Below are 288,358 nucleotides of genomic sequence, written 5' to 3'. Positions count from 1 at the left end.
AGCACTAAGACTGAAATTGTTTTGTGAGACTTTGATCAAACCTTAATAACCTCACATATAAATTCTCTTGCATGTGAGGTTATTTACAAAGAAACACTTAAGTCTAATTGGATGTCCTTTCACGAGAACTAGATCTGAAGTGCTTTAACTGTTCTTGCATTTATACCTGCGTTAGTTTGAACTTTTTTTGTAGCTTGTGGGAACATGAAATGCTAGTTTAGCTACTAAGAAAATGAAACCTGTTTAAGAGCCTCTTAGAGTCATCTTGTATTTTTGAGGAGATATGAGTGAATATTTGCACTTTGTTTTGTATTATGGGTGAAATCTTACTTTATTCTGCCCTTTAGAGAGCAGACTACAACAGTACTAGATCAGGTTGAACTCATGTAAACATGTTTGCTGTGATGTGATTGTAGGTATTTATTTTGTCTTTCGGGACAGCTTGGAGCTAAAGGTGCTTTCCATGTGTTTGTTTTGTTAAAGTTCCTAACTGTCACTCTGACATACTGATTGTTTTTATCAAGCTCAACTTTCTGCTTCCTTCTTACAGAAGGAATATCTAATATATAGTTCTGTTGTTTTAGGCCTTATTCTATTTAAAAATGTCTCTTAAAGAAAAGCAGGTCTTCTCTTTGAAACACTGATTTTTATATTTTGAACCTTTTGTTATTTTGGACTTTCCAACTAATTAAACTTAAATTTGAGGCAAAATGTTTCCAGACAATTGCTTCTCAGATAAAGTTCATTTGCAAATGATTTCAGTGTGTTTGCATCATTTATTCAGTGACTAACATCTGTGCTGGAGTTCAGCCTTGTGTTGTTGTGTTATCATCACAGGTCAGCAATGTTGTTCAATTCACAGAGGTCATCCACATGAAAACATGCCGACCTGAGCTGTTTGTTAGATTAGCTCAGCATGACAACAGTGCTTCATCCAACAGCAGTACAGCAGGGGCTGATTTACACATTCATTTATGTCTGTACTGAAGTAAAAAACGTATTACAGATTTGTTTCACTAAAAGTGAAATCTCAGCTGTTATTGGAGGATGCTTTTACTGAAGGACAAGATTTACCTCCCAATGCTCTGTCACCTCACCTTATTATTATTATTATTTTTTTATTATTTATATATATTTTTTTTACTTAAAACAGTTTTCTAATTTTGCCCCCCCCCCCCAAAAAAAATAAAAAAATAAAAAATTACAATCAAAATAACGAGACACGTGAGCAGCCCACAGTCTGCCCCAAATTTTTTTTAAACAAAAGTTTCTAACACAACCCGCTGGAAAAACAAAATGCCTGTGGGCGCGTTGACGAGACTATATAGTCAGAGATGTAACACAGGTTTCACACAGGGTCACACACATTCACTCACACAGTCTCAAACAATACCAGAATACTTTGCCTTACATGTGTGACGTATTGATCCTCCTTCAGATTCCTCTCATTGATCTGACGTGCCTCACAAACACATTGTTCAAACCTGCTCTTACATTGTATGCTCTAACGTTATATGGTTGGCAAAATGTCCACTGCCACAAGCGAATTTTTCCAGCTTGGGAAACCTGTCCCTACATGTGCCGATATTGACTCCCGCAGTGACTGCTGTGCGCTGGAACAAAGGAGTGATTTTAAATATGAGTTTATTCATGAGTAGTTTGGTCTTGTCAGAGATCATGTACAAAAACAGTCATCTCAGAGAGATCTGAACAGGGACTCTAACCAGCAACGTGGAGATTACAAGTGAGCTGCATTAATCTCAAATCTTTGTCTCAACCAAGCTGTGAACTCTAAACTTTTAGCTGCCCACAAAGAAACGAGGCAGGCTGCATCGCCATGTGTGAAGCACATCAATCTTTCATCTGGTCTCACAGTAAAAAAGGGAAAATCCTGTCAACAACTTAGCAACACTAATTACTGCACCCTTACTGTAAATCATGTTACAGTAAAGTTACTTAAATACTGTGAGCAACGACTTTCATTCAAACAGTTGTAAACTTTTCTTTTTGTTAATGATGCCCATGACTGAATTCAATCCACTACTGAAAGCCGATGAGATCTTTGAAAATCTTTACTCCACCTCTCTTTGATGAGGCTAATTATGACACACAGAAACAGATGGCATTCACTCCATCGGACCAGTGTCACTGAGTTTCAGTGCAGTTCTTGTGTAATTTAGCAAACCTAAACCTTTTGTTCCTGTCTCCCTTCCTTAAGAATGGCTTCTTGACAGCCACCCTTCCACTGAGACCATGTCTGATGAGGCTTCGGTGAACAGCAGCTGGATGAGCTGAAGGGGCAGATGCATCTCTCAGGTTTGTCAGCTCTTTCAAAGAACTGTAAAAGACTTCAGAAAACTCTTGCTCAACACCATACAAAATGTGAAGAAATGGGTTTTGATGACCCTGTATTTTATGTAGTACTGTACATATAGATACAGCTGGCTAACTAAGAACAAGTAATGGTGGTTGAGTGCATTACTTGTTTTCTTTGAAACAACTGTACCTGCTGAGTCCAGGTCTGTCTGTAGCTCTCCACAAGTGGTCTTTGGCTCTTGGACAACTCCTCTGATCATTTTCACTCCACTGTCTGAAATCTTGTGGGGAGCACCCGGTATGGTAAAATGATGTTCTTTCCACTTCTAGATTATGGGCCCGACAGTGCTCACTGGAACCTTCAGTAGTTTAGAAATTCTTCAATAACTAATGCCATCAGTAAGTTTCGCATGTTTTGCAATAAGGCTGTAAAGCTTTTCATTGGTTTTACCCATCATGTGATGTTTATTGTGTGGCACCTTGCTAATGATACATTTTATAGGGATGAAAGCAGCTGATATTAATGTCATGGTCCTGGGCCATGTGGGCCCAGTATTCTTAGTTCCTTGTATTTTTGTATTTCGTTCCTTATTTAGGCCATGTTTTCTGAGTTGCCCTGTTGTGTTGTTCCCTAAGTGTTTTCCCTTCATGGCTTTTACCCCCTGTGTGCCCCTCTGTGTATCTGTGAGCCCTCGTCTCTCCTTATGTTTTATTCCATGTGTCCCCTGCCCATTATGTCTAAGTTCTCCCCGTGCTCTCTCTCCCCCCTGTGTGCCCTCTATGTATTTATGAGCCCTCGTCTCCCTTTGTGGTTGTTTCATGTTTCCCCAGCCCGTTATGTCTGTGTTTTCCCCGTGCTCTCTCTCCTCCTGTCTGAACCTCTGTGCCTGTACATGTCATGTTCAGTTCACCCCGCCCTGTCTCGTTATGATTATCAGTATCACCTGTGTTCCCCGTGTGTGCCCACTTTCCTCGTTTACCCTCTGTGTATTTCTGTCTGAGTCTCCCTCTGTTCGGCGTCGCGTTCTCCCTCATGTTGTGTGGATCTCCCTGTGTCTACCTTCGAGTATTAGTTTACGTTTTTCCGGTTTAGTTTTGCATGTCCTGTATTCTGTCCTGCCAGCATTAAAGCTGTGTTTCTTAAGTTCATCCCCGTGTTTGTGAATATTGCTATTGGGTCCTTCTCCTGCCTGCCACACAACGTATCATGACAATTAATTTATATTAAGTGACAGGATTACTTTTTAATTAGTGATACATTTCAGCTGGTGTCATGACTTTCCATGCCCTTTTAGATGCCTCTGTCTTCATGTGTTCAATACTTCTTCCCTGTGTCATTTCTCATTATTACACATAATAAAATCAGTATTTACATTAAATATGTTAAATATTTCATTAAAGAATACAGTAATGTGACATCATAAGAAATTTCCATGATGCACTCATTGACAGGAGTGTGGTTCTTTGGACCATGGTGGTGAATGGGTTATAGTAAGGGTTTGAGGTTAGGCGAGTCATCCTCAATCAGGATGAGTGAGTGGGTGGATAAATGTAATCTGTTTTTCATATGTTTTAATTCAGGTCCCACTTTCTTCCCCACCCCCACTCCCTGTCACCAAACACTATATGTCATTCCTGCATCTAGTCACTTCACTTTTGTCTTCTCCAGTCCCTTCGACACAATCCAACAGGCTCTGCTGAGGGAGAAGCTGTAAGGAACATGACTGGACATCACCTCAACAACCTTGCCAACAGACCACAGTCCGCGAGTAGTTCTCAGATGATAAAGCCATTATTGAATGTGTATCTGAGGGGAACAATCTGGAGGAACTGTCAGAGTTTGGACATTGAGGCGGTCGACACATACATATTCCTGGGTGTTCGCCTTAACAATAAACTGGACTGGTCGCACAACACTCATGCTCTCTACAAGTAGGTCCAAAATCAGCTCCATCTGCTGGGCAGGCTGAGGTCTTTTTGGGTGAGCAGAACACTGAAGTACTTTCTATTTTATGCAGCCCTCGTGCTCTTGGGAATCAACTTGTTGGAGTAAAAATGTTATTTAATCTCTATCAAACTGTTGTCTGTGGCATTTTTTAGATCTACGTAAAGAAACTGGGACTAATGATGTGTTTTGGTGACAGAGTGCTGGTAGCAAAGACACACTTTAAATGGGTTCCTTACCAAGTTGTCTGTTATTGGTGTTACAACACCAATTCGTGTCTCTTTTATGCTTGAATAATTCACGGGTTAAAGTGGCTTGAAAAAAAGCAATCCTCTGAAAATGGTATAAGGACTGGACGGAAAATAAGTGAAAAAACGCCGAATGTCCAAATAAACACTCTGAAGGATCCTCAGAAGTCCTGGAGAACTCAGGATCACTCTAAAGAAATGTGAAGAAATGTTTGATGACCAAATGCTTTTACCGTCTACATAATACATGTCTGAAGAAATGTCAGGTTTTCTAAATCATTTCTAGATCACATCCATCAGTATAAAAAGACGGGCACCTCAGTGTAGCCTATATATATTTAATTTTGTCTGACACACTGAGATATTTGTAATTAGAGCTATCTGTATTTTTGAGGGGTTTATTTATTATATTTTGTAGATATGTTTTTATTATATTTCTGTAACTTTGTAAAATATTGTATTAATAATTTCATTTTGTTTACTTAGTTACAGTTCAGTCTTGGAGCAACTGTGACCACCTTATTTTCTGGGGGATTAATAAAGTATTCGGGCTAATATTGGCTAATTAGCAATTTGACTCTGTGTATTGGGATGTCACACGGTGTTTTACAACATTACTTTAATCTTTACTTCTCGCTTATGTTGGAAAGGAGCCTCACATCCAGGCAGCAGTTGACCATGCACTTCTGGTAATTAACCTAAAAATATAATGACATTTAAATGTGCAGAAATATGACATCATGCAAAATCGCCCATGATGCAGTCATTGACAGGAATTAGGTTCTTTTAAATGTGGTCATTAAGAGTGTTGCATCGCACCAAAAAAGGTTGTTGGTTGGAATCGTTTAGGCTGAATTGTGTCTTTGACTTTGGCTGTGAGTATCTACACCTACCCACTACAGTGTGGGTGTAGATGTGTAGACCTTTCACCTTTCACATCTTGTGTCATAAATTCCCCTGAACCAGGTCCCTGAACTGGATAAGATGTAAAGAGAATTAATATGTGTGTGGATTAAGATTATTACGCTGGAAACACAGTTAGAATAACTAAAACTTAAAAACGTGTTTAAAAGCGGGAGTAGACAAAATGGAAACTAATCGCACGTCAGCAGGAAGCCACTGCTCCTTCTTCTTATTTTACTTTCAGACTCAGACTGACATGAAGCGCTTCCTTCCTTCATATTACTGAAGAAAACAGCCTGTTTTATCATTTTTTCTCGTCTCCATGAAGAGAATGGTGGTGACGATCAGCTAATTAAGCTCCTGTCTGAACAGGTGAGCTGCTTCTTCTCTGTCATTCAGCTTTTGTGCAACTCTTGCTGGGATTTGTAAATATTTGTCATTTTCTTTGCCCGCGCTCTTGAACTACAGGTTAATTAAAAATCGAAATAAAGAGGAACTAACTGCTGCTTTTGATTTTTGTGGGCTGTTAACTTTTTACTGTTTACTGTAATTAATAGGAATTTCCCGTCACTTGATTTGGAGTTTTTCAGGCTTCCTTTACTGTTGCAGAAAACTTCCTGTTTTTCTGGCACTAAAATTCCCTGCTAACATTTATGTAAGCTTGTGTTATTATTATTATTGTTATTATTATTATTATTATTATTATTACTATTATTATTATTATTATTATTATTACTACTATTATTATTATTATTAATGGCACCTGGAAACAGGTAAATACAGGGGGCAGGGGGGGGCCTGGGACAAAAAAATAAGCGCTTTAAATGTGTGCGAAGTGGGCGGAGGGAGAGAGACAGACTTGTATTTATCAGCTGCTGTCAGTCAGCGTCTGTCTCACACTCACTGTAGATGGATGTAGCAGAGTTTAGGTGCAGTGTGTCTCTCTCAGCTTTAAAGCTCACCTTTATGCTGCTTTTCGCTCTCTCACCTGTTGAAGGTAAGATTTCTCTGCCATATGAGTCCAGTTTTGTTTAAGCTTTAATTCATGTTAGTCGTATTTTTGTTTCCGATGCACCTTGAACGTCTGTCAATGATGCAAATTATTAAACTTGCTTTAGTTACAAATATAATTTAATGGGAGTATTTAAAAACAGTGGCAAACTCAGTGATGATGTAGCAGCAGTCTGTTATACTGGCTGATGTTGCAGATGTTTCACACTGTAAATAAAAGCAGACGCTGTATTCAAGTGTAAATTAGTCTAAAAATACTGCACCAAAAATTGTGCCTTACTCTTCTGTGTAAAGTTATGTTGGGGGTTTAGAAAGGGAGCTCATTTTTTAATTATTATGCTGTCAGAGTTTAGCTATTTCTTTTAGTTTATAGGTCTATATATATTGTGTTCGGAAATAAAACAGATGTTTAAATCATAAATAACTGAGCTGAATCTATTAGTCAGGTTTGAGCCTTTCACTATAGAAATTTCTAGTTTCTGTGTCAGTTTAAAGATTTTTACTAACTTAATTTATTTATTTTTAAACCTGTAGCTAAACAGCCAAATAGAAACTTTCTGAAATGATCAGTTACTCTGGGATTCTGGTGATAATTAGCTGTGAAAATGATTCATTTTATTAATGCTTGCTTGTACAGAGACACGTGTAGCATTAACCAAAGCTACATTTCCACAGTGTTTACAGCCTGAGCCAAGCTAGCTTTCAGTGCATGTTGTAAATGAGCCACTAAGCTATAATACATGAACTGGAACATGTAAATAAAGAAGGAAGAGCACAAAACATTCAGGTTATAAACAAGGATAAAGTGCATGCAACTGATTCCTTTTTGTTAGCTGACGTGTAAACGGTGACAGTCAGGATCCACTTTGCTCTCCACATGCTTTGCAAACAGAGGAATCTTTCTGTCAGTGATTTGATTTTGCTCGTCTTAATCTTCTTAATCACTGTTTTTGAAGTTACAGGTGCTCTTTTGTGTTATTTACCATTATTATTTTACTTTTAGAATAATGTAACTTACATTCAATGCAAGAATACGATGTAAAGACCTGAAGCCTGCCCCACAGCTGTGTGGAGCTATGGGTCTATTTTAAAAACAGGCTTTGGTTCTAAAATTAAAGCTGTGCTGATTTCAGAGACCCAAACCTGTCCATGTTGCACTTTTTACTGAGATGCATGTTTAACACTGTTAGAGCTGCACTTTTTCAGCATTTATCAGCTGCCATGAGACAGTTTCTGCCTCCCTCTCACTGTAGATGGATGTAGCAGAGTTTAGGTTCAGTGTGTCTCTCTCAGCTTTATGCTGCGTTTTGCTCTCAAGTCTATTGAAGGTAAGATTTCACTGCAATTAAAAAAGTAATAATTGTGAAATACTAGTTACTTCATATCTTTAGATTTGTTTAAGCTTTAATTCACGTTAATCATCTTTTTTTTGGCCGTGCTTCTGATGCGCTGTCACCGTGTTTACACTTGAGAGTAACAATTGACGGAAAAAGTGTGGACGTTATACCAGTTTTTAAATTGTGTTGATAGACCACATAAAACCAGAGTTATGATAAAAATATCTGCAATGTTTGGTTTTCTTCCTGAATACTATCGTTGTTTATGTTTACTGTGGGAAGAAACTGTAAAAACGACGTTTTATAAGGAATAAGGTTTATAAGGTTTTATAAGAAAAACGCTCGAAAGCACTCTCCGCCTGTGAGCAAAAAAAATACCAAAAAAACCCCAGCTTTTCCTATTTGTCAAAAACTGTACCATGTCGACCAATCAAAAAATGAATGATATGGCAACATGGCATTTAGATGTTTAGGAAAGAGGGAAGTTTTAGGAGTGATGGCGGTGTTTTGAGATGTGAGAGATTTGCGACGTTTAGTGCAAATCTTGTGTAGTTAGTGTGTAGTGTAGTCAGTAGTTTTGTTGTGTGTGTCAGAACAATGAGGCGACTGCTGAATGTTACAGGTGTTACAGGAGTGATACATCTCCTGTTGTCAGGCCTGCAGGTATCAGGCTGTTGTTCTCCTTTATCTCATAGTGGACAGAAATTATTTTTTGGAGTGGCACAAATAATTTGTGTGGCATCAGATTTGATGCAGAACAGCTGATTGTTCTGTAAATAGTTTGAAATGTTTATTTAAAAAACGCCTTGGCTGCATTTTTTGGAGAGAGTTACAGGACTCTCTCCCAGACCACAGACTCATAATACAAGTCAGAGCTTTATATATAAAAAAAAAAGTTGTGTTTTCAAAATTGGAGTTCAAGTTATTTTTACTTCCAATAGTGTTAACATACTACACAGGTCATGAACAATTTCAATGATTTTTTTTAAATTTTCATTGTAAGTGGGCTAAAGCAGTTAATTAAAAGTAGTCTAACATAAATGTAAACGCTGTAATTTGATTATTTTTAATAAACCATGTAACTTGGATGGATTCAATGCTGGCGTGACCACAGTGCACATGTCTGCTGTTGCTCACAGTGGTCCACGAGATCGCTCAGGGAGTTTGTGTGTTCGCTCAGACACATGAAAAATTAGAGGGAACATTGGACACAGGTGTAGAGTTGCTAAAAAGTTAACATTAACATTTTTTATTGCACTTGGAAGTGTTTGATGAGAAAGGAAGACATTTTTGAAAACGTCAGACTTGGTTTTCAGCAGGATGTGTGTATTTATTTCTCCTCAGGTCACTATCATGTGGTCGGATCACTTCAGCCTATCCTGGCCGCTCCAGGTGATGATGTCATCCTGCCGTGTCGCGTGGAGCCAAAGTTTAATGTGGCGAGGTTGACGGTGGAGTGGTCGAGGCCCGATCGTCGTCCTGACCCCAACGACCGTCTGAGTCGAGTGGAATATGTTCATCTTTACAGAGACGCCCGAGAGGTCCCCGACATGAAGATCCCATCGTACGTCAGGAGGACGGCGTTGTTCACAGACGGCCTGAGAGAAGGAAACATCTCACTAAGAATCACTAATGTGACACAAGAAGATGAAGGAAGATACAAATGTTTCATCCCAAAGTTAAAGAGTCAAACACAGTCTTCAATTGTTCATCTGATTGTTGGTGAGTCAGACTGAAAAGATTTTTGTTGTTTTGTTTCAAACTTGCCTTAAAGACTGGTGTGCTTGGGTTATTTTACCAACAACTTATTTTGGTGTTGCTCCTTAAAGACTTCTGGATATTATTTTATTGTAAATAATTAAATGTTCTTACAATCTTATATTCAGCTGAAACTATGACAACAGAGACGCCACTGCATCCTGAAACTCTCCAAACTCCTGAGGACGAGTTTCACAGTAAAGGTGAGAACATGAGGAACAAATCAAGACAATTAAAAAGTCTTGAAATGGATCTAAATCACCTTTATGATGCAGTTTTCTCTCACTGATGGCAGCCTCTCTGTGTAGTCCTCAAAATGTTTAACGTGCGCTGCTTTACTTTGAAGTAGATGCAGGAAGTGTAGTGTAATATCCTGGGAGCAGCTCTGCAGATCTCTTTATTTATTTCTGTGAAGCAGTAAATGTATCAGTTATTCTCCTGTGGTTTTTGACAAAGTCATGTTTGCTGCCCTGAGAATTCTGGGACTCAGTAATTCTAACTTCATTTCACTGTTATGTAACTTCAGGTAACGTCTGTGCTTGATAGTTTAATAAATGCGACATGTCATGTTGTGTCCTACAGTAGATCTCATCTCTGTTTGGTTTTTCCTGGCAGGTGGTATGACCCGTCGGAGCCGACTGATCCCACTTGTGGTTTTCTGTGTTTTTATGCTGCTCTGTGTCGCAGTCGCAGGAGGCTGGTTCATGGAGTCAAAGTGTAAAAAAACAGAAGTATGTTGATCTTATGCATTTATCTCATGATTGAAGGATGGAAATGAAAGGACATTGTTGTTAAAAAAAATGTTTTTTTCATTCTTTACTCCAGGTCGAGAAAGGACCTCCTAACTAGGTGCCTTGCTCATGGACGTGCCTTGCTCCCAAACTCCCAGTTGGGATTCAGGAGACGGATACCCTCTCTATTTTTAAGATTAGGTGTAAAACTTTCCCTTTTAATAGCTAGGGATTGAGACCTAGCTTTATGACCTAGCTGTCAGCAAAGCTCTGCTGAGGGTGGCGAGATCAGCACAGCGCATCACCAGGACTGAACTACCAGCCGTTGCATGAGGAAGACGCAGCGGATCCTCTCTTATCCCAGCCACAGACTTTTCACACTCCTGCCATCCAGCAGGTGGTTCAGGACCATCCAGACCCGCACTACCAGATACAGAGACAATTTTTACACGCAAGCCATCAGACTTTTGAACTGCTGACATTCTATACACACCATTACACACTCATTACAATTACAGGACTCTACACACTGCCACTTCAAAAATGCCACTTAAATGCTCATTGCACAAGTTTTGCACAACCTGTAAATAACAACTTGTCTTAAATTCACTAAATATTTAATACTTTTTATTCTTAATTTAACTGCACACATGGGGGTTAGTACTGTTTCCTCACAGCAGGAAACTCCTGGTTTTGAATTCCTCATCTGGCCTGGGTCTTTGTGAGGTTTGCATGTTCTTCCCATGTCTATGCGGATTCTCTCTGGGTACTCCAGCTTCCTCCCACAGTCCAAAGACATGAAGTCAGTGGGTTTAGGTTAAATGGTGATTTTAAGCTGCCCATAGGCAAGAATGGTTGTCTTTCTCTGTTTTAACCCATACATATTCAGACTAAAACCTGAGGACCAAACTGGTTTAGATAATAAGAAGTCAGCCTGTTTAAGAACTGTACCACATCTAGCAGTCTGCATGTATTCTAAAGAGAGCTAAGATTTCCAACACCTTTTGCCTTGAAGTGACTACAGCAGCTAGGATGTAAACATGTTTGGACACTAGGTATTTTTTCTAACCACAGCCTGGAGCTGCAGGTGTTTTTCCAAATGTTTGTTTTGTAATTATGAAAGTTCATAATTGCCACACACAGACACACTGATTATTGTCTGAAGTACATCATTTTGGTTTCAGTTTTAAGGATTTGGATGTCATCAAAGTTAAATTTTCTTTATAAGGAAGAACTTGTTCATTGTGTGAACTTTAAAGTCCTCTTCTCATCCTTAGCAGCGATGATCTGTGGAGGAGTTCAGCTGTGTTGTTATTAACGTCAGAGACGTCACTGAGCACAGTGGCAAACACATCAGTCATGGTGCTTTTTGTTTTGAGGTCAGGATTATTTTACAGTGGGGGTTTTTAGAATATTTTGTTTAAGGACAGTACAGCAGAGGCTGCTTTTTGCTATAATATATGTCTGTACCAAAGTATAAAGATATTACAAAAACACATTTATCAGGATTTATATTAGACTTGATTTGGCATGAAAGCTCACAAACAGCTGAGTTCTCACTTTTCATGAAATTTAAATCTACAGCTCGACTGTTACTGATATTTTGTTTAAAGATGAGATTTGATTTCCATTGTTCTTTATTGTCTATTGTCTGGCATTTACGTCAGCAGGTGCAGGAGCAGTCCAACCTGTATCACGATTAACCCCACACACCCAACCCAGAAACTCTTCGACCTCCCCCCTGAGGCAGGACTATGCACAGCTTCTTCTCAAAGGCTGTAAGAGTGGTCACCTCCAAACCTCACTGGCCTCATTCTAGCTTGCTGTGCTGCTGCGCTGGTTTTTAAAATGCCACACCTGGGTCTTTTGTCTATTTATTATAAAATATGTAGTCATAAATTATATATCTTATTATTATTTTTATTTTTAATCTCATAAAAGCTGCTTTCTCCTGCACACGGTGGTTGCTCACATGCAAGTCCCTTTGCAACCCACCTCTGCCCTTACTCCTCCATACATGCAGTAGCTGACTTAACCCTCTGGGGTCAATGGATGCGCTGGCGCGTCCAAATCACTTGACCAATTTGAGACGACACAGCAACAAGATGTAGCCAACCAGAGCCTCCATTTCAACTTGTGTTGAAAGTGCAGACTTCAAGCTATATTGCAGTTTTTAAAAGTTTTAAAATCTTTTTTGCAAAACTTGTGCATAGGTTTTTTTAATTTCAAGTTGTGAAAATTATTTGTTAAATTTGTGATTGTTACAGTAAAAAATAAAGTACTTTTTTTGTACTTGGATTTAGATTTAGTCTCAGATCAATCCCGTTATTGCAGTATGTCAAAATGAAAAAATAACAGTAAATCCAGATATTAGATTGTGCTGAAAAGAATAGTACAAAACAAGGCAAGGTAAATAATTTTTAAAGGTGAGGTAAAGTAGGAAAAAATGGCCAGTTATAGTGTGGAAGAAAGAGGGAAAGTCAATATATCAGTCATCACAGGCTTCTGACTATAGAGGCTCTAGACTTGTGTTTTGAGACCTAGTTCCAGCTTAGCCATCAGAAAGGGATCCGTCTAACTCTACATCATCTCTTTACAAAAACAATAACAACTGAAATCACCAGTAATGAAACATGAAAGTCGGGACTTTTTAGATCGTTCAGGATTTTTCACCTTAAAGCTGTCTTTCTGGGTGTTCATGTTTGTCAGTGTTGAAAACACTTTTATTAAAAAAAGAAAAGTACCAAGTATGTGTGGAAAATAAGACTAGGCTTATCTTTGAGAGTTGCTTCTTAGTCTTCAGTGTCAGTTTCGGGGAAGAAAGAAATTATGTAAGAAAAAAAAAACATGAGTGTTTTTAGTTTCCCTGAAATTACTTCAGCTTCTGTAATTTAAACTTTTCCATCAAGTTTCATGAACATGGCACTTTTCTTTCTTTCTTTTTTAACTTGCTGTAGGGACAATGAGATAAAAGAGCAAACAGCACTGTAAACCTGATTCACAATGTGAAAATACTTTTGCATGTTAAAAATATATTAAAACTCTTAAAGTCTTTGTTGTGACGCTCCAAAGTGAAGGCAGCAGAAACTAGTTTGCCTTTGAGATGTGATAGAACTTGTTCCACTAATGGCAAACTAAATGGACTGCACATAGTTTAGAAATATACTTACTCGTGTAATTAAGATCAAACTAACTAAAGACCAAAACACCGCAGAACCATATGTGACCAAGTGGACTTCAGGGACTAGTAGCCACAACTCATCATCACTCAGGAAGCTCCACTCTGAATTAGCAGACAAAGGTAGGGGTGGACTCCTTGGGCAAAGTGTAGGGGGCCCCGGGCAAACCTGTGCCTTTCAACATGTCACAATGGAGATGTCGAACTGATGATAAATGATAAATGATGCTATATTTTGTAAAACAACATTTTATCACCTATTTTTAACAACTTTCTCAGGGGCAGACCTAAAGAAATGTTCTTAGGGTGGCATGAGGGCAGCAGGGAAGCTACTTTTTTCACACAAAAAAGTCAGAAATCTGTAGTGTTACGAAAAAAATTATATATTATCACCAAAAATGTAAAACAAATTTTTGATGTTTCACTGGGTTAATGCACTTATCTTCATGCTTTTTCCAGAGTGTACTAATCAAACATCTGCACTCAAAAAAAAATGAAATTGGGTGGTTGTTAGATTTACAAGATTGAAACTTCTAATTTGAACAAAATAATTTAACATTTCTATGGTGAACATAATTAAATCAAATAGACAATTTGATGTAAGCTACCAATCAGTGTAAAATTAAAACAAAAAACCAAAAAATATCTTTCACATCTCGTAAGTCTTACACGAAATAAAAAAATACATTTTTTTTATTGCGCCATGTGTGCAGAGTGTTAGATTTTTTTTAGTGCTGGCTTGATATTACTAACAAATTGGGTGCATCAACACCTGATATATGGATAACATCTATAGAGGTGCATATAGCCAAACCTTTACAGGCTTGCTGTCGGATACTTGTGCACCCCTGCCTCCTCAGTGCCATGTGAAAGTGTTTTTTTCTGAAGCTGGAGGGGTTATTACGAAAAAAAAAAGAAAAAAAAAAAGGGGAAACTCACTGAGTCCAAGCACAGTGGAAAAAAATATATTATTTCTTAATAAGACTGACTAAAGTTTTCAGGAGCACAATCACTGTGTCATCATTTGAAAACACTGCAAAAGTTTTACATAAACGTCTCCTGTCTGATTGGATTTATTTAAAGAAGAGGGCGTCACTAAGTGACAAGATTTGTGACCAGCAGGGAGGGGCTGTGTGCACACGAAGCCTCAAGAAACTTAGATGAAAAAAAAACTTACATAAAAACAAATACCGGAAATCACTTTAGCAGAGACCTTGAATAATAATACAATTAGTAATAGTATAAAGAGCAGTAATGCTATTACTAGTTTAGTCTCTGTAGTTTTTCCTCCAGGTCATTAGGTGGCGATGATCCGGCCGATAAAATTAAATCACATGATTTCCGGCGGAACGTTAAGAAAAAATAACAAAACAGGGTGGTATGGCAAAGAGGTTGTGATGAAGCCAAGGCATAAAGCTCAGTTACCGTTGATATTACTATGTGTAGCGTTCGGATTAGGAGGTGAAGGAGCGGACACCGAGGGGAAGCCAATGTTAGCCAGTATCGCATTGTTTTGTGCACCATGAATTTACGAGGGCTCTTTCAGGACTTCAACCCCAGGTAACGTAGCTGCGTCTCAGCTAGCACCGTAGCTAGTTAGCATGGATTAAGTGTTCGGTGAGATCGTCTCTCTGCTGTTTGGAAAAGAAAAAGTAAAAAGCAGACTCATTATGCGTGTGGAAATCACGTTCTCTGGTTTCTGGTTAACCTACAGGGATACCTCTCAATAAAGTAACTAATGCTAACTAAAACCTAACCAAGGCCCGGCTAGCAGGCTAGCTGTTACCACCGATGATTTGCTAGTTAAAGACAATTTAGTGTTGTCTACAGTGGATTGTGGCTCTAGTTATGTCATGTTTCCTTTTGTTTCAATTGCCACTTTTCGGTAAAAACAAACAAAATAAAAAATGATTAAAATAAAGTTATTTGGCATTTGTGCACATATAGTAGGTAGGTATGGGTACACAAGAAATACTGTTCTAAAATGTAACCAAAATTGTATTTGTTAAAGTTCTTATGTTGGCCTGCTTTTCTTAAATTGGAGCAAGTTTGTCCACATGATTGCTGACAGCTAAGACTCAATACCCTACATGCTGCACTCAACATATCTATCAAACTACCTGTCAGAAAACAAAGTTTTAGAAATCTGTCAAAAACTATTCTAAGCTCTAAGGCAGGGGTGTCTGACTCCAGGCCGCTAGGGCCAGAGTCTGCAGGCTCTAGACACACCTGAATCAAATGATTAGTTCATTACCAGGCCTCTGGAGAACTTCAGGACATGTTGAGGTAATTTAGCCATTTAAATCAGCTGTGTTGGATCAAGGACACATCTGAAACCTGCAGGACCCTCGAGGCCTGGAGTTCGACACCTCTGCTCTAAGCATTAACCATTACACAAAGTTTTAAAAGGGATTTTTGTAATTACCATTGGGTTATGGCAGTTGTGGTATAAACCTGTCTAATACAGTTGTTAAGCATCTTATAATAAATTTTCAAGTGGGGAAAATGAGGCAAATATGGAAAATATTTGCCTTTAACTATAAAAACTGCAAAGCTGCATCTTTTTTCATCATCATGTCTTTCATTTTTCCTCTCTTCTGTTGCAGCAAGTTCCTAATCTATTCTTGCCTGCTGCTCTTCTCCGTGTTGCTGTCCTTGAGGCTGGATGGAGTTATCCAGTGGAGCTACTGGGCTGTGTTTACGCCAATATGGCTGTGGAAGCTGTTGGTCATCATCGGGGCGTCCGTGGGCACCGGAGTCTGGGCCCACAACCCTCAGTACAGGTTAGACTCTCTCACTTGTATGTGAATTGGTAGTTAGAGTGTAGACTGTCTGTAAAAAGATAGACGTTCACTATTGCTTAGTGAAGTCCCCTTGTGAAGCTTTTCCTCAGGCTCTGTTTTATTTTCGTAGTCATTTTTACAATTCATTTTTTATTCAGTCTGACCTGAGTGTAGTGATTGAATCTGTAAAGTAAATAATGGAAGTGTTTACTGGGGTAACAGAGCGAGGCAAGCGGGGCAGTTTTCCCAAAGTCTCCTGTAGCATCAGAAATGTTTTTTTGCAAGCAGAGGAGTTGTTGCCTGCTGGACAGTGAAAAGAATGCAGGGTCGGCTTCACTTTCTCAGAGAGAAGCTCTGTCCATCTATTCTTGCTGTCTGTGGTTTAAAGTAACTAGCAGACCCTGAACTGTGCACAGCTCTTTGCATTGGTGTTAGGTAAACAACTGTATACTGTTACATTTACCAGAGCAGTACTGATTTTTAGAGTGATGAATTTGTTAGACAAAATAAATATGTAAATATGATGATGCTCACCCAGACTTCATCTTCTTATTGTTGTCGTCTCGTTTTAGACTTAAATCAGTGGCTTACTTTGATCATTTGACAGATATAATCAGCGGTCGCTGGTCTGTACTACAAATATTAAAATTTGGGCTGACAGTTAAAATTCATAACGAACGTGGCATGTGAACACAGTCATAAGTTTGTCACATGGTGCTCAATGTAACTGCCAATATTAATGATTTGTATACCGTATTTTCACGACCATAAGACGCACTGTGCTAAAAGGCGCAGTCTCAGTTATGTGTGCCATTACTGTATTTAACACACACATAAGGCGCACTGGATCATAGGGCGCATACAAGTACCGTATGCGTATTTAAAAATAAAGCGGGAGCAAACCTGAGTTCGGTACCTTACTCACATTTTTATTACCAGTAATCGTCATCATCAACAACACACAAGCATACAAGTGTGCGTATTTAAAAATAAAGCAGGAGCAAAACAAAGTTTGGTACTCACATTTTTATCATCAATCAAACCCATCGAAGTCCTCATCCTCTGTGTCTGAATTGAACAGCTGCGCTAAATCTTCATCAAACATGCCAGGTTCACTTTCTTCACTGTCAGAGTCACTTTCCGTGCCGTGCGGCTCCTCGGAAATGATGCCGGCTTTTGCGAAAGCTCGAACAACAGTGCCAGCAGACATGTTAGCCCAAGCATCTACAATCCATTGGCAAATTGTGGCGTGACTCGCCCGGCGCTGGTTTCCACTCTTGGTTAAACTGTGGTCTCCATCGGTCATCCATCGCTGGATGTGTTTGTCGCCGATGTGTTTGCTGCAGTAGGAGCGGAAGATGGCCAGCTTTTCCTTATAATCCGCTGGAAGTTGCTGCGCTACCGTAGTCCTGGTCCGGAGGGAAAAATGGCACCGTTTCATAAAAAGTGAAAGTGAAACTGCTTTTAGCCGAATGGTGACCGTCGAAACGCTTCTCCCGCTCGTTCTTTGCTCGATGATCGCCTTATGTCCGCGGAAACTCAGCTGCGTTTTCTTGACCTGCCGGAGCTTGTTTTCCAGCTTCCTCCACTTGCGAACCATCGATTCGTTAATCTTAAATTCTCTCGCCGCTGCTCGATTTCCATGTTCCTCCGCGTAGCTGATGGCCTTCAGTTTAAACTGTGCTTCGTAAGCGTGTCTCTTTGCCATTTTCAGGGTTGTTAAAACAACGATGTCCTGCATAACGCACATACCTGTTCTTTTATACAGGTATGTGCAATAAAGTCAACGCACACACTTCACCCTTTAGCGTTCTCATGGTGTTCTCTACTACGTCCTCCTTACAACACACAGGGCGCACTGCGCTATAGGGCGCGCCGCACTTTTTGAAGAAAATCTAAGACTTTTAAGTGCGCCTTATGGTTGTGAAAATACGGTACCCTATAAGGATGTTGACATTTCCATTACCCTGGGGAATGTTAATGAATTCATCTAGGAGAAGATTGGGAACATACGTTTAAGTATGGTGATAGCAGCAGCCCAGGTTCAGCTTGAATGCTGAGATCAGGGCACCTGAAGTGTTTTAACCTTTATGATGACCTCTGTCAGGGCTGAGGGGGAGACGTGTGTGGAGTTCAAGGCCATGCTGATAGCGGTGGGGCTCCACGTCCTGCTGTTGATGTTCGAGGTGCTGGTGTGCGATCGGGTAGCGAGAGGAAACTACTTCTGGCTTCTCGTCTTCATGCCACTCTTCTTTGTGTCACCCGTTTCCGTAGCAGCGTGCGTCTGGGGGTTTAGACACGACCGTTCTCTTGAGGTAAGGCGTCTGATTTTTTTATGAGGAAATTCAGAAACTATGATCGTAAAATATCACAAAACTACACTTTTCCAGCTGTTTGTCAAGATTCAGTGTCAAAAGATACAACAGTGAGGGGTTTGTATTTTTGTTATCCTCAAATGTTTTATTCATCAATCTTTAGTCAGAGTCGTTTGAATTAAAGCCTGATCCGTGTCTGAAGTCTTCTGCATACTGTTCTTGCATTATCAGACTCAACTCAGGCAAAGTTGCACTTTTTTAAACATCGTGTATGAAAAAGCAAGAAATGGTCTTAAGGGTAGTGCTTTCTGTGAGTTGAAGGTGTTCGTGACGTGTGAAGGTCTTGGCCAGCTGTGAAGCGTTTGTATGTTCTCCCAATGCCGGCGTAACTCTTGGTCTCCAACAACACTGGTTGTTTTTGTTGCATCTTCTGCATGGCTTTAAATCCCACTGAGAGTGTTCATATGTAGGATGCGTGTAACAGAATAGGCAGTTTAATCAAAGTACAGTCCTGAACTTCTGTCCTGATTGTTTCTCCCTGTCTTCCTCTCCTCAGCTGGAGGTGTTGTGTTCAGTAAATATTCTGCAGTTCATCTTCATCGCTCTGAAGCTGGACAAGATCATCAACTGGCCTTGGCTGGTGAGGCACACAAAACATGCCACTTATTGTGCTTCCATTGTGACCACAATCTGTGCTGGTCCTGAAGCCCTCTTTGAACTTGCTTTAATGACACCCTGCCTGTGTTTGTGTGCTGCAGGTGGTGTGTGTCCCACTGTGGATCCTCATGTCCTTCCTGTGCCTTGTTGTCCTTTACTACATCATCTGGTCAGTCCTCTTTCTCCGCTCCATCGACATCATCGCCGAGCAGCGGCGAACTCACATCACCATGGCGATCAGCTGGATGACTATCGTCGTACCGCTTCTCACATTTGAGGTGAGGCGTGAAGTCTGCATCATCTCGTGTTGTTTAAAATGGCTAGCTGTTTGGTCTCCAATGTAAAGGCCAAGACTCAGCAGTCCATCTGTATCTTAAGGATAAAGGACACTCTTTCGAGGATGCCAACGTTCACATTTTGGACAGAGAGGACAGATGGTTTGAAAGAGGAGTGAAAGAAGCCATCTATGTCCACTGTGAGCGACCATCTTTGAACAGAGGCGGTGGTTTACGACACCAACTCTCTGCCATCTATAATCCAGTTTTGAGTTCCCTTCCCAGACGCCTTAACGCCCACTCACATCCTGGGCCATCTGACCTCAGGAAGGTGGGGCCAGGTTTCACAATGAGCTCACCCGAAACCCTGGCTGATTGTGACCCACACCCGTTTTCACATCTAGGCTTATGTGATTAGGTAGAGGATCATTAGGGGGTCCTTTTGTCCCTCTCGGGGGGGAAACTTCCACAGGGCTTAAATCTGGGACTCTCCATCATTTGATCCCAGAACTGAAAAAGCTTCTCTGATGAGAGGTGAAACGTCTTCAAGCAACTTAAAGAAGTCCAGACGCTTTTCTTTGTAAGCTCCTTAGACTGTTACAGTCTTTGGCTCATGCTCGTCTTCTTTCTTTTCTTCTTTCTTGTTTTTAATAAACTAAAATAAAAACTAAACTAAAATATATTGTAAAGCGAGCTGGAGAGAATGGCGGATAAAAAGCCTTGCGAACTAAGGCACAGTTGAACAGTCTAAAGTGGGCTGTGAACCATGCTCAGCGCAGGCACTTAGACCATAAAGACAGACGCTCCTGTGGTGTCTGGTTGGTAGAGTCAAAAATCGCTGCACACATGCATGTTTTTTCCTCCCAGCAGCAGGATGTCTGATAACATTCACATGTTTTTACAGATCCTTCTGGTGCACAAGCTAGACGGTCACAACAGCCTGAGCTACGTGTGCGTGTTCGTCCCTCTGTGGCTCTCCCTGCTCACACTCATGGCCACCACCTTCGGCCAAAAGGGAGGAAACCACTGTGAGTATCTGCAGCTGGACTTGTGGTCCCTGCTGCTGCTGTTGTTTCAGAAATCCCACAACTTTCCCTTAATATAGCTTCATTAAAACTTTTATCTTTCGATGTTTGTCATTTCTCGGACTCCAGCAAATAATGTTCTATGAAGCTGCTGGTTCTGTAAATCATTTGGTCTGTAAAATGTGAGGAAAAATAAATGAAAAGATTATATTTTGACTTTTTGATTGACCTGAGAGTAAATGAGAGGAGGGTAAATTTCCTTTTAATTATTTATGTGGTCATATTTTAATAATATTAAACTTTGTCTGCAAATCAAAAGCTTTTCATTGTTTCTCTCTTCTGCTCCGTCCTTATTTCCGATCAGGGTGGTTCGGCATCCGGAAGGACTTCTGCCACTTTCTGCTGGAGCTCCTTCCCTTCCTGCGAGAGTACGGCAACGTGTCCTATGACCTTCAACGTAGTGAGGACCCCGAGGCGGCCGAGGATCTGCCCGTCCCTGAACCGCCGCCAAAGATTGCCCCCATGTTCCACAAGAAGACCGGCGTGGTGATCACGCAGAGCCCTGGGAAATACTTCGTCCCGCCACCCAAACTCTGCATCGACATGCCGGACTAATGGCGGGTCAAAGCATGAGCAGTCGTGGGTGCCGAACTAAAAAAGCCAAAACCGCTTCAGAGACTGTTTCTTTTGTTTTGTTTTAAATCCACTCTCCACTGAAGGATTTTGGTCCCCCCCACCCTGAACTGTGCATCAGCATGCCCAGCACGGGCAATCCACCTGAACTAAAACGGCGATGGATCCAAGATCCCCGCTGTCCTCCTGACTTGCTGCCTTTAAAGGGTGAAATCATGGAACCCACGAAGGGACAGCTTTGTTTTTCACCTCTCGCTGGAGCCACAGTGTTGTTGCTGACTCCCAGTTGTATCTGTGGTGAGGAAACATCCAAGACTCTATTGGATCTAAACTTCAGGGTGACATGATGCTGACATCAGTGAGAACTGGATGCGTGTAGACTTTAAATGTTCGCTCTGAACTGCTGTAGATCTTTGCTTTATGTTCAGAGGATGTTAAAAACAAAATCAACACTTTTTGGGTTTGTGACGGGGACCATTGGAGAGGCTCCATACAGGGATCAATGTAACCCTGTCCTTTCAATTCTCTCTTCATCATTTAGGTGTTTAAAAAAAAAAAAAAAAAAAAGGGTGTGGGGCTCAGAGGAAAAGTTTCTATCTTTTTTGTTCAGGGCTGCCTTGGAGCAATACTTGTGTGTCAGTGCATTGAAGCAGCTGTTGGGCTGCTTTCTGATTGCACATTTGGAGAAAAGATTCACAGGGCTTATATGTAGGGCTGTGCAAAACTACACGATCCCCAATACTCTGCCCCAAACATGCAAGTTGTTTAAACGAATTAGTTTGGCTAAGAGGGAACTTCTTCTCAGCCACCGCAAACGGGAGGAAAGAGTAAAGTTTTGTTTTCCAAAGCGTTCGTGCACTCTGCAAGCATTGCTTTAAGACTACCCTTGAAGAAAAAAAGCATCTTTTCTTTAAAAAGAAAAGGAAATAGCACTTTGTTACTATGTTCCAGGAGGAACCCAGTTTGACTCGTTGGATTTTTCTATTCCTGTTTAGTTTTTGTTTTTGTAAATAACACAACTTGTCAAGTTAGGGACCATAGCGCTGACGAGAGTGGGTGGGGGTAAAAAAGTAAACGTCAATCATGCACTCCTGATTTTTGATTGAGGATGGTAGAAAAGATTGCACAGCCAATCTTATGAATGTAATCTGTGTGACTGCAATTTTAAGGTGATGTAGCATCCTTAACATTAAACTGACGGCTTGGGTTTTTGATTGAAGAAGTAAGGAGTTGAGCAGAGTTTAGAAGCTAACACATATCTGCATTAAGTCTAACCGTGAAAATAAAAATCTTGACCTGTTCAGGAGATAAAGACAGCGAGCCCTCCCCTCTTCTTTTTTTTTTTTTTTTAAACTCTCCCTTCTATGCTGCCATTAGTTTCTTCTCGTCATTGCTGGGGGATTGTCAGGTGTCACTAAACATACCGGGTTTTTGTTGTCTGTATATTTATTTCAGAATTAAACTGAGAAAGTAATCCAGCCCTGAATTATTCTTCACTGTGATCGTGCCACAAACAGTTCCCGTGCTGCGCTCTGGTCTAACAGTGCTTCAGTCGGCATGCAGCAGTCTGTCTCTGCCTCTTGGATCACTGATTGACTTCTTTCTGTAAAGTGGGTGAAGGTCAGAGATCGATTCTATGGGTCTGACACTGAAATATGATATTCAATGTTTTCTGGGATTAAACTCCATTGTCACGAGACAGAGCGATGTCACATCATGTTTTGTTTTTGGGCCGGAGGTCCATGGAAAAAAAAAAAAAAAAAAAAAGAGTAGTATCTTTAGGATCTTCACCAGCAGCCCATCACAAAATACATTTGTCCTTATTTCTTTAGTCGACTCTATTAAAAATGGTAAAGAGGACACAGTTTACCAGGAATAAAAGTATTCTTGCACCAACATGTTGACTCCCAAGCTGATTCCCTTAGTTGACATAGCATGTGTCAGCATTGGTGTGTCCTTAAAAAAATTTGAGAAAACTTGGTAAGTGAAGGACCAAAGAAGCAACAGGCCTAAAAAAACTATAGAGTTGATGAGCGGTATCCGTAGTTACGTCCTTAAGAAATTCAATCATTTAATTTCATTTAAATAGCGCGAATTCAAAGCAACAAGGTAAAGACGATAAGGAAAAAAAGACCTCATCGCCCATATTAGACAGCTGTAGAAAAATTTGAGTTTTAATAGTTTAATTTCACCAGCAGCGAGTAAACTCATCGATAAAACCTGTGGCCGTGTAGCAATCTAATACTTACCATGCTCAGAAATGCAGTTTTCAAATCAAGGTTAAACTTTGGCTCTTCATGTTTGATGTGTTAAAAGGTCTTATCAGGTAATAGCAGCTCCTGAAGACCTCCTGGGTACAAGGCTCCACTCCCATAAGTGTGCACGAATGAGCAGTAACGCTGGACAAGCTGGAAAGGTGCAAGCTGGCTTACAGCTTTAAGACTTCAGCGTCTGGGCACTGGATTTGGATTCTGACTAGAAAAAGTTATTTAAAATAAACTTTATTTGTGCACTAATGGGCCGTGTGAACTTCTTCAAACAGGAATCTTTTATTAATATCAAAATATAGCAGTGTCTTGACTTTTATATACACTTTTACATAATCATACTCAAAATGATGCTGTTCAAGTAAAGGAGGACCTAAAAGTTAATGACTGTATAATTCACATTGTTGAGTATACTTTGGGACCACCTCCAGGGCCGCCTTCATGTCAGAGCTCCTTGTGTACAGTAGAGGTGATAAACTGTTCTGCTCAAAGCTGGACCCAGGTTCCTGAAAAACAAGCCAACAGGAGAAAGCATGAAGCATACACACACACACACACACACACACACACACACACGGTACTGTAGTGGTTTGTGGTGGTCAAAGTATCAACACTGGAAGTTCATGACATTGATTAAACCTCTCTTGTAATTCTTCCATCGCTACCTTTCTCTCCACAGCCATGCTAATCCAGTTGCGTATTAATATTCTCTCCAGTGTGTCCACCATGAACAAGTCCAACTTATTGCCGGCAATCTGAACAAAGCTCTTATCACACTTGTACAAGGATCAGAAAGTCAGATATTCTATACTTGTACCGTGAGAGGTCAAATGTCTTCTCCACGTCTGCAAACCAGATGCAGACTGGCTCTGAATTTAAGCCACATTATTTTTCTTGAAGCTGAGGTTGAACTAGTCGATCCAGCACCCTGCCACAGACCTTCCATCAAAGCTGATCTTCCTCAACACACCCTCCGGTCCCCTTTCTTCAAAAAGGGGGAACGCCACTCCAGTCAAAGGGCACTTTGTATCACATCCACTATACCACAGCATGGGCAGGAAGCTTCTTTCCCTTCCTGACGTGTCTGTCAGAATCACTTCAAGACTGACAAAAAGTTTTATTCCATTGCCTTTCCAAACTCCTTCCACAGCCATATTTCTGCCTACGAGCCCCTTCCTCAGACCTGGCATCTCTGGTCACACTCAAATACTACAAACACCACTGGAAGAAGCCAGGAAAAAATGTGAAACTGTATTTACAAACCTTTTGAGCTTCCCGTATCGGATCGAGGAGAGGAGTTTCTCTTTCTCTGCTTCACTTGTGCACTGTTCATATGCTGTCAGAAGACTGAAAATGACAGAAAAGACAAAGATTTAATAAATAATCCTTCATATCTTACATTAGTATGGAGACACAGCGTGACTGCTCTGACATATTTAGTTATTTTGTTCTGGGGCCATGCTATTCAGTCAGCATCTAATGACCTACTGCCATACTGATTTTTTTTAAACATCAGGTGCAGATCTTTTAAATATTCCTGCAATCAGATCCACATATCCTGAGGGTGCCTTCAGTTAGTGTGTTTTTTTGGAACAAGCTGCCTGCTGATCAGAGAGCAATTAAATCTGTGCCGATTACAGATGTGCACAATACACTCCAGACAAAGAAGAAGAAAAACAAGCCACACACTAAACGATATGATATGAAAATGCATTAATGCAAAAGACGTATTATTAAAATGTGGCAACTACCTCAACAAAAATTTAAACTTGAAATGATAACAAAACAATAGATCATCCATCCGTCCACCCGTTCTGAGCCCTTCCCAAATGACTGAACTCCTCACCCCATCTCTAAGAGAAAGCCCAGCCACCCTTTGGAGAAAGCTCATTTCTGCCGCTTGTATCCATGATTTCGTTCTTTTACGTTCAAAATAACTAATAACAAACAAATTAACAGAATTCTCCACAACAGCTCCACCTGGTGGCAGACGACCACACTGGCCATCATTTAAAATGTTAACGGATTAAAGCTGCTTGTTGATTTGATTGTACACTTCTTTATGACGCACAGGAGGAAATAGCCCTAATCTAACAGGCAGCAACAATAGATAAGGAACTGTAACTATTGGAGATCATAATCCCTCCTTGTCTTTATTTTCGTCTCTCTCTTGGCTGTTAACTTAAGATAAGCAAATCAGGAACCCCGGTGAGCTGTGGAGTATGCAGTATGCTGTACTACCAGCTACCTGTGTGGCGTGCTGTAGTGTTCCAGTATAGCAGCTGCTTTGTCTCCAGACAATCCGCTGATCTGCATCAGCTGTCTGGCAAACACTTCTCTCACCGTCTGACACTACAGGGGAAGAAAGAGTGAAGCCAGGATTAGAGACGATCACCAAGACAACCAGTTTAATTCAGGCTTTTGAAGCAGATTCACACCTTGTTTTTGACTGCACCGTGGTTGAACTCTGCAAAAGACATAAGGGAGCAGGAGGGGAGCCCTCTCTCCTCTTCGTCACTGCCTCCATCGCCCTCCAGCTCTCTGGAGCGACAGATCAGCGTTCGGTTCTGAAAAAGGTTTAAACAGGAAAAAAGCAAAAGTTACAGTTAAGAAAGATTTAAGGCTGATTTTATGTTATGTTAACAGTAAAATGATCCTTATGGCTCAATTAACAAGTGTTGTCATGCAGTAGAGACGTGTGCACAGGTGGAAACTGGTGCTGCCTAATCTCAATGTGACAGCATATATTCAGATGCAAATCTTACCAACATCGACACAGTGGGAAACGAGGATGAAACAGTTGCAAGGTTTCATGCACCTTTTGACTGTGGTTGACTGCACCACCCAGTGGCCAGAGGTGGTCCCCTTGCCATCCACAACTGCGGCGGTGGTGTCCAGGCCATTTTTGACAAATTGGGTTTCGCGTTTCAGTTCATTACAGAGCTTTAGTCTGCCATGACTGACGGGGGGGTCAGGATCCACCGCACCACTGCAGATGACCCACAAGCTAACAGGATGTGCGAGCAGTTTCACAGGTCGCTTAAGGCTGTGCTCCATGCTTCTCTAACAGATGGCAACTGGGTTGGACCACCTCCAGTGGGCTTTTGCTGGGGCTGCGCTCTGCAGTTAAGGAGGATCTTGGTGCCCCCACCCCAGTGCTTTGATTCAAGTGGACTTGCTTCGTGCTCCTGGTCTGGTGCACCTTTGCCCAAAAGACTTCAGAAACTTTAGAAAGTTTGTTTTCGTCAGGCATGATGCCCACAGGACACCATGCGTCTGAGACTCGACATAGGGAGACTATATGTGTTGATACACTTAAACCCGCACACATTATTGCGGACAATCAAGTAGTGACAGCCCAGGTCCCCCGCCGCAGCCGCCCACCTTCCACAGGGTTAAGGGTTTTCCCCCTAAGAGCGCCGCTCAACCGACAGAGCTCGAGTTTTCTTCAGCCTTTCCTGACCGCCCACACCAGCCTCATTCTCAGGACAGAGCTTCCTCTACCAGTTCTCTGCCTCCCAGGTTCAGCCGTTTGCTTAAGCCCAGGGTCCTGGACTAATAGGAGACCCCACTGGGTGTTGGGAGGGGGAAGCACCACTAGGTGGCTCCACTCACACCCAGTGTGTTAGAGTTTTCACGCCTTGAGTGTTCAGCTGTGTGAAGCCCAGATTAAAATATTGGGCTCTCTCATGTCGCCCTTACATAACTCCACAATGTAAAATTGGAACATGTATCTTTTTGTGTTTACCTGGTACAGTTTAGTCAGGAATCGTGTCATGATGGTGAGGTACGCCGCCGACTCCCTCACATCCTGCACTCTCTTCACAAAGAAACCGTCAACCACCTAACACACACACACACACACACACACACACACACACACACACACACACACACACACACACACACACACACACACACACACACACACACACACACACACACACACACACTATGTAAATACCATACACATTAAACATGGTTAATTTTTAGTTAAAAGTCGAGGTTAGAAAATAACTATGTTGTGTGTTTTATGTGTTTATTTGTTATGGCGCTGGTCATTAATGTAGCTCAGAGCCAGACGAGCAATGCTGTGATTACATCTAATCATGATACGAATGGTAAAAGAAAATTAATGAAACTCAAATATCGGCAAGGAAACAAAAATTAGACAAAATATAAATCTACTGTCACTGGTCGCCTCACTAGCTACACCTGCTCGACTGGTCTGACGCGTCTCAATTTCTGCTGCAACTTTCTGATGGAAAGATAAAAATTTAAAGTAAACAACAGGAAAGCATGGATCTTTCTCGCCAAAGTTTCGGGCTGATGATGTAAGGGTGTGGGGATATTTTCTTGGCACAATTTCGGCTCCTTAGTATGGTAGAGATGCTACACAGGTGCCACAGCGTACCATCTTCTGATGGCTGCGTCCAGCAGGACACCACAACATTTGTTTCAGTTTGAGAGTGGCCCATGTGGCCCCACGTGTGCACTCTACCTGTGTGTTGACTATGGCCTGCTGCAGTGTAGTTTCAGGCAAGCTCAGGTGAGAAGCAGCTGATCCACACTCCTCCACTAAATAGATGGGCTTATGAAGACCGCACCTCTTCAGTCGGAACTGACGGAGGGAAGAAAACAGACGAATGAACAAAAGCAGGAGGTGCTGCAGGCCGACGCGAGACGAGGAACAAGCACCGGGTTCTGATGATGTCACTACTTTATGTTTTCCAGTTCATACTCATATAAATTGAACTCAGTTTGGGTTCATCTTGCTTGTAAAAAGCACAAATCATCACCTGTAATTTTGAAGGCGGCGTGCCACCTCACCGATTAATAACTGTATTGGATAAAACCGGGCTGCACACCGACCTTCTGTTCCCTGAAGCGTCCGTCGATGATGCTGCCGCACAGGTCGTCCATCCTCTTCCTCTCCACTATGTAGTCAAGGACCAGCTCCCTGCCTACAGGCGCTCGCAACTGACCTGAGACAGAACAATCCTCCCTGTAAGTTAAACAGGCGTGGCGCGGGATCCCTCCCATCAAACATCAACACTCCCACTCTCTCCTCCTGTATGTGTTACCTGCAACAGGTGCCACCTTTTCCCGAGCCACCCACAGGAAGTCCCCGACGTTTAGTTTCCTGATGTCAAAGTTGACTCCATTTCTCTGAAGCTCTTTCACCAGCTCCTGCTTACGATGGTGACTCCCACTACATAACAAATAAATACATACACAATTCAATTTTATTTATTGAGGTGCTTCACATGGTAAGATAAAGATCCTACAATAATACGGTGAAAACCCAACAATCAGACGATCCCCTATGAGAAACCACATGGCGACAGTGGGAAGAAGAACTCCCTTTTAACAGGAAGAAACCTCGAGGACTGAATGGAGCACAACATGGTTGTAAGAGCAGTTATCGCATGAGAACACAGTAACAACAGTTAGGTCAGTAAATGTGAATGACTGTGATAAATACTGCTGATATTAATACACATTTTTATACGTACACGGCTTTTAATATATTTAAATTCATCAGTAACATCAGTAGCGTGTTTCTTACATGTTAGAAGGCAGATCTCTTACCCAGTGGTCTCGATGAAGTCAACACAGAGCATAATTTCATACGTTCCGGGTAGGAGACATTCTGCGTTCGGCTTTCTGCTTGTCGTCATCGTCGTCTGTGAATCCTGTGGTTTCCCCGATGAACGCACGTCGTCCACGTCGCAGCTAACCTCAGTGACGGTGGGTTGTCTCTCTGCAGGGCTGTGAAAAGAAGAGGAATGCTTTATTCAAAGAGGGAAATAAAACAGGAAAAAAATAAGGAGATGAGGATTCAATCTTTTAGTTTCCACTCACTGTATTCTGTTCTCCTCCTTCTCTTCTTCATCTTCATCACTACCAGTGAGGTCTACGACGGGATCATCTTCCTCAGTCGCCTCTAACTCACTCCTAACCGCCTCTCTGTCCCCGTCTGTGTTCGTCTGCTCTGCGGATGCCAGTCGCTCGGCCAAAGTCAGACCTCCTTCTGTCAGAGAATACCTGAAAGAAGCACAAAGGCAAAGAAAAAATACTGCATGGTGGATTACATCTTTGTGGTCGTTGGCAGAGTTTAAATAAAGTAGAGCTGAAACAGCAACAACTGTTAAGTTTTAGCAGCAAGTGCGACAACAAAAACCAGCCAGGAAGCATCTTTGTCAAATACAGCAGAAGAGAGAGACTAGAAATTATTTGATTTGTTAACAGTCTGATTACTAAGTTGATCCTAATTTCAGTCAAAATTACACCGATTCTTTTTCTTCTTACCAAAGCAGATCATCTGCTTCCACCTCACCCTATCATCCTCCTCCAAAACCCTCTGCAGGTCCTCCTACACTACATCCATGAAGCACCTCTGTGGCCACCTTTCCTCCTGCCTGCCAGCTCCACATTCAGCATCTACTATCCATCTCAGCCCCACCTCTTTGTCTTCAAGCCTGAGACTTCAGCCTGTCCCTCTGATGCATTCATTCTAATCCTGTCCAAATAAGTCAAAAGCTTAATTTCTAAAAAACACATTTTACTACCTAAATTAGCTGCACTTAAAACACTCAATACGAAAATAAGCCGACTTCTACAAGACTAAAAGAAAAGACGTGAGGTTACAGTAAAAGCACTGACACGCTTCAAGCAGCCGTACCTTGCAGGATTGTGAGTCTTTATCACCAGGTTCTTCTGGATCAGAGTGCTGACTGAGCTCCAGGCGGTGTACTTACTGCCTAAATCAGGCTGCAGACAGAGAAAATGAAGGATGGACACTTCACAAGAAGACGGCGTGCATGCAGACGGATGAAGAACACATGAGATCGAAGTGAAAGCACTCACCACAGTGAACGATTTGTCACAGAGATGCTGAGCTTCTGCCTGCAGCTCCATCTTAAACATGTAACCTTTACTACCAGGGACCTAGACAGAAAGCACACGGCGGTAATGAAACACCGGTTTAACACTGACTGATGCTGCAGTAGTTGGAAGAAAGACGAAAAATCTACCTGAGTTTCTTTGTAAAGAGTCAGCAGCACAGCATAGCCCCCGGATCTCTTCTGGGGGACATACTCCCTCTTCTTCTTCCTCCCTCCATCTCCTCCTCCATCCTTTCCTTGATCACCTGCAGCATTTTTCTATGAGGAAAAAATAGTTACACACTGTAATGACAATGGAAACATCCCCTCATACTGCAAATATCTGGCTGAGGTTTTTTTGTTGTCGTTTCTGATGCTTCTACTTTTACTGTAATCACAAAACGCATTTATTGGTGTGAAGGAAAATATTTATTTCCATGAATCTCCTCTTTGTTTCCAACTTTACCTTTTTGGATGGAGCCAGGATGATGTTATTGTCTGATCGGCCAGGAGGGGGCGCTCCTTTGGGGAGAGCGTGTATAGAAGCGTCAGCACCTGGAGCAGAGGAACAGGTGAAGACACGGGAGCTGGGTAAACTGGTTGGTTTGTGATACGTGATTTTCACAGAGTAAATATCATTTAGAGGTCACTCGACAAGGCTCACACGTCTCTGCAATGGTCTGACCAAAGAACACGTTACCAGTTCCACTGATTATTTTTTTATTTATCTTTTTTGTTAACAACTCCCTAGTTTTACTAATCTCAGAATCTCTTTACAGAGTCCCACCATGATACCTTCTTTGTTTAGTGAGATGCTGTATAGTGAGAAATAAAAGAGGATTACTTCAGTTTGCCATGTATTCTTTCAGCTCAATATATGTTGATGTTTGTTTGTTTTACAGGGTAAAACATACCTGACATTAATGATAATGTTACAAAACTGCTTTCAGTGATCTGGGGTTAAGCGTCCATTAAAAGCTCACTTCCTCTACTTTAAACAGACTAAATATTTGTTCCTTTAATGTTTTATGATTTGATGCAAAACTACAGACATTGAACACAACATAAGTTTATTGAGAGGTCAACAATTACATGAATACAAACTTCCAGATTTGCAAAGCAAACTTTGCAATGATGCATTTTTTGTATGATTTTCTACAGTTTTGCTCTTAATTCTACTTTTTAATCACAAGCTCATTTTGTTTGATTGCCTGATCATTGAGGACATACAAAAGCCAGAATGATCAGGCTCCATTATATCTGAAAAGAGCACTTCTCTCTCAGACTGCCGGCTTACTTGTGGTTCCTAGGATAGGATTTAAAAGTAGAATGGGAGGCAGAGCCTTCAGCTTTCAGACCCCTCTTCTAATTAGACAGACACCCTATCTAATTATTAGTTTAGGTTTAAAACCTTCCTGTTTGATAAAGCAAATAGTTAGGGCTCGATCAGGTGACCCTGAATCGTCCTTTAATAGTGCTTCTAAAAACTTCTAAAGAAAGGCTACTCTGGGACTTCCCATGATGCACTGAGCCTTTTTTCTCCACTCCTCTCTTTTCACTTCTGATGTTTTTAAATGCCACAACTGCATTTCTGAAACTTTTGTCTCGTCTCCCTCATAGTTAGTCCTTGGTCTCTTTGTGTTGCTAATGTCAGATGGCTGCCCTTTCCTGACCCTGGTTCTGTCGGAGGTTTCTTCCTGTTAAAAGGGAGCTCTTCTTGACCACAGCTGCCAAGTGCTTGCTCATAGGGTATTGCCTGATTGTTCCTCCCTATCACTTTTAAGGTGCATTGAAGCGGCGGCTGTTGTTAATTGATGCTGTATAAAGAACTGAATTGAAACAGTGAAGAAAAGTAACACACAAGTACACATACAGTGAAATCTAGTCTAGTTCTGTGTTGTAAACATATTAGCGTGTGTTTTGGATCATCTTATCCACCCATGCGTTTGCTTCTTACCGTTCTCTCTATAATACCGTTGCAGCTTTTCATCCAGTATCTTACAGATGCCGTCTCCGAAGTTTTGGAGGATCTTTGCCTCTTTGGCGTTCTTGAGCGGCAGTGGATATTTATTCAGTGAGTTGATGGCCTTAAAAAAGACAGCAGCACACAAAAATAAATAGAAATTAGCCATTTCTGCTTCCCTGGTGATTTATATCCCTTTTAATTCCACATTGTCCATCAAAAACGGAAAGCTTGTAGACACATGGAAGGATTTTATTTGTTATATTTGTCCACAGTGGTGGTTTGTGCACCTCACAGCAAGAAGGTTTATGGTTTGAACTTGCCAGCCAGTTAGAGCCTCTTTATATGTCGTCTGTGCCTGCATGCTTCTCTCTGGGTACTCCAGCATCCTCCCACAGTCCATGCATGCATTTCAGATTAACTGGTGTTTCTAAATTGATCTTGGGTGTGCCTGTGTCTGTGTGTTAGCCCTGTGGTGGATTGTCGGCCCAGGATGTACCCAGTGATAGCTGGGGTAGGCTTCCACCCAGAAGCCAACTAGGATCCCTCTTGCTTTAAGGCGAGAGTGCTAACCCCTGCTAACCGCTACATCCTCTGTACCTTGTGGTAGGTGTATTGGATCTTTAGTCCTTTCTCCTTCGCCTCGTCCCGGAGCTCGGTGAGCCACTTGAGGAACAGCGGGTTCGGGCACGAGGGCAGGGCGCGTTTCCGACCCAACCGGACCGGCTCGGTGGCGGGCATCCCTCGGGATCTGTCGGGAAAAGCAGGAATCGATTTAGCCTGTGTAAGATAAAGTCAACCCCAAATAAAGTTTTTCAAACAAGCTACGGGAGCTCTGCGGGTTCAAAGACGTGTGTACAGACAGTTAGATCAGACAGAAATGTAAAGAGAAGTTGTGTGGATGTCCTATAATGCTGATTACCTTTCACTTGTTGACTAGGAACGGCTACTGGCGCCTTGTATTCAAAGACACAGCCCACTTCCTTGTTGACATATGTCACGTGACACAAAAGGGACGGAAGCCCCAAAGGTTCCTAATGTGACGAGTGGCCTCTAGCGGCAAAGGAGGCAATAATAGTATAATAGTGATATAATAAACCTGTAATCTGAAAAAACTTATTTTAAAATCCAACCTTATATTTAATAACTAAAGGCAACACAGAGACATTTTTTACCTTTATAAAAATATGATACTAATTTAAAAAGAAAAAGAAAAAAGAATTGCTGGTCTCCAGCTGTCTGAAATGGTTTGTGGACTCCTTTGTTTCAGAATTATCCAGATGTATTCAGTGGATGCATGTTTCCACAGAGCCTTCCAGCATACATCACACGCCAAATAATTTGATGTTGTCTTACTGAAATATGTAAAGCTCTCCTTTGAAAAAGATGTGTAGACGTTAGCACATATACTCAAAAATGTGCAGCACTTCAGACGGGTGCACTTATGTACTGTCGTACCATCAGAGATGCTTTTGAATTGTTCACTGATAACAGGTCACATGATCTGTCTCTTCTTTAGCTGGGATGATGTCATGATTCCCAGAAAAGATTTTCAGATTTTGATTAATTAGACCACAGCAGTTTTCAGAGAATGCTGCAGTGTTTCAGCATCTTGGTTTTTGTTGTCCTTTGAAGAGGTAGATGTATGAAGATGTCTATGAGACTTTTCAACCAGAGTGTTCAACAATTCTGGAGAATGAGAGAATACCTACAGAGTGCATGAGAAGTGTAATGGTACCTATTTTTATAGCACAGGGTGATGTGCCGAGCTGTATTAACTACAGAAGGATAAAGTTGATGAGTCATACCATGAAACTGGGGGAAAGAGTTGTTAAGCAAGGCTAAGAAGCGAGTGACGATCAGTGAGCAACAGTATGGCTTCATGCTGAGAAAGAGCACCACCGATGTGATACCTGCTTTGAAAGTATTGATGGATACGTATAGAAAAGGTTGGAAGGAGCTTCACTGTGTCTTTGTGGATTTACAGAAAACATATGATGGGGTATCAAGAGACGAACTGTGGCACTGCATGAGGAAATCAGGAGTGGCAGAGAAGTATGTGAGGGTGGTGCAGGACATGCATGAGGACAGCAAGACAGATGGGTTCAAGGTGGGGGTGGGATTACTACTTTCTTGCAGTGGGGATGGAGTGGCTGACAGGTGAGGTAGGAGTGTCATCTGATGATGTTTGCAGAGTACATTGTGACATGCAGTGAGAGTCGGGAGCAGGTGGAAGAGAGGCTGGAGAGGTGGAGGTATAAACTGGATAGAAGGGGAGTGAAAGTCAGTAGAAGCAAGACTTAATACATTTGTTTGAATGAGAGGGAGACAGGTGTAACAGTGAAGCTGGTGGAAAGGTTAAGACGCAAGCAGCAGGTTAAAGTTTGGTGTTACAGAGGAGGATGTTATGGATTGGGCGAAATGGAGGCAGATCATCGACTGTAGTGGCCTTTAAAGCCAAAAGAATACTTAAAAGGGACATTTAACTTAGATCAATGGATTCAGCACTGAACTGTTTTCACTGACAATAGTTTTTAGAAGTCTTTCTGAGGCTTTGTAGTGATTTCCGCTGCTGAATAATATCTGTTTGTAATTGTTTTTAATGTAGTTCCACCTGTTGGCTCAAAGGACATAACCATTTATGACTGGTTTTCAGCCTCGCACAGATTTCAACTTTGCTAAACTAAACTAACCTCTAAGCTCACACTCATGTTTGAAGACTGCCTGGCGAACATTGAGAGGCTCTTTTTACATCCCAAATAACTTCTGACACCAATACAAACAGAAGTGGTAGAAACAAATTTCCTAAAACCACAATGTCAACCATGTGGAGTTACTACAAGTCAGTAGCATTAATCTTCAGGTCAACACAAATATCTTTACACTTTAATGTACCTAAACAATTCAACAGTCTTAGAAAGCACATAAAAAGATAGATACAGGAAAATGTCAATAGTGCTGCTATGTGGAACATTATTCATTAACAATGTGTGAAAAGGGAAGGTGTGAACAACTGTATGACTCTCAAACTTCTGTTTCAGTTAACTTTCAAGACCGTTATCTTGTCGTCACCTGAGTCTTTTTACACATATCCTGAGGCTGAAAGCAGTCTCCTGGAATCCTCCAACAAGACCGGACAGAGATCAGGAATCCGACCTCACCCTCCCAACCACAGCCTCTACCTCTCTCTAGCACACACACAGCCAAACACTTGGGAAAGGTAGCATAATTAGCGACTAGCAGCAACAAAACAAGGCGGTGGTGTGAAATGAAATGCTGTTGCTGAAGCATTTGCGGTGTATTGGAACAGGTTGGTCTGGGTGGACTGAAAGGCAGAATAATAAAGCTATTTGAGGATTTATACAGGAAGCTCAAGAAAATCCACCAATGAGACTTAATATTGGCTTTACTGCTTCATATTTGAGCGGATATAATGATACTGAACACACAGCCCTATGTAGAAATATGGACTTAAAGATTTAACAGTCAATTGTACCAAGAACTCAGCAGCAGTAATAGCAACTAAAGCTGTGGTCAGAAATGTACATCCAATCATCATGGGCCCAAACTTTGTGGTGATTTTGGGCTTTTAATGATTTCTTTGAACTGTTCTTTTTCCAGGGTGGAATGATTTTACAGCATAAAGCATATTAAATGACTTTGAAAAACAAGAACTGGGTGCACAAGTTGCAATCTGCTTTGAATTTTCTCTAATCGACACAGATCAAAACACCCCCACTTATATCTGGTTAAATGTCCCTTAGCAAGTTATGCGTCAACCAGAAGCTTTTGATAGCCATCATCAACCCACATAGCAAAATTGGTATGGTCCGGATCTGGTTTGCCAGATTTGGCCCACACATGGGCCAGCACAAGGCCAGTTGCAGACACACTGGTAGTCCTGTGCTGGCCCGTGTGTGGATTACCTCTGGCAAACCTGATCTGGGCCACCAAAGGGCCGTCATTCTTTGCAGTATGTGTGTCAGCCTAATGTGTACCTTAATCAAGCCATGTAATAACAACATGTGCCAGAACATAATAGTGCAAAAGCAACATAACAAAACTCTGTTCAGACAGTGAATGGACTGAATCTTACACAGCGCTTTTCTACTCTCCCAGATTACTCAAAGTGCTCTATACAACATGCCACCTTCACCCAATCACACCACGCTTTCTCTAAGCTGAGTGCTTCCTAACTATATTCACACTCTTGATATGCAGACTGGAAGAGCCAGGAATCGAACCACTAACCTTCCGATCAGTAGGTGACCTGTTCTACCTCCTGAGCTACAGCCACCCACTGGTAAACCTGAGCAAACTCTCACTAGGTTTTGGATTAAGTGTACACTCACAAACCTGTCAAACCTGCATTTGAAACGTTGGCTACCATAGCAGTATAGTATTGCAACATGGCATTTGGGTCTTCTAACTAAAATAGGAAAATAGGAACATAAATAGTGCCATCATTGCCAGACCTGGCCCACATCTGGCTGACATACACCCTGCCATGACACCAGTCAGTCAGAAGTGCTAGCTTGATGCCAGATCTGGGCAAGACCTGTTTTCTATGAGCCTGGGCCACATACACCAAACCACAATTGGGCTAGGTGTGGCTGCCATCACATAGACAGTGCCATCTATGCCAGGCCTGACCCTTATCTGGATGACATACGTCTTATCATGCCAGAAGTCAGTCAGCAGTGCCGGCTTGATACCAGATCCGGGCCAGACCTGCTTGCTATGTGGGAAGCTTCTGTCATAATACTAACTTGATATTTGATCACTTTTCTTGGCAGAATTGATAAGTTTCCTGGGACAGACCCAGCTTTTGAAGTGAAGTCCACATATTTTCAGTAGGGTTGAGGTCGGGCTTAATATTAGCTTAAATTTATCCATTCCAAAACCAGTTTTAATCTGTGTTTGGGATCATTGTCCTGTTGGAATACCCAACTGTGTCCACGGTTCACCCATGTATGTACCAGTACAACTAGCAGCAAAACAGCCCCAGATCATGATGCTACCACCATGCTTCACAGCTGGTACAGTGTTCTTAGGTTTACAGCCTCACCTTTATACCTATAAACATACCTGTTATTCAGCGAGGGCAAAGAGCTCCATATTTGTCTCGTCTGAACATAAAACTTTGTTCTTCTTCCAGATCTCGGAAAAATGAACTGATGATTTCTAAATCTGCATTTGTTCAGAAACGACTACAAGAGATTTTCCCAATGTGTGTAAATCTACAATTCTTCTTCTTAGATCCTCATTTGGTTCTTTAGACGTTCCCATTGTTATGAGCATTGGTCAGTCAGCTGACAAAGCTGACAAAGAGAAACTACCAGTAGTAGTCAAACATGATTATTGGAGAGGAGTTAACACACCTTGGCCTTGTCAAACTTAAAGACAATGTAGAACATTCGGCACTATATCTATTAAATATTTAAATGATTGTATTTATACTCTGGACCTTGTGTGGATTGGAGAAAATCCAAAATGCGTTCAAGCTTCTCCCCACGATTCATGTTCCTTTAGAGTAATTAGATTACATGTACAATCCTTCCACCCTGGAAAAAGAGCAGTTCAAAGGAATCATTAAAACTGCTAAATTACCATGATGTTCAATCCTGACGGATGTAAACCATGAAGAACAGTTTTATTTTATTTAGACCGAGCAGGATTTTTTTTTTTTTTTTTTTTAGACCGAGCAGGATTTTTAAATGGGCACTAATGTGCTCATTTCCAGCTTCATATTTTCATTTGAGAAAAGTAGCTATGACTGATTTAGTGTCCCCTCATGTCTTCATACAGTTTTGCATATGCTGATAAGGATTTATGTAGGCTATAGTGGTAACATATTTTTGTGAGGTATGCTCCTGTTTTTAACAACGTGATTTAATTTCTTATTTTGTCCTCGTGTTCTGTATGTAAAGCAACATACCTTTTGCCCCTGGCAGGTTTCCCCTCAGGGCCAATAAAGATGCTTTACTTTCTTACTTTATTTACTTTTACTTCATCACGGCTGCTTTTCAATATATTTTACATATATTTCCTGTACTAAACATTTCCAAGGGCACTGCTTTCAAACTCACAGACACCTCAAGGACCTCATTACTATGTAACTGTACTTTTGTCTCAGGAGTCCCTTCCTTTGGCAGTACCAGCAGGCAGCTACTTATAAGTCACTTAGTTAACCTCAAATCCTCGTTTAGCTTGCATCTGCAGTGTGGCTTACTGTAAAGGACAAACTGTGACCAAACAAATCCTCGTAATATATTAGTCCCTTTAATGGATAAATGTTTGTTTGTTTGTTTTTTTTAAAAGCACATTTTCATAGTTTCTTGCTGTACATATAAACCCACTGGTAATATTCACATGAAAACAAATATGTAAAAATATTCTATCTATGATAGCGATTCTCATGCAGATCAAAATGCCACATGTAAATGCACAGATGAGCCAAAACATTAGGACCGGTCTTCTCGTAAATCAGGTTGCTGGAATTTGGTGAAACCCCTGACACCTGCAGTCTTTGAAACGACCGGCAGGTTGCAAAACAAGCCTGAATGCACGGAAGTCTATGAAAACACAAAAAAACATTTCTCATTTTTCTGAGATCTTAGTAAACACTTTCAATTATTCTTCAACATAGCATTTTATGAACACAGTAAAAAAAAAAAAAAAAAAAAGGGGGCCATGTCCATCTTTGCTATACAGTCTATGGGAAAGGCCTGATACACGACCACCTAAACGGCACCGTGTTTTTGTGAGTACTCCTGATCAGCAGAGGAGAGTACCAGCGGTGTGTGTTGCAACAAGTTTGATCTGCAGCAACTCCAAAACACGGTTTCCTATATTTAAAAGTTCTGATGTTGCGCTACTCGAGCACTTTACTCAAGACAAAGTAGAGTACCCCAACAGCTTTTTGTAAAAGTCAAACTTAATCTTCTTTAATGCATTATTCCACTGAGTTATTTACAGTAGATGCCCAAATCCAAACACACACACACACACACACACACACACACACACACACACACACACACACACACACACACACACACACACACACACACACAAACAAACGTAGATATGCACACCTATACAGTGCAATCAGTAGCTTTCTTTCTCCCATGGCTATGCATCTTGGCTCAAACAGTCACCTCTGCACTCAACACAGTCCTTCATCGATGCCCCCTGAGTTAATTTCTGAGTATCTTCTGTATCTTCTCCCTTTACTGCTCGGCCGATCCAGTGGTATCATCGCTTTCAGCTCCCTGCGGAGAACCGGGAATGGATCCTCCGACCGACCCGCCGTCTCTTTCTCCCACTCTTCTCGCGGCCTTGCTCTTCAGCAGGGCGCTGTCAGGGTGAAGTGAGTGGAGATGGATGAGCAGCGCATCCTGAGTTGCCGCCGTGTGGCCGCACTCCTCGCACACGTACAGCTTGTTGCGTCGCTCCTTGTAGGCGTACTTCAGGGTGACGCTGTGGATCTTCTTCATGTGGGACTCCAGAGAGCAGCGCTGGGTGAAGGCCTTGTCGCAGAAGTTGCACTTGTATGGACGGACGCCTGTGTGGAAAATGAAAGGAACATCATCCGTTACCTCTGTGTACGTGTGGAGGTCTGAATATGCCAAAAATAATATAATATATACTTGCACTTTTAAAAATTATTCACTTATTAGGTCATTTTAAAAATTTTAATTGTGTACGTTTTGTACACTTGTTTTATGGTCTAAACACACAAAGTGAGTGGCTACCTGTATGTGTGCGCACATGTCTTTTGAGGTCGAAGGTGTCGTTGAAGCCTTTGCCGCAGAAGCTACACAGGTGTCTCTTTGTCTCGTTGTGACACTTGATGTGTCTGTTCAACATCCGCTGGTACTGGAAAGTCTTCTGGCAAACCTGTAAATGAAGCAACAACACGACAATCAGGTCAGGGCACTTCCACACTTCGCCGACCTTCAGCCACCTTTCGTTTTTCTTGTGGACAAACATTAGCCAAGTTTACAGTCAGTGTTTATCTTTGTGTGAGGCATTCTGTGCAAACTGCACCTATGTAACACGTCTCTAACCACGTCTTATCTTATATATGTAATTAATATATAATAACACAATTTATAGGGTTTTTTAATGCAGTGGGTGTTTGAGATAAAATTAGGTTGCATTTGGCAGCTATGATGGCAGTGTTTCTACACATCATTTAGTTTTACAAAAGTAATAAAGCTGAAATGTGTATTTCAGGTTCTACGATCATAACGCACAAAAAAAAAAAAAAAAAAAAGGGAAACGAACCTGGCACACGAACGCTCCCATCGACCCACTTTCACTTTGACCCGTGGATCTGGTCACCATTGGGACCGGCTCTGGGGGGGGTGGGGTCGGTGCAGGAGGAAGTGCAGCTAATGGTTGCGGAGTGGGAATGAGAGGAAGAGCCAGAGCAAGGGGAGCTGGATCTGGGGGTAACTCGCCTGTAGTTACCTGAGATGGGAAAGAAAGACATGATTCACAATGCCATCCATAAATAATAATAAATCAGTCTAAGACCTTGTACAGTAACACAAAATTCTACCTTGTAAACTCAATCAAAAATATTTTGACACGTTGTGCTGTGTTCTGTCCCTCTCAGTTCTTACCTTTATTTTGGCTCGGAAGTACGTGGAGCTGGCCTGCGGCCTCCTCTTGATCTCTGATCTCCCCTCTGGTAAACCCGCCGGGCTCTGGGGTCTGCCGAGCACCGTGCTGGAGGGCAGTTCTGGGTGAGTTTGTGTGTCAATGGTAGAGTGTTTGGTGAGGCAGAGGGGCGTGGTCATCTGAGTTGTCTCAGCGGGGCTGGCCTCCACCTCCATCGTCAGGATGGACAGAGGAAAGACGGAGACTGCAGAGAGGAGAGAAAGAGAAAGAGGAAGTGTCATGTGTCATGTCTGAATTTCCTTCTTTGACACCTCCAAAATTTCCTGAGGGAAAAATCCGGTGATTCAGCTTCCAAATGATCCCCTGTGTATGGATGTTACATTACTACAGGGGCCTTTTAGCAGCACTGACCTGAAATTAGCAATAAAGCCGAGGAGAAACTTCAGATTCTTCTTGGCTTCATAATTCTCCTCAGATTATCTTTTGTCTCTTTTATTGTGTCATTTCATTATTGATATGTTACTTACATTAACATTAATTGTAGCCTATTAAAGACATACAGACAGCAGTTAAATTTAATTCCACTTGCCTTTGATTGTATATTTTATTCTTTTATACAGAAAGTCTCTTAAATGTTAATAATTCGAAATAAAACCTCACATAGAAGCTCACATTGTGTGCTTCTACTAAACTTTTACTAAGTTACAAAGAAAAACAGGCAAATGCATTTTTGCATGGACAATAACCCAAAAAGTCTTAATCTGAAATTTTTATTTTTTTCTACCACTGTTGCAAAACACAACTTATAAGCTTAACTAAAGGTTAAAAAAGACAAGAAATGTCTTTAAAAGGGGTCAGAGGGTGAGAGAGTCACGTATGAGGACAAATTCAATCCAATGTACAGAATTTCACAACAAGCGGTCGGCTTGCACTGCTTTATATTTGCACAATTAGCAAAGAACCACAGCTAAATAGGAGTGTGTACTTGTGTTTGTGTGTGCACAGGTTTTTTTCCTATTGTTTAGTACGACTTCTGCACCCTCACCACACACACACACACACACACACACATTACCATTACTTGTTTGACCAGACAGTCTTGCAGCACCAGCTTTTTACCTTCCTCAAACAATCCACCTCCGCAGGGGTGTGTGTGAGTGTGTGTGTGCATACACTGAACCAACTGCATGTATGATTTGTGCAAAACACAACAAAACGTCACTGAAAGAACCAGAGACAAGCCATTCAACTGACAGTAAAACACAGAGAGGCGTGCAGGTGTGCAGGGGTGTGTGTTACTCAAAGGCAGGCGTGGCTGAGCTCAGCCGAGACAACGAATCAGTTGAATGTGCCGTCGGGCCTCAATCAGATAAAACCCAAATGTAAATGCAAATGAAGTGAGCTATATGAAGAGAAGACATAAAGCCAGTCTGTGAAGCAGCCGGATTAACGGAACGCTGAGAGAAACAGTGACAGCTCTATGCAACATCAACGCCACAACTGGTGAAGACATATCACTCTTTGAGCCTCTCTGGGTCTCCGGGTTGGGTTTACAGTGACGGCTCAAACAGGCCAACGGCTCAAAATAAACCCGGTGAAAGACTTGAGCATTATTTGGTTAAACAAACGCATTCAGTGCTGTAGTACTAACCTCCCTGCTCTCCCTACGATTCTGATTAAAATAGATCAAGCTAAGGCACACACTGAGATCATTCCACACAAGAAGAGACTCCTCCAATCATGTATTCAAAACCAGCTCTGCAGGTTATTTGTACAAACAGCTGAATTTCAGTATGTGCATTGAAAGGTGACAGTTAGATGAGAGGGCAACTTGGTGAAACTCATAGTTGAAAGTCGGATTTATTTATAGAAGAAACATTTGTGAAACACATTGGACATCAGACCATCAGTAAGATGCCTCACTGAGCATTTTCTAGTGTTTTAAACCCTCAGTCACAAATGTCTAGAGCAGGAGTGGGGAACTCCAGACCTCGAGGGCTGGTGTCCTGCAGGTTTTAGATATCACCCCGGGTCAACACACCTGAATCAAACGATTAGTTCATTACCAGGCCTCAAGGAGAACTTCAAGACATGTTGAGGAGGTAATTTAGCCATTTAAATCAGCTGAGTTGGATCAAGGATACAGCGAAAACCTGCAGGACACCGGCTTTTGAGGCCTGGAATTCCCCACCCCTGGCCTAGAGACAGGTGGCGTGTGATCCCCAGCAACCACAGGTCGCTGTGGCAATCCCCCGACTGGTAGGAGACTGGTTACTGGAGGTAACTGGCTCTTGCCAGATAAAAATCAGTCGTAAAGACGTTGCTGCACCAACAACCTCTTTGATTGCTTTGGTGACCAACAAGTCTCTACTAGTCTGGAAACACTTGTCAACTAACGCCGAGAAACCTGTAAAACTTGAAAAAGTGCAGCGCAAGCTAGAAACGAAGAGTGGTCACCTTCAGAGTAAATGCTGCGGCCTCTGTTTGCTACCAACATGTGTCAAAGGCAGAACTTTTTTACTTGAAGAGAATTTTCTTCATTTCCAGTTTGTTACAGTCTTCATAGTTTCACTACTACTCTGTGAGCAGTTGGCAAGTGTTTGCAGACAAGTTGGCATCTTACATGCAAACTACAGGCATGCTGCTAGAGACCTTTGGGAATACAAATTTTTCCTTGGTGAACTCTAGTTGCCAGGTTGTGGCCAACTGGTGACCAGGATGTTGATAACAAGTTATTTCCCAGCAACCACTTGCAACCAGTGTGGGAATACTAATTATTCAGTAGTTCCAAAGGGCTGTCAGGCTGATCTGCCAGCCTGTGTGACTGAGGGCTTAGAGGAATTTAAGAAAAAAATGAAATGTCGCTGGACATAATCACTGTCTATAGCAAGTGATCAATCCAGCTGTGGAATATTCACGACTTTGTCAGTGAATGAAATGGTTAATGGACTTATTTTGATGTTTTTGGTGTATAAACAGCATTTTGAAAAATGCTCTTGTTGAAAAAAATTGAACAATAAACTCTTAAAAGTTTAAAGAGTTTATATTTACAATCATTTACAAAGGTAGTGAAGCCTCACATTTCAAAGAAAGAAGTGGCAATGATCTGAGTTTATTGCTTATAGATCCTTATAAAGTCAGTAATGATTAACAAACTTATTGGCCAATCATTTTCCTATAAATGAGGTTTAATGATAAAAGTTCTTAGAGAGACTTTATGACTTTTAAAATGAGAGATCTTTTGTTTTTAAGTCACTACATGTCTGTACCATGACTGTATCCTCGCTTCAGTGCCTGAAAGACTCGCATCTTCAACATTAGCATTTCACATTTCATGAACAAATCTGTTAATCAAATTATCTCCATGAGGAACTTGATCTCCACATTTAGTTTCATCTGCAGTTTAAAACTTTTTGAACCTGTTTCTGGTGTGTGACACAAAACGTGTGCTATCTGCCACCGAGAGCCTAATCCTATGATTAAAAGCCCCCGAGATGATCAGAAATTTTCACTGTACTTCTTTACCACGTTTTCAAATCCTTCTTAATTACTCCTGAGTGCTGATAGTTTCTGTGGTGATTGCTGCTGGCTGGACATTTAATCTCATCTTGTATTGTTTGTTCACCTCTCCTGCCCCCCTGACCAATGAATGAGGTGTGTGTGTGTGTGTGTGTGTGTGTGTGTGTGTGTGTGTGTGTGTGTGTGTGTGTGTGTGTGTGTGTGTGTGTGTGTGTGGTAGTTAAAGGGCAACGTGGAGGGTTAAAACAACTCAAGGCTTCTACTCCATGAGCAAGTAAAGGAGGAGGAGTGGTGCTGCTTTAAATGCTCTGTAATATTTTTCTTTTATTCATTTAACATCACTCAGCTGGTAGAAAGAGTCAACAATCAGTAGATAACTTGATCAAACAGAGGGTGTGTGTGTGTGTGTGTGTGTGTGTGTGTGTGTGTGTGTGTGTGTGTGTGTGTGTTTGCTTAAGGCGTATTGCCTGCAGCAGCAGGCTGTCCATAGGGTCCGTTACATTTCCTTCCATCCAATAAACATTAACCTTGACATTGAGCAGATAGTGGAAACTATTGGTGCAATGCAACAAACCCCCCAAACAAAACAAGACATCAGCTCCTCCTGGACTGCTCTGAGATTCTGGGGAACACGTTTAGTCGTTTTTCGCAACATCTTTCTTGTGTGTGCATACATGAGCCCGTCTGTGTAAAGGTGAAACTAACGTCTGCTAAAACTACAGAATGAAGTCAACACGACAACAACAAAACTTTTGTGTTATAATATAACCTCAAAAAGAAGAATATTATTTAGCTTTATAGATAAAAGCTAAGTTATATACATTTGGAAAGTAATAATTAGATTATATGTGACCTCTGAGTGTAACAGAAAAATAAGGCATAATGATACATAGACTTATTCAAAAACTAAGTATGCTATAAGCTAATTTTTACGGTTTATTATAATTAATAATTAATAATTAATAATATTATTATTAGAGAAAAGCGGCGTGTAGGAGAAGATTTTTTCATTTCCATTTTTCATTCTTTTCCCCTCTTTTTCAGTTTTACTTCAGTTTTCTTACTTTTTAAATTTCTTTCAAAATGTAAAACACTTAAATGACCTTTCGATATATTTTCAATTACAACTTTTATTTAATTAAAAAGGGATGTTTCGTCTACTGCGCTTGAAATCAACGCTGTATGGGTTTGATGAGTTTCATGGCGGATACTGATGAGATGCAAGTTGATTTTCTCCAGTGAACCATCTGGTCCTTACATCTGGGCCCAAACACTTTTAAGCATCTATTTATGTATATTGAAGATTTGTTTCTTTTCTCTGCCACCAGTATAAGGAGGGAATAAACTTTTATTTCAAACACTGGTACCGACCGGCGCACAAGTTCAGAATCAGCGCATAGGCAGCAAATACCTGCGCATGTTAACAGCGGTACTCAGTAGTATTTTAATTTATGTAAAAGTTAAGAAGAAAGTATACCTACTTGGCAGTGATGCTGAAACACCAGCAGTCTTTGCAAGGGCAGTTATTATGACGTACTGTCTAAATTAGCTTTCGTTTCAATAGCCACTGGGAGATTAAAATTGCGAAATATCTTTAATTTCTATTTAGGAATATGTTTTTTTCTCTGTTGCCTTTTTCACACGCAGCGGTTCAATGTGTGTCTGGAAGATGGAGGAGGGATGATACAGACTCGAAACAAAGGTTGATTTCAGACTGATGAAAACACACACACACACACACACACACACACACACACACACACACACACACACACACACACACACACACACACACACACACACACACAAAAGTGTCCAAAGCCATGGCATGTGGCGTGTCACAGAATTATTCAACACGCAGATTACTGAAGACAATTATCACATCTGAGTGTGTCAGCTTGTTATTAGGTTTTTGTGCGTGCGTCTCTCATACACGCCGGGCAGGTACATCAAGTAACGGCACATACCAGAAGATTTAGCTGAGACCGTTGCTGGGCTTGGCAAAGCGTTAACAGTACGCGGCACAATTACGCACTGACGTTCAGGTTTCATCTTAAGGTTTTTCCTGGAAAACTAGTTGCTGAAACTTTCTGCGACGTTTCTTTGGCTCGTGGATGTTGAGAAATAACCTGAATAAAGACATTACACGGCAGATTCCTTTTGTGTGTGAGTGGGGAAGGGGAAGGTGGAAATAACTGCAGAGAGAAATCATGTTTGCTCTTCTCACGAAAGCTTCACATAAGGCCTGAATCAAACCCAAAATGCCCGCGCGCTTTTATTTAGGTGGTTACATCCTATGTGAGTGTGAGTTTTTCCTCTTTTCCTCTTTTTCTTTTTATCGATCTTGTTTGGGTAAAAACCGTTTGAAGCGTATCCTGGTTCAGTTCATCCAAGTGTTCCGGTTGCAAACACCCCAAGAGGATGTAAAAGTCAATGATTAAAAGTTAACGGTGATGGGATGAGGACAGAAAAAGGACACACACACACACACACACACACACACACGGGGAGAGAGAGACAGAGAGAGAGAGAGGGAACGAAAGAGGGGGGAGGGAAAAGAGAGAAAGGAGAGCGAGAGAGACGTTTAGGGTGTAGTCCGTTACTTGTTATCTGATACCGGCGGGGTCTTACAATAAAAACTCCGCCGATGGCAACAATGGGGATTGTTTTCACGAAAACTGGGGGGATGCGGAGGGGGCAGAAGGAGTCATTTGGGACCTCAACGTGTCATTTAAATGTAAAGTGACGCATTCAAAGAATCAAACTTGGACACCCAGCTCAGTGAAAAAGTATGAAAATCATTGTGCAGGTCAGGAAAGCTGATGTGTTTAGTTTCTTTAAAAAAAAAAAAAAAAAAAAGTAAGACCAACACGTGTAGATACAATAAAAACAAAAAACAAACAAACGAAAAATTAAAGGTGTAAAACATCATCTCATCGTTTAAAACTAAGAAAATGAAGAGATTTGAATTCAAGTGTTTATTAATTGGACTGTGCTGAATGACTAATCAGAAGCCGATTAATAGGTCGTTATTTGTGCTTCATAAGTCAGGCCGGTGCTATGCTGTACAAGGAAGAACAATCAGGGGTTGAAGGTCGATATGAAAAAACAAAAAACAAACACCGGGCCTTTGCGATCGCTTATAGGCCACAACACTGGAGTTGGTGTAAGAACACATTAGTCCTGTCACTGTTTGCTTTTGTGACACTGTGCTCAAATTGTTTATATGTGAATCATCAAAAACACGAAAAACGAGGAATGGTTTTTAACATTTTCATTAAAATGAAATAAGTTTAACATAAAAGGTTATCTAAAGTAAGAAGAGCACAGCTCTGACACCCCACAAAACAGGAACTACTTTCTCCGAGCACGGCGGGCCGCTGCTGTTTCCCGTTATTCCGTGGCCCCGTTACAATCACCGCCGGACACCCCTTCCCCCGCCACCTGTCACATCGGTATACCCGCTGGATTGCAAACCGCGCAAACCGCGCAAACAAACAAATAACAAAAATCCACAAATCCGTGCGTAAAGGCGCCCGAAAACGAGCCCGTACACGCTATCGCCAACATTTCTTTTGCTTTTTAAACAACAACAAAAATGGCTCATCACGGCAGTGGACTCACCTGGGATGTAGACGTCCCCTCGTTCATGATCGGGGAGTTCACTCCAGTTCCGCTTTCCCGGCGAAACGTTCGCCTTTTTAACCAGAAAGGCCCTCGGCATGCTCAGTCAACACAAAGTCCCTTTGAGAGAAAGCGATGTGCAGGGAAAGCCGCTGTGGCGACGTAAAGTCACGTTAAAAGTGACCAAAAAAAAAAGCAGGAAACCGAGAGGAAAAACTGGAAGGTCGGTCCCCTCTTCTCCTTCTTCCTCCTCTTCGCACCTTTCTTCTCGTTTCGCAAGCCTCGTCCCGCTTTTTCACCTCCTTCCAGCACACCTTTCCTCTCTACCAGATTTGTTTTCGAGCTCTAAACAAAAGTCTTTTCGGCGTCGGGACAGGTGAGTCCGCTCAGGTGAGCTACCAGGTCAGGTACAGACAGATATCGCCCACAGCGCCCTGAAATAACGGGAGTGTGGCGTCACTAGGTGAGGGAGCGGGGCTGGGAGGGAGAAAAAAACGCAGATATTCCTGGTCGCACGCACACACACATACACAAGTGTCGATAGAGGTGGGTCAGAGAGCTGCACAGGTACTCATTTAAAAGCAGGAAACAGGCAGCAGCGCGCATGCGCGGGAGAAATAACGGTGACAACAAGCCGGAGAGAGCCTAGGTTAGGCCTCTACCTGCTGAACCGGTTTACCCCTCCTTTTATTCTCTGTCTCGGCCTTTCCTATCCTCTCTTTCTCCACCTCTTCTCCATTCCGCTTTAAGGTGTGGGAACGGTGAAAATGACGAGAAGAAAGAGTGAAAGATTGAGAGTGTGTGTGGAAGTGTGTGTGTGAAGGAGTGAAGGGCAGTTATACAAGAAACTGTAGACACAAAGAGACAGAGGCACAGTTTAACTGTGCAGATGCACAAACACAGCAGTCAGAATAAAGAGACTAATGGAGGAGTTCGTTATTTCTTTATCACTGTCACAGTCACACTTATTTAGCAGATATTTGTAGAACATATAGACAAATATCTGCTAAATATGAGAGTCTAATGCTCATCTTACTATCTTTTTTTGTCGGAGTACTTAAAAGATGAAAAATCTTCACAGTCAGGAACATTTTAATGTTTCGAGACGTGACAAAAAACCAGTTTATCATGAATCACTGAAACAGAAACGAACATTCGTCTGAATCTCAGGCGAAACGAAGTGAACCTATGAGAGGTATAACCATGGATCTGCTGTAACAAGTGAAAACAACAGTCAAGTTTGAGTGTGCATGTTGCAGATTGTTCTCTGAGGATGCTCAGCTGTGTGTGAAGTTTTCAGTTTATTTTAAATGTGTCCTGAGTGATTAGATCAGAGTCAGGGAGCTGAAATAGACCCCTCCCACACCCCCCAATTCACCATTGTGTCTATCAAGTGTCTCCGAGATGTCTAAACTGGCTACACAATTCATTACTGTTTAAGTTGATTACTCTAGAAGGTCATAGGTCTCCATGTGCATTGATCTGCTGCCAGGAAGGTGCCGACTTCATTCAGATAGGCCCAGCAAAGGAAAACAAACTGCAATTGAGATTTTGCAGGACAAAGTTATTTGTGAATTTGAATAAAAGCCACCATGCTTTGCTTTGTTCACATGCAATATTTTCCTGTTTATTCCTTGTTGTAGACGTATCATCAGACCAGGTGTAGATTACACACTCACACAAACAGGACCGTGTAGGTCAGTCCTTTTATGTCATCTAGTGTGTCATAATAAAGGAAAACCTACACTGCAGCTGGGAAGACTCGGTACTGTTGCATCAGAAAGACTCGTGTGTTGTGATGTTTGTTTTAGTCTTCCTCTGTGGTTTCCTCACTGCTGTACGGTTGATCAGTATGAACAGAGAGCTCTCTACCAGCTGTTGAGTGTTTTCCTTCAATTAACTGTGTACATATTGTGTAAATGATGCTATCGCCGTAGCTAGGTGTAACTGGGAAATGGAGTCAACAGCCTGTACCAAGCGGACAGCACAGCAATTTATTGTTGACACTAGGACACAGAAAACATATCAAATGTTTAGACTGAGAAAATATTACCTTGTTTAGAATTTCATGACAGGTAAAAGTCTCAAAAAACCTGGGACAGGGTTTTGTTTACCGCTGTGTAGCATCCCCTCTTTTTTTATAACAGCCTGTGATGGTCTGAGAACTGAGGAGAGCAGCTGCCGGGGGAGGAATTTTGCCTCAGTCTTGTCTGATAGATGAGTTTAACAGTCTTTGTTGTCATATTTTTCATTTCATGATACTCTAAATGGTGAAAGGTCTGGACACCAGGCAGGTCAGTTCACCACCTGGACTCTTCTACTATGAAGCCATGCTGCTGTAATAGATGCAGTATGTGGTTTAGTACCGTCTTGTTGAAGTATTCAAGGCCTTCCTTAAAAAAGATGTAATCTGGATGAGGACATGTAAAACCTATAGATACCTTTCAGCATTAACAGCGCCTTTCCAGATGTGAAAGTTACTGATTCAGTGGGCACTGACATGCCTACGTACCAGCAGAGATAGGCCTGTTGAAAACGTTGCTGAAAGCATCTTGATGCATACTCAATCATCCAGCTGAGACTGAAGCAGTCACTTGGATGAGTGACGAAACGTTTCTTCCATTGAAAACGCTACGTCCAGATGACCAGAATTAACCTGTTGGGACGTGCTGAAAACAAGCCCAGCAGCCAGTCTCCTCTTTAATCTGGTCTTCCAAAAAGAATTTCAGACTTTGACCCATCTGACCACAGAACAGTTGCTTCAATCTTTTCTTTTCTTTTTTACTAAGCTTTGTTTCAGAGATGATGGCAGCATTTTTGGATCATGCTCACATATGGCTTCTTCTTTGGATGATGGAGCTTTTACTTGTGTTAAAGTGTCCATGTAGTCATTTCCAGGCAGTGCTGTGAAAACCGGAATATCCCTCCAGTGTGAACATCTAGTGTTGATTTGTAGCCAGAGTCTTGGAAACTTTTGATGATATTAAACATGATTGGCATTGTACACTGAGTAACTCATTCCTGACATCACGCACACTGAGAAAAACAAAGACACGATGACTGATGGAGGGAGCAGCATGTAGTCCGTCCTGTCTGACAATCATAAAAATGATGCCCAGACAGTTATTATTATTAAAACACGCAAAAACATTTTGCAGTCCGAGCAGATAAACAGTAAATTCTACTGTGAACAGTCTTGATATTCAAACCTTAAAAAATGCTCTGGAATATGTAGTGTGTGGTCCTATATTTCTGTTATTTTGTCCTCTCCATTTACTGTTAATCAGCTGATGCAGGCTTGCAGCTCCCTTTTAAACAACACTTCTCTTTGGTTGCACAGGTGTGCTGGCTGGTTGTGACATTATAAAAGGCTTCCTGTGCAGGCCTGATCAGATCACTCACATGTATTTGCATAATATATTGAACACCAGGACCTCATGTAATGATGTTATAATTTGTGTTTCTGTGTAATGAAAGAGACGTGACAGCAAACTTGCCACAGCCAGTTTTTGATGTGTGTCAGAACTTTGTTTTGTGCCCCGATTGCCAAAATTTTGCAACAACTTTGGCAAAACAATTAAAAAAGAATCAAAATGACACATCACGAAGGTGCTGGGTGAAGGTTAGGGACATCAGCGGTGACCTCTCGGGGTGTAAAGAGTCTCTTCTCTCCACGCTGCCTTTAAATACAACAGGAAACTCCAGTACAGCGAGATTCACGTCTTACCTGTCTGTTCTTCTCATGACTAATAGCAAAAGAAATGCTTCTCAAGACAACTAGTACGCAAAGTATTTATTTGGCTGTAACAGGAGACACGCTATAATGCCATGTAACTGCATTGTCTGTGTGGGTGTGTGGGCGGCACGTTGTCATTTGAGATCATGGGCGTTTAAATTGTTATGATCTGAGGATAATTTTAATGGATAACAAATATTTACTACGTTTAATGCCAAATAGATTTTCACAACCAATGGACAAAACAATTAACCTGTGAAAACACTTTAAAGTGGCTCAACGCAGTGGAAAACCACTGACCTGGCAACCCTGTTTATGTTTTGTGTTTTTTCCCAGTTTAATAATCATGCAGACATCAACATATCCACAGCAGCAGTGTGACAGTGACGTCATGGCCGCTGATCTAGTGCAGTACATCTCACATACGGCCCACTTTGATCTTAAGTGGGCCGAAACTACAAAATTGCCCTTTCTGTCAGTGTAAAGATGTGTAACTACACGTTTAACCCCCTTCAATATAAAGAGCAGTGCAATATCAACAGTATTCCTCAGTTTTTCTACTCAATAAAGAAATGCTGCCATACTAAATGAAAGAAATCTGTCAGCACAAATAAATAAATCCGTAAAATTACAGACCAAAGCTCCCGTAGCTCACTGAACAGAAAATGCCCTGTCCCCCTGTGGACCCACTGTAAAATAGAATATAGTGAACGAAACAGGAACCTTTCTGTGATTTGATTGTTTTTGTTTATCTGTTACTTAATTAATTTGTTGTAGTATGAATGGTAGTGGGGGAGTTTTTTAGAAAGTAGGAAATGCTGTAAAACCTTTAAAGTACAGTTAAAAGTCCAAAATCTGTGCCCTCGTTTCAAAGCTGTTCAGTTGGCCAGATTGGGGTCTTTGTCAGGCTAATTCTGGCCCCCGGGCCTTGTGTTTGACACCACTGATCTAGTACATTATCACTAATAAAGGGACAAACCTCAGCCTTTAGGTATGCAAATTTGCAAGTGTGCCCCCCACCTTTCCATCCCTGCTGTGTGTTTACAGCCCCCTCTTGGTTTCTCACTGTTCCCTCATCTTTGGAGTTTAAGTAGTCTAACACACCCACTCAGACCCACCCTAGTCTCTTAATGGCTGCTTGAAAAAACTGAAACCTAAAGGCAATACACAGAAACACAGAAACTGCTGATCTGGACCCTCCATCCATCTCAGATTTAACCATTTATCCAAAGCCATTGAGTAACCGCGGTTCAGTTAAATGCATGCATGTCTTTAGACTGTGGGAGGAAGTTGGAGCACTCACAGAGAAATGGCAGGAGGAAAAGATGTAGACCTTGGAGGACATTCATGGATGTTACAGAGAACGTTAAACTTTTATGCAGTGTTTTAAACTTTAATGGATTACTAAGTATTTCTAATCCGAATGACAGTGACTGTTATCAAGGGCACGCTCCGTTTTGCATAACTATTTTCAAATCCCTGTAGAACTGCAGCCACATAAGCTAGTGCAATAAATTTTTTTGCATATGAAACTGGAGGAGTTGCACTTACATCTTATGCCATCAGTTTGTCACAGTTTCCTTTCACATATAGCTTTGCAAAAATTGCATAAAAAGCACTTATAGCAATAACAACATAATATTCCAGAAACAGGCTTTGCCGATCTGATCAGCTCTTCATAAAACGTCCTATGCTGGAATAGATGTCAGTGCTTACTATCGCATGTCCGCCATTACTTGCCAGAAACCGGAAATGATGTCATTTTTCTTTTTAAACCTTCAGGACCTTGTAAGCCTACACTCGTGTTTTTAGAAGTCATGTTCGACTTTATGCTTTTTTGTATCATTTCTGGGATGCTTAGAACTTAAATTGCACTGCTGGAAATAGTTTTATTTTGATGCATATGATGTTTTTCTTGCATTTTGCAGTATAATATTTATTTTTGTTTTTCCTGCAGTGTATAAAAATTGGTGTATCTCAAAAATAAAACTACGAAGACACCCAAAATAATATTCCTGTGGTTGGAAACTATTTTGTGCACCTTTTTTGTATTGACAGTTTTGAGAGATAAACCTCTTACATTTCTCTAACTAGAAATATATGTATACAAACAAAACAAAAACGATTTTCATTTTTTTTGTAGTTTATAGCACTTTTTTGCAATTTATGTAGTTCCTATGGACTTAATGCATACATCTTATTAAAATCTGGGCTATAACGGTTGTATTGATGTATAACAACTTGAAATGCTCCCAAAAATGGCTCTACAGCATGTAAAAATATAAAGATAACCTTGGCAGACTCTAATCTGACCTGTTCTTGAGTGTAACCAGTGGTTTGCACCTTGTTGTAAAGCCTCTGTATTTACATTCATGAATGTGTCTCTTGATTGTAGACGTTGACAGTGATAATCCTACCTCAGCAGTCCCCAACCCCCGGGCCATGGAGCGGTCGGTGAGGCCTCATGGTACCGGGCTGCGCGAGTTGAGGCAAAATTGCCAAAAATATAGGTCACTTGCCAAAAACCAATGGACTATAAAATATGCTGGAAAATCATACAGCTTCAGTATAAATTAGTTGAAGGCTCAGTGATCGATTTAGTTCATTAAAAGCCTTTGAAAACCACATAAAGAATGTTGTTGCAATACCTGTCATAAATAAAAGGCTGCTGAACAATAAACATTACGGGAAGTGTTTGTACTGAACTGAAAGTAACAGTAACATACTGGCACTCGACATACTGAGCTGTGAATGAGCACCGAATGCTGCTTGACTGCATCTGGGCACAGATGCAGTTAAAAAGCAAATCACATTATCAGCACCTCTGAATCGCACAGATTTAAAAGCAACATTATACTTAAGTAGTCTTTAAACCTGTGATGTCACTAAAGGTTTGGTCATTGGATGTAGAATAGGTCGCGATATGACTGACATGTAAAATCAGCTCATGAATTCCATGTCAAAGGACACAAACTGTGTTCCAAGAAGAGTCGCCTTTGATAGATGCAACCCTGGTTGTGTTTGTTTTGGATCATTTCCAACTATGCATCAGAGGAACTACCTGAGAAACCCTTTTTTGTCACATGTCACAAGCAGAAGTCATTTTCATTTCCTGGTAGCTTACGTGTCTTTAAATGTAAGAATTTATTCAAAGCAAATATTTTAAGGCTTGTACGCACACATTGTGTTGTCATGTACAGCTCAGTTACCCTCTTTGTTTACTACCAAGTGCCATTTTCACTCTTTTTTTTCCTTCCGCTGTCCACCTCTGCTGGGATGTCTTCCTCTCCTTTACCTTGCACGCCCTCACTCTGACACGCAGTAAACAAAACCTTTCCCATCCAAAAATAAACCCATGCAAAACTTACGCAGTGTCTGAACAGAGGAGGAGAAATCAGACCCAGGTATGAAGAAGAAGAAGAAAAGGAGTGGTGCAGGATAAATGAATGAGCGGTATGTCGCCCGTGCTGTTGGAGGAGTTTTAGAAGATGGGTTGGGGTGGCTTCCCCTCTCTTCCTTTACTTTCATTCTTCATAACTGCCATCTACACTTGTGTAGACTACACTACACTTTGGTGCAACTTATCCCAATTTATCACCTGAAATCCCAGCGTTACTTTTCCTGGTTGCCCATTAACCTCAAACCAGCAAGACCAGAGGGATCAAAGCCAACTTTTACACCAGTTGGACCTGATCAACGGCCTTGTAATTTCTCGGTCCGCCTCCGCGTGAACATTAATTTGTTGAGTTTCCCCCTCACTGTGTGTTACCACACAACAGGCAGAGATTCCCATAAGTTTTGTTCTTCTGTGTAAACTATGAGTAAAAATATTAGATTGTTCGATTTGCTATCATTTGTGTCAGGACACCTCACAGTGTGCTTTTCCATACACGACTGACCTGATCTGGTAAGTTTAAAGGCCTCATGTGTTAAAACTGGTTAATGTGTAAGTTCAGCAGCTCTGAGTGGCAAAAATCGGAGAGCATGGAAATAAGATACAAATCAAAGTGTTAGTATGCTGATTTTCTTGCAGAAAATAGCCCGATCCCTCCCCTTTGCTTAGGTGCACCAAGCCCACATACCTGGCATCCATCTTTATGTGAGACTGCACAGCATTTTTATTATTTATGCCTCTTACTGAGAATGTATGTCACATTTTGGCTAACTTTACGTTTTACTATTGAACTCACATGCGTCTCAAAAGAGATGATTCACAAAAATACAGATGTGCATGCTCATAGAAACCCAAAGATGATGACCGGACAACAGCAGCTGAAGTAACAGTCAACAGTTGTAATACATGAATGTCAGAGGCTATTGAGGCTGTGGAGAAGTTTCAGCTAAGATGACCTGGGGAGCGTAATTCTTCATACAACTGATGCCAAACTTATAACCTGCACAGGGTCTTGTCTGACTTTTTTGGGATGTGCTGTGGAGTTTTCCCCCGTGGCCTCCATGGATCGGGGGGACCCTTTGACACTTTGGGATCTTTGTGATGTCCTTTGCCATACTGCCACACTGGGGTTTGTGCTTTGCCTATAACAAATTGTCTCTGTTTACGTGGGTGGTACTTTTCAAAGTGACATCCACATTATTGGCAGGAACAAAGTTTCCCAGCAGAGCTTTGTATTCTAACAAGATTTTAATCAATATATTTTTTTTTATTGTTGTGGCTGAGTAGGTGTCACAGAGTGAAAGTTAATCAGAGTGGACATATGAATTATGGAGGGACAACACTGGTTGTGTAATCCTAGATGTGTTACTGTGAAGGAGCGTTTCTGTGGGTTGAATGTTGAACTGCCACCTGTTTGGAATGCATCAATATGTCTTGCTGAGGGAATCTGTTATTCCTGTGGGTGTTTGAAGCCAGTTCGGCATCAGCTAATGCAGAAGTCATCCAAACGTCAGTGGCTGTGGATAATTAATGAGTCCCAACCGCTTAATGGACACACAGCTGAACGTGTTGTCTAACCCACGTTTTAGCTGAAAACCTGCGTTCTTTTAGGACCCAAGCTTCACATTGTGTCATATTTAGAATTTGATTTGTAGAGATTTTCTCCTTTCTATATTTTCTTTTTACCCGATCTCTCTTTTTTTTTTACTATAGTTTTGAACTTTTTTTTTGTGATAAGTGATGAGTTTTTTACAGCTCTGTGGAGGAATAATGGTCCACTCATATTTGCAGAATTGTTACAAATGTGGAGAAGTGTAAAAACACATATTGGGTGAAGAAAAGTGAATGTATAAGAAACATGGGAATCCCCAGCAGCCTAGACCTATGGCAGCATAACTAAGGGAGGATTCAGGGTCACCTGATCCAGTCCTAACTATATGCTGTCGCATAAACGAAAGTTTAAAGCCTAATATTAAAAGTAGAGATAGTGTCTGTCTCCCATTCTACTTTTTAATACTGTAGGAACCACAAGGTAGCAGTCTGAGTGCCAAGTGCTCTAAAGGGGTGATATGGTTTTGAGAGGTCTTTAAGATAAGATGGGGCCTCATTATTCAAGTAAGTATGTATGTATGTAAAGATGTAAGATGTATGTAAGAGAACATTGATCCATCTTTTATTGTTGATTGGATTTGAAATGTATGACATGAACACCTTCAAGCTTGTGTATCCCACCAGAAAGCATCTGAACAATGTTGGTTTAGCGTGTTAACATATCAGAGGATGATGGGAGTTAGTGTCCTTGGTTTTTCCTGTGTTTGCTCCCAAAAGGTGAGATGCTAAACTAAGACTTAAGATATCTGAACACGCCATTTGTAAGTTATCCCACTTATCTTCAGTCAGCTACAGCAAAAATATAAAATAATTATTAATATTTAAAAATACTCCCTCTGGTGTTTTATAGGTGGTGAATCCAATTTCAGGCTCATCACGGCCACTATTTTTACTGACCTACTTATTTTAATTTCTTTCTTTACTTTTAATCCTCTTTAATCGTCTTTGCCCGTCATATATTATTGCAGTAGGTCAGTTTGGGTACTTCATATTTATAGCCTTTGCTTTTTTTTTTTTATATATAACCATAGGTAGGAGCACTGGTCAGGTAGCATACCTGTGTGTGTGTGTGTGTGTGCAGTTGTTGACAAGAAAAGCCTGCCGTGGCACAGCATATTTTTCCAAGTGTTGGGTGTAGCACCGGTGAAGTATATTTTGGTTTTTGACTGACAGATGCACAATGTTTCTCTTTAATCCTGAGAAGAAATGTAACAAAGGGCCTGCAGGAGAGATGAAACGAAATGAAAAGAAAAAAACAACGAGTTCGACAGCTACAAGGAAGAGGCACCGGCTACTGTCAGCACTTCTTAGATACGTCATTTTTCATGTGGGATTTATGAACGTCTGTGTGGTGCTCTACAAAAACAAACTAAAACCGACTAATGGCTAAACTTAAACTGTAAGGGAGAGGAATTTACTTTAATCCTCATATTTTTGCAGTCTCCGTGACTCAGTAAAAGAAATCTTGTGTTGTGATATTTCTATTGGGAAGTAAAAGGTCAACAAGGTTGTCAGGCCATAAATCTTTAGATTATTAACTGATTATTAATTCATTTACTATATATCCATCAGTAAAGACTTGTAGTTCTTTGTATATCTGTAGTGTTTGTGTCATTTGTGTCTTTTAAATGCTTTCAAATTCCCTTTTTGTTCATTTCCTTTCTGCAGTGTGATGCATTGAATCAGAATCACTATGGCGTATTTATTCAAACCTTTGCATTGATAAGCTTTTCCTCTGTTGTTCTTCTTTTTATTTCTGCCTCATAGAAAGAAAAAAACAAACTGCTTCAGCAATAAATTGTTCATTTTGAATATAATATAAATGTGCATGAAGGATTACTGAAGTCAGTCCAATTCAAACACTTCACACTGTTGAGGAAATTTTGACAAAAGAGACCAAAGACCAAAATACGGACTAAAGTGTACACTAGTGGTTACTCTATTAGACTCTCTGTCAACAAAGTCAACCAATCACATGAGCATCAGAACCGGGAAGAAAACAGGCTGGGATTTTCTTACATAACTATCTCTAGGGTTTACAGCAAAAGTATCTGAATCTGAAAAAGAAAACGTGAGCATGCAGTATGCAGTGAGCATCTCTGAATGCTCTTCTGCACGGATTAGGAGGCAATAAATCAGCAGCAACTGTGACGCTGTTGTGTTAATATGGACCAAAATCTCTGAGAAGATTTTCCTCTGAGATGTTGTTAAAGCAATGCCATGAAAAAATTAGGTCAGTTCTGAAAGCCAAAATGGTCCAACCAAGTACTAGCAAGGTGTACCTAATGAAGTGGCCAGGAAGTGTATACTACAGTGTCCCAGTCTAAATCTTTAGGACTGCTCCAATAATAATCACAGTATTTCACTGGTACGCTGATAGACTCTGATAAACTAGAACATAACCAATTTCCTTCTTCTTCTCCTGTTGGAGCTGTTAGAGTAGATTTCACTGTTACATCACTGTTATATTAAAAACAACATTTCTCTGCATAATTAGCAACTACTGTCCTACATAATATAGGATCAAGTAGTTTTCTGCTAATAACACAAGACAGTCTGAAAATCTCAACAGTCATCACAACACTGTTTATTTTAATTACAAAAGGAAGGCTGTATAAACAATAACCTGGAAGAAACTATATTATTTGTGGACAGGTTGTTTCTAGATTATATGACTAACCACATACAAAAGGATAGTAGCCTTTATTACTGCAGCAGCACATGACTAAACATAATGACTTATATGTGCAAGGAAAAAGGGAAGGTCCAGAAATTCAGTCATTATCCAGGAAAACAGCAGATTTGCTCGTCGGTCCAAAAGCAAAAGGTGGCGCTGTTGAGCAAAAAAAAGTGAATGCAGAGAAAAGTTGCTCAGTTGTGAATCACCAGAACTCATCAACATGACTTTCTTATTTCTGTGAATTTGTTGTGGGTGTTACTCCACAGCTAACCCAGATCAACAGATCCTCCGTCCACACAGTGTTTTCACTTCCTGCCTGAGCTAAAGTCTACACTATTTTATCCTTTGACTGTTTCTAATTAATCTACATAACTACACTGTGACAGGTCAGATGACGATGTACGAAAATTAACATTTGTGATAATTCAACATTTTAGAGACTGTTCAGGAGTCAACATTACAGAATGGTTTTGTTTGTGAGTCTTTCACACCAGACCATTTATTTATATTAATTATATTACAAAAGTTGATTTTATAATTAATAATCAGCATTTACATCAACTTGTATGCTTTTCCACATGAAAGACTAAGTTCAGCGCGGTTTCCCTGAAATTACAGCAGGCCGTTCTCACTCCCGAGACTTAACATCCCGACGATTTGGAGAACGATTCGCTGTGTTTACAGAAAGTCAGTAAAGGTCAACACTGCCACCTGCTGGCTAACCTGCAAATTATCGCATACATCTGTACATAAAATGTAAAAGCACAGCTTTAAAGTCCATCACTGGTCATTTTGGAAATTGAATCAACAAACTTCTTTATTTTTTTGACTGCACTTTCAACTGGTGTCAATATCCTACCATATCTATCTATCTATCTATCTATCTATCTATCTATCTATCGATCGATCGATCGATCGATCGATCGATAGATCGATCGATAGATAGATCGATCGATAGATAGATAGATTATATACACACACACTTATAATTCAAATTAGTTTTTACTGTGCTGTTTAAAACCTAAATCTAATGATGGAACTATGTCAACTATATCCCCGTCAACATCAGCAAGTTTATTTATTTGATGATTTAAAAAGAATCACAAAATGATCAGTTCAATAAAATTAAAATCAGAAATGATTCATGAGATTTTCCAACAAAGCAGACGCCTCCGAGAAATGAAACTGCAAACAGAAAAAATACATTTTTAACAAAATCATGAGCAGTTTAGCCAAGCATAAAGCCTCAATGTGGGTGGAAGCGGCAAAATCCCGCATGAAGTCTAAACTTTACCAAGTAAAAACAAAAATATAAAAAACAACAAAAAAACCTTTGGTTATATATGAAGGTCTTTCCAGCACACACCATGTCATTTCTGGTCTTTGGGTTAGGCTAAAGTGTAACGGGCTAGTAGATGTAGCTAGCAGCAATCTTCTCAGCAGGAAAAGCAGCATATTAAAGAACTTTGAGAACTCCAGCCTTACTTTATCAAATTCAATCTTAAACACAGAAATGTTCTAGAGGAACTCAGGTCTGCAACAAAAGCTGCCTGAGCCTGTCCTGCCAATCATGGAGATGCACAGGGTCTACAATTGATTGCAAAGGGGACCACAGCAGTTAGCACTACAGCCTCACAACCAAAAGATCCAGTGTTCAAATTCACTCTAGGATCTTTCCTTGGGGAGTCTGCATGTTCACATATCTGTGTTCTCTCTCTGGGTACTCCTGAATACATGCATGGCTTTATGAAAGCTGGTGATTCTAAACTGACTGTTGGTATGAACGTCTGTCTCTCTGATGACTTGGATAATTAGGAGAAAATGGACTGAATAACTCTGAGCCCTGCAAACCCCATTTGAGAACCAGTGCTATAAGGGGATATGAGCAGCATGATAACTGTGAAATGTTTTTCTCTTCCCACACTGACCTTTTTATTGTTTGCTTCTTGCATGTCTTCTGTCAAGGATTCAGAGGACCTATCTGTCAGTTCAATGCTTCGCTACAGCTCCTTATTGTTGCAAGTGCGTGGACAATAAGATTATGCGCACACAGCGACAGTCACCTTAAAAGTGCATGAAACAAGGTGCTGCAGTAATAAGGAGAGGTAGTAAGACACTGTAGTTAATGCTGGATGGACCTGGCCCATCCAGGTCATCATAGTTCTTCAGAACTCTAGAAAGCTCTCAGATGAGAGGTGAAACGTCTTCAACAAACTTAAGTACAGAAACTTTTCTTTCCAAGCTCCTTAGATTTAATTATGTTTGATAGAAAATGTTGTCCAGCATAATATAGTGTAGCTTACATAGCTCCTGAGGTTATTGAGGGACTACAGATATGTTCTTGTCCGTCTTGGAACTAGACGTCAGCACACAGTCAAAGAAACCTTTCAAGACTGAGTGTTGAATACCTTACTATGTGACATTTGACTAATTTTACTTCCAGAAACTCATACATCATCATACATCAGTTTCTGTGAAGACGTGTGCGTGCCAACAAAGACCTTTTGCACATACAACAACAATAAACCATGGTTCACTCCTAAACTCCAACATCTTTGTAAGGCCAAGGAGGACGCCTACAGAAGTGGTGACAGGGCCCTGTACAAGCAAGCCAGGAACACACTGACCAAGGAGATCAAAGCAGCTAAAAGCATCTACTCCCAGAAGCTGGAAGAACGGCTCTCAGCCAACGACCCAGTGTCAGTGTGGAGGGGCCTGCAGGAAATCACCAGCTACAGACGCCCCCCACCCACTATTGAAGCAAACAAAGACCTGGCCAACGAGTTAAACACTTTCTACTGCAGGTTTGAGACGGACAGACTCCCACGCCCCACCCTCCCCTCCTCAGGGACATTGCTTCAGACATTGACCCCCAACACACCTTCCACCTCTCCCCCCTTCACCCTTCCCCTCCCCAATCCAGTCTCAACGACCACCCCCACCCTCCCCAATCCAGACCAAACGATCACCCCCACCCTCCCCAATCCAGACTCAACGACCACCACCACCCTCTCCAATCCAGACTCAACGACCTCCACCACACCTCTCACCCCCCTTTCCTCCTCCCTGAAACTCAGAATACACACCGAGGATGTGAGCCGACTATTCCAGAAACAGAAGCCCAGGAAAGCCCCCGGACCAGACGGCATCTCACCCTCCTGCCTAACCTGTGCTGAACAGCTGGCTCCCATCTTTACCCGCATCTTCAACAGATCCCTGGAGCTGTGTGAAGTTCCCTCCTGCTTCAAACGCTCCACCATCATCCCTGTTCCCAAAAAAACCCACCATCACAGGACTGAATGACTACAGACCTGTTGCCTTGACGTCTGTGGTCATGAAATCCTTCGAACGACTGGTGTTAGCCCATCTGAAAGACATTACAGGCCACCAGCTGGACCCTCTGCAGTTTGCCTACCGGGCAAACAGGTCAGTGGATGATGCAGTGAACATGGGGCTGCATTACATCCTGCAACACCTTGACCGCCCGGGAACGTATGCCAGGGTCCTGTTTGTGGACTTTAGTTCGACTTTTAACACCACTGTGCCTGAACTTCTCTCCTCCAAACTCTCCCAGCTCAGCGTGTCACCAGCTACCTGTCAGTGGATCACCAGCTTCCTGACAGACAGGAAGCAGCAAGTGAGGCTGGGGGAGATCACCTCTGAAACTCGGTCCCTCAGTATTGGTGCCCCTCAAGGATGTGTCCTCTCACCACTGTTCTCCCTCTACACTAACGACTGCACCTCCAAGAACTTGGCTGTTAAACTCCTAAAGTTTGCAGATGACACCACTGTCATTGGCCTCATTCAAGATGGTGATGAGTCTGCATACCGGCAGGAAGTTGAGCGGCTGGTACTCTGGTGCAGTCAGCACAATCTGGAGCTGAACACTCTTAAGACTGTAGAGATGACAGTGGACTTCAGGAGACATCCCTCAACTCTGCTCCCCCTCACCATATCAGACAGCCCTGTGTCGACTGTGAAGATCTTCAAGTTCCTGGGTACAACCATCTCCCAGGACCTGAAGTGGGAGACCAACATCAACTCCATCCTCAAAAAGACCCAGCAGAGGATGTACTTCCTGAGACAACTGGGGAAGTACAGTCTTCCACAGGAGCTGCTGATCCAGTTCTATACTGCGGTCATTGAGTCTGTCCTGTGCTCCTCCATCACAGTCTGGTATGGTGCAGCCACTAAACAGGACAGGAGCAGACTGCAGTGGACTGTACGGGCAGCAGAAAGGATCATCGGCGCCCCCCTGCCCTCCATCCAGGATCTGTACCTCTCAAGAACCAGGAAACGGGCAGGGAAAATCATCACAGACCCCTCACACCCTGCACACAGACTTTTTGATCTGCTGCCCTCTGGCAGACGGTACAGAAGCCTGCAGACCAGGACCACCCGACACAGGAACAGTTTCTTTCCCCTCGCCATCTCCCTTCTTAACAGTTGACCTGTCACACTGCTCCCACTGCCAGACTGCAGCTGCACCTTATGTACATTTTGTAGTATTCATTCCACTTCTGTATTTTATGTATATAAGTTTAGATTTGTTATTTATAGTTGGTTTACACAGCTTTGTGTATGTATGTGTAATGTGTGTATATAGACACGTGTGTGTGTGTGTGTGAGATTTATATTGCTGTGCTTGAGAGCCACCATCTACCGGAACCAAATTCCCTGTATGTGTCTGCACATATACTTGGCCAATAAACACGATTCTGATTTTAGCACCTCACCTTCTTTTCTACATCATGTGGTACCATGGTGATGTTCTCTGATAAGATGTGAATGTGTTTCGTAGTACAGAAACTCAGAATAAAACCCAGATTCAGCTCCATAGTCTAGGCCTCTGGTGTCCTTGCAGTAAAATGAGTGATCCTTCCTGTTTATACTTCACTTTATGTGATCATATGCAAACACAGCCTTTCTTAACATTTGATTTAATTTTTAAAATTCAAAACACTGCTGACATTCCTCTTGCTCGACACAGGTAAAGTTTCTTGCTTAGAGATGGTAATAAAAAATTACATATCAGGATGTAATAAACTTTTCTGGCCCTTACCAGATCTTAAAATTAGGTAAATGCAACATCAGATGAACAAAAACACGACATATTACAACATGACATTGTTTGTTTAATAAAACTAAACCAAAATGCAAAAACAATGTGTAAAAAAAACCCCAAATGTTCTACAAGCTATGAATCAGTAGCTTGTAGAACCACCTTCAGCAGGAATGACTACGTATGCACTTTAGCAGCCTCAGATCACTGTAGAGGAATTTTAGCTCACTGTTCTTTACACAGTTAAAGGGTTCAGAGCTGGACTTTAACTCTCTGCAACACAAGACCCAGTTTCAGTAAAGACAGACAGATGGCCTCACATTTGAATAGTTTGGTACACAGAGGTGGTCATGGTCGACTCAGTGACCACACCACCGTGTCTGACAGCTGATTCGTGTTTCTGCTGATGCTGTGCTCGTTTTCTCCAAACATGGTGCTGTGCATTATAGCTAAACATCTCCACCTTGGCCGGGTCAGAAGTCTTGTTCAGATACACTTTAATCAACCTAAGCCATGCTGTCACATTGTTTTTAGAAGCAGAAGAGACTTTCTGCTAGCAACCCTTCCAAACAAGCCATACTCGTCAAGTCTTTTTCTGTTTTTGTTTGTTTGTTTTTTTGCACTCTTTGAACATCGCACAGTCCGACCTTGGGATCATGAGACGTCAACTTCTGGGAAGCGTGTGGCATTGTGTTAACTCACAGGTGAGAGCTCTGGACCTTAAAAATGGTCAAACCTCTGCTTTTATAGAGGTCCACACACATGCTGATGATAAATTAATCAAATGAATTTGACTAGCAGGTGCTGCTAACCTCCTGCATTTTGGCTTAGCTTCTGTTAAATTGGGACAAAGTGTAGTAGGCCGTGTGTTTTTACACATCCAAAGTTGCCTTTCCCCATTTTTAACAACTGGTGAGGACCAGATGATTATTTTATTATGTCCTGATATAAAAAAAAAAAAAAAAAAACCCTTAGAATTGAATGAGGATCTGCTTTTTTACCATTACTACAAACCCGTCTCTTGACATTTCTAACATATACATGACTAATTTTAATTATTTTGATTTCTTCCATTTATCAAAATTAATCTGCCATTAGAAGTTCTTACAAATGCTGTGGTCCTACTGAGGTTTTGCCATTGGTTTCTGCAGGAGAATGTACTCAGCAAAATCCCACACAGCTCCCGATCCCCTAGAAAGGGGGCAGATGTACTTTGCAGCCTTTGAGGCCAACTCTGGAGCATCCCCGGGTACTGCACTCAAACCTGCCAGCTTCAGCAATTTCTCATCTGCTTGATCAAAACCTGATGGGGGAAACAGAAAAACATAGTGAGACTAAACTGAAATGATAACTCTCAAGAAATAAGAGTGCAGTTGTTTTACCCATGAATGCCACATGTTTCCAGTCCAGACTCTTGTTCTTCATGACCTCTTGCAAATCGTTCAGCGGCTTCTTTCCCACCTCCATGACCTGGCACCCTGTCCTTTTTTGAAGTTTGGCAGCCAAAGACTGGGCCACAGCATCATCACTGGAGGTCAACAGAATGACCTTGTGAAACAAGACAGAGGGCAGTTTGTGGGCAATGTTATACATAATTGGTCAGTTTACTCAATTCTGTTCAGACAGCTGATGAAAAAAAAAGCCAACCTCCACTTGTTTTTCCTGCAGCATGTGAATAGCAGATGTGTTTCTGGTATTACTAGACAGAGCGTTGATTCCTTCTGCTAAACATGCAGAAACATTGCAGAACAGCAGGCGGACTACCTTACCGGGGTACCCGTACCTGATTGAGGAAGCACAGATTAAATGAGAAAAAGGAGTCGATAGTTGATTAAAAGCAGACTGAGAGGCGCTTCTCACCTGAGAACCCTCTGTTCTGCAACAGGCCAGTCGATGTCTCCATCTATGTCCACACTGAACTCCGGCAGCATCTCATAGTAGATCGACTTACCGCCCTAGAGAGGTGAAAATGCAAGGGTGACAAAAATATGCAGTTACCTGAATGAAAGATGGTGTAGTTTCATGCACTGGTACTTGAGGCACAGTTTTGCCCCATTACCTGCAGCTGTCCCGTCTTAATGAGATCTTTTGTGGTGAAGTAAAACGAGCCATTCTCACACAGCTCTCCGGGCCAGTCCTGACGCCGCGGCCGGTTGGCTGGGTCCAGATTTATAGCCTCAGTTTTTTCATCAGCTAGGAGGAAAGACGCTCAATTACATAAATTGAAGGATTAAAAGCATATGACTGAATAGAGTTTCAAAAATCAAACATAGTGGAAACTCAGGCTATCATTGCAGCAGCCATGTAACTAAATTTGGAAAGAGGAAAAACATAAAATGAACCTAATAACAGAGTTATCGGTTGTTATCAATTTGATAGTGAGTGCTCATTTTCTGTATTTCATGTATCCAGAATTTTAAAAGCCAAGGCAAAACCTTCATCACTCAGGACTAGGATCTTCATCTCGCCGATCTTTCCATTTTTAGTTTCACCTTCAGGTAATCAATTCTTTCCTCTATTGGTGAAGTGGTACTAGCTACAACATGAGCCCAAAGCATTCCCGATCCGTACTTGTGTACATAAGTTTTCCATGAAAATGAGAACAGCACGTTGCCGCTCCTCAGTCCTCCAGTCTTCCTGAAAGCCTTTTGCAGTTACACCAGGAGTTCAGATTTCTAGTGAAGAACAACAAGCAACTCTAAAAAGATTTCTTGATCTTCCAGACATCAACTAATGCAACATTTATAGTCCTGCATTGCTATAAGTCTTTGACTAGACAGTGAGGATGACTGTGGGAATTTAGGGAGCAAAATTCTTTGTTTAATGCAAAGAGCTTTAACTAGAGGAACAGAACAAAAACAGCCAGATGGTTGTTCCTCATATTTGAGGCCAAGCCCCTCTAAGACAGTAAACCACTTTAACATGTAAAGTTGGGCCTGCTGTGACAGACAACCTACACACAATACCACCATACCAACTGATATCTAATTAATTAATTGATGTCACTCTAACATCTAAAATTCAAAGGATGTGAGTGATCAGTTTGTTCAGACAGGAGAATATTCGAGTTGCATTGGTAGGATTTGTTTCATCCCAGTTAATAAGTTACTAAGGTGGAGGTCCACTGGCACATTCAAAGTAGGTCCACACTGACAAAAAAAAGAAAAAAGATTTTGCAGAACTGACAGACTGCAACTTGTAAAGATATGCACATAGATCTATTTAGCAAAACAACAAATAAAACATCAACGAACCAAGACTGTCTAAAATTACTTCAAATAGGCTGTTGTAATGTCATTTACAGATACAATATAATGTCAATATTATTCACTCACTTATCCAAAAAATTGAATTCAGGTGTATAAAATCAAACACCTACTATTACACCTACAGGATGCTACCTGTGCAGCAAGTCCAGTTGTGAAATTTCCTTGCTATTAAATATTTCACAGTCAGCTGTTTGTGGTTTTATATCCAAGTGGAAGCAACTGAAAGACAGCAACTCGCCTACAAAGTGGTAGGCCACATAAAATCACAGAGCAGGCTCAGCTAATGGTGAGGCACACAGTGTGCAGAGGTTGCCAATCACTTCAGACCTCCAAACCTAACATGGCCTGTAGACTAGCTCAAGAACAATGCATGCTATGAACAACTGTCTGTGAACTCAGCATGCACATAACAGTCAAACATGTGTTAACTTACATAATTCATCTACCTCCTTCCACCGAAACTGGTGTCTCCTGACCACTGAAAAGACGGAGTCATAGCCGTCCTCTGTGATCTTTTTTAAGGCCTCCTTCACATCAAACGGGTGGAGGCACGGGGATGTAGCCTGGATGTTGCAAACTATATCCACCTCTGTGAAAACAAAAGCCAAAGAATTTTCAACTGTGTGGCAGAAGAATGATGCTCGTGAAACAACAGCGTAAAAACTGATTCTTTGACACTTCAGCAGTTTTGCGTGATGGGAGGGGCAGCTGTGGGTTGCAGGTGTACCTACCATTATGGTATTCGAGGAACTCTTGGATAGTTTCTAATGATGAAGTAGAGTCTCTGGAGACTTCAGGACTCCTCTGGTGCACCTGAGCACCCCATGCCTCAGCAACTTTCTTAATCTCGGCATGGTCCGTTGATACCCACACACTGTGAAAGAAAAGACGCATTGTTGTTGTTTTTATTGCATTTCAAATAGGCATGTTGCAACAACAAGAAAGTTGTAGAGAGCCCTCTGGTGAAAAAACTACACAATATAAACACTCATAGCATGGTTGAAGGGTGCTTCTCTTCTTCACGTTTCATTTTTATTTATCGGACACTATAAAGGCCCATACTGACAGATGGACAAATTGATAACAGTGGGCAAACATATCCACCAACAAATAAGTCGGCTGAGTAACCCCATCACTCAGACCGCTCACACATGGACTCTATACACACACATAGTCCTTTGCGCTACTTCTAAGCACTTTGTTCTCCAATTTCTCCCTTTCTCTTCTTTTATATATCCCTCTTGATTGTGTATATGACGAATCTGTGGATGCAACACGGAGAGTGGAATATGTAAACAAATCTAACCAGTAATAATAACCCGTAAAAAACAGTTAGCCTGGAACACCGACTCAGAGTAGATTGATGAGCCATTCGTTAATACTTAAAGAGCCACCTATAAGAAACAGGGAAATGCGCAGTAGGGTACAATGATCATCCCATGTGGATCTAATTTGAACTGGTGGTTCCACAGGGACATGGAGGAGTCTCGAGTCCAGCGGACACAGAGATATGAGCTCCTTGCAGCTCTAATTTAGTTTGAAATCACCGTCACACATTTGCAACGTACCTATCAAACACTTCGGAGTCCACAGCAGCCCTCAGCACCCATCCCATGAGGGGGACACCGGCTAAGGGCTTGATGTTTTTAAGCGGAATGCCTTTGCTTCCCCCCCGTGCCAAAATGAGAGCAGCTACATGTCTCTTCTGGTTCTTGTTGGAAGAAGCAGCTACTTGTCTCTTCTTCTGTTTCATGTCGGAAGAAGCAGCTCCGTCCGCATCGTTGTCATCGTGTCTTCGCTTAGCGGACATTAAAGCGGTTCTTGTGGTTAAAAACAGACTTTTGGGGGAAAAGGGAGGAAATGAAGCTGCTGGAAACAAATTCTTCTTCTTCTTCTTCTTTATAGGGTTTACAAACAGCAAAATGGTGCATTACCGCCACCAACTGGCGTGGAGTGTGGACCGAAATGACAGAGAAATAAATAAAAAAAATCCTCCCAAACAAACGAGTCTGCCTTAAAAACGAAAATATGGCCTGCTAGCTTTCACTCACTGAGTTCTTGCGAAATAAATCAACCAAGTCCAGTTTTACTTTAATATCGTCAAGCTTTTTGATCAGTTGTCTTCTTTCATCATCATGCTTCTGACACTGCAATAAAACATGCAGTCACGCTTCGCTGTAAAGGTCTCGGTCGTTGTGTCTTTGGGCGAGACACTTCACCCGTTGCCTACTGGTGGTGGTCAGAGGGCCCGGCAGCCTCGCCTCTGTCAGTGCAGCTGTGGCTACAATGTAACTTTCCATCACCAGTGTGTGAATGGGTGGATGACTGGATGTGTAAAGCGCTTTGGGGTCCTTAGGGACTAGTAAAGCGCTATATAAATACAGGCCATTTACCATTTACCATATTACAGTCCCATTTTCCTGTATGGCTCTTTCCTCTTAAAAATAACCTGCTGCCCAAATCTAAGTTGTGATTTAACTGTCTCATCTCTGCTGTTTTCCTTTGGATTTTGTAAAACCATCTTCCTTTTCTCTCTTCGCATCATTGCTTTTGCCACCTTTTCTTCATTTTCTGCTTTATTATGCCCTTTTTCATTGTCCCGCTGACACCAATAACCACATCCTCTGAAAGACTTTTTGTGGCTTTCATACGCTTTAACTCCACAGTGTGCTGGTACCCAAAAAAGGTCTCCTTAAGCCAAATCAAGTGTTTTGTGAATTTCTATTAGGATGTCTGCTCTGCTGTCTGAATTACAGCACTGTAAACCAGTTAATGATGAACTTGACTCTAGGCACATCACTGCTCTTTATGGCCTTGTGTCTTCTCTATTGAGTAGGTAAAAGGTATTGAAAGCATTTCACCTGTGTATACTGATGCCCCAACCAGAGGCCGATATACTGGGGTGGTGTGTGGCACCCAGGTTTTGCATATGACAATATTGCTTATTAATATAAGCTAGCACTAAGACTTTGAGCTTAGCTACAATTAATGCAGAATATGAATTCAAAAACTGCATATATTGCATTATGTTACTGTCTCCCACTTAAAAAAAAATGGTTCAGCGCATAGTCTGAAACTGCATTATTTCTATATTTATATAAATATAGAAACATTTTTATTTCTATATTTATTTATTAATCAACATCATTGGCAATTTAGATTACAGAGGTGCTTGATTGCTAAACTCTGGAAAAGCCATGAAGGTGTGAGTTATTAACCTAATAAATCATGAAAAAATGAGGTTTGTTCATGACAGTGCAGATTTTTGACATTTTTTTTTGTAAATTTAAGCATGAAAAAAAAAAGATTATTTCTGTGTATGTGTATACTTGCTGTACTTGATGTATTTTAACCAATGATATAGTACACAAAGAATATAACACCTGCATATGTGTAAAGAAATGGCTTTGATTTTGTCACCCTAAGAAACTTTCTCTAGATCCGCCACTGACCCCAACACTGATCCTTTTCCTGCTTTGGCATGAAAACCATGCGCAACAAATGCCATTCCAGCTGGGTTTGTTGGCTTTGGTGCATCTGTATATATTTGGACATAACTGTAAAACTGACCCATGCATGCAAGTTTAAAATGATACTCACTGTCTACACAGAGCTCTTTATCCCTCCTTCCTCTTCCCAGCAGGGTTTAAGCACATCTTGTGTTGGATGATCTTGTCCGTGTCTCCTGGCATTTCTCCGTCTACCTGTAACCCTACTGCTGGGTTGTTTTAAAATCCAGGAAGCATGTAAAAGCAGTCATCCCCAGTGTGCACGCGCCTTCTAGTGGTCCGCGAAGGTATTGCAGGTGACCCGCAGTAAAGACAGAAACGATTGCATATTTATATACATGTATTCATTTCTATAAAAATCGACTTAAAGCTGCTTTCTGATGTTACATTCCTCTCACCTGAATTTCCCTTACACGGTAGTTTGTTTGGGGTTGACACACTGGCCTTATTAAATCCCCTCAGTCAGTTTGCAGATAGGAGCTTTAGTTTGTATCAATTTTGCTACATCTGGCATTTTTGGTGCAATTTATTGCTTCAAAATTGAATATGGAATTAATCCAGGTTTTTGAAGAAAAAAAATCCATATAAAAATCATGCCAATTGCAAAAGTCGCCATCAAGTGTGGGATTTACTGAGGAAATGCTCGGCCCCCACTGCTGTGCTACATAGGTCTGAACACCCTCAGCGAGATAACTGAAAAGAGTGGCTACACATACCGATTATGGAATGGAGCAGTCTTGAGCCACATCCTCTCTGACATCAAGATGTATGCCAGGAGGGAATGAGTTACTGATTGACTGATCCACACCACTAGTATGGATGCCTACCCTTACATGTGAGAAATGTGTTCACCTGAAGCATGATTGCATGCTCCCTCCCTTCAGTGTTGGTGGGGATGAATAGAATAAAATCATTCTATTTTATACTATTTTCATATTCATCTTTGGAGGACACAAGGCCCTGCGTTGGCTAAGCATTTGATCTTGTTAGTGCCCAAGTTCAAAGCTAACCTTGAAAAAATTTTCAAGAAATTGTAAAGAGTAATACAACATCAAGGTGATGCCATAACTACCTGAAATTATCATATTTTAATTGAAACAGGCGGATGTCAACATGTTGTAATGAAAACATCCCAAAACATCCAAGTATTAGTTTAGCTCTTGCCCTTCAAGGGCAGTTGTGCTCTCTGGGTGCTCTTGTTGTTATAGTCATTATGTAATATTTCCTCATACCTCTCCTTTAGGCTACATGCATTTCTCTGTAGTAGATCATTAATTTATCCCTTTTATCACAAAGCCATCGGACACTTGCTGAATAGGACTTGCAGACAACACCATTCATCCATGCCAAAAATTAAATATTGACTCAAACATCCTAGTCAAAGGCACACACCTGCAGTGCAAACAGAATTTAGAAAGGCACCACTGCTGCTCTGTGTGGTTTTCCTCTCATAGCAGCTGGACAGAGGGAAATAAAGCGAAAAGCCTCTGTTTGAATCCAGAGTATACAGAAATATGAATCTATTTAGATTTTTAAAAGAGACAACCCCATTTCCTTTCATTGATCAGGATATTACATCTGATTTTTTAAAAAAACGTGTACTTCATTGTCTCATGGAGTGTTTTTACTAATCTTTCTGGAAGCAGCCCTGTAGAGACTCCAGCAGGTTTGATTTTCAACCATATCTCCAAACACACACAATCTCAGAGAGACTTTCTTATAGATTAGTAATTTACACCTCACACCTCACATTGTTAGGTGCATCTTTTCATTTACTCGTTAACCCAAATATCTAATGAGCTAGTCACATGGCATAAGTGGTCAACAGAGCCTGTTTAGATTCAAACCCAGCATCAAAATGAGGAAGAAAGGGGACTTTGAACTTGACATAGTTAGTGGTGTGAGTATGTCAAAAGATTACAGAGGATGGTCTGAAAAGAGAAAATTTCCAAAATTGAGGAATTGTTGATGCCAGAGGTCAGAGGAGAGGGGCCTGATTGCTTTGAGCTGACAGGAAAGCAGCAGTAACTCGAATAACCACTCATTTGGTGCAGAAGAGCATCTCTGGTCTGGTCAACAGCAGCAGAAGACCACACCAAGTGCCACTCCTGTCAGTTAAAAACAGGAAACTCGGGCTACAATTGATACAACCTCACCAAAGCTGGACAATAGAAGACTGGAAAAACTTTGCCTGGTCTGGTGAGTCTCAATTTCTGCTGATACATTTGAATGGTAGGGACAGAATTTGGCATAAACAAAATCAAAGTATGGATCCATCCTAGCTTTTATCGATAGCTCAGGCTGGTAATGATGGTGTAATGATGTTGATAGATATTTCATGGCACCCTTCAGGTCTCTTAGTACCAATTGAGCATCATTTAAACGCCACAGCCTACATGAGAATTGGTTGCTGACCATGTCCATCACATTTGTTCCACAGTCACCAGATCTCAGTCCACTAGAGCACCTTCGGATGTGATGGATCAAGAGAGTCTCATTGTGGATGTGCAGCCGATAAATCTGCAATAACTGTCAGCTGCTGTCATGTCAAGTGCCACAAAGAAGCTCCAACCTGGCAAGGGTGTGCCTAATAAAGTGGCTGGTAAATGACATTTGCGGATGCACCTGCAGTCGTCAGGCAACTTGCACAAAAAATGAACGATAAACAGCACAATTGTCACTTTTGCTGTTTCAGTATTGGTTCTTCATGCAGAAACAACCGAATGTTGATGATCTGTCATATTGAAAAATCACATCAGGGAAGCTGGATAGAAAGACAAATAGCTCTCTTTCCCAAAATAACTGGGAACTGTAGTTTTTACCAAAAAGGACTCCAAGTGCCTTTTACTTAATGAGTGCTTTAAAGAATATTTGCCACTATAAGGCTTTGGATAGCCGACAATAGGCTAAGTGTTTTCAATTTCTGTGCATTTTGGGATTAAAATTAAATTAGAGCTAAAAAAAAAAACAAAGGATTTGCCATTACGTCAGCATTTGTTAAGAATTTAGTTTCTGTATTCAATCATCGTTTCTGGTGTCTCTGGTGTCTCCGGTGTCTCCAGTTTATTTTTAAAAATGTTTGCTGGTAACTTGCTTTGTTTTTCTTCCTCACCTTTGTTCTCCTTCCTTCATCATTATCGTTTTCACCCAGCCAGAGTAGTTTCACTTACACTTCTTTGCACTTTCCAGTCAGTCCTGTGTGTGTGCAATTTTGTTCCTCCGGCTCCTCCCTGTGAGTTTATCCTGTGCTCAGTTGTCTGCATGCCACAGGGATGAGTTTGTCCATTTAAAGCTCTCAATGAATTGATGATGGTTTAACTTATGAGGAGATGAGAAGGAATTATTGGTTAGATCAAAAGGTTAAATCCTTGCCAGATGGCTCCAAGTTTAATGCCATTTACGCACATCCTTAAAGGAAAGTAGTAAAGCCTTTTAAGGGAACTGAAGACTTCTTTATAGGATTATGACACCTCTTGTAAAAATAAACGCAGTAAGAATCATTAAAATAAAATTTAGACATTTAGGGTTTTTAAAAAAATATGATTAAATAAAGTATTGGACCTCCTTACAACTGTATAGTCTACAAGGTTAGGTGTCTGTGAAACAGGAATCTGGGTATCCAAAAGAAAATCAGTGAGCCTGACGGTTTTTAACTCCCTGCATAACTCTGGAGAGTAAACTCTGTGAGTTTGATGTTTGCTGAAGGGGAAAACACTCTTCATAGTAAAGAAACATCTCAGTAGAGGTGGGCCCAGAGATGTACTGATAAAGCAGGCTGATCTAGTTAAGCACAAAGATTAAAAATGTGCTGGAGGGGGTTTGGCAAGCAGACAAAAACTTACAATGACAGCTTTTATTTTCTTAGCAAAAGGCAAAGAAAACAAAAGCAAACACAATAACAGAGCAGACCAGACCAACAGACAATGAGGGTGGACATGACAAAGAGATATAAACACAGTAGGAGAGTAGGGCAGAATGGACACACCTTGGAGCACAGCTGAACAGATGCTAACTGACAAGACAGGGATAGTAAAAAGGAACATCAACACCAGACAGGCACGGGACCTGACTGGGGAGACAGACGTCGAATCACAAAAAGAGATTAGACTAGAGAGTAAACAGACCGCAAAAAGTTTATATAATTCATGATCAGGGAAAATAACAACATACTAATATTACCAAGACTTAACATAAGATACTAACTCTAAATTACTGGACCCAGGACCATGAAAGAAAACAATAAGCTGCTACACAATAACAATGGACACAATCATTGTACATTTGCTAAAATACCCACCCATTGATTTCAGATAATACACAAACGTATTGCATTCGTACATTCACAACTAATATCATCGGTGTGTCTCAGTTTGCATAGTTCTGTTAGTTCACTTTGACTTGTGTGTGACAGAAAGATGATCTTTGGCCCAGTGTTACTAGAGACAGGTCACTATATCCAACATCATATTCCTGCATTGGGAGCCTCATTGTCAGCATGCTGGACGGGCACAGAGGCCTCCTCATTACCAGTGTCAGTTAGAATGTGTCTTTATTTTCACTGTAATGTTTAACGTGTGCAACTTAATATAGTGCAAAGATCTCAACAGTGCAAAGATCACTCACAGCGGTCATAAAAAACCCCCAAAGAAACTATAAGCTACATAATATATAAAAACAGAAAAAAATTACAACAGCTATTCCCAACCCATTTGTGCACAGAGCAGATTCAAATAGATGCTGCTGTGTTTAATGCTCGTACATTGATGCCCCATTAAAGAAGATTCAAGTCATGTAAATAATAAGCTCTTTATGGAGGACAAAACAATCTCAGAGAGACTTGTTCTTCCTGAGGACCCCCAGGAAGTATAGTTTCTGCTATGTCTGCTGTGATGTTTACACTCCAGGTTAGATCCTCTTTGATGTAAAGTCCCTGAAACCAGAGGTCTGTGACCCTCTCCACAGTCCCCCGGTGATATTTAAAGGCTTATTGTCTTGTTTTTTTCTTCCTGAAGTCAGTGATCAGTTCTTTTTTCTTGGATGTATTCAGGAGCAGGTTGTTATCTCTGCATTGCTGACACATTTAAAGCCGTTTAAACATTTTGTAGCCTTCATTTTTTCATTCATCCATTCATTTTAAGAGATTTACTAACAGACAATAACAAATAAATGTCATTGACCTGACTTAGGAGGTGTGGAAATCCTGATTATCTGGTTGCACAGGTGGAATTGGTGACATTTTTCAGTCAGGTGTGTTTGTGACAAGTAGATGAATACTTTAGAGATGAGTCGGCGCAGGCAAGTGGAGACACAAAAAAAGCAGGATTTATTCCTGTCAGTTAATTATTTGTGCATCCTTATCTTCTTTGGGACTAAGACGTAAAGAGGGGAATCAAGGATATGCAGTCTATGAAATGAGAGAGGGCATGGAAATGACACACGGCAAAAAGGGCAAAGCAGTGGCAAGGCAACACTCAAGGCACAGGGACGGTTTGACAGTTAGTTCTGTCTTTAAAGGCATGACCTTTGATGCAAATGAACAAACCTGATTTGCAACTTTTATATGCAAAGATTTTCATTGTATAAACTTCTAATAAAACAAGACAAAAGCATCTGCACTAAGAAATTCTAGCAATGACAGTTTGGCACTTACAATATCTTGAAATAAACTCCATGCACATTTAAGCCTGTTTGTTTTTCAGTGGGCATTTTAGATGCAGGTGATTCGGTCCCAGGCTGCTCCAGTCTGCATGCCAAATGTTCTTGGGCAGGATACTAACCCCATGTTTCCCATGTTCTAGACCTGAAAACTTTGATCTTTGGTTTCATTCTATAATACTGACCTTATTTTTCTATGAAGGTTTGAACTTTGAGAGTTTTTAAAGAAGAAAGAAAAGTGTGAAAATGTTCACCTGTCTGAGAAAAGTGTATAAAGTGTGTACTGTGGGGTTTTTCAGACTTACAACATCTATAATAATTGTAAAAAATAAAGCTGGCTACTTCGCGGATTTCACCTATCATGGGTTATTCGTGGGCCGGCAATAAGTCTGACTCAACCAGAAACGAGATCATGTCTGTCACCGATTCTGTTTGTAATTTTTGAGGACAGAATTTCAAGGCATAGCCAAGTGCTGGAAGGCTTTCACCACTTTCAGATTTGACAGTGGAAGGCACTGCCAAATCTGAGGCCATGGTCCTCAGCTGGAAAAGGGTGGAGACCAAAATTGACCCGTGCCAGAATTTCTTTTGGCAGAGAAATTGTCCGATGTTCAAAATAACATTAGCAAATGCCATGAAGTGTTGAGTTTTTGTGATGACCTAAATTGTCTTTGTCCAACTACATTCCTGTTAAGAAAATGGATAATGATGACAGTACCCAAACTTGTTTTGTTAACTTGAAATATTTTATTAATTTAAAAATAATTATAAAATAATCATAATCCAGTCAAATTAAAACCAGAGAATGATTTAAAAGACATTTAACCAAAACAAGCACAAGCAAGCAAAATCTTTGAATAACAGAATTAAAAATGGAAAGAATACACCTTTACACATACACCTTACCCCACCTTACCCCCCCCCCCCCTCACAAACACTGTTAAATTCTTATTTTTAAAGAATACGTTTGCTTTCTTACCCTATTCTAGAATAATCTAGAGTATACTACAGTGAGGAGAAACCTAGCTAAGCATATAGCCTGCAAAAAGAGGAAAGTGACAGAATCCAGCTAGCTTCACCTCCAAACCTTACCAAGAAACCATCAAACTTCAGTTTTATTTAAGGCATTGTCCTTATGTTTGAAGCAGGGCAGCAGGGGATATCAGCGGCATAAACAACAGATGCATGATAACTGTGACATGTTTTTGAGTGGAGAGGTGATAGAGGACTTCATTTCTTTTTCACATCGACCTTGTAATTATTTGGATTTTTGCATGACTTCTTCCCAGGACTTGGAGGCACTATCTGCCAGTTTCGAAAAAGAAAAACATAACAGTGACGCCATCTGTAGATTTGTGATTACAGAGAGAGCTTAGACAGTAGCTTCAGAGTTGACCCCAAACATTGCTTTCTAGTACAGTCCTCCAGTGTCCTTGTAGTAAATGTGACAGTTCAGTGCAGCCTTGCTAGTGCTAGCTTAACGCGTTATGTTTACATTTGGTGCTTTACTTTGTGTGATGGAATTCAACCCTAACCTAAATTAACATCTGATTTAACGTATGAAATTCAAAGCGTTGTCAAAATTTCTTCTTTTATTCCATGTGCAAGAATCCTATTCATAGTGTGTGTGTGCGTGTGTGTGGGGGGACAAAAACCTTCACTGCATGAGGTCCGGGTGCAAGTTTCTTTGCTTTAACCCAGCTACTGCCAAGTTGGATTTGAATGCCAGGGAATATTTTTGACCAGGTTTATTAAATCAACCGAAAAAAAACTTCTATTAGTGTTAAAAATGAAGACAATTTTGAGAACCTAAGAGGTCAAGTACATTGCTTAGCCATAGTGAAAAAAAAAGACATTTTTGGTGCAACAAGTTTGTTGTTTGGACCTTTAGTGGGAACAGTTCCCTTGTAGTTTATTTTTTAAAACAAAAGTGTTTTATAATGTGTTAATGTGTTTTGTGTTTATGTACAGACCACATGACTTTTTTGATGTCCTGATATATAAAACCTTAGATTGAAAGAGGGTGGGCTACTGTAAATCTGGCCTCAATATTTCTAACATGCATGTGCATCGTTTTGTTTTAGTACTCTCAACCTTTTCCATGTAGACTTCTTTTAAGATTAGAAGTTGTGGCGGTCGATGCGGTCGTGCTCCCTCTGAGATTTTGCCATTTGCTTCTGCAGCAGAATGTGCTCGGTGAAATCCCTCACAGCTCCCGATCCCCCAGCACAATGGCAGATGTACTTTGCAGCCTTTTTAGCCACAGCTGGAGCATCGCCGGGTACTGCACTCAGCCCTGCCAGGTTCAGGCATTTCACATCTGCTTGATCAAAACCTGAGAGGGGAACAGAAGATCATTAGTCCCTATAATAATTTACTTAAACAAGCTGCAGAGATTGGCTGCACAAACACAAACAGTCAGACATCTTTAATTGTTAATTTGTTGCCAGACACTATTCAGATTTGATTAAAACAGCACTTTAACATAAATGTTAAATACACCACCTTTTAAAGCAGTAGCCTCAACATGTTTCCAATTCCTGCCAATTAAACTGTTAACAAATAAAAATACAGTTTTACCCATGAACGCCACATCCTTCCATTCCAGCTTCTTCTTCTCAACGATTGATTGCAAATCATTCAGCGGCTCCTGTCCCACCTTCTCAACCTTGCACATTATCCTATCTTCAAGTTTTTGAAGCAAAGCTGGGTCAATGGGGTCTTTCTCTGTGGTCAACAGTATGACCTGGTGAAGCGAGACAGAGTGCAGTTTTGTGAGCGACGTTCCACAAGATGGGCCAGTTTACGTAATTCTGTTCAGACAGCTGAAAAAAAAATCCAACCTCAACTTGTTCTTCCTGTAGCATCCGAAGCCCAGTTGTGTCTCTGGTGTTGACAGACACCATTGCCTCTCCCGACACAGACATAAAGATCTTTCCATCAGTTAAACAGCCGGAAATGTTGCAGAACATTAGGCGGACCACCTCTGGTGTGTCCTTACCGAAGTAACCGTACCTGATTGGAGAAACATAGGCTGGATCAGGAAAGGGAATGGATAGTTGATTAAAAGCTGACTGGTAGACATTATTTTCAGCGCTTCTCACCTGAGAACCCTCTGTTCTGCCACAGGCCAGTCGATGTCCACGTCTATATCTACGCTATACTCCGGCAGCATCTCATAGTAGGTTAACTTACCGCCCTACAGAGGTGAAAACACAAGCATGACTTAGATGTATTGTTACACAAAGGGTTTGGAAAAGCTGTGGAGCTGTCACAGTCCAATTTGGTCCTTTGGTTTATTACAGATTTTTTTTCCCTTGTTGGGTACCAGCCAGATCTCTGTCCTTATGTTTTGGGTTTTGTTTTGTTATTTGCCAGATTCTTCTCCTAAATACATCAAACTACACAACAATTAAAAAGAGAAATACGCAAGACTGAGTATCAAATGAAATCGAACCCAATATCAGTTTCAGTAAGAATCCCACAAAAATAGAGCACAACTAACTAAACTTTCAACACAGGAAATCCAGCTCAGAAAGTCTGTTTTTTCTTTACTTCCTCCCACAGTTAAGTTCAGCTTCTTATTCAATGAAACTTTTTTCTATAAAAATAACATTGTTCCTGTTTTAAGCAGACTTTTCCTGCAGTCCAAGGACTCCTTTTCATAATAAAGAGTTTGGAGATTTCAAAAGGTTGCAGACAGCATGCCCAGATATTTTTACAGCAATAGGGATTGAACAATCTCTTTGACAACGTAGCTGATGAAATCTGATCCATTTGTCATCAATCTCATCTGCTGCTGTCTTATAGGTGTGTGTTTAATGTTGGTGCCAACCAGGAATAAAAAAGGCACGGTTTAACTGTTGGGTATTGGGGCTGTTTTTTCAGTCATTATAAAGTCATTATAGTAATTTTAAACCATATATGCACCACCACCATCATCACCACCACCTTTACCTGCAAGTGTCCTTCCTTTTCAATGATCTCTTTTTTGGCGAAGTAAAATGAGCCATTCTCACACAGCTCCCCTGGCCAGTCCTGACGCCGCGGCCGTTTGGCTGGCTCCAGATTGAATGGCACTGTTTTCTCACCAGCTAGAAGGAAACAGGATCCATTAATAACAATGCAAACTCCTCTTTCCATCAAGTAGTTATTTACACAGAGAAGCTGTCTAATTCTTGGTGTAGTAACCAGTGTGTGAGTGAACTGAGTTTTTAAAAAGACATTTAAGGGAAATTCATGCCATCATAGTAGGTGGGTGACCAAATCTGTGAGAAATGTGTTAAATTCTGTAGCTTTGTTTGTTTGTATGTCTTTTATCATATACATGTTAAGAGTTGTATTGATCTGTTCATAAAACTAATGAAAAAAGGAAACACGAGTGTGCACGATGAAGAAGGATGAAAAGGAAATTCCAGTAAAAGGAACAACAGTCACGATCTATACCTCCAACAACCAGTTTATGAGTTAACCTTTAAACTGGTTGTAAACCTGGAGGTAGGTGTGTAATCAAGTGCACTGACAGGTTGTGTGCGTGTGGGTAATTACAAACACAACTTAGAAATACATGCATGTGCCAAAGTGAAATGACTTTATGCCAAGTAAAACAGGATGCATGGTTCAAAATGTCTTATTGGTGACAAGTAAGCAAGTGAAAAGGAACTAACAACTTAGGACTTAAAGTTTGATTTTATGATTCACCGCATCAGGATATATTAGCACTCCGTATGGTGACAGTAGGAACTTAAGAGTCTTTTAGTTCTTGTCTGAGGAGATTCACTGTTGCTGCAAAAAACCCTTCACTTCTGTGAGATTCTGGGTCTTTCATGCCTCTTTTAAAATACAAAAGTGTGGGACTAGTCAGCTAGATTTTTAAATGTTAGCTGTTATTAGTTTTGTTTTATTAATGCACAGCAGCAGTTTAATGTTCAAAGTTACAATGCCACCAGCCACTACCTGGAGCTGCGCACCTGACAGATGGCTGCACTCCTCTTTGGCAATGAATGCAAGATATAAATGAAGAAAAGTGGAAAATGAACTAGTGACAGCCGTGATAACCGGTGATGTTTTGGATTATTATTAGTATAACTATGGAGAGTGAACAAGATTGAAAAGATCAGTGTCTTGTTATTTGTTTAAGCTATCAACATACTGGGAAATGATGCAAGTACCTGACTTTTGTTTTGTTACATGAATCTGCTGCATCTGATTTAGGTTGGTAAGAAATGTCAGGCACAGTGTGCAGTGACTTAATTATTGGTACCTCTTTTAACTCAGCCAAAAAGTTGTAGGGCACATAATCACAGAGCAGGGTCAGCAGATACTGAGGCACTATGTGAGGAGTGAATTAGAGAGAAGATTGTGAGGCAGGTCTTCTCATCATACATCACTGTCTGACCTTGCAAATGTGCCCCAGGAAGAGTTGAAGCCATTATAGTTGCAAAATGTCAGCAGAGATCATATTAAACCCTATGGATTAAGAATGGGACGTTCATATGCATGTAAGGTTAGACAAGCAAATGCTTTTGGCAGTATATTGTATTTTGTAAACTGCCTGAAAAACAAACACTCTCTGCAGGGAGACGAGTAATCCATGAATGCCTAACAACTGCCTCTGTGCTTCCCCCGGGTGGAAAACAAGCACAAGTGTGAGTAAGTATCAAAACTGAAAGCTGCTTGCATGCAGATCAAAAATTATCAGATGAAGGGAGCTAATAAGCTTGGAAATTTAGTACTGTAATAGCTCAAATAACCAGTTCTCAACTTGGGACCAGTTCTCCAATCCCATTTTTAGAAACACCAAGCAGTTAAAAAACAAGTATAAAAAAGAAAGACTGTCACTGTAAGGATTCATTGTTTGTCCAGTGAAGCATCTGTTGGATTTTGTTTATCGCAGTTAATAATTACTAAGGTGCAGGTGCAAAGATCGTCTATTTAATGGCTGCTCCTCCCTGTCATTTGAATCCTTTAACATACCAGCAAGAAATCTGACCTTTTTGTGAAAATTGAGAAAGGGAGTGTAAAAAAAACAACACACAGGTCTATTTGGAAGAGAAGACAAACAAGATGAAAAGGATAACCACACCCTCTAAAAATAGTTTAAATACTTTCCTTTAGGCAGCTGAAATATAAGAAGCACTCCAAGAGCACAAACCTCATTCATTACATTAATTTTATGTTCTTTGTTGTTTTTAAATGCATTTTAAGAGGTTTGTAGTGCAATAAGAATCAGATAAAGGAGGCATTGATATGTTATACAAACATGTAGGAGCACGTAATGGATAATAGATGAATAACTTGAGCTTATTATATAAAAATATACTACAGTATATTTCTAACTAACTAGGCAGCTCATTCTCTTTCTCTTCATAATACTTTCTGTAAGACAGTAACACATTTTGTAAAAGGTAAACGTGAGATCAGAGGTCAAATGTGCAGACTTGCTCACTTACATCCTTTTTTAACCTCCTTCCAGCGAAACTGGTGTCTCCTGACCACTGCGAAGACTGAATCATAACCGTGCACCGTGATCTTCTCCAAGGCCTCCTTCACATGGAACGGGTGGAGACACGGTGATGTAGCCTGGAAGTGGCAAACTATATCCACCTCTGTGAAAACAAAAGCAGAGTAATCTGCACTGTGTGGCAGCAGGGCAATGCTTTGAGACCATCTTAGAAACACGTTCCTACCTTTATGGTGCTCAAGAAACTCTTGGATGGTTTCTACTGATGAGGAAAAGTCTCTGGAGACTTTAGGACTCCTCCGGTGCACCTGAGCACCCCATGCCTTTGCAACTTCCTCAATTTTATCATGGTCCGTTGATACCCACACACTGTGAAAGTGAAGGTGCATAATCATTATTATTAATTGTAACCGTCTCTTTTCATAACACTACTAGACATTCTGTATTTTGTCCTCATAGCCAAAGCTATAGTGATTAGAGATCGTCCAATGTAAGCGATTGAGAAAAACAATACTCTGATATATCGCCCGATATTTTTGTTTTTGGATATACAAAACAGTTAATTTCTCTACCAATTGTCATGTGTTATTTATTTTTTTTAATTGTTTGTTTACTCCCGTTTTTGTTCGGCTCAGTGTGTTTAAGTTGTGGTGTTGCAAGAGGGAAGTTGGAACTTTGAACAGTCAACACTCGTAATATAGTTGAAGGGTGTTTCTTCCGTCTCTTTTTTGCTTATTTAATTTTTATGTCGACATTTTTATATCGATATCGACTTTTGGTCTATGGATGTGATCCATTATAATTAAGGAGATTAGACAGACTCAGTCTCTTCACATTTTTTTTTTTTACTTAACACATGAAAGCTCACTGAAAAAAATTGGGGGAGGATCAGGAAAATTGCAAAATCAAATCTGTGTATCCACCTGTTGGGGCGACTTAATCAGAATCAGAATCAGAATCAGAATGGGTTTATTGCCAGATGTTGAGGTTTACAACATTAGGAAATTGCTGTGGATTAAGAGGGATTCTGGGCTTAATATTAATAAATGTGTCCAGTATAATTGTCGACAATGACACAGCCAGCTGTGATAATGATGGCAGAGAACTCTCACCTTATCAGAAAACAAGACATGACCCGCAAAAAGCTAACAAAACAAAATGAGAATTTGTGTCTGTAATTAACCACACGCACACAACCTGCCAGCCTCTTGGTGACACACGTACCTCCAAGCTTATCGGTAAACGAACAAACCAGTTGTAGGAAGACTAAATAACTGGTAATTGCTGTTCTTTTTGCTGGAATATAAATTATGCCCTAGCTCAGTGCGCATGCTCCATTTTTTTTATGAACGGATCTGATGTACGATAAAAACAAACAAACAAACAAACAAACCTGCACTTATAGTAAGCAGATTTTTTGATGAATGATCTCATGTTGGTTAAACGATGGCTGCAGCGGCACTAAACTGTTAACGGATAATTAAACTGAGCTCACAGTGCAATAACTCATTGGCAGTTTGGACGTTTTAGGGTTTTGTTGCATAATTGTATGAATTACTGTAACTCACAGTTTAAGTGTATGAGTAGTTATGTTTCAGCTGAGGGTGACTTTAATAGGAAGAGACAAATTCCAGATCGTAATAGTGTTTGTAAAGTCAAAATAAGTTTGACAAAAATGTTAGAAAATGTTTCTCATAACGTGCAGGTTATGTCTGCGGAGTCACGCCGATGAAAAAAAAGAAGTGGAATATAGTAGATAAATGCGAGCAGTTTTCTTCATTTGTGACTTTGTTTAAGTAAACATCCTAAAAGGACGCGTGGGACTCCTCCACGTCACACTTAAAGCTGAGCACAGAGCTGCTCAGCAGCTGCTTAGCGATCAGGGAGCAAACTGATGCATTTTATATTCCCTGACTTTACTGATGTGCAGAATACTTTAAGGAGGCCGTTATGACATGTGGACAGAAGTAGGTTAATATAATATAATCAACTCTGATTTGATGTTTTCATAACGAAAAGACATTAAAGTTGGCTGCTGGTGCTCGTTCATCTGACCCTACAATAAAAGCTCTTGTCCTTCCTCACCTGTCAAACATTCCCGAGTCCACGGCGGCCCTCAGCACCCACCCGATGAGCGGGACCCCGGCCAGCATCTTGATGTTTTTCAGCGGGATCCCTTTGCTCCCCCCTCGAGCTAAAATTAAAGCTGCTATGTGACTCTTGGCATTTCGCGGCATCTTGCTCGATGACTGACATTCGTCTAACGAGGTCTCATTGTTTCTCCGTGTAGCGGATGCCATAACGACGTCAAAGATCTACTCCTACTACGAAGCAAGGTCTGGGTTTATCCGGGTGACTTCCGTGGCCTACTATGAAGGTGGCTCACTTATCACCGACATAAATCGCTATGATAACCTGTGCAGTAGATCTACCTGCTCCGGAGCAGGTTAAGTAAAATATCAGAGAGCAACAGGTGTGAAAGCACCGCCCACCGACCAATCAGGTCTCCGGAACACAGCGTCATCATTAATGAAAGATTCCTCAGCCCTCTGCAGGGAGAGGAGGCGGGATTATAGTTTGTTCTATGCGCCTTATTACATGAGCTGAACCAGGACATACGCACTGTACCGACCTGTGTGTGTATTAATGTGGTGATTTGGAAAATGTATTAAATGTTATTCTCCTCGCTTACATTTTGCTGTACCTGCAGCTGTTTGAACAGCGAACACACACCAGGAACACCTGTTCAATCAGTAACATTAACTGTGATCTGCAGACAGACTGAAGCGATACCTCTTTTTCCTAACCGGAATAAGAGGTTAAAAGAAGGGTAGGGGAACTGCAGTCAGGAAATGAAAAGAGCTGTCCGCTGTGTTGAAACTACAATTTGAATTTGGACAACACTCCTAATTCAACAGGCAAAGGATAAAGCCTGTAAACTCCCCCCCTTTGAGTAAAGCAACTGTAAGTTTAATTTAGAGTCAAATTAATGTATAAAACTATTATAGTGTCTTACCATTACTGCAATGTCTTAAGTTTTTTGCAGTGTTTGCATCAGTCTTGTTTTATTATTATTTAAACATTGTTGTAGTTGTGTTTAATAAATGTGCGTTTTCAGTTCCAGCCTTAACTTCAGGTGTTTTTGTACATTATTCTCATATTAACAAGTTTCTCTGATCTTTTTTGACACAATTCACACACATTATTTCTGATTAATTATTACTTTGAGCTGATTTTAATAGCAGTTGATTTAAAAAATCCATCCACATTCATTCTCGTTGATTTCCCATCTCTCAGCACAGATGATCACACACTTAAAGTTCAGAGGCGAAAGAAATATTTCTGCTTCGTTTGAAGTTTGACTGCAGGTTAGAGTTAGTCCAGCAGGTGGTGCTGCTGGATGAAACCAAACAAACTGATTCACAATGATGGCTGATGCATTTTTTCCACCCCTCCGTGTGCAGATTATTTTCACTTGACTGTTGACTTCTTAATTTGTTCCATCTAATCACTGAATAAAAACGTATTTAACCCAGTGGAGAAAACATGAAATAAATGTCATTTGATCAGCTCAAACACTTCAGTGAAACTTCTTCATGGGAAACTGGTTCATTCCAGGTTTTTTTTATTAGAAAAGACAAGAAACCCCCCCCCCCCCCCCCATCAATACATTTAATCTGTTTTATTAATGATACATTATTCAGGAGATCAAACTAAATGTGAGACCACAGCTTCAAGACACATTAAACCAATAAGTCTGTCAGATTATGTACAAAGTAGAATTCAAAATTCAAATTCCCCCAATCATTACAAGTAGGCTAATAATCAGTGATGATTAACATGTTTCTATTCAGCAAACGAACAAAAACGATGTTATTGAAGATTATATTTCACATAAAAAAATTAAAAAAGAGACTTATAAAGACAGTTATGCTATGCTGTGGTTATGTTCTTCTGTCTTTATGATAATTTGTCCTTAATAAGTTACTGCTAAATGATCACAAAAACTCAGCTGTCCCAAAGAAACTGATTGTTTCTTTCAGCTTCATGTCCTTCTTCTTTGGGTAACATATTGTAGCAGGTCAGGGCTGTTTGGGGTCATGACAGCTATGTTCTGTTGTTCCAGGCGGCAGCGTTATGTTGCCATGGTTACAGGTAGCGCGCTCTCTCTCTCTGCGACTGTGTGTTTCTGGGTGGAGAGAACGCCTTTTTGATGTTGTGTTTTCTGTTGAATGGCTCTGCTCCCTGGCTAACTCGCGGGAAGCAAGACCAAAGGACACCTCTGTCTCCTCCTTGTATAAGCGCGCCACAATATATTCTGTTTCTCTTTCTAACACATACTGAAAAAAGGTTCACACTATTACTGTTATTATTTTTCATTTAATTCCTTGTTTACCAGCTGATGATACATTGGGGCAAAAAAGTATTTGGGAGACACAGATTGCTGTCCCACTTAAAAAGATGAGAGAGGCCTGTAATTTTCTGCATAGGTTCACTTCAACTGTGAGAGACAGAATGTAAAAAAGAAACCCAGGATATCACATTTTATGATTTTTAAATAATTTATTTGTATAATGGTGCAGAAAATAAGTATTTAGCACCCACAAACAAGCGAGAATTCTCTCCCTCACAGACCTGTTACTTCTTCTTTAAGAAGCTCTTCTATCCTCCACTCGTTATCAGTAAGACACATCTCCACACCTTCAAACAGTCAGACTCCAACATCCACTATTGCCAAGACCAGAGAGCTGTCTAAGGCCACAGGGACAAAACCCGCGAGAATGTTATGTGGTATAAACGCCACTTGCCATGTTTGGAGTGGGAAGAATGCTGAGTTGCATCCCAAGAACACCATACCCACTGTGAAGCATGGGGGTGGAAAAATCATGCTTTGGGGCTGTTTTTCTGCAAAGGGGACAGGCCAATGAAGGAGTGGCTTTTAAAAAGCATTTCAAGGTTCTGGAGTAGCCTAGCCAGTCTCCAGACTTCAATCCAATAGAGAATCTGTGGAGGTATGCACACATGGGTATTCACAGACGCGGACTAAAGCTTTCTTGGCTGCTGCCTCAAAGCACACTGTGCGCTGTCTATCTTGCGTGCTGCACAATATCGTTTATTATTTAGTAAATATTGATATCTATGACTAGCTAGTTTATTGTGATGGTGCTTTGTTTTCTCTATTATTATGTTACTCTTTGTTGTTTGCTGTCTCCTCTGTTTGTTTTTTTTGTTTGTTTGTTTTTTTTCTCCATACAGGTGACCCAGGAGTTCTTTTTTTTTTTTCTCTCTCTTCCCCCCCCTTCTCACCGTCTCTTCTCCCCTTTGGTTTTCTTTCTTTCTCTCCCCCTCTTTCTCTCATTCATTCCCCCTGTCCTATTTATTAAAAAAAAAAAAAAAAAAAAAAAAGAGAATCTGTGGAGGGAGTTGAAAGTCTGTGTTGCCCAGCGACAGTCCCAAAACATCACTGCTCTAGAGGAGATCTGCATGGAGGAATGGTCCAAAATACCAGCAACAGTGTGTGAAAACCTTGTGAAGACTACAGAAAACGCTTGAACGCTGTCATTGCCAACAAAGGGCATATAACAAAGTATTCAGATCAACTTTTGTTATTGACCAAATACTTATTTTCCAAATAAATTCTTTAAAAAGACAATGTGATTTTTTGGGGGGGTTTTTTCTCATTTTGTTCTTTACAGTTGAGGTATACTTATGATGAAAATTACAGGCCTCTCTCATCTTTTTAAGTTTGAGAACTTGCACAATCGGTGGCTGCCAAATACTTTTTTGCCCCACTCTAAATGTTGACTTCCACTGAGTATTACTGTGTAACACAATCCCCCAATTTCAATTTAAAAATTGTTTTTAATGCAAAATCCACTACAGCTCCTGATGCAAATCCAGCCGACCCTGCAGCTCCTATACCTTTCACTCCTTGAGCAAAATATCCAACACCAACTCCAACACTAACTGCAGCACCAACAGCAGTAGCAACTCCAGCACTAACTTTTGCAGCAGTTCCACCAATAATGGCATCCCATTTCCCCCGAGTAACCTCGTTCCTTCTTTCTGCTTTGTATCTTGCTTCTTTGGCCGTCATCTCTGGATTTTCTTTCCGAAGTCGTTCCATCTCTGTTTTTATGGCTTTCTCTGCCTCTTCAAACATATTGGTGGTGTAGCATCCTCCTTTTCTTTCAGTCAGATTGTTGATTTCCTTCAGCACCTCAGAGGGATTCTTGTTTCTGCTGTTAAAAACATGATATCCTCCACGGCACTGACTGATAAAGTCTTTGAGATCTGGATGTTTGATTGCTTCTTCTATGGTGTCTTTATTCTCATCATCTTCATGGATTACCAAGGCCATTGTGTAATCAGCTGCTTGTTCACCAAATATCTTCTGAATGAATCAAATCAACACGTTTCCTTCTTACACTCTGATGTTACAGAGGAAGAGAAGTCTGTTGATCTAAATACTTTTCCCTTTAAGATGATGTTTCCTGCTGCACTCTTCCCAACTCTGGTTTTCCCAACAAGAACAATCCTGAGGTCGGCTTCTGGTTTTTTCATGGCTCTCTGAGCTTTTCTGAACATTTCATTAGTGTAGCATCCTCCTCCATTTCTCGCAATCATTGTGTTGATCTTCTCCAGCAGCTCTCTGACCTGAAAGGGATTCTTGTTTCTGTTGTTAAAGACATGATATCCTCCACCGCACTGACTGATGAAGTCAGTGATATTTGGATTATCATTGATCATTTTTTCTATGGTCACCCCATCTGCCTCAAGATTGTCTCCACAGGTGAACAAGACCATAGTGTAACATGCTGACTGTTCTCCAAACATGTTCTGGATGATTTTGACAGTTTTTTGTTCTTCTTCTGTGAATCTGTTGGCCTGAATCACAACCAGGAACACATGAGGACCAGGAGCAGCAAGGCAGATGCAGCTACTGATCTCTTTCTTCACATTGTCTTCAGTTTTTTTGGTGTCAAATAAACCTGGAGTATCAATTACATCCAGTGTTTGACCTTCAAACAGACCTATTTCCTTCTGACACTCTGATGTCACTGTGGAAAAACATGCTAAACTTTTAAAAGCTTTTTCTCCTAAGATGGTGCTTCCTGATGCACTCTTACCAACTCCAGTTTTCCCAACAAGAACAATCCTAAGGTAAGCATCTCTGAACATTTCAACTGTGTAGAATCTTCCTGCATTTCTCTGAACCATGATGTTGATCTTCTCCAGCAGCTCTCTGACCTGAGAGGGATCCTTGTCTTTGTTGTTAAAAATATGATATCCTCCACCACACTGACTGATGAAGCCACTGAGAGCTGGATTATCACTGATTAATTTTTTTATGGTGTCTCCATCTGACTTCAGCTCATCTCCATGGGTGAACAAAACTAATGTGGAACAAGCTGACTTTTTCCAAACATGTTCTGAACAATTTTCACTGTTTCTTGATCTTCTTTTGTGAATCTGTTGGCCTGAATCACAACCAGGAACACATTAGGACCAGGAGCAGCAAAGCAGATGGCTCTCTCCATCTCTGCTGTCAACTCATCTTCAGGCTTACGGGTGTCAAACAGACCTGGAGTATCAACTACAGCCAGCTTTTGACCTTCAAACTTTCCTCTTTCCTTCTGACACTCTAATGATATCACTTCGAAAGCATTCTCCTTTCCTAGGATGGTGTTTCCTGATGCACTCTTTCCAACTCCAGTTTTTCCAAGAAGCAAAATCCTGAGTTCTGGCTTCTCTGGTTCTTCTTGTTTTGCTGAAGAGTAATAAACATTTTAAAGGTAAAATTTAAAGTTAATATATTCACAATTCAAACTCTGAAGACAAACAATGTGTATTTTCTATTATGTCAAGTGTGTCTCTGGACTGTTGGAGGAAGAAAACGCATGCGAACTCCAGGAAAAAAGATAAAAAGATCACAGAAGGATTTGAACCAGTAACCTTCTTACTGTGTCAATTATTATAGATCATGATGTCAAGACACCATCTCTCCCTCACCCTTCAACCTCTATATGACTTCCTCTTCATGTGCGCCATATATGATGATACCTACAGTATAGTAATATTTAACTGTTTAGAGACTCCAAACCAGTAGGTGCCTGACTTCTGTCACCCCTGTTACATCAAATTAAATAAAGAAAAGGCACACAGATACTGTAATTTTCTCAGTTTAAATAGTTGATGTGTTTTCTATGTTCTATTGTAAATAAAATCTGGGTGTTAGATTTTCTAATCATTGCAATCTGGCTTTATTTAGATTTTACAAATATTTTGGAATTGGATCAAACAAGGAAATAAAGTCTTGGTAGATTTGGTGAGTGGACCATTAATCTGAAGCGGGGTAAAGAATCATGTTTATTAGTGAACAGAACAAATGTTGAAGGAGACGAACAAGAAAACACCTTCCTTCTTTTGTTCCTCTGTAGTTTTGTAGGAAAACTGTTCAAATCTTTTTTTTCCCACTTCTCGTGTCATCAAGAAACTCCAGATGACATTAATTGAAAACAATTCTGTTCCTACGTTCTTTCTGACTCTAAGCTTTAATAAAAGAAAATAACTTTTCAGTCAAACTTTTCTTTTAACTTTTGAGAGTTGATGTTCATGTTGGGCATTTCATGAACCAGCTTTTGGATTTGTAGACTAAAATTCTGATTTGAATCACAGTGTACAAAGTACCATTAAAAGTAGTAATAACAAAGGGAAATTGTTAAAGGGATAGATCAAACAAGGACATAAATTAAAATAATGTCTAGGATCTGATACATGTTTGGTTTAATAAGTGGCTGTTGACTTTTATTTGCCTTTATATAAAATTAATGTTATAGATTAGTATTTTTAAATGTACTCACCAGGACTAGTGTGTTTGCTGGCCATGTCTGTCTTTTATTGGCAATTGATGTGTGATTTTCTGGCTCTGCTGATGTTCTGCTGCTCAGCAGTTTCCTCTTTATCGCTCTGCGGTGTTGGAACGTGTGGAAACGTGTCTGAGAAGTGGGGCAGAAAGGTGAGAAGGACACAGGAACAGCTAGTTGTTAGTTACATGTGATTCAAGTTGAGTTACTTTTGTATGAGAGAAGAGTTCATATTTTGTGTTTGGTGTATTGAAGAAAAAAGGAGAGCTAATCTCAAATCCTAGTTTTTGGCCTTCGTAATTGTGGAGATCTGAGTATTGACAGTTAATCACAGACTCCGTATTTAATATTGATGTTTCTATTGCTTTCACAAACCTGCATGAAGACCCTGTCTGGGACATTAACTTTGTGACTCAAACTAGGAGTACAGTGGCTTGTGCCACCCTGAATGGAAATCAGCATTATATATGCCAGCTGAGGGTTTAAATTCTTATTTTCCATGTCATCATATTTCTGTTTGGCTTTTGAATATCCATCCATCCATTTGCTACTGCTTATCCTTTTCAGGATCACTGGAGCCTATCCCAGGTGTTTTAGGGCGAGAGGTAGGAGAGGTCGCCAGTCTGTTGCAGGGCTGACACATAGACGGAGACAACCAAGCGCACTCACATTCACAACTATGGGCAATTTAGTGTTTCCAATTAACCTAACCCCTCTAACTGCATGGAGAACCCACACAAACACGGGGAGAACATGCAAACTCAGGACCTTCTTGCTGTGAGGCAACAGTGCTAACCACCATGCTGCCCACGGTGGCTTTTTAATAAATCAAAGAAAGAGCATATGAAGGGTATGATATCTGACCAGGCATCCAGGGCAACGCCCAGAAGCTAGGCAAATACTTTCTCTGTAACATATCACACAGCCAAATCTAGCCTCCACTCTGTACAACTGAAGAGCATAGCATGTTACATAATGTTACGTTACATATGGCCCAAAAATCTCGATATTATTTAGCTGGATGGTGATACACGATATATATCTCAAGCTTTTTTTAAAGCCATAAAGTAAGAACAAAAAGAGAGTCCTTAGTCAAAGCTGTGTCCCAGATCTCACACAGGCACTTTTATTAACATCCAGCGTAGATGTACATGAAAAAAACAACTCAGAAATAAATTATCAGCATTTATTAAATAGTAATGCTCCATAAATAAAATAAAACAATGTTGTTTTTGTGCATAAAAAAAGCTCACAATTGTGCAGTCAAAATGTAGCGTTAACGTCATTTTAACGAGCTTAACGCTACCAGCACTAAAATAGTCATTTCCAGATGTTTTCTTTTAACCGACCAGCTCCTCTTTGATAGCTGCCGTGTCCATCTTGTTGTTGCCTGCAGGTGAAGCGATGGGGGAGGGGGAGTTGTGTTCAGTGAAGGAGAGAGGCAAGGCAGAGTAACATTGCGTAGAGACAAAAGTGGACGAAAGAGAGGAAAACTTTCAGCTCCACGAATATAATTATAACGTGACAGAACAGAGGGCGACACAAACAGCACACAGGAGGAGATCAGGTCAGAGTGGACACACATGGGGAACACAGAACCTGGAGGAATCAGGGTGAAGCAAAACTGAATATAAAACACACAAGATGGGAGACTATCAAAATAAAAAAGGAAGTACACACACAGACACATACAAACTAAGACACGTGAACCTGACATTGGGACAGAGGAGAGACATGGAGACATGATGAACTAGGTGAGACCAAGGAGTAAAACGCACAGGCACAGGCACAAAACACTGAGATGAAACTAGGACGGACTAACAGAATGAAATTAGATGCAGAAAATACAAAAGTAAAGACCAACTAATACAGAACTAGAATATGAAAATCTCTTGAATCCAAAAGAATGAGTCACAACACAAACTCATAATCTGGCTCAAAGACCCAGGACCATGACAGTGATATAAAGACTTGCACAGACATTCATACATGTACAGTGGGGCAAAAAAGTACTTAGTCAGCCACCGATTGTGCAAGTTCCCCCACTTAAAATGATGACAGAGGTCAGTAATTTGCACCAGAGGTACACTTCAACTGTGAGAGACAGAATGTGAAAAAAAATATCCATGAATTCACATGGTAGGATTTGTAAAGAATTTATTCGTAAATTAGGGTGGAAAATTTGGTCTCAGCAGTTTTTTCACAACTGAAGTCAAGTCAAGTCAAGTCAAGTCAACTTTATTTGTCAATTCTGCCACATGTACAGGACATACACAGAATAGAAATTGCGTTACTCTCAAACCCTAGTGATTAGAAAAATGCAAATAAAATAATTAAAAAGTAAAAATTTAAATAAATACAATACAATTTTACGTATAACAAAAAAAAGCTATGCAATATACAATATACAATATTCAAGTAAGAAGGCATAGTGGTGCAAAATAGGCAAATAGTGCAAATGGAGATTTAGTAGTGTACGGTAAGAGATAGTGTAACAGCAAAGTCTTATGAGGTAATGGCAGTCCAATGCTCCACAAAGTGACTGGAGCAGGCCAGTGAGTGCGTCAGAGAGTGAGTGTGTGTGTGTGTGTGACAGAGTTCAGTGAGACCGTGGTGGAGAAGAGGGGAGAGGGGGGCAGAATCGGGAGGGAGTTTAGCTTCCTGACAGCCTGATGGATGAAGCTGTCCTTCAGTCTGCTGGTCCTGGCCTGGAGACTCCGCAGTCTCCTCCCTGACGGCAGCAGCTTGAAGAAGCTTTGCATTGGGTGCATCAAAACACACAGTTGGGGGAGATTTTTTTGACAATGTCTTATAAACATGCATCTGTGTTTGACTCCAGTAGTGACAGAAAAACTTGTCAAGTCCAATATCTCGGATGCTACCACTGTGAGGAACACTATATTTTAACAATTGCAGAGATGCAATGGGGTCCTTATCTCCTAATTCCAAGTCTTTTCTCTCTTGTTTGGCTTTTCGCAGAGTGGCCAAATTTGGAAGGTGGCTTGGCTCAGGATCTCCAACATCCATCAGATCTGCTGCCCTCACTGACCTCCATACAGCTGGTTCCATTCTGCCCTCACACAGCTCTTTAGCGATCTGTTCACGCAGGTTTCCAGACATGAACCGCTTGGAGTGGCCAGTGTGCAGGGAGAAATCTGTATTTCTCATGAAACACTGGAGCACCATTGGACTATTAATTGCTGGCTGTCTGTCACATGACATTTCTAACTGGCCATGACACTCCTTACAGTCGCCTCTGATGTCCAGATAATTATTGTTGACAGTTGGATGGACCTTTGCTCTACGGAACACAAGTGTACATGTATTTTTGATCTTCTTCCATATAAGATCATTGATGATATGAGTCCAAGTGCCAGGTTTCAAAATTGTGTATTCCCTTTTTTGGGTAGGAGAAAACTTGTCATTGTATTCAACCTTTTCAGGAATAAATTTAACCCAGTCCTCAAAAGGGACTTCTAGTTCAAAAGCTTGACAGTTTTCTTGTCCAGGAGAAATGCAATGTGAATCTAACTCTCCTTCACTATTACTTTCCTGATCACTGATTTCCAAAGCTGACCAGATGTTGTGTCTATTTAGCTTCACAAAAGTGTACAGGGCCTTTGCTGACATCTTGTCTTCTAGCTGCTGACTCAGCTCTTTCCAGAATGATGCAGCTGGAGTGGCTATTTTGCCATTTTGGACTATGGCCTCTTTTGAATTGCAAAGAACTGCAAAAATGGAAACCTTGTCTACAGATGGCTTTTGAGGCATCTAAAAAGAAAAATACACTATGATTATGATGGAGCAAAACGTGATTTCTGAACTATATATACAGCCAGGAGCAACCCCTCCCCCAAGTTCTCCACTAATCTACACTTTCATATTTTGTGGAATTATTGTTTTTAAGATGGAGCTATTGAATTTGTGAGTTTATTAAATTGAGTCTGAGTATTTAACCCATGTACTGTACAGCACTTTAGTCCAGTGTGCTACATGTTTTAAAGTGCTTTAGAAACATTTTTCTTGGACATTTTTGAAAATGTTTAACATTGAAAAAAATCCTTTTGATCCAGACAGTTAGCTATATCATGTATTAACTCAGTAACTAAAACCTCAGTATTTTAAAGGTAAGCTTACCTTGTTCAGAAATCAGATGAACGCTGTTCTAAGAATCCTTCAGACACAGTAATGCCAAATAATAGTTTTTTCTGCCAGAAAATGTGTATTTGATGCAAAAGACTGCTAGCTTGTTCGTTTCTCAAAGTGTTCATGGGAGTGTAAAATGTTCAAATGTAGTTTTCAATAAAGTTTTTGCATCGTGGTTTTATGAACAAAAAGTGATTGAAGTAAAGAAATTGAAGTAAAAAAAAATACACTCATTACAAATTTAGCTGAGAGGGGTTTTTTTAACAGAACTTTATTGAACAAGTGAACACACAAAGTGAAAGGTCATTTGAAAAAGACATTTTTCAGCAGTAAACCATAACAGAATATCTCAAATCATAGCAGCACAAACGTTAATTTTACCTGCACAAATCAGCACAAACGTAGCACTAAAAAAGTAGACCATTTTGGCCCGTTTTGGAGCAGTCTGGGGGGATGGTGACCTTTTAATGACCTATAAAATAAAGTTTAATATCTCGGAAACCGTAGCAGCACAAACGCTAATTTTACCTCCACAAATCTGCACAAACGTAGCACTAACCGCTCCGCCTATTTGCCTTTACGTTTCAAGTGGGTGGGGGGTCAGCTTCACTCTGCTATGTTTCATCTGCCCTGAGTGATTCAGGGGTCTACATTTAAAAATGCGCATGAAAAACTAATAGCAAGGTTTTACAATCATATAGTCTACATAACTAAGTAGTGCTAAGTAGTGTTGAAATGTTAACTCTTGTGACTAGAACTTTCAATGGTAAAACACTAAATATAGTTTAATGCATAAGGGTGTTGCAGGACCTTAACTTTAAATGTGTCCTACCTGAGCTGGTTGAATTTAATCAGTTTCATGACATAATTCCTCTTTCATCTTGGAACAGAATCTAAAGACAAGAAGTACCGTATTTTTGGGACCATAAGGCGGTGTAAAGCCAATGCTTTAATAGAGTACAAGCTTCGGGTTCACACAACAAAGCAACTCTACAATTGCATAGCTGACCTAAAAAAGGGGGAAGATAAGAAGTCATTCAACATTTGTTTTTATTAACCTCCTAAGACCCACTGCCCACATATGGAGACATGGTGGTGATGGTAACTCCATCTTCATCATCCGCTTTCCAATATATCCACGAACCCTCTGTGCACATGTACAAACTGTCTCAGCCTCACCTCTGAAACTTTCAAACCTGAGCTGTGCCTGTAATGTACTAATTTCTAATCTTTTCCATCGTTGCCAGTCCAAACATATATAAATAAATAAATGCAAAAAACACTATTCAATGATAATTCTTACGTTTTCTACTTATTAAATACTACCAATCTGAAATATCTTGGAGAAATAAAAAATACATCCTAAACTTGACCTCAGGCCCCATGAGCTTAATGCATTCATTACATTGGCATCTAAATGACAAATATTTCATTTTAAAATTATACCAAAATAGTAAGGCATTAAGTAATAAATCTCTAAGAACAAATCTGTGTTCACAAATTTTTTTATCTCTCTTGTGTATACTGCATGGGTACTGTGATCCTCTGGTAAATGTAGCTCTAACTCAAGCCAAGCCTTCTCATAGTAGGTTTCCTGTTGAGAGACAAGTAATATGGGAACACACACACAAAAACCTCCAGCAAAGATAATATCTATTTTGAGTAATTATGAACTATTTTAAAAGAAAAAAACATTTATGAATATAAGTAGTAATTAGCTACTTACATTCCACTTCTCTGGGAGGTGGAATTTTTGTGTGTTTTCCTAATACAGGTTTTGCAATATACACATTTATTTCTCCATGTTCTTTGCAAATAGTGCAAATGTTTTTGGATAGTGCTGAGAATTTATGTGACACTTGCAAAATTTGATGTTTCAGTGAATCCCACAGGCTGAGTTCTTTTGTCTTTGCATGCTGTCTCTTCACCAAATGTGTTGCAAGTCACATTATCCATATTCTCAGCCAGTGGTGTGACTGGTGTGGGGACAGGTGAATCTGTCTGACTTAAGTTGGGAGGCGAGGATTTGTAGATATAAAAATTTTACACCATTGACTGTTTTCCGTGTTACTTTTATCTTGTTTGTCCTGAAGCAGACACCGTTCTTCAGTTTGGGCATGATACTAAGTAGGAGGGAGAAAAAAAAGAAAAGAAAAACAACTTAAAATACAGTCATAATAAAAAGCAGTTGAACAGATTAGCAGAATGTTTAGGTACTAGTTTAAAACAGTACCTACATTACTAACTACAACCAACTGTACACCTGACATTTTAACATGAAATCGTGGATAAATACAGAAATGACTTAAGTAATGTCACTGGCAAAATCTTTAGTCAATTACAATGTCATGTCAAAATGGCTAACGTTTAATTTTTAGCAGTTGCACCCACCAATTCACAAATGTTAAAGCAATATGAGTAATAAATGAATGTTAAATTTATCCAGCTAACTTCAGTATTAACTATATGACCAAAAACCACAAAGTGGAATGAATTGGTTGGACTATATGAATAATAGCAAATTAAGCTATTAAAAGGCCAAAAAAATGCTTTAAAAAGGCACATTGGAACATAGCTACTTTAAAGGAAACATTAAGTCATAATATAAATACCATAATAATTTTCCACACACTTAAGATGTTTAATGTTTAGACACACCCGTAATGCAGTCCTCTAGCTGGATAGCGTTAAGGAGCAGCCACGTGTAGAAAGAAAAGAAAAAAAAGCTTCCGGTTTTGTGGCATCTTTCAATCAACAGTCTATTTATTTGGTCCTTGACAAAAACAAACATAATCTGAAACCTGGGCAAGTTGATGAATTAACCTAACCAAGGAAGAAAAAATGGCAGATTAGCTTGGGTAAAAGACCAAACGATGTGAGCTGCTGGTAAAGTTTCTGGGCTGCCATCTCTCAAGATTCTCTCCATTTAAAGCAATGCATTATCAGGGACTGTAAGATCTAGTTACAACACCATACAACACCATAGTTTTCCAGTCTTGGATGGGGAGTACTGCAGTCCAGAGTTAAATCCAGTGTGCCTAAAGAAGACGTAAAGGACTTTATTTTCTGTGTGTAGGTCTGCTTTCATTGAAATTACTTTGGATGAATGTGACTTACATGCATATTCTTGCACCCTCTTTATCCTTGCAGACAAACAAAATCTTTACAGTACTGCTGTTAAAACTCAGAATTATTTTGATCTCAGTTGGTAGCAAGTTATTAAAGGTGGATGGAGTTTATGTACACTATAAACAAAATAAAGGGTTTGTTAAGGTGTAGAGGAAGTACACATTTCCTGCTTTGGCAGGAAAATGTGAACATAAACAAAACAACAGGTGTTTGTAGCCAACATGAGTTCAATTTAGGTAAAACTCAGAAAATACTGAAATGTCACGGAGAATGTTTGGTCTGGTAATCCTTCAGTAATGAAAGTAATAGCTCATACAAGGGAAGCAGACAACTCCACAGGAAGAATCTTTTGTCTCTTTGATGACTTTGGGAGGTAGCAAGGGAGTGTGAACCTTAAGGTGTGAAACGGCTGTGTACTGCCTTTCGTTCCTAAAGAAGGTATTTAACTGAGAGCCATGCTAGGCTCAGGTGAGACTAGCATGGTCATGTAGGTCATGTAGGCTCTCCACCAACTTGGTTGTCTGTTCTTTGTGTTTTGATTAAAGAATGTTAGCTACCGCTCACCGCTTGTCTGCAGGCTTTAATTAATGGAAAACTTCCACAACATGAAGTTAACAAACAAAACCACTGCTATTGGTCTGACACTAACCCACGTTGGATGGATCCCTCCAAGACTGTTGGAACAACAAAAGTGATGGTTTGGTGTGGTATATGGGGTACAATGATAGTGGGTCCATTCTTCATCAATGGAAACATCAAGGCCACTGGATATTTGAAATTGCTACATGATGATTTGTTTCCCTCTTTATGCACTGAAGCTGGCACGTTCCCTGAGTTTTTCCAGCAAGGCCAGTTGAATGGCCCCCAAGATCTCCCGATCTGACCCCCTTAGACTTTTATCTTTGGGGTCATCTGAAGGCAATTGTCTATGGTGTGAAGATGTGCAGATACGAGATGTGCAGCACCTGAAACCACGGATACTGGATGCCTGTGCTGGCATTTCACCTGCGGTGTTGCTATCAGTGTGTGAAGAGTGGGAGAAGAGGGTTGCATTGACAATCCAACACAATGGGCAGCACATTGAACACATTTTATAAGTGGTCAGAAACTTGTAAATAACTCATGAAAGAATAAAGTTACGTTGAAACCAAGAACATCATTGTTTTTCTTGTGACATTACCAATAAGTTTGATGTGTCACAGCTCAGTATGGGGCAGGGATAGCTCAGTATGGGGCAGGGATAGCTCAGTATGGGGCAGGGATAGCTCAGTAGGTAGAGTGGTGGCCCCATGATCGGAAGGTCGGGGGTTCAACTCCACTGAATGGCTACCCCGAGGTACTCCTGAGCAAGGTACCGTCCCTACACACTGCTCCCCGGGCGCTGCATTGGTGGCTTCCCACTGCTTCACTGGGTGAATGGGTTAAATGCAGAAGAACTATTTCCCTATGGGGACTAACGCATACACATTATTATTATTATACATGGCCCTCTTCCTATTGAAAAAGCAAACGTTTGCCCCCTCACATATACTAATGTACCACAAACAGGACTTTAATATCACCAACCATTCCCATTTTCTTATGGTATATCCATATAAATGGCCCACCCTGTATATGTTACACCCTCTGAGTTGGATACTTGGATATGTCCACATATGTTAGCTGTCCTGGGTTCAAATGACTTTGGACACAGACAAGCCAAGGTGGCATTTATGCCAGTTACTAGTTCTTACTTATTTCACACGAAAAAAGAGTGGTCACATATGTATTAAGCTGCTTTCACATAGAAAGCCTGATGTTCTGAAACCCACTCCTTTCTCTGGTTTGTGCTGTGGAATAACGATGTCCTTTTGGCATTGAGCAAAATGCAGCCTTTCTGCTGCTTTTAGGGGTCATCACAGCAGTTCATCTGCCTCCTAGCATCCCTAGCATCCTCCTCTGTCACACCAACCCTCTGCATGTCCTCTATTTTAGAACATCCATTAACCTCCAATAAAAGTATTTGAAACTAATTAAATATTTATTATTGTTCATAACTATTTTGAACAATTCAAAAAAGTTGTTTCTGCACATCTGGATGTGTTTTTTTAATTGTCTCGTGGATGAAGCACATGTATGAAGTTTTTGCCACTGCCAAAAGTTTTGATCACAACACTGTTGCCTCACAGATACAACGTTCTGCCATCATACATAACTGATATGCCTATTATGAATGTTTATAATAAGTCATGCCTAATGTATTAATGTACTAATTAATGTATCAGTGACAAGGACAGAATTATTAAACAGAAAGCAAAACTTCATTTAGTCAGCAACAGAAAACAAAGTCCATCAATATAAACAGAAGTCACACTGAGGATATAAATAGCTACAGTGGAAGACTCAATGGACAAGGGGCTATATTGTACACACACACAAGTTACAAACCAACCTGGAAATATCTTCTGAAAGTACGACACTCAAAATTTATTGTATACAGACACTGAAGAATGAAACCAATTTAAACCGCACCCAGCAAATGTATTACAAATGTATTACTAAGGATTATCACAGCAAATCTGCCACAAAATAACAGATAAAATTCACAAGCAATCATTTTTGATTGGCTAAAAAGAATTGTATGACTAAAAATACCATGACCGAAATATAAATAAAATATTAAAACAACTCAGAAAATCTTAAACCTATTTAATCAAGCAGTAGAACAGATATATGAGATAAGAGATAAGATAAGATAGAACTTTATTAATCCCTCGGGTGGGTTCCTCTGGGAAATTCGACTTCCAAAAAAAAAGCACAGCAACGACCGAAGTTACAGTTACAGAATTGTTATATATATATATATATATATATATATATATATATATATATGTGACGCTATAAAATGATGATAATGAGTTTAGAGTATTACATGTTTCTTAGAAACATGTTAATCTCTTTTAATCAGGTGTGTGCTTCGTTTTGTTTTAGTGTTTGTGAGAGTACTTACTGCTTCCACAGCTAGTTCACCAAGAGCCTCAGCTGTGTTCATAACTGCCTCCTTTATTGAATCTGCTTTATCAGCTTCACGATATCCTACACAACCCCCACCTATTGCTCCTGCAAGGCCTGCAACCACACCCAATCCAACACCAGTTATTGGACATTTTTCTTGTACCACTCCTGCCACTACAGGGCTTAATGCTGTTTTCAGTATTGTAAGAACTTTTGCAATCATTATTGGCACACCAAGCAGTGCTCCCAACAGCATCCCTGTGGTAACACCAGCAGCCATCTTGAGAATATTGTAGACTCTGTTCTTTGCCTCCTCTCTGATTTCTTCCTGTGACATGTCTCCTGATGATGATCTAATGCTCTCTTGCTGTTGTTGTTTTAGCCTCTCCACTTCTTGTAGCATCTCATTTGTGTAACAGCCTCTGCCATTGTTCCTCACCATCTCTTGTATTGTGTCGAGCAGCTTTTCCCTCTGCAGCTTGTTGCTTCTGTATTCATGCTGTGAGTTGATGTTCCAGTATTTGTTATCAAAGACATGGCAGCGCCCACCACATCTCTCTAACAACTCACGTAGACGGTTGTTGCCCCTGCAAAACTCTTCAATCTGCATTCCTTCAGGAAGATCGTCACCACGAGTGAAGACAAGAACAGCATATCTGAAAGCTTCTTCAGAAAAAGACTCTATGATTTTGGTAATAACCTCGTACTCATGATCTGTGAATCTCTCCACTTTCAGTAAAATAAGAAAAGCGTGAGGTCCAGGAGAACACTCTACGACACACCTTGCAATCTTATTTCTCAAACCCTCTTCAGACCTGCGATTGTCAAAGAAACCAGGAGTGTCAATTATAGTAACAGATGTTCTATTCACCACTCTGGTAGCTTTCGTACACTGACTTGTTCCAGAGGTTGCAGTATGATCTACCTCAAACAAATATGGTGTCTCTCCAAATATGGTGTTGGCCAAGCTGCTTTTCCCACTTCCAGTTTTTCCCAGCAGGACAATCCTCAGGGGATCTACAAATAAGAGAAAAATTACTTCCTGAATTTTTTTTTCCATATTTGGCATCCTCATCAACCACCTACAACTGTAACGTGTTAAAGATAAAATAAAGGAGGATACGTTTATGCATGTTTCTACTTTCTACAATGAAAGTTTAGCAAAGACTTCCTTAAAAAATAAAATAAGAAAATATAATTCACCGTCCAAAATCAAATCAAAATCAAAAAGGAAGTTAATGTAGTGTCACAAGAATTTAGGTTGACATCAGAATGTCAGATTCCTTTGCTAGCTGACTTGACTTTAGTATGACAGTATTTTTTTTCTCTTCTTATTTGGCTGCATTCCCAGGATTTTTGTTTTTCAAAATTTTAGTTTGTATAGAGGAAATGTTTCTCTTTATGTTTCTCTTTTCACTGCAAGGCAGCATGAAAACACTAGACACTTAGACACTTCCCAAACAAATCCCTGTTCATCAGAAAGCAGACATGTCTGTAGACACCTTTCATCTTGGAATACTTTGCTGGATAAATTGCGAACAGACCATATAACGTGTGTGAGTGTGTCTTAATAAATGTCTCAGAGAGCAGATAGAATGAATTTTTTAGGATTTAAGACTTGTTTTGGGTGAAAAGAAATCTCTTTTTATGCAGTGTTATACACTGACCCCAGGTGCAGGCTGTGTAAAGATGCCCCAGAGACAATCCAGCACATAACAGCAGGGTGCAAGATGCTAGCAGGCAAGGCATACATGGAACGCCATAACCAAGTGGCCGGCATAGTGTACAGAAACATCTGTGCCGAGTATAACCTGGAAGTCCCGAGGTCAAAATGGGAGATGCCCCCAAGGGTGGTGGAGAATGACCGAGCTAAGATCCTGTGGGACTTCCAGATACAGACGGACAAAATGGTGGTGGCTAACCAACCGGACATAGTGGTGGTAGACAAACAGAAGAAGACGGCCGTAGTGATCGATGTAGCGGTTCCGAATGACAGTAATATCAGGAAGAAGGAACACGAGAAGCTGGAGAAATACCAAGGGCTCAGAGAAGAGCTCGAGAGGATGTGGAGGGTGAAGGTAACGGTGGTCCCCGTGGTAATCGGAGCACTAGGTGCGGTGACTCCCAAGCTAGGCGAGTGGCTCCAGCAGATCCCGGGAACAACATCGGAGATCTCTGTCCAGAAGAGCGCAGTCCTGGGAACAGCTAAGATACTGCGCAGGACCCTCAAGCTCCCAGGCCTCTGGTAGAGGACCCGAGCTTGAAGGATAAACCGCCCGCAGGGGCATGCTGGGTGTTTTTTTTTAATATAAGTTTGTAATATATATAATTATTTAATTTAGTTCAGTCTGTTACTGTCATTTTCTTGGACCAACTGTAATTTCCTTAGTTACCTTCACCCTCCACATCCTCTCGAGCTCTTCTCTGAGCCCTTGGTATTTCTCCAGCTTCTTGTGTTCTTTCTGATGTTGCTGTCCTAAAGTGTATATTTATTTTCTTACTCTTCTTATATTTATTGTTTGTTTACTTAACTGGAGCCTCGTCGTCTCGTCTCTCTGTATACTGGACTGTATGTAGCGGAGATGACAATAAAGTTTACTTTGACTTCAGCAGCGAGCAGGCGCACCGAGGGCTCTCACGCTCACTTTATAGAATTTCGAAAACAACATTGGTGCAAATTATAAGTCTGTATTATAATGTCTGCTGTTTTCATGTTTGTTGTTTTGTTTTTATTTTGTTTTATTTTGTGAGTTGGTCATTAGATGCTGCTCCAGCCAGCCAGAGAATCCCCCGCCGCCCCGCCCTCTCCTCCCTGTGCTGCAGGCGCACCACGCAAACGGAGGGCGCCCTTACTCCCAGCAAATGGGCGATAGAAAACCGATCGGTGCCTATGCCATTCCCAATATGCGCTGGCTGATGTCGGGGCAGCATGAGTACGAGCAATTTTTTTTTCTTTTTTTTTTGCCGATGCCCGTGATGCCGCCCCCCACCACGATGCCGCCCCGGGCAACCGCCCGTATCAAAAACCGCTACTGGTCTGGAATGTGTGAGGAAGCTGCTGTAACTGGGGGGAAACCCATTCAGGATCAAGGAGAACATGTAAAAGCCATAAAAAAGATCACTGCCGGAATTTAAACCAGAAACCTTCTCGCTGTGTCAACTATTAAAGATCCAGGCACCGTCTCCAACCAAGTATTGTAGATTTGGTGGGTGGAAATTAAACTGCTGGTGATTAGAGAAGCGAAAGTAGACATGTACAAGCTGCAAAAACCACAAGGAGGACATATACATGCTTTATTGCAGCAATGAAACGACACAGAACTGTTTCACAGGAGTTTGCTGCCCTAAACTTCCTGGTTCAGAGTGCTAAATGTCTGTTAGTGAAGAAAACAAGTGCTGAGAAAACACCTTCATCACTTCATTCCTTTCAGCAGGTTTAACTGTAAAAAGTGTTCAAATCGTATTTTACTCCTTCTTGTGTCATCAAGAAGCTGTTGATGATATTGATTTAAAAGAAATTCTTTTACTGAAAAAAACATTTTAATTTTCTTTTCCTAGATTCTGACTCTGGGTTTTAATTTAAGAAACAAGAAATTAAAAGTCTGCGTTAGTTTTCTTTTACACAGCGTTTAAAAGCTGATGTTCATGTTGGGCATCAAATTGTACAAAGTGCTTAGAAAACCATCGAAAGAGAATTGTTAGTTGAAGAGAGGAAATTATTATTATTATTATTATTATTATTACCCTTTATATAAAATGGATGTTATAGATTAGTCTTTTAAATGTACTGACCTTGACGAGTGGCCATTTCTCTCTTTTACAGGCAGTTGATGTGTGATTTTCTGTCTCTGCTGATGTTCTGCTGTTCAGCACTTTCCTGTTTATTGCTCTGTGGTGTTTGAACATGTGGGGACGTGGCTGAGAGGTGAGGCAGAAAGCGAAACCGAAACAGTTAGTTGTTGGTTGCATATCATTTAAGTTGGGTTACTTTTCTATGAGAGAGGAGTTCATACTTTGTGTGTGTTTTGTTTTGGTGAAAAAAAAGGAGAGTTAATCTCTAATCTGGTTGTTTAACCTGTGTAAGTGTGGAGCTCTGAGCACTGACAGTATATCACAAACCCTGTTCTTAATATAGACCTTGCTGCTGCTTTCACACACCTGCATGCACACTCTGTCCCCTCAGAGGAACCAGCTCCTTGTAAAGTCTATAAAAACCGCACACACAAGCTCCTCTCTATATATCCCTGACAGCAGAGCTGCCTCTTAGTTACATGTTGTAGGATTAAAGAAATTATTTTACTGCTACTGTTCATAACCATCATCTTTATCATTGCATCAATCATCATTTCATCAAAGTATTTATTGAAGCTGTTGGCATTATGTTATAATTTGTATTACAGGTTTTATCATAATCACATTAACCTTTATTACAGGTGCAGTTATAACCACTTTAAACTGTTGAGTTTAAATTTATAATCTTAAATGCTTATATGCTGATTATATTGGGTTATTTAAGAAAAGCCCAACTTTGGAGAAGCGAGAGCGAGATGAGCTACCGGAAGCACCTGGCTTGGAGGCAAAGAAGATGTTCTTTCAAACTGTGTCAAAGTCGTTAACGGAACGTTTGTGGTTTTGACTTCTGCATGTATTGTATTTGCTTAACGCAAGAGGGGGCGTAATAATACCCTGATGATATAAAACAACTGCTTGTGTATTGTTAGGGAGAGATCAACGCTGAGTGTGTGACGGTGTTCAGCTCTCCACGCGTGTGTTCATTAAAATCATTGTCTGACCTAACCCTTCTGGACCAGTGTTGTGATTTGAATTCCTCCTGTATCCCTCCTCAATATTTGAACCCGTAACAATATTTTCACTAGAGGGACATGTTTTAGTGAACCAGCTGCTGCCAATTTCTACACCTCACCACAAAAATACTGTGAAGAAGAAATCTTCCCTATATTCATCCACTCAGATGAGGACTGAAAAGTTGACCATATTTCGTCTTGTCATCATGTAAAATCTCAGGGGCTTCAAATTGGTTTGTTCACAAAGTTTGCCAACAGTGTCAATTTTTCTGCAGATATTCTCTCCTGCAGTATTTCACTGTCTCGCCATCCCTTCACATTGCTTGTGGAACACACCTGATGGACCACAGAGCGGTCCTTTGGTTTTTGATCTTACTTTCCATACTGCAATTTTATATCTTAGGTTCTGCAGAAGAGTCTCTTCATCCGTGCTGTACTTAGTTTGTTGACAGAAGGACTTCGTCCACGTTAGAATAGTAACAATACAGACAGATTACAATATGACATTTCAAAACATATGTGCACTTAACAAGTTATGTTTAATGAACCTGAACATAATTACAAGAGTTAACATTAAAGGCTTGCATATACGACTTCTGCTATTCTACAAGTCAATTGCCTTCTCAACCCCAGTGTTTTATGCTATCTTGTTCTTTCACTTACTGAATTTTACACATACTTTGTCTTGTTGCGTGTGCGTGATGTCCTCTTGTGAGACCTCTCGTGACCACAGGAAACATTCTAAATCCTCCTCCATGTCTGCTCTGTGGACACTTCTCATTCCTAATGGACAGAAACAGACCCGTTTTTAAAAAGTAGCAGGATCTCTAACTCAGGATCTTGCAAAACTTTTGTGAGATCTCGCAAGAGTTCATCTTAATTTTTTTCCCTCAAATATCCCTTTCGGGGCTCTGTATTATGTAATAAATGCAGCTGTAATATTTCCTCTGAGACATTAAAATATTAATTGTTATAAAAGAACTCATTAGTAAAGTACAAGTACCTGTACCATTGTTTTGAGTATTTCTGAATATTGCTCTCACATTCATATACATCGAATGATTGTGGACAGTTATTTTTCTATTTCAAATCATTTTTATTTTTTTAATTGTGAGGAAAGTTCCACTGTTCTAAAAATTAACCAACATTATTTTAAGATTTTTGAATTAATTACTTATTAATTACAAATAACTGAGCATCACTAAAACATTTATTATCATTATCATTATTATCATTTAGGAAGACAGTTTAGTCTTTGCTAACTTCCAGTGGAGAGATATGCATGACAAAAAATAATTCTGCTTTAATAAAATTGTAATTTAAAATTTGTAGCCTAATCATAATTTAAGTTTCCATACAGCTACAGATTTTAAACACAGCCCGTCAACTGCTTGTTGTTTTGGTGTATTGCAGCTTAAGACAGAAACAGAAAGTGAAACAGAACTACAGAGTCCAACAGCAGAGAGGAAACACCGACATCACAGTTTACCATTAATTATAAGCTTCAGGCACAACTACCGCTGATTACCTTCATCATGGATGGTAAGTTGGTTAACTTCTTTTTTATGCACTGAGCAATGAATTTAGACGTACACAGACATGCATACAAGTGCCTGTAGTATCATTCAGCACCAGTGTAAACAGTCTGATTATTTTCAAGTCTTTCTTAAAGCAGTGCAAACGTGTTCATACCTCAAAGGATGATTAACATTAAATTATTCCTCCATATCTAATCTTATTTATACTGTTATACTGTAGCTAACAGGCTACACAGTGGGCTGTGTTTTGACATCCTAGCTAAAACATGTTCCTCGCTTTGTTTATGCTCATTTCTCCTCAGTGTGCTATGGCAGCCATCTTAGATAAACAGTAAGTGTTTCATTTAGGAGCACTACTGAAGATAAATTTTTTTTTTTTTGGAGGGGGGGGGGGGGGGGGGGGGGGTATTAATCCACTTTTTTACCATTTCACTAAAATATGAACCTTTATGTTGCATCTTCAAAAAATAAAAATACAATAATTGAGCCTTACACCGGAGTATCGTTGCACTGGTTTACTGAACCTTCTTTTCAGGGCATGTACAGAACATGAGCATCCATTTTCTACTGCCTCCTACAGGACACACACTTCTTCCACTTCCTTACACATTAATGTAACACAGAACTAATACTGCCTCTCCTGGCATTACCATTGTAACAACACACTCATTCTGTTTCTTTCAGAAGATTAACAGGAACTTAGGATGTAGGTAGCCTATCTATGAATAATAACTGTTATGTATACTCATATATTTATATAACCACTTATTTCTTGCGATACCACATCTCCTCCCCCCTTAAGTCAACAACTCCCTTGACTTACAAAATAACTGTTTATCTAAAGAATGCTTAACAAGCAATCAACATGTAATTAAGGTAACCATACAACCATACAACTGTACATAGGTTTCCATGTTTCTCTTCTTTTTTTTTTTCTAACTAGGAAGGTACGTCCTTCCTGTGAGATCAGAGCGCATTGTTGCTCTATTTCTGGAAGATCTCACACTACCTAACAAAGTCCTTTAAAGTCTCTGGTGGACGTCTCTCTCTCTGGGAACGTCGCAACACGGGTGTCACTGAGGAGTCTCCGGGAGCTGGAGTCTCCGGAGCATAAGGCAACTCCATTGCCGGAGGTTGTGGCGATGTGTCCAACTCCAATGGCAAGCAGCACTCAGGCACTGATTCTTTGTCAAGCAATGGCTCCACTTCCCTGTCTGGTGTACTGGGAACAGTGTCAGCCACTCTTGCTCTCACCTGATCCACGTGCCGCTTCACAGTTTGACCTGATCCAATGGTAACAATGTAAGACACTGGACCCGATGCTCTCACAATGACTGCGGGAATCCACTTCGGGCCATAGGAGTAGTTTCTGATGAAGACCTTGTCTCCTGGTGTGAAACTTCTCAGTCTTTTCTTGGTGTCATGATTTTCTTTCTGTTTCAATTGTTTGTGCTGCACTTTTGTTTTCACATCAGGCATGAGCAAGTCCAAAACTGATCTGAGTCTCCGTGACATCATCAACTCTGCAGGTGATAAACCAGTAGTGGCATGCGGTGTGATGCGATAACTGAACAGAAATCGGGACAGTCTGGTTTGCAAGGTATCACCTTTGACTTTCTTCATCCCCTCCTTAAAGGTCTGGACCGCCCTCTCAGCCAGCCCATTTGAAGAAGGGTGGAAAGGTGCTGATCTTACATGGTCAATTCCATTCTGCTTCATGAATGACTCAAATTCAGCACTTGTGAAACATGTTCCGTTGTCTGAAACTAACATTTTAGGTAGTCCAAACACACTGAAACTCTGGCGCAGTTTCTCTATAGTTACCTGTGATGTAGAGGATTTCACAGGGTAAATGTCCATCCACTTGGAATGAGCATCCACAATGATTAGAAACATCTCCCCGAGGAAAGGCCCTGCATAGTCCACATGGATTCTGGACCATGGTGACTCCGGCCACTCCCAAGGGTGTAATGGTGCAGTAGGTGGTGACTTGGAGTGTTTCTGACACTCCTCACATGCCTGCACTTCTCTTTCAATGTTCTCATCCATCCCTGGCCACCATACATACGACCTTGCCAAGCCTTTCATCTTCGACATGCCTGTATGAGTCTGGTGCAGGAGTTTCAATATTTTGTCTCGGCCTTTGGTGGGAATAATTACTCGGGCTCCCCAGAGCACGCAACCATCCCTCACACTCAGTTCCAGCTTTCTCTGTCGATACGGCTTTAAACAGGCATCGGTCTCAGTTGGCCAGCCTTTTAAGGTGCACTCGTGGACTTGCGACAACAAGACATCCTTAGCTGTCCATCGTTTGATCTGTGCAGTGTCCACTAATGTGTCATCCAGTACATCCATCATCAAAACCTGCTCAGCCATCTCTTGCTCAGGTGCTGAGTCTGGGACCGGCAACCGGCTGAGCGCATCCGCGTTTTCATGATGTTTTCCTGGCTTGTACCTGATGTTGTACTCGTAAGCACTCAATGTCACGGCCCATCTTTGTACTCTTTGTGAGCCCATCTGAGGTATAGGCTTCTTTTCATTGAACAGTGAGATTAGGGGTTTATGATCTGTGTAAATCGTGAAAACTCGGCCATACAAGTATTTGTGAAATTTCTTGATGCCAAATATCACAGCTAGACCTTCTTTGTCAAGCTGAGAATACTTTTTCTCAGCAGGAGAGAGTGTGCGTGACATGAACCCCAAAGGTCTCTCGCTACCATCCTCCATCTTATGTGACAATACGGCGCCTACGCCGTATGGGGATGCATCACATGAGAGAACCAACTCACGGTCAGCAGAATAATGAACTAACACCTCTGCTGAGTTCCACAGGTTCTTAGATTTCTGGAATGCTTCCTCTTGTCTCTTTTGCCATGTCCACCGTACCTCGTGTCTCAAAAGTTCATGTAAGGGTGCCAACAGGGTTGCCAGGTTTGGAAGGAATTTGTTGTAGTAATTTAGCAAACCTAAGTATGCTTTCAGTTCAGTGACATTTGTGGGGGTAGGTGCGTCCATGATTGCTTTAACTTTCTTTTCCACTGGGTGGAGCCCCTGGGCGTCCACTATGTGCCCCAAGTACTCCACTTTCTCTTGCATGAAGGCACACTTGCACCTCTTTAACCTCAACCCAGCTTCCTCCAACCGGGTCAACACCTCATCCAGGTTCTGTAGATGGCTTACTTCATCCACTCCAGTCACTAAGATGTCATCTAAATACACCGCTACCTGAGGTATCCCCTTCAAAAGACTTTCCATGGTCCTCTGGAATATTGCTGGAGCAGAGGCCACTCCAAAAGGCAATCTGTTATACGTGAACAGCCCCCGAGATGTGTTTACTGTCACGTACTTTTTCGATTCGTCATCCAAGAGGATTTGCTGGTAAGCGTGGCTCATGTCTAATTTTGAGAACTGCTTACCCCCGGACAGTGTGGCAAACAAGTCCTCCATTCTGGGTATGGGGTACTGCTCCAGTGAAGCCACGGTATTTACAGTAAGCTTGTAATCCCCACACAGTCTTATTGTCCCTGTGGGCTTCAGGAGTGGCACTACTGGTGCCGCCCATTCAGCATATTTCACTGGCGAGATGATGCCTTCTTTCAACAGTCGGTCTATTTCCTCGTCGACTTTTGCTCGCATAGCAAAGGGGACAGAACGCGGACGGAAGAAGCGTGAGGTGGCATCACTTTTCACATGAATAGCAGCTTTCATTCCTTTCAGGGTGCCCAACTCCTCTTTGAACACATTCTCATGTTTACTTAACACTTGCTGAAGTGTTTTTTCTGTTGTTTTGACTTGGTGCAGCTTTCTGTTGTTAGGACTGTTTTTCACTTCACCCCAGTCCAATTTAATTTCCTCGAGCCAAGCTCGACCTAGCAAGCTGGGGCCGTCGCCTTTGACCACCACCAGGGGCAGATGTTTTTTCTGCTGCTTGTATTTGACGCTGACTCGTGTTGCACCAATCACCTTAACAGGATCCCCTGTATAAGTTTCGAGCTTGATTTTGATGGGCTGCAGGCTGGGGGGCTTGCTGTCTTTCCCTGTTTCTCTGAATGTTGCTTCATTCATGACTGTTAGGCAACATCCAGTGTCTATTTCAAAGTTCACCTTTTTCCCATCAATTTGCATATCCACAGTGTAGGGGTCTACTCTTCTTAAGTGTACCACACTGCCACGCCCTAACTTGAACAGTTTTCTGTTGTGCCCTTGACTGCACTTGACACAGTTCAACATGAAAGAGTCATCTTCAGAGCTATCAGTTTTGTTGTTATCTGCTTTCTCGCCCACATTGTGAGTACTGTAGTGTGAACTCTGCTTTTTTTCTTTCTTTACATATGTCGATCCATACTTTTTCTGGTTCAGTTTAGTCTTGCTTCTACAAGCTCTAGCTATGTGTCCCACTTTACCACAAGCATGACATTTTTCTTGTTTGTACTTACAGTCTGCTGCTGTGTGCTTGGTTCCTTTGCAACGATAACACTCTTTATTTTCTGCTTTAAAGGTACGACTCTCCTGTTGTCCTCTAGTGAGACTGAAACATTTTGCTGACGCCCCTGAGGTCTGCAGGTCCTGTGCATTTTTATTTGCAGTCTCCATGGCTACTGCAATTGACAGAGCCTTGTCAAAAGTGAGATCTATTTCTGACAAGAGACGTCTCTGAATTCGGTCATCCTTAATTCCGCAGACGATCCTATCTCTCAACATCTGTTGTAACGTGTTGCCATAGTTACAATCCTGTGCCAGGCGACGCAGCTCCGCTACATATTCCATGACAGTTTCATTCGGCTTGCGGGAGCGAGAGTCGAACTTATACCTTTGCACAATTTCACTGGGCTTCGGATCGAAGTGATTTTTCATCAGAAGCACCAGCTCTTGGAAGGTTTTGTCTTTGGGCTTGGCCGGGCTGAGAAGGTTTCGCATCAAGCTGTACGTCGCTGCTCCGACGACACTTATTAATATCGCTCTTTGTTTCTCTGCATCGTCGATCCCGTTAGCTGCGAAAAACTGCTCGAGTATTTCCGTATACTCGTCCCAAGTCTGATTCTTTGGATCGAACGCTACTAGCGTGCCAATTGTAGCCATTTCCGCTTCGAGGTCACTGCCTTCTATTTCCAGCCGAAAACTTTTGCATTCGTCGAAAAGCTAGCCAAACCTGTAGCCGACTCCATCACTTTATTTTCTTCTCTTTTCTTTCAGTCCGATCGCCCAAACTCCTTCCCCCTAAACGTCCTCATCGCCAAAAAGATGTTGCATCTTCAAAAAATAAAAATACAATAATTGAGCCTTACACCGGAGTATCGTTGCACTGGTTTACTGAACCTTCTTTTCAGGGCATGTACAGAACATGAGCATCCATTTTCTACTGCCTCCTACAGGACACACACTTCTTCCACTTCCTTACACATTAAGATAAGATAAGATAGAACTTTATTAATCCCTCGGGTGGGTTCCTCTGGGAAATTCGATTTCCAAAAAAGCACAGCACCGACAGAAGTTACAGAGTTATACACACACACATATATATAAATACAGAGACAATATAAATAAAATATACGAAGGGGATAAATAGAATAAATAGGAATAAAATAAAAATACAAGTGAATTGCACATTTCAAGTATTGAGTCTATTGCACCGTTGACTATTTACAAAAGTATTGCACAAAAGGTATTGCACAGTGAGGTGAAGAGGCACTACAGCTTAGTTGTTCCCTCCTTTGTCCTCCTGTTTCCCCTCCCTCTCCCCTCCAGAGAGGAGTTAAACAGTCTGATGGCGTGTGGGACAAAGGAGTTTTTAAGTCTGTTAGTTCTTGTCTTTGGGAGAAGCAACCTGTCACTGAACAGACTCTTCTGGTTGTTAATGGCCGTGTGCAGAGGATGCCTGGCATTGTCCATAATGTCCATCAGTTTCTTTAATGTCCTTTTCTCTGCCACTGTCACCAGAGTGTCCAGCTTCATGCCGACCACAGAGCTAGCCCTCCTGATCAGTTTCTCCAGCCTGGATGAGTCCTTCTTTGCTGTGCTGCTCCCCCAGCACACCACAGCATAGAAAAGTACTCCAGCAACCACCGACTGGTAAAACATCCTCAGGAGCTTCCTGCAGATGTTAAAAGACCTCAGCCTCCTGAGGAAGTACAGTCGGCTTTGGGCTTTTTTATACAGGTACTCTGTGTTGCATGACCAGTCCAGTTTATTGTCCACCCACAGCCCGAGGTACTTGTACTTGTTGACCACCTCCACCTCCTCCCCCTCTATCTGAACCGGCAGTGGACCTGCTCTAGACCTCCCGAAGTCCACAACCAGTTCCTTAGTCTTTGAGGTGTTGAGTTGCAGGTGGTTTGTGTGACTCCATGCGACAAAGTTCCTCACCAGACTTCTGTACTCCTCTTCCTGATCATCCCAGATACACCCCATGATGGCTGTGTCGTCTGCAAACTTCTGAATGTGGCATAATTCAGAGTTGTAGCAGAAGTCAGAGGTGTACAGGGTGAAGAGAAGAGGGGACAGCACAGTTCCCTGTGGTGCTCCTGTGCTGCTGACCACTGTGTCAGACGTGATGTCCTTCAGCCTGACGTACTGTGGTCTGTCGGTGAGGTAGTCGGAGATCCAAGCCACCAGGCAGGGGTCCACCTCCATCCTGTTCAGTTTTTCTTGAAGCATACAGGGCCGGATGGTATTAAAGGCACTGGAAAAGTCAAGAAACAGGATCCTGACCGTGCCTTTTCCCCCATCCAGGTGTGAGTGGGCTCTGTGTAGGAGGTACAGGATGGCATCCTCCACTCCGACACCCGCCTTGTATGCAAACTGTAGTGGGTCCTGGGCATGTTGTACCTGTGGTCGGAGGAGGTTGAGGAAGAGCCGCTCTAGAGTCTTCATAAGATGTGACGTCAGTGCCACCGGTCGGAAGTCATTCAGCTCATTGGGCCGGTTCTTTTTGGGGACCGAGACGATGCAGGATGTCTTCCATAGGGCGGGCACTCTCCCCAGTCGCAGACTGAGGTTGAAGACTCGTTGTAGCGGCTCCCCAAGTTCAGCAGCACACGCCTTTAGCATCCTAGGACACACCTTGTCTGGGCCTGCTGCCTTTCTGGGGCGAAGCTTCCTCAGTTGTCTCCTGACCTGATCCACTGTGACACTGGGAGATGTTTGGGAAGAGGGGAGGGGGGCAGATGTCTTGCTGCTGAGAGAGGGATTGGAGGAGGGGGGTGTCATGGTGTCAGGAAGGGGGGGAAGCGAGGGAGGTAGGAGAGTGGGGATTGGACTCTGTAGTGAAGGTGAGGGTGGGGGGGTTGTGGGCTGGTCAAACCTGTTGAAGAAGTTGTTGAGTTCGTTTGCCTTCTCCACAGTCCCCCCCACTGTGCTTTTCTTGGTGTTGTGGCCTGTGATGGTTTTCACACCATTCCAGACCTCCCTCATATTGTTCCTCTCCAACTTCTGCTCCACCTTCCTCCTGTAGGTGTCCTTTGCTTCCCTCAGGCAGCATTTCACCTCCCGCTGTGCTGCCTTCATCTCCTCCTTCACTTTGCTCCTGAAAGCCTTCTTCTTCATGTTGAGGACAGCTTTGACTTCCTGTGTTACCCACGGTTTGTTATTAGGATAACACCGTACCGTCTTAGCAGGGGCGACCGTGTCCACACAAAAGTTGAGGTAGTCTGTAAGACAGTGTGTCGCCCCCTCTATGTCCTCACCATGTGGGCTCAGGAGCACATCCCAGTCTGTGGTGTCATAACAGTCCCTCAGAGCATCCTCCTTTTCTGGGGTCCATCTCCGGATGGAGCGCGTTGTGACCGGCTGCCTTTGGACGAGGGGTGTGTATTGTGGCTGTTGGTAAACCAGGTTGTGGTCTGACTTCCCTAGTGGGGGGAGGGGGGTGGCTCTGTATGCATCTCTCACATTAGCATACAGTAGGTCAATTGTCCTGTTGCTTCTTGTGGGACAATTCACAAACTGGTGAAAAGCAGCCAGAGTAGAGTCCAGTGTGGCATGGTTAAAGTCTCCAGATATAATAATGAAAGCCTCGGGGTTTTGTGTCTGAAGTCTTGCTGTGACTGTGTGTATTTTCTCACAGGCAGCTGTTGCGTCGGCCCTCGGAGGGATGTAAACACACACACAGATCACATGACTGAACTCCCGAGGTAGATAATATGGCCGCAAGCTAACAGCTAGCAGCTCCAGGTCCGGACGGCATACCGAAACTTTAACGGAGACGTGTCCAGGGTTACAGTATCTGTTGTTAACGTAGACAATGAGTCCCCCACCTCTGCTTTTTCCGCTGGCCTGCGTGTCCCTATCGGCTCTCACGGGTGTGAAACCGCATAGGTCTACGTTAGCCTGCGGCGTTAGCTCGGTTAGCCACGTCTCCGTGAAGATAAACAAGCTGCACTCACGGTATAGTCTGTGGTTGTTCAGAGCGCACAGTTCGTCAATCTTATTCTGTAACGAGTTCACGTTGCCCATGATCACTGTCGGGATTGATGGTTTGAATCGCCTCCGGTGATCCGCTCTCCTCGCTCCAGCTTTGCAGCCTCTGTAGCTCCTCTTTAGCTCGGCCGGGATGTTGTGTCGCATGCCGGTCTGTCCCTTTGTTTTTAGTGTCAGCAGCTCCGCTCTCGAATAGATGAAGGAACTGGTTCCAGAAGTTTTAAAAAGTGCATTATCCATCTTGTATCGCTATATCTAAGAGGTATAAGTAGAAGAAGGTGAAAAAAAGTTTGAAAAGCCTAGTCTAAAAAGTTAAAGTTAACAAAAAGGTGCGGTGTTGCAGAGCTACTTGGAAAGGCTGCCGTCACTCCAGCGCCATCTTGAACATTAATGTAACACAGAACTAATACTGCCTCTCCTGGCATTACCATTGTAACAACACACTCATTCTGTTTCTTTCAGAAGAATAACAGGAACTTAGGATGTAGGTATCTATGAATAATAACTGTTATGTATACTCATATATTTATATAACCACTTATTTCTTGCGATACCACACTTTATATTTTGTAAGTTAAGATTTTAAGTAAAAGAAATTGTAGAAAATTATTGTAAACACATTTTAACATAAAGTTAAACATGAGCTTTATTTGGACAAAAAAAGCACATAGAAAAACAGAAGAAACAAGTAAGAGTGTGTTTTATGTATACCCTAAAGTATAGTAAGTAAATATAATCTAAATATGAATAATATAAGTAGATGGTTGAATAGATAAACAGATAGTGGAGGGGGGGTTATTATGCCCACTGATATTAACCTGTTGCTGCAGGAATAATAATGCTGGTGGAGCTTTGCCTTATGTTTCCTCTTCCTGATTAGCCTTTACTAATGTCCCTTTTTTTAATGTAACTTTATATATTTTTAGTTAAAGTGGCAATCTTTACACATAATAATAAAAGCAATTATTATTGAGATTAAAACTTAATGTAAAGAGAGTCAGTCTCCAGCATGTCTGTATCTAAACAAAAAGTAGTTAACTAAATCAAAGAACAATTGACATTGAATAGTTTATAAAATAAAGAATATATCTGTATAAAACAATTGAATGTCAAATACAATCCATTGTCATTCTGTACCCACACGTAAATTCTTTTAAATGTATAATAATAATAATAGATTGGATTTATATAGCGCTTTTCAAGGCACCCAAAGCACTTTACAATGCCACTATTCATTCACTCTCACATTCACACACTGGTGGAGGCAGCTACAGTTGTAGCCACAGCTGCCCTGGGGCAGACTGACAGAAGCGAGGCTGCCATATCACGCCATCGGCCCCTCTGGCCAACACCAGTAGGCAAGTAGGGTAAAGTGTCTTGCCCAAGGACACAACGACCAGGACAGAGAGCCCGGGGATCGAACCGGCGACCTTCCGGTTACAGATGCAATTCCCAACCCCCTGAGCCACGGTCGCCCCAATGACCTTCACTTTGAAGCGTTGTTGAATTCATCCATGTTGTTAAAAGAATTTCAATCATTCCTAGAAGCTTGGCAAAATAAAGCAACTGGACTTCTGTAAGTTTAGTAAAAAAAAAAATAAATAAATAATCCAGGAGACTTCTTTAGCTCCAATAATTAAATAACAACTCCAGCTGCTTGCTGTCCAAGTTTCTTAGTCTACCATGAGCTGGACGACTGAGGACGTACACAGACTTGTCCGATTATTATTGCCATTACTACCCAAACCTTCAGTGCTTTAAACACTTTGGCTAAAGACCATCCCAGAGAAACATCAAGTGTAATCTCAGTTACATGATGAATATAGTTATGAATTTCTGTCCAATATACTTGCATTTCCAGGCATGTCCACAATGAGTGTAACATTGTGGACATGCCTTTCGCAACGCGAATATAGTTTTTGTGTGTGTCACACCTTACATGTAAGTATGGTTTTGATTTCTTCTGGTTGTGTGGTAGGATGTTATCATTAATCCGCTGAGTGTAAAGAACTTTAGTAGGTGGTAAAACACACTGGGACAGTAAGACTAGTGAATTATTTGAGTGAAAGGTGGTGTTAAATGAAAATATATCTATCAAAACAGCTCAGTGGGAAGAAAAAATAAAACAAAACAACCAAAAACTGAAAGTTGCCGTGTGGACAGGAATAAGAATAATTGAATAGAATAATTCTTTAATTGTCCCACAAGGGGAAATTTGGGTGTAACAGCCGCAAGAAAGACACAAACAAACAGTACACAAGACACAGAACAGAAACATACACAATTTTTACATATTTAATAAAGTTAAACAGGAACCAAAACACAGAGCTGCAAAACTGGAACTCACTTTAAGTGACACCATCTGCTAAAAACAGGAATCAAAAACCAATAAAGGAGACAATTTACAAACAGCACAATTAGGCCTACAGTCAGACAAGTGTTAAAAGTGTAACTAATCTTTTTTTCTTCTAGTTCCAAACACAACGAGGATCGTCCTGCTGGGGAAAACTGGAGCTGGGAAGAGCAGCCTGGCTAACACTATATTAGGAAGGAATGAGTTCAAAGTCCTAAATTTTTCAGACTCACAAGCAAATGTTTGTGAAGCAAAGTCTGGATCTGTCGTTGGAAGAAATCTCACTTTGATTGACACTCCTGGTTTTTTTAGCCCAGGATTTTCAGAGCAGGAGCTGAAGCATGAGATACAAAGCTGTGTCACAAAGTGTCCTCCTGGTCCTCACGCTTTCATTATTGTGCTCAGAGTGGAGAAATTCACAGAGCAGGAGACGGCTGTCATCAGGAAACTGCAGGAGTGTTTTTCTGCAGATGTATTTAAATATTCTACAGTTGTCTTCACGGATGGTGACCAGTTACCTGACAGAATGAGCATCAAGGAGTTCATCACAAATAATAAGCCTCTGAAAGATCTGGTAGACAAGTGTGGTGGTCGGTGCCACGTTGTAGATAATAAGTACTGGAAAAACCAGCAGGACGATTACAGGAACAACCAGTTCCAGGTGACACAGCTGGTCAACACAATAGAGAACATGCTGATGGAAAATGAAGGAGGCAGCTACACCACTGAGATGCTGAAAGACTGGCAGAGACAACAAGAAGAGCGCAGTAAACCATCATCATTATCAGCCTCTCTCCACAGAGTCTACAGGCTTTTGACCAAATACACAACCAAAAAATCTGTCAAAGTCCTGGTAGGTGTAGCTGTGATCGTTGGTGCACTGCTTTTTTTAAAAAGTGTGACCACATCGCAGAGCACTGCAGCAACTGCAACGTAAAACACACACACTGATGTCACAGAGAGAGAAAAAGAAAGAACAAAGATTTTTACATGAACTTTGTTCTGTGTGTTTATTTTATTTTATACGATTGTAGATTTGTGTCACGCAAGTGATTTGAATTGTCATGAACAGGTCGACTAAATAACATAGTATTGTTTGAACTATGCAGTGTTTCCAAATATTTTCTGTATCTTTGTTTATCACATTTGAACATTTTACTTAATGTGGTGTATACACATGTACCTGTTTATTTATTCATTATTAAGAAAATGAACCTTTAAACAAACTGTTTTTGTTGATCACATAAACCAAGAAAGGAACAAAAATGGAAATAATCTTTTGACCTTTTAAAGGAGGTCAAAAGAGTCTAACTAGTATATCTAGTTATACTTATTTTAAACAGTTTAAACAACAGTCTTACATTATTATTTAAAGACTACATAAATCTTCATCTTTAAAAAGCGTGTTAGTAAAAAAATCAGCTCTTCTAATAAAGCACAGTGTATCATTAGCATTTATCAAAAGAAGCCTTTTACCTCTGACGTCAACAAGACTTTAGCGTCCTCCAGTCTTGGTCCAGCTGAAGTCTTCAGTGTATGCTATCTGCAGTTTAAAGTAAGACTTGTAGATGCATGTTGGACTAGTTGGTTTGCTCGTTCTTTAGGGTGCAAGAGGTCCTCAAATTTTGGATGAAGTGTAATTAGAATATTGCCCAGGTTACATACAGATAATTAGTATCTCTTCTGTGGGTCACTAATAGTTATTTCGGATGGATGGATGGATAGATAGATAGATAGATAGATATTTTTGCTGTATTGCAAAAGCCTGTCTTATCTCCACACATGACATTTTCATCGAGGTGAAGGAACAAGTTTAGCAAAACAATAAACGTTGAGAGGAAGACAAACAAGATAACAAGATTAAAGATTTCATTGCCCTCACTTCAGATTTACTGTAAAAGTGTTAAGGTCTCAGTTTACTTTCCTTTTTTTGTCACAAATAAAGAGCTGATAATATCGATTTTCTTTTCCTATGATTGTGTTTCCTCCTGCACTCGTTCCAACTCCACTTTTTTTCCAGCAACAAAAATAATTTTTTAGTCTGTGTTTTTTTTTTAATGTTAATGTTGGCCATTAACATAGCATTGTCCTTTTTTTTTTTTTTTTTTTTTTACTGTTGATGAAGTCGACAGCAAAAAAGTAAAGAAAATTACTCCAATATTAAATCTGGATCTTTATATTCTTTTACTGACAGATAAAAACCCGACTCAGTTGTCAATTTAAAATTATTCATTTATTCATCTTCCGGAAGAGAGAGCCGTGCACAGCCCAAAGCCAGTTGCAGATTTCTAGCATTAGAAGCCAAAAATGTGTATCATATAGGTGTTATTTTGGTCATTAGCACGTCACACATAGTTTAGATCAAAACAACTCTTTCTGGCCTGACTTGATGTGTGTGTGTGTGTTACTTAGTTAGGCTTTTTCTGTCTGGTTTCCTGTTCTTAATATATTGCCTCTGCAGCTCTGCACTTCCTGTATTTCTAGTCTGGCTGAGAACTTGGTTTGTGAGTAAAAGCTGGCCTTCTTTTATACAGGCCTTTATTATTAAAATGGATAAAACAATATAATCAGAAAATAAGCACTAAGAATATATATTTATTCTTTAACACCAGTTACTGAAATGGGCAGAAGGAAACCCGAACGAAAGAAGGGAAAGTCAAAGTAGCGCTTCTGTAATGTAGCCCTGGGAAAAAAATAATAACAATCTTGACAAATCAAAGTTACATACTGATCAAAAAGTGCTGCCCGATTTTCAAACAAAGTGGCCAATAGGAGGCTTCTGTAGCTCCAACCTATGAATACTGTTTACTACCAGGTAAAATAATTAAACATACGTCACACAAACACATACCAGCAATCGATGGAGAGAAGGCTTCAGACGAAACGATCCGCAGGTGATCTATACAAAGACATGAGGAGCATCAGTCAACAAGAATATGGCCAATTAGGACAACAGGGACACGTGACTCCTACCTGTGACAGCTGGGAAGGTCAGGTGATCAGAAACCCGAGTTTGATCTGGATGTGCACAGAAACAGGTGATCGATGGAGGGATGCTCAGATGACAGCTAATATTTATACTAGCAATGTAACTGGCCACTAACCAGTGATTGAAAATGCAATGTTAATGTCTCCCCAGGTTCTCTCCAGGTACTCCAGTATCTGAGAGCTACTGTATTAATGTACTGATGACTCCAGGGACAGAATTAAACCAAAGGCAAAACTTTGTTTTCTGTTGCTGACAAAATAAAATCCATGGATACAAACTGAAGTCACACTGGGGGAGAAAACAGGAATAATGGAAGACAAAAGGATGTCAGGATGAAGGGCTCTATATACACAGACGTTGATTAGAGGACTGGGGAAATTTATTGTACACATGTACTGAAAAATGAAACCAATTTAAACCCACACCCAGCAGCATGAATTATTACAAATGTATTATTAAGGATTATCACAGAACATTTACCACAAAACAACAAGTGAAATTCACAAGCAACCAAGCAAGACTTGCCTTAGCCAAACAAAGTAATCAAGAATTAATACAGATATGTGCTGTTCAAATGTGACACTTTAAAATGGTAATAAAATGATGATAAGGAGTTTAGAGCATTGCACGTGTCTTGAAATGTGTTCATCTTTTTCTAAATGATTAACACATTCTGTTTTAGGGTTTGTGAGAGTTCTTCCTGCTTCTACAGCTAGTACACCAAGAGCCTCAGCTGTGTTCATAACTGCCTCTATTATTGAATCTGCTTTATCAGCTTCACGATATCCTATGGAACCTCCACCTATTGCTCCTGCAGTAGCAGCAAGCTGTGCAACTGTATCCAATTTAACACCAGTCGTTGGAAGTTCTCCCTGTGTTGCCACTCCTGTCACTACGGCACTTGCTGGTATTTTTACTGGTATTTTCAAAGTCCTCGGCATTTTAACAACGTTTGCAATCATTCCCGGCACACCAAGCAGTGCTCCCAACAACAGCCCTGTGGTAACACCAGCAGCCATCTTGAGAATATTGTAGACTCTGTTCTCTGCCTCCTCTCTGATTTCTTCCTGTGACATGTTTGTTGATGACGATCTAATGCTCAATTCAATTCAATTTTATTTATATAGCGCCAAATCACAACAAAAGTCGCCTCAAGGCGCTTCATAGATAATGCTCTTGCTGTTGTTGTATTGCCTTCTCCACTTCTTGCAGCATCTCATTTGTGTAACAGCCTCTGCCATTGTTCCTCACCATCTCTTATTGTGTTGAGCAGGTTTTCCCTCTGTAGCTGGTTGTTTCTGTATTCATGCTGTGGGTTGTTCCAGTATTTGTTATCAAAGACGTGGCAGCGCCCACCGCATCTCTCTAACAACTCACGTAGACGGTTGTTGCCCCTGCAAAACTTTTCAATCTGCATTCTTTCAGGAAGATCGTCACAGGCAAGCACAGCATACCTGAAAGTTTCTTCAGAAAAAGACTATGATAGAAGACTATGAAGACTATGATATTGGTAATAACCTCATTCTCCTCATTCTCAGGATCTGTGAATCTCTCCAGTTTCAGTAAAATAAGAAAAGCGTGAGGTCCAGGAGAACACTCTACGACACTCCTTGTAATCTCATTCCTCAGATCCTCTTCAGACGTGCGATCGTCAATTATAGAGACAGATGTTCCATTCACCAATCTGGTAGCTTCTCTACACTGACTTGTTCCAGGGTTTTCAGCATGACCCATCTCAAACACCATCTCTCCAAATATGGTGTTGGCCAAGCTGCTTTTCCCCATTTCCAGATTTTCCCAGCAAGATAATCTTCAAGTGTTCTGCAAATAAGAGAATATTTCTTTTTAAAAAGTAGCCTATTTTAGTCCCAGTCAAAGTTAATCTGACTAAATACAAATTTCACTTATTAAATCATGATTTCATATATAAGGGGAGAAACCAAACATGCAAACATACTTAGTTTTCTTTATTTACAGCTCTTTTTACATAGAAATGTTTTGAGCTGATAAAATGAGGCATTCTTCTACGTTACAGTACTCGAGTGATCACAACATTTTGAAAACTGTTTTTGTCCTCACCAATTATAACTTTAAGATCTTATGCTGGGCTTACACTGTGCGATTTTTTCAGTCGCGCGATTCAGCTCCTGCTCAAACTGTACGATTGACTCGCAGGGGTTAGAAGTTCATAGGTCACGATGCAGGGTCTCACACTATACGACCCGATGCTCTGATGTGACCCGAGTGCTCACACTGTGCGTCCATAAAATGAAGGTTATAACAGAAATTCTGTCGCTCGCTCTCTCTGTCTTTCACTCACACAGACACGCCACCACCATCAACTTTGCTAAATTGCTAATGAAAAACATTGATCAGGCAGCTGTGATTGAGCAGCGATGTAGATCCAGCTATTTTCACGGTTGTTGTGTCGTGATAATTTTGTGAGGCCACATCGAAAAGGCTCGGATGAGCTTTCCAAAGTTCTACAAGTTGTGCCTCCATCGCTTGTGTCCAGATCACACGCTGCACTGCCGTGCTGCGCCGTCTTTTTCGCTGACATTTGTGTTTGCGCGTGCGCAGTGTGACAAACTGCGGTGACACCCTCACGACGGTGAGGTGCACCCTATCTATAAAATATGAACATGTTACTAAAGGCCGCTGAAGTTGAGCATAGAGGATCCCTTACTTAGTGTGGCATTAGACTGCCACCTATTATGGCCTTCATGGATAACCAGTAGGATGACAGAGTACCAAGGTGGAGCATGCTCCAGCACCCCACAAAGGGACTCCAAGAAGACTGGGTACTCTGAGCTGTCTTCCGATGAAACTACAGACTGTCACGACCGGGTGGCCAGACACAGGTAAGTGGACTCAAATGCAGACACCACACGGCGGCTCGGAGGTATAGTGCAAACGAACAATTTATTTGGCACTCAAAAATGGCACACATGGTAACATGGTAGACTAATGTGCCTGTGTTAATTCAGCTCCATATTATTGTGTGAAGTTGCACTGGGTTGGGAGTGGTTTTGTGTGTGTGTGTGTGTGTGTGTGTCACATTTTTGGTGAGCCAATGGCTGGAATGGGGTTGGACTAATTAGAGGCAGGTGTACTTGATTGCACTGATACACTGGTCTACTTATAGCCCACACTACAAACACTGCTGTGTCGTTTTGTCTCTCTGTGCAGGTATGTAATGTGATGAAATCAGATATGTTTGGGATGGATGGATTTTGTGCTATGAATTCTATAGTGAAAGTGTCGTTTTGTCTCTCTGTGCAGGCCAGGGCCTATTATATGCCACAGCCTAAAGGTAGCAGAGTTGCAGAGGCTGGAGTGACCACTGGCTATATGCTTGCAGGGTGGTGGGTCTCCAAGGACAACTTCTAACCCTGTTACAGGCAACACGTGGAGTGCAACTGGCCGTGTGGCATAGCTGGCTCTGGCCTTGGGACTGTGTGTTTTTTATATAATTCATAAATGGGACACTGGACTGTTTTATCTTTTATCTCTTGATATTTTTTTTTGTCAATAAATTATCTTTTAGAATTTTATTGACTCATCTTTTTGCCCACGACCGAGACGGTTGGTCAGACCTAGAATCTTTCTTTGGGTGTGTTACACCATGGACGAGGTATAAGAAACAAAAACGCTAATCGTGAACTAAGGGCGAGAGGGAAAACAGACCTCTGAACATTGGCTACCTACTATCAAAGTTTCTGATTATGGTACTTAGAATCTGTAGCTACAAACCCACTGTGATTAGCAAGGGCTAGCAGATAAGCTGTCACCAGGAATGCAGAGAAAGTAAACAAGTCTTGGCTAGACCAAAATAATTGTTAAACCAATAAACAAGAATCACACTGCATGTGCAGCAGCAAAGCCAAAAGGAAATAGTCTCTTTATCGGGCTGGGCACGTTATTTGGGATTTTCCGGAGCAGGCATACAAGGTACAGGGTCACAGGGTTTCTCTGAGTCACTGTAGGCCTAATGAAAGGAGTGTAGAGTCAATGCGTGCCCCACGCAGCAGTCCAAGAAGTGGTGGCAACAAAATTCAGACTTACTTGTCTGGGTTGACGGCGAGGCTAGGAGGGGATTAGTGGTCCGAGTGAGGCTAAACAGGTTCGTGTACACTCACTGTGAAGTGTAGGGCAGGGAGGCAGGCGAATAGCGCCGAGAATAGTAGCAGGCCAGCGACGGGGAGTGAGTGGTTACAGGCAGCAAGATCCAATCCACTGTGAAGCTGCAGAGGCAAGTAGACAGGGTTAGCGTGACAAAAACAGGGTTTACCGAGCTAACGTGGGTTAGCTGACGTTCCAACAAGGAATGTTTCAGAACGCTGGTCTTAAGAGCCTCCCAACAAATTACACACAGGTGCCACAAACGAGGGGTGTGGTGACTCTGCCCAGTGATGGATTTACTGACACGCAAGAAAACACAGCACTCACCCGGACCATGACACAGACGACAATCAGGATCTGTTTCCCAACCCAAAGGCGCAGGGAACAAACCCTCTCGTCCACCGGGAGAAACCCCAACGTACAGGCAGTAAGCCGAGGGGATACTAGGATACCCACCCCAGCCCGCCGCTTCTCACCAAGGGCAACTCCAGACTGAGACAGAGTCCAGCCCCTCTCCAGGAGACTGGTGCTAGAGCCCAAGGCCGTGTGTTGAGGTCAGCCTGACTAGCCAGTACCTCTCAACCTCACGCACTAATCCAAGCTCCTTCCCACCAGAGAAGTCACTTCCACTTTCCAGTCACTAAATGTGTGCAAGCTGTACAAACCACAGGGGGAAGTTTTTGCATAGATACATTTTACATATTGCAGCAATGAAGCAACTCAAAATTGTTTGACAGGAATTTTTGATGCCTATATTTCCTCTTTGTTCAGATTGTACCAAATGCTGAGAAAAACATTGTTATGTTAATAATGAAGAGAATTTGTTAGAGGAAGAGATCCAACAAGGACATAAACAAAAATAATAGCTAAACTGAGTTTTTGCATTTTTTTTTTATTCTTACATAAAATTAATGTTATAGATTAGTCTTTTTAAATGTACTTACCAAGGTGTTTGTATATCCTGGCCATGCCTGTCTTTTACGGGCAGTTGATGTGTGATTTTCTGTCTCTGCTGATGTTCTGCTTTTCAATAGTATAGTTTCATCTTTATCCTTCTGAACTGTTTGTATCTGTGGAAACGTGGCAGAAATGTGAGGCAAACAGGTCAGAAGGAAACAGAAAAAGTTAAAAAGACAGGTTGAACAAACACTGAAACATTTTTTCTTCTTTGCCTCGTCCGTCCCCCTTTGTCCTTTGATAGTGTTGTCTTGTCATTTGTGTCACACAGAGCATCAGTGGTGCCTTTAGAAATCTGTTCTTTCTGCACTCGAAGTCTTGACACAATCCATAATTGGTTGGTTTAAACTCAATTCAATTCAAATTTATATAGCGCAGAATCACAACCTTACGATTACTAGGTGAGCCTAGATGTTGTAACAAATTCTATGAATCTGATTTCAAACTGACTCAATACCAAACACACGTTCTTCCAGCTCCATCACTTGTATGTAATGCTGCACATTACATTTTAAGAAGTGCGCCCCTGTGTGAAGAAACACTGAGCTGATTTGCACCATAAAAAAGACGAGAACCTACAAAATCAAATTGACGTGGTTAATGAACGGCTCCAGATCTATCAAACTTTCAAGGAAAGATGCCTGAAACTGGAGTCTGAGGGAAAAGGCCAAGCAGGTAGATCACTGTTTATAGTCATACTAAGGCCGTGAATAATCATCACAAGGAAGCAAACTGGAGATAGAAGTGACATTAAAAAAAAAGTGGTTAATGTCTTAATGAAAAAACATATGGGATGACTCAAGAAACTCAGTTTAACACAGGAGTACACATATTTGAAAGGTTTTATGGAAAATTATAATTCACTGAAGGCAGAGAAAGAGACTAAACAACCAAAACAAACCTCTGGAGAGAAGTGTGAGAAGCTGACATCAAGGTTTCTAAGAAAGAAGCTTTACAGGAAAACATGATAAACTAGAATTTGAGACTAAACAACCAGACAATCTAATCAGGTCAGAAAAACGCTGTGCTTTTAATGAGCAGCTTTGACAGCGACCAATCAAACACCAGCAGCTTCATGCTGACAAACTCATTCTTCAATCAACCGCGTTTCAGTCACCTTTTGTGAGAATTCAGACTTTAACATGTTGTGTTTAAAGCTGCTCCCTTTGATTAAATATCAAAGAGAGCAGCCTCTGTCAGTGCGCTCCCAGGGTGGCTGTGGCTACAATGTAGCTTGCCATCATCAGTGTGTGAATGTGTGTGTGAATGGGTGGGTGACTGAATGTAGTGTAAAGCGCTTTGGGGTCCTTAGGGACTAGTAAAGCGCTATATAAATACAGGCCATTTACCATTTAAATAGACACAAGTAATCAGATCAACAAATATTAATTAAACTAACTGGCATCAGTCAATAGTTAGGCAAGCAAGCAAAATAATTTGGCAAGTTGGCAAAACAATCAATCCATCAGTGGAAAAAAAATATTAACTTGTTAAATTATTAAAACATCAAATATGTATCATTTGTGTAAATGTGAAGGAGTGTCTTCCTCCCCTCATCCCCAACCAGCAGATGACTGCACCTCACTGCACATGGTTCTGCTGGAGGTCTTGTCCTTTTAAAATGGAGTTTTTCCTTCCCACTGTCACCAAGTGCTTACTCACAGGAGGTTCTTTAAATGTTAGGGTTTTCTCTGTACTATTGTAGGCTCGGGATTGTGAAACATATGAAATAAATGCATACAATTTGATCTTGTAATAAAAAATAAACAAATCAGAAAACAACCAGAAAAACATGCTCAAAGTGCTGAGCTTCTTTATTTGAACTATACCAGACTGAGCAACTCATCAGAATCGGAGTTTCTGCAGCAGAAACCTTAAAATGTTACATCTACAACACACCTGATACTTTCTGATATTGAAGCAGGATTTTATCAAATAATTCATCTGTCTGTTTGAGCAGATATAATGTGAGAAAACTGCCTTCATTATTTCCATAAAATTACCATATCTTTAATATTACTTCACTCAGCTTTCTAAAAGTTTCACAAATTAAAACTAGAACGCAGTATGGTTATGAGCAGTTAGAAGCTCAATACGTTTGAATCGGTGATCATTTCAAAGAATTTAAAGGATGAGCTCAATAATAATCCCTAAGAATCTTCTAATCAAAGCTCAAACGAAAAACGTCAACGATTTTGAGCCTGTGAGGGGTTTTTAGACTCAGAACTGCATCCTCTGGTGGCTGTGGGAGGAACTGCAGCTGAGTTTAGTAGAGCTTCATGGAGGCCTCAAAGAGCCGACTCAGATCCTCCACCGTGTGCGCTCTGGGAGACAGCTTAGTCACTCGCTCCTGGAAACAAACCAGAAGAAATAAAACATAAATCAACACATGTATCCAAACAAATATCTCCTTAAAGCCATGTTACAAATAGCACCTCCTTGTGAAGGACACAGGGCCAGGGTGGACCAGGTTTAGGCCTGGTCCACCCTGGCCCTGTGTCCTTCACTATCTCACATTACATCACATTTGCAGATATGAAATCAGCTAATTCAAAGAATCAAAGAAGTCTATGAATAACAAGGTCGCATTAAAAGATTACATGGGGAGAAAACACAATACTACGGGGCCTTCCACTCTGTCTGGACAGTTTAATACCCTTCTAACATTCAAACCAGAAAACAAATTGCACATGTTTTTGAGGAAAAGCATACAAAGCAAGTAGCCTCTGAGTTCGAACAGGATGTGAACCCAGGACCTCTCACACCCTAATCACTAAGGTCTTGAATAATCGTCACAAGGAAGCAAACTGGGGATAGAAGTGACATCAAAAGAGAGAGGTTGATGTCTTAATGTAAAAATATGGGATGACTCAAGAAATTCACAGTTTAACCCAGGAGTACACATATGAAGGTGAACTCTGACCCACCTGAGGGATAGTTCCTTTTACTAGTGCCGGGATGTCGTCTTTGGTGTATCCCACAGCTCCCAGTCCATCTTCCACGTGCAGGTCAAACAGAATCTGACGCAGCGTGTCGGCCAGAACGGCACCCGCATCCTCCCTCTTCACCTGCCGGATATCTGCACCTGAACATAGCGCAGAGAAAGTCTGTTACTGCACAATTTTTAAAGAGTGATGGCAGTTTTGGTGAATTTGGATATTTTCTATTGATAGCTGAAGAAATAAAGTGCTACTACTGCAAAAAAATAAAGAAAGAAAATTACTTTTTTTCTATTTTAGACTTCTTTAAAAAGGTACAAAGAGCCCTTAAAAACCTTATTTTTGAATACCTTCAATATTCTTAAATAACTGAAAAGTCTCTCAATGGAGGCATTTAAGGTCCCGCTGACTGTCTTGGATGTTTGATGTTTCACTGTTTGTGTGCCCTGTTGTTGTTGGAGGTTCCTCTCCAGTGTATTTCTGTCTTTTTTTCTAACTGAGTAATTTTATTTGGCTCATTGAAGTCTGGAAACCTTTTGGTTTGGCTGGATAAATAAAGTAGACATTCCACACAGTCTCTATTATACTAAATCTAATATGGCCTAGTGTGAGGCGTCCAGGTACCGAGGATCTCTGCGGCCTCAAGGTGGCGCTCCGGACACATCGGGGCTGTGAAGTTGAAGACGGCCGGAGATGTAAGGACAACGGAGAGCCCGTGAGGCTGAAAACAAAGTTTAACAGAACATTTTATTTAAAAGCTGCACAGGTCGAGTATGAAACAAAGTAAAGTTCTGTGTGGAGTTCCTCAGGGAACCTGCACAGGTCCATCTCAGTCAGAGGTGTAGTGTTTTGTTTAAGCACCAGAGCATTGGCCACGCTTGAGTCATCCTTTGTTTCTAATCTTGTTTGACCATCATTCAGCTCTAATTAAGCAAAGTGATCAAATGTCAGAATGAATTTAAGAATATGAAGTCATCTGTCTGACCATCCTCATCAGTTCTTCCATGCTGCTCACAGCTCTCTCCCTCCCTGGTGTCTTTTCTCTCAGTCTTTCCAACGTTGCAATCTCTCTACTTCACTTATTTCTGCTCAATTTTTAATTCTGCATTATTCTCATCACAACATGTGAGTAATTAATAAAATATCACTAAAACCTTTATAATAATGCCAGAGTACCTCAAGTTTTTTGTTGGTGAGTTTGTACATAAATGATTTACCTGAAATTTGTACCTGTAGTGTAACTTACAAATGTTTGCTAATGATATACTTTTATATCTATATGTTAAAAACCAAGAAGCAACAGTCCCTTTAAAATAAACAAACCCATAGCTCTTCACTCACTCCTGACCCTGCGTGTTTATAGCTGAGCCCTCTTCTGCTGAAACCAGCAGAACTGAAGTTAACTAAGTTTCAGGGTTTTAGTCTCATTTCTGCACAGAAATCGGGTCACAATTTAAATATTTTTGTGGGACTTTGCTCAAAACACCATTCTCCTACAGTGTCTTCTTTCTATTAGACTCATACACTTCAGATAGAAATGTGTATGAACCTCATCTGTTAATGTGACTGTGTTAAGATAAGAAGGAACTTTATTGTCCCACGTGGCCAAACAGTACTACACTCTCAGAAATAGGGGTACCAAAGTGTACCAAAAAGGGTACAAATGCTTGTCGCTGGGGGTGTTCCTTTTTGAAGGACATTTCTGTACCCTTTAGGCTTGGTACATTTTTGTACCTTATGAAGTTGTACCATCTGAGGTACAGTGGGGCAAAAAAGTATTTAGTCAGCCACCGATTGTGCAAGTTCCCCCACCTAAAATGATGACAGAGGTCAGTAATTTGCACCAGAGGTACACTTCAACTGTGAGAGACAGAATGTGAAAAAAAAAAATCCATGAATCCACATGGTAGGATTTGTAAAGAATTTATTCGTAAATCAGGGTGGAAAATAAGTATTTGGTCAATAACAAAAATACAACTCAATACTTTGTAACATAACCTTTGTTGGCAATAACAGAGGTCAAACGTTTACTATAGGTCTTTACCAGGTTTGCACACACAGTAGCTGGTATTTTGGCCCATTCCTCCATGCAGATCTTCTCGAGAGCAGTGATGTTTTGGGGCTGTCGCCGAGCAACACGGACTTTCAACTCCCGCCACAGATTTTCTATGGGGTTGAGGTCTGGAGACTGGCTAGGCCACTCCAGGACTTTCAAATGCTTCTTACGGAGCCACTCCTTTGTTGCCCGGGCGGTGTGTTTTGGATCATTGTCATGTTGGAAGACCCAGCCTCGTTTCATCTTCAAAGTTCTCACTGATGGAAGGAGGTTTTGGCTCAAAATCTCACGATACATGGCCCCATTCATTCTGTCCTTAACACGGATCAGTCGTCCTGTCCCCTTGGCAGAAAAACAGCCCCATAGCATGATGTTTCCACCCCCATGCTTCACAGTAGGTATGGTGTTCTTGGGATGCAACTCAGTATTCTCCTTCCTCCAAACACGACGAGTTGAGTTTATACCAAAAAGTTCTACTTTGGTTTCATCTGACCACATGACATTCTCCCAATCCTCTGCTGTATCATCCATGTGCTCTCTGGCAAACTTCAGACGGGCCTGGACATGCACTGGCTTCAGCAGCGGAACACGTCTGGCACTGCGGGATTTGATTCCCTGCCGTTGTAGTGTGTTACTGATGGTGACCTTTGTTACTTTGGTCCCAGCTCTCTGCAGGTCATTCACCAGGTCCCCCCGTGTGGTTCTGGGATCTTTGCTCACCGTTCTCATGATCATTTTGACCCCACGGGATGAGATCTTGCGTGGAGCCCCAGATCGAGGGAGATTATCAGTTGTCTTGTATGTCTTCCATTTTCTGATTGCTCGCTCCCACAGTTGATGTTTTCACACCAAGCTGCTTGCCTATTGTAGATTCACTCTTCCCAGTCTGGTGCAGGTCTACAATACTTTTCCTGGTGTCCTTCGACAGCTCTTTGGTCTTGGCCATGGCAGAGTTTGGAGTCTGACTGTTTGAGGCTGTGGACAGGTGTCTTTTATACAGATGATGAGTTCAAACAGGTGCCATTCATACAGGTAACGAGTGGGGGACAGAAAAGCTTCTTACAGAAGACGTTACAGGTCTGTGAGAGCCAGAGATTTTCCTTGTTTGAGGTGACCAAATACTTATTTTCCACCCTAATTTACGAATAAATTCTTTACAAATCCTACCATGTGAATTCATGGATTTTTTTTTCACATTCTGTCTCTCACAGTTGAAGTGTACCTCTGGTGCAAATTACTGACCTCTGTCATCATTTTAGGTGGGGGAACTTGCACAATCGGTGGCTGACTAAATACTTTTTTGCCCCACTGTACAATCATGTACTTTCCTAAGACATAAATGTACCTTGAAACTATAGTACAGAAATGTTCTCTTGAAAAGGGTACAATAGGGTACCTATGAGGGTACCCCCCCAGCGACAACCTATTTCGTACCTAAAGAGACAAAAATGTACCCCCAATAGTCCAAAATATTTGGTTATTTAACCATTTATTTTCGATAATAGAATCACATCAAAGCACTTAAACAACCACAGGAATACATCCTTGATTACATTCGTATATTGCTATAGGACATGTCAAGAAAAATACATTCATTTAAAAAAAAAAAAAAAAAAAAGTAAACAATCACATAAAGACATTAAACACCTGAACACAATGTTTTGACGGATCACAGAGATGGCATGTATTTAAAAAACTGTCCACACAAATGTTTTGCTCTACTTCAACAAGCATGCACATACATACGCACGCACGCGCACACACACACGCACACAAAAATGTTCTTGCAATCACGTCACACAGAATACCTCAAGGACACAAACAGCCTATCATCAACTAAATAGGTGTCTAGAGCTTGAAAGTCTAATTCATTTCCTGGAATGAACAGGATCCAGTCATTGTCAACTGCCACTTGGTAAGCATGGAAATGACATTCATAAGTGCAAGGAAGTAACAGTTTCCCACACAATACCCAACAAGTATCAACATTCAAAATATACTTGATTTTAAAGAATTGAGGTATGGCTTCAGTGTGTACATGGCCAACTACAAAAACATCCTCAAGTTCATATTTGACACTGCTGACAGATATAGCAGACACACGCTGAAGCACTTTATCCTGAAAATGCACATCTGTAAAACTTTTGTTCATTTCCAGAGCATTCTGTAAGTCACCTGGCAGAGATGAAAATGGCACACTGACACTTGTGCTGAGTGAATGTTCAAAGTCAACAAGCAACTTGTCTGAAGAAAACTCCCAGCACTGTTTCATTTGATGACGATTGCTAAGAGTTGCAGTGATGTTTACAAAGTTTTTGCATTTACTCGCTAGATTTTTGAAATATTGATGCTTGCTTTCATATCTCATACACCACAAAGGGCGAAGAGGACCATACATCAAAATCAGCCTTGGGTAGTCAATAAGGTAGTGACACTTGGGTGGGGGCGTATTTAATAGAGTTGGTTAAGTACCTTGGTGACACTTACTGGCAGGGGTTTGTCTCCCTGGTCTCCTATGTTGACAATGCAGTTCTGAAGAAAGTTCTTGTTATATGTAAAATTGTATTGTATTTATTTATTTAAATTTTTACTTTTTAATTATTTTACCTGCATTTTTTAATCACTCTTATATTTAAATGTTCATTTGCTATTTTATCTAGGGATTGAGAGTAACGTAGTTTCTATTCTCTGTATGTCCTGTACATGTGGCAGAATTGACAATAAAGTTGACTTTGACTTTGACTTGACTTTGAAAGACAAGTGTTTTCTTGAAGTATGCAGGGTAGGTCATGTTGAACACGAAGAAGGTGGAGAATGCTGAGATGTAGGCCTCATCCAGCGAGCGGCACGAGCAAACATCCACTCCTTCAAACTGTCACAACATGGCGACACTGTCTTAAGAGGGCAGTTGTCCAACTCTTATCCTTCATTCGAATGGTTGGGTATGGACTCGTGGGAGTATTCTGCAGAAGAGGAAGAAAAACATTAGTATACAGTATGTTTAAGCAATGTGCGAGTGAATGTGAGTGCGAATGGTTGTCTGTCTCTGTGTGTTGGCCCTGAGACAGACTGGCGACCTGTCCAGGGTGTACCCCGCCTCTCGCCCTATGACAGCTGGGATAGGCTCCAGCGCCCCCCGCGACCCTGAACAGGATAAGCGGACGCGAATGGATGGATGGATGGATGGATGTTTAAGCAATATGTGCCAAGTGGATTTTCAACAGATTCCTCAAATTACCTTCTTTATTTGCTGCAAAACAAAACTGTCTATTCTGATAACCTGTAAACATGGCCCCTACTCCAAACAAAAAGCTTCTTGACCAATGACTGTTGTGGTAGTGTTTGATAAGCTGCTAAAGTTTGACATAATATTCAAGGGCAAAAGCAATCACCCCTGACAGTGACAGTACCTGTGAAGAATTTCCCTAAGGGGACAATAAAGGTCTATCTATCTATATAAACACCAGACAAAACCCAAGAGCACAGCAGCACTGTGGATTAACAGCAGTGTTTCCCCTACATTAGCTTAGCTGTGATGCTGAACCGCAGCTGAATTCAGCTCCATGCCAACAAAACACCGAGAATGAAACTTGTGGCCAAAGGCTATGCATTGCATCATGCATTTACCTCTCCAAGGATGATGAAATCTTCTATCTTCTCCTTGAAGATGGATGGCAAGAGAAGTGCCCCCTTGAAGTCAATTCCTAGGTCATACAGATGCAAATGCACTTCATTAGATTTTGATAGCATGCAAATTCCCATTAACATGCTCTTCACATGACACTATGGTACATCAATTATCTTTGGAAGAGAGAGCAAATGAATTGTCACAAAATTTACTATTTGTATGAGGTCAAATTAGCACCTGTAATGTCTTCAGCCAGTGCATTCTCTCTTGCCTCCATGTAGACCTTCTTCAGTGGCAAATCCTTGGTCATTTGAAGAACAGCAGTGAAGTTTTCGCTAAAGCGGCGACAGATGTTGTCTTGGCAGGGATGCATTAAATCAACCTCATCACACAACTGGAAATGAAAAGAGCAGAATAGACAAAAGAATGACATTTTACATTGAGGATTTAAACTTTTGACATGTTTAAAGACACAGACTGGAGATAAATGTAAAGTGCTTTAACCCTTGAACAAAAATTCTAAAGCTAATAAACAGATTGATTAATCAGTTAGTACAGAAAATAATAATAATCAGATTTAGAGACAAAAAAAATCATTAGCTGTTTCCCCAATCATCTTAACAATTCTTGGGTTTGCGACAGTGTCCCTGCGTAGAGCTTACAGCTCTCATATTCGAAAATCCCAAATCCCACTAAGTAGGTGGAATGGTACAAATGTGTACCTTCCATTGTTTAAAATCCCTTTGAGCGGGAAACAAGTTAGATGCGATAAATTTTGCTTAGAAAATGATTTTGTTAATAGCTATATTTACATACTAGCATGTTTTGAGAAATTATTGATTTTTTTACATTGTTGTACACGGTTAGTGACTATTTATCGATAAAACACTGGAATACGGCGGGCAGACAGACGTTGAATATTCCACCAACAGTCTAAATAGTCCACATTTGTACCTTTCTTTGTTTAAAACTTAGCTAACTGCTAGCATTCACCCATGTTAAAGCTAGCTCTTCGGACTTTTGCTAACTCTACTGTAAAATTACACGTTGTAATTTTTATAAAAACACAAAATCACACCCGACTTACCTCTAAACCTTTGCGCCTCGTCGTCTGACACATCAATGCCTTCTTCCATCAACTTTTTAAGGCGCTCCTCCATTGATAACCCCCTGAGAGTCATTTTCTGTGTCAACGCTAGTCAGCGCGGAGGCGGAGCACTCATCGCTGCTGCCTTTTCAGCCTTTGGGATTAATGCGCGTTGCGAACTTGATACATGGAAATACAACATTGTGGTATTAATGCGCAGTTGTTTAGAAACAGTTATGCTGTCTTGGCGAACTATATTTGTAACTTACAAAATGTAGTCACCGTAACATAAAAATCTGCTTGACATTTTAACTTCCAAAGAACCTCGGTTTAACTTGATGTTGCAAATTCCATAAAAACCTCCCAATTAATGAACAATTCTAGGATGTAGTAAAAGCGAAAAAGTAAATGGCCAAACATAACAGTAATATGATTTCACGTTTTTGAAAGATTTAAAACATTAAAAAATTATAACTGGAACTTAATAAAATGGAAATGGACCAGTTTTTTTAACATCATTTGGTTGTGCCTGCATGTCATTGTGTGTTTTTTTTTTAAATATAATTTAACATACTTACACAAAGGTAGGTTACAGATATTCTTTGCATCATAGGATAATTTACGTACAGAGGAGAGGACCGACAGATTTGATTATAACATGCAGCTTTTATGAGCACACTCACATCTCATATGAATTTTACAATTAACCAGGCCCATCCAGATTTTCCCATGCTGACCCATTACCACATTCTGCCACTGTCACTGCAGTACAGGTCAAAATGGTACAGATTTGTACTTATTTCAAATTGTACCTTTAAAGGGGCATTTCTGGACTTTTAAAGACCAGTATTGTACTTTTAAGGGAACATTTTTAAAAAAATGTACCTATAGGTACAAAAATGTTCTTCTCTCGTACCTCTATTTCTGAGAGTGTATAGCAGCACTTGCATGTGAAAACCAGCTCCAAACCTCGAGAAGTAAATTACTTATCTAATTAGTAAAAATTTGTTTCCCTTAATACAGCTCCAGCAAACATTCAAGTACATGATGATGTGACTCCAAAGTACAATAGATGTTGGGACAAAGGAGAGCTTATAGCGATTTGTTTTACAAGTACTTGCTGTTTACTGGGGCCGAGGGTAATAAGTCATACTCTGAAAAATGGATCATTAACAATTTTATGAGCCTGAGGAAAAAACTGATTTCTTGTATCTTGATTGGAGAGATTGGTGCTCTTTCATTTCTATGTTTGCATATTTTCATTGCCGTTTTTACCAGTTTAATCTTCAGTCTTGACTTTACTGTAAGTAAACCAAATCAAGCTTCTGCACCATATCTAATCAAACTTTAAAGCACTGCATTATAAAAAAAAAAATACCCATAACCTTATCGCTACGAACGATGTGTGTTAGACTTTAAAAAGTACCTGCAGAAAAATAAAGGCACGCAACTGTCCACATGTCACAGTAACAGCACCTTCATGTACTCAGGCCTAGAATGAGCGATAAATTGTGTTCATGGTACAGGCCAGCTGCCTCACACAGAGTTCTGTTTGTAATAATGCAGCTCTCTTTTGGATAAATCCTAAATAAATAACCGTGGAAATGTTGTTTTCCCTCTTGGAAAATGAAAATCATCACTCCAGCTGCACTACACCAGTGATCTCAGCCAAGAACATCTGTTTGCAATGCCAGCTGTCAGTAGCGGTTTTTGATACGGGCGACACGGGCGGTTGCCCGCGGCGGCATCGTGGTGGGGTGCGGTATCACGGGCATCGGCAAAATAAAAAATTGTTCGTACTCATGCTGCCCTGACATCAGCCAGCGCATATTGGGAATGGCATGGGCACCGATCGGCTTTCTATTGTGGCTAGCTTGACTGTGACTTCGTAAGTGACGGCTCACTTGACCGCGGTCCCATTAGCTGAGAGTTTGGGCGCCCTCCGTTTGCAAGGTGCGACTGCTGCTTGAGGGGGCGGGGCAGCGGGACAGACACCAGAAATTATGATACAGACTTGTAATTTGCACCGATGCTTTTTCGAAATTCTGTACGCGAAAGGTGGGTGCACCTGCTCTGCTGCTGAAGTCAAAGTAAACTTTATTGTCATCAGTATATAGAGAGACAAGACGACGAGGCTCCAGTTACAGCAGTGGAAGAAAACAAACAATAAATATAAGAAGAGTAAGAAAAATAAATATAACTTCAGGACTCAGGTTAAAGTGATCAATAACAATTTAAAATTTATAATTTACAGTTTGATGATTTAAAGTCTCACACACAACCTGTCGAAAGGGGAGGGGGGCCAGCTGCTTCCACATAGAGCACATTTCATTCATAATGTTGTAAATCCAAGCCCATTATGTATTCATGATTTGAATCCTGGGTTGTGCAAAATCGCAGAAACACACCTTAGACAAAGCAAATCTGTGAACTAAGGTGTAGGTCTGTTAGGTTATGTTGTGGTGATCATCGAGTTGGGGGACTTATGTTCATACTGAAGTGCAAAATTAAAACCAATGGAAGATGGACAAGAAAAGTTCAAAGTCATCAGGTGCTCAGTTTAGAAAAAATAGAAAAGAAGAGGAGGAGAAACGAGCAAAAGATAGAGGCAAGCAGATGTGTGATTGGATAAAGGCGGGTCATCCTGAAACAATCAGAATCAGAATACTTTATTAATCCCTAAGGAAATAATGTGGGTTACAGTTGCTCCAAAAAGAAATGGTAAAAATAGTAACAGTAACAGACTAAACTCCAAACAATACATTATGTTACAGATTTTAATATTAATTAGTCATTGTCAATTGTTGATTTGTCCTGTTCTCATTGTATGACGAATTATGATGGCTGTTTGGTAGCCGTTTGCATACTATGCATACTCTCTCTAACTTCATATGTGTGTGTGTGTGTGTGTTTCTCTGGTGAAATTCAGTATGGTTCCGACAACAGTTTTATGTTAATGTATAATCCTTAATATGTTTTATGTGTGTGTGTGTGGCGCCCAGGGCGCCAAACAGGCTAGGACCGTCACTGCCAGCTGTGATGTCCAGTAATGATCACTCACCACTAGGGGGTGCTCCACGTTGTAACCCTTGGCTGAGTGAGTCTTGACGTTTCCTGCGATGGGATAGGACATCCCGTGACTGAAAGGAGGGAACCACAAACAGGTTGAAACGCTCACGCAAAGGTCTGGATCAGTTTAGCTCAAATAGGAAAATATGCACGTTGGCTATGAGAGCTCAAATAAACTGCAACATAAGACCAGTCCTACAAATAGAAAAACACTACAAAAGCACACAAAACACATTGCAGGAGGGGGCAGTAAAGTTGTATGTCTCAATCACATGAATCATACAATACTGCAGATACATGTTTGCTATTAGCTGTATACCATTAGCTTGTTACTTTCATCACATGATTGACTCCACAAAAACACTTCTGGTTTGTTATCTGTTTTTTTTTTTTTTTGTTCTTCTGCATCGTCTGCTGGTGTTTCTACATTTTCAGTGCATTTCATCCACTCATCACTGTAAATAAGGCCTTAAACTGTCCCTAAAGTTTCAATGTGATGTCACCAAAGTGTTAAAGAACACCTACAATCACAGGTGACATTTTAAAACCACGATCAGCTGTCTGTACTGCAACACTGCAGAAACAGATCCATGAACTAATGAGCTTAAAAACCCTCTTCAAAGCCTGATTTCCTTTCTCACTGATGAAGTTCAAGGAAACGTTTGCAGTTTAATAGAAACAAATTAAATAATTAAACAGATTTCAAAAGAAGATCAGCTAATGAGCACAAACAGCCTGCATGCAGGATTACAGGAAATCTCAGTCTTAGTCTTACCACAGATGAACCCCGGCATTCCCAAAGCCAATCCCGGCAAACACGCTGGCCAGGTGCATGCTGGAACGAGCCTCCAGGTCCTCAGGGTCTCGCACAGATCTGTAATCAATCAATCACGACTTATTTCAATTACAAATGAATCCAGTTGAATGAAATGCATATCATGGATATACTTTAGTTGTAGTTGGGGCCGTACCGTTTCATGTACTTGGCAACCACGTGGAGAGCATGGCGGGACCAGACATCGCTGATGGGGTTGCTGCCCTGGTAGGCTGGGCGGTTGATGGGGTTTGTAGGGCAGGGGCTCCTCTGGTCGTAGGGAAGGGCGGTGTATGACTCCAGGGCATGACTGAAAGGCAGAGATCAATCAGTGTGATGGAAGTGTCTCACATCAGGTTGGCAGTATCTCTACCTCTATGAAAAACATGAAGGGAACACGCCACCATCACAGCAAATAATAATTATATTAATACTAATAATATAATGATAACAAAAATAATAATGATGAATCAAAAAATGCAGAAAATGAATAAATGTCCTTCATAAGTACAGACAGACCAGAGGACGTCGAAGCCACTGTTGGCGGCGACTCTCTCAGGCATGCTCAGTGTGTGCGTCGGGTCCACGATGCCCAGTGTGGGTCTGATGGCTCTGCTGGCAATTCCTGAGCATAAACAGCCAATCACAGCTCAGGGTCCATCATAAGAACTTGGATAATGAATAACAGCTCCCGCAGCTTGGTTTCTATTGGCTGATTTATGATTTCTATTAAATCTTCACTGACTGTCTTTCTAAAACATCTCAAAGGGGAAAATCAACTTCTAATATGCTTTTATATCCCTATTTTTATACCTGTTTTGGCTTTTAAGGGCTCGTAGTCGAAAATGGCGACACCTGTGGTCTCACTGCCGGTGCCTGCAGTTGTGGGAACTGGACACAAAAACCCAAAGTTAGCCACAAAGATGGAGGAAGAAGGAAAAAAAGTGGGACGCGTCATACCTGCAATCAGCGGTTTCACAGCTCCAATCACTGGCTTCCCTTTGCCAATCGGAGCATTGACAAAGTCCAGGAAGTCGGCATCGGGGTGACACGCGTACAGATTGGCCGCTTTACATGTGTCGATCACTGAGCCACCGCCCACCGCCACAAACGCATCAAAGGCGTGGTTTTTAGCAAAGGAGATGGCATCTTTAAAGCTGAAATTCAGCAGAGATCGAGCTGAGGTCATTTCATCTGATAAATTAACTTATTCATTTACTTACTGATTGTCTGCCATTAACACTGCTTAAGTATTTCAGCACTCTGATGTGCACACGGTTCATTCTGTGAGGAGGAAGAGTCATGTGACCCTGTGAAACGCCCCTATGTAGGTATGTGAGCCGACTCAGAGCCAGGAAAAAGCCTGGCTCTGATGAACTTTCTTCTCTCCTCTCTGATGAGACATTTTGGACACAAAGACATGTTTTTTTCTCTTCATCTGACAGGCAATCATTAATCAGATCGTCACTTGTGACAGCGACCTCATTGAGCGCACCTGGAGTCCGTTGGCTCGACGCGGACATTGTCATAGACTTTGTACTTGACTCCGTTTTTCACTAGAGACTCCACAACAGCCTTCATTGGAGGAAGTTGGGACAAGTTCCTGTCTGTCATCACGCAGACGTTTTTTGCACCGAGGTTCTGCAGGTCCTGCACGCAGAGAACAGCGAACAGCCACAATGATAGGAAGGACAACACAGAGAGCCACATTGGTCACTCCTTCTCAATGCATCACATTAAAAGAAGAAAGAAAAATTCGTATCTGACCATCACATGACAGCAATGAGGAGGATGAAGATGGTTACCATGCCGATCTCTTTGCTGACTCCTTCTCCATAGCGGATGTTGGAACTCGCCATCTGAAGGAAATAAAAAGAGAAGTGAGTGCAGTACCTACCTGAGTAGGTGCTAATGGAAAAGGCATATAAGTGTGTAGTTTATCAGTCTGTTTATCATTGGGATAAAGACTGTCCACACAAAGACGAGCAAGTCAAGACTGATGGTAGTACACATAAAGTTGAGGATTGTTACCTCACCCACAGAAATCCTTATGACCCAGTGACCTTATGCATTTATCCAAGATAGATACACCTCTAGTATCAATCTGAAAATCCTATATCGCCTCATGCTTGAGTTACTGTGTTCACAAACTTGTGGGTCTATGCCATGGCCTGTCCAACAGGGTGCCAATAATACCCCATCAGCCTTTTACGGCTAAGGAGTGAAAATGCCACTGTGCAGACTTTGCATGAAACAAAGATGAGATGAGCAGCATCAAAGAACTTATACAAACTCAAAACTTGGAATTTTTGACAACCTCAACAGTCTGTAGGTGGAGGTCACAGGTGTCAGTTCCCGTTAATGCACCACAGGAAATACAGATATGGTGGTTTGGGAGTTAGTTCTAGATCAACAGATCCATGTGTAACATGCGAGCCGCAAAGTTTGTACTAAAATAAGCTGTGTAAACATGTTGGGACTATTTCTGCTGGAAAGTTGGACATGTCAACATTGAAGTCTATGGGGACTAAGTTACTCCTTGGACCCTCTGCTGGATGTTAGAAGAACTGCAGCTTTCATGCTGCTTTGATTTTTAGTCTCTCCTGTATTTGTACAGGTCAAAGCTTCAAATGAAATTCAGTGCATTTTCAGAGCAATCCCACAGACTAAAGGAACTACTTTGTGGGTCTTAGAAAAGTGAGGAGCTCAGTTTGGAGAGCTGACAGTTTTAGCTACTTCTGCAGATGAATCCAGGAAAACATTCAAAACTTTAAGTTCTCATTCTGTGGTTGGTTGAATCCATCAGTTGATTAAAAAAATGAAAGAAGCTTCATTTGAATGTGTGAATGTGAGCTGAACTCTGAGCTGACACACATTAATGATTTACATCTCCTAACAGCCTTCAAGCTGAACTTCTTAGACACTTATTAAAAAGAGTCTGGTGTGACATTACCTCAAAGGCATAGTCAGTTTTCCGGACGGTGCAGGGTGCCGCTCTGACACCTGCAGAGATAGAAATCAAGCCATCAGTTACGGATCCACATTGATCAGGATGCACTTGTCTGCCTTTTCAGAGACTCTGATGAATACATGAATGATTTGTATGAGTGCAGGTTACCCTGGTGGAAGGTGTTGGAGTGAGCAGGACATCTGCACCTGTTCACACAGAGCAGAAGTCATGTCACCAATCTGCACATTTAATAATAATAATGGATTGGATTTATATAGCGCTTTTCAAGGCACCCAAAGCACTTTACAATGCCACTATTCATTCATTCTTGCATTCACACACTGGTGGAGGCAAGCTATGGTTGTAGCCACAGCTGCCCTGGGGCAGATTGACAGAAGCGAGGCTGCCATATCGCGCCATCGGCCCCTCTGGCCAACACCAGTAGGCGGTAGGGTAAAGTGTCTTGCCCAAGGACACAACGACCAGGACAGAGAGCCCAGGGATCGAACCGGTGACCTTCCGGTTACAGATGCGCTTCCCAATCCCCTGAACCACGGTCGCCCCGTGAATTTAGAGAAGGTCTCTAAATTCACGACCAAATTTAGAGAAGGTTCAGCAGTTGAGTTGTTGCAGTAGCTCCTGAACATCTCATGCACAGGAAGCATTTCCTTGTCATTCTTCCTCCAACCTGACAAAGATGGGTTCAGTATTTGAACCCAAACTGCCGATGTCCACTCATGAAAACATCCAAAAAGGAGACCATTAGGTTTTTATGTTAGTGTCACGATGTTTCCACGTCCTATGACTCCACTACAATGTGATTGGTCATTTGCAATGTTGAACCTGGAAAAAGATTAGTTTTGTTGATTCAGGAACAACACCAACACAACGATATCAGAGCGAGCATTAGATGTCAAACTGTTAGAAACTGTGCAAAATGTGAGGATGCACTGACAATTTACATGAGAGAATGTGAAAGGGGCTCTAAAAGCATTAGATATTCCAGGTGCAACTTTACACCTGTACCTGGTCACATGTGCTCCCAGAAATCACTCAAATTTCACTTTTTTTTATCGGAAATGTATGCAGTCACATTTGACCACACGTCAAATGTGACTGCAAAACTAGGACTTTTAATTTAAAAAATCTTTCAGTGAAACATGTTTTTCACAGGTGAGCCGGATTTTAAAGAACTCTCCTCTGATCCAAAACTTGTGGCCTCCTGAGCTCTTCCCTCAATAAAACTGAACTTTAACCGGAAAATTCAAAAACGCTGTTATCTTTGAGCGGACTCTGGCACACTCAGTCTCCGCCCCTCGAAGGAAACCAGTAACAGTTCTTTTCAGTCTGGATGAATCTATTTCCGGTTCGAATTTAACTTACGCCGCGCGCTCGAGTTGCCTAAGCAGGTGAACGACCCGGTCCCGACCCGCCATGTCCAAGATGTGAATGACCCTCTGCAACGAGCAGCCGACCCCGGTCAACAGGTTGCTTCCGCCTCTGATTTTCACAATAAAGGCCGCTCAGACACATTAGAAGCACGAGGGTAGAAAACACCCGTTGGGCTGTCATTATTATTATTATTATTATTATTATTATTATTATTATTATTATTATTATTATTATGACAAAATAACGAAATCAAGGCAATAATTCCTCACATGGTACAAAAAACTTTAACACAAAAATACTGATATGAATATAAATATAAATTACAATATTTAGATATAATTTACTGTGTATGAGAAAGTAAAATGTTTAATACGTGTATATGCTTCACACATTACATTACATTCACAAATTTACAAATACCCAGTAAGAAATAGATATAAGAAAAAAAATCATGTGCATGGACTGAACATGAGGTATTTGCAGGCCATGTGTATACATATTTTATGTATATCCTGAGGCTTTTAGTTGTTTGGAGTTGAGGAGTACAAAGTGAACTTTATTTACATATTATAAACTGTAGTAGTTACGTGGGCAAGGGATAGGATGTGGGATTGGGCAGAAGACTGTTGCACATGAGGGTGGTACATAGGTGCTGCGGTGTCAGGTTCAGGGGTGCTACAGTCCTAGGGAACAAGTTGTGTTTCAGTCCGTTTGTGTGTGTTTGGCTAGTTTTTAAAAATGGAAGCAGCGTGAACAAATGGTGTCCTGGGTGTGTACCATCTTCATGGATTCGCCCAGCCCTCTTCACACAAGTGGTGTAAAGATGACCCAGAGATGCCAGCTGTTAGCTGACTATGTTTTGTCCTGTTTCCACAACACGCTGGGGGGCCTTTTTGTCACTTTTGGTGCGACTACCATACCGGACAGTCATGGAGGTTGTTAGGATGCTCTGGAAAGTTGACCTCCAGGAACCTGAAGCTGAAGTGAATGTACGAATATTGGTTTTAATTCTCATCAGCATGCAGCAGCACAGAGGACTTATTTTTAGATACATGTATTAAATCACATTCAGGATATTTCCCCTTTTCCCTTTTTTAACAATAAAACAATAAATCAAAGAAACACAAAGAGTGATGCATTGTAGTGATGATGTGTCAGAACAGGGACTCAAACTAGCAGCCTTCAGCCTCTTGTGTATCTAGGCTTGCTCATTCACACCTATTCACACCTAGCTGCCCACCATAACATCCCTGTTTACAGTCAGTCCTGCATTTTACTCCATTACCTGCAAATGAGTTGAAGTAACACTTAAACAAGTTTCTCTTCTGATGGACTTTGCTTTGTATCACAAAGTGGCTTGTTATAGTGTCACTACTAGTGAAGTTTTCTACTCAGCTTCACTTCTAAAAGGTAGAAATTTGTTGTGTGGATCAAGTGCTGTTCATCTTCTTTCGCTGTAGGGGTCGCCACAGCTCATCATATGCTTCCTTTCACGCTATCATTGGCATCACACCTCTGCGTTGGGGTATGAGTCTCGCTATGGCTGGGTCTCAGGTTCAAATCCCGTACGAGCCCTGGCAATCTTGCGTCAGGGTTTCTTCATGTAGTCTGTTCATGTTATCATGTTGTGTTTAACACAAATGTGCATGTCCCGTATGTGCACGTCTGTGTGCCCCCAGTACAGGTGCAAATGTGCGGGCGAAATTCCAGTTTTATTTTGCATAAATGAAATGTGCAAAACACAATTTTAAAAATCTGAGCAAACAGAGGTCTCCTGTTTTCCAACGTTTTCCTGGAGAACAGGCAATGTGAGGTTCACACACAAGGGTACAGATGAAATTATGTCGCTGCTAATTAATTAAAAAATATTGAGGCCAGACAGAGTTCGTCATGCGGAATATTTGTGACACTTTTATTGGATTTGTTACATTTGGTACGGGCTGGCAGCATGGTCTCTGTGGCGCAATCGGTTAGCGCGTTCGGCTGTTAACCGAAAGGTTGGTGGTTCGAGCCCACCCAGGGACGGCAGTTTTTGCTATAAATGTTAGATAGGCATTAAAAGCAAGCCTAACAGCTTTACGATAACACAGATACGTCCTGTTTGGTTGGGAATTAATTTCTGGCACAAAGGTTGTCTAATGGTGTGTTTTCTCTGAGTTCATCTGATTAACTAAGTAAAACTCTTAGATCATCTAATTTAGCTTTCTGTGAGAATACCATGAGTAAGTAACAGATCACTACTAATCACTAATTCAAAGCCACTTCTTGACATAACAGGTTTATCCAGGATTTGATTCTTACAAAGTGAGAATGATACCCCTATAGTCACAAAGGCCTACCGTAACTTTCAGCTGTCTAAAGAAACGTTCTTAAACAGAAGGAAAGTCAAGCATACACAGCGGCTCAGCTGCTCCATTTTCCAATCAAAATGTAAATACATCTTTTTATGTTATACATGATTCATTATGTAAACAAATAACAATGTGGGAGAAACTCTAATTATGTCAGCCTCTCTGGAGAGAGGAGCATTTATAGGACCAATATCTTCTAATTAAAGTGATTGAAGATGTTGGGTGATGCACACAGTGTCGTTAACAGATTAGAAACATTCACAGCAGTACACACACGCATACACACACAAATTATTTTTGTCCCTGCTCCCTCAAGTCAGCATGTTTCCCGTAAGCTCTCTACATGCTTGCCCTAAATGTGCAGCGCAGTGGGTAAAACTATAAATAGAAGATAAACAAAATCTCCCCATGTCTGTTTGCAGCTTGACCCCATTACTGAACATTAGCAGGATTTTTTCATATAGTTGTATTATTTACTGCATTATATATAAGCTTCTGCTGAAGGTTTAGTTAGTAGAAGAGAAGCAAATTCCAATAAGTCACGAGTTCAAATTCCTTTGCTGCCTTCTCTCATTTGTGAGTTTAGTCATGCGAGGCAGAGACTGGAATGAAGCCAGTCACATGAAGAGTCTTAATGTCTAGATTGCATTGTGATTCTGTTCACTGAGTCGAATAATATTTAGTGTTTGACTCAATGATAATTTATGCATGGTGTAAAGTATCACACTCATTCTTAGTCTGACTTTATTTGGAATTTAAAAGTGTATTTATCTAATCCCAATATCTTCATCACTCATTCCGAACACCTTGGTCTCCCCTTAGAAGAAGGTCTGGTCATGTTTTCTTACACTGCTACCCCCAAGACCCAGACAAGCAGAAACTAGGAAATTGATTGACTGATTTTTCTTAATTGCATTTCTGCATTAAAACGTAAGTGGAAACATAATTTTGCATGGTTATTTTCTGAAATATTCAGAAAACTTCTCTCTCTCTCTCTCTCTCTCTCTCTCTCTCTCTCTCTCTCTCTCTCTCTCTATATATATATATATATATATATATATATATATATATATATATATATATATATACACACACATATATACATATACACACACACATTTGAAATTCCTGATGATATGAACCAAAGCGTTCTAATTTGGACTTATTACTCAATAAGGTCAGATGGTTTTTCGAGTTGGTTTTGAAGTTGGTTCAATTGAGTAATTTGGCACACCTCAGCCTTATTCTCAGTTTCTCTTCCTTAAAAATGACATGCCAATCTTTGGCTAACTGCATTTTAGGAATCACCTTGTTGGCACAGTGCTGTTGTTTTATGCTTGTCAAACTGTGCTATTTTTGACATTTACCTTAGATTCAACTAAAGAAACAAAATTTTTTGTTTGTTTTGTTTTTTGTAATTTATTTTGCAACACTTTGTGTTGACTCAACACTGGCTCATTCACTTTCTCTGAAAATTGTCAGGAACAAGGAATGGGCTTAAAATGAGTGAAACAGCAGTTAATCTTCTGTCCCTTGAAGTGGACAGAAGGTCTAGTTTGATCGCAGTTATAGGATGGTTGAGTGAGACAGAAAGGATTTTCCTCAGAACTGTGGAGGTGGAGCCATGCTTAGAGCTGTTAGGAGATGAGGTGGAGGTGGAGGAAGGTCAGACACAGGACATTCCAGGTTTTGAGGAGCCGGGGAAGAAGCAAATTAATGACCCTCAAACTTCATTACGGATAAGAAGTATTGTGTGAGCCAGGACTCTGAAGTTGTGGGATTTGGTTTCTCAGCTGCCATATAGAAAGGGAGCCATCGTTCCATGACAGCCTTGTTGCACTCTGTTTAAGACAGTTCTCTCTTTCCATTAGCCTTTATTAAAGTCTATTCAATTCAACTCCTTATTTATATAGGGACAAATCTACACACACACAGTCTCTTCAAGGCACTTTATATAAAACCAGAGCAATCAGACCATCCCCAAGAATAAGCACTTGACGACAGTGGGAAGGAAAAACTTCCTGGGCCTTAGGACATAAATAGAAACAGTTTACTTCAAAACTACAAGTGCATATTAATTTCTTTTAGGGGTGGGTTTGGAAGAGGTTAAGCCAAGTTGTATTTAGCATTGTCCTTGTTATTCAAGGCTTTTTTGTGATATTGCTGCCTTCTGCTGGACAGTTGGGTGTCCCAATAACTTTCATTCTCAATTAACTTGACAACACAGAAGGTCTCTTTAGTGTACTTCAACTCCTGGAGCGATTGGTGGGGGGAGGGGGGGATAATTCATGAGAAATCCACAGATTGTGACAGTGAACCCAGCAACTATAGTTGCTCTACACCACCTTTAAAGATCATCTTTGATTGTACTACACCTTGCTTTGTTGCATCTGCATCGACTGGCACATTTTCTAGCCGCCCATGTGTTGGTTTAAGTTGGCAGTGTTTGAATGCTGATTCTGTTGAGGTAAAAAAAAAACTAAAGGCCATTGTGTTTGTGTGTGTGTGTGTGCATGAGTATGTGTGTTTGTGTGCCTTACTGGCCCTTTAAGCCAGCTGTGATTGAAAGGACAGTGTGTGTGTGTTCCTGTCTAGCTATCTTTGTGAAGATCGAAATCTTCATCCTACTATACTTGTGAGAACCAACAGTCACTTGTGAGGACACACTCACCGGTCCTCACAAATTTGAAGGCATTTTTGAGGCTCAAAATGTGGTTTTAGTGTCAGGGTTACAATTAGGTTATGGTTAGGTTTAGGGTAAGGGTTAGGGGTAGGGGTAGGCATTCATTTTTAATGGTTAGGGTTAGGGTAAGGGGCTAGGGAAAGCATTATGTCAATGAAGGTCCTCACTAAGATAGCTGAACAGGCTTGTGTGTGTGTGTGTGTGTGTGTGTGTGTGTGTGTGTGTGTGTGTGTGTGTGTGTGTGTGTGTGTGTGTGTGTGTATGAGTCAGCTATAGTGCACTATGGTCTGTGCTACGTTTGTCTCGCGTCTGTGGGGAGTGAGGGAGACAGCTGAGAGCTGCAGATAGACCACTCGCTCTCTCAGTTCTGACTCGTGTCTCTTATTCTCATTTCTCTTTCACTGCCATGGATCTCTTTTTATTTTAAGGATACGTTTTCTATATTGTCACCCTCATATGGATCACAGTGTGCTTCTTGCTCGGATTTGACAGCTGTGTGTGTGTGAGCCATGCTACGCGTGTTCATTCTGTGTGCAGAGCGGTTGCAAACGCCGGACGATGACATCAGTGATGCCTACTGCAGCGTCACCTATGAAGGTACGGACGGCTTGTTCATGGGGCCTGAAGGGAAAAAAAACAGCTGAGAAGTTGTTATTTGAAAGTGACCTCTGATTATCTTTCATGGGGTGGGGCAGAGAAAGAAGAGCTTACAGGAAAAAGAGACAGACCTAGAGGAAGAGGGAGAGAGAGGAGATGAGGATGTGAGCAACATGAAGAGTTAAAGCAGTCCAGAAAGTATGCCGACTGTGTTTCCAGTAAAGCACTTCTGTGTTTATAGATACCTGCAGTCTTTCAGCAGAGTTTATCTTATGAGGCACTTCCTCGCTCGGCTTCAATTGCAGCTTCAGTTTACACTTCAATTTAAAGTAACATCCAGGTTCTTATATTTAGGTGACCTGATAAAAAAAAGAAATCTTGTTAAATGAACTGAGATTTCACACAGTCATGGTCTACATAAAACAAAGAAGTTATTCTTGTACATGACAAATGTCTGACTGTCTCTTTTGTGCTCCCATGAAATTGCCATTTGTGGTTATGAGTGATCTGTCGTGATAGCCGTTGGCCTGATAGTCTTGAAATTTAATCCACTCATTCACTTCCCCCCTTAGAATGAATTATAATAGATCACTGCAACATTTCAACTGTCCAATAAATTGGTTTAATTTATTGAGCAAATTCTAGCTTACCTTCTAACAAGTTTAAAAACTTTGGTAAACATTATACCTACTAAAGGCTTGTATGCTAATGTTGTTACTGTTAGCTGTTATCTTTAAGTAGAGGAACTGAACCCTGAGCCTGAAACCTGAACAGAAATCTGAAACTTCAATTTTAAGTTAAAGTAGAGTGCATTTAATTCCACAGGCCTCAGGTTTATAACCAAATACCAGCAACATTTCGTCCAAAACTAAACGTTGTTTAGTTGTGATTAGCAGATGCTAAGTAGCATGCTAAGGTTTGGAATTGGTAACCATTGCCATAATTATTATTCTGTCCTATTATTCTGAAACATTTGTATTATTTGAAAATTAATTAATGTAGATTCAAGATGTGTAGAGTTTTCCATGGATCTCTTTTGGATCACACTTTTCTATGTGCCTACAGGTCATTTCAAAGAGCTTGATGTTTAGCTGCAGAGCATTCAGATGTAACCTGACTTCAAATCTGTTAGTGCATTTCTGTACTTTGTGCCAAAATGGTGTGGAGTACAGAAGTTTCGATCTAATTTCAGGACACTGGAGGCACACTTAAAAATAATAAAACCAGTTCATGAAGGATTCATTTAAAGCCCCAAAAAGCAAATACAAAACTCAAATCCAGAAATAACCAAGGCACAACACACACTTTGCCCAAGACTGAAGGGACAGCAGGGCTATTTATACACCGAGGGCTGTTAGGCACTAAAACGATTGTAATGACTGAAGTCCGTATTCACTCCTGTTAACAGGACTGCAACACATAAAACATAGAAATACCAAGGACCACAGCATTTTGTCATTCTGCTCGAGTGTTCAGCAAAAAAAGACTTTTGGACTTTTATGGACAAAAATATTTTATGTCTCAGCCGATGTAAAGCTTGGATAACTTGTTACTCTGAGCAAATTTTAAGTATCTGGAACGTTTGTCTATGTTCAAATTAACAGTAAACACACTGGTACTAATCTTGTATCCCAGCTGAGGGAAGTATTTTATTCATTTATTTATTCATCATTTGTTTGCTTTTAACATTTGGTTTGTTTTTTGAAAAGACTGTTTTGTCTTAAATGTGTCATGAACTCTTGACACTATGACTATGCACAAATGTTTCCCTGTGTGATATAGGCCACACACACACACACACACACACACACACACACACACACACACACACACACACACACACACACACACACACACACACACACACACACACACACACACAACTTCTGCAAGTCCTCTTTGCAATCTGTTTCAGGACAAACAAGTGTATTAGACTCGAAGTGTGTTATTGTGCATTCTTTTGTTTTAATCATTTCTGCTTGGTTTTTCTAAGCAAAGTAAACTTTTTCACTGGAAGCACAAAGATTAATAGGGACTGTTAACGTTTAACAAAAATTCTTAATATAGTAGTGCTGGTATAATTATTTCTGTTAGGGTTTGGCTAGCAACAGACCACTTTGATACAGTGAGTTATTTTTTCTTTTGAAGCAGTGAGTTTCCAGTCATCCATCCATCATCTTCCAGTTATCCATAGAGGATCCCAAGGCATTCCTAGGCTTGTGGGTTCTTTATTTACAATGGGATATTCCAGCTGAATGTCTGGAAATCACCCTGAACAGATGGATGAGGAACCTCAACAGTCTCCTTTTAACATGGAGGAGCACTGGTTTCATCATACAAAACTGCAGGCTTCTATGCACACTTAAAAATGGCATGATGACTTCCTGAAAGCAAAAAGATGAAATGCTTGGTTCTATGTCTTTGGCTTGAACAAATGAAAATATTCTAATATTCTAATATGGATCACAAAAAAGAGTTAAATTTTCCAGCATGCAGATAGTTTATCCTGTCTTGAGGTCGGCAACATTTGCAGGTGAAATTCATGTCTAGTTAACCCTTGGAGACGAGAGATTTTGCAGTAAGTGGTCAATCAGAAATTCATATTTTCTATAGATGTGGATCTGATGTTGTGCTGTATAAAATGTTGCCTTACATAAAAGCTGCAATATAGTTTTATTGGAGAAAAACAAGTGATGCTCTTAGGATCAAGCAGTTCTTGCACAATCTTTAATGCATCACTGAAATCACTGTCTTTAAAATGTGACCATTTGGCAGATTTAAATGCCTGAATCATAGTAATGGTGAAACAACATAATCAGACTTTGTGTAATTATCAAAATTTGCAATACGATATAGTCTCCTGCATGCAAATGAAAAAGTGGTCATTACTGTGGTGGGTTAGGACAAAAACTCTGTGGCTGCTCAGTGAAAACATTGACGAACAGCTGAACACTCAGGTTGTTGTTGAGCTTCTCCTCCTCACTGATACAGTGGAACCCCGACTTACGAAATTAATTCATTCCCGAGGCTCTTTCGTAAGTTGAAAATTTTCGTAAGTCGAAGCACCCATCGCGTCTTTTGAGTGAACGATAGGCTATAGGCTAATTGCTAACTGCAACAACAATACGTCGTTCAAGTGTAACAGCAAAGCGCAAGTATGAAAGCCAAGGGGGTTGTCACATGATTCGGAAGGCATTGTGAGCATTGTAGGCATTCTGGGCTCAGCCAATCAGAGCCAGCAGATTTTCGTTAGGTGGGCATTTTGCCGTAACACGGGAAGAAATATTGCCGTTAAGTGCCTTTGTAACTTGAATTTTCCGTTAAATGGGGTATTCGTAAGTCGGGGTTCCACTGTATCTGACACTTGTCCTGCTTTAACTCATCTGCTCCCCCTGATAGCTGAATGCTGTCTCTGCTGCGTCTGCTCCTAAAAACTGCTGCATCATTTCTTTGAATCAGTAAGGCCTCAAATGCTACTGAAGAAGAAAGGATAGTAACAGATACCCTGGTTTGGAAAGTGTAAGCTCATTAGATTATTTCGATCGTTTCTGTCCTAGCATCATCTGGTTTCTCTGCAGTGAGTCTAGGATTGTGTAAAGGCAGGAGACTGGACCTCAGAAATAAAAAAAATGCAGAGACTTTCATCTGGGAATGAATAAGGGGAATTTTATTGCACTAAATCAGATCCTACGTTAACACAAAAATCAACTGACAAGCATACCACATTCACTGTGTTGTAAAGTCAGGATGGCTAACATGGTACGAGAGCTAATCGCACATCAGGCTGATAAAGAGCATTGTAGTTTAATGGCTCTATAGTGTAGCTGGTTTAGTTCAGCACTTAAACGTGAAACCACAACCTTTGAACCTAATGCAGCAGTGCGGGTTTGATTCCATCATGAGGTCCTTTGTCTTTGTTTTCAGCCAGTTACTTCCAGTTTTAGTTTGATTCTTTGTTGTCTCGTGTGCCTTTAGTTTCACTTCCCCTTGTCATCTTGAATAGTTTCAGCTGTCTCATAGTGGAAATGCATGAACGTGCCTGCATTCCTTTGTTGTGTCATACTGTGTTCCTCCCATGTTAGTTCAGTTAGTATTTTTTCCCTGCTGGTGTCGGCTGTATTTTTGATCTTCATTATGTTGTATTCTAGGTTATCATCTCCCTTTTCGTTCTCTTTAAGTAGTGATGCAAAAGGCAGGTCTGAAGCTATTTTGCTGGAATTTTACAAGGTTAATTTTATATACGCATAAAATAAACTGAAACTGTGTTTGAGTTAATCATATAATCAAGTGTAATTAGATCTGCTGACTGCCTCAGAAGAACAAGATGTGTGAGCACAGGGCAGATGAGAGGATGCTGCAGGAAAAGAGAGGAACAAACAGACAAGACACAGACTGACATGGCTTAGTTCATCAACACGGTTTACCTACATATGTGAACTTCCTTTAAATTTTATTTAAGATCAGAAAGTTTTCAATTACATTATACTTACGTGTTCAGCTTCCTTACAGTTTGATAATGGTAACAAAGCAGAGTTCAGACAGTTTAATCTATTACTAAATTTACTTTAGATAGTGAGATAGAGTGCATACAATTTAAAAAAGCAGACACCAAGTATGAGAATTTGATGTTACTATAGAGAACTATGAGAGGACTATTTTGAGAATATGGGTTCAGATGACTGAAAAGCTGTTTAATGTAGATGTTTAAAGGTGATAATTAGTTACACACACACAAAAAAGTTTTGGGTCTGTTTTCTTTGAACAGCTGGGTACATTTGTAGGTACCAAAGTTCATATTTACTCAAGTGCTGGTCTCAAAACTCTCAGTAACATTTTATCTTTGCAGGTTGTTGCAGTTTATTTTCTGGCATGGTTCTGGGTCGCAGTGTTTATGAATCTTTTTTGGTTATTGTTGTTGATCTCAAAGAATGAGTTACATTTACTAGTTTAGTTTTCTTGTGCTTTTGAGTTTTCTGATTGTACTATCATCTGTTGTGGTTCAGATGATTTTAGGTTGTTTAGTTTCATGTCCTGTCCTTAGTGTCTCCTGTGGAAGTCAGTCTTGTCTCCATGTTTATTTACATCTCTGTTTCTTTCTCTTTCGCTCTCTCTCTTCTTCGTCTCAGTCATGTCTCTGTGTTCTGTCTCGTTACCTGTTCTCATGTTCGTCTCTTGGGTGTTTCATTCTTTTTCTCTTGAGTCGGTCGTGTGTTTGCATGTTTGTTTAACCTCATCTTAGTGTCAAGTTTGCATGTCCTTGTCTGCGTCTCGGTGTTCGTGCTACTTCCTGTTTTATTTTGACAGTTTTTGTCTCTTGTGTGTTATGTTCAGTTTTGCTTCCTCTGTCTAATTACGACCAATTTGTTCCCGCTGTGTTCAAATGTGTTCCCTGATCTTCCTGATCACTCATCAGTGTATATATTGTCTCTATTTTCCTCTGTTTTTGTCAGTGAGTCTGTTCATCTACAGCTATGATCCTGGCGGTCCAGGGGTCCCAGTGTTTTCCCAGTTCAGTGTTTCTTGATTAGTTCGTCATTCAATCTGATTTTCTTATTTTTATGCTGTTTTGCCTGTCAACCTGAATAAACGGCTCACCTTCTGTTAACTCCAGTCTCCACGCATCTGCATTTGGGTCCTCTCGCTGCTCCACTCAATCTGCTGCTGCAGATCATGACACTTTCTTGGATGCATGCTGATAAGTATAGTCTTATTTGTTTGTTTAAATTGAATTTTTCTACTTTCCTAAGGGTTCTGACAAAAAGGCCTAGAGACCGGTTGGCAACTGGCATCAACCACACATCCTTAGGGACAAACAAATTGAATGACCGGTTGGTGTGTGGTTGCTGACAGTTGCTAGGTGGTGATGTCTGCAAAAAGGTTAGCAGATTCACACCCATAATTTTCATTTAAAAACAAAAAAAGTACATTTGTCCTGTAATAGACAGCAATGTCAAGCAAACAATCACCAGTAATTTGGGGAATAGACATTTTTCCCTATGGTTGTCAGGGGACCATTGTGTGAACTCTAGGGTCATGTGACTGAAACAAAAGGTTTCATAGCAACCTTAAGCACACGCTTGCCAACTGGTCAGGACATACATATTTTTTTTAGCCTAGTAAGAATTGGCTTAAAGGGGTTGCTGACTGGTCTCTAGGCCTTAAGTACAGATAATAAACACACTGGTGTAACTAGCTGCTCTTGAGTAGTTTGTACTTGAACTTATCAACTTTTAAGATTGCGTATAATCAGCTTCAAAGATCCAAAGTTATCTTAAAGGATCAAAGAGAAATTTACTTCACATGGGACACACTGAGTCGAGACTGAAGGCAGACAGAGATGCCCCAAAGTAAAAGAAATCACAACTGTTACTATTACAATATAAAGAAGAACTGATGTAAGATGAAAACATTTTGGACATAAAGTATAACATTGATACAGCAGCACGGATACACTCCGGCAATTTTCAACATTTAATCAGAGGGTGAAATTTTGTAGGTATCCTGAAAAATCAGATGAAACTCAGCTTTCAGTTACTGAATAAGAAGCATACTGACAGCCTACTTCTGTTAGTACTTCTCATGCAGATGACTAGTTTATTTTCTCACCACTTTTCATAAAATACCATTTTAGAAATCAATTATAAATATATTATTGTAAAGCTTGTGTTAAAAACCTTTCATTAAAAAACAATCCCATGAACTAGTTGCACGACAGCTTGTAGGACCCTTTTATTAACAAGTGACTCATAGATTAACAATATTTCTTATTGTTTTATTGCTCAACACCTCATATTTTTTTCAAAACATTTCAGTATAATGTTTACATTGTGAGGCATAACTTATTGGAAGGTGATTCAGGTTTTCCTGAACCACACTCACTTTATTCCAAATTTTAAAAATTTGGGGTATGTGTGTCCCCCACTTTACATCTGCAGGTGGTGCTATCTCCCTGTGCATCTAGCTGGCACTGGAATTTATGTGTCTTAGAGTTAAGGCTCACAACTCTTTAACTCTGCTGCAGATAGCCTACATTTTTCTGACAGAATGTTTAAATTAACCTTTTATAAATGTTCCACAACTTATCTCAGTGCAACTAAAACTTTTGGATTTTTCGACCTGATTTCGCTGCGAAGGGCACACATAGTCTAGTTGATCATTTCAACCAATTAAGATCGTGTCTTGTACAAGAAAATGCCAATTTTGAATTGATAAATCTAACTAAACAAAAGCCACTGAAACTCCTGGAATCATATACCAGTTAATTTTCTAGGATTTTGAAGGAAATCCAGAACATTGTTCCAAATTCCATAAGAACTGTTGGTTTTAGCAAAGGTGATGGTTTACTGAAAACATGAGAGAGATGGAAGCAAATAAAGGGATTAAGAGAGAGACTGAAGTGAAAGAGGTGTGCAGGAAAATATTTGGGCAAGACAAGGAAATAACCAGAAGACGAGAGGAAAAGAGCACAGGAAATGTTGAGATTTCCTTTGGTTGTTGGGTTCCTGACATATTTGCTCACTGCCCTCTTTCCCTCCGGGAGTGTTACAGTGAGAAGAAAGAGACATCTCCGACTGAGAAGAAGAGCTTTTATTTTGTAGTTACTGAAAGAGGGAGATGTTGTGAGGCAATGTGGAGAAGCTATCTGAGGATATTTTCCTTTCTGATTTTTCTGGATTTTCATTCATCTTTCTGACTATTTTTCTTTCATGTTTTTGGTCATCAGTTTTTGGCAAATAAGGAAATAAGTTACTGATTGATTTATCTCTTCTTTTTGGTCTTTACCTTGTAACTTTTTCGCCGCTACTGCTTTGGTTGTTTTCATTACAAACTCCCTGTAGTCATGTAATCAGCGGTTCATTCGGCACTGGATCCACCTTGTATTAACCCTGTGACAGTGGGATTTGATTTTTTTCATTTCTGAGCGAGTTTTTACAGCCTTTCAGCTTTCAGGATCGTGCTGCGTTCAACATGTTACGCTGTATTATTCAGCGAGCCAACAACTTGAAACACTCTGACCCTCAGGCCAGTGTCATTTTCAGAGGTAAGAGGATTATGGGACGTTCAGGGCATGCATAAAGTCAGGGAATAATAGGATCAACTTGGAAAGTTGGCTGTTAAAAATATCAAGTAACATGTTCAAAATAAAACTGTTTCAGTTCTCTTAGCTTGTTCTTTGGTTTTTGGAAATATCTGTTTCTTTGGCTGCTGAAAGCTCAAGCTGGTGTGTGTGTGTGTGTGTGTGTGTGTGTGTGTGTGTGTGTGTGTGTGTGTGTGTGTGTGTGTGTGTGTGTGTGTGTGTGTGTGTGTGTGTGTGTGTGTGTGTGTGTGTGGTGCTTTTTTAAATTTCATTTGACTTGAAAATTAAGGTGTAATATATGTAATTTGTAAAATTATGTTACTGTAGAAATAACAGACCATTGAGTTGATTGTAGTATTGCTGATGTCCAAGTTGAGTTTCGAATGAAAGACACACAATTCTTGAGTCTGTGTGTCTGGATAAATAAACTAGACATTTCACTGCAGCTATTGTACACCGTTTTTATCCAAGAATATAACTATGCACATATCTGTGAGAGATATCTAAGAAATGTGGGTTGCAAATGCTGGGAGTTGAGGTGAATGCTTTTGAATGGGAAATGTCTTAGCCATTTATGTTCTTCTTTTACATTTTTTTTTTTTACATACATACACAGACTGCTGGTAACATAATATAACTAAATTGAATTAACTGAGTGTCTTTATTGCATGTGAAATTTCGGATCACCCGTTGTGCTAACAAGTTAGGTTTTTATTCTTAACTGATTCTAGAAAGCCAGGGTAACTAGCTATTTGGCTAATTAGCTTTGAAGCATACTGATATTATTCCCACTAAAAGTTGTTCATGTTATTTATATAATTATGGCACTTTCACTGTACTCACATGTTTACCTTAAATTAAAGAAAAAAAAAAGGAGTTCAGCTAGCATAAGCTGTCTCTTTGTCATTCAAAGCCTGTCAGATATGACTTTTGCAGCTTATTTTATAATCTCAGACATTTTTTACTGTGACATTGTTTTTAAATTAGGCAATAACACAAATAAATATACTGATGACGAAAGTCAAATATGGTGGCTAAACAGATGGCTAACAGTGGCACTCAACACTGAACTTACTGGTGTTTAAATTTAATTCTATTACTAATGGTTATTAATCTGTCATTGCTGGAATCTAAAAAAGTACTGCATGAATGAAATTATTGAACTGCACCACTAATGTAGGTGGTCCTATCACTGCAGAAAATCTATGAATGGTAAATGGACTGGTACTTATATAGTGCTTTTCTACTCAGTTTGAGCACTCAAATGTAACGTCTTGATGCATTCTTAATCATCCAGGTAAGTAAATCTCCAAAAGTTGATTAGGTTTATCTGGACGTAGCTCTTTCAGTGGGAGAAACGTTTTGTCACTCATCCAAGTAACTTTTTCAATCTCAGCTGACTGCAGGTTTCCCCAATCTTATAAACAGTAATGCATGAAACTAGCACCACTGAATGAACAATGGGCTGGGAGGTTTCTAAATCATGATTATGCAAATTCTCATGACCATTGATCAACAACCACTGATCAAAGACAGCTGATCAATGGCCATTGATCAATGAATGGGACCTCCCAGCCCATTGTTCATTCAGTGGTGCTAGTTTCATGCATTACTGTTTATAAGATTGGGGAAACCTGCAGTCAGCTGAGATTGAAAAAGTTACTTGGATGAGTGACAAAACGTTTCTCCCACTGAAAGCGCTACGTCCAGATAAACAGAGTCCACTTTTGGACACTATAAGTTGCGTGAAATCACCTTTTATTATTTATTCAGGACTTAAAGCCAGAACTGCAGCCTCCAGTCTAGACTTTGGTGTCTTAAAATCAGAAAAATGCCTAGGACACAACAAAGTAAACCAACAAAGTTTTGGATTGTCATGTCATGATTCTGTTGGTTTTTGCCATGATTTCAATATTGGATAAATGCAGAAGCTCAAAGATTCCCAGTTTATAGAGAGGGAGATGTTGCAACACCTAAAAAGATGGAGAAAACAAACAAAATAAATCTTCTTCTACTCTTGTACCAGCGCTAGATTTCTTTCTGGTTGGCGACACCTATTGTTCAGTAGAATACTGCAGCATGTGGGACACGCCCTCTTCTCCATTATTCATGGTGACAGGGCTGTGGTGATGTCACAATCAGCGACAATAAATGAGCTCTTAGCTACTTTGCCTCAGCGGCATTCCTGTTTTCCGATCTGATTTTCGTGTAGGCCTACTTTCCACGACTCAGTATCTGACTCCTTTATGAAGAGCGCTCTGCTTTCTACTTCCTGCCTTTGTCCTAACAGTTTTCTCGTGCCATCACACAAATACTTGTATCGTCGTCTTACCTCAATCTATTGCTAATTTTAAATTGAGTGCACAGATCAACAGCCCACTTTTAACAAAGACTAGTGTAAGTCTCTTTCACGGTTTAATAAGCGACGTGCCAGCAGATGTTTTTCCTATTTTGTTTACTCATGCATATCTCACTCTCCTCATACACTCTTAAATTAAGTGAATTTGGTGCAGTGACTCTGCATCTTTCCTTTTCCAGCAGAGCCACACACCTTAAGCATCAAAAATGAATGATATAATCCATTTATATACTTAAAAAAGCATGGAAAATAAATGAGTTGGTGGCTTTTTTCCCCCAAAAAACTGTGTTCCAATAACTTGAAGAATTTAGAGTTCGAAAGAAAAATGACAGAAAAATTGAAAGAGAATTTCCTCCCCTCAAGAACACAGATACCATGTCCATTTTTTAGAAATCAGAGATGTTAGTTGAGCAACTGTTATATGAACTGACTAATCTCAACGGATCCAGAGGGAGGGATATGCATTTTCTGCATTTAATGTATTCAAAACGGTTTGTGGAAATGTATCCCAGAGTTTCCAGAGCAATTCTGGCCTATAATAGTGACCAATACAATAGACATTTTCATGGAAACTCTTTCTGCACAAGGTTATGGTGAGTACTAATGCACAGACAGATGACTGTTTTTTTTCCTACGCTGTGTTTGTGAGCAATGAGTCTATGGGTGCTGTGATTAAATCTGGCAGCGTGTGCTGGTGTTTGTGTCCTAAAGGCAGGATTTCCGGCCAAAGTGTTGTTATTGTCAGTGAGTGTTGTTCTCAATCAAAACAGAAATAAAAGCTGGCAGCACTGTACTATTTATAATGTGGATCCCCCATGTGGGTCAGACTCAGCTGCTGGTACTGTTCTCAATTACTCCACACAGACACTCCTTAACCAAACAGGAGGCAACAATACTAAACCCTTAACACTTCAAGTCTACAAACTGTGACATAGTCTCTATTTCCAAAGTCACTTCTTGAAAATAATTAAAACATAGTAACATTTACACATAAATTGTATATTGTTCAGTTTCATATTACTGCTTTAAATTGTCAGTATCAGTCATCAAAGTATCATTGGCTAAAATACAGAACCATGAGTTACTCCTAAGGAATGAATGAGAGACACTGTAAAAGTGCTCAAGCAGAGTGCAAACGCACACAATAAGAACCTAGAAAACACATCAAATACGTAAACTGAGATATTTCATTATTTCTAATCTCTCCAAATATTATTGGTCCAAATATATCAGGCTCTGAAAACTACATGGGTGATTGGTTGTTCATGTGACCATAACTCCTTAAACTTTGAGCTGACTTTAAAAATTCATGTCCACACACACAGTGAAGGTCTAAATCTAGGTTTCCTATACGTGTCTGAAAACCCAGAGGGCTGCACTATTCTATTCTCAGTTCATAATAGAAATGTGCCAAGCTGAACCGGGAAGTTAATACTGTGCCACTTCCTCTCTGCAGGTTCCAGACTGTGGCACCAGCACTTGGGAGATTTCTAGAGTTGACACGCACAACACATACACATTCACTCATGAATCAAATGTAACCTCTCAACCTTTCTGTGGAAGGGTGGAGATGTTTTTTTGTTTTGTTTTTTTAATATCCCACAAGAACGGAGGCACTCTTACGTAGGTAATTTGTGTGTGTGTGTGTGTGTGCACTTGCTTGGGTGTGTATAGTTGAATTAATGGTTTTATTGCTCTCTGTTTGTGTTTGTGTTCTCAAACTTGGTGATCGCTGTAGGGAAAACAGGAAGGCAAACAACTTTTGTGTGTGTGTGTGTGTGTGTGTGTGTGTGTGTGTGTGTGTGTGTGTGTGCATACTGGGAATACATGTATTAAAAATATTAATTGTACTCCAGTTGAAGCCAAAGATATGTGACCAATGACCTTTGGTTTCCAAAAGGGTCTGGAAATTTTTAGACAACCAGACTTGCATGTTTAGAGCGCTAAAAAAAAAGTGTCCACGCAGAAAGAAATTCGCAGAAACGTGGCGACTAGAGACCAGAGAAATTCAACGACATCAGTGACTTCAATCTAATATGCTATCAGGACAATGTGAAGTGGGAAGGTTCCAAATACAGACCGTATGTATAGACGACTGACATAAGTACTGTGACATCACCCACTGGCTTCTGAAGTTCTGTTTTGAAGCCTCGAGATGACTGCTTCCACCCGAACCATGTTGGAAAAGCTAAGATGAGACAAAGAAGTGTCGATCTGACTGTAAAAGCCAACACTCATTGGCTAATGACTCGTGATTGACAAGTCATAAGCGAGCATGTGGTTTTATAACACAGATAATACTATTTTATAACATTGTATGACCAAGACTGATAAAACAGTACCTCATTTTTTATTTAATATAACCCCTAATAAATGACTGAACCCTTCAACTCAGCAGTTTGTCTATGAGATTCAATTCAATATTATTTATTTCATGAAAAATCACAACAACAAAATCACAACAAAAATCAATGCAAAGGCCCTACAATTTTAGAGAGAAACCCCAACTATCAAACCGCCTATGAGCAAGCACTTGGTGACAGTGGAAAAGAAAAACTCCCTTTTAATAGGAAGAAATTTCGGCATAACCTGGCTCAGGGAGGGGCCACCATCTGCTCAAACCATTTGGGGGTGAGGGGAAAAGATGTGATGTTATTTTCCCATGAACTGCTATAGGACAACAAGTCTTTGTTCAACTACAGTTATCACCATAGTGTGGCAGGTTTTTAGGCACAACTGCATTGACTTAATTTTTTTGACCTGGAAGTTATGTCCACGTTTGATACTCCCTGTGGTTCTAAGAAAAACTTGTGTCAACTTTGAGTTGGATGATATGGCAGGGTGATGAATCCAGAAGGTTACCAAGGCAAGCTGAGCCTAGAATGTTGTTGGTGACCAAACCTAAGCAACAAAATGATGTGCAATGAAAAAATAGCTTCCTGTGTGGACACCCTTTTACTTTCATTTTTAGTGTCTCCTATCCTCTTTTTACATTTTTCTGATTCTCTTTTTTGCACATTTTATGCACCAGTTGTTTAAGTTATTCATTCAGCGTTTTTTATTTACTCATGGTTAAAAATCTGTAATTATTCATATTTGACTTTTGTAACCCCCTGACCTTTCTTGTTTTATTTGCACTTGCCTTTAAAATACATCATAATGTAAAAAGCATGTCTGTAAAAGCTCCTCAAGAATAACTTAAGTAATTTTTAAAATAATCTAATCTAATGGGATTATCAGATAAACAACTGCAGTCAATACATGCAAAACTACCGTCATTTGTATCAGCTTCAGCTGTCCTTGGTGACATTTACCAGGAATTAGCATGTCATGGAAATGAAAAGGTAACTTCAAAGATGAAGACAATAGCCATTGACTCTGTTTCCTTTTATCTGGAAGCACCAGTTTAGTCTCTGTCTCAATCAATTCCTGTTTTACCAAAAATAATTGGAAACTGTGATAACTGCCCCCCTGTGTGATAACTCACATTTTCACATATTTGTACACATATTGTTTCATAAGTGGCCTTCAGTATTTGAGTACCTATTCTGGCAGGGTATTAACCTGTCTCACCTCTCACTTCTGGTTAAAGCTGCCCGACAGCGGGCAGGAAATCAGAGCTCCGAACTTCATGTTACAGGAAGCCATGGAAAGATAACACACATATACAAATAAACCTATTGTGTGTCAGTAGTTATTTTAGAGCAGAATATTTATACCACTGTTTATGTGCGAACTTGTTTCTATAGTGCACCTTTTGGAGGAATTACAATAAAATGTATGTCAGTAATCCTCACACAAAATGAGCTGACTAGAATTGATATACTTATATTATTTAATCTTTACAACAACTTAAAATACAGATAATAAAAATTACATAGTAAGTTCAATCTCTGCAATAGTCTTAATTTTGTTTACCAAAAATAGTATATATTTCAACTTTAAACTCTGACTTTAGCAGTTTTTTATGGAGAAGGGTAATTTATTCCAAAGTTTTAAGGTGCAATGTGTAAAGTTTTTTTTTTTGTTCTTATGTTTTAATATTCAGAATAACTTCATGTCTTTGATTAGCATAACCATGAACGAGGGTAACAAAAGTTTCATGTGATGGAGCAGTTCTTCTTATCATTATACAGGTACATGAGTGGTAAAGATAAACAATCCACCCTTACTGGAACATTTAACGATTTTATTCTACACATTTCATTAAAATGTTTGTCAGTGTGGATGGTGTAGGATAGATAGGGGTGACTGCATAGACTTTTCTGAAGGCCTTTACTGAGTTATTATTATGCTTATTCAAAGTTGGAGTAGATCAGGACACATTTTCTTTTCTATTGTTAAAAATATTTTTTTCCACTAATCTGATTTTTAAAATTTGTTTTTTAAGATGGCTATGCTCATAAATGTTGGTCAAAACTTTACTTTGTAAGTAAAGTTTGCACTATTAGTTGAGCTAATAGCAGAGCAAATATATGTGACACACAGGTTTCTAACTTAAGTTGTTGGTTACTGCAAAAAGGAGACTTTCAGGTTTTCCGAGATGGCGTTAAAAATTATTTTTCTCATTTCTGACACAACTTAAGGTCAATATCTGTATTGACAAACAAACATTACATTTTCCATTTTCTATATCTGTTTCAGGGTCCAAGAAGAAGACAAAGGTCATCAAAAACAATCCTAACCCTGTGTGGAATGAGGTAAGTCCTCCATTAAGCCACAAATTCATCAACCCATCATCCGTTAAAGTTCCTAAGTGTGTGATAATGCAATGTCAAATATTAAGTATATTTTAATTATTAATGTGAGAACAAGTTATAACCTAATTTAAAAGTAAGACATTGCTTGGTAAAGAACTCAAAGTGGAAAATGCAGGATGAGTCCTCCTCTTGCATACAGTCCTGGAGTCCTCATCAAAGTGAAGCATCCATAGATTCATATAGAAACTCAAAATACAGACAAAAATAACTGAAAACAAAAAAAGATCTAGTAAAGATATAAAGATAATGTTTTATTTGTTAGAATGGCAGCAGCCTTGCAATTTAGGTAAGTCTGTTGTTATGGTACATTAATCTACCATTGGGTCCTAACAATGCTAGTTTTGACTGCTTCTTTATTCATATCTGGTTGCAACATCAGGCCGCTCAAAGTGAGTAAAATAATTTGCTACCTGAAAGTTAGATCTGACTTGGAAATTTATAATAATTAACATAACTGCTTAAGATAGAAATTTGCTGTATGTAGTCAGCAATTTGCAATTAACGTGAAAGTTAGCATTAGCTAACGTTAGTCAGAAAAAAACCCTGTTTGATTTTACTTACACAAGCCTGTATGAATGATGTTTTGGGAATTGAAATCAACCCTGAATTGGCTTTCCCCTGGGTTAGCTTACCACCTATCTAGCATACCCTAAAAACACATTCAGTGCATTTAGTAAGTTTGCAACATTACGAGCTGGTGAAATTGTGACAACATCTCTGTATGAGCAAAATAACCAGACAAAAAAATTATTTGCAATTTGCAAGTACTTCACAAATATAATGCAATAAAGGTGCAGTAAGGATATTACAAAATATCATAATTAAAATGTTCTGCCTATAAGATCCCATTTTCACTCTTTTTTTTAAAAAAAACATTTCTTTCCTTTGTGTCCGTCAGGGTTTTGAGTGGGATCTGAAGGGGATTCCTCTGGACTCTGGAGCTGAGATTCACTGTGTTGTTAAAGATCATGAGAAAATGGGGAGAAACAGGTACTCTGTGCTATGCTAATTATATGCATTCAGATGTGGCATCAAAACACTGAAGAAATATACAAAATGACCCTGAAAAAACTTCTTTAAGTAGTTTTCCTTTTATAGGCAGGCAAGTGTCTCAGATGGTGACAGATCCTATCATTAGAGATTTCCAAAAAAAAGAGGCATAATTGTTTTAAACAAGAAAAATAGATCAAACCCATAAATACAACTGAAGAGTAAAAGGGAAAGGTCTGTTTTAAACTCCAAACGGGCTATATTTACTTTTAATCTCTCATCACTGGCAGCTGTTTGTAAATCATTTTAAACCTTGTGCTGGCCAACAGACAGATAAAGAGACGATATGTACAAATCACCCCTGGGATAATACATTTAGGATTGTCATACTATGTTTGACTAGATGGAGCTGCACATTGTCACAGTAGAGATGTGGCCAGAGGACCCCTCAGTGGGTTATTTTTGGATTACTTCACTCGATCAAGATGTCACACCAGTCAGTTCTTTCGGAAGGGAAGGGGCAGGAACCAAAGAATCAGGTCTTCCCCTCATTGTGGTATTTATTCTGCCAAATTCCCACCCATTCACTCTCTGTTGTGCTGAAAGATGAATGGATCCATAAATCAGCCACTCAAATTACAGTGGAACTTGACTGTGTCTCAGCTCTCAGCATAAATCCATTATCGTTGGACTAAGTATTTGTTTTCTAAGGAGCTTCAAGAAAAGCGATTGGTCGTCTTTAAGTTTCCTGAAGACGTTTCACCTGTCATCTGAGAAGCTTCTTCAGTTACCCACTACTGATCATGTGCCTCACCACATGAGCCAAAGTGTGAAAAAAGGCATGGGTCATGAGTTTTCCAATGAAACCATTGTGAGACCTTGGTACACCCTATCATGTGACTTATTGAGATCACCTAAAGCAAGATGGGATTGGGGGTTGAGGCACCTGTGGAAGGGATCTCAAAACCGCGTTGTAGGTGGCAGACCACCTCCTCTAATCAAAGATGGTCATTCACAGTGTGGATAGATAGCCTCTTGAGGGACAACTCCCACTAGAGTTTAAATGCCATTTGATTTTAGAACTGAAGGAGTTTCTCAGATGAGACATGAAACATCTTCAAGAAACTTAAAGAAGTTTTTTGTTTCATAACTGGATAGAGTACCATGACCTGGATGACTGAGAACTTACACAGCATTTTTTGTTGTCGGTGATTTTCTGTTCACCTGGACTTAATGTGTGAAGTACAAATTTGTCATTTTGGGGTGTATTTGCTTTTCCATGTTCCTTTGATCTCTCTAGGCGTTACAACTTTACTTGACAATGTTGTACAGTAACAAAAATAACCACCAAGGTTGGGGAATAAATGTTGTAAGATGTCAGAAAATGACTGTGAATGGGGAAACAGGGAAACTAAGAGTTTATCAGAGACTAGGCACAGGTGCAACACCGTTAGGGTCATGTGGTAAGAGCTGTAATTCAGTCCTTGAAGTCTATAACAGATGGATATCACCAAATACTGGGTTTCCTTCTTTGAGAGGCTTTGCCAGATAATGCATCTCATTATTGGAGACTTTGGCAATGGCATGCATGCCTCCTCAAGAGTGTTCGTGCTTTGGCCAGATGTTGGGAAGAGGTTTTTTTGTTTTGTTTTTTTAACAAAGGAATGAATTTTGGGATCATCAGCTTTTCTTGGTTGTTGCTGAGCTGGTTAGTGCATTCCTAATTTTTAAGAATTTACCAGTCCTAAAGTTTTCTCTCTCTTTCTGATATGTTTATTTGATTTTTTCAGCCCAATGGTGGCTGACATATTAGGATGATCTGATATCGTCGTGTTGGTGTTGTTCCTGGAACAACATTTACAACATTGCAAGTGACCAATCACATTGTTGTGACGTTATTCTTTGGCGCGCCAAGCCATTCGTGCATTTATGAAATTCCAATGTTGCAAGGACAATATCAGTTCTGCTTAGCGTTTATTAAAGGGTTAGGGTTAGGGTCCGGGTCCGTTGATCGGCGGACAGAGGCGGTTTCTCGCAGCTTAAGTACAGTTTTTTGTTTTACCGGTTTTTCCCGAAGTCGCAAAAGTATGATGTCACAACATTCTGATTGGTCACTTGCAATGTTGATCCTGGAACAACATTTACTATGTTGATCTGGGAACAACACCAACACGACTATATCAGATCATGCGACATATTAATGTTGTCATTTCTTTGATTCTCATACTGGGACTTCCAGGGAAAATGTACTTGGGATCAACTCCAGCTGTGTCTTTAAAGATGTTATTTTGTAAATAACACAGTTGTTTTTAAGATCCATCTCTGTGTTTCTGGTGTGTGTCTCTTTCAGGTTTCTGGGGGAGTGTCGGCTAGGTCTTAGAGATGTGCTCAACTCTCCCAATTTCGCCGCCACCTTCACCGTCTCCTTGCTGGACACTAAGAGGAACAACACAGGGGTGAGCACACGGAATTGCACTGACTGATTAATCTGCAGCCTAATTGCGTCACAAGTCGATTATAAATGACTCAAAGTTTCCTCTTTTGAGCTTAAAATAAAGTGAGCAACATTTCTGAATCATAGTTGATTTGTTATTTCCTTCTTTGGGATCCTTAATAAAAAAAGAAGAATCAGAAACACAAAAATGTCTCTCCACAACAAATAAAATGAACTATAAATAACTGCAATTGATTTTATTAGATGGGTTTTTTGCTAATCTGCTGACTAAGGCTGATCAGGGCTGTAATGTCAAGAAAAATGGTCGACAGGTGGTTAGTGGGTGGGTCTTGGACTTGATGAGGCACTGATGTGTTCATGTGCTGCTGGGGAAATCCAACATGGATTTTCCATTTATATTTCTTGTACTTTTTTGTTGGAAAATATGAACTCATGAGTTCAAAATTAGGCAAAGGTCTTGCTGGAAGCAAGAGATGTTCTTTATGTTTTTCATCTTTTTCCGTTTGTTCCAAGTGTGTGAGCACTACTATTTATCTTATATCAGCAAGGTTATGTCAAATTTAATTAACTCTAGTAAGCACTGGTACCACACTGCAAGAAAGTCCTAGCTTGCATGTTCTCTCCGTTCTGCATGTATTCTCTGAGGGTCCTTATGGCAGCCGGGATATTGTATTCTAGGTGTTTTTTTTTTTTTTGTTTTTTTTTTTATTGTCATTGAAAAGACACCTAGAATACAGTATCTATTACTGACTAGTATTACTGGAGCCTTTTTCTTTTTTAAAATAAAAAAAAAAAACACTTCTAATGATGAGAAACCTTCAGCAGCTGATGGTTATTCAGTGATGAAATGCTTGATTTTCTTTTTCCTCTAATTATACAACATTGCTCTATGGAGACCCACATTGACATAATACAGGTGTAGCCTAGAAAACCAGTCATCACAGCTACTGGTCTAACCCAACACCAACTAAAATAAAATTGTTCAGTAGTTTTAGTTTCCAAAAAAGCTCAAACTCAAATTGGTCTTTAAGAAGAAGATGCAGAAGTATAAGATCTGGGCACGCACACACATGCACGCACACACCTTGGCAGCCAAACCTATAGCAGCAAATGAAACACTGTTCTCTTCCCCATCCTTGCTTCCTGAAGCCAAAACAAAGTCTTCCTGTCACTGTCAGACTGGACCTGATTGATGCCACATACATGTGCGCACACCCACACACACACTGTATGCTATGTACAATGTGTGATTTATCAGGTTTTTTCTTCATTAGTCATAGAAAGCAAACTCTGTTACAAACAAAAATAAAACTAATATTGTTTCTTCAAAGATTTCTTGATGCATCTGCCCTTACAACTGTTTGCTTCCACAAACAAAATCTTACACAGATTCAGTGAGATAGAGCCAAGAAATCAAGAAAAACATGTCAAGATATTCACATTCTTAACATCTACTCCATAGAAACTGTAGTCTGACCAGAGTTGGACACGCCGAGTCTGATGAGTTTGTTTACAGAAACATAACAGCTTATCACTTAAGCTGCTTTTTCCTGTTGAAGGAAACAGTAGAAGCCACCCCTGCTACCACAGGGTAACTCATCTTGATTACAGTGTGCAGGAAACAGGTCTTTTCTGGTGGTGGTGAGGTTAAATGCCACTTTGAGTTTGGGTAGAGAACCATAAGTGAAGAATGGTGGGCTCGTCCAGGATTTAAACCAGGGACAAATTGCACTTTAAACTTGAACCAGACCAGTGAAACGGTTCTTTCTGCCAGTGTGCAGAAGTTTAACTACATATTTAATCCCTGAGATATCTTATATACAAAAGTGAAGTACTATTTCAACTGAAGGAAAGTCAGCACAACTCTTTGAGCTTAAACTAAACTACAGAAATCTATAATTGAATTACTTTGGTGAAATACAAATGGCTACAGGGGAGGTCTTCATCAGTAGGAAAAGTTGTAGCTTATACAAATAAACTATACAATTACACAATTAAAAGTCCAAATATTATGTTCTCCTTTGCATTTTCCGAAAGCGATCCAGTGTCCCAGACTGGAATCTTTGCCAGGCCAAGTCATGTTTGACACCCCTGCCCTAGACCAATGAGCCACATGTTTTATGCATAATTTGTGCTGAGGTGTATGATGAAGTGAAATTCTCTAAGTTTAATTATCCCAACTTGTAGGGCACAAAAAACCCCAAAACAAATAAAACTGCTAAAAAGTGCTAAAAAAATAATTGCAGTTCCTCAAAAGGCCTGTAGAGGCACTAAATAGAAGTCACGACTTCCTGTCTTAAAAGCTTAAACTTAACAGCATTAATCACAGCCTGGTTTAAATAACTGTTTTGGCCTCGTTGGATAGTTTCCACCACCAAAACAACTGAACACAGAGTGAAATGGTTTTATAACTCAGTCTTGCATCAGTTTTAGTAAATCTGAAGGTAGGGTGGCAAACTCTGTCTCTAAGCCTAACCCGGATGATACAGATGAATAGCATGGGTAGCATAAAGGCCACTGCAGTTAAGTTACTTATTAAGTGCCATCCGCTGACCTGCTCTTCCATCATCTTTTACTGTACTTCTCCAGAGACGTATACAAGTGTCCTATGCATTCACTTCCTCTTTGCCTTCTTATGTATGATTAGTTCCAGCTGAGTGTGCACCTGTTCGCCATCCTCTCGTTATCCTGCCTGTGTATTTAAGTCCTCAGTCCTCAGGCCACAACAACAAATGGTCCTCTGTTTGTTGTTGTGGCCCCCCACATTTGCTGTGTGTTCTTGCATAAGCACCATGTTCTCTAGCCATGTCATGAAATGTTGAGTGCAAGATTTTTAGTTCTAGTTTATCTTTTCTTTGTTTTCTTTCAGCATTCATATACCTAGTTTTAGTTTGTGTACTCCAGCAATAAAGCTGCCACCTTTAGTTAAGCATTTTGTCTCCAAGCCCTGCGTTTGGGTCCTACATTCTGCCTGCCACACAGCCAAACATGACAGATCTTCTACAAGTTGTGTTTTCTGCCTCCCATAGGCCACGCTGACCCTGCAAGTTTCCTACCTTCCTCCTCCGGGATCGGCTCCGATGTTTCAGTCTCCTCCCCAGCTGGACCCTCAGCCTCATAACAATCCCAGTGTGGAGCTGGACACGGTCACAAGTAACCTCAGCGTGTCATATAGTGAAACAATAATTGCAGTGGTGTGAAAAAGTGTTTACCCCTTTCGAGATGCTGTGTTACTTTTACAGCAGATGTAATGACACACATACACACATTGTGGTCAGCTGACCACTCCTGGGGGGGTCACCACTGTTTCAAGTTTTCTCCATTTGTGGGTAATGTCTCTCACTGTGGTTCACTTGAGTCCCAAAGCTATAGAAATGCTTTGTAACCTTTTCCAGACTGAGCGATCTCAATTACTTTGTTTCCCATTTGTTCCTGAATTACCTTGTGTTGTGGCTCCATGTCTGGCTTTTCGTCTACACCACTTTGTCAGGCAGGTCCTATTTAAGTGATATCATCAATCACATTTTCACACAGGTTTTTTCCTCCTTTAATAATAAACACCTTCATTTAGAAACTGAACTGCATTTTGTATTTACTTATTATCTTTATCAAATATTTAAACTTATCTGATGATCTGACACATTTATGTGTAAAACAAAAACATACAAAGACACTGGAAGAGTGCAAACACTTTTTCACACCACTGTATGTTTTTTTTCCCCTTCTTCTGTTTCCATTTGCCCAACCCAGTGTCTCCATTTTGTTAGTTTACCCCAAGATTTATTTCCTGGGACTACTTTCTGTGCAGTGATCTCTCTGGATACTTTGGGCGAGGAGGATACAGAGAGTATGATGATGCTTGAGCCCACAGAGGACCAGGGAGCAGATGATGGACGCTCCATGGTGATAATTGGTCCTCAGGGGCCCCCGGGCCAGGAATCCCCCACCGCCCAGACGCCCAAGCGTTCACCGCCATCCTACCACACCCAAGGAGGGCTGAGGAAGAGGAGGAGAGGAGCCAGCAGTCAGCCCAAACAGCTACCCAACAAACCACAGGATCTACAGGTTAGTTACAATACTTAAAAAAGACACATTAAAGGAATACTTACACTCCATACATGTTGCTGTCCACACGTGTCCTCTTCCAGATTCGTGTGCGGGTCATTGAGGGACGACAGTTGCCGGGCATCAACATTAAACCTGTTGTTAAGATAGCAGTTGCCGGGCAGTCCAAGAGGACCCGAATCAGAAAGGGGAACAACCCAGTCTTTGATGAGGTGAGTAAATGTTTTTGCTGCTTTTTATTCTAACTTTACATGTTACTTTTTACTCAAACTTCAACTTGCATTTATTTCCCTCCACAGACTTTCTTCCTGAACTTCTTCGAGACACCCTCAGACTTGTTTGACGAACCCATTTTCATCACTGTGAGTGTGACGTTTTTCTCTCTTTTTTTAAAAAATTTGTTTACCTTGAATAAATCCAGCATGTGGGAGAAATTCAACACTATCAGCGTTTCTTATTTTTATCAGAGTTATAATCGTTCTCTTTTTCAGGTATGTGACTCTCGTTCGCTTAGAACTGACGCCGTGATAGGTGAATTCAAGGTAAGAGCTTTAACTTGAGTCTATGATTTCTATGAATATTGGACTGCGGTGTACTGTGATAAATTAGGAGGGGGGGCACGTGTGCTTTGGAAATTAGAAGAACTCAAACATCTGTCTCTGTGTTCTGTTTTCCACAGATGGATGTGGGCACCATCTACAATGAGCACAGTGAGTATATGGTTGTTTGATTTAAACATTTTTAGGTGTATTTGCTTGAAAAAGTTTAAACAAAGATCTAAATGCTAAACTGTAAATTATGTCAGATTGATCAGTCTGATGACATTTTTCATTTACTTAGCTTTTAGCCATTTAGTCAGGCAGCTAGCATTCTCACCTCACCTCACAGCAAAAGGGTTCCTGGGCTTATTCCCTGACTTTTTCCCTTGTGTTAGCTGGGAAAGGCTCCAGCATCCCTATGACCCTGATTTGGATACGTGGTTATGAAAAAGGATGAGTGAAGAGCTGTTCTCACACATTGGCACTGCTGCTGTTCTACACAGCAACCTGGCAAATGAAAACTTGACAAATGTTAAAACGGTCTTTAACCTGCCAGGTCCAAAGACTTTGTGATGTCAGATTGAGTCAGGGTGCAAATGCAGTTAACTGTCCAGTGTATTCAACACTAGCAAGTCAGAGTCTTGTGTGCTGCCTACTGCCTGTGTCCATTTAGCTAAACCACATTAGTATTTCCAGGTATGAAAATGTTTCTGAACCATTAGATGATGCCACCCACCGGTTTTCTGAACCACTTTTTGAACCCTCTGTGGTAATTGTTTTTGCTGCTGCCACTTTGTTTTTTGGACCAGAAATAATGATATCTGGATAAGAAGTTGGAGTGCGAAGTTATCAGCTAAAGCTAGCAAGCTTGGATGGACAGCTGTATTCATAGACCTCACAAGCTGTAACATCTCACTTTAAAGGGTCCAGCAAACATTTATACAAGTGTTAAGAGAACAAAAAGCAAAACAAAACATATTTGAATGTATTATCATTGACTGTCAGGGCAGTCAAAATTAAAATATTTGAAGATATATTCATATCAGTGATACTGATGTGTTAAAATCCATTAAGTCTGTCAAACAATGATGCTTACAGCTAAATAGGAATCCAGGGTGATGATTGTATATAATATTTAGAAAATCAAGATCACTTTTTGGTCCATGCCAATCAGAAAGCTAAGGTTTTTTGTCACATGCTCCATGGGTTGCAGCTTGGTGTCATTATGTCTGGCTTTGTGTGAGAAAGGATAACTGTGAAAAGTTTCTCCTGACGTGTGTCAAAGCTGCTTTTGTTTATCCTGAATTTACAAGCTTCTGGCTTTAAACCTCTCTCTTCCTCCCCTCTTTTCAGGGCACTGCTTCTTGAGGAAGTGGCTTCTGCTTTGTGACCCTGACGACCTCTCTGCTGGGGTCAAAGGCTACCTGAAGGTCAGCTTGTTTGTCTTAGCAGCTGGAGATGAGCCACCGGTGAGTTTCATACTCTTTTACAAAATAGTCCTAGAAGGCTATGAGGTCAATCAAGTAACATGAGTTGTTCTATTTTTACATGGTTGTGCTTTTCTGTGCAACTCATTATCACAAGTGAGTATTTGTACTTTAATGTGATTGCAGGCTGATAAACGTGAGTGTGTGGAGGATAAAGAGGATATAGAATCAAACCTGTTGAGGCCTGCAGGTCTGTCTTTGAGAGGAGCCTCGTTCAACCTGAGGATCTTCAGAGCTGAAGACCTGCCACAGAGTGAGTCTCTGTTGTTATTCTATGCACATTTGATAAGCTTGAAAAAAAAAATGTATAAAGATTCCTAATATGCTTCTCTGTCTGAAGTGGACGATGCCTTCATGGATGGGATGAGGCAGATTCTTGGCTTTGATAGCAACAGGAAGAATCTGGTGGATCCTCTGGTGGAGATTCACTTTGCTGGCAAAACGGTGCATATGACTCTATAGAAGTTAATTACATTGATAAAATGATTGTTAGTCAACAACCAAATAAAATAAAACTGGAAAGCAAATACGTTTTTAGTTAATAAAAACAAATGTGGATTGTCTTGTTTTTCGTTGTCAGATTTGCACTAAGACTTTGGAAAAGAATGCCAATCCACAGTGGAACCAGCGCCTGGCCATGCCAGTCAGAGTAAGAAATAAAGACAGACTATTCTTGTGCCAAGAAGTTGTATTTTCATTGTCACTAGAAAGTACATGTTTTTTTTCTTTCTTCTTCCCAGTTTCCTTCCATGTGTGAGAAGATGAGGATCAGAATTCTGGACTGGTGATTTTCAGCTAAAATCTCCCTTTCTCACATTTGTTCATCAAACTTTGCATCATTATCAATATTATTTTGACCTCTTTAAAAGATGGGACTGTTGTGGAGACCCACACCAAAAAATAGGGGTGGGCAGTTAATTTCCCACATGAGGAATTGGGACTGTTGTGCAGTGCCACACCAATAAGCTGAACTCAGTTGTGCTCAGTACTAACTTTATCTCTTTATAAGTCCTAGTATTTCATGTAGAAATAGAAACATTAATTATCCCACCACGCCCTAGTGTATAAGATACATTTTGACCTATGTCATTTTGACCTATGCGCTTTGCATCCTTCTATGGCTTTCTCATTTTAGGGATAGAGCCAGTCACAACGACGTTATCGGCACCACCCACCTCTGTATGTCCAAGATCTCCGCCCCCGGAGGAGAGATAGATGGTGAGTAACAAGTTGCAACCAGTCTGAACTAGACTCTACCAGATCAGATTAGGCTGGTTCAGGCTGGATTTAAACTGCACCAAAGTGTTGAAACTTGCCTGGTTTGATTACTGACATCCAGTGATAATCACACTGTTTGAAGCGTTTAACATCACATTCAGCTCTGCCTGAAAGCAGTTAGCATTAGCTTAGGGAAAATGCCCAACCTGTTTTAGAGATATTTTCAGCGAGGTTTCAGCTGATCATACAGGTCAAAATAAGGTTTTTGTCAACTTTAACTTCAACTTTATTCTTGAGCCACAAAACTATAAAAACCTTAGTTCTGTTTTCTATTTATATAAATATGTGTAATTTGACCGGTTTAAACATGAGTGAAACAGCACTGTCTACACTGACAGCCTGCAGCCTGCTTCATTTTGTTTCATGGATTATCTTTGTGCTAGTTATTACCAAACAGACCTGCAGTGGTTGCTGCGGTAAAGTTTCTGGGCAGGTGTATGACAGACTACAGTGAAGTTCTACACCCTACAGGGTAAAAGTGAACACAGTACTATAGATCAAACACTGAGCTTTATTCGGTTTATTTTTTTTTAACACGTCAGCTCAGGAAATGACCCAGTTTGATCGGTGTGGTTGATACTCCCTGCAAACACTTAAGTTATTAACTTAGTACCCTCAGGAGCTGCAGCCTGAATCAGTAGATGCATCTGTTAGACTTTAAACAACTTCTGCCACGGTGTGTGTGTTGTTACACCATTTGCTCACACGTTTACTTGAACAATTAGACGTGATAACTGTTTGTCTCAGGTGCTGCTGTCTGTGTTCACAACAGACTTTTCCACTCTCTCTGATGAAATTTTTGCTAACCTTGTTGACTGTGTGCTTCGACAGCAGTTCTACTGGATAAGTTGTTTTTGAATAAGCAAAACCATCCTTACAAGTGGTGCATATTATAGGATTTCCCTTCCCACTTTGTTGTGCACACAACACAATCAGTATTACTGACACTTTTAAAACTGAGATTTTGACTGTGTTGAAGGAATGCCTTCAAGTGTGTGCAGCTTTGAAATACACCACTTTAACTGAATGCATCACTTTATAGTTTATGGCTTTGCTAGTGTGTTAGTTTTCACCAGGATCTCATAAACATGTCTTTACTGTTGTGGTGACTTCCAAATGTGCACATCTCAGTTAATGTCTTTGTTTTAGCGTTTGAAAACTTGAAGTGTAAAGTTTTGAAACACAGAATGAACCCGTGGTTTGTGCATAAAATGCATGGATGTTTCTTCAGTGGCATGCATGAAGACTAACTCGGTAATGTTTGTGTGGGAAACACTGACACTGCTTGAGTTTTCAGTCTTTGATGCCCCCAGCTGCAAAAAAAGAGAAGGGTGCATGAGCTTTGGTCACTGTCAAAAGTCAAAGTCAACTTTATTGTCAGTTCTGCCACATGTACAGGACATACAGAGAATAGAAACTACGTTACTCTCAATCCCTAGATAAAATAGCAAATGAAATACCACTGCTTGTGGTAAATGTAATTTCTTCTTTGTCTGGAATACGTGAATAATAATGAGCCATTTTAACCAGACCATGATAAGGAAACACCAGAAAAGTAATAGAACATTCCTCACCAACCGGCCTCAATCAGTCCGACTCCCACCTCTCCCCTCCACTGTCACTCAGCATCGGATCACCCCAGGGCTGCGTTCTCAGTCCCCTACTATACGCCTTGTACACATGTGACTGTACACCAACCCACCCAACAAACGTCATCGTCAAGTATGATGATTACACCACTGTTGGTTGGGCTCATCTCTAAAGGAGATGAGACAGTGTACAGAGCAGAGGTAGAGAACTTGTCCTGCTGGGACTGTATGCTTCTCTGAGCCATGGTCTGAGTAACCTTCATCACTCAGGCCACTCACATACAGACTTTATACTCAGATCAAGTATTTTTGCACTACTTCCAAGCACTTTGCAACATGTTCTCTAAAGTGTTTTATATACATTTCTTTTGTCTTGTGTATATATCCCCATATATATTTCTCATCTTTGCTATTAATTCCTGCAGTCTACCATTTATATTTATTATTTAATGTGGCGCACCCACAATTTCATTGTACATGTACATTGACAATAAAGGGCTATTATGTTCTATTCTATTTTATTCTATTGTATCAGTGCAGTAAGCTGTGTCACTGTGCCAGAAGTATTGCAGTACTCAAGAAAACTCTGTTGTATTCTATGGTGCTGCAAAAAAGACCCTTTTTCATCCACTACATCCCTCATTACACCTGGTTTGAAAAAACAAAACAAGTTGGCAAGAGTAAAAATGTTTAACTTTAGGCTTCGAAAGAGGACTTAACGATCCATGGTGGCTGTGTACATCTTTAATAACCACCCATGGTTAAAAGTGATTCACTCACCTTCATGTTTTTCATCAGCTCTTTTCCTCCTTTCTTTAACTTTTGTTGCCAATAACTGTGAGTGATTTCCTGTTTCATGTTGTAAGGCCATCAACCAGATTTCCCTCCAAATCTGACTCACACATAGTGTTGATGCTGCTTCTGGCAGCAAGGGTCTAACTTTATCAGCATTGTTTATGTGGTAAAAATAACAATAATCAGGGACAAAAATATTTAATCTTTCATAGACTTTCTAAAGTTTTTCTAAAAGTATTTTATATTAAGTACCTTTTTCTGCCATTACTCGGTTGCCCACCTTGTTTAAAGTCATGTACTTCAAACAAGCTAAGCTGAAGTGTTTTGCATGTCGTGTTTGGGCTTTGAGTTTGAGTGGCGTTCAAAACACATCTGTTTCCTCTTGTTCTGTGATTCTGAACCATCCTTCCTTTCTACGCATTCAGATGACTTGACTCCACGGAGCGTCCACTCTGGCAGTACGTCCACCATCCTCTCTGTACTGTAACGCTTTTGTGTGCAAGAGTTGGGCAGTCATTTGCACTGTCTCACTTCACTGTTGTGATGTTCTCTTCTCTAAACTCAAATCTCCTTCAATCATGGTTAAATTTTGGAGAAATCTAGAAAATATCTAATCACTGCAATTGTATTTAATCATACCTGCTTGATTCTAATCATAGTTCTGCATCTTAACCCCTCCATAATAAAACATTATGTCCTTTTTGTCCCCACAGTGGATGACAGTCTTGGTTTCCTGCCAACATTTGGTCCATGTTTTGTAAACCTATACGGCAGCCCCAGAGAGTTCACCGCCTTCAATGACCCCCATGAGGCTCTTAACTTGGGAAAAGTAACCTATTTATCTTTGTTAATGCGTTCATGATCTCCATGGCTAGTTTCAAGTCCTTTTGAATTCAATATCATGTTCATTTTGTAAACTATGGACCCATTTGGAGCACAAAAAGGAGAATTAGGCAGAGAATTAGCCTGCTTTTGTGCAGGCCCAGTCTGTATCAGATGAGCACACAGTGTCCTTTGGTTTTAAAATATCAAGATGTTGTTGGATCAGAACATTCAGCTCAAGGCTTCATTAGGAATGGTATCACATGTTTTACAGTACAGTACAGGCTGTGGAGGTGTATTTGTTTAAAGGTTATCCATGGTTATCTACACAGACTGGGTTTGTAATGACAAACTGTGACAGTGCCAGCGTCTGTCCCTTTTTTCTGTCCGTCAGGGGGAGGGCGTGGCATACCGAGGCCGGGTTTTACTGGAACTTACCACGAAACTGGTGGACAAGCCGGAGCAAAAAACTGAAGACATACCCTCAGATGATCTTTTGGTGGTGGAGGTGAGAGATTAGGACCTGATTCCAGATAGAAAGATAGATGGATAATTAGACAGATACACTGATCCCTCTTTTCCCCGCCCCTCGCCATCATGCAGAAGTTTCTCAGGAAGAGGAAGTTCTCGCTCTTCGTTGCATTTTACTCGGCCACGCTCCTCCAGGACGTCGACGACGCCATCCAGTTTGAAGTCAGCATCGGCAACTACGGCAACAAGTTCGACTACACCTGCCTTCCTCTGGCCTCCACTACTCAGTTTAGCAGGGCAGTGTTTGACGGTGAGTCAGAGGTCAAAGGTCAGGCTGGAACCGGTGTGACATTCAGAAGGATAATATTCAAAATATAACTTTATGTACTAATATAAGAAAATTTAAACATTTTCAAGATCCCGACGTGTCAAAAAATGGTTGCCACTACAGACACGTACTAAAGCCTGTGGTGATGCACTTGGCACCCCAGTGTAGTTGGCGTACGTTAACAGTTTTTGCCATCCAGACGAGTGTAGTCAACTTCTCATTTGAAACTTTGTTTTCCTCAGTTTTCACTTGCTGGCTAGGTATAGCCATGAAAAACATCAATGCTAAACATATTACACTTACCCCGTGTGTATAAATATGACGCCTTTGCAATCTTCCATATGAGACAGATTAAGATGCCAATACACACCTTATGTTTATCTGTGAGATACCAACAACTCAGAGTATTTGACACTCAGGGAACTAAAAAGGACTGAAATCTTGAGCTGTTGGGTAGTTTATGTCTGCTGTACACCTAAATGTGTGTGCAGAAAAGCAAGAGAAATGTTCAAATGTAACAAAGTGGTACACTTGAGCAGTAAATGAGTGAAAATAATAATAACAATTACGCATAAATAAATGATATACAGCATATGTAGTGAACAAAGAACTATGTTTCAGGTAGTATGTATTAGTTCTCAAATCATAAAGTCAAATATAGTTTACAGAGGATGATTGGTGTTCAATGATCAGAATCAGATTTCGATGGATCTGCAGTTCAGATGATTAAAAATGTGTATTTTTATAACGCAGATAAATTTCATGCAGATTGTGATTTAAAAACTATGATTTAATTGTTTTTACAGCACTGTCTCTATTCTTGCTGCCTATGTAAATGTGTGTGTGTGCATATGTTTCAGGTTGCCACTATTACTACCTCCCATGGGGAAATGTTAAGCCGGTGGTTGTTCTCTCTTCTGAGTGGGAGGACATCAAGCCAAGGATCGAGGCTCTCAACATGTTGCTGGCCATCACAGACAGGCTGGTGTGTGCCCGAATGTGTCTTCATCTGTACTTGTTACAACTAAAACGAGTTGAAGATTTAAATACTTTATTTTTTATGCAAATATTTAAACATGAAAATAATAGTTGTTTTATGTTATTTTTATCTAAAATTACATTAAAAAAAATCAGTGTTAATAATTTAACTCAAAGCTCCCTGGAGTCGGTTGTTAAATTTGTATGCTGAGCTTTAACTGAGTGAACGGGTTTGTCTGTCCAGGAGGCGAACCTGCAGAGGGTGCAGCTGGCAGTAAAGGCTGGCGGTGATCTGGAGGAGGTGGAGCTCAGAGTGGTGGAGTTGTTGGACCAGCTTATCAGTGACTGCAGGTAAACTCAGTGTTATTTAAACTTATTGTGATCCACTTATTCCCGAGTGTTCATATGTGCTTCATTGCAGGGAGGGAAATCCAGGGAAGTTTTTATTTGTTAATGTGTCATTAAGACTTTGCTGGAAAAAATAGTTAAATTCCTTTAACGACAGATTTTTGCTGGTTAAATTATAGAGTAATTAAAATGATCTCTATCCAGGGAACTGACTCAGTTTAAGTGAGTTCATGTAGCTGCATCAGCCTCAATACATAATATTGAGCTAAGCAGCAATCATCTCTGGAGCATTAAAAGTACATTAATTGTTTTTAGTGACAATAATCTTTGTTCTTTGTTTTAAAAAAAGATATTTATCAACCAGCACGTGCTGCACACATCATTAGCCCCGTGACTTCTCACTGGTGAACTCTTCATTTTCTGCCATGTTTGCTTCCCGTCTTTTTTGCTCTCTTTTCCCAGTGATGAGCTGCCCTCACTCGATCAGTGGCAGTGTGCAACGCCTCTGGATCGCTCGCTGAGGCACGTTCGTACCCTCCACCTGCAGCAGATCGCCGCGGCGGCGCTGGCTCTCAAACACGGCCCGGAGACTGAGCTCTCCACGATGCTGGAGCAGGCTGAGGACTGGGCCAACAGGCTGAGGACCATGACTGAAGAGGTGCGTTTAAATAAACTGCTACAGTTTGAGTCAGAAGCTCTTGATATCTGGTGGGTGAAAGTGAGCACAGGAAATAAAAATAAATAAATTGAGTCATTTTTAAGCAAACGTCATATAAGTTTTCCCTTTTCTTGGTCTTCCTATAATGAATTCAAGTATTAATTTTAAATGTTATTCAAGGTGATGAGCTTTGAAAAAAAACAAGCTGACCAACCATTTCCTCTCTGAAAGTTTATCTGGCCTAGAGATGGATGCATAGACACATTCCATAAACTATTATTCATTTAAATTATCCTTTAATGAGAAAACTCGTTACCACTAATTTCTCTCTCTCTTCCTTTACGTCAATCTTCCAGCCCCAGAACAGCCTTCCAGACATCGTGATATGGATGTTGCAGGGTGACCGCAGGGTAGCGTACCACCGCATCCCAGCACACACCGTCATCTTCTCCCAGCAGCACTGTGGGAAACACTGCGGTCAGCTGCAGACTGTCTTTCTTAAGGTGCACACTCACAGTCGAGTAACATCAGAGGACATTACACCTCTTACGTTAATCAGCTTCTTGACACAAAGTGTGACTCACCGTTTGTATGTGTTTGCTGTGCAGTGTCCACAGGGCAGTGGAGGAGAAGCCAAACTTCCCGGTCAGTTGAGGGTTAAAGTTTGGTTTGGATTGGCTGCTGATGTCAAACACTTCAATGAATATGCTGAAGGAAAACTGTCTGTCTTTGCCGAGGCGGTAAGAAGTCGACAGAACTAGAATGAAGTCTCAAAAAGAAGTCTTTAAATATTACCAATGATCCCAGCCTGCCTCTTTCTCTCTGTCTGTAGTATGAGAACCAGACACGGCTCGCCCTGGTGGGCAGCTGGGGAACTACAGGTTTAACCTACCCCAAGTATAGCGACATCACCGGGAGAGTTAAATTGCCCAAAGAGAGTTTCAAACCCTCGCCCGGCTGGTCCTGGGCTGGAGACTGGTACATCAGCCCCGAGAGGACGTGAGTCTGTTCCTTTAACCTTTCGCACTCTCATTATTCTGTGATTAACAGTTTCAAACTCTGGGCTTTGTTGTGTGCTGAAGCTGTTGGAAAGAACATGGGAATTTTGTGGCTTTAACTGATTTTTTTAGAGGCACATTTTTAGGTTTAATTTATCCACTAAGATTAACATATTTGCTCCAGATATCAACAAATGGACAGGCTGGAACCCATCAGTCAGTTTTATACATTAAGATGGAGACACTTATACATGTTAGGAAATATATATATTTACAACACTTATGGATTTAGTCTGTGGATTTACTTATTTTCACAGGTGCAGCCCTGAACTTTTCTAGACATTATAATATATAAACGGACTGAACCAGACTATTTCCTGGTGTATGCTACACGTGTGAAAGGAAAGCTATGGCAAATATCTTGATGTGATTCTTTCCAAAATTTTCAGAGGCTCTCTTGTGAAATTTATATAATTATCTTGAATCGAAGCAGGGTCAAAAGTGTTCATACGGACTCAAATATACGTACAGTTGCCTAAATCTTTGATTAAGTGGCGCTAAAGGTTCTGGCTGAAGGTCTTAACCTGACAACTTCAAGGTCTATTAAATCACGGTTGGTGATTGAGTGGCAACTGGTAGTTTCTCTTGTCAGCATAGAAAGGATTTGTTTGACAGCACTTACTGGATTGACTGATACTTGAAACGATAAGAAAGTCCGAGCAACTCGGATCAAATAAGGAGAACTCTAGATTCCACAAGTTTGGAAGGTCTGTTTCCATTTCTTAACAGCTACAGATTAATAGACTGTCATTTCAAACAATTCAACACAAGTTAATCAGATGTATAATGACTTTGCTAAGGTCTGGAAGAAGACCCTAACTGTCACAATCAGATGAAAGGAAATTTGTTAGGATGTTTGGGAACAACCCAGAAACGACCAAGGCTCAAGCCTGCCATGAACTGAAAACTTCTGAAACACCAGCATCTCTGTCCACAGTGAAGTGAACTTTAAAATCAACACTTTCAAGCTCAACCTGAAATTTGCAGCTGCCCACATGGACAAGCTTAAATACCTCAAGGAGAAAGGTTTTATGATGAGACGAGACAAAAATTGAGCTATTTGGCCACAATGATAAGAGGGATATTGGAGGATTAGAACATTGCATCAGTTGTCAAGCATGGTGGTGGTGCATCATGCTCTGTGGCTGTTTTGCTTCCAGCGGTACTGCTACATTGCACAAAGTGGGTGGAATAATGAAGGGAGAGGACTACCTCCAAATTCTTCAACTTCACCTCAAATCAACAGTTTGTTGGTTGAAACGTGAACACAGTTGGATGTTCCAACAAACCAGTGATCACAAACATGCTTCAAAGCTGCGTCTGGAATGGATGAAGCAATCTCATGTTAAGCTTCTGGAATTGCCGTCCCCATAGCCTGACCTCAACCCTATTGAATATTTTTGGAGTTAGCTTAAAAGTTGGGTCCATGTCAGGAAAGCAACCAGTTTAAATGAACTCTACAGTTACTGCCAAGAAAAGTATCCAAATATTCAACCAGAATTGTGCCAGAAGCTTGTTGACGGCTAACAAAAACATCTGGTTGTGCTAATGAACATTTAACTAAATATTAGAGTGTGTGGGGGGTAAATCTGTATACTTTTGACCATGTGTAGATTAGAGAAATCCAAAATTAGAAGTCCAAAATTACCCCAACATTCATGCCTCCGATGATGGATGTAAGCTTCTGACCACAACTGTAGTTGTTTAGCAGTGAGTTAAATGTGGCAAATGAAAATATTTAAACATGAAGGTCATTTGTAAATGAATGTGTATGTATCTGTTGCTTTGTGCTGTTAATACTTCAGACTCCTGTTTGATGTGGATGCCGGTCACATGACCTTCACAGAGGAAGTGTTTGAAAACCAGATGAGGCTACCAGGTGGCCAGTGGATCGGCATGCAGGAAGGATACACGGATGTGGTATGTATAAGTGCTTATGTAACATATTTTGGCTTCAGTCATCGCAGTAAATCTAAGCAAGTGTGTCTTTGTCAGAACGGGGAGAAAGCGGTGCCAAAGGACGAGATTGAGTGTCCACCAGGTTGGGTATGGGAGGAGGTGGAGTGGAGTGAGGATCTCAACAGGGCTGTGGATGATCAAGGTACACACAGGCACACAATAATACCACTTTCAACAATAGAGAGTAAATTAAAACTAATAAGTCCTTTTCTGTGTGTTCAGGCTGGGAGTACGGCATCACCATTCCCCCAGACCGGCGTCCCAAGTCGTGGGTGCCGGCAGAGAAGATGTACCACACCAACCGACGAAGACGATGGATACGGATGAGGCGACGAGACCAGCAGAAGATGGATGCTCTGAGAAAGGTAGCAGAAGAGAAGGAAATGAGTTTGAACAAAATATACTTCATTCACTGTTTTTTCTGACATATTAAATATCGGCGCTTCAACAAAGCCAAAAGCAGGACAAATGAGTCTGCAATGAACAAAGCGGTGACACTTTATAACAAGGGCATGATAAATACAGTTTCAATGTGTGTATTTGCATAACTTCGGGTGTTTTCAGGAAAAGAGATGCAAAATATACTGTAAGCAGTTTTAAGTTCAGCGTAATTTTATGGTAACTTTGCAACAAACCCAACACAATTTCTCCGTCTGACATCAGAAATAAACTGCCCATCGGAGCGTGGGCTGTATTATGTTGATGTACATGATGATGTTCTATTATTCACTCTGAGTCGTGGGCCATATTCTGAAGCATTACCAGCTAATTTTGAGGTGTTGCATGAATGATTGTCAAATAATCCCATAAATAATACATATTGGTCTCTGGAATTCTTATTTCCTATTTCTTCATGCTGCATATTGTAAATTCCTCAAGTGTTTTTTTTTCTTGTTTTCTAGGAAGAAATTAAGAAGAAATTATGTTCTTTACTTTTCTCACTCTGGGATTATGATACATTCTGTAACACAGAAGATATCCTACTTTACATCCCATTCTTTTTAGGTCACGGATCCGTGTATCCCCATCATGTCTGCCCATCCTAAGAAATCCGGTGATGTGAAGAAGGCAACCATGATAATAGTCAGAGGAACATTAAAGTCTTAAAGTTTCCATCAGTTTGATGGCTTATTTTATTCCACACACTGTATGTTTTATTTTATTTTATTTTTTTTGTTTATCTTTTGAGAAGATATATTTGACCAAAATATCATGTCAGTAAGGATTTGCTGGCCTGATTTGATGTATAAAGAAAGGAGCTGATGAAGACAAGTGAAAAAATGATGTTAGTCAAAAATGTGGATTAATAGTTTTTCCTAAATTGAATTTTAAAATAAAAATGTAATTACAAAATTAAGTCATGAACAGCTGAAGTTCCCCATAGTAACCACTAGATGGTGGCCAAGCTCCACAAATGAATTTAGGAAAGTTTGCTTTGAGCGTCTCTTCTGCCCTCATGTTTTTATTTTTGGGGAAAAGCTGATTTAAGTTTATGTTCGTGTTCACAGCAGCGTCCAGACGAGGCGGAGAGGGAGGGCTGGGAGTACGCCTCGCTTTTTGGCTGGAGGTTCCACCTCAAGCCCAGGAAGACGGACAGCTTCAGGAGGCGCAGGTGGAGGCGCCGCATGGAGCCGCTGGAGAAGACAGGACCGGCAGCCATCTTTGCCCTTGAGTGTTCTCTGGTGAGGAAGTGCCCCAAATTATGTAGACACCTAAACAATATATAACCCAGGTGTTTTGATTTCACATGTTCAAAACTGCTAATCCTCCTCTGAAAAGTCCTACCCTGAATTTTTGATGGCTGCCTGCAGGCATGTGTTGTTTACCACCACAGGAACTATCAGCTGATTTTTGGATGGTCTCACCTGTAGGAATTCTTTCAGGATTTTTCTCATAGGAAAAATGAAGTGTCTGGACTAAGTTCTCCTGAAAACATTTGATTGGTTAAACTCTTTAAGGTCAACCACATAGTGCCATTTTTAAGAAACAAAGACAACGTCACACAGACCAAATGAAGAACAGTAGAAACAGACTGATGAGGCGCAGGCTGAGACCTGAAGTGAGCTAGAAAGAAAAAACAAAGTGGCTATCACCCAGACCTGGAGAGCCAATACAGAATGAGAACTCAACAGGGTCAGAAACAGAAAAAAAAGGTAAATACTCGCATAAGACTGGAAATCCAGGGGTCAAACCTCCAGTCTCCTGATTAGCACATGACCTGCTCCACCTCCTGCTGCAAAATCAAATTCATCCAGTCCAAATTCTGGGTAATTTATCCCTTAATTGGCCTGGCTTTGTGCTTTATCACTGGTATTTGGCGACATACTTGAAGATGGGCTTAAGTGGACAAAATCATCAAAAATGGTACAGATAAAATAAAATAAAGTGATTTGACCTGTCATTATTTGTGCAGTAAAAGTAACACAGTCTTTTATTTTGAAGGCCACACAGAAAGAAAGTGCTTGTAAAAGGTTTTGTTTCTGTTCTGCTCCTCTCCTCCGACCCTTCCTCCACAGAGCAGTATAGAGGACAAGAATGAAGACAAGTCAGTTACGACCACGTTTGGAGTCAACAGGCCTACCATTTCCTGTTTCTTTGAGCGTAAGGCAGCTTCCTTTTTCCTCCCTTTCTTTCCCGTCCCTGTTTTTGTGTGTATAATGATGTGTGTACATATCTGTGTCTGTGTGTGCATTTGTATATATGCAGGTGGCACTCGATACCATCTGCGGTGCTATCTGTATCAAGCCAGAGACCTGCTGCCCATGGACAAAGACAGCTTCTCAGGTACTGAAGACAATGTTGGAACTGCTGCATCATCTGGCAGCCAAAGTTGACCCCAAATCATTTTTTCCAGCAGTTTTGATGATTTTATTTTGTTAGACACCTTTAATGTTGTTTTCCCCCTTTATTCCAATCCAGACGCCAAATTACCGTATATTCAGTGTTTATTACATAAGATGGATTTTCTTCCGTCCCTCCAGAAAGAAATTAGGGTTGTGGTGATTATCGGAGTGTTATGTTTACATATACAGGACAAAAGTTAAAGGCAGTAAAAGTGATGGTGCTTTTAAAAACATACAAAGTGCAAAATTATCCCAAACTGCATTATCTGTAGGATGCCTTCATCTTTCTGTGTCTTAGAAATAGATTTTTCCTGACTCTGGGTGCATAAACACACAAGACAGAACATGGCCTGCAGCTGCAAATATAACTACAACATGAAGCAAAACCTGGAACAATGAAACTCCATCTGTGAATAGGATCGAAAGATCAAAACACAAGGATAGTTACAACAATGCACAACTAAAGAAAAAAAAAAACTTAATTGTGTCCAAGGCCATGACAGGCTCATTGTTGAGGGAGGGTGGATTGTTTCCACTCACTTGCTACTTCATATCAAGTAGCAGCCTGTTTCTGCCACTAAAAAAGACAAAACAACAAGTATCCATAACTCGAAATTTCGAGTTATTTTCTCGAAATTTTTAGTTAATAAGTCGAAATTTCGAGAAAATAAGTCGAAATTTCGAGATCCTTTTTTTCTTTTTTTTTGTGGCGGAAACGAGCTTCCATACTAAGAGAGAGAATAATAAACTTGCATTTAACATGTCTCTGCTGCCCCCATGTGGCCGAAAACATATGTTCATAAGTTAAAACATCACTATTGACAAGTGTCTTTTCACGCTTTGTCATTGCTAACAATCCTTTGACTTTTCAAATAAATAAATAAAGTCTTTAAATGCACCGCAGCAGGCGAACCTTACGGGACATGAAGAAAAAGAAGCTTTGATATGAAGCACCGAGTTGTGTATGTGCAGCTGGTGTTACTGCACTGCAGAGGGAAGCAGCGCAGAAAACAGGCGCACAGAATGAGAGAGCAAAGCACACGCACAAAACAACATGTTTTTCTTCCATTCAGAGAGGTCACGGTAACTGCGACTGCTGCGAGCCTGTGTTAATCAGAAACCCACCGCAGACTCACATGTAAAAACAGAGCTCTCAGAGAACAGACGAATGGATGGACGGACAGATGGAGGGGGAGAGCGATGATAGATGGGAGGTTGGTTAAAGACAGGGTTAGAGAGAAAGAAGCTCAGAGAGCATCCTGGCCACAGACTGACATGATGAATCGCTATCACTCTCATTCACTCGGTCTCCTTAGCACGCACGCACACACACACACAATGTAATGGATGAGAAGAGTTGATGGATGGGCTTCACTTGTGCGTTAATCTGGTGTAACATGGCGTCTGGGCATCCATGATTAAAGACGCTGAGGTCTTTCTTGTTTTCTTTTTCCTTCTGTCTGTTGTCTTTTTCTCTGATTGCCTTTCATCTTTTGTCTGTGTTTCTTTCTGCTTTTCCTGCACATCTGTCTTTTTAAGCTTCTCTTTATAGTTCCCCGTTTGCCCTTTGCCGTCTGCCTCTGTTTGTTTGCTTCTTTCAACCTGCTGAAGCAATGATCTTACCAGAGCAAGAAACTGCTTGCTGACGAAGCAACTAGTGGAGCAATCAGCTGATGAAGTGTTTCTTCTCTTTACATGTTTGGTTTACTTCCTGCTTTGATTTAAGCTTTGTGCTCACAAAAGCCACAAAGAGGCGAGACTATTTTCTCCTAATAGTTTAACTTCTTGAGGTTAAAAAAAGCCCCGACGATCCCTTAAACTGCAGTTCCTCAAATGACCACTTGAAGCTGTATTCAAACTAGTCCATTCCCATGTTCTCATGTTAAAATGACGTAACTCTTTCCCCCGTAGAGACAATATTTGATGACTTTGGAATTTAAGAACTTGTTTGATTAGATTCTTGGTAGCCCAAGTAGGCTGTACAGGCCTCACTAACGTCTAATACACCCAGGTACTTTATAGAAAGTGCTATGCACTGTGCTCACCACTATTTCTATCAAGCTGGCTGTACTTTGTTATTTTTTGCGGTCATTCATGGGCATACTGTACGCAGAAGATTGAGACAAAAGTTAAACATTGCAGGTTTAACTGCCGCGAAGCTCTTTAGTATTTTATTCTGACAGAGTGTCTTTTGTAAGGATCTATGTTCCCTCAAAAAGCAGAAATAAAGTCATGAAGAATGCTTGTGTGGCTTGATTCCACTGATTCCCCTTCTTGGATTTTTTTCATCATTCTTCCTTTAAACTGTATCTAATCTTGGATCAAAATCTCCACATTTAGAGATAATGCTCTTTTCCTCCTGTCCTCTCCTCCCTCCTTTTCTCTTTCTTTCCATCCTCCCTCCTCTCCTCTTTCTCTTTTCCCAGTCTTCGTTTGCTTATGTCCCTCTGTGGCTCCCACCAGGGTCCTGACTACTGCCGCTTCCCCTCTACACAAACATACACACACACACTCTCACTAAAAACACACAAGCACAGACTTACATAACCCCCCGGGGCTGTTTGTATTGTGGTTTTTATGAGCTAATGGGATGTTGGAAATGGACGGTAATTGAATGGGTCACCATGGGTGGTGTGTCTGTACACTGTGTGCGAGTGTGTGTGTGTGTGTCTTAGATATAGGGTTAATTGAGGGCTGGTGGGAAAATGCATCTTAACTTCTGTTTACTCCAATGCTAACGGCTCCACAGAGACTCTTTACCCGGCCTGAAACAACAAACTACTCAGTCTGTGTAACTGTACGTAGGCTACATGTGTTTAATTCAGTGTGTGTGTGTGTGTGTGTGTGTGTGTGTGTGTGTGTGTGTGTGTGTGTGTGTGTGTGTGTGTGTGTGTGTGTGTGTGTGTGTGTGTGTGTGTGTGTGTTTAACATGGAGGAGAGCCGTTTTAACCTGGAATAACAAACTTCCCAGAGCGGCGTTCCCAGCCCTCTGTCTCCAGCTTGGCATTCCCAAGCTGCTGATGTCACTGTGCAGGACGCCAGGACAGTTTGGACATAATCGTGCATAAGTTTGTACTGCTATACTTGCGAGGACCGTCTTTAAAAACTCACTCAGCATCTTCAATAATAACCTTGCTCTCTGCTTTGCAAATTAGGGCGGCAAAAGCTCGTAAGCAGCTTCCAAAACCTTCGCCCAGAAGATGTTGCAACCATTTAATTTTTCTTTTGTTTTCTTTTTTTTTGGGAGTGACCAAAATGAGACCCAGTGTGAAAAACAGAAACTACCGTTTCTGCTTATACATGTTTGGTCTCTCTGAGAAGTTGCATTATATTTCATTCTTTCTAATTTGCAAGTGACAAATCTTCTCATTAATGCATCACTAAGGGCCAGCTTCTTGAAACTCTTCAGTATCCATCAAGCTAGATGTAATAGTTCACCCATCTCCTAAACCCCACTAGTACGACCTCTGTAGACGATGCAGGGTCTGGAGATGACTCTGTTTCACTGGGCCTGTGGGTTGGATACAATTCACTGGGACTCCTTTAAGGCTCTGGATGTTGAGGGGCTGCCCTGGTTGACACTCCTCTGCAGCATTGGTGAAGTTCTGGGTAGGCCTGTCTGGATTAGCAGATTATAGTGGTGGTGGTGGTAACTTTTTAAAGGAAAAGGACCTGAGCTTATGTTCCAACTCCAGGAGGATAATACTCCTTATCCTCCCTGTGAAGGTCCACAGTGGGAGGAAATGGCTGGAAGAGGGCGCTATGGGCTTCCCTTCTAAAATGGGTATTCTCTTGGACCCAGATAAGTGGATGGATGGAACTGTCATGCAAAAAATCCTTTTAATAATCCAGTCTAATACATCAATAACATTATATCTTCCATAGGTAAAGGAAACCCTATAGGTTGAGTAAACAAATATTGAGCCATTAAAAAATAAATGACCTCACTCTGCCAAACGTCCAGACCTTGAGTCATATGTACTCTCACCAAGTTTAAACTAGCGAAAAGAAAGGCTCACAGTGTTTTTCTCTCCAGACCCCTACGCGATCGTATCCTTCCTCCACCAATCCCAGAAGACGGTGACGGTGCGAAACACTCTCAATCCCACCTGGGACCAGACGCTCATCTTCTATGAAGTGGAGATTTTTGGCGACTCCGAGGTCACGATGGCCAGCCCCCCCAATATTATAGTGGAACTCTACGATCAGGACACATACGTGAGTGTTTAAATCTCATGAAAGCTATTTAGAGGTCTTTGAACATCTGTTTGTCTTCCTATATTGCTAAAACATGGATGTAACATGTATGTCTATGTTGTGTTTTCATTCTTCAGGGAGCTGATGAGTTCATGGGTCGCTGCGTGTGCCAGCCCTCACTGACTCGGTCGCCACGCCTGGCCTGGTTCCCAATTCGCAGAGGGGACAAGAACGCTGGCGAGCTGCTGGCTGCCTTTGAGCTTATACGCAGAGAAAAGGTCAGAGGTCAACTTGACACTTTCACCTACTGGTCTTTTTCCTTCTTGTCATATTCAAAGTTTTTAAAAAGGCATGTGGTTCTGATATGGATGCTTTAGTCTTTGAGGACGAGTCTTGATTTCACTGTTATTCCAACAGCCGTCACTTCACCATATTCCAGGTCAAGAGGTACGTTTATCTCCATTTTTTCCCATTCCTTCTTGAATTTTTGTCTTTTCCATTTAACTTTGAAATATAACTCATGTCGTATCACCTACAGGGAGATTTCCTGACTTCCACCCACATCTTAGATGAGGTAAAACCACACCAAGTATTGTACCGTTTTTCTCTAAATTTAAATGTTTGACAGTAAACATGACTGATATGAGACTATCACACAGTCTAGGAGAGTCAAAGAGTAAATATTCATAAAAAAATTTAAATAACTTTTTTTTCCCCCCATTTTTGATTTTTGTTAGGAAAAGTCTCAAAGTAAGCAAACTGGCTAAATCAGAATAATTTATTATGAAGTCCTTTCTTCAGTTTTTCTTTCTGCTGCTTTCTTCATAAACTGTATGTAAAAGATAGAAGGGGACACAGTGATGTTCTATTTTGAAGCCACAACTTTAACATTTTTTGTAATTCCCTGATCGAGGATCGGATCAAACGTAACTTGTCAGTCACAAAGTTACTACACCATGAACAATACGGTGCTTTATGACCTATTTTACTGTAATTGGGAGCCATAATTGACAAAAGCATCTTGAAACTGGAGATCATAAAATAAGCAAGTGACATCAAAGGCAAATAAAAATTAACGCTAATTTCTGCAGTTCCTCCAGTAGCCAGATTCATGGCACTTCTGCATTTGTCTTCACTTCAGCTTTATGCGTCTTGTATGCAGTATACAGCCTGTCTTCCAGTCGTATCAAAAACACCCCACATGTTGCAGTATATTTGTGCAGTTACAGCTCTTTTCATTTATCTTTTGTGCTGAATTATTTTCTTTTTTCTTCATTCTGGCTTCTTCAGCTGATGTTTCCAGGATTCCTCTCTGAAAACCTGCAGCAATGGGTACAATATAGAAACACAAAGTCAAATCCATCCATGGTCATCCCATTTGATGTCTCTGTCCATTTACTGCATACGCTAATAATTTTATCTCACGTGCATGTTAAAAGCCATCCCCTTTTTCTAAAACTTGAAATGTTTATTTACTTATTTTTGATCAGCAGTAATCTAACACTGTGTGGTTTTTACACGTGGTTTGTTGTATGTTGTATGCAGATGCGTATGGAAGTCCAAAGACAGCATGCATGCAGACTTTAAATCATTTTTACCTTTTTTATAGGAGCTTAAGAAAGTTTCACTTTCAGAAGATTCCAGATTAAATTTTATCATTAGTGAGTACAGTTAATAATTTAGTGTCACAGAAAGAAAGAGAACATTATATCATAATCAGATAATGTTTCTGTTACTATAATTACACCTTTTTAGGAAAACATACTGAAGCTCAGAAGGAGAAATGCTTACCGATGTTGTCTTTGGTCTTCTACAGATTCTTGTAGGTGCAAAAATATTTTTGCCTCTTATGCATTTTAATCGCATCTTAATTTTACATATATTTGGATTATGTGGTTTATAAATTTACAATGTAGGAAATTTAAAGTGATGCATATTTTTATATTTTTCAGTCAAACTTAAAATTGACAAACACAATGAGTTTCAAATACATTCAACGTGTTTTATATGATTTTAGGATTAACATGCTTGTTGGGTCTTCTACATTACTTTTGTATTCAAAATATTTAATCCAAATAAATGTTAAATTTGCATGCTTTAAAATACATAACAGGCTGCTTGTTGTAAAGTACTATTTTATGCTTTTTAAAGTGTTTTTTTTAATGTTAAATGTTATTACATTTGTGTGGTATTAACACTCTAAAACAAAATTGATATACTCATCCTAAACATTGTCATTTAACATTTCTTCATGTTTGTTTCCATAGAACAATTCACCTGGCAGTAAATAGCACGGCAAGCTGTTTAAATCGTTGTTGTGCATTCATGTGCTGCTTGGATGGTCCCGACCTGGGAAATTCCTCTTCAGAATTTGATGTGTTCTTAAATTTGAATTTGGAAACAGCAAAAACACTACAGAGATTAAAGACTTGTTATCCAGCTAATAAATGTGTTTTCTGCCTAATCTACGTTATTGCTCATGGACTGCTTTAAACAGTGACAATGTCATATCACCTTCTTGATTAAACGTTAGCCATATAAGTCAATTGATTTAAAGTTTCTTACCTTAAACCAAACCTTTACCAGATTTTTGTGTAATTTCAAGTCACTAAAGTCACCCAGAAAAGGGGATTTTCCTAGTCGGGGAGTCATTTCTCAGATGATTCCAATACTCCATGACTGCACAAATTCTCATTGGTCACTTGTTGATGACCTGCTACTTTCCTGCATCCATATTCACAGCCGGAGGAGTCAGACCTTCCCTACCCACCGCCTCAGAGAGAGCCAAATGTCTTCATGATTCCTCAGGGAATCAAACCTGTTCTGCAGAGAACCGCCATCGAGGTATCACTAATTATCTGCTTTAACTTTTCTGTTTCATTATCACCACCTTCCTGGGTGCTGAGAAACGGTGAAAATGATCATAGTCTTTTGATCCCTGGTACTGATTCTCTATTGTGTTATGTGTGTCTTAATTATAGATGACTTTAGCTTTATTAGTTCCCTTTAGCCTTCCCTTGCTGTTCCCTCAGGCTTGTCTTTGTGTTGGTCTTGTCTGTCATGGTCCTTAGTTTAGTTGTGTTACGTTGATCTAATATTGCTGTTCTGCTGTGTCTCTCTTCCTGTTTTATTTTGGTACATGTTGAACTCTGTGTCCTGTGTTGGGTTTGTCGTCCTGTGTCTTGTTATCCATGATTTGTTTCCACTGTGTCTCCCACCTGTTTACCCCTCGCCTCATTACCATGTGTATAAATTGTCTTGTCTCGTCCTTTGTTGGATCATCGTGTTTCCTATTTCTTGCCGTCCCTGTTTGTAGCGTCACTGTAGTTATTTCTTTAAAGCTCCCAGTGTTTCCCACAAGTTCCTGCTTTTCCTGCTGGATTTTTGGTTTGCCTTAAAGCTTGGTTTCATTTAATGCTTCTCTATGAGTCTGGATCTGGTGTCCTCTTCAGTCATTATATATGATAAAAATCTGTTCAACTGAGAGTTTCTGTTGTTTTTCAGTATTAATATTTTTATAATTTAAACTCAAAGAAACTTAAAGGATCTTCATTTTGTTTTTGTTTTTTTAATTTTGAATATCTATGAGCAGTTTGATAGATTTAATTATTACAAGTCTAAAAATGACAACACCAACACTACTCTTTCTGTGTCATCCTGACAGATTTTAGCATGGGGCGTCCGGAACCTGAAGAGCTTCCAGCTGGCCAGCGTTACCTCCCCCAGCCTGCAGGTGGAGTGTGGAGGCAGCATGGTCCAGAGCTGCGTCATCCGCAGTGTGAAGAAGAAGCCTAACTTTGACATTAATACGCTTCTCCTTGATGTGGTGAGCTATGCTGTACTAGACTTAAACACACAGAGTAATCAGTGCCCACAGCTTCCATGTTAAGGACAGCTCTGCTGTGGTTTGTGTTACTCATTTATCTTCATCAGTGAAACCACAATAATGGCAGAATAGAGAAATTCCTTCTCTTTTTCCAAGAAAATTATAGGTTTCCTTGTGTGCTGCAGCAGATTTTTAAAAATTTATTTTTAGAAAAGTGAATGTTTCTTCAGATAAGAGTTAATTATCTTCCATGGCTATTAGCATAGGCATTAATGTACCATAAATGCAGGGTGGATATGTTTGCCATGGGTATGGTGGAGGGTACAGATGCTTACTGGATGTTCTTAAAGTGGATGTCACTGTAGTACAAGGTCAATAGTAAGCTGAGTTTGATGTTTAGTAAATCAGGGATAATACCTTTAACATCGATGTAGTTTTCTTTGGATAAACCAATTCATCTTATTTTCCACCACTGAAGAGGCAGACATTTCCACCTTGTTCAGGGATCCTAGGAATAAATAAAATATGTAGAAGTTTTATATTTGTTAAGACTTTGTGATTGTGTAATGAAGTTATGGTCACATTTGCACATGAATCTGCAAGTAAGTACATAAAAGGGCACAAATTGCTAACCAGCTGACACTGGTAATATCAGGGGTGTCTCACACACAGTGCATTATCTGACATGTAGTTCAGTTATGGGTTATCAGGTTTTACTAATAGGGTCATCCCATCTCAAGTGTTAGCTAGCTAGTGGTTATTTGGGTGGTGTTAATTAGCCTCTGCACGGCCTTCTTGTTCTCAGTCTTGGCCCCTGTGTACCAAACGGCCAGCACGCTCTCCACTGAGGAGCAGTAGAAAGCCGGCAGGGAGAAAGTGCAGCCGCTGCTGCTCTTTCTTTACCAGGGCGTTGGTGTTGTGGGTCCAAGTGAGATCAGCGAAGATGTCGGTGCCCAGATACCTGAAGGTGGAGACAGATTCCACCCATTCTCCATTTATAATGAGAGGGGAGTGGACCTGTCTGTGCCTCCCAAGTCCATTATGAGTTATTTTGTTTTAAGGAGGTTCAACATCAGGTTATTTTCTGAGCACCCGCAGGGCAAGTTCTCTACCTCTGCCCTATATGCTGTCTATCTATATGCATTTTTTTTTAAATAAAACTTTATTTGGGCAGTTGTTGTAGTTTGAAGGTTATGTTTGGGGTCTTGTATCAGGCTACCAATGTGAAGACTACAAGACTACTCACATGAAATTGGCTTCTGACATCTTTTCATCTCTCTTGTTTCACTAAATTTATTTCCATGTATAAGTGGGAGCCAAAAGTGAGCTAAAATGCCTTGTAAGGCTGAGAGGAATTGCAGAGTTGAATATAGTGGGCTATTATGAAAGAACACAAGTTATAGCAGGTTAAAAAAAAGGGTTGTATGGTCGCTAAAAAAACCCAACTGCATGCACGTCGACGCCTGCGCTCCCCTCGCTGTCACTCTGCAAAGAGCGTTTTTTAATTCACTCATTTATTTTAATCAGACCAGCCGCAATCTTCAGAGCAGGGAATCGTACCAGTCGTTACTTATCCTTCGAATGTAACACTGTCCTCTGAGAATATGTTTCCACTGAGTTTACATTGGTGCCATTGAATTCCACCTAAGTGTTTTCTTATGAAAACCTAAACTGAAATATGGAAATATTAAACACATTTTCCTAACAGCGGCTCCAAACAGGCTAGAGAGTTTAACAATATTAAGGTCTGAAGTTGATCACCTCCGTGTTTTATTATGACAGCTATAACTGGCGTATGGAAATATTCACTTTTTTCCCCTTAAATGCAGATCCTTGCTTTGACTCCTGCAGTTTAATGTTAACAAGATTAAGGTCCTGTTTTGACCACCGCACGAGTGTGACAGCCTCAATCGGACTGTGGGAATGTGCACATTTCTTTTCCCCTTAAATTTAGCCGCTGAACCAATTCCAAGCATTTAATGTTAACAATATTAAGGCCTTAAGATGACTGCGTTAGTGTTTTCTTATGCCACGGGAGCAAAAGAAAATGTCATGGGCATAGTTTCCTTAAATATTTCTCTTTGAAGTGTCTAACCACCTAATGTTAGCTCTCTCAGTTTATTGTGTGAGTTTAGCATCATCAGCCTCACTTAAGCCTTTCTTAAAGCCAGAGAGGTCAAACAGATTACAGTTGCCAGCCCATTGTTTATTTACCTTTGAGTGAGTTTGGATAAATGAGGTTGTGTTGCCATATTGTATTCAGATGTAGCTGCTGTAAATGTTTTGAGGGTTTCATTATGCAGCTGGTTCTTTGAGATTCTTCTTCTGCAGCTCTCTGTAAAAGTAAGAGGGATTGAGGGAACTCGAGCCAGTTGAATTTTATTTAAGTATATAGCTGTTGCAGAAGCTCTGCCAGCTGCAGCACCTACAGTATCAGCATCAAGCGGGAGAACATGCCTGGCAGGTCAAGTGATGGTCTGCTTGTCTTCTAAAGCCTGCAGACGTACAACCCAATGAAGGTTGCAAACTTAAAGGGGGCAGATGTTCTGGACCAAAAGTCAGATCTTATACAGGAAATCGCAAGAGAGGAATGTATAGATTTCACTAAATATGTTGCTACATGTCATTTAAATCTAAATTGAATCCTCTTTAATAGAAGATCATGATGACTGTATGAAAACAGGAAGATAAAATGCTCAGTGTTGATCAGATTTGTGGTTGTTTAGTAACTTTCTAATTGTTTTATTGGGCTGTGGCAGATATAAGTTGTTCTTTCTGCTCTAGTTAAGTCAGCTGTGAGTAATTCTGGAAAGGTTTGATTAGATTTTTTCCATAAACTCACATGAATAAGGTCCATTCTTGGTTTTTGTTTTTTCTTTGCGGTTGTTTGTTTGTTTAAAGAGAATGGGCTTCATACGCTGATATGTGCATAGAACAAAATAAAAGCACATGGAATGTGATGTTCCTACCACTGTGCAGCCATAAAAGACGACAACAGTAAAATAACAGGAGAAACACTACTGAGGAGGAAGTCTGAAAAAAAGCACAGCTTCCCAAAGTGTTTGCACAGGAGTACCTTTAGTTTAAAATAAATACATAATTATAATAATAAATAAGAAAGGCTTAGGATGAAATATCATTTCATTGTTTTATTTTACAGAGCAAACTGTAGTCCTACAACGCAGTAACAGCCTTCATTTTGGACCTTCAGGGTCATCATTCCCAGAAGTTCACAACAGTCTGTTTTTGTAAAACACTGGTGTGAAAATCTCTAGTGTGCGATTAAGATTAATGGAGCCATATATAATGCAAGGAAGTGACACTTACATGACAGAACAAAATGGCATATACTGAAAAGGACAGAGTTTACCGCAACTTGTGTGTGTGTTTTTTATTTTTTTTTGTTTTATCTTTTTTTTTGTGTCACTTTACTTGCAAACCTTATATTAAAATCCTCAACTTATATGTTAACTCAAAGTCCCAAAAAGTTGATTCTTTTCATCTGGATGTCATATTTTTAGTGGGAGAAATGTTTCATTACTGTCAGTGACAACTGATCAATGGCCATCAGTACCATTCACAGAGTTGGGGAATGGCTGCAATCACAGAATTGTAAGATTGTCAATGATCAGTGGTCATGACAATTTGCATATTAATCCAATGATCAAGAAACTGACCTCCCATCCTACTGTTCAATCAGTGGGCTAATTTCAGCGTTGTGCAAAGGTACTGTTGAAAGGTTTTGGGGGAACCTGCAGTCAGCTGAGACTAAAGAAGTCACTTGATTATGAGTGACGAAATGTTTCTCCAACTGAAAATGCTACGTCCAGATGAACAGAATCAACTTTTGGGGGATTTCCTTACCTGGATGATTGAGCATGCGTCAAGACACTTTAACTCAATCAGAATCAGAATCAGAATCAGAATACTTTATTGATCCCTGGGGGAAATTATTTTTTGTTACAGTGCTCCATTTTAAACCATACAATCAAAGTGTTGTATGTACCCTGATTTCCATCACAAAGATGGTATCTGCACCTCTGCAGATTCAGCTATTTCTTCCTTTACATCTGAAAAGGTCCATTTAAGCCTTGATTGGTCATGCTTTGGTGACCAATCAGTTTTAGGCAATCAGCAGCCACAGCCAGTCAACATCACGCAGGCAGGTGGCATAACCAATTAGAAATAGACGTTAAGCAGCCAGACGCTTAAGTCCCTGTGTTTTCATCTTCCTCCATCTCACCACAGAGACTTCCCCAAGAGGAGCTCTACATGCCGCCAATTGTCATCAAAGTCATTGACAATCGTCAGTTTGGGAGGAAGCCGGTGGTTGGGCAGTGCACCATCCGCTCGCTGGAGGAGTACCGCTACAACCAAGAAGATGAGCAAGCTGTGGAGTTGGAGGGAGAGGAGGAAGGATGGAGACGTAAGGCACACAGCAGTGGAAAAAAATAGAGCAAAAATGATTAACACTGATGATAAATGTTAAGTGTCTTCTTTTCCTGTGTGTGTTGGCACGTGTAGGTGAGACGCCCCATTTAATTTCTGGGGAGGTTTTTATTGACATCGATGATGAGCAGCCGCTTGTGTCTGACCAGGTAAAAGAGCTTTTTGTATCAGCTAGTTGCCTAAACCTGCTCTGTGTACACAACACTGTACATTTATTGGCTAATTACTCTGTAGGTAATTACTGGTAATTAGTACTTTAAATAATTGCCACAAAACTGCCTTTAAAGCATCAAAAACACTTTTCTGTTCATCTCTAAATTTCCTCTCACTAACATAAGGATTCTCTGGCTGGGCTGTGACTTTCACCTTCCTGTTGAAATCCAAAATCTTTGACAAAAGAAAAGGAAAAAAAGAGCCTATCCAACAATATCACTCGAATGCAGATAAAATTGTTTATTTAGTAAAGGCTATTTTTCAGATTGAGTTAAAACTGCCAAGGATAGTGGTGAGGAGGGAACCTATATACAGGACACAGCCCTATTAGGCTCATAGCAACAGGTCCCACTGTCTTACCCTTTCATTTTTTTTCTCTTTCTTCTTTCACCAGATAACTGGTCAAAGATTTTTGACATCCCAGTTTGAAGAACACACAAAGTCAATTACTAACAAAATGTAGTCTTTTTAAAGCATTTTTTTTAATATCCCCTCTTACCCCCCTCCTGGTCCACAGTCGTAAGTGGTTTCATTGTGTGTATTAGTGAATAGAAGATTGTATAGAATTAGACCGTGACATAATTTGGCTTTATTGGTTTGGCAGACCGCACGAGGTTCCGTTGAAGGGAGCAAACATAAATAATGCAGCGCTATAAATGCTAAACACACACTCGCAGACCGCAGCTATCGTTGTGTAATCATGTTTGAGGACTGAAGGGAGCTGGAAAGTTTCAGGAGGAATGCATTGTCATCAAACTGTGGTCCCCCCAAAAACGCAAAGTCATTATTATGTTTAAGATGTTTTTGTTGCTGTTGTTGTTACATTTTCTAAAAATAGTGTTAGGAGGAGAAGAGTTACCAGTAGGCCCAACAATAAGTAAATACATGTAATAAGTGCTTTGCTGGGCTATTGATTATTAAGGTTATTATTATTATTAATAATAATAATAATAATAATAATAATAATAATAATAATAATAATAATAATAACTACTAATGGTACAAGAACATGTCTGGAAATGCTTCTGAACCAAACTGTAGTTTGTCAAAGGTGTTTTTTATATTTGCAGCATGCATAACCACACACAGCCAATATAAACTTTCCATTTTCAAGGTTCACCAGTAGAGTTTTGGTCTCTGATGTGATGGGTTTTTTATTCAGAGTCAGAACCAATTTGATTTGAATGACAAAATCAGAATCTAACCTGGGAGTTACTCAGATCCCAAGTTACTCGGAGAGGAACTTTGTATTAGTATCTTGCCCAATGTTATTTGGCATGACGGGGACAGAACCACCAACCTTCCAGTTAGTAGATGACCTGCTCTACCACCAGAGCTACAGCTACCCCACATGTAAACAAAAAATGAATTCAGTTGAATTTAATGACTTGAAGCAATGGATGAGGTCTAGCAGACACTGATTGGCTCCAGCTGCCTGCATTGGCACATTTGTCACTCACACAGGGAGCGATTCACTTGTCATGTATCTCTTCGAAGTTGACCATTGTTCGCCAGTAGGGCTGAACGATTATGGAAAATAATCTAATTGCGATTTTTTGCCCCAATATTGCGATGCGATATGCGATTATTTTTTAAGGTCTTTGTCTTCTGTATTATTAAACAAAGACAAGCAATACATCATATAGTATGGCCAATACTATATTACATTAATTTTAAACTGTTCTTTCCTGGAAGACAGACCTCTGTTATGATGACATGAGGTGATGCATGAATTGATGACTGACATTTTTATTTAACTTCTTCAATCACAACAGTATATTTGAACATACACAATAGTTTATTTTTAGCTTACAAACATCTGAGCATAAAGTGCTGACAAGGAACCCTGGTGTAAACATTAAAATGAAAGTCAGTACAATGTGCAGATTGCAGAAATATACATAAAAAAAATCAGTGGCTTTACCACACTCAGTTTTTCGACATCTGTGAACTACTAGACAGTCATTCAATTAAAAAATAATATTAAATAAATAAAACTAATAAATAAAAAATACACACATCTTACTGATCTCTGCAGTCAGTAACATTACACATAAAGTGCAAACATAATAGCAATTGTATAAACACACACACAAACACGCCTTTAAAATTTAAAGGCGTGAAATTGGACGGTCTAGTTCTGATTAGCGTCACCGCTGTCTCGGTGGAGTTTAATAAACTCGGCCGTCTGCTTCTTGCTATCTAAAATATAACCAGACACTGGTGTAAATTCTCGACTGTCTCATACTTCTGTTTAATAAGTTTTCTGTTTGACGTTTAGTCAGCTGTGTGAAAACCAAGGAGGAACCCACCCGGGGGATTAATAAAGTTTTATTTTATCTAATCTAATAACTTTAATCTCAGCCAAACCGATTTACTCACGAACAAACAAAACACTGAAAAAAGCCCAACAATAACATTTTTAGGTTGTCTAAGTGACTTATATATCACGTTTAACCCGAGCAGCGAAACTCCGCGGTGATCTGAAAATGATGTGCCGGGAGTTGTGCCGTTCTCGGCCGCATCAGTAACCCTCGAGCTCCCGGCTAGCTGTCGAGCTGGTGGGTAGCAGACGCCTCTGAAAACGTCGAAGCACTTTTGCAAATATGGGATATCTTGATAAACCGAGCAGATATTTGATGTTTACACAACTACTTTCTCGCCTGAAAATATGTTAAAAGTTTATTTTGTGACCCAGAAAGATTAGTATGAGTAATTTTAAAACTTAGTAGCGGCCGCCATTGCTGGAAACTGGAGTTTGGCTGGGCCACGCTATGAATTCTGGGATATGGTAGTAATTTGGACAGCCTTCGGCGCGTCGCTGTGACGTAATCGGTCTACAAATGCGGCCTCAGGAGGATGCAGCCCATGAATTTGGACATGTCCAGAGTATAATCGCAGCCTTTGCGGTTAGAAAATTGCACTTGATCATGTCGCGATATTATCGCAAATGCGATATATCGTTCAGCCCTAATCGCCAGTGGACATTTCGGACTCCAGTTTCCTAGGTAATCCGCTAATGTATTCACTACCAGGTCATAGGTTTATCTGTGGTATCTGGCACTCTTATTGACAATCACTTCAGTTGGTTGCCTCCAAGTTGAGGAAAGTGTATTTCAGGACCCGCTTACTTTGTGTCACCTGTAGCTTGAAGTCAACAAGTGTCATTTCTGCGGTGTCTGGTCACCATGGCACTGTACTGGTTTCTGTGAAGACATAGCTTTATAGTCTATTGAAGCAAACACTATTTTCTTGCCTCTCAAATATGTTTTTTATTTTAACAGTTTAACATAAGACCCTGTTGGGGACTGACAAACTTGTGAAGTCAGCCCTATGTGTCCATTAGAAGAACTGCACTTTTTGGCACTCGTGTTTTGGCTTCATTTTAAAGCCCTGGGTTGTTGTCACTTGGACCACCACACTGGTTGAGCATGTTTGTGGGCACTTTTTAGTGGCATTAAAGGAGTTCTAAAAAGTCTCAACATTTAACTCTGTTTAAACTTAACCATACTTTTACGATAGCATTGTGTCATCAAAAATGGCCAGTCTATTTTTCAGCACTTTTAACAGTTTATGGCATATTTCTGCCTCTATGATCATTGTATGTTAGGTCAGAGGGTAGGAACAAACAGCCTACATGATCATTAAGGTTAGAAGTCTTGCTCTTACCTTTGGAGATGGTAAAGGTACTGGCACCCTTGTCTACAATCTTTATGCTAAAATACCCATCTGGCAGCCATGATAAGAAAGTAAACACTCATCAAAATATGAAAATATTCCTTTAACATAACTAAAAGAATAGATGAGTTGTCTCTGCTGGTTGGTATTTGCTCTGAACTGTAATTATGCAAAACCAATGGTTGCCTGTTCAGAAATCACTAAAGACAGTGTGGCAGGCCTTGGAAAATGTTCTGCAGTAATGTTTAAGTGTGCAGGATTTGAAGTTAATGGGCTACAACATGGAAAACCACTGGATTGGCCCCTTTGAGAATACTGAAGTAACTTTTGAAGACAGTGAATCTGCAGAGGACTTGTGAGTTTTCTGGAAAGAATTCCAAGCTCGTGATTTCTGTCAGCCTCCTCTGTGAGAGTAAAACAATTCAAGACTTCTGTTTTGGAGCCCTGCACCTTCTTGCTGATGTCTATTACTTCTTCTTTTCTTCTCCTCAGTTTCCCCTCTCTGCTGTCATCAGCTGTCAGTCATTTTATTTGAAGACCCTTGGTCTTCCTCCTTTGCTTCTGTCTATTGTTCTCCCTCTTCTCTCTCCTCTGCACAATAAAACGATTATTTGGTTTTCATTCTTTACATTCAGCTTTTCCCCACACTACTTTTATATCACTTCCTGCCACTTTCCTTCTTTGCAAAATATCCAGTGGTGTAAAATGGATGCTTAATTGCCAAAAACTGCAGTTCCTCAAGTAGCCACTTTGGACTTCCTCGAGAAGTGAACTACCCCTCATGGACTCCCAGGGTAAAATGACCAACTTAATAGGAGAAATGCCCAGTCATATGAAAAAGAATGATTTTATAGGACTCTATGAAGTCCATAAAGTCTGTACTACCTACACCCTTACTGCTTCCATAGGATTTAAAAGGACAAATTACAGACAGATGCTGCTTCTCAAATGCAATTGGTTGATTTGCAAGGGTTGCCAAGACAAAGCCTCTTCCCTCTAAAAAACAAACAAACAAAAAACAACTATTGGCATATGGCCTTGCTTTGCCAATTTGCTTCTTGGAACATTGTGTAAAGACATGGCAAAAGTGGTGTCCATAATCCACGGCACCACATTTCAAGAAAACTAAATTTCAGGCACAGCAGTGGAGGCCTGAGCATTGTGGCTTGTTTTGTAGGCACAGGACCTGGGCACCATGTATTGACTGTGTCGACCATGAACTTATCTATATACCAAAGTATTCTAGACTCGAATGTGGGGCCATCTGTCCGACAGATAAAACTTGTGCCAAACTGGGGCTTAAAGTTAGGAACACCGCCAGTTTGACTGGTAGATGTGCCAACACAGCTGACTAATAACACTCACTGAACTTGATAACTTAATTGCGTTTGTGCTGCTGCTGCCTTTTAGCATAATGACCATTGGCCCACAAGGTAGTAGCTGATGTCTCAGTGGCCTTTTACCTTGTTTTAGATGCACTCTCTAAATCTGTTTTTTGTTGCCGTCTAACTAACTTCTTCCTTTTATTTATCAGTTGTTGTTCCTTCTTTTCTGCTCAGTTTCCTGGCTCTTTTTAGCTTTTACCAAATTATGTTTTTCTTCTGCCTTCCTTCCTTGCTTCTTTTCCTTGTTACATAAAATTTACTTAACTCTATTCCCTTTTCCCAGTAAAACCTCCTTTGCTCCATCTCTTCTTCTGTCCTTATTTTCACTCATTATGTATCCTTCCATTCCTTACATCCCTCTGCCCTTTCCCTTCTAAATTCCTTCCTACTTTACTATCTCTATTTATCGCCATTCTTGTTATCTTCACTTTAGCCATACTTTCTTTTGCGCAGTTTTCATCTATTCAGTAATCCTTTCATCTCTCCATTTTATTGTTCTCCATCTTTCTGTTTTTCAAGCTTGCTTCACCTCTGTTTTTTATTTTCCCTCTCCAGTCAACCCAGTTTTTCTCACACTCTCTCTCTCCATCCGTCTTTTGCCTTCCCCTCTTTACCCTTTTAATTCATTTTCTCATTCCTTCTTCCCTTCTCTATCGATCAAGCTGGCAGCTGTTTTAATGTGGCAGCTCATTAGGGGGAATCCTCATGTTATCCTCCTCAGTTTCCTCTCTCTCGCTTCATTGTTGTGGTTCATCAGCCAATCATCCCCTCACTGATCCTTTCATCATCTTGAAATGCCTGCTGGAATTTTTCCCTTTTTTAATTTCTCTGTGCGGCCCTCCTTGGTATCCCTTAACCCACAGGCGCCACAAAAGCTGCGCGCGCGCGCACACACACACACACACACACACACACACACACACACACACACACACACACACACACACACACACACACACACACATTTGTGTTTCTGTCACTTAGAGAACATTACATTGACTTTAATTTATCTAAATGATAATTAAACCCTTGACTAAACCTACCAAAACTTCATGTTAAAACTGAATGATCAACATTATGGAGACGTGTTTATGCATTTACATCATAAGGAAAACACATACACACAAATACGTGCACTATTTAACATAAGGAGACATCATGGGACTGTCTCTAATATACTGCTGTTACCTCATTCTTACGACACTGACCATTTTTCCATTCTCTTGCACTGATGCAAAACCTCAATTGCCTTGTTGTGTTTGACGGGGGAGGGCAGCGGTAAATAAGATAAGATAAGATAACCTTTATTAGTCCCACACGTGGGAAATTTGTTTTGTCACAGTGACATGGGAGTTCAAAAAAATATGTACAACATGAGCTAAATAAGCGAGGTTAATTAGTGCGTCTGCGGGTGTTGAAATCAGTGTACACTCCCTGACATTAACACCCTTATCCAATTAAAATGTGCAGTTCATCATCAGAACAGCTTTGTGTGGGTACAATAACAGTCACGCAACTGGATGATAAATTTGCAGTGACAGCTTAAAAAGAAAAAAGAAAATCTGCACTCTTGTCAACCCAATTTGCAGATTCAGACCGGGCGATGAGTTAGAAGTTGTAAATTAATGAAGCAAAGTGTGACATTTGATCAGCAACAAGCAGCTTTGTTTCAGCGGATTCTTTGTACTGCTGAAATTCTTCGTTGCACTTTAAAAAAAAATGCAAAAAACCCAAACTTGGCGCACAGCTAACTTGTTTAATTAAATTGGTCTTTGATAATCAATCTTTGTGGAGCTTCATCTGTTTCTTCTTAACTTGAAGATTGCAAACTTTTAAAGAATAAAAGTGGGATGGTGATCAGTTCACAGCTTGTGCAAAATAAAATGATTAAACGCTGAGGTTTCTTCATGAAAGTCAAAGTCAGCAGAGACATGTGGCAACCAGTTGTAGTCAAATCGAATCAAGTGTCCAATTGGATACTTGAATATTGGAACTATAGATAACTAATTTATTTATAGTACTACAAGGACATCGCTGTCCACAGTTTAGTGGACAGTGATGTCCACAGCAATTCATAATGACTCCACTCCCTTATGTGAGAATTTTGTGTAATTCAAGCTACCATCACACTCACACCCACCTCTGGATGAGTCGTCAGCTTTTGCGGCAACATCATTGCCAGGGAATTTGTCCACCCACCACAACCAAACTCTTTATTGACTTTCCATTGGCATTGTTTTCCTGGTGCCTTGTGTGCCATCACCACATAATGCATTTTGAGGAGGCTGTGGTCACTTCACATTATTCACTGAGATCAGGTTGCATGTAACCTTGGTTAAACATGGGTTGAAAACCACTTAACTTTGTTCTGATTTTTAAAGAAGTTTAGCATTTAAGAGCTGCATTTTTTTTTTGTGAATTATTGCTATTAGTTCAGATTGCTCCAACCAAACAAATACTGATACTCTGTTTTCCAATTTGAAATCATTACACATGTTTGAAAATTCACTAGGGTTTACTACTATTACTAGGGCTGGACGATTTTCTCCAAAGTCTGGGACACTATCCACTTCCATAATACATACCGTTTCACCAGCAGCAGTAATCCCGGAGACACAAAGAGAGACAGACATAGTCTTCATTTTCCATTTCCATATTTAGTAAAATCTTTTTCTCTTTCGGCCTATAGTTCATCTAAGTTTTTCAGTCTCTCTCTCTACGCTGCTCTTCCCTGTACTCCGCAGTCAAAAGCTCAGCAGTAAAATGACAAACATAAAACCTGGTTAAACAAAAAGTTGGATCTGCACGTGCACAAGCATCCTTTTTACAAGAGATCGCACAGAGTAGTGAGATAGATTCTCTTTAATAGGAATCTTACAATAATCAGTTGGGAAACAAGCCAAATATCACTATTTAACACGATTTGTTAACTTTTGGCAGTCATTCTGACCATCGTCGGTTACCTGCATCATCTTCCGTGAGCACAAACCTACTTTCCACCCGTTTTGCTACTCAGGCTTTTGGTTATAAAGGCATCAGTATTTACCCCTTAGACCTGGCAGAGGTGCTCCAAGGACTGTCGAGGAACTGTCAGGACGTGGGGATCTGACTGTGAAAACAAGGTCACTGCATGCTTATTGAGTACTGACATGTAAATAACAAGGTTGGCCCAACCTAACATAAACGATGCTTTCATCCTGATTTATAACTATTATTGGACTATAAAGTAAATTAAATTATAGTAAGAGTTCAGACTAATGTAAGAGGTCATAAAGTCATTAGGAGTTTTTTCTGAAGGTTCTATTGTTACAAATATCTACAAGTTATGTCCATACATTTTTTTAATATAAAGTCTACCACTGCAAGGTGATGACGGCACAAAAATACAATAACTGCATTCAGATTTTCCCATCCTATCTTTGTTCTATCCTTCTCTGTTCTCAGCTGATCTCTAACTTTGTCTAAACACTTGAGGCCAGATTTACTGATGAGTGGTGCGAATGCAAACTGGCCTTTAAATTCATGTGAGTTGTGTTTATATAGCACTGTACAATTATACAGTGGTATAAAAGCAAAAATACTGTTTGTTTTTATAAAGACTCGCAGATGCTAGTAAATCAGTTTGAGACACATAATTTACTGCTAATTATGCATGATATGATGCATGGTATGATATTTAATACAGGAAAAAAAGGTGTGTTTTTTATGTTTGATTTTGAAATTAACTAACTGTGCGATGAAATAAAAACAGCTCAGCTGTTGTAAATCACTCATGTTTAGTAAATCTGGCTCTTTGTCCTCCTAATCTAGGTTCTGTCACAGTCCATCAGAGTAAATTCTCTGAAGTATAAGGCCGTTACTAACCCTAACCCCAATCCTTCTCTAATGTGTATTTTGGTGGAAGATAAAACAGATTTATTGCTTCTGTATTTTACCAATATCATGGAGAAAAAAAGGCATATTCTGATTGCCTTGGGTTAGAGTTGGGGTTAGGGCTGTGGTCATCTACAGTGATGACTTAGACCTGGGTATCTGCATTTCTTCCATAGTGGTGACAGTGATGTTTCTGTGTTTGAGTCGCTGATGTCCCTTCAAATGTTAGTAGATAATGTCTAACAGTGTCTAATGTTGTAATTTTCATGTATATTTCTAATATCATGTTCCTTCTTTTTGAGTGATTAACACTTTCAAATTGTCTTTTATGATTCATCATTGAGATGTGTTGCAAATATTGAAGCTAACTCTAACAAACTAACCTGAAAGTGTGTGTTTCTGTGTGTGTATATATGTGTTGTAGCTTGCGGATGGAACCAGTTCTGCTATCATTAACCTTTCAACCTCTAGTTCCAGCCTTCATGTAGGTAACAAACTCATCTTGTCATTCATTTCATTCATTGAACAAGAATGTCAGTCATGCTTTGCATTTACTTTTCATTGCACTTGTTTTTTTTCATCATCCATCCATACATCATGCCTCCCAGCCTCCCACTTAATTGTCTTTTTTTCACATACTAAAGAAAAGTGGATACTTACTGCAAATCTGCTCATATTGGCAACTGACTGTCTAGATTTTTTAAAAAGGTCTACACCAGAGCCAGGAAATTTTTGCAGTGGTCGCCAGGCAGAGGATAGTAGTGGAAACTGATGTCGCTCTTATATTGAACACAGCATTGAGCCAAATGTTCGGTCTCCCTTCTTATCATTTGGCTCATTTGTGCACCACATGCACCATGAGACAAGTCTGTTACAACTCAAGATGTTAGCGAGGTTGCAACTGTTGATAAAATTCATACAGTGGATGTTGTTAGGAGTCCACAAGGAAAAAGCTGCTATAAAATGAAAATGGCTTTCAAAAAAAAAAAACTCCCAAAGTTTACATTTAAATTCAAGTTACTGTATGTAACTCTATTTTATTCATTTGTTTCTCTAATGGATATCATCATTTGGCTGTTTTCCACTGCAAAACAGCAAAGTGTTTTATCTTTTCTTGAAGAAGGTCTTTGCCACTCAGCAAAAACTTGTTGAAAAGATGTTTAATATGCTCTCAAAATACAATGCTGGAATTTGGGTAAAAAAAACAAACATCTAATGTGAAATGCTGCTCTTTCAGGTCAGTGAAAATATGTCTGGAAAAAGGTTTCTCTTTATGTCTGACACCTCGGATTCAAAACCTGAGGGTTTTTTTTTGTTTTTTGCAGTGACATTCATTACTTATTACTGCACCAACAACTTATAGTAGCATGTGCCTGCAATAATGAGGCCTTTTCATGTGGAGTTTGCATGTTCCTCCATTGCCTGCATATTTCTCTGGGTACTCCAGGTTAGGTTCCTACTCACACAGGCTCAGTAACAGCCAGCAAGCACTCACCAACCAGTCAGAGACTAGTTGCCAGGGGATTGCTGACAAGTCCTTATGCCTGTGGCCCAGTGGTTCTTATCTGGCAATAGGTGTGAATGTGAGCCCTCACTTCCAACCAGCTGTTTTTCAGCACTACTTAGAAGCACCTACCTGCCTATTATACCCCAAAAACAGGGCTGAAAAGACCCTATAAATGGATGGGGTCCAAAACAGTCTGTGGGAATTTTTTTCCATCTCTAAGTAAAAAAAAAACAAAAAACACACATTAATTAGTAAAAAGGCAGTCAAAATCTAAAACTAATAAACAATGTTTCAGGTGATGCCAGGTCACAGTGTGTAGACAGTAGCACAGTTTTAGTTTTGCTATCTATCGATGAAGTTTATTTAAAGTAAGACACATTTGAACTTGGGGTGGGGGGGCTCCGCTGCTTGTTACATTCTTCTATTTTATTTATCTAAGCCAGGTCAGTTTGAAGACTAAGCATGACCCGGACCAGCCTGAGCACACAAACATACACATCCAGTAGTGCTCTTTCCTTTCTTGCTCGAATTTGGGGGGGGGGGATTTCTTCCTCTCCAAACAAAGATATTTGTTTTATTAAGGGTCAGATATTTAAAGCAGTCAAATTAAAAGCTCAGTTTTCTGTCTGGCCATGGCCAAAGTCAACAGAGCTGCTTATAGATCCTCTATACCACAACTCTCTGTGAGCTCTTACTAAAAGACAGAGGAGGGATGGATGAATGAGAGAGGGAGAAAGTGACTAAAAGAGAAGCAGAGAGAATGAAAAGAATCAGAAAAGTTTCAACTAAAGGAGCAAAAAGAGGCGGCTAATATCTCACGGCACCAGAGAAAGAAAGCATGCTCTCTCATGTGCCGTAAATCCTGGCATCCTTAATCTCTGGGTCGCAACCAAAAGAACAGGTCATGCGCGTATGTCTGATGATTACCAGATTACTGCAGCAGAGTGTGCGCTCAGCAGAGCCGCTTCCAAAGCAGATCAGTCAGATTTAGTTTCAGAGTTGGAAAAGTTTAAGAAGATCGGCTGTCAGGAGCGTCATGGCTCCTCAAAGCTCGGAGGCTCCAGCCCCCCTTTTGTGATATCTGAGATCTAACGTCGCTCAGATGGAAAATGAACATTATATGTCACGTCTCATCGGCAGAATGCGTGCACGATGACAGTATATATCGTGGTTCAAACCAACCTCTGTGTTTTCTCATTTCCATAAGGAAACTGGATTTCAAAAATCTGTCAGGTCACTATAATCTGGTTTTTGTGTCTGCTTTTTCTATCGTTGTACCTCTGCCATTAATTCTTATTAGAATTATTCCACTTCTTCTCCAAAAAGCAGTCAGTTTTGGTTAAAAATCCTGCTCTGAAAATGTTGCAGTTTACCTCAACTTCCATAAATCCTTCCTGGCTGCTTTGGATCCAGAGAAACTAACTGACATGGCTTTGTGCCAGGCGACTTTGTGGCATTTTTGGGGGTTTGTGAAACACACATTTATGGCCCTATAATGACACTGTAACCAGAAACAAGATGTCAAAATAGCTTAGTAAATCATTATTGTTTTTCTTGTTCTGCTAATTTCAGCCACAGGCTGATGTAAGCTGCTGTTCAACTCCAGAATCTGAGCGCTGCACATATTTGTTGCCCAGACCATCATCCAGATGTGTCTGTGCTTTTAAAGATGGCACTGGTGTACTTTTAAGTCTATCATTAGTCGCAAGTTAGTGTTTGAACTTTCAGATATCAGACAGACTTTCAAAAAGCTCCTGTGAAAAGCCTTATTCACTCAACATCTCCCTGACAGTAGAAGGACATTGTTTACTGTAGCTGGTGACCATAGCGGACCATTTAGCAGCTAAAGATGCAGACACAGATGCTTCCCACATTATAGAGAGCCTATCCGACTTGGCATCTGAGGCCAACAGTCAACATTTAGGTAGTTAGGGCATCAGGGTTAAGGCTATCTGTTCTTTTTTTTTTATACTTGTTAACCTTTATTTAACAGGACAGTGGAGAGATACCAGGAAAGCCAGGATGAGGGGTAAGACGCACAGTTACTGGCCTCAGGGCAGATTCGAACCCAGGCCTATATGGGTTACCTTCTCAACCCAGTGGGCTGAATCAGTGTCCATGACTTCCTATTCTGTCAGTTAATGTTTGCTAGTCCTCCATATATGATTCCCAATTGTCTTTGGTGTTACATATAGCATGGACTGTTTACTAGCAGCCACAGCTTGCTCAAACAGTCAGTAGCAAATGCAAGAAAGTTTGTTATTTTCAAAACCTGTGTCGCTTTTTGAGGCTTCTGAGGTTCTTTTAAATTGGGGAGAATGTGAGAACAAATTGTTTTCTGCATAGCAGATTGGCTTTTCAGATAAATGGGCTAGTCGGCGGTATGAGTTTAGAACAGCATATGAAAAAAGCTTTCAGAAACTGGACATGCTGTAGATTGAGTCAGCCCTGTGTAATATCAATCAATGATAGCAAAGAAGACATTCATTTATGTGCAAATGCCACAGATTTTTACTTGAGGTTTGCTGTTCTGCCTTGAAACCGCAGTGGAGCAAATGACAAATACATGCAAACAGTTGTGCCTAAGAAGCCAACATAGTTTTTCCACTTTCTTCACACTGACCAGTTTATTTTAGAGGTATGGAATGAGGTCAAAGAAAATTTGAGTTTTTGGCAGAATGGCTTGCTGCTTCAGAAAATTCTCCAGTAGACAACTGATCTTTGAGTAGGAAAAGTTTTTGATTCGGGTGCTTTGAAGTCAACGTTGCCGGATTGGTTGAAATGGACCATACAGTACGTTTTTGGCATAAAATTAGAGGACACTGCACGGTTTCCCACACCACCAAAGTGAGCCAACATATCCAACCAAGCAGCATCTATAGCTGAAAACTAAGCTTAATTAGTGTGAAAGTTCTCAGTCATCCAGGTCATCATCTGGACCGCTAAGTTATCAGCTACTCCAAACAAACTGCTTTCATGGACTGTGCTGGTTCATCAAACGCACACAGCCACACACAAATAATTACTACAAAGTAGGAACGCACAACATGTTTTACAGATCAAAACTGAAGCACAAACTTCTTTTTTTAATGCAGTTATCTGACAAAAGATGTACTAGCTGTACAGTTAGTCTAGGAAATGTGCATTACAGTTTTGATAAGTAAAGGTTTAGTTACTTTTGTGTTTCTCAGGAATAATTAGCATGTATTTGGTGTAATAAGTGCCTGCCAACCGAGCTTGTTAGTGTTAGCAGATCCTTTTAGACCTCCACCCTTGTGTCCAAATATGCTCACTTCTGGCTCTAAAAGTAGCAGGTGGTGGTAGTGGCCAAAATGCTAACATTTAGGCAAACCAAGCAATGATGTCATGGTGGCAAAGTCCATCTTTTATTCACAGTCTACGGTTCCACAGAGTAACCTCCACAGATGATTCACCGGGTAAATTGCAGCTTTTTGGGAGGCTCCTGATGTCGTCGATTATGTAAGGTCACAATTCATGCTGTTGGAACTTTGGCATGCTGGAACTTATCACAGATTATAATTCATCTAAAAACACTTTTCTTTTCTTGTTAGAGAGCAGCTCCCTCGTGATAAATGTGTATGTTTTTGACATTACAAGGCAACAAAAAGCTCCTAAACGCTCTGTCAGATTTGGCTCTTTATGTGTGTGAACTTTAAAGGAAGCCTCTTCCAGCCCCACCTTTGACCTCTGACTCTGTTGTGGATGGGGTTTCCCCACAAAAAAGCTTTTATGAAGCAGCTCGGTGCTCTTATGAACTCTTATGTAAATGCACTCGCTCTGCTCATAGAGTTCTTGGCAGTGCCAGTCTGGTTTGGTTAGGCTGGCTTTCCCCACAGGGCATAATGATAGGCTGCAAACCACACCGACACCCTGACCAGACCACTACAGGCTCTGTGTGTGTGTGTGTTCGATCTCCAGAGTGTATACTTAGTACAGAGTTTGGAACACTCCACCGGCGGCCTTAATCTGTCTGAATCAGGAGTCGTGGACACACACACTCACTTTCTGGCGCCCTGGTCATCAATGCTTGGCACCAGCAGCACACAGAGGGCACATAAACACACAGCAGACACTTCACGCCTCAGACACAGGGCACTGTGCATGTGTGTGTGTGTGTGTCATGTCCTAGTTAAACGCCACGTGCTGACCTTTTCCATGCCATGCTGCCACTTTGGAAAAATTAGGAATTCCATAGTCCCCCTACTTCTCCTGTGTGCATGTGTGTGTTTCTGTCTCAGAGTTTGTGGGAAGTAGGAGAAAGGGGATTCCACACAAACCCAGTGCCATAAGAGCACTTTTGTTCAACATTTATGCCTTTACTTACACACACACACACACACACACACACACACACACACACACGCGCACACACACAGGAAAAAGTGGCGCATGCGTCACAACTGTGTTTCTGGAGTGTTCCTCAGAGGGTTGAAGGTTGCAGGGCGGGGATGAAATGTGTGTTTTTGTATGTGTGTGAAGATACACACTGTAGGTTGATCTGTCCCCACTGTATTCTCAATTTTTGTGGTCGCTGTTTCCTTGTTGTGAGCAGCCAGCAGCTTGCCATCACACACACACACACACACGCACACACACACAGTGAGATGGACAGACTTTTCGCTTCTGTGAGAAAATAATCAAAAATGAGCTTTTAAGTAGCTCTGCGGTCGGCGTTGCCAATGTGAGCAGACTTTTAGTAAATTTGATGGATGAGGCAGCTTCACGCTTGAGAAAATGGAAGTCTTGATAAAACACATGAAACAGGGTTTCTTTCCGAGATGTCACATATTTCCCCAAAAATCACATCGTATAAATCAAAATGAATCCAAACCTCAAAAGGCCATCAGTCAAGATTTCAAAAACAAAGATATATATTTTACCCTCCAAAACAGAACGACATTGTGAGCGCAGGATGACTCATAGCTGTAATAGTAAGGCTTTAACAGCCTTTGATTTAATGCCAGCAGTCATTTTGTAATAGCGGGATTTATTTATTCTTCTACTTTTTTCTTTTTTATATGGTGTATGTTTCATTTTGGATTGAAACCCCTAATGTGCTATGAGAATAAGTATTAAGAAATGTGTTGAAAAGCTCCTTAAAATGTGTTTAATCCCTCTACTTTAATGCGTGGTTACAATTCTGTCAGCATTTGTGCGTCTGCACTGAGTGATCGTGCAGTCTACGGTGAAATTAAATTTCTCTCTGACCTGTCTTTTGTTGTTAACGCTGACACTAGATGTTACAGTGGGTAAGTTTTGGAGCGCACCGACTTATAAAAAATGCCATTCCAAGCGTGTGAGATGGTGTGGTTTTGCCAAAACCACTGAAATCTTTCACACATTATGCACTACCAGTGCATTATAATCCCCCAGCATCAGATGCTGCTGTTTTTTTGGTATCTGTGCCATGATGCAACGGGTTATTGATGATTGTAAGGGCCTTTGGTGTCACATTTAAATTGGTAGGCTTTTTTTTTTTTTTTTTTTTTTTTTTTTTTAGCTGCAGGGTTAATTTTGTCAAACCAAAACACAATCTTTTCCCAAACCCAACCAAGTAGCTTTTGTAAGCCAAACTAACAGCAGAAATTAAAATTAGGTGAAACAAAGCACGAAATGCAACACTGTGATTTATTACACCAGTGATTTATTGCACTTAAAAAACATTTAATGTGGACCTTTTAAAAGGGAAACTATATGCCCAACTGCACCCAAAACCCTTGTGCATCATGATGGAGCTCCAGTATCTGACACCCATCTGGTGTGAAATTATGTTGGCAGTGCAATATGTGTAAATGCATCTCATTCTGGTAACTTTTGCACTTGCATGCATTTGCCCCATCTGTTAACTCAGGGTGGAAAATTAATTTTCCCAGCAGGCTACATGAGAAACTGGGACTGTTGTGGAGGGCCACACCAATAAGCTTAAAAATTTATATTAAACAAAGGTGAGATCAGCTTAATTTAGTTCAACAACTCCATTCTGCTTAGTATTAACTTTCTATCTTTATAAAGTGGGACTATTGTGGCGGCCGCATCAATAGGATGAGCTCAATATTACTCCGTATTAATTTTATTTCTTTATAAGCTTACTGTTGCGGTTCTTCACAACCATCCCAGTTTCTCACCTCGTAAGAGCCAAGGACTGTTGTGGAGGACCACACCAATAAACTGAACTCAGTTTTGCTTAATATTCATTTGACCTCTGTGTTATTGGTGCAGCCCTACACAACAGTCCCAGTTTCAGGTGGAGATTGGCTCCAAAAAAGAAAGAAATACTTAGGAAACAATAAAATCAAAGCAATCAATGTTTTCCAGAGACTGAGAAGTAATGCGTTTGGAGAAAACAAATTAAGAGACATTTTGCTTCTAACACTAAAAAACCTTTTTTAGATTATGGGTTTTTTTGTCAGAACTTTAAATGGTATTAAATTTAAGCAGGGGTATGTTAAATTTAGGGTTGCGCACAAATTACAAACTTGGATTCCACTTAGTCTGACCTCTTTCATACTCCCTTAATCACATGAACTACACCAGCCAATCTCTCGGTAGATAACTTCAGTCCAGCCTCAGTGAGTTTGTGTTTTCGGGAAGGTAGTTAACATTTTCACATTTTCACTACATCTGGCCTCGTCTGATCAGCATAAAACACCCAAAAAAGACAATGAAAGCACCAAGTATTTTTTGTTCCTGAAGAATATTACTAGGTTATAGAGAGACGTGGTGAAAAACAGCTTGGAGCAAGGTAGCAGAATAATTAATTTCTTCATGAATAAATATACATTTTTGGACTCTTTTGGCATAACTCGGTTCTTCTTATGTCCATGTTGATTTTCGTCCACCTTGTGCCAGTTCCCATCCCAGTGTTGCCCGTTTCCATTGCCTCAGAACGCCCATATATCATGACCTTAATGCCATGGAGTCACCAGAGACAATTTTTACTTGTGTTGACATAACTTGGCTAACTCGATGTTGCCATGCGATCATTGGAAAAATCATGAAAAGCGCTGCAGTGCTCTACAAAGTCAAATAGCACTCACTGCAGGACTTTGAACAGGTTTGAAAGGTCAAAGGTTCTTCAGAAGAAGTTCAGATATCAAACAAACACAGCCCATAAACGACACAAAAATCACTTTCAGTAGCCACAGACAATTTGGTGGAATTGGAAATGACCTTTCAAGTATTTATTTATTTATTTTTAGTTTGACTCGTCAGGTAAATGAAGCAGCAAGAAAGTAACGCAAACATGAAGTCTAACCAACACAAATATTTTTTTAAATAATATTACGCAAGCCATAAGACTGCATGCAGAGCAAACCTGAATGATTCAAAAGTATCATTTGGGTTTTACCAAACAACACAGCCTTATTTATATTCAGCACCTCCTATTCAACCTTCCAAACTCTGACATCTGATTGTGTGACCAACAGGGAGAAGAGATTATGGACTGGTGGAGTAAGTTCTACGCATCAACTGGAGAGAAAAACAAGTGTGCGACTTATCTGGAGGAAGGCTTTGACACTCTCAAGGTAAGGATGTGTGTTAAGTGCTTGTAGGAAACAAATGTTGTTTTTTTTTGTTTTTTCCTTAACTAAATGTATATATCTTTCAAATGAAGCTTGCAAATAATACATATGTTACAACTAGATACAAGATTCTTATTAAGTTTGTCTAGTATGATGTGGGAATTCATATATTCGAACATGCAATTGGCTATATTCTTTAGGCAGCTGTGGCTCAAGTGGTAAGTTAATTCAAAGCATTAATTGTATCCATCTTTTACTGGTCCAGCCCTTTGCAGCAGCCCTACTTTTTCCATTTGATCCATGAGAAAATTAACCACCTAACCCTTTATTAACCTCTTAGCATCCAGGGGTGGACAATTCGTTTTCCCAAGAGAAAATGGGACAGTTGTGGACGGCTGCTTAATCAGTTAATAAATCTGAAATAACATTCGATTATTCTGACTCACATTTGACAAAATGTAAAACTTCAAAGTTCCAGCTGTCTGAAGCATGAACCAACACCAATAATGTAACAGCTTGTAAGATAGCATTGGTTTAGTACTAAATTTAGTTTAAATGGGGAGGCTGATGGTGAGAGAAGTGTCTTCTTTATTCCTACAAGGCATATCTGAAGTTATTTTGAAGCAGATGTATGTAAATGAATTCGTTGAGCCATTGGTCAGCAGAACTCTGCCAAATCTGATAAAACCTTTGCACAAGGTTATGGTTTCACTTATGACTCAGTGTGCCAGCATGTTCAGTGTCTTTGCCTCATCACACCAGAGCACTAAGCAAATCATGTTATGGATACTGCTAAATTAGTACAATTATAAGTGCACTTACCTGAATAATTTTTGTATACACCTGCTGTCACAGAGTTTAAACTTTTTTCTAACCTCTGCTTTGTCAATGCATCAGTGCAACAACACTCCTGTAGCTTTTGGGCAGCTGTGGCTCAGGTGGTAGGTTAATGTAACGGGTTAATGTGAAGTGCAGGCCATTTATCATCTATGAAGGACTATGGAATACAGTAAGAGAGATGATCCAAATGCAGGACATTGCAGACTGAATATTAAGCAATAGGCAAGCCTTTAATGCAAACTATCAAAGAAAACTATCCTTCAAAGTTAAAACGTAAAACAATAAATAAGTAAATAACAGGAGATAATCAAAAGTCGAATACAAAATAGCCAAAAACAGTCAAAGGAAAAAAGAACCCAAGGAACATGACAAATTAAAAAATGTAATTGTTTCATTGTTTAATTGTCTTTGCGCTCTTTGGGGCTGCTTTCATGAGTAAATAATTTTATGCGACATGTGCATCTTGTAAAACTGCACTACATACTATTACTATTTGAGGAAATATGTAAGTTCTTGTGATATCTTTGTATTTCTATAATAATATGAAATTTATGCACACATTCCCCATTTTTCCCTGTTAAGGCATATGTTAACTCACATTCCACAAAGTTTACTTATTGTATATGGTGTGGTTTCCTGGCCTTCATAAATAAAAGATTGATAGACGCTAAAAGGTAATTGTCAGCTTTGAGCTGAAAGGTTTGCAGCTATTATTTTTATGATTTGTGTAGTTTCAGACCAAAAATAAAGATCATGTTCAATTACAAGAGTTTACCTATTTAATTTACATAGTATTTATTGTATTTTTATTCTTTTTCATTAGTATTGTAAGTCACATAATAATTGGAAAAGGGTTGTACATTGTTTTGGGGTTTTGTATTTCTTCTGTTGACGCTTTTGTCATAAAAATAACCCTGACGTGCATTGTGGGGGGGGGGGGGGGGGGGGGGAGACAGTTTTATTCAGTGGTAATCTGACACTATCTTCCAAAATGCTTATTTAACATCTCCATCAATGTGCATGTACACTGTCACTAAATAAACAGACACTTTTTTTCTTTTGTTTTATTTCTAGGGGAACAGTTTTTTTGGGACTGGGAAAGTACCCCTTAATGAACCACCATTATACTTTAGACCCTTGGTATTTACTTTGCAGTTTGTGTCTTGCAGACATAAACTGCGAAACTTAATGTAAATGTACAAAGTGGACCTTTCATCTTACAAAGCAACAAATGTATTAGATTGCCTTATTAGATATTTTTAGAAACAATAAAACATTCCGTTAAATTCCAATTCCGTTAAATACACCTAAGATGCTTACATAAATCCAAGAGATGGCCCGTGTCCTTTTTTCAGTGTATGCGTATATGCTTTTAATTTACCCAAAATAAACAGCAATAAAATATTGCATCTTGAGATGTAAAAGTGAAAGACTACACCATTTCTATCTGGGGACACTGGCTTTCGGAAATGTGCTCATAGTTAGTTAGCTTGGAGTCAAGGCTGGACTGGGACAAAAAATCGGCCCGGGCATTTTGACTAGAGACCGGCCCACCAGGATAAAGATTGAAAATGTGACATCATTCAGGGGTAAAACCGCAAAGGATTCTGGGAAGTTGTGGCAAGCGGTACTAGCGCACGCAGGCTTTCAATTGAACTCAGTTACACAGCGATAAAAAGAAACCCAAAAAATGTCAAGAAGCTGTTGTATTATTAACTGCAATAGCCGGTCGCATGACAGCCACGGGAAGCCGACGGGTAAAGAGATCGTTTTTTTTTTTGTTTTTTTTTTATCGGATTACGTCGTTGAAGAGAAATTTTTTAAGCCATGTTTCCGAAGTAAGAGCCGACGGATGGTCTGGATATACCAAATATAATGTCTCAGAACCCTCCAGCACACATGTCAGTCTGCTCCAAGCATTCCCACAAAGGTCAGTCTGCTGTTGTAGTTAATACGTCATTTTTCTTAACATAATTGGTGATATAGGTTACAAGCAAGTCTGGCGCTGAACAGAAATTGTCGCGCTATGCTCCTTTATTTATTGTGCATAAATAGTGAATTGTCCTGACACAATATTGTGTTTCGCTTCTGTTATTACCATGGTACATTGACAAAAACATATACTTTTATTCACAGGGTAAAACAGTTGTTTTGTATCACTAATTGTCCAGTACGATTACAGCATACAGTATTATTGTCACTGCTACATTTCTGTAATGCCACCAGAAATTATTTCCACTGCTAATTAATTACCGTTGAGCTCAAAGGTTATATTAATAAACGGTTAACGAATGTGTATTTATGACGACGATTTGTGAGACTGGTAAACTTACCTTTGTTCGTACGATGGTCTTTCGTTCTACACGGTGCATTTCAAGGTCCTGTACCCATCCGTCGGTAAACTGTACCTGGGCTTGTTGCAGTGACCTGAAGTTACTAAACTTCATGAGTGTATGCACTCACTCCAAGAACCGTATGATTATAAATCTGAGCGTGGTGAAAGTTGGGCAGCACGCTAACGTCTTTTGTCCCTCTGTGTGCTCGTAAGGGTCTGACCCTTTCACTCCTTTGATTTTTTCCTCGTATTTTTCTTTGACTTTTCGTCGAGTCTGTCTTTGTACGGACCGGCATGGTTCTCCTTTTGTTTTGTACATTCCTTTTTTGTGCGGCAAAGAAAAAAACAAGAAGGTATTGGAACCGGAGAATGAACGTTTTGCGGTGCTGCAAATGCTTGCGTTTGATGCGGTACTTGGATTGTTTTGCCACGAGTTCCCAGCATGCAATGCGCGAAAATCACGTGATTGCTAAACAAGGGGGAGGGTGCATCCGGCCTCCTCGGCTGTAATTGGCCCAGCCCAGAGTCGATCATGACCAATTGGCCAATCCAACACCTTTCATTATATATACCCTTCCTAAAAAAATAAAAAATAAATAAATAAATAAAAAATCCATTGGCCCATAAAAACAAAAAATCGCCAGCGGCCCACCGGGCAAATGCCCGGTATGCCCGATGGCCAGTCCAGCTATGCTTGGAGTCCCAACAATTAATTGATGTGTAATTCATGCACCTTGGACTTGTATGGACAGAAATTGACTTTTACCATACCCTTATTTCTGAGAGTATAATAGGGTAAAGGTAACAGTAGCAGAAAGAATAAAAAACTGAGAAAGTAATAAGAAAACATGAAAAAGATGGAGACGCCTTTAGCCTTTGTTCCTTTTTCTTAAAACCCGTTCATTGCTCTAAACCTCACCATTTAAATCATTTATCTGCCCTAATGCCAGTTCACTCTGTCAGTCTGTCATTCCCCTCCTCCCCCTCTCTTCTCATGCTCCATCATCACAAGTCTCGGCATCGTGACATTCTGTCCGTTTCCCTAACTTCTTCATCCATGACTCATCCATGTTGAATTTGCTTTGGGAGCACCACAGTGGGAGAGATTCAGGGAAAAGGCTGTGCTCTGATGTTGGCGACTCCGAAATGAGCCGTCGTCAATGTTTGTCTATAGTCTGGTCCTTTAAGAGTCTGCCGCCATCCCAGGAGCAACCCTTGATCGCCCACGCTCTGTTCAACCCTTATCCCGTTTCTCTTGGCCCAAACGGCGACCTTTCCTTCCACCGGGATTCAAAGCACACGTCAGTCTCTTGTCTGATTCCCAAACAAATGACTAATCATGTCAGAATGTTGCCTTTTTTATTACTCTTTAATTAGAGCTCTAACCTCTGCCTTGAAAGCCCTTTCACATCATCACAGCAATAACAACAGGTTGTCTGCATGTACCCTGACATACATGTTGTACAAAGTCAAAATCAAGGGCTTAAAAGTAAAATATTAGTAATTGATAGGCTTTAAGTGTATTTATTAATATTATTAAATCACATAGCAACACAGTTTGTCATGAATCTAATGAAAAAAACGTTTAAAAATAGGTTTTAACATCCAGAGATTTTCCATAAAAGCCATGCTATATGTGCTGTAATGTCAAATAATATTTCTTTGCCTCTTTCTTTATATGAAACCATTAAAGTAGAGCTCAAACTAAATGGCACAGTAGAGAACAATTACATCTTGCCCAATAGTCATTGACCCTTGAAAGACTCTTTCCATTTTTCTAGTGGTTGTATTTTTTTCAGTCAGGAGCCTATTAAATGGTTTCACCCTGGCCGATGGAAACACATCTAAGTCACCTCTGAGTTTTTGCGACATTTCAAAACTTTGCTCAAAATTCAGTTGACAGTTGGATGGAAACTAGTGAAATGACCAGTGAGCCACTGATTCCATCGTCACGTTGCCTCACTTTCACCCTTTCACCGACCAACTCAGTGCCAACACCTCCTTTTGATTTACTCCCCCCCACCCCTCTCCACTTTTCTCCCACTCTGTTTCCTTTATGTCTTTGACAAGTCCTTAACTCAGATCTGCTACTGTCACAGAGAAATTAGCTGCTGTTTCCAACCTTTTTCAACCTCTTTTTCTGATTTCCTCTGACCTTTCACTGTCTTTGGGTAGCAACTGTCAGCAGACACAGTTTCCAGCCCTTGCTCTGACCTGAGGAAAATTTGCTTACTTTTCTTCTCAGCCTTGGCTTTGTGCTCCCCTCATTTTGTCACCTTTCTGGTTCTGTTTCCATCTCCTCCCGCTGCTGCAAAAACTTTTTCGGTTACATCACCAATTTAGCACACTGGTGTGCCACTCATATGAAGGTGGACAAGAAAATGACATTCGAAAAGGGCTAAATATTTGAGAACAAGTGAAAATAGAGACTTTGCTAAAAAAATAAATAAACTGGCATAAATGGGAGAATAAAATTAATTGTCTGGAAGAATAATGCAATCCACTAGAGAATAAGTAAATACCACAAAGATTTTCTTCATCAGAATGAATGAAAATGTTCACTGCATGTATTATTGTAGGGTCTTTACCTTACAATATGAAGCGTCTTGAGCCAACTGTTGTTGTGATTTGGTACTATATAAATAACACGGAATTGAATTGAACTTCAGTGTGGCCAGTTCCCTGCTATCACTATAAAAAAAGTCAAAATTAAGAAAGACCTTTTTTTTTTTTTTTTTTTTTAAACATATGTTTTTATCATCATATTGTACGAGACTCCTCAGACCAGACAATGTCCTTCCAATCTTCTAGTGTCCAGTTTTGACAATAGAAGCTTGTGTGAATTGTAGCTTGCGTTTCCTGTTCTTGGCTGACATAAGTGACACTCGGTATGGTCTTCTGCTACTGTAGCCAATCTTCTTGTGAATTAAGAGATACTATTTTGCAAATCTTCATTTGGAAAATAGAAAACACCCTGGTTATTGTGTTACAGCTCAAAGCAGTCCAGCTGTTCTCCTCTGACCTCTGGTATCAGTGAGGCATTTTTACCCCTAGAAGTGCCGCTCACTGCATATTTTCTCTTTTTCCTGACCACTCTCCATTTGGTCATCCTAGTATCGGCAGTTTCTGAAATACTCAGACCAGCCTGTCTGTCACCAATTACCATGTGACATTCAAAATCATTTAAATCAGCTTCATTTTGATGATAAGTTTGAAGTACAGCTAAATGCATGGGTTTGCTGTCAGACAAAGCCTTGGGTTTTGCCACTATGATGCTTCAGCTGCAACAGTGTTTGAATAAAATAAGTTTGAAAGCACCAAAAAGTTCACATAAAACTTACTTTACATTATCGGGCTAAATACATGGTTTAAACATGATGAAGACAAAGGCTGTGTTAGACAGACATGATAGCAATATGCTCTGTCAACACGCAATGATTAGCACAAAGATAATGCTATGCTTTGCTAGCAATGCTAATATCAAAGCTAATATTTCTCCATATACTTTTTTACAGCTGTAATAATCTGTGTGGAGTTACATGTATTTTGTGTTTCCTACCGTTTAGTAAGATTTATTAGCTCCAGTTTCAGCAACGCAGACATCTTTGAACTTAAACTTAAAAAGGCAGGAGGTATGGCACAGTCAAGACCGTGTTAATGCTCTGGTTTGAAACATGCAAACAAATGACACTAAGGCTACGTGCACACTAATGCGTTTTTGTTTAAAAACGCATCGTTTTCTCTCCGTCTTGGCCTCTCGTCCACACTGAGACGGCATTTTCGCTCATGGAAAACGCAGCGTTTACAAAACGCTCTCGAAAACGGATACATTTGAAAATGGTGCTTTCGCGTCGCAGTGTGGACAGTGAAAACGCAGACTTTGTAAAACGATGATGCATGTTAGTCATATGATGCAGTCATGTGACCAATTAAACTAAGATAGCGGAGGGCATTATACAGCAGTTGTTTTGTTTTTCTACTTTATACTTTTGTGTTACTCGCAGCAACAACTCCACATCATTGTTAGTCCATTTAAAAAAACTCGGTGCCTTTCCTCGACATTTTGCCGCGACGTTTCAAAGAGTAAATAAGCGGCAGACAGAAATGAGGTAGGTCGAATCTTCTTGCATTTCAAGCATGCACAGTACTGGAACGTAAGCGTTTTCGTCCATTTCAATGTGGACACACAACTCTGTGAAAACGACTGAAAACGCTAGTGTGGACGCGAAGCGTTTTCGGATGAAAACGCTGTTTTCAAATCTATCCAGGCTAGTGTGGACGTAGCCTAAAGGGTTATCATTGCATTTAAATGTGACACCAAGTCCTAATCAAGCATCCAAACATGAGCAAGAGTCAGTTGAAGTTTTTTATGTGGTATTTCACTAAGTTCATGTTTGTCACATCTGATTTTTATGCAGGGCACATGATACATGGTTTATCTCATTGTGTACAATGACCTTAAAGTTAATACAGGCTAGAAGAAAGAGTATAATGCTAATGCTAGTGCATAGCTTGTAACACTCTAAAAGTTAGCTAGCACTAAAGTGATTTATAGCAATTTAAAAAAAAAAAAACATTCATGATTTAAACAATTTGGTAAACCAAGTCATAAAACAGCTTTGACTGGTGACATTCAGGAACAAGAGCTGTGATTGCCACTGTGGTTTCTAGTGGGTGCGCTGCATTTTTTTTTTTTTTTTTTTTTTTTACTTTCTTGCTGTCTTACATCAGCCTTTACCTCATCTCCTAATTTTTCCATTTTACCTTCTTTGTACTGTCCTTTTCAATCCACACAGTGATGTTCTCTCAAACCTTGGGCTTACTCCACTGCTTCCACACTCTGACCACTCATTTCACATCTTTGCTTCTGCCCTGCAACAGACAGCAGAACTGGTTAGTTTTGCTTCTGTCACAAAGACACCGCTGTTACCACCCTTGTTATGACTTCGCCTGTCTCTTGGCGTCTCCTTTCCCACCGCCTTCCATCTCCATTGGTATTGGGTGCATTTCCAAACTTGTCTTGCTCTGTTGAGAACAAGCCAGCTATTTCTTAGTCAGAACCAATGGCTTTTTTGAGTCTCTGCTTCATGGTAGATGTCAGTACAAGTTCAAAGTGTTATTTTGAGCTTTTTTAAAAGAAAGAAAAATAAAATGCAAACTGTTAACTGGTGAATTTGAGAAGGTGACCTTTAACGTTTTGATCGAGAAAGGTTTGCTATTTTCTGTCTTTTTTTTTCATGTAAGGTTAATTTAGCTAAACTTTATATCAAAAACGTAATTTCTAAGTACATTTTCTATAAGTGATATGATTTAATCATATCGTGGTTTAATCAGCAAGGTATCTGTTTATTACCTGTGTGTATCCTATACATTATTAACTGTATATGCTTTGCCAGAGCCTTTTTCTCCACGCTCTGCCTTGCCCTTTTGGGTTTGGTGTTGAAGTACTGAAATGAATCGCTGTTTCCAGACCTTTCATTCATTTACATCACCCCCGTCGTCGGTATGTTTCCACAGTTCCTGCCCCCATTCCTGCTTTTCCAACTCTTTCACCTCTCTCCTTTCACAGCATTAACCGTACACCCTTCATTTCATCCAACACAACCCCCTTGTTTCTCCTCATTTCCTAACAATCCTCTTTCCTCCCCTTCCCAGTTTAATAACAAAGTAAATGGAAAGCATCTCATTGCTTTCACAACCTTTCTCCTCCCTCTTTCAATTCATTTTGAAAAAGTGCTTGCAAGACCACTGTCTTAGTTTCTGCATAACTTGAAAAAAATATGTGCAAGAAAGAAACAACAGCCTTTTGTTTAACAACAATCTTCCAATAATGAGATTTGGGAGTGCACATGTTCCCCCAGCAACAGGTTGTTATCACAGGGTCACTGGCTGGTTTGTTGGACTGCGTAAGTGGAGACTTTAGCAAGCATTTCACCAGCAAATCCCATTAACATCCAACAGCCACTCGCTGAAGAAAGTCAATGAATTTGACTGAGTTAGTGAAGTAGAAAATCATCACTAATGAAAACAAATTAATCTAGTCATGCTTTGGACCCATTGAATTCTCACACATGTGTATCTAATTTGAAAAAAAACTTGATAAACTTGATAATGTCTTAAAAACTGAACATGAATTAGATGTAAACACCACTGTTATTCTTATATATTGATGAGCTCTTTAGCTTTGCATGATTCACAGCTTAAAATAAGCCTTGTGTATCTTTTACTGGACCTCAATTCATCCATGTTTGGCTTCTCCCTATTTTGACCAACTTTATTGTGATTGGCTGTCCCTCATAAAAGGCTTGAACATCAGGTGGTCTCCTCTGTGGACACTTTGCGTTGCATGCATCTGCATGCATCCGAGGCAGTGGACTTCAGTGAAGTATAACAGGAATGATTACTCAGCCGTGGTGCCTCCAGCTGCCTGTGTCCTTGTCTGCAACAGAGTATAATTGAGGCCTTGGGGATATCCCCTCTCTATGACATCATGCAGATCCAAGACTTGGAAAACCTCAGTCTGAAGGCTGAGCTTTTGGCTCACAGGGATTACTTTTACATACTCTGAATTCATTATTTGAAATTTTAAACATGTTGATTGCGACAGATCCAAAAAGCATTTTCTTTCTCATTCTCTGCGTTTACATTCACAGCCCCTCTTCTTCTTTCTCTTTGTCTGCTCACCAATTTTCATTGGCTCTGATGTTTTCATGTTCACTACTCTAAATAGTAAGCATATGATGTGTCCTCCTTCCATACCCCAAGCGTCTCTTCCTTTTATTCCTTTCTGAGTCTTCTGTAATTTAAAATATGTCTTTCATTCTGTCATCTCCACATCTTGTTGCGCTGTGGACTTTCATCCATCTCTGCCCCTCTTTTACACTCTCTTAAATGTCTTTTTTTTTCTTTTTTTTCTCCTACCTCCTTATTCTGCTTTTCCTCTTTCTCTTTTTTTTTTTTTTTTGCCCCAAACGTATCTATTACTTTGTAATGTGTGAGTCAGCTATTAAAATAGACCTGTTTTAGGGCTAAATAAACTCCTATCCCGCTCTGCTCTTCCTCCTCAGGTGTATGACCGGGAGCTGGAGAAGATCGAGGATTTTAAAGGACTTTCTGATTTCTGCCAAACATTCAAACTGTACAGAGGAAAGACTCAAGATGAAGGAGAAGATCCCTCAGTGGTGGGAGAGTTCAAGGTAAATGCAAAGTTTAAAAGTTGTTCGGTCGAGTCTCACTATTTGCCATTTTCTTCTAGTCGCCACATTGCAAGTTGTTGCAGCCTGATGTGAAGTTACGTATCACATATCACATGCTAAATTGTGCCTAGAGCTTATCTCGATTCATTCATCTTTGTCGGTACTTATTAATTTAAAAGCTTCCTTTACACCACTTCACATCTACTTCTTTAATTCACAATCCCTCCACCCCTCTCCCTTATGAACCAGGGCATGTTTAAGATCTACCCCCTGCCAGATGACCCCGGTGCCCCTGTTCCCCCAAGGCAGTTCAGAAAGCTGCCTCCCAATGGCATCGAGGAGTGCTTGGTCCGAGTCTACATCATCCAGGCTCATGGACTCCAGCCCAAAGACCCCAATGGGAAGGTATAAGGGGAGAAAGGGAGAGAAATGTAGAAGAGGATGGCTAGAAAATGTAACCAGAATTAGGTACTCATGGTTAGGATACTCATTAAGGTCAAGGAAAAGATTTGTACCAAGGAGGGTATAAGTGATACCAAGAAAATAGAAGATGACATGAGTTAACAGAAAGCTTGTTGTTCTCAGTGTGACCCGTATGTGAAGATCACGCTGGGGAAGAAGTCAGTCAACGACCATGAAAACTACATCCCCTGTACACTGGACCCAGTCTTTGGAAAGTACGTACACTAATGCCTCTTTGGTCTGTCCCTCTTTCCCCCCTTTCTGTCTATCTGTGCCTAAAACCAAAAGTCTGGACTTCCCCGATCTTGCTGACTCGGAGGCGATCCACAGACTTTCAGAGTCTCTGGTCTAGAGGCAGGCTTCCTTAAACTTCACTCCTCTATCCTCTGTTATTCCATGCAAACCAGCACACCCTGGCACATATTTCATACCACTTGACATTTTCAGTGCCATAAACCGCAATGGTTCACAGGGAACTGAATACCTACCCATGGGTTCCTGTTAATTGATGAATTGTTTTATATTGAATGTCTTAATATCAATAAAATGTTAAAAAACAAAATACAGAACAGGAAAATATACCATGAGAAACTATTTATTACACAATTTACACAGGGGTAGGATGAAGTGTACACATGTTGCACTGTTGTCACGTATCATGTATAAAGGTCCCAATCTGTCCCCAAGTTAAAAGGATGTGGATTCAGTCTGTATCTAACTGTGCCACAAATCTTTGTGTATGTGTAGAGGGATGAAGGTTGTATGTCCCGGCTGATTCCTAGTTTGGACAAAAATAATAATAATTGAGGTTGCAGTACAAAAACTAACTTTTAAATGTTATTCTTTAACTAAACTGAAGTTTAAATTTTGCATTTGTTTATATTCAGCACTCTGGGACTGATTATGCTCATTTCCACATCCTCATGTTTATTCTTGAGCTCTACTAGAGTCGCTTTGCAAACTTCAAATATTTGTTAATCTTATATTAGGACTTGTTCCTCTGTCTGTTTACCTCTAGCTGTTTTACTGCCCTTCCTTTTAAGGCCACCTCCTTGTTAAGCTAACTTCCCTGTGATTGGATGTCCTTTACAAACAGAAGGTTTGGGTGGGGCTATTGTGCTCACAGACAGAGCAGTTTCCCTCTAATGACTACATCCACTCTGACACCATACAGAGCCTAAGAGCAGACAAAAACTGCCTGAAACCTGAGCATTGTGCTCACAGGGATTACTTATACATATACAGAATGTATTATTTGAACCTTTGCTCATTTGCCATGTTTAATATCAACTTCAACCATCATATACATAAGCATAATTAAAAGTTATTTGAAAAAAAGTAATCAATTGGTGGTCGATAAAGCAAATAGACTTTTTTGGAGACTAATAAAACCAGCTGAGTATGAGACGTCATCAGCAGGTGGCCTCTTTGCTTAGTTGGTAATCCAGCTCTGGTGATTACTGCATAAATTTAGCATGAAGCAGTGTTATAGAGAACTTTTGTATAATTTTATTAAAGCTTCTCTCTATCTTTTTTAGAGCTAATAAAATATAATGACTTTAAAAGAAGCTGACAAAATGAAACTAAAGAGGGTACAATAATAAAACATGGATTCTTAAAATAATTAAAAGACAATCCATTGTAAAATGTTCATAAAACAAAAAAATCTTGATTAAAAAAACCCAACTAACTATCCTCTAACTATTCTATTCCACTTATCCTTATTCAGCTTCACAGTGGGCAGGAGCCTATCCCACCTACAATAGGGCGAGAGGCGGGGTACACACTGGTCAGGTCGCCAGTCTGACCCAGTTCTAACACAGACCCACAACCATTCAAACCTATGGGAAATGTAGAATAACCATTTAACCTAACCCCACTAAGTGCATGTCTTTGGACTGTGAGAGTACCCAGAGAAACCAGACAGACACAGGGACAGCTCTGCAAACTCATGTCTTACATGATGATGATGAGGATGATGAGGATCCAGTCTAAATACATGACTCAGAATTATTTCCATAAGCACACATACTGAATTCACTCTGTCACTCTTTCGTATGCTTGTTACTCTATTTTGTGTCCTTCGCCCTTATGTGTGTTTTCTTGCCAGTAGGGGTCACTACACACAAACCAATCAGAGCACCAGACCACAGTAGAGCAGAAACTTGGTGCACATCAGAGCTCCGACTGCTGGCTGTAAACTGCTCTCAGTCAGTGTGACAAGTCAGTGCACACCAGCGTTCTGCTAAAATGTCTTTCCATAGACTCATGAAGACGGCAACAGGGGGATAGGCTTGACAAATGTCCTAGCAGACCAGCACACATTACTCATCACAGGAGTGAAACTTAAGAAGTTCCTTCAAGTGGACGTGCAGATTTATGCTCCTTTTCCAGGAGGTTTTATCTGACATTGCATGTTAGGACATAATTTTGGCCTTAAAAACCACAAAAATTGTATCTGCATTTCAATCACTTCTACATGCATTTAAAATGTGATCACAATTCCTGTCATTGATGTGGTCACACAAACGCGTGAGAGGCCACTGGAAAGCTCCTAATGCCTGAACCAAAGCTGAAAATCCTTTTCTGCTTTCCTTTTCTACAGGATGTTTGAGCTCACATGTTCTCTCCCACTGGAAAAGGACCTTCGCGTGATGCTGTACGACCACGACATGCTCACCAAAGACGAGAAGATCGGCGAGACGGTGATTGACCTGGAGAACCGCTTCCTGTCCAAATATGGAGCCATGTGTGGCCTGCCACAGTCATATCATGTGTGAGGAGACATTTTTTTCTGTTTATTAAGCTTAAACTGAATTTCAATTAAACTGATAAAATTAGACCCTGAACTGTTCCAGATGTCACCCAACAGAAATGGATGTGAGAACAAAACCTTTTTTTTGTGACAATGATTATAGACAGACGAGATCGCGGATACAAGCGGCGGAAATGAGCTTCCTCCGAAGGGTGGCTGGCCTTCCTTAGAGATAGGGTGAGAAGTTCGGCCATCCGGGAGGGGCTCAGAGTAGAGCAGCTGCTGCTCCACATCGAAAGGAGCCAGCTGAGGTGGTTCGGGCATCTGACCAGGATGCCCCCCGGGCGCCTCCTGGGTGAGGTGTTCCAGGCATGTCCCACCGGGAGGAGGCCCCGGGGCAGACCCAGGACACGCTGGAGAGATTATATCTCTCGGCTGGCCTGGGAACGCCTTGGTATTCCCCCGGACAAGCTGGAGGAGGTGGCTGGGGAGAGGGAGGTCTGGGCCTCTTTGCTTAGGCTGCTGCCCCCGCGACCCGGCCCCGGACAAAGCGGATGAAGATGGATGGATGGATGGATGGATGGATTATAGACAGATATAACAAAATAAATAAGACTTTATTTATATTATTTTTTTGTCTCTCACCTGTTAGATCTGGAGTAAACCAGTGGCGAGACCAGCTGACACCCACGCAGCTGCTATACAGATTCTGTGAGAGAAGAAATCTGCGGAAGCCAGTCTATGAAGACGAAGCAGTCCGCTTCAAAGGAGAACGATACATCGCTGCCGACCTCGGTGAGTGACCATTCCTCACAATTCAACTGAAGTATATAAACACGTGCAATAATAAATCTATACCGTTCGTTATATTGATACATTTACTGTATATAGATATGAAATACTTGAGCTGTACATTGATCAGGCATACAGTTTAGAGCACTGTCACTGAATCAGAGCATCTCCAAACCTCCCGCTATTATGGGATGTTGCCGGTCTGCAGTGGTCGGTTTCTATTAGAAGTGGTCCAAGGAAGGAACGGTGGTGGACCAGCAAAAGGGTCATGGTGGCCAATGCTCACTGATGCACATGGCAGCAAAGACCGGCCCGTGTGGTCTGATCCAACAGACGAGCTGCTGTAGCTCGAACTGCTAAAAATGTCGATGCTTGTTCTGATAGAAAGGTGTCAGAATACAGAGAGAGTCACAGTTTGCTGGGTTTGTGGCTACATAGCTGCAGGCCAGTGAGAGTGCTCATGCTGACTACTGTCCACCACCGAAAGCACCTACAGTGACCACAGAACAATGGAAGATGGTGGCCTAGTCTGATGAATCATGTTTTCCGGGTTTGCGCGTTGCTCACTTGGGGAACACCTGGCACCAGGATGCACACAAGCCCACCGAGATAATGTGATGCTCTGGGGAATGTTCTGCTGGCAAACCCTGGGTCCTACCATCCATGTGGATGGTGCTTTGGCACATAACACCTACTTAAGCCTTTTTGCAGATCCTATATTCACCTTGCACAGGGACTCTATTACCACCTCCAAACCCCTTTTCGCCATAGTCCATATTGTTGTTTTTGAGATCTTTTAGCTGACTTCACTTTGTCTAATATAAAAATTTGGTTGATGAAGTATTTAAGCTAAGCAATGAGGACTGGGGCAAATACTGCATAACACAAAGAAGAGCAGTAGTTTACAACCTTACAGCAGTCAGTGGGAGCAGAGGCAGAGCAGAAGACGTGAAGGTCTCACTTTCAGTTTCACTGTCAAATGATGGCTAAATGCCTAAATAAATAAACAAATCAGGGATGCCATCATGAAAAACATAAGAAATCTGATTTGAGAACAGTAAAACATTTTTAAATTGAGTAAAAGGACTCCACAGATCAGATATTAAATGGCGTTCTACCAGCTTTGGTGGACATGTCTCGGTCTTAGCAGCTGTTATGCTGTTTGTGTTTTGATTAGAGCGTCGCTCCGCCAAACACAAACACACTTTTCACACAGCTGATTAAGTTGCTTACCAAAAATACAAACCGCAGATTTGTACCGTCCACATATTCACGTATGCTCAGTGCCCCTTAAGTACATTTACAGCAAGTAAATCAGTCTGCACTGTATTCCCACTGCACCCATATCCCCCTCACTCTCTTCTTTTTCTTCCTTTATTTGTGCTTTTCTTCCTCCTTTCTATTCTCTGCTTTTCTTTCTTCATCTTTTCTGTTCTTCTTTCAGTTTGACCCCATGATTCTGCTCTTCACAGCATCCATCACGCCGTCTACATCACCCTCATTTTCCCTCTTGTTGTTTCTTGTTTTTCTCTTTCCTTTTACCTCCTTGTCACCGTCCTCTCCTCTTTTCTTTTCACTCACTCTCATCATTATCTCGAACTTTCTGGCACCTTAATTTCTTTCTCTGTCTCTGATGTTTTCCTTCTTACGTGTTCTTTTCCACCATCCCCTCTCCATATTTGTTGGGATTTACATTATTCTTGGGTTGATATTGTTCATTTTCGCTTTTGATTTCAAGCTCTATTCTAGTCTAGTTTGAAAGCACATGTTTCCACATGTGCAGAACAGTTTATAAAAATAAAATTAATCATCCATACAAGCTCTTTTTTTCTGCACGTAAGTGCTTTTTATCTGACATTCACACTTCAATGAATACAACCCAGGGTTCAGTATCTTTCCCAAGGCATGCAAACTGGAGCAGCCAAGAATCGAACCACCATCTTTCCAATTAGTAGATAACCTGAGGTACAGTCACCCCCAACAGGCACCAGCAGGTCAGGAGTGAAACCAGGAGCACGTTTGTAAGTAAGTAAAGTAAAATTTTATTTATATAGCACCTTTCTAGATAAAAAGATCACAAAGTGCTTCACACAGGGATGACGAAGTATAAAACAAAAACAGGCAAAAGTTAACAAAATGTAATTCTAAAAAGATGTGTTTTTAGTTGTTTTTTAAAAAAAGAACGACTGAGTCCACAGATCTTAAGCTCAGTGGGAGAGAGTTCCACAGTCTCGGGGCCACAGTGGCAAAAGCTCTGTCTCCCTTAGTAGTTTGTAGCTTTATCAGACATCCACAGGGTCAATCACAGCACGCTGTGATTAAGTCTCCCCCTCAGGGCTAACAGGGAAGTGTTCAGTAACATCCTGAGGTGTCTAAGGAAGAACTTACCTTAACAGTTACCTGAACTAACACTGTGAGTCAATGTGATCTCAACATTTGGTTTCTTGGAAAAAAAAAAAACTTTCTCAAATGAATCGCACCTTACATTTAATATCATCATCTTTCTTCTCGGTTTTGCCTTTCATCCTCCTCCCCTTCATTTGCTCCCCTTCTATCCTTTCGTACTTTCTCCTTGCTCTTCTACTTCTTTGCTTCCCCCGTTCAATTTTTCCAACATTTCACTCCTTCTACTCACTTTCTTTTGATGCTTTCTCACCCTCATCACCCCCTCCTTCCCTGCCCAATGCCTCAGTTTTACCCTCCTCCTCTGCCACTAAAGAAATGGAGGTGTAGAGAAGAAAAAGGAGGTGGGGGAGTGAAACTGCAGGACCACCTGAAGAGTGGAGTGATGAGATAAATATTCAAGATTCATTATCATCCCTGTGTGCACACAAAGCCGACCCACACATATGTTCCATGCAGGCTGCTACGGTGCGGGGGTCACGCTTGTCGTTTTTTTTTTTTTGTTTTTTTTTTTTGGGGGGGGGGGTGATTTATGGTACGTGTGTGTGTGCGTTCTTGTGTGGACGAGCCAACGTCAACATCATGGTCGTCTCTCGGTTGGTGAGGAGCGCTGCTGCAGCGTTTTCTTTCCACAGTTGCCGCGGTTACTGTGCGTCAGCTTGCTGTCCATCAAACGGGGCTGCTAATTGGCCAAAAGGCCACGATCCTCATCCTCCCCTCATGAGTTTGGCTTTTCTTCACTCTCTCCACCTCTTTGTCACATTCGTTTGTTTTTTCTTTCTTCTGTCTTGAGTTTCTGCTCTTCTTCCATCCTTTGTGCCTCTCTACTTTTTGCTCTCCATCCTCTTTTTTTCGGTTGTATTTTTCTTCCTTTTAGTTTTAATATGAATTGCTTCTCTTGTTCTCTTTTCTGTGGGTTTGTTGTCTCAGAAGTCAAATTAAATATCTCTTTTGGCTTTCCACTTCGTCTCATCCCTCCTCTGTGCTTTTGCCTAGTCTCGTCCTTCTGCTTTGCTCCTCTTTCATTTTCCTCTGCTCTCATCTTCACATCTCCCCTCCTCTCCTCTGCCTCCTCAGTCTTTCCTTCCTCTCCTCTTACAGCCGAGGTGACTCCAAGTTTACAGTCATAAACTTTTGACGTTAGCTTGATATTTTCATTTTGCTTGGAAGCCGTGAAGATTTTCCTCATTTGGTTGTGATGCAGAGAGAACAACCAATGCTTTAGAGTGTGTTAGTGTCTCACTAAGTGTGTATGTGCGTATGAATAATGAATTATTCCTAAGTGACCTGCTTGCTTCCCAGTTTGCCCAGTATTCTGGATTTCCATTCTCCACTCTTGAGTGGCCCGGCCCTGTACTTAAACCCTAATCTCTGCATGTGTGTGTGTGTGTGTGTGTGTCTCTGTGTGTGTGTCATGTTTTCAGAGGACAAAAATGTGTCCAAACGTCATCTTGGCCCAATTAAGGAGCGACTGTCCCTTCACATCTTGAGGAAACTGGGATTGGTACCCGAACATGTGGAAAGCAGACCACTCTACAGCCCGCTCCAACCTGACATAGAGCAGGTAGCACGCACACACACACTGCACTTGTGTGTGTGCTTAAGTTCTTCTCAGTTTTATCCTTTCCCGCTTTTTTTTTCCTGAGCATTTTCTTACCTTTTGTTTGCTTGTCGGTGCTCTCTGTCAGGGGCGTCTGATGATGTGGGTTGACCTCTTCCCCAAGTCTCTGGGACCACCTGGACCGCCGTTCAACATCACGCCACGAAAGGCCAAAAAGTAGGAACACAAACACACAAATATGTCAAGAAAGGCAAATCCATTTCCCGTTCTGATAACCAAAACAAGTCAGTCAGTATCTGAGGTAATTGAATCTTTTTTTTTCAGGTTCTTCCTGCGTTGCATCATCTGGAACACCAGTGATGTCATCCTGGATGATGTCAGCATCAGCGGGGAGAAGATGAGCGACATTTATGTCAAAGGGTAAGAGGAACAAATCATTTAACTTCAAAATAAAGCTAAATAAACTGGGTGAGGGTCACAATAACTGATTCTGTCTTTCAGCTGGCTCGACGGACATGAACACAACAAGCAGAAGACAGACGTCCACTACCGCTCTCTGGGAGGAGAGGGGAACTTCAACTACAGATTCCTGTTTCCCTTCAACTACTTACCAGCAGAGCAACTGTGCGTCGTCGACAAAAAGGTAACAACGAGCCCAAATACAGCGAAGGACCCTGTGTTTGGTTTAAATAAATTAGACCCACTGGGACATAAAATCCACTGTGGTGAGGCTGTGATTTCATGCCATCGTCATGATCTTTAAGACTAAATTTAGCAATCACTTGACAATAATTTATTATGCTGCATATGCTGTTTAGAAACCAACGAAGAGACGAGTGTTGAAAAGTTTGAAAGAAAGATGTTCTGGGAATACTTATACTGGGCTTTGAAAGTTGTGTTTGGACACTGATACAATTAGGCTACCAATCTACATTTTCCCATTCAGTAATTGGTGAGTAACTAATGCACTTTCTGTGAACTAACCTTTCAAGTAAATGTGAGGATTCCCATTTGGAAATGCCATCCATCCAGCTTGTTGTAACTTCGCCAGGGTATGATTTTAGCATCTGACCACCAAAGTAGAGGGAATGCAGGGACGAGCTACCCCTCAGTAGTTAAAGCACATGTACGTCATCACCTCTGTCACAGCGCACCACACAAGTAGATTAAAAACCACAGAGAAGTCAGAATACTAGGATACTTTAACTTAAAACCGAGAAAGTTCTGAGTGACCTGATGACATTTTTAAGAGTAGTGTTGTTGCTACTATGCTAACTAATCTATGCTTCAATAACATTTGAAATTAATACTATTCCTGAAAATCATCCTGGAGCACAGATATTCCTGACATACTTGACGTTTTGAACATAAAAACACAGGGATAATGAGGTTTTTATAGTTTGTTACAATAATGAAATATTCACAGGCATCAAGGGTTAGGGTTAAGGTGGGATGTACAGAAATGCAGAAATAATGTGCAAATTATTATAGAAAATGTATTCTATAGAGCAGCGGTCCTAAACCCCCGGCCACAGAGCGGTACCGGTCAATGAGTCGCTTGGTACAGTGCCGCACGATTTGAGACTTGAAATTTATGGTTTTCAGGGTTTTTATCGTTAACTCGGTTTCCCTGGGTCTTTTCCCGTGTTGTAGTTGTGAGTCTTATTTTGAAAGAACTATTTACATGTTACCATAGTGACCAGAGAGCATTAAGGGGCAGAGGATGTTACTCTCAATGTTGTTGGCACATTTCAGGAGGACGCTGCATTTTTTTGTGTTGGTCATATCATTTTATTTTGTTGTATTTATCCGCGACACCTTAAAGGCCGGTCGGTGAAAATATTGTCTGACATTAAACAGGTCCGTGGCACAAAAAAGGTTGTGGCTGCTATAGAACAACACATATTTGGAAGGAATGCCTGAGATGTATTGTAATCAGAGATGGGCAGTAACGTGTTACAAGTAATACATTACTGTAATCCGATTACTTTTTTCAAGTAACGAGTAAATTAAGGGATTACTATTGCAAAAAAGGTAATTCGATTATTGTTACTTTCCCGTAAGCACTCTGCGTTACTGCGTTACTAAAACCATGATTTTTTTTTTTTTGCAAGAATGTCTCATGACAATGACGTAAGCGAGTGCGACGTTCGTGACAACAGCATGGAAGTACTAACCTTACTTTGAGTTTGATTCCATAAAAAGTGACAAAAACATTCGTGTCCGTTGTGCGTGGGAAGAAAACTTTACAGCGAAAAAAACCCCTAAACTTCTACGACGTAATGGGAAATTCACAGAGAAACTCGCAGATTCTTCCACTGACCGCTGCGGCACACCTGCACCAGGGTAAACCTCCGCCTACCCCACTCCTGCTTTACAGGTGAAAATAGAGCAACAGGACCGCTAGTCTTTGACTTTATTTATTTTCTGCTGTGTTTTACTTGCATTTATTTGAAAGAGTGAGTGTAAACACAAAAAAACATATTTTATTTTATTTTATGTGCTGGAATGTGCAGAAAATTAATAAATGTTAAACAAATTTCTTCCAGTCAGAGAATGGTGCATATAATTTAATTTTTGCTTGATGTATAAAGTTAAAAGATTAAAACTGATAAAACAAGTTTTAAAAAGAGACTTTTGCATTTAATTACATTTTGTATGGATTATGCAGAAAAAGTAGAATTGGGCTGAAAGATCTATCACTTTTTCACCTATTCAGGTTGTAAATCATGTTTTTAAAAAGTAACTAAGTAACTAAGTAATTAATTACTTTTGAAAATAAGTAATCAGTAAAGTAATGGGATTACTTTTTTGGTGAAGTAATCAGTAATTAGTTACTGATTACTTTTTTGAAGTAACTTGACCAACACTGGTTGTAATATACCTTACTTTGTCATAAAGTGATGCAGAAAATTTACAAAATGATTCATAAAAGTTTTCAAATATGCAGAAAATTTGTCTGACCTGAAAATATCCTGATGAAGAAACCCCCACCTCCTTACCCCCATACTCCAGCCTATGTATTGATAACATTCAGTTCCTGCAAACAGACGCACACTGTAAACTTGTTCAGTTATAATGAAAAAAAACCTCGCTACAAGCCCCTTGCTCAGTCCAAGAAACAGCCTCAAATTTAGTTTAATCTTATCACCAGTTAGTTTCTATGAGCTGGAGACATGTGGCAAAACCATCACACCCAAACATGAGCCAGTGCACAAAGTTCGGTCAGGGGGAATTTCCGAGGCGAGGTCGTCCCTCCAGAGTCCGCTAACGAATCTACTGTGGCCTTCAGTTAACAAAAATAATGATGTGACAATTTAACAAGAAAGAGTTGTGAGTAAAATGTTGTTGAATCTTTGAGACTCAACAATAACACTGAGTGAAGAGCTAAAATAACATCACTCCCGAAAACTGGAATAACAACCCGGCTGTCATTTGCTTTTCTTGGCATGAGCCAGAGGCTCTTTAGCCGCTCGCGGCCGACATGTTTTACGACGGCATTCTCTCACTTGCAGCAGCATCTTCAATCAGCGAGCGGCTGAACAGACGAGAGGGAGTTTTAAATGAAAAACTCCGCTGGGCGGAGAGAGCCTCAGCTCGAAAACAGAGCTGCGGCCAGAAACGGAGTTTATGAAGCCAGAAACCTCAGCGGTTGGTGATATAATCACTGAGTCACAGGAACAAATCAGCGGCGCTATCAACACTCTGCAGTCTTGCTGTGTGATGGTCGGATGGGGTGTGTGGAAGGAAAAGTCACACTTGTTGTCTTTTCCAGCTTGATTAGTTCAACCATGTCACCATGACGTCTGTTTTTCTGACTTCAGCCTTAAAATTCAGCCTTCAATTGTAATGTCGATCTATCATTCAGTTTAATGATTAAAATATTTAAATATACCTTTCGCGTTCCCTCACAGCGCAGTGTGATATCTGAAGTGTTCTCATTGTGTCTGACCAGAACTCCAACCCACTCAGATTGACTTGCACATAAACCAAAGGACTGAAAGTCAAGTAGCGATGGAGTTGTCAATGTACAATTCAGTGTGGTAACTGGGAATGTGATTTTTTAGGCAAATTAATTAAAAAAACAAAAACCGATTAGTCATTTTGGGGAGATTTCCCTGAATTTTAACACTTTGGATCGCCGAAACCTTTGGTGCCTCACCGATCATTTGCATAATGGGAGGACAGCGGATGAAATGTAGCCTCTTGATGCTCAATAATCCAGGTAAAGAAATCTGAAAGATTTGATTCAGTTTGTCTGAACACCACACTTTCAGCAGGAGAAACATTTCCTCACTCATCCATTTGGATGTTCCAATAATATAATTTTGCTGAGTTGATATCTGTTAATAAAATAATGAACAACTAGAGAAACTAGAGACACAGGCATTATTAAGCACCACAGGCCCATTAACATCACTAACAGAGGTCATTAAAATATTTTCCTAGCAGCAGATCAAGTATATTAGTAAGACAGCATTGCTCGCCAGTGAAAGCAAACAAATTTATCCAAACTGGAATATTCTCCATTTTTCTTCACAATCAGTGGCGTTACCTTGGCCTCCAGTAAGGCTGTGAAGGATGTTGGGATTGTTAACCAGGATATGTCTTTCAATGTCGGCAACAAATATGTGCATTTGTGCAACATCTCTAAAATTAGAAACTTATTGACTCAGAGTGATGCTGAAAAACTAGTTCATTCAGGTTAAAATACTGAAAAACCATCAGCTGATCCAAAATCCTGAAGTGAGAGTACTGACAGGGAGCAGAAAGAGAAAGCACATTGACTCTTTTTGATTGGCTCCACTGGAGACTCTTGAGCTACACCCTGTAGGCACACCAGCAGTTTGAGAATATTACCGCCCTTTGAAGCACGACTGACCAATAACATTGCTCCAGTGCTTTTGTTACAGGTGTTTCAAATTCTTTAATTAACTATGATTTTGAAATTGATTTCCCGTGCGTGCCTTGTTTGCACAGATTTTCCATATCAAACTCTTTGACAGTGTTTAAGACATTTACACACCTGTCAAATTTTGCCACTGTAAGTATACTTGTTTTGTTACTGAAACGTGACAATGCCCAAAGAACAAAGGCACACTAGCTGAATTTATTTATGCTGTATGTAGTTCAGCTCCATCATCAACTCAGGACGATGAGTCAAGGAAGTTGGAAAGAAGACAAAACGAATTTCTGCACTTAGCACTCTGGCAACAAAATGACAAGCTGATGGCTGCTGATTGCTGCTGCTAGATACTGCAGCAGTTTGACACACACACCCACACCCACACACACACATATAGACGTCCCACCCTGACTTGTGACATCTGTGAAGTGATAACTTGGATGTATGTAGTTTGTGGATGAAGTGAGCCAAGGAGCTTACAAAGCTTTAGGAGCGACACACGCACACACAGAGGGTGTAGTGTGTTTACTGTAACAGGATGGCGACTACCTAACCCTGGCACATGTATGTACAGACAGAGTAGAGCTGTGGAGACCTGGCTTCTGTGGTCTTGTTCCGCTAACAGTAAATAAAGGTCTGTTGTTCTATTCAACTAACTGGCCTCCGAGTTGTCCCTCCAGATGCTAAGAAAAATTACAGTGGAACCCCGACTTACAAATACCCCATTTAACGAAAAATTCAAGTTACGAAGGCACTGAATGGCAATATTTCTGCCCGTGTTACGGCAAAATGCTCGCGTAACGAAATCCGCTGGCTCTGATTGGCTAAGCCTACAATGCCCACAATGCCTTCCGAATCATGTGACAACCCCTTGGCTTTCGTAATTGCGCTTCGCTGTTCCACTTGAACGACGTATTGTTGTTCTAGTTAGCAATTAGCCTATAGCCTATCGTTCAGCATCACCTCACTCAAAAGGCGCGATCGGTGCTTCAACTTGTGGGGCGATCGTGGCTCAAGAGTTCGGAGTTCAGCTTGTAATCGGAAGGTTGCTGGTTCGAGTCCCGACTTGGACAGTCTTGGTCGTTTTGTCCTTGGGCAAGAGACTTAACCCGTTGCCTACTGGTGGTGGTTAGAGGGCCCGGTGGCGCCAGTGTCCGGCAGCCTCGCCTCTGTCAGTGCGTCCCAGGGTGGCTGTGGCTACAATGTAGCTTGCCATCACCAGTGTGTGAATGTGTGGATGACTGGATATGTAAAGCGCTTTGGGGTCCTTTGGGACTAGTAAAGCGCGATATAAATACAGACCATTTACCATTTGCGAAAATTTTCGACTTACGAAAGACCCTCGGGAACATTTCGTAAGTCGGGGTTCCGCTGTATGTATCACACAACCACTTGGTGAATGGTTGTTGGAGGTTTCCTCTCTGTCGCTAGGAGAATATGCCAGCTAGCGACAGCTACATCCAAAAAGAGGCGAGGAAGTATACAGTGTCGCACACAGAAAACATATGTGTAATTTCTTCTTCTTTCCTACGGGTGACAAAAACTAAATTCAAATGTCTGCTCTCAGTTATAAAAATGTTCACCTAACATAACATGAAGGAGCAAACTATCCAAATGTATTTGAGTTTTTTCTGTAGCACACTGCAAATATGTTTTGTTTTTGTTTTGTTTTTAATGCCTTTTAGTTCAATATTTTAAAACAACAGTTTCTGGATATGTACTCACTTTGGGAGCCAGCCTCTAGTGTCCACATGAGGAACTACCAGTCCACAAATGTCATCAACTCTGTTACCCAGTCAGTGGGTCAGCATTTAATGGCTTCAGGTCATTTAAAACAATATTCAGCCCCTGAAAGAGGGTCTCAGACTAAAACCTGCTACCCCCTCGACCTGATCGTACTGAGTGGGGGTATGTCCTGCCTCCATGATGCCACCATGATGGCACCGCAACACCAGCATGAAAAGGAATGAACAGATCCTGGGATTATTGCTCCACAGTAACAGACACGAAAGAGTCAGAGGGAGAAAATTAATATTTGCATTCAAAGGTTGCCAAGTGCAACTTTTTGTTTGTGGAAAATCTCTTTGCTATATTAAGTAACAGCAACATGCTGTCGTATTCTGCAAATCACAGAGGGGGGTAATTTTAATTCAGGTGTGAAAAGCCCTACTTTATGTCAGCATAACAAAGTCTCACACGCAGATAAAAAGGACGACTGAGCGAATGGAAAGAGAAAGAGAGGAACTTGATGTGCAGCAGCTGCACAGTGAAGCCCATTAGCACAAAGGTGAGACGGGATCAGTTTCTGTCTGCCAGTGTGGCGTGAATTTACCAGAGGCTATAATAGCTATACTGTAACACACACCACGCACACACACAGACTTCCAGTATGGAAGTGGAGATGCAGTGAGACCTGTGTTGATGGAGTGGCTGCAACATCTTTCAGCACAATTTGAGAACATTTAGAGAAGAATGAAGCAGACTTTTAAAGGTAAATCACCTTCTATTATTATTATCCTTATGAAATCTAATTTCCAAAAGAGACCTGGTCAATAGGCAGCAAACGTAACAACAAATTGCATAACAAGTAGAAACCCAAATATTCAGTACAAACCAGTGAGCACGTGTGAATCATATGCAATAGCAGGTCATTAAGAGCGACATTAAAAACAGTAACACTGACCAAAAGATTTATTCTATCGCTCCTTTAAAATAGAGATAAAGCTGCTGAGTAGCTGGATAGTGGTGGTAGTGGTAAGACTACACGGATCCCAGGACACACTGATGAGAGTTGGCCTACGGGAACAAGAAGACGCAAGTGGGCAAGTTATGAGAACACCTCGCTGTGGGAATGTTAGTACACTTGTAACCCCAAATTCAAATTTTATTTGTCACATACACAGTCATACACAGTACGATATGCAGTGAAATGCTTAGACAACTGCTCGTGACCTAAAGAAAAAAAAAGACTATGAATAGGATAGGAAATAAATATGAAAATTAAAATGAAGGGTAAATTTAGCAAAAAGGAATAAAATAAAATATAAAAATTAAAGTTAAAAATAAAATAACTGTACAACAAAATACACAATACACAAATACACAATATAGAAATATATATATAAGAAATCATGAAGAAATGTTGAACAATAACAGCAGCTGTACAAGTACTAAATGGTATGAAGAAATATAAAGTCCAGGGTTGTGCAAACGGAAGGGGTTACATGAATAGGATGAAGGACCTATGAAATCTTCAATACCAAACACAAATTCTACAGCAAGGGGAGCCAGGATGACGGGTGAAAGGGGAGATATCATCACCTCCACCCGAGATTAAGTACCAAGCCCCAAGTTCGATGGAAGAAGAAGGGTTGAGTGTGAGAGGAACGGAAAGAGAGTTCATCGGGATAGATAGATATTTTAGTGCTGTCAGCGTTACTCTCGTTAAAATGACGTTAACACCATAACTGCATTAACGCGGCAAATCTCCGTTAACGAGCTTACCCCGCGCGTGGGGCTACACGGCGTCAATGCGTTTGCACGGTTAGCTCATGCTAGAAAACAAATATTATATTAAAGGTGCATGGTTTTCTTATTGTGCCCTCAATGCTAAATCTTAAAATTGCATTATGTAAGCTACAAAATGTCAGGTATACAAAACAATGGTGTTGCACATAACTTGCTGGAAATGTGTGGATGCTACACCGATAGCTACGGTAAAAACTTTTGATAGCTATTGTGAAAAAAGCGCAGATTTGGATTAGATCTTCCCTACACGCATAAAAATCAGTCACACTCACTGATTCCTTTCACCTCTAGTGGACTGGATTCACACAGCAATTACAAAGTGGAGCTCTGTTACTGTTACAGACACTTCACGTTAAAAATGGTTCCTTAAGGTTGGAGTCTTTGACTTTAATGAAATCCCCACCAGTGATGTAGTCAGTGCAGCCATGAGTGGTGACAACCCTCCAAACTCCATGTGATAAACCTGCTGGTACCTCCAGCATTATGTATATTTTTCTCAGCCTGAAATGGACACAGCTGAGGAGAAATAGGTTTATGATATTTAGGTAAACAAATTTATTCTTAATTTTTTTCATAATTTCCATTTCATATCACAATGTATTTGCTCCATATCTCCATATAACCCATTTATAGATGAATTTTTTAAAATATATTTTTTTATCTGTAATTTTTCCATGTATTGTTTGAGTTCCTTTCTTTCTTTCAACATTTCTTTCTTTCGCTGACAGCCTTGTCAGCTGGCATGTTTTCCAAGCACCAAGCGGTTGTTTCAGTCTTTAATGGACATAAATAAAAAGGCAGATCTTCTTTCAGGGCTTCTATAACCCAAGTGTTGACCCTGTACCTCTGTACAAGAATAAACAAAATGAATCAGAATTCATGTTTTGAGGATCTATCATTGAAAGAAGGAACCTGGTGTTATGAAATTGCAGCTGTTTCCCATTTTCTGCCTTCTGTTTGTCTGCAGGAACATTTCTGGAGTCTGGATAAAGCCGAGACTAAACTGGCTCCTAAACTGACCATTCAGATCTGGGACAACGACAAGTTCTCCTTTGACGACTACCTAGGTAAAAACCATCACTTTGACTGTCTGTGTTTGTTTTTTCTGGCGTGCCACATTGTGTTTACTGTGAAAATGAGGTGAGGTCTTTAAAAAAAAATCATGATTTATCTCATCCTGTCACATGTCACAGCTGGTTGGTCCCAGAGATTTTAGACCCATGATGTGTGGTAAAAACATAATTGGATTTCCTTCACGAAACTTCAGTGAAATCAAAGTCGGACTAAAAGCCATTTCTTCTGTTCGTTGATTTACTGTAAAACGTGTAAATGGATCCGTATTCTCCAGGTCAGAAACACATGTGCTCGACTTTGGATGGTTGAAATGCACTTAACTCATTTGTGTATGACATTTAGACAGATTTCCCCTCATTTCTGGCTCAAGGTTTAGAGGTAAATATATCCAGGGAACCATATGTGCGATGTACGAACAGCTACTGTGATAACATTTATCTTTAGAATTAGCACTCGCCCGTTTCCACTGTGTCTGCACATTTTACAGCAAGGGAGGGGCTGCTTTTCCTGCTTTTTTTTTTTTTTCTCGAGTCTCAAGCTGTCCAAATTCTGCCTTTCCTTCACCCCTAACGCTGCCCCAGCCCATTCCCTTAAAATAACTTACCACCGAGATTCTCCCCTTTCGCTCCCCCTGCATGGGTTCAGCTTCTTTTCTTTATTTTTGCCAAAGAAGGGAGGATGACAGTCTGTGGACGGAGCGTCCCTCTGCGGTGAGAGACAAGGAGGAAGATGAGGAATCCAGATTCTGACCTGTTCCTGTCTGTCACCGTCTCGCTCTGCTGCAGCGTTTTCTCCCGCTCGACTTTATTCACCTCATAGAGTCTGCGGGTGTGTGGCCACCTCAAAGCATTTTTTCCATGCCTGCCTGTCTTCAGCTCGTCGGCTCGGACCGCCGACTGTTAATCTTCCTGCACGGTGTGCGGGTCAGACACGAGCCATTTTCCTGCGGTTGTACTGTCAAACTGAAGCTAACTCTGGAAAAACACTTCCAGTGGATCTCTGGTCTCTCTTCAGCCCACAACTTAATGTCAACAAAGATCAAACCTTTTACTAGCTACCCTTCACCACAGGGTCGCCAATAATTCACTCAGCGCACGCTCGATAATTATTCATTCAGAAAAACTGGCTAAACAGACAGCTGAATCTGCTGAGTTTTAGAGATCTAAGCCTTGCTTGCCCCAAAATATCCATCTCCTCCAACCCTGCTTTAACAAATACAGAGTTCAGGCTGTAAAATATTTCACTGCACGAAAAGTGCAGTTTATCGGCTAACAGAAAACTCCCGGGAATTGTCGTGGTTGACATAGTTTGACTTCCTGGCAGATTTATGGATGTTCACCTGGCAGAAAGTTGTTTTTTTTTTCCTCCATTATTTGTGTGATTAGGTCTTTACATCGTCTCATGAGATGTTAAACCTTGAGCCAATCATAGCTTGACATTTTCATATCTAGTACAATGTCATTAGGAAAGAGCTGCAAGGGAAACAACATGAAGAGAAACAAGAGGATATCATTGGTTAATGTTGTTGCACGAAAAGGTGCCCTATCGAGAGTTTACACTGCATGTTTCCCCAGCTTTTATTATTCTGATCCATCAAGGTGGGACAATGAAGTCATTTTTTATATTCACAAGTGTAAAGCTAATGCTAACTGTCTGTGCACCATCGTCTTAAACTGAGTAGCTAAGTAAACCTTTTTGGGCCCGAGTAACTATATCTGCCATTGTGACCTTTTAATTCATAAAAACGTTTCCTAGTGTGAATTTTTGAATTGACCCGTTCTCAAAGAGTATGAAATTAAGCAATGTGTGAGAGCAGGAGAAATACTTACAAATCAAACACTTTTCATCTCTTTGTGAGGTGGATTGTGGGTAATGAGTTTTCTTCCTGCTAAGGTGGCTGTTGTGTCATTGTTGTTTAGTTTAATCTGCTTGGTGGCTTTATTTTTTCACATTCTAACAAAGCCCCTTTTCCATTATGTGTGTGGCTGTCGTCATAGCAACACGTCTGTGCGTCCCGCAACATAATCAATATGCGACGTGAATGCTACAAAATCAATTGATAATCCTGGGGCTGGATCGTTTAGACGTTTTAATGTAGGAAAAAAAAAGGAAAATATCAGACATCAGTATATTCAGCAGGTGTTGTTATCATCATTAATTTATTATGTATATGAGTCTCTGTCTAACTGTAGTGTGCTTGTTTCTTTAGGTCACCTGGTGATGGACCTGAACCACATGTTGCGTCCAGCAAAGTCTCCAGAGAAGTGTACTCTTCTGGTGCTCGACCAGCCACCGGACAAACTGGTGTCTCTGTTTGAACAGAAGACTGTCAAAGGCTGGTGGCCCTGCACCTGCGAGAACAATGGAGAGAAGATCATCGCTGTGAGAGCACAAACACACACACACAACCATTTTCAACAGGGTGCGAAAACATATAAGCCCACTGCCCTTTTTGTTTTTTGCATTTTTGTCACACTTAGCACGCTTCAGGCTCATGAAACAAATTTTAATGATAGATCAAAGTAAACCAAGTCCATGCCAAATGCAAGAAAATCTTGAAATATTTGTAATTCATATGCCATACAGTTATTTATCAAACACTGGCACTGAGTATTTTACTTTGTATTGACATGAAGTTTAAAATCCCTTAATTCCCATAAAGACAAAGTAAAGTAAACATCATTCAGCCGCTGAGCAATATCCGTTTTACCCACCTGCCAGTCGTGCCTACTTTGTTCTCTGAAGAAAGGATGAGACAAACTGTGTGTTTGCTGCCTCCATTTCAGGGGAAGGTGGAGATGTCTCTGGAGATAGTGACAGAGCAGGAGCAAGAGGAGAGACCAGCCGGCCTCGGCAGAGATGAACCCAACATGAACCCTCACCTGGAGGAGCCTCAGTGAGTCTACACACACACACACTAAAAACCACACACACAAATATAGTTTCTCATTCTCGTCTTTTCTTCTCTCAGGCGTCCAGAGACATCCTTCCTGTGGTTCTCCTCCCCTTACAAGACCCTCAAATACATCCTGTGGAGACGGTTCAAGTGGTTCATCATTCTCTTCATTTTCCTCTTCTTCATTATCCTCTTCCTTGGAGTCTTCCTCTACTCCTTCCCGGCAAGTTTTAGTGTGTGTGTGTGTGTGTGTGTGTGTGTGTGTGTGTGTGTGTGTGTGTGTGTGTGTGTGTGTGTGTGTGTGTGTGTGTGTGAAAGAAAGAAACTGTGACTAAGCAGATTCAGGGAGCTTCACTGCAGCAGAGACAGAGAGGACAGTCACACAGGTTTAGAAACAGGTTGCCAACCATCTGGCAACCTCTAGATGCTATTGAAAAACGAGTAAGCAATCAGCACCAGCCTCCAGCAATCACAGTAACTGACCGGTTGCTGTGATTGCTGGAGGCTGGTGGCAGTTTCAGTGAAATTGATTGCTAAAACCTCAGTAATGCAGGCCTAGAGATCGGTCATTGATAAGCGGTGGTAACCACCGAGGAAGATGGTGGTAATCACCGCTTGCTAGGGAAAAATGCATAATCCCCAACTGGTTGGCAAGTGGTTGCTGGAGATGCTTAACAAGCTGCACCATAACCTTCCTTGCAATTACTTCTAAGATTGCCGCGGCCCCCGGTTTGCATGGAAGACACGGACTTGTCTCCAAAAGCTGTTTGCCAAATGTTTACTGAGCAGGAGTGAAATTGAAATTCGCTTTCATAGGAAAGGTTGTGACTTACCACTGAAGTCAAAAAGACACAACTTATTTTGGTTTGTATCTCACTTTCTTAAATTTCATGGTTAGTTGTCAAGGGATTGCAAACCGAATGCAAACATCCAGCAACCGCTTGCCAGTCAGTCAGTAAATAACAGTTTTTCCTGAGGGACTAGAAGTTGCCGGGGTGCCACCAACCAGTCTCTAGGTCTGTGTGACTGAAGCCGTACACAGAATAACACTGGGAAAATGAGACACGGAGGCAAAGACAAGGCAAAAGAAGTGTGCTGAAAACTAAAAGAACATTAAGAAATTACAAAATCAATGTAAAAAATAAGAAATTGTAAAAAAACAAATTTTGACTCTTTAAATGACAGTTGAGGGGGAGAAAATGAAGAAGAGAAAGCATTAGCAACAAAAAGAAAGGAACTTCCTGCATTATTTTGTGTTTTTCCTCTCACAGAACTATGCTGCCATGAAGATGGTGGGACCATTTGGACCAGCCAAGGAAACAACTTAAGATGAGGAGCATTTGAAGGAAAAGACAAACAGACGTGAACAAATGGAGACAATGAGAAACCACACCACTGTTCTGAGAGTGAAACAAGCACGGATTTTATTAGCCCTTTCTTCTTCTTTTTGAGACTTTTTCTGTTGTCTTCCTGGAGTCATGAGTGATGAAGTCAGCCAAATTGTCAGATCCAGATGTCCTTTGATATAGTCACACCTGATTAGCAGTGGCTGTATGTGCGCTTATGTTTGATATGTGTGCATTTTGTGCCTTTACAGTTAGATTCACTTCTGTACTTCTGTGCTGAAAGCGTTTCCAAAGTTACTATCAGAACTCAGCGTGTGCCGTCTGCATCGCCGTCATCCCTCAGTCACCGCTTTCATCTCTCTTCCCGCCTCGCGCTCTCTCTGCTGCCCTCATGCAGGGGAGGACAAGAAGAAAAGTTCGCCGCTGAGTGAGGCTGCGCTCCGAAACGGCAGAAACAGAATTAAAGATCGTGATTTTGATGGTGTTTGATCTTTTTACCGCCCGCTGCTTCCCTGCGAGAGGCATAGTCAGGTCAGGCAGTCAGTTTACCGACTCATGTCAAACTTTATCACTCCAAAAAATTCAATCTGAGGTTAAAGCGTGGTGGGAGTTTTCAGCTATCATTCTCTTTGAATCACCTTTTAATGTTGTTGCCCTGCTGCTTTCAAGTGCAATCAGACTTTTATTTTTAAAATGTTCAGATCAGAGTTAAGTTGTTAGAAGTGAAACATAATATCCAGGCTGGGTGTTTTTTTTTCTTTGATTATATTTTTATTACAGCAGGTCACATACGATGCCTTCAGGTTGTGTGGGATTTCCCAGCACTTACTGAATACTGTTAAAACAAATTTTCGAGCTCCTCTCCTTAACTATCAGTTCTTCTCCTTCTTTTCCCTCGTCTTCCTCCGTTTTCCCCCTCCTCCTTCTCTATCCAACCTAATCCCTCTCCTCCTCAGGGTTCAGCAGGTTAAGTCAGGGATTTGCTTTTGAGCCGTATTATTACACAGCATGTTTTAGATAGATGATGTGGGCTGATACGGACACACAAGGACACATTGTGTTGTTGATCCTTAAACCGCTCAAGCTTTAGTGAGCAAAGCCGAGCATCGGTGAACGATAAAGAAGAACAGAGTCATGATTTGAAAAATTTTATGTCAAGTCTCATTTTTGCTTATATTTATTATCTTCTTTTCTTTGGGTGCAACCACATCCTGGCTTAGTTTGGTTTGCTCCACAGTGGAAATTTTTTTTTTTTTTTTTTTCCATTTCAGCCTGATATTTTTATTAAAGCTTTTGCATCGACTTTTACAAAAGACAAATTGAACAATATGCCGTTTTCTTTTTAAAGAACATAAAGCAATATAAGACATACACTCCCACCTCATAATTATAGCAGTACCAGTGGGTGTACAAACAGAAAAAGGAAAAAATCCAATCTAATAATACTAGTAACAAACCCTAGGGTACAAGACAACAGTTCCTGAGTGTACAAGGGAGATGTGGAGAGTATCCAAAACCCCCACCTCCACACAGACACATAAAAACAAAAACACACAAAAAAAAAAACAAAAACAAAAAAAAAAAAAAAAAAACCCCACACATGATAAATGGTCAACTTAGTTATAGGGATAAATCAATTCTGTTAGAGAAAAGAAATATGTATAAAGTAGTTAAATAAATACCATCATAGAACGCAGGCACAATAGAATCCATATACTTAAACTTAGGCCTCTTACTTGAACATAAGATAAGAAAAAATAAAATATGATAGAGTCTGAGCTGGCTAATTGGGAGCATTGCGAGACCGCAAAGTCTGAACATGATCAAAAAAGGGTTGCCAGGTCTTAAAAAATTTGGCCGTAGACCCGCGCAGGGTGAATTTAATCTTTTCGAGTTTGCTAAAATGCAGAACGTCTCTGATCCAGATTTCCCAGGATGGGGCAGAAGGGGACTTCCAACATAGCAATATTCTGCGTCTTGCCAATAAGGTGAGAAATGCGACCAGATCCGCTTGAGGCGTCGGCAAGGCAACTGAATCAGGAAGAACCCCAAACAAAGCAGTTAAGGGCACAGGTTGGAGGGTTAGCTGGATGATCTTAGATAAAATCAAGAAAATATTAATCCAGTATTGTTTGAGGGATGAACATGACCAAAACATATGCATTAAAGAGGCAGGTGTTTGATGACAACGGTCGCAGTCAGGGCTAAGATTGGGGTATATTTGAGCTAGTCTGGCCTTAGTCCAATGTACACGGTGCAGAATCTTACATTGAATCAGCCCATGTTTGGCACAGAATGAGGAGCCATGGACCCGGTAAAGAATTTTATCCCAAGAGTCATCCTGAATCACACACCCCAGATCCTGCTCCCATGCCAATTTAATAGCCGAGATTGAAGAGTTGCCAAAGGAACATATTCTCCCATACAAACAGGAGATCAGGCCCTGTAATGAGGGCGGAGGCAATAGAAGGTTATCAAAGTCATGATAAGAAGGTCTAGATGGGAACTGAGAGGATTTCTCCTTAACAAAACTCCGGATTTGTAAATAGCGAAAAAAGTGACTTTTTGGAAGGCCAAATTTCAATGAGAGCTGTTCAAAGGAGGCAAATGTATTCTGAATGTACAGATCAGAAAAAGACCTGATACCCAAAGAGGCCCACAAATAAAAAGCACCATCAGCTAACGAAGGCTGAAAAGAGGGATTTTTCAAGATGGGTGATTGAAGGGGAAAAAAGGTCAACTTAAAATAACGACGAAATTGATACCATATTTTCAAGGTAACTTTGACAATAGAGTTATTATAAGAGCCTGTACTCGAAGGCTGCTTTTGGGCATAAATCAGGGCTGGTAAAGAGGCTGAGACACAGGAAGAAGTCTCCAAACTGAGCCAGGCCGGGGCATTATTCGTGTCTTCCCCCTGTAGCCAATACCTGAGAATACGAATATTACATGCCCAATAATAGAACATAAAGTTTGGTAAAGCCATCCCCCCCATCTTTTTCGGTCTTTGAAGATATGTCTTGCGTATTCTGGGTGTTTTTTTGTTCCAGATAAACCCAGACAGAATCTTGTCTAATTTAGAGAGTAGGTGTTTTTTTTGTGTGTATTCTGTTTGTTTGTTTGTTTTTTACGTTAGCGTATTTCAATGTTCACCTTTAAATGCTGCATTTTTCTCTTTTTTTGTATTTTTTTTTTAATCAGAGATTTGATTCAACTAAAAAGGCAAAAAGTCTCACGAAAACCAAATTCAAAAACCTCTGAGGGTAAGGCTTACTAAAGTGCATTTGATTTATGCTGCAGATACATATGAAATGAAATCAAGTGCTTTATGATTATTTTCCAAGTACTCACAGTATGTTGAGTTTCTGCATAGCATTTAATCTCCCTTTTTGAATGTAGGGAATTAAGTTTTGAAGTATGAATTCCATAGTTTCTGTCTTAATTAGCCAAAGTGTGGAGGACCAAAGCTGCCAGAGAAAGACAAAAGTTAACATCAGAAAATGAATGAATATGGCATTAAATGTAGAAAATTAAAATTATAAATATATAAGCATTATTTTATTTTAAAAGCTTGTGGATGAAATGCATAATAAATATATTTTGAATATTACAAAATTTTCAATTGTTATACATTTTTTATGTACTTATGCACCTTTTGTGTAACTTTCACTTTATTATTTACCATTTATTTTGCTTTTTTAAATCAGTTTACTCATTTTTAAATGTATTTATTTATAAATTAAATGGCAGTGCTATTTTCACAATGATTAATTAACTTTTTGGACACAAAGCATCCTGGTGTTGATCAACCACGAGGATGATCTTAAAGAAAGTTTCCCAGCATTGAACAAATACTAAAAGCCACACCTTGGTGGCCACACTGTTTTTTTTTTTTTCATCATGAAACTGAAATGTAAAATCAAAAGGTTTGAGGGAAAAAAAATGTAATGGAAAAAATAAGAAAGTAAATAGACTGGTTGTACAGGTAATTAACAAGCATTAAATGAAACCAAAAAAAAAAGAAAAAAAAAATCCTACATGGAGTGTATTAGTTGCAATGCGTGTAATGCCATATTTATTTATTAGGTCTTTTTTAAAATGATAATTTGTTTAAATTTTGACAGTTTTAGTCCTCCACTGTTGACTTCCTAACTTTAATGCACTAAAAAAACCAACTTTATTATAATTTTAGTTTGTGAGAGAAAAGAAGGATCAGACTAATAAATTTCAAATTTATTAAAAAAACAAACAAACCCACACACACTTTACATTTTTATTCTAAAACATTTCCAGCAGACACAGCTGGAACACCAAATACCCCAAATCTGCCTGACTGTGGGATGTTTAAAGTGTCTGATGGTTTCAAGTTAGTTATGGGGAAGTATTTCAGGTTACTTCTCACTGGCCTGAGGGTCTTCCAGATGTTTATATTGCAGATATTCTTGGTTCATATACAAGTTTATAATAATAATAATAATAATAATAATAATAATAATGATAATGATAATTATTATTATTGTTGTTGTTATTATAGCTAATAAAAATGATGCAAACAGTATAGTTTAGAATTGTTTGAATTAAAAGCTTAAAAACTTTAGTAGTTCTGCAGGTCCTGCAGTAATAATGGATGGATGAATGTCATCTGCAGGTGAACATTTGTGCGTTTAAAAAAGACCATAATGCTAAACAACATGCAAAGTTCCTGTGCTTTGTGTCGTAATGCATCAGATCTCTGTTTAGAGGTGGGCCTTATTGTCAATTAAGCAGAAAAAGCAGAATATTTCTTCAGCTTTTTTAAGTTTGTAACTTTTGTTTTAGAGTTTTGAAATACCTTTATATATTGAAGTTCTGCTAATGTTAACAAGTCTTGAAAGGGTGAAATTTTACTGAGACAATCCTGCTTACAGTGCCATATACACTGGTTATTTGAAGTCTCGAGAAGCCAAACATTGACTCAGCGCTGTTTTGACCTGACATTATTCTTCTCAGTGAATGCAACGTGCCTTCAAGTCTTTAGCCTTTAGCTTTGCTGCCTTGTCGTATAGCAACACTAGCTAACACCTTCCTCAACAGGAAACGAAAACAAAATCACATGCTTCTGTGACAGTTTAATGCTGCTTATCTCTTCACTGTTATCTGCAGAAACCAGGGGTTGATCTTGTTCTTTGAACCTATTGTTTTACTCTTCTTGTAAACTGCACTGTGCTTCAGTTTTAGACACAAGCAGGGCTCTGCTGCTGGCTGTGATAAACTCCTGCTGCCAAAAAACTGCACTGAAAAATAACACGCGGGGACTTTGTCATGTGAAAGGACAAAGCCCTTTGCTGTTACTGTTTAATGTTTTGTGGGAGATGTGCACTGAATGTTTTCTACACAAGATATGAATTAGACTTCATAGCTGCAGAGAGAAATACTGTGTGCACTGCATTATGTCTGTATTATCAATAAAACTGCACTCTTGCCCTTCGACTAGTGAATTTAATTAGCGAGAAGAAACATAAGCCATGTGTACGTCACATGAAAAAACGTGACCTGAAGTGAAGACTCATACACAATAGAGATGTTTTTAGATTCAGCTTGACTGACACGGTAAGTAGATGTGAGTATATAATTGTTATATCATCGGCTTAGAAATACTAAAACTTACCAGAGTGAGTACTCTTCTCTATAAACAGCTGTCTGTACATTAACGCGAGTAACAGAGTATGACAAAGGCACCAGAGGTCGTCAGAAATTACAGTGCAACCAAAGTATGCAGAAGAGCATCTCAAGCCCTGAAGCAGATTGGCTATAAATGCAGAAGACCACACCAGGTGAATCGGAAGCTGAGGCTATAATTTTCAGAGGTTCACCAAAACTGGGCAATAGAAAATTGGAAAAATGTTGCTGCTCTTGATTTCTGCTTCAATATTCAGATGGTAGGGTCAGAAGTAGATATAAACAACATGGAAGCATGGATCCATCCTGCATTTTTATTATCAGTGCAGGCGGGTGTGGGGATAAGTTTCATGGCACACTTTGGCCCCCTTAGTAGCATTCAAGCATGGTTTGAATGCCACAGCCTACCTGAGAGATAGTATATTAATCTTACTATCATAATATATTTATATGCTTAGACCTCAATACTTGAAATGTGCAATTCACTTGTATTTTTATTTTTTATTCCTATTTATTCTATTTATCCCCTTCGTATATTTTATTTATATTGTCTCTGTATTTATATATATGTGTGTGTGTGTGTGTGTGTGTGTGTGTGTGTGTGTGTGTGTGTATATATAATATTCTGTAACTCTGTAACTTCTGTCGGTGCTGTGCTTTTTTGGAAATCGAATTTCCCAGAGGAACCCACCCGAGGGATTAATAAAGTTCTATCTTATCTTATCTTATCTTATCTTATTTTGAACAATCAGTGACTGGATATGTTAACAGCAAAAAAACATTATTGATGATCCTGTACTCTGTGTCTCACCTTACTACACAAGAAGATTACTTCTAACTGGATCACATTCAAGCTCACCTGGCCAGTCTACACACACAAAAAAGTTCTGATCGGATCTAATTTCTCCACAATATTTTATTGACCTGAAGTGTCAATACTTTTTATCATATTTTTTTGTTCTCGTGCTTCGTTGGGGAACAAAATTGATGAAAACCATTGGACAATGAAATTAACACTGCCTGGAAACCCTCTTAAAGGTGCCATCCACGAAGGACGACAAGAAATATTGATCTGATTATTGCAATAAGGAAATTAAACCAGTGTTTACTCCAGCAACATCTGATTTCCACTGACAACTTTTTGGACACAAAACATCCGCCCAGTGTGCACAGACTGGTATTGCATACCAGAGCCTGTCTGCTCCACTGTAATTAAAACAAAAAGATAAATATACCTTTTTTTTCTGACTCTTTGCATTATTTTGAAATCTGGAATCCACTCATGTTCAAATAAACAAGTTCACTCTCATGTAGAAGAAAGTAAATGAGTGTGCTTTGTGGAGGTAAAGACTCACATTTTCCTGAATTAAATGAGTGGAACAAAGTAGATCAGAGAGGCTTTGGTGTCGACTAAGGGATTATTAACCTGCTGGCTCACACTCACAAATGCATATACACACACAGTGGGGCCCGTTAGGCTGGAAAAACAGATGAGGGTTTAAATATTAAAGTACATGCTCACACAGAGTACATACACCAGTCTTGTATGTGGGTATGTCTTGCATTGTGTCCTGTAATAAAATTCCTGTAGTTTTCTTGACTTTTTATCTTTTTTTTAATGTTGGATTGAACAAATTTCATTAATTAATCCTGTTTTGTGCTGTGAAAGTGCCAATTTACTCAATCAGTGCTGAGTGTTCTGCTTATCCAGTCAAGGCAGTGTTTTAAATGCTCATAAAAGCAGCATTTAATTTGACACTGTGAGGATTTTCCAGAGATAATGAGCCAGTGATGCAGAATACATTATTTAACAGACCAGAGAAAAGGATATGTCTGTGAAGGTTCTCAGTCATCCAGGTCATTATAGTCTAAGGAAAAAAAAGCTTTTGGACTTATTTAAGGTGTTTGAAGACCCACCCACCACCACTTCCCCTGCCAGTGGCGGACTCCCTCAGACATCGGTGCGTTGGTGGTTCTTTGTGTCTGGGGGTGGGCGTCCGGGTACACACCGGCTCACTCCTTGGCGGCCGCTTATCGGGGCCTGGAGCCTGGGGCTCGCTCGGGCCACTTCGGAGGCTCGGTCACTCAGGCACAGCTGGCTGCCGGCGGAGCTCACGGGCGCGTCACTGCAACTCCCCCTGGCTTCTGCTCCGCGGCTGCTGAGTGAGCCCTCATCTGGGACTCTCCTCAGCTCTTTCTGGGACAGTGGTGCGGCTGCCCCTCTGTTGGTCTTCCTTGGTCTCTTGTGTTCTGGGGGCCTCTGGATGTCTGGAATTTTGATCTCCTCCATACCTGCTTCATACCCTGGAGGACGGGGCTGTGGCCCCCCCACACTCCCTAGCAGATCATTACATGGAGAAACCTTTGGAATGCAAGCATGCTGATCCACACAGGTATGCACACAGGTGTACACACGGGTATTCACAGACGCGGACTGCAGCTTTCTTGGCTGCTGCCTCAAAGCACATTGTGCGCTGTCTATCTTGCGTGCTGCACAATATCGTTTATTATTTAGTATCTACTGTTATCTACTGCTAGCTAGTTTATTGTGATGGTGCCGTTTTTTTTTATTATGTTGCTCTTTGTTGTTTGCTTTCTCTTCTGTTTTTTTTCTCCATACAGGTGACCCAGGTGTTTTGTTTTTTTTGTTTGTTTTTCTTTCTTTCTTCTCCCCCTTCTCACCGTCTCTTCTCCCCTTTGGTTTTCTTTCTCTCCCTCTCTTTCTTTCATTCTTTCTCCCTGTCCTATCCCCCAGTCATGTCTGTCCCGTTTGTAGCAACTGAAAATAAAATAAATTCATAATTATAATAAAGGTCAATCAAATGGACCAATATGGCAAGGCCATGATGATCCACTTGGTAAAATAAATCCGCTTAGCGTCTTTCTTGGCCTTAAGACAACAATTCTGATGGCTAAAGATCCAAACGGGACAAAAAAAAAAAAAAGGTGTTTGAAGACGTTTCACCTCTCATCCGAGAAGCTTCTTCAGTTCTAGGGTCAAATGGTAGAGGCCCAGAGGTATGACCAGACCTCTATATTGGAGAGACCAAACAGCCTCTTCATAAACGCATGGCACAACATAGAAGAGCCACCTCCACAGGACAAGACTCGGCAAGACTGGGCCTTAACGCCCACTCACATCCTGGGCCATCTGACCTCAGGAAATCACATGATAATGTGGGGCCAGGTTTCACAATGAGCTTACCCAAAGCCTTGGCTGATTGTGACCTACACCAATTTTCACACCTTGGCTCGTGTGATTCGGTAGAGGATCATTAGGGAGTCCATTGTCCCTCTTGGGGGGACACTCCTAAAAGGCTTAAGTCTGGGACGCTCCACTATTTGACTCTAGAACTGACAAAGCTTCTCGGATGAGAGGTGAAATGTCTTCAAGCAACTTAACCTCCTAAGACCCGAACTCTTTCATGGCATGCATTTTTAATTTCTCTAATTTCTTTAATTTCTATTTGTGCTGATTGGGACCTGATGAATGTAAAAACAAAGAATTACGTGATTTTTTTTTTTTTACCTGATTTTTGTTTCTGACAGAAATGAGATCCACAAATTAGGACATTCGCTTTAAATTTTTTTTTTTTTTTTTTTTTTTTTTTCTCTTTAAATGACATCAGAAACAGCAGTATGCGACATTACGTGATGGCAGAGCTTCAGTTCATCCTTTGTCATTTTTTTTTTTTTTTTTTTTTTTTTTTAATAAATAGGACAGGGGGAATGAATGAGAGAGAGAGGGGGAGAGAAAGAAAGAAAACCAAAGGGGAGAAGAGACGGTGAGAAGGGGGGGGAAGAGAGAGAAAGAAAAAAAAAACTCCTGGGTCACCTGTATGGAGAAAAAACAAACAAACAAACAAACAAACAAAAACAAACAGAGGAGACAGCAAACAACAAAGAGCAACATAATAATAGAGAAAACAAAGCACCATCACAATAAACTAGCTAGTCATAGATATCAGTATTTACTAAGTAATAAACGATATTGTGCAGCACGCAAGATAGACAGCGCACAGTGTGCTTTGAGGCAGCAGCCAAGAAAGCTTTAGTCCGCGTCTGTGAATACCCATGTGTGCATACCTGTGTGGATCAGCATGCTTGCATTCCAAAGGTTTCTCCATGTAATGATCTGCTAGGGAGTGTGGGGGGGCCACAGCCCCGTCCTCCAGGGTGTGAAGCGGGTATGGAGGAGATCAAAACTCCAGACATCCAGAGGCCCCCAGAACACAAGAGACCAAGGAAGACCCACAGAGGGGCAGCCGCGCCACTGTCCCAGTAAGAGCTGAGGAGAGTCCCAGATGAGGGCTCGCCCAGCAGCCGCGGAGCAGAAGTCAGGGGGAGTTGCAGTGACGCGCCCGTGAGCTCCGCCGGCCCCCAGCTGCGCCTGAGTGACCGAGCCCTAGGCCGAGAGGCCGGGGGCACCCCACCTCCAAAGGGGCCCGAGCGAGCCCCAGGCCCCAGGCCCCGACAAGCGGCCGCCAAGGAGTGAGCCGGTGTGCACCCGGACGCCCACCCCCAGACACAAAGAACCACCAACACACCGACACCTGAGGGAGTCCGCCACCGGCAGGGGAAGTGGTGGTGGGTGGAGATAGGCCTCCAAACCTTGGAGGGCCTGAGGTGTCCCCAGAGAGGTGGCGTCTGATACCCAACCTGACATATAGACACAGACATACAGGCACACACAGACACAAACATCCATTCCCACCCTCATGCTCTCATATGCACTCACTCCACACTCAACCAACGTGGAGACAGACATAAAGAGACGCTGTACACACAATCACACTCCCCAAGCGTACTCTACAAACCGGGTCTAGGTACCCTTGCCCCTGGAGGGGGGAATTGCACCCAGACCCAGGTGGTGTTACCCTTTTCCCTGCGGTGGGGAGAGGCAGACCACCCCGACTCCGCAGCAGCAGGGAGGCCCCACACCCCAGACCGCAGTCGGACGGCCAACTCCTCCTACTAGCCCTCCCGCTCCAGCAGGCCGCAGAGAATGGGGGTGGGAGAAGACTCCAAACCTCCCTCCACCCGCTCATTGTAGTGTTGATGCATATGTGTTCTAAGGTGCAATTAAAACCCAGGAGGGCATGGAGCTACCTGCCAAGGAGCAGCAGGTAAGCGCATAGTCCCTCCTGCTAACCCTCAATGACTAAGTGTATTTAAAATTGAGAGGTGGGCAACGACGTCAGGGGTGAGGTATACACCCTGATGGTGATTTGGACTCCGTGATTGTGCCCACCCCCAAGATCCTATATGTATGTGTGATGAGAGTGTGAATAATGTGAATGTCTAAGTTGTGGGATAAAATTGAGGCAGAGGCAGCCAGAAGGGGACAGGGGGGGGGGGGGGGGGGGGTAGCCTCCTCTGCACCCTGGTGACATACCCCCACTCCAAGGCCCTGCATGTGTGGGTGGTTGTGGAGGAGCGGGAAGAGGGAGGCAGCTGGAGATGGGGAGGGAAGGAAGGGAGGGGCAGGTAACCCCTCCCTGGGGCCAGCTCCCCCGCTGACCCCAGTAGGCACTCCCACCCTCCGCGACCCGCCAGGGAAGGGGGGCCCAGGCCATTCGCTTTAAATTTTGATAGAACAGTGGCAGTATAATTTCCTCGTAAGTGGCTATCAGGCCCTTGTAGAGCAAAATTTAGTATTTTGGTCTAGACAACCCAAAATGTGACATCCACATATGTGGACGCCGGGTCCTAGGAGGTTAAAGAAGTCCAGGCACTTTTCTTTCCTAGCTCCTTAGACCAGAGGAAAGAATCTTATGCTCTACAAACTTCAGTGGTCTCAGAAACTCTTCTTTGGTTCTATAGCAAATTCAGTTGATTTAGGGGCAATTACATGATTAGACAACTAGCAATGAGTTAGAAGAACTTTGGACCACTCTTATTTGTGAGAATAGGGGCGATTGTGGCTCAAGAGTTGGGATATCGCCCTGTAATCGGAAGGTTGCTGGTTCAAGCCCCGGCTTGGACAGTCTCGGTCGTTGTGTCCTTGGGCAAGACACTTCACCCGTTGCCTACTGGTGGTGGTCAGAGGGCCTGGTGGCGCCAGTGTCCGGAAGCCTCGCTTCTGTCAGTGCGCCCCAGGGTGGCTGTGGCTACAATGTAGCTTGCCATCACCAATGGGTGGATGACTGGATGTGTAAAGGGCTTTGGGGTCCTTAGGGGCTAGTAAAGCACTATACAAATACAGACCATTTAATTGTTTACATTCAGCCACACTGTTGAGTTTTCAAGCACGAATACCCTGTGTAAGATCATGTGAAACCATCTCAATTGGATGGCAGGATGAATTATGGACAACTCAGAGGAGGCCTTGCTCGGTTTTGGACATTTTTCTGCTGCTGAACCTAGGTGTGTCTGACATTCAGAGCATGAACTTAAGGCAGATCTCCTTCAGGATGGTTCCATCATTAACAGGAAGTCGTCCTGAAGCAGCCTCAAACTATCACACTACCACCACCATGTTTGACTGTTGGTATGATGTTCTGTTTATGAAATTATGTTTTAAACCAGATGCAATGGGATTCAAACCTTCTAAAAAGTTCAGCTTTTGTCTCATCAGTCAGTCAGTTCAGAATATTTTCCCAAAAGTCATCAATTTAAGTTTTTGGCTTATGTAGTAGTCGAGCCTTTGTGTTCTTCTTGATGAGCGGTGGTTCTCTCCTTAAACTCTCCTATCGATGCCATTTTTTGCACAGTCTCTTTCTTATTGTTCAATCACGACCTCCGACCTTAACTGAGACAAGTGAGGCCTGCAGCTCTTTAGATGTTGTCCTGGGTTCTCCTGTGCCCTCCTGTATGAGTCATCGATGTGTTGTTGGTAGGCTGCCCACTCCTGGGAAGCTTCACCTCTGTTCCATGTTCTCTCCATTTGTGGATAATGTCTCTCATAGTGGTTCACTGGATCCCCAAAGCCTAAAAAATAGCTTTTAATAATTTCCAGGCTGCTAGATGTTGATGACTTTGTGTCTCAGCTGTTTCTTTAGATCATGGAGTGATCTAAAGAAAGTGATCTAAGATACGCTACTTCAGGTTCTATTTAAGTAATTTCTTGACAAAGCAAGTCTGGCAGTAATCACATCTGGGTGGTGCTACTGACACTGAACTTATATTTCCAAACAACTTTCCAAAAAAATAAATTACTTGATTGAAAATTAACTACAGTTGATACATGATTTAGCAAGCTGGCAGTTATTTTTCCACACAATGCCATGTAGGTTCGGATTGCTTCTTTTCCCTAGATAAATCAAGTCCAATATTGAAATTTGTTTGATGATCTGAAATATGTTAGCATGCCAAATATGCAAAAAGAAAAATATATGAATACTTTTTCACAGCGCTGCAAATACCAACAAGAAACTGTCTTGCATTGAGAAGACGGTTTCTTCTCAAGGGAGTATTACTCATTAAACACTAACCTGTGGAAATATAAAACAGTGTAGTACAACTAACACTCAGTTTTCTACATTTTCCTTACACTATTTTAAAATATGACCTTTAATGGGAAAAAAAGCACTACAATTTTAAAAACTGGCCAGTGTGTGGAAAAGTTTTAGCCTGAAGGGACGGGGGCAATGATACTCATACACAATGATAAATGATTGTATTTACAGTCAAATTAATTTATTTAAGGCTGAATCATTAAATCAATGAGTTGGCGCTGTGACTAGTAACTCTGATTGCAGTAAATTGTATTTCAAGATCTAAAGATCTAAAAGCACACCAGAGACCACAGATTGATTTACTGTACTTTAACAGTTTTCTTGAAAACAATTTTCTTTTCCCCCAAAAAAAGTAAAAAAAAAAAAGAGGTTTTGGGCAGCTTGAAGATACATCTTTGTGTATGTAATAAGAAAGAGATTGGATGCACATATATGCTGAGGGGGTTTAGTTTGCTGACCTCCGATTGAACCTGCAGCGTCGGCAGAAGTTGAACTGAACTTCTTTTTTTTGACCGATTCTTCTCCTGAGCTCCCTCAGCCCTAAATTATTACTTTGCTTTCCCACCTCTCCCTCGTTTCCTCCCTCCATCCCTCCTCGTCCCGTAACCTCTTTCTTTTTTCCTCTCCTTGTCCGTCTCGTGTTCTGGCTTTTGCGATCTTTCTCAGGGGTGTTGTTATGGTCAGCGTGAACTGCAGGTGAACCTCTGACTGCAGCGTGTGTGTGTGTGTGCAGTGTGGGTGGGCTGTCTTCACTCTTCTTTCTCTTTCATTTTCTTTGACTTTTACATCTTCCTCCGTCTCCTCCTCATTACCCTTCCTTGACCTCCCTCGTCGTCCTCCTTCTTCCATTTGAACTCCTTCACAGTTTTTGCTCCTTATCAGTTCCTCTGTCGTGCACATCAGTCCTTCTGTGTTTTTTGGCTGCGTTCGCGCTGCAGCTGAAAACGTCCCACGTGTGATGGCTTTCTCTCGAAGAATGGGTGGTTTCTAATCTGAAAAGCTGCACTGAAAATCTAAATAAAGCCTCAACAGAAGAAAGAAAGTAGTTACAGAATCCATCCATCACAGTCAAAGACTATTTCTGTGAAGTCTGCTGAAAAAATATCTTCTTACCCGTGCAACCTACACAGAATCTAAATGTACTGGTGTTTGATGGGTCAAGAAAATCAGTATACATCTTAATATTATTCTGCTTTACTTCCTTTTTTGAGATTACTAATCTGAAATAATATTGATTTGAGATAAAACTGTGTTTTTTAGGCCATTCAGAGCCATTATTAAGACATAAAAAGGTCTCACTAAAATTGCTCTTCTATCATAACAAACATGTTAAATTATGGATTCAAGCTGGTCTTATGGTGTGTTTTAGCCTTATTCACTCAGCTGCAATCTCAGCACTGATAAACAGTGTTGCTCAAGTCACTTGAAAAAAGTAATCAGTAACTAATTACTGATTACTTCCCCAAAAAAGTAATCCCGTTACTTTACTGATTACTTATTTTCAAAAGTAATTAATTACTTAGTTACTTAGTTACTTTTAAAAACACGATTTACAACCTGAAGAGATGATAAAGCGATAGATCTTTCAGCCCAATTCTACTTTTTCTACATAATCCATCATACAAAATGTAACCAAATGGAAAAGTCTCTTTTTTTTTAACATGTTTTATTAGTTTTAATCTTTTAACTTTATGCATCAAGCAAAAATAAAATGCACCATTCTCTGACTTGAATAAATTAGTTTAACATTTAAACCTATTTTCTACACATTCCAGCACATAAAATAAAATATTTTTTGTGTTTACACTCACTCTTTCAAATAGATGCAAGTAAAACACAGCAGAAAATAAATAAAGTCACAGACTAGCGGTCCTGTTGCTCTATTTTCACCTGTAAAGCAGGACTGGAGCAGGCGGAGGTTTACCCTGGTGCAGGTGAGCCGCAGCGGTCAGTGGAAGAATCCGTGAGTTTCTCTGTGAATTTCCCATTACATCGTAGCTACTCGGTGCTTGCTTGGAAGTTTAGGGGGGTTTTTCGCTGTAAAAAGAAGTTTTCTTCCCACACACAACGGACACTAATGTTTTTGTCGCTTTTTACAGAATCAAACTCAAAGTAAGGTCAGTACTTCCACGCTTTAAACACTGCACACTCATACTCTCTCCCGCACTCGACATGTGATCCACTGTTGATCTGCACACAGCTGTTGTCACGAACGTCGCACTCGCTTACGTCACTGTCGTGAGACATTCTCGCAAAAAAATCACGGTTTTAGTAACGCAATAACGCCGCGTTCCTACGGGAAAGTAACGGTTATCTAATTACCGTTTTTGCAATAGTAATCCCTTACTTTACTAGTTACTTGAAAAAAGTAATCAGATTACATCTCTGCTGATAAACATGTAAAGCATGAATATGCAAAAAGTTAATATTCGATCCCCAAGCCGCAAAGCTTAATTCCTTCATTTATACTCTTTTTTTTTTTTCAGTCATATACAGCAATATAATTACTTTAAACATAATTATAGCCAGCAGGGTCCCTAAAAATCAGTATTTTCCATTTTTGCTTATCAAATACAAAGACTTTTGTAGACTCTTTTAAGAGCAGTGATGCTATCTTCCAGATAACCTGTCATACACAACTCCATAGCAGGTGAGCTGTGCATGATGACGTATCTCAGGAAGAACTTTGTAACCCTAAAAACCTGGGGTAAAACCTGAAGTTACTGCTTGCTAATACATGCCACCTCGGTTCCTGATAAAAATCGACTGCTCTCATCTATTTGCTGCACTACTTGGACAAAAAGTACTGGGCAACGTGCATGTTACACCTGCAGGAGCTGCTCAGATTTGGTGAAGCTCCTGGTGTAGTTTGTGTGCTGATGTTAATACCAGAGGAAGTTTGGAGCCCTGCAGTCACTCAATCAGCAGAGCATTGACAACTTTTACACACTGAACATGAAAATTAAGCTTTGCCCAAATATTTTATACTTTTATAGTGTAGCTACTGTATGTCCAGCATCACTGTTGGTAATGATGTAGGCTTCTCCCACTGGTTGAAAACTGGTTGAGGAACCCTCCTCTATTGCTACTCAAGATACCAACCATATAGCAACAGCTATGTGTGCGCCAGCAATAATAACATGCCATCATCCATCGGCTTATCAACCCTGGTGTTTTGAGAATGTGATCTTCAGTGAAAATAAAGATGCTGGACGCTCATATGGGTGGTGTTTTATGAGTCACAAGGTAGACCCACCACAAAATATAAATTTAGTGATTTTAATGTCATAATTCACAAAATGAATGCCATGCTGTATTAAATAAGACATGGACCTAGCAGTCAAGAAAAGAAACTGCTCAGAAAAGTCTCGGTATAGTATGAATGTCCATAAGGAGAGGAAAAGCTCACCAGGAAAAGCTCTAAAACCTATGAAAATTCAGCTAAAAGTAAAGTTGCTTGCAATTTAATTCAGTTGATTCAGTTCCTTTCAGTTTTATTTACATAGCACCAAATCACAACAGCAGTTTTACCTCAAGTCACTTAAAATAACAGAAGAACAATCTTCAGCTTCTTGGTACTTCTTGGCGTATTAATGTTTCTGCTTGTATTTGCACGTTTTCCTCACAATAAATGCTTTTTTTTGTTCTCAAACAAATATGAAATCTCTATGAACCATGAATGAACTATGAACATTAGCTAATGCCTAAGTGTGCTTTATGTCCGATTCAGTTAATAACCCAAAAATCTGAAACAAAAGGTAAAAAGATAAACAGATGCATGATAAAAACCGTGGCAACTGTCATGTTTATTTTACAACACATTAAAATATAAGAAGTTTAGAATTATCTTCACTTGCTCCAACACAAGTATCCCCCTCCTTTTTTTGTCCTTTTTATTATCCTACACTCAGTCCTTCTCATCTACCTCTCCATCGTCCGCCCTTCCCTGCGACCTCCCGACTTGCTCTCTCTCCTCGCCCTGTTGCCTCATCTCGCCACTATGTTAATTAAACTCGCTGAGGAAATAAACGTGATTTCTCCAAAGCAATCTTCTGTTTACAGCCAGGCACAGGGGAGCGCTCGCAGACTATCTCCTGTGTTCTTAGGGCAGCTTTGAACATGGGGTCAAAGTGCACTTCGTTCACCAGACGTGATGGAAAATGACTGGAGGGGAGGCTCGCAAACAGAATTCCAGTTGTTTCATTATCACCTAAAACTCACACACACACACACAGACACACACACGTCAGGGCAAGAAGGCCTATAACATCAAGCACTTGCAGCTAGTAAAACTGTAGTAGCTCCATCTGTACCTGTGAGTCTATCCTTCTCACTGCCAAAGTTCAGAGCAGTGATATCAGCTTACAAACTCTCTCACACATGCAGACATATGATATCAGCTTGCAAACACTCACATGTGTACAGATGTGCGTTAACAGCTTGCGCTGACACCTCCGAGGCCATCCAGAGTGCAAATCCCGGCCTCGATGAAGCTGTCTGTCAGTGAGCGCTGATGTTGTAGTCAATGCTGTAGTCAAGGCGAGCTGCACTATGTGGAAGATAAAAGTTCTGGAAGTCAGCAGATAAGGGGGATGAACACTGTAATGGCTTAACATCAGCAGCCATAGACTGACATAATAAACCTTGTAACTCAGCGGCCCCCAACCCCCGGGCCTCGGACCGGTACCAGTCTGTGAGTCGTTTGGTACCGGGCCGCGAGAGTTGAGGCTCAGGTGTGAAATGTATGGTTTTCAGGGTTTTTATCGGCTTTCAGCGTTATTTTGTTATCATTTTTATTGTTAACTCGGTTTTCCTTGGTCTTTTCACGTGTGTTATGAATAAATCTTCTTTTTTTCGATACCGGTACTAGTTTTATTTTGTTGTATTTATCCGCGACACCTTAAAGGCAAGTCCGTGAAAATATTGTCGGGCATAAACCGGTCCGTGGCGCAAAAAAGGTTGGGGACCGCTGTTGTAACTCTCATATTTCTGGGCTGACCACATGTTACATGCATGTCTGTGCGCAGCCTTTGTGCTTGGGCTTGCCTTGCTGTGACTGCCAGTCTCAGTGTGTCTTCCCTATTGTTTTTTTTCTGTTGTCCGTGTATCAGCGGTGCACGGCTGTAAACTCATTTTACATGCCATGCTCCTCTCATTAGTGCTTGTGTTAACTACTGGTGAGGAATGCAGTTGAACAGCTCAGTGGAAAAAGCAATATAATTTAACAGGATGCTAATCACCAAATTGTTGCGGGGTTTAGTCACCGTGTAGCTGCACGCGGTGACGTCTTTGGGAGCTCAGGTAAGGAGAGGGTGGGCTCGCTATTTACTTCATCCTCTGGTTTGTCTCAGGCTTCCGGCTTTAACAGTTGGGTGGATGTGAAGAGTAGACAATGTCTTTTAAATGGAAAAAGAAATCACAGATTTTTTTCTATCGGGACACTGCACTGACTGGTTGCTGAATTTGGTACACCTGCTCAACTGCTGGTTTTTACAAAGGTGAAGAAGGGTGATTCAATTACTTTAATTGGAGCATGGTTGTTAGTGCCAGACAGGCCGGTGTGACTATTTGATCTGCTGGGATTTTCCCGCATAAGCATCTATAGGGTTTACAGAGAATGGTCTGAAAAAGAGAAAATATCCAGTGATCAGATTTCTTATAGAAAAGGCAGCACAAACTCAAAGTGTCATTTGTTACAACTCAGGTATGCAGAAGAGCATCTCTGAATATGCAAGAAGTGGGGTTACAACAGCAGAAGACCACAACAGGTGTGTGGAAAGGACCACAATTCGACACACTGTTTATTTGTCAGTTTTATTTGGTGGCAAAACTGTTTGCTGTTCTTCAGGTTCAGCACCATGTTCCTCAGCTTTTGGGCTTCGCTATATATAAGGGAGAAACCTCATTAGTTAATTCAGTGCACTTGTCTCTCCAACCTCCTTGGCACTTTCCCTTGAGCTCACTGCACCACCCCTCCCCTGCAGCTGAGCAAGGGACCATACCTCCCCCACAAGGTGCCACTCCTGTCAGCTAAGAACAAGAAGAATTTGTGTTAGAATTTGTGTACTAACATGAAAGCATGACTCCATCCTACATTGTATCAACGGCTCAGGCTGCTGCTGGGGGTGGTGGTGCGAGGCAGTGGGTATGTTTCGTTTTCACTTCTTTTATATTTGTTTTATTGTTGATTTCTATGGTCAAAGCCATTTTTAAAAATATTACCTTTTTTGAGGATCTGAGCATTTTGGATGTCGTCACCGTGGGCTTTCGAAACCAGATGTTGTGAGCTTGACTTTGACACTGAGAAACACCGCTGGCTACTACCATAATTTACAGAATGAATGTCATGTCGTTTGCAATAAGACACGAAGTTGAGGCTTGAGATTGTGAAACTCATCCTGTAAGCATTTACTGGATCACTCATCAAGAAGCCGAGGAGTCATTTTCTCATAGACTCTCATAGATATAAATAATGTGTTTGTTTTGCAACATTTCCTCAGTGGCTTCGCTTTCAGACATGTTACATCTTTTACATGCAGCTGATTGTCAATAGTGATATTTTTCACTATTCCACATGAACATTTTTAATACATTCATGCTTTGCCTGTGAGATCTTGGACATGGTTTATCTAAGTAATGGTGATTAGTTTTTGACTGAGCGTTACACACTGTTCTTAACCTTTACATGTGCTTTTAACCTTTTGCAAAATGAAGTCAGTCTGGATGTGCTTTAACTCAGAGATCACTGCAAATATGTTTTCAGTAAGACACTGCAACATCTGCAGTGGTACCTTTATTTTAACAAGTGCTCAGAAGGGCATGTGCTTATCCTTTTCCTCAGTTAATCCTTCTGCTTTCATGTCTGAAGCTGAATCCCAGTCATGTGACTCCAAACCAGGAAGTTGTTGCTTGTGCCGGTGTGATGAAGATCCAGATCCAGAGGTGCAGGTATCCTCTGCTTATTTGCTTAAATGGATTTGTGAATTCTTTTTGTGACAAGCACCTGTTCAGGATTCATTTCAGAGATGATTCATAACTAAAACAGTCTTGATTCATTTCCATTATTTCCCTCAGGAAACAAATAATGAGTTACTTTTTTAAGGGGATTTTAAGTTTTATATTTAATTCCTTATGATTAGAACAACCTTGAGGTGAATGTGGGTGTTTCACATTCATAGTATATTGCATTATTTATATTATAGGTACTTTACCTGTTTGTTACCATTCTTACTGTTATGGAGCAACCGGGAACACATAATTTCCTCTGCCATTTTTTGTGGTAATTCTGCATTTTAATCGACTACCTTACCAACAGACCACAGTATGAGAGGCTCCATGACTGTGTGTCCAAGGTTCTCTCACCTTTCCTGTTCAGCCTTTATACTTCAGACTTCTGTTATAATTCGGACGATTACCGTCTACAGAAGTTCTCAGATGATACAGCCATCACTGCAAGTGTATCAGACGGGAATGATCAGGAATACAGGGGGGTCATCAGTGACTTTGCTGGCTGGTGTGAGACCAACGCACTCCAAATCAACGCCGGCAAGACAAAGGAGATGATCATAGACTTCAGGAGGAAGTCACCCCCTACAACACCGGTGAACATCCAAGGTAAAGACATTGAGATGGTGGACTCTTACAAGTACCTGGGTGTTCACCTCAACAATAAACTGGACTACAAATACAGACATCCTGTATAAGAAGGGCCAGTCAGGGACCTGGATCTGAGCAACCCAGGGTCCCTGAGCAGTTATGGACTTGTATTATATTATATGTGTTTTTGGTGTTCTTGTCCTCCCTGCTTGCAGGTATGTGTGTGTGTGTGTGTGTGTGTATGGGTGTGTCTGGGAGCACCTGTTTCCAGGTGCATTTCAGGCCTGGTTGGTGGGGCCCTGCCAGGTGGTTGGCCACACCTGAAGAGCATCACACAGCTGATCAAGCCTCGTCGGAGGAGCTACTTAAGAGTGTGGTGGTGCTCTCTCTGATGCTCATCATTGCATGACTTCACGTTGGTCTCTCGGCCAGTGAGTACGATTAGTCAGCCTCATTGAGGTGTGTCTAACGGCTGCCTCTTACCCCAGGAGAAGTGCGGAGACGAGAGGGCAACGAGCACGGGGTGCTCAGACACGGAGAAGCGGGGACAACAAACACTAACAGTGGGAAGAGGACATGTCACGGGAGTTGGGAACGCACATATCTATATTTTAGTGTATACGTGTGTGTGTGTAATAGTAGTGGTACAATAATTATGTAAAGCTGTATAGTTTATGTCTTGCATATTTCCACAACCATATCCACCATCACATACTACTACCGTTGTATATAGTGTATTATTTTATTTTTTATTTGTTTGTACTTGCATTTTTCCTTCTGATATCTGTACCTGAGCTGAGGTAACACAACAATTTCCCCATCGTGGGATCAATAGAGTCTTAGATTATCTTAAGTCAAATAACTACATTTCCTTTCACTGTCACTTCAATCATTCCCCATAGACTTCCATGTTAAAGTATACAACGTTCCCAACAAGTGTCTTTAAAACCTGGTAGCTGGGGCCACTATGGGTACTTTACCTCTTCAGGTCAGCTCTTAGGGGATGGATTTTTTGTAATCTTTTTTAAAATCTTCTTTAATCTTTTTTTTTATTTTATTTTTTTTATCTCGTCTTAATAAGAAAAAAATTCAGTTTGAGGCATAGATGAGATTGACTGGTGCCCCAACATTGACTGAGCTGAGGAGTTGAGAGATTTCTCCCAGGCCTCGCCTCCTTATGATGGACATCTTAACTCTGTGATTACTGTTGGTGCCTTCTGGACCGTTTTTAAAGGATTATTACCTAAATTATGACTTGCTGTGTAAAACAGACATCCCAAAAGCTTTTTTTTTAAAGGTTTGGTGAGTCTCTTTCACAAATTGGAGATAAAGTATCTGCATTTTAAGAGCGGGACCATGCCTCCAAACACGCTCCTTCCGGTTCTTATCTATATATGTTCCCCCAGTTCTACAAGCTGTTTTTTCTCATTTACGTGCCCCACCCTCCCTGCCCTTTTCAATTCTTTAACTTCTTCACCATGGCGATCTGCCAGGCTCGGGAGCTGTCGCCAGTCCCCTTCGAGGCCTTCCCCAAACCGCAGCACAGTTCACGTCCAAGCCTTTCATCTTTATCTACTAAAATGCTGTCAAACCTAAAATGTGGACGTGGGCCCAGCTAGCGAATTAGCAGATATGTGTGTGCAGGAGCTGATAACTTCACACTCCTCTCTCCAAATATGGTGACAGGGTGCACATCATTTTTCTACATTGTCTGTGAATTCTAAGCATTTTACATGTTTAATTTTGCATTATTGTGAAATTTAAATATAAACCATTCAGAAATGACCAGTATTGTCTTTGCAACTGAGATAGTTGAGCTGAAATTGTTAGAAAAATTGGCTCGTTTGTGACGGATTGACCCATACAAACTGTATGGGCCGCAGAGGTATGTCCCAGTGCTTCCTAAAGAGGCTCTGCTACTGATCTGACCCTCAATATAATGCCCGCTGTCCCCAGTGCCTATTGTGATTTTTGAAAAGTTCTTTTTCCCATGAAAACTGGCGTCATCCACTCAACGTGTCTGCCTGAAGACTCAGGGAAGGGTCACAATGTTTTCCTGTAATTTTCCCAAGATATTCCCAAGTCCTCTGCTTCCACGTCTGGGACGTCCGAGGCGTTTAAACCACAGAGCTGAAGTTACGAGTGAGCAGAGCAGGAGGAAGAGGAGCCAAAGGGCGGACGTCCCGACTTATCCTGAAGGGACTTTTTAAGGAAACGACACAGACATCATGACGAACGTTAAACGAAGGTGACTCGACCTCAGGCACCTTCAAGGTCATCGTTGACGGGTGTCACTCACACGGTCGCAGAGAGGCTCCTGTAGAATGCCTGTCCATTTCCTGTGCTGGACAGGAAGCTGACAAAAGAAACCCAAAATGCCCTGTTTTTTAGTGTGGGGATGAAAAAAAAAATCAGGCCTCACCTTTATTCCACTGTGGGAACTGTAACTTTGTCCTGTCTCACACACACACAACAAAGAACCCCCCCAACAAACAACAATGCCCATCTTTGTTTGGCCTCCTATCGTTGCGTGCCTGTAAAGCGTGTGGCCTTTTATTGAACGTAGTTTTTAGCTCAGCGGCGGGATGTTATGATTACAAATTAGCATCAGTACTAATAAGATTTCAGGCTTTAAAAAAGAGTGAATTTAAAACAGAAACAAACATTTAATTTATTTATTTATTTGCTCGTTAAGCGCTGCTCTTAACAAGCTCAGAGGCTGACAGTAAAAACAGCAATGAAGTGAAATGAAGTGTGCGTTACTGCCTGAATGGCTTTTACCATAGACGTTCCCGGCCTCGGCTGTTGTCCTCTCGTGTTTGTTTGTTTGTCTGTTTGTCTTCTGCATTCATGCTTTCAAAGAGTGTGTGTGGGTTTCCAAGCATGCATGTCAGCGTTTATGTGCCTTATTGCACATGTTGGTGTATTACATTTTAGCCCACACTTCTCTTTTTTTTTGCATTGCGAAGTATATTTGTGTACCCATTGTTTGTGTGTGTGTTTGCAGCAGTTTCTGGTGGTCACAGTTGCACAATATCCCTCTGTGTTGTTGCGAGCAACAATAGATAGTAAAGTTAGTTTCGTACTGTGATGATTGCTCTATAAATCTAAGTACACACTGAGTGTGTTTTAGTGCAGCTCATTGTTCTTTGTCTCGTGCGAGAGCCGTGCTGGTTGGTCACCGGGCTCTTCATCACCATCTTCATCATCTCTTAGCCCCTCAGCTGCGGTTTTTAAAAAAGTACGCACATACACACCAAGCTGTGCTGTTTGGCAAAGCAGAGTTAATGCTGGTGACACTTCTGAGGAAATGTCGATTTGTCATAAAGAGCTCGCAGCCAGAGTCTGGACCTCCTCCTGGTCCAGTTCAGAAGAGAGTCCAGGTCAAGACCAACATTTTAATAATGTTGTTAAATCCAACACAATAAATTACGAAATAAAACAACCTTTCTGCCCTTTCCAGCATTTTTTGAAAACCAATCTTGTTAATAAACTACTGGTAGATCCATAGTTTTGGATGTCTTCAAAAAGGCCACAATGTGTGTTCATTAGGAACAAAGGCTTTGATCTCAGATGTTACCGTGCATTCCTCTTTAACAAAAGCGTGAACCCCACAAAGCAAACTGTGGTTGAACACAGAGCTTTATAGATTTTTTTTTCTAATTAGATTTTATTTTATAGTTTTTTTGTAGTTGAGTTTATTTTTCAGTTCGTTTCCACAGCAGAGCTGCTCGTTTCAGTTTTTTTTATTGTCTGAAAAATGTTTACGTTCACTTCAGTTTTTATTTGTTTCGCTATTAAATTTAAAAAGTTTAAAAAGTTTTTTTTCGAGGCGCCAACCATCAACCAAGACTCCTACCATGTTGCGTGTTTTGAATACAGATGAAATGAAAGGGTGGATAGATCAAAAGAAACTTCTGCTTTTATACACAAAACGATTCTATTCTATCTTCATCATTTATTTGGTTTATCATTTCAATATATATTTTTGTCAAAAACGGATCATTTGAGCATAAAACTGATTTTTTTCTCCTCTTTTGCTTAATGTAAGTTTGATTGTTTAGCAAAATGAACAAATTAAGTCAAATGTAAGCAAAGAGAAGACCTCTAACTTTCAGGTACAACTATAAAATAACTGTTTAACACTTCAGTTCAACAATAGTTAAAGTGATGTAACCTTGAGGCTCCTCAGGAGCTGCTCAATATTGTCACACAGTAACATGAAAAATATATATTTTTTAACCTGGTTTGCTATATAAGCATTTTAACCTGCCTCTAAGAGTGCACATAAAGCGCAACTAGCCATGCTCAGTGGACTCATTTGTTTACATTTAGGTCGCGCATCACCATCTGCTAGCATCTCTTCTGTTCTTCATGGTGTTTCCTTGTCAAGTCGTGAAACAAGTTTGATGTTTCCACCTACAAAAAGTCTTTTTGCATGCTTTGCAAAGGTTCTGTATTGGTTTCATAAGCTTTATGCTTTGGCTTCTAAAAGTGCGAACAAGCTTATAACTGCATCCAACAATGCATGCGCCTCTTTAGGAGTTTTCTCACACTTGAGGATGGAGTGGTCTGATGGTGGTGTAAGAACTCCTTATTGAGGGTTTCTTTTGATTGTATGTCATAGTAGTCACATTTTTTGCATAACAGATACTGTATGTCACATGTAGTTAACTGGGTGAGTAGATTTCACATCTATCTAACCAATAGGACACATTGTATTTTTCGTCTTCCCTTCTGTTAGTTACTCGTTTTTTCATTTCCTTGTTCTTTTTCCTTTTTGCTCTTCCAGGCACAGATTTTTCTGACTCATGCAATGAAAATATCCACGACGTTTAGATGTTTTATTTTTTTGACCTATGTAAGATGTGGTTCTGATTGGATTTTACTGGTCGTAGTTAAGTGACCTATCACAGGTGATGTACTGTAAGTGTCATGATCCACTAACATTCTTAGTTTTTGTGTTTTTGTATTTTGTTCTTTTATTCCATGGTCCCTTGGCTGTTCTGTTAAGATGTTGCTTATTTGATTTCCCCTCGTGACTTACCCCCTGTGTATCTGTGAGTCCTCGTTTCCCCTCCTTGTGTTTTATTCCATGTTTTCCCCAGGTCAGATAAGCCAATAAGTATGTCATATTCAGTTAGCAAATTTTCTTCACGCTCAGACTTGAAACTGTGAAGCATTAGCAGAAGGCTAGACTCAAGTGAGTCAACTGGATTGAGTTCAAAAGCTTCATCTACAACAAGAGTTATAAATGGCAAACAGTCACTAGAGTACTTTCTTTCTGACATCACACACTTCCCTGTACCGACCCGGCACCCAATATTTAACCCCTTCCAGACCTTCCAGTGTCACGACATTTCTCAGTAGCGCTGCATGCCAGCCACCATGAACCACCGAGACGAGTTCACCCTGCGTGTGCAGATGTTTTAGAATGAATATCCAGCAGGCCTGCTCAGTATATTCTGTGCTATTTATCTATTTATTCTTGGATCTCTAACTCTCTGAGAGGTTTCAGTCTCGGGGAGTAGACGATCCCCAGCTTAATACTTTTATCCCATTATAATATTGCGAGCTTCTCCCAGTGGATGTGAGTGTGTGCCATCTTCTTACCTTATCCTGAAACATTAGAAGGCTGAAGAATGTCGACTGACTGTGTAAAGAAACTGGAAGCTGGAAAAGCCATTTGCAGTCATTTTTTTTTAACCCAGGTCTTTAAAAAATATATATATTCACTTCAATCTTTCACATTATTCTTTTATTTTCCTTTTAAAGCAATATAACTCATGTTTTCCTTGTATTCTGCTGTTTTTTTTTTTACTTTCCTGTCTGCTTGCTGTGCTTCTCATTAATTTTATTGCCAATTCTTCCCCCTTTTTCACCGTTGCCTCCATTCGTCTTGCTGTATTTCTTTAAATGAAATGGCCCATTTATGTGTAATTTCTAAAGCCGAGGCTTATAGCGCTATAGTAAAAGTTAAAGCGGTGCAGACTAAACATTTGGACTCAGAATGATGAAAAATGACCAATCAGACAGCTGGGATGCCGGCCAGCTCCATGATGTAACATCCCGTTGGGCTAAATCCTTTTATTTTAGGGTAACTTGGAGCCTTTCATTCTTCCCCTTTGCATCCTCGAGAAGGCGCACATGCAGTCTCATATCCTTTCGCTCACCTCTGTGAATGGGAGCAGGAATAATGGGCTTCAGACGTCAGAGAGGAAACGACCCAAACATTATTCCAATAGGTTTTTATTGCTGCGATTATTAGATTTCATAAAATAAATCCATTTTAACAGAGGTTACCGCTTGTTTTCCCAGCCTGTTTCAGGGTTGTCGTGTGTGCATGTGCACAAACCCAAACTTTTAATGTTTTACGCATGTGTGAGCAAGTGTGTGTGTGTGTTTCTGACATTTAATGACACTGGTGTGTGCTCATATGTGTGTTTGCATGTTCGGAGCTACAATAGAGCTATACATTAGTGTACGTTTTGTTCCTCAGCTCTGCTCAGTTTCCACTTAACATAAAACTATTTCCCTTATTAGTCTGCTCTAATCGGCTGACCTACTATATGATTGTGTGTAACAGGAGTGTATTAACAGATATTTTCCACATGCAAGTGGGTCAGAGTGCACTTTCCATCATGCTGTCAGTGCTTAATTATGTCTCTAAATGTTTGTGGGTATGTTGCATTGCCTTGAATATCCCTAATGTAGTGTATGTTAGTGCTGCATGATACTGCAAAATTTGTTACCAATCTGATACCTTGTACAAAAAACTTTTTTTTAAAAATTCTGTGCGCTATATATACTAAACTTTGAGTATGATACCGATACCAGCATTGGTGTCTATGTCGGCATCGATAAATATTTGGCTTGATCAGCCGACGTCTTCATCTTGTTTGCACAAAAATAGATATTAAAACCCCAGATAATCGTTGATTTACAAATCCACTGAATTTTTTTCACCCAGTAAAAGTTTTTACAGAGGTCATGTCAGACAGTCTTTTTCTTATAGACTTCTATAGGTCTGGAAGTCTTTTTGCAACCATAGTTAGCGCCATCATCATTCAGATAGAATGCAGGTTTCAGGCACATCCGTATTGTTTACACTGCATTATATTGGCTCTGTTGTTTATAAATGCATGTGATTGGAGGACGTTGCTCAGTGCTGAAGTGCGGTCATTATTGTGCTTTTACCAGTTTTGGGACGGTGGGGCTTCAGATGCACAGACAGTACTTGGAAGTCCCTTTATGAAGCTTTCAGTTTTTGTGTTTTTTTCCACCTCCACTTTGCTCTTTTTGGAATTCATGCTTCAAAATTGTGTGATTTACAGAGAACACGACAAACAACATTATGACATTGGCTTCCATTCATTAATATGTGGTTGGAAACAATCGTACCCAGCACAAAAAGAAAGAGGAGTCATTATTGAATCAGACTCATTCTAAATTCCCTCGCTCACTTGCATCTGTAATCTGCATAAATCTGCATACGGCAGAAAATATGGAGATCCATCTTATTTTCTTATAAACACATGAAGCAAGATAATTTCTATTTATTTGGCCTTCCAAGCATGCTAAATGTTATCTTTATATAACTATATGAGCTATACTTTATATGAATATTAGTCACACCCTTTATATGACCTAATATGTATATACACTCAACAAAAATATAAACGCAACACCTTTGTTACTGCTCCCATTCCCCATGGGATGGACGTAGAGACCTAAAATTCATTCCAGATACACAATATAACCATCCCTCCCAAACAGTGGTCACAAATCAGTCCAAATGTGTGGTAGTGGGCACATCTGCTATATTGAGATAATCCATCCCACCTCACAGGTGTGCCACATCAGGATGCTGATCTGACATCATGAGTAGTGCACAGGTGTACCTCAGACTGCCCACAACAAAAGGCCACCCTGGAATGTGCAGTTTTTTGCGCTATTGGGGGTCTGGGGACCCAGAACCGGTCAGTATCTGGTGTGACCACCATTTGCCTCATGCAGTGCAACACATCGTCGCATGGAGTCTATCAGATTGTCAATTGTGGCCTGTGGAATGTTGGTCCACTCCACTTCAATGGCTGTGCGAGGTCGTTGGATATTCGTGGGAACTGGTACACGCTGTCGTATACGCCGGTCAAGCACATCCCGAACATGCTCAATGGGTGACATGTCCGGTGAGTATGCTGGCCATGCAAGAACTGGGACATTCTCAGCTGCCATCTGCCCTGAACAATGTGAACCATGATTCATCCGTGAAGCGCACACCTCTCCAACGTGCCAGACGCCATCGGATGTGAGCATTTGCCCACACAAGTCTGTTACGACGACGAGCTGGAGTCAGGTCAAGACCCCGATGAGGACGACGGGCATGCAGTTGAGCGTCCCTGAGACGGTTTCTGACAGTTTGTGCAGAAATTGTTTGGTTGTGCAAACCAATTGTTCCAGCAGCTGTCTGGGTGGCTGGTCTCAGGCGATCTTGGAGGTGAACCTGCTGGATGTGGAGGTCCTGGGCTGGTGTGGTTACACGAGGTCTGCGGTTGTGAGGCCGGTTGGATGTGCTGCCATATTCTCTGAAACACCTGTGGAGACGGCTTATGGTTGAGAAATGAACATTCAATGCACGGGCGACAGATCTGGTTGACATTCCTGCTGTCAGCATGCCAATTGCACGCTCCCTCATTGCTTGTGGCATCTGTGGCATTTTGCTGTGAGACAAAACTGCACATTCCAGGGTGGCCTTTTGTTGTGGGCAGTCTGAGGTACACCTGTGCACTACTCATGATGTCAGATCAGCATCCTGATGTGGCACACCTGTGAGGTGGGATGGATTATCTCAATATAGCAGATGTGCCCACTACCATGGAATGGGAGCAAAAACAAAAGTGTTGCGTTTATATTTTTGTTGAGTGTATAAATAACTTATTAAAATATGATCATCTTAACATCTTCTATATACATGAAAGAAAGAAAATGATGAAGAGATGGTGGTACTGATGATAATGATGATGATGAGATGATCATGACAGTGGGAAGAAGATAATAATGATGATTGTTATTATAATAACTATTATTTATATATTTTATATTGGATGTTGTTATTGTTATTGATTCTTTTAAAATAATTCTTCTCTAGTCTGTATCTCTCCTGTAAAATAGTCAGATGTCTATTCTCATTAATGTACAGAATTCACCTGCTTGCTGCTACTACTGCACATTCACCCAATGTATATACTACATATATATATATATATATATATATATATATATATATATATATATATATATATATATATATATATATATATATATATATATATATATATATATACACACACGCTGGATAGCGTAGTGGTTAAACTACACGCCTTTGGAACAGAGGATCGCAAGTTCGATTCCTGCCTGGGGCGTCTGTATCCAGTAAGGGTCCTAAGGCTAGACCCCCTATGCTAAGCAAGCCTACCGCAGACATGAGCGAGACAGATAAATATGAAGGCATGCCGGCTCGGACGTCGCCCGGATCAACAAGGTCCGCGTCAGGTGTTGAGGAACCAGGGCACCCTGACGAAAAGTGGGCTACTGGAACAAGAAGGCATCGGTGGGCAAGGGACGAAAACAGGGCGTTGTTGGAATGCTACTACGCAAGTAACCCCGGCGGAAGGGGCTACATGAATAGGATGAGGGACCTATGGATTCTTCGATACCCAACATCCACAATGACGGCGAAACAACTAGTAGCTCAGTGTTCCAACATTCGAAAGAAGGGACTGCTCTCACAGCTAGAGATTGACGAGGTACAACACAAATGCTACGGCAAGGAGGAGTCAGGACGCCAGGTCAGGGGGGAGATATCATCACCCCCACCCGAGATTGGGTACATAGCCCCAAGTGCGATAGGAGAAGGATCGTTGAGTGCGAGAGGAACTGACCTGAAAAATAGGATCATGGCCAAGCTTGAAACCTGGATCCCCCGTAGCCGGTTACCAAGATTACGTGAAGTACCCTCAGAAGGTCTGCTAGATGATGTTAATGCAGCACTACGGGCAATACCTACAACCACGATTACCGACACTAACAAGCTGATCTACAATACGGCAGCAGTGATCAGTGAGATGCTTGGCTACAAGTTGAACAGCCACAAGGGGCAGTACCCTCCATGGAGAAGGAGGCTAGAGGGCAAGATCAAAGTAGCACGGAGGGAGGTTAGCCAACTAACAGAGTTGCAGAAAGGTGCGACAAATAAGGTGCCTAAGAAATACAGCAAGCTGTCCATACCTGAGGCCTTGGAAACTGCCAAGCAAAGACTCACAGCCTTGGCCAGCCGCTTGAGGAGGTACACCAGAGAGATAGAAGGCAGGAGAATAAACCAGCTGTTCTCCACAGAACCAGCAAAGGTGTACTCTCAGTGGCAAGGGAACAATAAGAGAACAGCACCACCAAGGCTGGAGACGGAGCAATACTGGAAGAGCATATGGGAGAAGGATGCAACCCATAACGGCAATGCTCAGTGGCTAGTGGATCTGAGGGCAGACCACAGCGACCTCCCTGAACAGGGTCCAGTAACCATCACAGTGGCAGATATCCAAGAAAGGGTCTCCAGTATGAAGAGTTGGACAGCACCAGGGCCCGACATGGTTCACGCCTACTGGCTGAAGAAGCTGACTGCACTCCACGAGCGTCTGGCAGCACAAATGAACCAGCTGCTAGTTAACGAGAGACACCCGGAATGGCTAACTGAAGGCCGGACGGTCCTGATCCCCAAGGACCCCAAGAAGGGACCGGTCCCCTCCAACTACCGACCAATAACCTGCCTCAGTACTACATGGAAGCTCCTGTCAGGCATCATATCGGCTAAGATGAACAGGCACATGGGTCAATACATGAGCGGGACACAGAAAGGAATTGGCAAGAATACCAGAGGTGCAAAACACCAGCTACTGGTAGACAGAACAATCAGCCGAGACTGCAAGACCAGACTGACCAACCTGTGCACTGCCTGGATTGATTACAAGAAGGCCTATGACTCAATGCCCCACAGCTGGATACTGGAATGCCTAGAATTGTACAAGATCAATGGGACCCTAAGAGCCTTCATCAGGAACTCAATGGGGATGTGGCGTACAACACTAGAGGCCAACTCCAAGCCCATAGCACAAGTTACCATCAAGTGCGGGATCTACCAAGGAGATGCTCTGTCCCCACTGCTGTTCTGCATAGGCCTGAACCCCCTCAGTGAGATCATTAACAAGACTGGCTACGGATACCGACTATGGAACGGAGCAGTTGTCAGCCACCTCCTGTACATGGATGACATCAAGCTGTATGCCAAGAGTGAACGAGACATCGATTCACTGATCCACACTACCAGGCTATACAGCAATGACATTGGAATGTCGTTCGGACTGGAGAAGTGTAGTCGGATGGTAACAAAGAGAGGGAAGGTAGTCAGAACTGAGGGGATTGAACTACCAGAAGGCAACATTGCAGACATAGAGGACAGTTACAAGTACCTGGGGATCCCGCAGGCAAATGGGAACCATGAAGAGGCCGCTAGAAAGGCTGCAACCACCAAGTACCTGCAGAGGGTCAGGCAAGTCCTGAGGAGTCAGCTGAATGGTAAGAACAAGATCCGGGCCATCAACACATACGCCCTGCCCGTGATCAGGTACCCTGCTGGGGTAATAGGCTGGCCAAAGGAGGAGATAGAAGCCACTGACATAAAGACAAGAAAGCTCCTGACCATGCATGGAGGGTTTCACCCCAAGTCCAGCACCCTGAGGCTGTACGCTAAGCGGAAGGAAGGGGGCCGGGGACTGGTGAGTGTCAGCATCACAGTCCAGGATGAGACAAGGAACATCCAAGAATACATTGGGAAGATGGCCCCAACTGACCGAGTGCTCAGTGAATACCTCAGGCAGCAGAAACCCAAGAAAGAGGAGGGAGACGAGGAACCATCATGGAAGGACAGGCCCCTGCACGGTATGTACCACCGGCAGATAGAGGAGGTGGCTGATATCCAGAAATCCTACCAGTGGCTGGACAAAGCTGGACTGAAAGACAGCACAGAGGCACTAATCATGGCAGCACAAGAACAAGCTCTGAGTACAAGATCCATAGAGGCTGGGGTCTATCACACCAGGCAAGACCCCAGGTGCAGGCTGTGTAAAGATGCCCCAGAGACAATCCAGCACATAACAGCAGGGTGCAAGATGCTAGCAGGCAAGGCATACATGGAACGCCATAACCAAGTGGCCGGCATAGTGTACAGGAACATCTGTGCCGAGTATAACCTAGAAGTCCCGAGGTCAAAATGGGAGATGCCCCCAAGGGTGGTGGAGAATGACCGAGCTAAGATCCTGTGGGACTTCCAGATAAAGACGGACAAAATGGTGGTGGCTAACCAACCGGACATAGTGGTGGTAGACAAACAGAAGAAGACGGCCGTAGTGATCGATGTAGCGGTTCCGAATGACAGCAATATCAGGAAGAAGGAACACGAGAAGCTGGAGAAATACCAAGGGCTCAGAGAAGAGCTCGAGAGGATGTGGAGGGTGAAGGTAACGGTGGTCCCCGTGGTAATCGGAGCACTAGGTGCGGTGACTCCCAAGCTAGGCGAGTGGCTCCAGCAGATCCCGGGAATAACATCGGAGATCTCTGTCCAGAAGAGCGCAGTCCTGGGAACAGCTAAGATACTGCGCAGGACCCTCAAGCTCCCAGGCCTCTGGTAGAGGACCCGAGCTTGAAGGATAAACCGCCCGCAGGGGCGTGCTGGGTGTTTTTTTTATATATATATATATGTTCTTCCTCTACAGCCCCCCCTATTTTTGCACATGTCGAGGAGCGTGTCAGGCTACATTTCACTGTGTGTTATACTTGTATAACTATGCATGTGACAAATAAAGAACCTTGAACCTTGAACCTTGAACCTTGAAATGAACAAAACGCAGTGCAGCATCTCCTTTAACTCCCTGCACATCACATGCATTCACGTTCCCCATTATTCCTTCTGTCCTAATGTCTCAAAACAACGTATATATATATATATATATATATATATATATATATATATAGGGGTGCGAGGATATTCGATATTGAACCGTTCGATACAGTTCGGTTCGGTACGCATATGTATCGAACAATACAAAATTTTTCATTTATTTTATCAACTTTCCTTCTGACGATGCTGTCTGTGTTGAGCGCTCAGTGGATCTGCGCTCGACAGTGCAGCCTAGGCGGAGTAGTCGAGCGCAGATACACTGAGCGCAGGGCAAGCTAGCGAGACAGAAGTTAAGCTCTCCTTGCAACATGGCAAATTGAACCTCCCCCACCCTCATTCAGATCTGACATTTGGAACTATTTTTTGGAACAGACGACTCGACTAACGTACTGCCACCTGCTGGCATAATTTTAGTTAGTTTTGTGAACACTCATTACAGTTTTAGTTAGTTTTCCTTTTTTTGTTTTTATTTTTATTTCCGTTAACGAAAATGTTTTTTCACTTCTAGTTTTCGTTATTTCGTTAGTTTTCGTTAGCGATAATAACCTTGATTTAGACAGCCGTTAGCACATGATTCTCCTTATGGGGACCTGATATGTTTAATATGCTGCTGAGAATATAGCCCAGAAGAAGCGTATAGTATAGCTTTTAGTTTGGAAAGAGCCATTTCTCTGTAATACACTCTTTTCCAAAGATGAGTGATTTCTCGATCAGATAGTTTTTTTTTATTACTTTGTTGTTTCAGCAACATTAAATTTAAAAACTGTACTTTTGAATTAAAATATATATTTATCATTTTAATAAATGACAAATAAAAAAGGCATGAACATTTTTTTTGTATCAAAAAAATATCGAATCGTGTCACCAAAGTATCGAACCGAACCGTGAATTTTGTGTATCGTTGCACTCCTAATATATATATATATATATATATATATATATATATATATATATATATATATATATGTGAAAATTCTGTCTATTTTCTGCTGCTTATCCAGGTTTGGGTCAGGGGAGCAGCAGCCCTCTGTGAGTCCGGGATCTGACACATCATAAAGAACATTGAGCTTTTAGATTAAACTCCTTAAAAATATATATACATGATTTATCATTGTTTTTAAGGCCCACACCCACAGGTCCAGCTAGTAAGAAGTGTAGGTGTGTACCCTTCCTTAGAATTTAATAGGTTCTTTGTTTTGGACAGAATAACTTTGATTTTTTTCTTTAATATAGTGAGTGTGTTGTTTCCATGTACTTAATATGTTAATCGTGGGAATTTACACATTGGCTTAAACACCATACTATCATGTAATATTCAAAAGTGACTAGCAGAATAGCTCATTCATGGTTGATAGTGAATGGTGAGAATTGCCAGACAGGCAGTTTCGCCTGATGGTGTTTCTTTTTGTGGTCATGTCTTTTTTTTTTTCTTGTTCATTTACTTTGTTTCAATGTCTTTGTGCAAACCTCTGTGTTGGCTTCATTTTCCAACAGCTGGAAAATGAAGCCAACACAGAGGTGCAAGAAATAGTTCCCAACTTAACAGAAAACATAAATATGATTGCAACCTGGCACTAAAACTTGTGTAATATGCAACATACTTTATATTGAAATACTAAAAGCACGACTTTTAAATGTATATGCCTCTTTGAATCCTGCAAATCTTTTGGGGGTCTTGTTACAATGCACTGTGGTGTGTATCAGTCTGAAGTTGTGTCAGACAACTCGTGGTGCAGCGGTAATTATATTACAGTGCCCATTGTGGCTTTGAGACCTCCTACTGTGAGTATTATGAGTCCAGCACATGTGGCACAAACACACAGGATGTTTCACATACTTCATTAATCTAAGGTTTTATGGTAAATGTACACTGTAATCCATGTAGCCAGTGGGGCGGTACAACCATGAATGTATGCCAGTGAGTGTTATTAATGTTGACTAAGGTGACCACACACACCCACGCACTTTCTGCCCCCTGCTGTTTTAGGAGCCATGGTTTTGATCGAGCAGACCGAGACCTCTCACTGGTTGCTGGCAGATTTCCAGCAGCCAATCACAAGCCTCCGCCAATTAGAGCTGAAGGTAGAGAGCACAGAACATTTAATGGAGCTTTTACAGGCTTGTTGGTGTGTGTTTGTATGTGTGTCTGTAACATAATACATGGTATTTCTGTGTGTTTTTAAAGTATATCATGTATATTTTCATGTGTGACAAATTCTTGCGTGTGTGTGTTTTGCAGATTCAGCGGCAGAGTAACCCATTAGCATAACAGCTCTGTTGCACTGCCCAGGCTATTACGGTGCAGTTTTCTCTCTCTCTGTGTGTGTGTGTGTGTGTGTGTGTGTGTGTGTGTGTGTGTGTGTGTGTGTGTGTCTTGTGGTTATGACCTTCATCACAGTCTCACCAGTTGATTTAGCTTTACCCCCCCTAAGGTAATGTATGTTTTTTTTTGTTTCAAGGCAGCTTCAATAATTAATCAGGACTTTTTAACTCTGTGTGTGTGTAACTCTGTGTGTGTGTGTGTGTGTGTGTGTGTGTGTGTGTGTGTGTGTGTGTGTGTGTGTGTGTGTGTGTGTGTGTGTGTGTGTGGGCGGTCAAGAATTTAAAATGCTTCCTCTGCTTCCTCTGCATATTGCGAGAAACCAATAAGGGGAGTGGATATAGTAGGCTTTCCATAGTAGCCTGGTGGTAAGGGGTCAGAGGAACATTCCAGGTATGTCACGTTTGCAAGTGTTTCCAGGCTGATC

The 288,358-nt window shown here is 40.7% G+C and overlaps 13 protein-coding genes, 1 non-coding gene and 1 pseudogene across 26 annotated transcripts in view; 6 read left to right on the top strand and 9 right to left on the bottom strand.

Moving 5' to 3' along the window:
• LOC146674222 (myelin-oligodendrocyte glycoprotein-like) overlaps nt 1-679 on the top strand; it is a 10,775-nt gene extending 10,096 nt beyond the window's left edge. The window contains exon 5 of one of the 2 annotated variants that reach the window (XM_085402372.1): nt 1-679. This exon is cut by the window's left edge and continues 497 nt beyond it. The gene's annotated coding sequence lies outside the window, so the exon portion shown is untranslated. The other variant, XM_085402371.1, reaches the window with a different exon arrangement.
• Nucleotides 680-6,321: 5,642 nt separating this feature from the next.
• Nucleotides 6,322-10,367, top strand: LOC146674221 (myelin-oligodendrocyte glycoprotein-like). The gene is made up of 5 exons (XM_085402373.1): nt 6,322-6,409; nt 9,105-9,482; nt 9,647-9,721; nt 10,134-10,249; nt 10,344-10,367. Exons 1-5 carry the CDS (start codon nt 6,322-6,324, stop codon nt 10,365-10,367), a joined length of 681 nt encoding a protein of 226 aa, XP_085258499.1.
• A 4,416-nt stretch (nt 10,368-14,783) lies between these two features.
• tmem185a (transmembrane protein 185A) lies at nt 14,784-22,534 on the top strand. The gene is made up of 7 exons (XM_085395146.1): nt 14,784-14,987; nt 16,034-16,210; nt 18,318-18,525; nt 19,082-19,165; nt 19,284-19,460; nt 20,362-20,485; nt 20,847-22,534. Exons 1-7 carry the CDS (start codon nt 14,950-14,952, stop codon nt 21,095-21,097), a joined length of 1,059 nt encoding a protein of 352 aa, XP_085251272.1. The 5' UTR covers nt 14,784-14,949; the 3' UTR covers nt 21,098-22,534.
• Nucleotides 22,535-23,151: 617 nt separating this feature from the next.
• mus81 (MUS81 structure-specific endonuclease subunit) lies at nt 23,152-33,229 on the bottom strand. The gene is made up of 17 exons (XM_085395135.1): nt 33,155-33,229; nt 32,833-32,983; nt 32,227-32,356; nt 30,736-30,824; nt 30,420-30,548; nt 30,253-30,333; nt 30,068-30,156; nt 29,248-29,430; nt 28,975-29,154; nt 28,467-28,594; nt 28,255-28,367; nt 27,884-28,003; nt 27,131-27,226; nt 25,821-25,949; nt 25,631-25,734; nt 24,646-24,729; nt 23,152-23,888 (listed from the first exon to the last, which is right to left on the bottom strand). The coding sequence occupies exons 2-17, from the start codon at nt 32,971-32,973 to the stop codon at nt 23,822-23,824; spliced, it is 1,863 nt and encodes a 620-aa protein (XP_085251261.1). The 5' UTR covers nt 32,974-32,983; nt 33,155-33,229; the 3' UTR covers nt 23,152-23,821.
• Nucleotides 33,230-38,405: 5,176 nt separating this feature from the next.
• On the bottom strand, nt 38,406-48,971 carry ovol1a (ovo-like zinc finger 1a). The gene is made up of 5 exons (XM_085395121.1): nt 48,007-48,971; nt 40,866-41,107; nt 40,525-40,710; nt 39,990-40,134; nt 38,406-39,799 (listed from the first exon to the last, which is right to left on the bottom strand). The coding sequence occupies exons 1-5, from the start codon at nt 48,104-48,106 to the stop codon at nt 39,465-39,467; spliced, it is 1,008 nt and encodes a 335-aa protein (XP_085251247.1). The 5' UTR covers nt 48,107-48,971; the 3' UTR covers nt 38,406-39,464.
• Nucleotides 48,972-59,314: 10,343 nt separating this feature from the next.
• LOC146674217 (N-acylneuraminate cytidylyltransferase-like) lies at nt 59,315-69,665 on the bottom strand. Of its 2 annotated transcripts, XM_085395110.1 has the most exons (9): nt 69,327-69,665; nt 68,490-68,632; nt 68,192-68,347; nt 66,549-66,682; nt 66,350-66,444; nt 66,137-66,272; nt 65,872-66,037; nt 65,598-65,792; nt 59,315-59,580 (listed from the first exon to the last, which is right to left on the bottom strand). In XM_085395110.1, exons 1-8 carry the CDS (start codon nt 69,566-69,568, stop codon nt 65,611-65,613), a joined length of 1,254 nt encoding a protein of 417 aa, XP_085251236.1. In that variant the 5' UTR covers nt 69,569-69,665; the 3' UTR covers nt 59,315-59,580; nt 65,598-65,610. The 2 variants fall into 2 exon arrangements, with proteins under 2 accessions (XP_085251236.1, XP_085251229.1); XM_085395103.1 differs by lacking the exon at nt 59,315-59,580 and having other exon boundaries at nt 64,352-65,792; nt 69,327-69,664.
• Nucleotides 69,666-78,482: 8,817 nt separating this feature from the next.
• On the bottom strand, nt 78,483-85,849 carry cmasa (cytidine monophosphate N-acetylneuraminic acid synthetase a). The gene is made up of 8 exons (XM_085395095.1): nt 85,471-85,849; nt 83,612-83,754; nt 83,375-83,530; nt 80,880-81,016; nt 80,027-80,121; nt 79,766-79,937; nt 79,503-79,668; nt 78,483-79,257 (listed from the first exon to the last, which is right to left on the bottom strand). Exons 1-8 carry the CDS (start codon nt 85,683-85,685, stop codon nt 79,043-79,045), a joined length of 1,299 nt encoding a protein of 432 aa, XP_085251221.1. The 5' UTR covers nt 85,686-85,849; the 3' UTR covers nt 78,483-79,042.
• A 3,938-nt stretch (nt 85,850-89,787) lies between these two features.
• Nucleotides 89,788-127,871, bottom strand: LOC146674212 (GTPase IMAP family member 9-like). 2 transcript variants are annotated; one of them, XM_085395093.1, is made up of 3 exons: nt 127,715-127,871; nt 92,250-92,276; nt 89,788-91,156 (listed from the first exon to the last, which is right to left on the bottom strand). In XM_085395093.1, the coding sequence occupies exon 3, from the start codon at nt 90,604-90,606 to the stop codon at nt 89,794-89,796; it is 813 nt and encodes a 270-aa protein (XP_085251219.1). In that variant the 5' UTR covers nt 90,607-91,156; nt 92,250-92,276; nt 127,715-127,871; the 3' UTR covers nt 89,788-89,793. The 2 variants fall into 2 exon arrangements, with proteins under 2 accessions (XP_085251219.1, XP_085251213.1); XM_085395087.1 differs by lacking the exon at nt 127,715-127,871 and adding an exon at nt 122,484-122,584 and having other exon boundaries at nt 92,250-92,384.
• Nucleotides 102,412-106,329, bottom strand: LOC146674215 (GTPase IMAP family member 7-like). Its single transcript, XM_085401054.1, has 2 exons — nt 106,314-106,329; nt 102,412-103,538 (listed from the first exon to the last, which is right to left on the bottom strand). The coding sequence occupies exons 1-2, from the start codon at nt 106,327-106,329 to the stop codon at nt 102,457-102,459; spliced, it is 1,098 nt and encodes a 365-aa protein (XP_085257180.1). The 3' UTR covers nt 102,412-102,456.
• LOC146674214 (GTPase IMAP family member 9-like) lies at nt 108,791-120,596 on the top strand. Its single transcript, XM_085395094.1, has 2 exons — nt 108,791-108,868; nt 119,752-120,596. Exons 1-2 carry the CDS (start codon nt 108,862-108,864, stop codon nt 120,567-120,569), a joined length of 825 nt encoding a protein of 274 aa, XP_085251220.1. The 5' UTR covers nt 108,791-108,861; the 3' UTR covers nt 120,570-120,596.
• LOC146674213 (GTPase IMAP family member 4-like) lies at nt 122,577-127,712 on the bottom strand (annotated as a pseudogene).
• Nucleotides 127,872-129,491: 1,620 nt separating the features above from the next.
• Nucleotides 129,492-145,746, bottom strand: adhfe1 (alcohol dehydrogenase iron containing 1). Of its 4 annotated transcripts, none has more exons than XM_085395227.1 (15): nt 145,627-145,737; nt 144,837-145,086; nt 144,412-144,482; nt 144,247-144,296; nt 143,061-143,152; nt 142,789-142,943; nt 142,254-142,450; nt 142,107-142,184; nt 141,813-141,918; nt 141,451-141,603; nt 141,255-141,353; nt 140,472-140,550; nt 131,264-131,360; nt 130,628-130,785; nt 129,492-130,050 (listed from the first exon to the last, which is right to left on the bottom strand). In XM_085395227.1, the coding sequence occupies exons 5-15, from the start codon at nt 143,061-143,063 to the stop codon at nt 129,967-129,969; spliced, it is 1,209 nt and encodes a 402-aa protein (XP_085251353.1). In that variant the 5' UTR covers nt 143,064-143,152; nt 144,247-144,296; nt 144,412-144,482; nt 144,837-145,086; nt 145,627-145,737; the 3' UTR covers nt 129,492-129,966. The 4 variants fall into 4 exon arrangements, with proteins under 4 accessions (XP_085251353.1, XP_085251338.1, XP_085251346.1 ...); XM_085395212.1 differs by having other exon boundaries at nt 143,099-143,152; XM_085395220.1 differs by having other exon boundaries at nt 143,099-143,152; nt 144,412-144,449; nt 144,932-145,086.
• On the bottom strand, nt 134,956-137,495 carry LOC146674211 (uncharacterized). Its single transcript, XM_085402369.1, has 4 exons — nt 137,411-137,495; nt 136,561-136,717; nt 136,323-136,399; nt 134,956-135,658 (listed from the first exon to the last, which is right to left on the bottom strand). Exons 1-4 carry the CDS (start codon nt 137,441-137,443, stop codon nt 135,563-135,565), a joined length of 363 nt encoding a protein of 120 aa, XP_085258495.1. The 5' UTR covers nt 137,444-137,495; the 3' UTR covers nt 134,956-135,562.
• Nucleotides 145,747-147,586: 1,840 nt separating the features above from the next.
• On the top strand, nt 147,587-147,660 carry trnan-guu (transfer RNA asparagine (anticodon GUU)). The gene has a single exon. It is a non-coding gene; the product is annotated as a tRNA-Asn (tRNA).
• A 3,327-nt stretch (nt 147,661-150,987) lies between these two features.
• On the top strand, nt 150,988-255,923 carry dysf (dysferlin, limb girdle muscular dystrophy 2B (autosomal recessive)). 7 transcript variants are annotated; one of them, XM_085395020.1, is made up of 57 exons: nt 150,988-151,266; nt 166,347-166,402; nt 167,361-167,452; nt 169,803-169,908; nt 172,937-173,060; nt 173,716-173,972; nt 174,056-174,184; nt 174,272-174,334; nt 174,464-174,514; nt 174,652-174,682; nt 175,865-175,980; nt 176,125-176,251; nt 176,339-176,442; nt 176,579-176,647; nt 176,739-176,782; nt 177,134-177,216; nt 180,086-180,118; nt 180,374-180,489; nt 180,877-180,990; nt 181,086-181,263; nt 182,142-182,266; nt 182,504-182,610; nt 183,070-183,265; nt 183,622-183,768; nt 183,874-184,005; nt 184,098-184,264; nt 186,129-186,243; nt 186,319-186,424; nt 186,505-186,647; nt 187,791-187,964; nt 188,799-188,883; nt 188,989-189,066; nt 193,162-193,343; nt 193,460-193,600; nt 193,740-193,769; nt 193,861-193,896; nt 194,613-194,654; nt 196,065-196,166; nt 196,987-197,148; nt 201,397-201,574; nt 201,673-201,746; nt 211,171-211,230; nt 219,702-219,800; nt 230,040-230,168; nt 230,418-230,573; nt 230,754-230,845; nt 233,236-233,406; nt 234,038-234,180; nt 238,005-238,144; nt 238,269-238,357; nt 238,466-238,561; nt 238,643-238,784; nt 247,543-247,642; nt 249,859-250,031; nt 250,436-250,545; nt 250,621-250,768; nt 251,817-255,923. In XM_085395020.1, exons 1-57 carry the CDS (start codon nt 151,179-151,181, stop codon nt 251,871-251,873), a joined length of 6,408 nt encoding a protein of 2,135 aa, XP_085251146.1. In that variant the 5' UTR covers nt 150,988-151,178; the 3' UTR covers nt 251,874-255,923. The 7 variants fall into 7 exon arrangements, with proteins under 7 accessions (XP_085251146.1, XP_085251164.1, XP_085251174.1 ...); XM_085395029.1 differs by lacking the exon at nt 150,988-151,266 and adding an exon at nt 158,710-159,307; XM_085395038.1 differs by lacking the exon at nt 180,086-180,118.
• The last annotated feature ends 32,435 nt before the right edge of the window (nt 255,924-288,358 follow it).

Source organism: Rhamphochromis longiceps, linkage group LG3 (genome assembly GCF_057381845.1).
Source record: "Rhamphochromis longiceps isolate RC_006_pf linkage group LG3, R_longiceps_female_GT1.1, whole genome shotgun sequence".
Classification (NCBI taxonomy): Eukaryota; Metazoa; Chordata; class Actinopteri; order Cichliformes; family Cichlidae; genus Rhamphochromis; species Rhamphochromis longiceps.
This window is presented reverse-complemented; position numbering and strand designations above follow the sequence as displayed.

Excerpts from the sequence above, each read along its gene's own strand:
- LOC146674221 (XM_085402373.1), top strand. The coding sequence starts at position 6,322 with ATGGATGTAGCAGAGTTTAGGTGCAGTGTGTCTCTCTCAGCTTTAAAG. Across the intron at positions 6,410-9,104 it reads CGCTCTCTCACCTGTTGAAG|GTCACTATCATGTGGTCGGA; the intron begins GTAAGATTTCTC and ends ATTTCTCCTCAG. Across the intron at positions 9,483-9,646 it reads AATTGTTCATCTGATTGTTG|CTGAAACTATGACAACAGAG; the intron begins GTGAGTCAGACT and ends TCTTATATTCAG.
- tmem185a (XM_085395146.1), top strand. The coding sequence starts at position 14,950 with ATGAATTTACGAGGGCTCTTTCAGGACTTCAACCCCAG. Across the intron at positions 16,211-18,317 it reads GCCCACAACCCTCAGTACAG|GGCTGAGGGGGAGACGTGTG; the intron begins GTTAGACTCTCT and ends GACCTCTGTCAG. Across the intron at positions 19,461-20,361 it reads TACCGCTTCTCACATTTGAG|ATCCTTCTGGTGCACAAGCT; the intron begins GTGAGGCGTGAA and ends ATGTTTTTACAG.
- mus81 (XM_085395135.1), bottom strand. The coding sequence starts at position 32,973 with ATGCCCGCCACCGAGCCGGTCCGGTTGGGTCGGAAACGCGCCCTGCCC. Across the intron at positions 29,155-29,247 it reads AAGGAGGAGAACAGAATACA|CCCTGCAGAGAGACAACCCA; the intron begins GTGAGTGGAAAC and ends TTCTTTTCACAG. Across the intron at positions 28,595-28,974 it reads GACTTCATCGAGACCACTGG|TGGGAGTCACCATCGTAAGC; the intron begins GTAAGAGATCTG and ends TTTGTTATGTAG.
- ovol1a (XM_085395121.1), bottom strand. The coding sequence starts at position 48,106 with ATGCCGAGGGCCTTTCTGGTTAAAAAGGCGAACGTTTCGCCGGGAAAG. Across the intron at positions 41,108-48,006 it reads AGGGGACGTCTACATCCCAG|TCTCCGTCTTTCCTCTGTCC; the intron begins GTGAGTCCACTG and ends TCCTCTCTGCAG. Across the intron at positions 39,800-39,989 it reads ACATGTGCGCACACATACAG|GCGTCCGTCCATACAAGTGC; the intron begins GTAGCCACTCAC and ends TTTTCCACACAG.
- LOC146674217 (XM_085395110.1), bottom strand. The coding sequence starts at position 69,568 with ATGTCCGCTAAGCGAAGACACGATGACAACGATGCGGACGGAGCTGCT. Across the intron at positions 66,683-68,191 it reads GAAGGAGGTAGATGAATTAT|CTGATGAAAAAACTGAGGCT; the intron begins GTAAGTTAACAC and ends CTTTCCTCCTAG. Across the intron at positions 66,273-66,349 it reads GCAGAACAGAGGGTTCTCAG|GTACGGGTACCCCGGTAAGG; the intron begins GTGAGAAGCGCC and ends TTCCTCAATCAG.
- cmasa (XM_085395095.1), bottom strand. The coding sequence starts at position 85,685 with ATGGCATCCGCTACACGGAGAAACAATGAGACCTCGTTAGACGAATGT. Across the intron at positions 81,017-83,374 it reads GAAGGAGGTTAAAAAAGGAT|CTGGTGAGAAAACAGTGCCA; the intron begins GTAAGTGAGCAA and ends GTTTCCTTCTAG. Across the intron at positions 79,938-80,026 it reads GCAGAACAGAGGGTTCTCAG|GTACGGTTACTTCGGTAAGG; the intron begins GTGAGAAGCGCT and ends TTCTCCAATCAG.
- LOC146674212 (XM_085395093.1), bottom strand. The coding sequence starts at position 90,606 with ATGGTTCAGAGAAATGCAGGAAGATTCTACACAGTTGAAATGTTCAGA.
- LOC146674211 (XM_085402369.1), bottom strand. The coding sequence starts at position 137,443 with ATGTGTCAGACGACGAGGCGCAAAGGTTTAGAG. Across the intron at positions 136,718-137,410 it reads CGAGGCGCAAAGGTTTAGAG|TTGTGTGATGAGGTTGATTT; the intron begins GTAAGTCGGGTG and ends TTTCATTTCCAG. Across the intron at positions 136,400-136,560 it reads ACTGGCTGAAGACATTACAG|GAATTGACTTCAAGGGGGCA; the intron begins GTGCTAATTTGA and ends TGTATGACCTAG.
- adhfe1 (XM_085395204.1), bottom strand. The coding sequence starts at position 145,679 with ATGGCGGGTCGGGACCGGGTCGTTCACCTGCTTAGGCAACTCGAGCGC. Across the intron at positions 143,153-144,246 it reads AAACTGACTATGCCTTTGAG|ATGGCGAGTTCCAACATCCG; the intron begins GTAATGTCACAC and ends TATTTCCTTCAG. Across the intron at positions 142,944-143,098 it reads TCAGCAAAGAGATCGGCATG|GACCTGCAGAACCTCGGTGC; the intron begins GTAACCATCTTC and ends CTCTGCGTGCAG.
- dysf (XM_085395020.1), top strand. The coding sequence starts at position 151,179 with ATGCTACGCGTGTTCATTCTGTGTGCAGAGCGGTTGCAAACGCCGGAC. Across the intron at positions 193,601-193,739 it reads AGCTTATACGCAGAGAAAAG|CCGTCACTTCACCATATTCC; the intron begins GTCAGAGGTCAA and ends TTATTCCAACAG. Across the intron at positions 238,785-247,542 it reads TGTGCGTCGTCGACAAAAAG|GAACATTTCTGGAGTCTGGA; the intron begins GTAACAACGAGC and ends GTTTGTCTGCAG.